Source organism: Leptodactylus fuscus, chromosome 10, assembly GCF_031893055.1.
Source record: "Leptodactylus fuscus isolate aLepFus1 chromosome 10, aLepFus1.hap2, whole genome shotgun sequence".
Taxonomy (NCBI): Eukaryota; Metazoa; Chordata; class Amphibia; order Anura; family Leptodactylidae; genus Leptodactylus; species Leptodactylus fuscus.
This window is the reverse complement of record NC_134274.1, coordinates 23697626-23944258: the sequence shown is the minus strand read 5'-3', so window position 1 is coordinate 23944258 and position 246633 is coordinate 23697626. Positions and strand designations below refer to the sequence as shown.

Sequence of the window (246633 nt, the reverse complement as noted above, 5' to 3'; positions counted from 1 at the left end):
CCTGCTTTGTCTTCTCGCTATAATGTGGGGGCTGAGAATTGGCCGTCCTGGCCATGTTTTATAATACGGTCATTAATCTAGTTTCTGCTTCATGTTGCAGCATAATTTATATGGTGTGGCGCTAATAATGTAAATGGGATGGACATGATATGTAGATTAGTAGTCTATTATTTTGTTCCATCACATTGATGTAGCAGAGCTGGGATTGTGCTATGGCTCATTTAAGTGTATTGTAAGTTTTACACAGCGACTAAAGGTAATGCTAGTGAGTGAAATAGATTTTCTGGCTATAAGTTAAAGGGGTTGTACATGAATCTCAGTACATGGGCAGGAGGCCGGGGAAAATAGACACCTATACACGTTTAGCATTGGCCCAGGCTGTACCACATAATGGTCCCGCAGAAGACACGGGTACTATGGTCTATTTCCTAAGAGTTCTTGGAAGGTGGACCCTAAATTCACTGTTTTGGGTGGGCCCAAGGAACCTCAGTCCAACAATCCATTCGTTGCCTGTATATCATGTCCACCCCAATTTAAAGGCAAGAGTTTATTAATGGTATTACCGCCTAATGATCAGCAGGGGTCGCCCTAATAGCATAGTAAGGGTAAAAAAGATACAAATTCATCAAATTCAGCCTGATATCCCATATTGTTGATCCAAAGCTACCCCCATGTTACCAGTGCTGAATGCCAATATCTGCTTAAAGGGATTATACCATTAAAATGCTTTTTTTTTCCCCTCGACAATACATAGGAATAGCCTTAAGAAAGGCTATTCTTCTCCTACCTTTAGATGTCTTCTCCGTGACGCTGTTCGGTTGAAATCCCGGTTTATTTCGGTATGCAAATGAGTTCTCACGCAGCACTGGGGGCGGTCCTCAGCGCTCAAACAGCACGGGGGGCGTCCCCACTGCTGCGAGAGAACTCTCCAGCGACACCTCCATTTTCTTCAGGAATGGCCTCTCTGTGTCTTCTTCCAGAGCTGGGTTCAAACTTCTAGGCCTCGGGCAGAGCAGGCTGTGCATGCCCACGGCCACAAGAAAATGGCCGCTTACACTTACTGTGTAAGCGGCCACTTTTCTTACATTATTACCAATGTAGGCTCACTGGGGGAGCGCTATTACTAATGGGGGCATGATGATGGAGAATTGCACAGTTACTAATGGGTGCACACTAGGGAGGTGTTATTATTATTATTATTGAGAGACTATTACTAAAAAAAAAAACGGAAACTGCGAGAATTTTATTATAATGGGGCACAATTGCTAAAAGGGTCACTATGGAGAGCACTATTACTAACAGGGAAATGTGGGGAGCATTATTTATATTGAAGAACTATGTGGACACCATTACTAATAGGGCACACTGAGGAACATTAATACAATTGGGGCACATATAGGGCCCTGCTGGAGTGCATTACTACTAATGGATATTTTGTGCACACCTCTATACTGCAGTATGTATGCCTTCTGCAATAGACAGGATCTCTGTACAGCTGCCAGTACCCAATATCTTACCTTGGGGGATCACAATAATACATAGCCTAGTATACAGACTCGCATGTTGTGCTCATGTTAACAGTAGAGGAAAATATTACAGTAATAACTCGCCACTAATAATCTGTCAGAGAAATATTTGCACATCCAGATTGATGTATTTACTTATGTGATAACTGTGTTTCTTGTAAGGCTTTGGTTTCCATCTGCATATTTTCTTGGATGAAATTGCACTTTTCTAAGATATTCACAGCAAGAAACAACAGCATTAGTCATATATATGTGACACATTTAATGGCTAAATAATATTCAGCTTTTATTAAAGAAAGGAGAGGGAGGAGGGGGCTGCAAATGAGGGGTGGGGGTAATGAAAATATACACAGTATGTCTATATCTACAGATAGATAGATAGATAGATAGATAGATAGATAGATAGATAGATAGATAGGAGATAGATAGATAGATAGATAGATAGATAGATAGATACTATAAAGAGATATACAGAGCACACATGCCTAAAACTACAAGGTACAGAGTTGATTCACATCATTATGACCACCAGCTAATATCCAGATTAAACCGCCATGTGCAGCATTGACAGCAGCGAGACGGACTGGGAGTAAGTTAGGAAGGTGCTGGTATAAACTGGCCTTAGGCGGAGCCTCATGGAATAAACTGGGGGCGCCATTTTTTAAAAAATTGGCAGATGCTTATTCCATAAGGCTTTGGGTCTACTTAGTGACATCACAGACGTCACGTGGCCCTGGCTTGCGTCCTTATGTGTCACTACACAAGCCCCAACTCAAGTGACGTCTCTTCCATCAGTGAAGATGGCCGACATCATCTGGGAGTGCGCCTGAGCCAGGTAGAGGTAAGTAACACTGTTTTTTATGTTTGCTTCTTCCCCTGGGTCTGAAAAGACCCCAGAGTATGATAACTGATCATGGGTGGTCCACAATGGGACTTAATACTGTGTGCAGGGGCCACTATGGGACATAATACTGTGTGCAGGGGCGACTATGGGGGATAATACTGTGTGCAGGGGCCACTATGGGACATAATACTGTGTGTAGGGGCCACTATGGGACATAATACTGTGTGCAGGGGCCACTATGGGACATAATACTGTGTGCAGGGGCCACTATGGGACATAATACTGTGTGCAGGGGCCACTATGGGACATAATACTGTGTGCAGGGGCCACTATGGGACATAATACTGTGTGTAGGGGCCACTATGGGACATAATACTGTGTGCAGGGGCCACTATGGGACATAATAGTGTGTGTAGGGGCCACTATGGGGCATAATACTGTGTGCAGGGGCCACTATGGGACATAATACTGTGTGTAGGGGCCACTATGGGACATAATACTGTGTGTAGGGGCCACTATGGGGTATAATACTGTGTACAGGGGCGACTATGGGGGATAATACTGTGTGCAGGGGCCACTATGGAGGATAATACTGTGTGCAGGGGCCACTATGGGACATAATACTGTGTGCAGGGGCCACTGTGGGGTATAATACTGTGTGCAGGGGCCACTATGGGACATAATACTGTGTGCAGGGGCCACTATGGGACATAATACTGTGTGCAGGGGCCACTATGGGTATAATACTGTGTGCAGGGGCCACAATGGGGATAATACTGTGTGTAGGGGCCACTATGGGGATAATACTGTGTGCAGGGGCCACTATGGGGATAATACTGTGTGCAGGGGCCGCTATGGGGGATAATACTGTGTGCAGGGGCCACTATGGGGCATAATACTGTGTGCAGGGGCCGCTATGGGGACATAATACTGTGTGCAGGGGCCACTATGGGGGATAATACTGTGTGCAGGGGCAACTATGGGACATAATACTGTGTGCAGGGGCCACTATGGGGGATAATACTGTGTGTAGTGGCCACTATGGGACATAATACTGTGTGCAGGGCAACCCAGGACCTTTTATTTGCCCATTACATATTGTATAATGCTTGTTACATGACAGTTCCGCAGTTTTTTTCTAGATTTTTTTCCTTCTGAACGCATGAACTTTATTCAAAACCTTAATTTACAGGTTTTTTGTCCTGCAGCAAATAATCTCCATATTTTGTAATGTTGTGGGAATTCTGTTTCTTATATTGATGGATTATCCTTAGGGCAGTATTAGGAGTTTATGCAGCTGTAAGCATTGCCGTTCTGCCAAATGGAGTCTGCTGGGGGAAAATTATGTGCGCAACAACGTTCAGTCAGCAAAGAAGAAGGAGAGGATTGCTTTATATAGCATGAAATGTCCTGCAAGGCAAAATGTATTTCTTAGATTTCTGCAGAGGAAAGAATAAAATAACAATAACTGGGATATAACTTACTGACTCTTCCTGGAATGAACAGGACATTATAGTTAAAGGGGTTTTCCAGATACACTGAAAAGCCGGGGGATTCCATGAAGGTTCTCCCTGAGCTAAAAGTGAATCCCATCCACCCATTGCAGAAAAATATGCACAGTGGAAATGCTGTGATTTCCCAAACCATTGCATTTTTTTTTTTTGCAAATCACAGCATGTCAATTATACCTATGGAAATGCTGATGGTTTCCCTATATATCACCTGGACACTGCTGGAACAGCTGATCTGTGTGGGGTCCAGGTGTCGGATCCCATACTGATGACCTATCCTGCAGATCCATGTGGCACCACAAAATTCACATCCTTCCCCCCTCTGTCAATCCACTGATCGGCTGACCCCTTCTGTGGAGGTTGTGAGCAGGAACTGGGATTGGTAAGTGAGGCCACGGGCCTGTGACCCCACAAACACTATCGGTATTCTCGCGGGGGCTCTTTTTAGACTGCCCCAAGTATAATGATCGGAGGCCTAGGAGAGGCGAGGGAATATAAAAACACTGTTACTTACCTCTCCTACATTTCGTAAGGCTTCAGGCCTACTTGGTGACATGCCACATGTCACGTGGGCCAGGGCTTGTGTCCTTATGCGTCGCAGTGCAAGCCGTGTTCCATCATTAAAGATGGCCAACATCAGCAGGGAGTGCGTCGGAGCCAGGGAGTGGTAAGTATCAGTGTTTTTTATGTTTGTATCCTCCCCTGGGTCTCTGATTATTATACTCTGGGGTCTGAAAAGACCCCAGAGTATAATAATTGTTCATAATTGTTCATGGATGGGCCACAATGGGGCACAATACTGTGTGCAGGGGCCACTGTTAGGCATAATACTGTGTGCAGGGGCAACTATGCGGTATAATAGTGTGTGCAGGAATGTGTGTTTGGGGGCTGGGGGTTTGGTCAGTTGCGGTCTTTGGGTGGGGGCATGTCAAGAAGTTTGCCACAGACCCCCGCCATTCCTAGTTACACCATTAGGTTCATAGAAGAGTTGCCTTTAGAGTTGCCACCCCACCATGATGTCTATATACCCTTATAGGTTAGAGACCCCCAGGGAAGACAAAAATGAATAGGCATCAGCTGCAAAAACAGTGCTATATCTGTAATAATGAGGTCGGGCAGAGGATGTGCTGTGAGCCCTGGCAGCCATCACACAACACTTGTCTCTGTCATATTAACTTATAAAAATAAACTTTGGCAAGGAAATGAAAGCAAACGGTTAGGCGGTGGATGGGACGGCTGCTGTAGATAGGAGCCCTGTGACACTAACTCTCAGTTTCCTCTATAACAATACCGTCTGTAATCTCTGCTATGTATGCAGTTTCATCTAGGCCAATATTAGCATGGAGAAGTGAGAACGGTAATTTCTGTATTATTACATTAGCCTATTGCAGAAGTTACGCAGTCTTGATCTATGTTCTCGGTTTCCTTGCAGCGGCGGGGGCAGACTGAGCTGCGGTTTCCTGATTCATCCATCCATCATAGACGTGTAAAATATGACAGGTATGGCGGCAGATCTTATCACATATACAGACACCATTCATAAGCAGCTACTCTTCTCGCTATGTATATCAGGACTGGCCTAAATAGGACACACTGGTGTCCAGGGCCCATGTTATGCTATAGGTGTAGCCCTAAAACTTCCATTTTTCACTGCCATCTGGCCGTTTTCATGAATATCCCATACTTAATTGCATGGAAGGATCATGAAAACAGCCAAAAATAGGACATGACCTATATTTTAATCGCATGTTCACTGACAGTGAAATGAATGCGACTGTATAATGGCCCATATTTACTACCGTGTGAATATAGGCTAAGAGTTAACACCATTATTGCTGCTCTGGAGCCTTGTCCGGTTTTACAGATAACAGCAACAGAAAAGCAATGTTTCCTAAACACAGTGTTTGAAGGAAAATTCATGTTTTTTAAGTATTTATGCCAGTTACTAAATCAACCCTATAGTGTTATAATAGGACATATCTCTAAAAGAAGCTTTAAATGCATGCAATATAAACAGGCATATGACTAACAGAATAAATATGTTACATATGAATATTAAGACACAACATTCCTAGTCCATGATTAGAATGCTAGAACTGTAGTGAATACTGACACTATGTTCAGACCAGAAAAAAAAAAAAAAAAACCAGCAAGGAATGTAAGACTAGATTCACACTAGGTTTATTATGGGCAATGTTGCTGTAGATATTTATGGTTACAGCATCTGTTGTATGGTTTGTTCACAGGGCAAAGGCCAAACCTGCTGATTTCAGCGACCGGCCTACTGTCTTAGGTGTGTGTGGGGGGCTCCGAGCTACCCCCTTATCCCAATAATATTTTCAATGCCAGATCCTTTTGTTCTCACTCACTTACTCTGAGCTTGCATGTGTATCAGCATGTTTGGAAAAAAAGCTGTAATTTGCTATTGAAGGTATATATCGCCAACCTATTCCACAGCGCTGTACAGACATTGTCAGTCGTTCTCCCACATAGGGCTCACAATCTAAATTCCCTATCACTATGTCTTTGGAGTAATAAAAACCTCTGTATCATGGATGTTTTTAGTATTAGGCAGGACTCTGCTTTGCTGTGCAGTCTTTCAATGCCCTATTTGTTTAGGGTTCCCTTTATAGCGCTGGGAATACAGCGGTCAGCACAGCCACTGCCCTATAGACTTGCTAGCTTTCTAGTCCCCATGTGATACATTACTGACATTAATAGAAACTTCTGACTCTGTTGATGCTCTGTTTGGTTTCGGCCCGGGTTTTGCTGGAATCTCTGACAATTACAGGTTGTTATATTTACTGTAAACGTTACCTTTCATATGTAACAATACTCTATAGCGTGTCCTCGCATTCTCCCATTGGATTATATCCAGGGCATAGGTTTAGTGTTCACTCTGTCATATCTAAATGTGCAATGATATAATCCCATGTGGTTAATTCTATCTATCTATCTATCTATCTATCTATCTATCTATCTATCTATCTATCTATCTATCTATCATCTATCTCCTATCTATCTATCTATCTATCTATCTTGCTATCCTATTTAACACTGAAAATACATTACATGCAAAAATAGTGTTTCCCTTTTGGCAGATATATGCAAATGCTATACAGTCACAGGTACATTTCTTATGTTAGGTTTATACTAGTGTTGATGTTTCTGTTATTTAGGTCCACTTGGCCCAAAAGTGAGGGAAGGTGAGCATAAATGTTACAGATTTTTTTCACCTCCCATGGGCCTCCGCCTATTATACACTGTCTACCAATAAGTATTTGGACCCCTGTGGTAGAATAGAAAAACAACATTTATTGCTATACAATAGTTGGTAGACCCCAGCAGACGCTTCCTTACTTATGGTATTGAGCGGCACAATACTCCGGGATGCCTGGTGACTCTCCTGGTGTATGTGAGCCATCGGTTGGGTGCGGTTTCACTGGCCAGCACTCGTTGGTCTCTAGCTACCATTTTCGGCGTCTGCCGACTCAGGGCACATTCCAACAATCACCATTCACCTTCCACTTCGTAATCACATAGGCCACTGTCGATTTTGGGTAATTCAGTTCACTTACTCACTGACAGCACAGACCTGATAATAGCAAGGGAAATATTACTTACCTGCTGAATCCTCTAAGTGGCGCCACTTGCCAGTGTTGTCTTACCTGACTACAGCTACCTCCACTGTAAGCCAGTCACCAGCCTCAGCAGAAACCCATGTTGACAACGGCTTTGCTGCAGGCATAAACAGGGGTGGGTAACTATAATGGGGTCTGCTGGGTGTTCACGGTTTTAAACTGAAAGAGGTGGAGAGAAAAGTCCTGACGATTTTTGGGGGTTTCTGCGACAGCATCTTCAACAGCACAGATGGGAATCTAGTCTTAGGAAACCTTTAAACTGGGCCCACTAATGTGTTTAAATGGCCTTGCACGTAGCAACCCTATGCTGATTGAATACATTGTTTTTTGTGATAGTTACAAAGTAGCAAGTTGTGGCAATGCGTTGCTTTTTTTCAGGACACGACACTCTATTACTGTAAAGCCCTATCTATAAACCATGCTTTTATACATCTACTAATAGGAATATCTACCCAGGCAGTCATATACCAGCAACTCACTGCATGCAAACTGCAGACATGGCCAACAGGTTCAATTGTTGTTCAGACCAGACACAAGAATAGGGAGGAAATGTGATCCCCTGGAGATGTCTGCTAGTGCCAGATGGGTGGTACGAGCCTCTCATATACAGCTGGTCTCTGGGATTCTCTTTCACAACAAGCTATACACAGAATTTTGTGCAAAATAAAGAATAACCATTCAGCCTCCAACAAATACCTATTAGTATTAGACGTCAGAGTGACGAAACTGGCTCAGAATAAGCCAGGGGGGAAGCAGAGATGCATCTCTGAATGCACAGCACATCCATCCATGAAGTGAATGGGTACAAGAGCGGAATACCACAGCAGGTCCTCCAGGAAGAGAAAAATGAGAAGATATTACAGAGAACAAATTATTACCCCAATGACTTATTACAGATTCTGCTCAAAAAATCACATAGAAGAAAAAAGGTATTATTCTTATGACTGTGGACGTACAGTCCATGGGTTCAGTCCTATGGTATATATAATATATACATTTACAATAGGGTTCAGAAATAATCAGTGACACAACTAGGAAGGCGAATATTTGACATGGGGCCCCCAGACCCTGCATTGACCCTCCCCATTCCCCTGCACAAGCGTATTCCTGCCCACAGTATTAAGCCCCATAGTGGCCCCCACACACTGTATTATCCCCCATAGTGGCCCCCACACACCATATTATTCCCCTTAGTGGCCCCTGCACTCAGTATTATTCCCCATAGTGGCCCCTGCACACAGTATTATGTCCCACAATGGTCCCTTCACACCGTATTATTCCCCATAGTGGCCCCTGCACACCGTATTATTCCCCATAGTGGGCCCCTGCACACAGTATTATGCCCCATAGTGGCCCCTGCAGACAGTATTATTCCCCATAGTGGCCCCTGCACTCAGTATTATTCCCCATAGTGGCCCCTGCAACCAGTATTATTCCCCATAGTGGACCATGCACACAGTATTATCCCCCATAGCGGCCCCTGCACACAGTATTATTCCCCATAATGGCCCCTGCACACAGTATTATTCCCCATAGTGGCCCCTGCACACAGTATTATGCCCCATAGTGGTCCCTGCACACAGTATTATTACCCATAGTGGTCCCTGCACTCAGTATTATTCCCCGTAGTGGACCACCCATGAACAATTATTATGCTCTGGGGTCTTTTCTGAGTATAATGATTGGAGACCCAGGGAAGGATATAAACATAAAAAACAATGTTACTTATCTCTACCTGGCTCTGGCGCACTTCCTGCAGATCTCTTCAGTGCTTAACCAGACACCACCTGACTCAGATCGGCATCGCGACGCATAATGAGGCTGGCCTGGGCCACTTGACGTCACCAAACAGGCCCGAAGCCTTCCAGAACGCAGGAGAGGTAAGTAACAGTGTTTTTTATGTTCCCTCACCTCCCCTGGCCCAAAGATCATTATATCCCGAGTTCTTTAAAGACCCTGGAGTATAATGATAGCAGTAGTTGTGGGGTTCATGGGCCTGCGGCCTCACCTACCAATCCCCAATCCTGCTCACAGCCACCTTCGCTTCCGCAGGAGCAAGGAGCAGGTAACAGCCTATTAACTTATTATATACTGTGAAAACCCATGGTGGTTTAATAAACACATCACCCCCTAGTGGCAGATTTTAATACACCTCTGGTGTTCTGGTGTGCAGCTGATGCTCTAGTAATGTGTGAATGGCAATTCCATACATTGATCTCACTAAATCCTGAGGAAGGCTTCAGTCCGCAACCTGAAACTTGTAGTATATTTTTTAATAAAACAATATTTCAGACGAATTTCTTTGCTGCCCTTAAAGGGGTTATTCAGTTTTTACTATTGACGGCCTATCCCATCACCCAGGACCCCCACCATTCAGCTGTACCAAGATAGTGCAGCAGGTGTATGTACCCAATGAGGTCTATGGGGCAGCACTACCATACCTACACCCGCCGCTACAGTTTTTACGCTGAAGTGAGCAGCATAGCTTGGGGTATGTATACACTACCGAGTTGACAGCGCACTGAGTTTTCTAGCAGTATATAATACCGCCCGTACCAGGGGACATGAAAGGTCCTCTTTAAGGATCTGTTCAGGCAAACAAGTATTGTACCATTGCACAGTCCTATTCTGATGAACTGGCCACAGAACAACTAAAATTGGTCGTCGTGAAAAAAAACTTGAGAGCGTGTTTGAATCTGATCCATCTTACATTCAATGTACGGCCTGAGATTTCCTTGGACTCCATGCTGAAGCTTCATAGCCCTACATTTCTATCATGGTTTCAGGACACACCACAGGGGATAACAAGGACAGTTCCCTGGATAAAATAATCTGCTCTGCTTTCTATAGCCTGCATTTCTGGATAACATCCATGTACATTAGGAATGCTGGAGAGCTGTATATTCTGTCCAGGGCTAAGAAAACACAAGCCAAGAGGGAAATGAAATGGTCGTCTTATCTTCTTCTCTCCGAAGGTTCAAACTTCTCTAGGTTCATTATAATTTGCTGAGCTGGCCCAATCACGGGGATCAGCGCTGTGGCCCAAGGGATCAGGGACAAATTGCTTTATTTTGGCAAGTGAGTAGACATGAGCCAATGACGTGAAGGAGAAAGTACACAGCTTTTATATAGGAAATGATGATCTGTCACTGGCTTGTTTAGGAAGATAATGAGACGCACATAAAAAAACACAATAAACTGAGACTGCCTGCAGTGTAAAGCAGAAAATGACTGTGACGATGGAGTATTTTACTGCAGCAGACTGATGGGCAAATGAATGGAACTTTACAAAGCCACCATGGCAAGCTTGTTTACGTCACAGGGGAATACAAAGGAATAATGGAACCCTATTGGAAAACTTGGAATGGGCCTAATGCCCCCCCCCCCCCAAAAAAAAAAAAAAAAATCTCAAATTTATCTATATTATATTTCCCAATCCCTCTAAAGCCACTCCTGGATGTAAAAATGCTGCATAATATGCAACAAAAAATGTAGCTTTTCCATAACATGAGACCTTACCTTAAAGGAATCCATCAGGGTTTATTTGGGACATTGGATCAGGGGTTTAGTGTCCCAAATCACCCTGAAATAAAGCCAGCCGCAGTCGCAATAAACATAAAAAAGCTTTATACTCACCCTGCCAGGGTGCACATCCTTGGCATCATTGAGGAACTGTGCACGTGCCAGGAGCACCAGAGATGGGTCTGATAAGACTCAGCGAACTCCTCTCTAGGTAAGTACAAAGGTTTATTTTTTTTAAATGTGGGCACAGATGGATTTAGAACAGGGCTATCTGGGACACTAAACCCAGGGTCTATAAGGACCTGTAGTTGGTTTAGTGTCCTTCATAGCCCTTTACGGTATTGGGCACAGTTTGCCAGAGTGGGTAGAAGTGGCACAAAGACTAAGAGATACAGTACTGAACAGGGTCTGTCTCTTTGATAGATGCACCATTTAACTGGTTGAATTTTGTACCCGTTGACTTGGAAGAGGTGGCCAAAAGCGACTAGAACAATGGATGGACTTTTTTGTATCACTGTGGTTGTCAAGTCCCATCCCCTACACAAAAGTGACTGGAAACACAGACTGTCCTGCCCAGGCTTACCAGACTTGTCTAGGCTAGCAAATGTTAGGATCCATAATTGTATCCAAATCGTCACGATCTACCTTTAGGGTTAATTTATTCTGTATATTCGTGTCTGAACATTGTTTGTTTTTGCTTAGCGATAAGTGAACCTTGAAGTAGTTTCCATAGTTGCAGCTATTAACCTGCAAGTGTAGTCTAAAATAGACTCTGCACATGCTCAGATAGTATAAAGGTCCCCTTACACGGGGCAATGACTGGGGCCATTATTGAGAACAAGAGTTCCTAGGTATGGCCATTGTCAATAACTTATCAGTGTAAATGTACATATAGACTAATGGTCCAAGTGCTCAATCCTCAGATGATCAGATTGTTCATGTAAGCATCAAATGATGAATATTGGCAGAATAACACCCTGTAAACTGCTGGCAAACGCAAACTGTATGGGGATGAACATAATGGGGATGAAGTAATATACTGTATGGGGATGAACACAATGGGGATGAAGTAATGGGATGTATGGGGATGAACATAATGGGGATGAAGTAATGGGATGTATGGGGATGAACATAATGGGGATGAAGTAATGGGATGTATGGGGATGAACATAATGGGGATGAAGTAATGGGATGTATGGGGATGAACATAATGGGGATGAAGTAATGGGATGTATGGGGATGAACATAATGGGGATGAAGTAATGGGATGTATGGGGATGAACATAATGGGGATGAAGTAATGGGATGTATGGGGATGAACATAATGGGGATGAAGTAATGGGATGTATGGGGAAACCCACACAAGCATGAGGAGGACATACAAACTCATTGGAGATTTCACCCTTGGCTGGGTTTGAACCAGGCACTCCAGAGCTGTAAGACTATAGCAAGCCACCGTGGTGTCCACACAGGCAACGTTGTCCGCTATGTTAGTGATTTGTGTGTCCTTTTTCGCTTGTCTGATGGATCAGCACTACGGACACACAGACACAGATGTGAAGACAGCGTAAAACTTGTGGCACTCCTGCCAAAATGGCCTATGTGATAACGTATAGCGTTTTGTTTTTTTTTATCACAGAGTTCTTGCTGCATTTTCCTCTGCATTTTTTCTTCCCCTATTAAATCAATTGGCAAAATGCTTGAGATTCCATAGCTAAAATTAATATCCTGCAATTTTCAAAAAACACAGCATTTTTCCCCGCAATATGCGGATGAGATGAAATTTGGTTATTTTTACAGGGATAGAGGAAAGCCTACCAGCAGACGTAGTGGTCAAAAGGAGTAAAATGCCACCAGCCCGACCCAGTTCTGTGGACTCCTTATAGACATCTAACTATGGAGAATCCACTGAAACTGGAAAGCGCTGCTTGCAAAAGTCTCTGGCTATTATACAAGTAGAACAGGCTCAGGTTAGGTGAATTCTTTCTCACAAGTCCTTGTGGCTAGTTGGGCTATTTTGGGTACTGTGTACTAATAAACAGACCATAGTCAGCATCAGCTATAAAAGCTGCCATGTCTAAGGGCATCTCTGGCAATGATACAAGACTGCTGACATGTCAGACAAGCAAATTACCCACATTTTATTGTGTCAGACTCTTTCATGTGGCTCCATGTTCTTTCACATGGTATTATCACTAAACATTACTATCAGTGTTCACAGTATATGCCATACTGCGGGTGGGGATCTTATGGCTTGGTGCCGGGTGTGCACTTTATACAGTCAACAAAGTCATTTTAAGACAGACCCACATGTCACTTCCAGTGTTAAACATGATGTATCACAAGGGCACATTTGCAGGAAATGTAATATGGCTCCACTTTACATGCAGCAGTATCATGGCTGCTACATAGGAGCATGAGGCATACAGATATCTTCTAGAGGAGAATATGGAACCATAGATGTAACAATATTGTGGAACAATACTGACTACAGTAGACGGGGGATTTATAAAGACTGACTATTGTTACACCAGTCTAAATTCATTCCCCGCCAGGCGCGAAACTCAGTACAATTACTAAGAGGTTCCTCTTAGTAATTCTAGCACATGTAGGTGGCTACACATCAATGCCAGTCAGGGAATGATGTAGATTTTCTGGTTCTCTGGCGTGAGGCCTAGTTCACATCTGCATTTGGTATTCTGTTCGGAGAGTCTGCGTGGGGACCCCAAATGGAATACCGAACACATTAAAAGGCAGTGAGCAATGAAGCCACACGGACCCCATAGACTATAATGGGGTCCGCACAAATCATTCAGAGAGAAAAGTAGTGCTTGAAGTACTTTTCTCTCCATATGTATCATGCGGACACCGTGCGGGAAACACACAGACCCATTTGTAGCCTATGGGGTCCATGCGCTTTCACTGCTCATTGCTTTTTAATGCATTTGTATTCCATGCGGGGGCCATCCATGCCTTGACCCACCTAGATTCCTGGCCCTCTCCATCCACTGTCAGTGACAAGTGGGCGCAGAACCTGAGATGCTGACAGTTTGCCAACAGTTGAGGCAGACGCCTTAGTAAACATTCTGGTGCAGTGGAATTCCTTGACGGATGTGACCCTTCCACTGATGGGCTCTAGCCTAAAGATGGGACCTGGGACTTCACAGGCCTTCACCGAGGACTTCCGCTGAAAGAAACCAACGGAGCTGCAGTACCAGACCGTGCTGGGAGGCCATGCAGCATCGTGGATAGGTGATATTAGGTATCCGAAAAATGGAAGTCCAATCCGCTAAAAGGTGGTTACCCACATAAACCTGCAGACCCCATCAACTATAATGGGGTGTGCCGGTTTCTACTCAAATGCGGAGAGAAAAGTCCTGCTTGCAAGAAGAATGGGGGAAGGAATCCGAGAATAGAAGCCCAGTGCAGGTGTGAACCTAACCTTACTATGTTTTTGTTGTTGTTGGTTTTTTTTTCAGCTCCCCCGGCCTAATTAAGGGAGGGTTCACACGATGTAACGTGCTGCGTGATGCGCCGCAAAATCACGGCCGCAAAATAGCGCGGCGCATACGATCCCTGCTCCCATTGAAATCAATGGGAGCGTGTACGGCCCGCAAAAGCTCCCACGGCGTAGATTTTGCGGCGCATCACGCGGCACGTTACACCGTGTGAACCCTCCCTAAAACATAAAATTTTAGCCTGGACAATCCCTTTTAGTGCTCCCTGCTGCTCTAGTTAAGGTTGAGTTCATGCAGCGTTTTTTGGACTGGAGTTTGATGTGGAATCTGCCTCAAAAATGCCTCCCATTGACTTCAGTCGGATCCATTCACTTCTTTTTTCCGCTAGTGGTTTTTTGGCACTCACGGAAAAAAGAAGCGAGCTGCCCTATCTTGAGGCAGATTCCGCAGCTTAATCCGCCGCAGTGTCCGGGGTACGAGACTCCCTCCCGACTAGGCCCGTTCATTTGGGCTGCACCGCCATCCAGTTGTGGTTAGCCACAGGAGGTGTTTTTCGGAGGCAGACTCTGAGGCGGCTTCCCGCAGCAAAATCCGGTCCAAAAAACTCAATGTGAACTCAGCCTTAAGCCTATGACACAACGGTGTATTATATACTTTTCTATGACAGTCCGATAATCTGGAATATTCGATAATCTGACACTGATCTGGTCCCATTGATATTAGAATTATTATGAATTATTATTATTATTATGAATTTTGCTGTTTTCCTTGACGTGCTGATGTTTCCCTGCTTGCAATGCCCTGTTATATCACTATGTATATGGGGTATTATATAACGTGCACTGTGCACTGTATTCCGTGTTTTACTTGAGTTTGGAGAGTTTCTTACACGCAGCCTGCACTGCTGAGGAGGGGGCGGCTCTGGGGTTCGCGGCATTGACGTGTCACTGTGACGTCCCTGTAGAAAGTATTTGCTCTCTGCGCTTTGATCGGAGTTGGAACTTTGCCTCCGGTCCCTGAGCACAGACTTTCACGCATGCGCACCTTTCTTCTGGTTTCTGTTCGCTGTTTCTCGACAGGAAAGGAAGGTGAGTGACGGGACCGGGACTGTCAGTGAGCGGGGACCGGGCTGGGGGTGCCGGGAGGTGCCGGGGGTGCATAGGCTCTGAGCTGTAGCAGTTACCGGCTGGGGGAGACGAGTCCTGTACTTGGAGAGTCGGGATATGATACATCTGGACTGCAGACAGCACATACCAAACTGCAGCCTCTGCTTATACAATGGATGGAAGCCAGGGGCTGCAAGTACAGGCAGAGCCGATCACCGAGACGTGTAGTAGATGTGTACCGAGCACATTAGGTGTCCGCACCAGCAAACACACGGATACAGCTGTCCATCCACGTACAAAATACATATATACAGTATACAGGGGGGTACGCAGACCTGGGCATTAGTACAGTATATAGATTACAGTATACAGGGGGGTACTCAGACCTGGGCATTAGTACAGTATATAGATTACAGTATACAGGGGGGTACTCAGACCTGGGCATTAGTACAGTATATAGATTACAGTATACAGGGGTCTACTCAGACCTGGGCATTAGTACAGTATATAGATGTAGTCAGAGCTGGGCACAAGTATATAGATGTAGTCAGGGCTGTGTATCAGTATATAGATGTAGTCAGAGCTGGGCAACAGTATATAGATATGTAGGCTCAGAGGTGGGCACTAGTATATAGATGGGTGGGCTCAGATCTGGACACCAGTACATAGATATATGGGCTCAGATCTGGGCACCAGTACATAGATATATGAGCTCAGAGCTGGGCACCAGTACATAGATATATGGGCTCAGATCTGGGCACCAGTACATAGATATATGGGCTCAGGGCTGGGCACCAGTACAAAGATATATGGGCTCAGGGCTGGGCACCAGTACATAGATATATGGGCTCAGATCTGGGCACCAGTACATAGATATATGGGCTCAGGGCTGGGCACCAGTACAAAGATATATGGGCTCAGGGCTGGGCACCAGTACATAGATATATGGGCTTAGAGCTGGGCACCAGTACATAGATATATGGGCTCAGAGCTGGGCACCAGTACAAAGATATCTGGGCTCAGATCTGGGCACCAGTACATAGATATATGGGCTCAGGGCTGGGCACCAGTACATAGATATATGGGCTCAGATCTGGGCACCAGTACATTGATATATGGGCTCAGATAGGGGCACCAGTACATTGATATATGGGCTCAGGGCTGGGCACCAGTACATAGATATATGGGCTCAGATCTGGGCACCAGTACATTGATATATGGGCTCAGATAGGGGCACCAGTACATTGATATATGGGCTCAGGGCTGGGCACCAGTACATTGATATATGGGCTCAGGGCTGGGCACCAGTACATAGATATATGGGCTCAGATCTGGGCACCAGTACATAGATATATGAGCTCAGATCTGGGCACCAGTACATAGATATATGAGCTCAGAGCAGGGCACCAGTACATAGATATATGGGCTCAGAGCTGGGCACCAGTATATAGATATATGGGCTCAGAGTTTGGCACCAGTACATAGATATATGGGCTCAGAGTTTGTCACCAGTACATAGATATATGGGCTCAGAGCTGGGCACCAGTACATAGATATATGGGCTCAGATCTGGGTACCAGGACATGGATGGGTTCAGAGCTGGGCACCAGTATATAAATATATGGGCTCAGAGTTTGGCACCAGTACATAGATATATGGGCTCAGAGCTGAGCACCAGTATGTAGATATATATGGGCTCAGAGCTGAGCACCAGTATGTAGATATATATGGGCTCAGAGCTGGGCACCAGTATGTAGATATATATGGGCTCAGAGCTGGGCACCAGTATGTAGATATATATGGACTCAGAGCTGGGCACCAGTACATAGATATATATGGACTCAGAGCTGGGCACCAGTACATAGATATATATGGGCTCAGAGCTGGGCACCAGTACATAGATATATATGGGCTTAGAGCTGGGCACCAGTACATAGATATATGGGCTCAGAGCTGGGCACCAGTACATAGATATATGGGCTCAGAGCTGGGTACCAGGACATAACTATATGGATTCAGAGCTGGGCACCACTATATACCACTACCTTTCAAACGTTTTAGAACACCTCCAGTTTTCTATTTCTCTTTTACATTAATACATTTCTAGTAAACTAATAACGTAAAAAGATTCAAAAGTGAATTAAAAATATTAAAACCTGAAGACCTTAAAGGGGTTTACTCATTTTCTAATATTGATGGCCTATCCTATCTGAAGGTGGATAACCCCTTTAAGGACAGCATAGAAAGCAGATTTCAGATTTCTCAGTTTTGGATATTACATTCAATCCCTCTAATTCTATATAACTAGTGATGGAACAGACTCTTATTACACCCACTGGGGCAGGATTTGGACAGCTTCAGGACAGAGCACATTGCTCTCATAATGGCAAAAACAAGACAATTGTAACCCTTAGAAGTGTAGATTGTCAAGGCGCCAGTCAATACAGTTTCCTATACCATTAAAAGGCAATTGGAAACGGGAGGAAACTCTGACAGGAAGGTCTGAAGGCCAAAGACCTCTACAACATCAGGTGACAGGTTTACGAGAGTCTACAGTTTGCATGATGGGTTCTTCATAGCTCATCATCTTCAAAAATGCAGCAAAAAATAAAGAAGTTTCTATTTCAGCGGTGAAGAGAAGACTTCTATCTGCAGGTTTGACAGGTTGAGATAAATAAAATGACTTGCCTGGGCCAAGGAGAACCTCCAGAGGATTATGGAAGAAGAAGAAGGTCTTATTGACTGATAAATCAAAATGTGACATTTTTGCTACAACACACAACGTTTGTGTACGTCTTCTAGTGGGTGAAAGGATGGCTCCTCGGTGTGTGGCACCAAGTCTCAAACATGGAGGACGAGCGTGATGGTCTGGGGCTCTTTTGCTTGGTTTAGATTTTACATAGGGTGACAAAAAGGCCTATCACAGCATATTGATCCACTATGCAATACTCTTCATTGGTCAGGGGGCTCTTCTGACAGCAAGACATTGATCCAAAACTAACTTCTAGTTTATGTTAAAACTACGGAAGAAGCAATTGTAGAAAGAATGCCTGGACTGTGTAAGGATGTCATCTCGGCTACTGGGAAGGGTCAAACTTGGAAACAAAGTGAATCCATTATTCTTATTCATAGTAACTTGTTTATTTCTTCTCTGTCTTCATTTCAAAGTACATTTGAGATATTAAATTGTAAATATCAATAAAAATTGAGGTGTTCTAAAACTTTTGACTTGTAGTGTAGATGCAAGCAGACTGGAGAGTCCTCAGTATATACATGGATGTACGCAGAGCTGCGTGCCGCCAGTATATACATGGATGTACGCAGAGCTGCGTGCCGCCAGTATATACATGGATGTACGCAGAGCTGCGTGCCGCCAGTATATACATGGATGTACGCAGAGCTGCGTGCCGCCAGTATATACATGGATGTACGCAGAGCTGCGTGCCGCCAGTATATACATGGATGTACACAGAGCTGCGTGCCGCCAGTATATACATAGATGTATGCAGAGCTGCGTGCCAACCAGTATATACATGGATGTACACAGAGCTGCGTGCCGCCAGTATATACATGGATGTAAGCAAAGCTGGGTGCCAACCAGTATATAAATGGATATAAGCAAAGCTGGGTACCAACCAGTATATACATGGATGTAAGCAGAGCTGGATGACAACAGGTATATACATGGATGTACACAGAGCTGCGTGCCGCCAGTATATACATAGATGTATGCAGAGCTGCGTGCCAACCAGTATATACATGGATGTACACAGAGCTGCGTGCCGCCAGTATATACATGGATGTACACAGAGCTGCGTGCCGCCAGTATATACATGGATGTACACAGAGCTGCGTGCCGCCAGTATATACATGAATGTACACAGAGCTGCGTGCCGCCAGTATATACATGGATGTACACAGAGCTGCGTGCCGCCAGTATATACATAGATGTATGCAGAGCTGCGTGCCGCCAGTATATACATGGATGTACACAGAGCTGCGTGCCGCCAGTATATACATGGATGTACACAGAGCTGCGTGCCGCCAGTATATACATGGATGTACACAGAGCTGCGTGCCGCCAGTATATACATGGATGTAAGCAAAGCTGGGTACCAACCAGTATATACATGGATGTAAGCAGAGCTGCGTGGCACCAGTATATACATGGATATAAGCAGAGCTGGGTGACACCAGTTTCTACATAGATGTTTGTAGAGCTTGATGCTGGATGTATATACATATATGTACGCAGAGCTGGGCACTGCCAGGGTATACACGGATGTATACAGAGTTGGGATCTGCCAGTATATACATGGATGTGTGCAAAGCTGGGCGCTGCCATTATATAGATGGATGTATGCAGAGCTGGGTACTTCCAGTATATACATGGATGTGTGCAGAGCTGGGCGCTGCCAGTATATACATGGATGTGTGCAGAGCTGGGTCCTGCCAGTATATACATGGATATATGCAGAGCTGCATGCTGCCAGTATATAGATGGATGTATGCAGAGCTGCATGCTGCCAGTATATAGATGGATGTATGCAGAGCTGCATGCTGCCAGTATATACATGGATGTGTGCAGAGCTGGGTCCTGCCAGTATATACATGGATATATGCAGAGTTGTACATCGCCAGTATATACCTGGATATACAGAAATGGGCGCCAGTTTGCAGTACACCCCAGTATACAGGGAGATGTACACATAGCTGCTCACAGATTTGCACAATTTGATCACAAGTCTTCAGTAAGCATTAAGCAGAGCTTAGTGATATACATCAGGCGGTACTCTGTGTGGTACCATTTTGCACATGGGCACACCGCTGGGCACCAGTCTACAGAGCTATTCAGTGCTGGCCCTATTTTCAATGATATTTAAAAATTTTACATCAATAAGAAACCTACAGATGTGAATCTTTTGGCCACTTTCACATGATGTTGCTTTGGTCTGTAGTTTGTATTTATATTATATTGTATTTATTATCAAAACCAGGAGTGAAACCTAAAAACAGGAAATATATAATCGAAACATTTCTATCGAGTTATTTTTAAACCTCTCCTGCACTTTGGCTGCTTATGTATGGATGTAAAAATATCAACTAAATCTGCACTGTGTGAAAGGGGCCTGTGTAAAGTAAGAGCACCACATGCCGTGTCCTATGGTATTGCATTGTACATCTACTGAGCCAAAATAAAAAAGCTCCTGGGAATAGATTTAGTTTGGCACCTGGGCATAGACTTGCAAACACAGTCAACAATGAGTACACAGCGTTGGTTATGCCAGAGTAAGGATAGTATTAGCACAGAAATGTGTACTGGAGTATAGGCTAAGGGTGCATTCACACTGAGTAAACGCTAGCTTATTTTGTAGAGTAAAATTACACTTGTAAATTTTACTATCCCATTGACTTCAATGACATTTTACAGGCGTATTTTTACAGGCGTATTTTTTACAGGCGTATTTTTTACTGGCGTATTTTTACACTTGTAAAAAAATATCATTGAAGTCAATGGGATAGCAAAATTTACAAGTGTAATTTTACTCTACAAAATAAGCTAGCGTTTACTCAGTGTGAATGCACCCTAAGGCTTGGTTCACACTAGTGCTTGTATTCCGTCCAGGGTAATACACCGCTGCAGATTTATTACGCTTAGCACCCTAGTTTTCTGTCTCACAATATATAAAAATTTGCAATTTTTTTTTCACTAAAAAATTGCAACTTTTTTTTAATTTTGAGCTTTCTTTACCACGGTCTTATAAAAGAGAACATAGCGAGGACATGCATGAGGTCGGAGCATTGGCCCCACAATGTTTTATTTCATTTTGCACCAGAAATCTGGCGTAAATAATGCTGGAGATTTACACTGGCTACAAGCTGGCGTAGATTTTCCTCCAGTGGAGGGTGCAGTAGTGTCACCTTATCACATATGAGCTAGAACATATATGTATATGTAAAATATATACCGAATATTTATTAAAATCTATAAAAATCCTCCATTATAGGCGCTACATGTTTGGACCAGGAATATACATGTGTGTACTTGCACACCAGCTTGGAAATGTCTACGGATGTGTACAAAAAACATGTTAAAACCGAGTGGTGAGCAAACACCCCATGTGTTTACCTCCTCCAAGGCTTCTGCATTCAGGTTTTTCATGTTAAGGGGATTGCCCATTAAATAAACACTTTAGAAACCCAGTCAACAATCGTAACCCATGTGTATGACGGATGACATCATTTTGGATGCTAAGCTGGAAAATGATCATTTTAACTCAAATCTGTTCCTGTTTTCTCGAAAGTTGACTGACAACCTACCATTATTGCTCCTGCTGATTGTACAACCCAGCTTTCTCAGACTCCTGAATGGCAAAATAACTGGTCCAAGAGAAAAATGATCGCTTGATATTGTAGATCTGGGGCTAAGATCACAAGTTGATGTTGGTTGTGTGAAATGAGATTGGTATGGTTGCAGAGATACAGCTGCAGATATTCAGTTCTCCTGGTATTTTACACAACTGCCTTGACTATCATTAAGTGAACGTGGCAGCATGACCTGTGACCTGAAAGGGAAACTGTCGGTAGATTTTGGGAAGCTAAACCATCAGCATGTCGTTATGCACTGGGGGTTTACTTTCCCCGGCCTATGCCAAGTTTGTCCACCCTGGTGATGTTTAATTTAAACCTTTTATACTATGGGCATGTTCACTTTACTGCGCCTGTACTGTACTTAGAGTGCAAAAGCAGTGAGCCAGGGTGTACAAAAATGGCAAAATATATATATGTGCCTGGAACACCCTGTCGGAGGTATTAAAGGGATTATCTTTAGGATAGGTCGTCAATATTAGATCTGCAGGGATCCTGGGTGCCACTAATTCAGGTCAGCATGGCTCTCGGTAATGTTTACATGCCGGGAGTCGCGCTGTTTGCTCGCCATACAAAACGTAACAGCGGCTTTAGGCACTACAGTACTGTCACATATAGTCTAACGGGGCAGTACCTAAAGTCGCCACTACACTTCGTGTGGCGCAACAGGATGGCTCTCAGCATGTAAACATTACCAGGAGCCACGCTGTCCCGAAATGTTGACCTGTGTGGGTACCGAACAGGTATAGGTCGCCAATATTAGAAAGTGGATCAGCGGGTTCCATAGGAGGGTATGGAATGCTAAGCTATCAGTATATAAAGACTGCTGGTGGTTTACTGTCCCCAAACCTGCTGACTGTTTCCTATTAATGTTGCATGGTCTAAAGTCATTGTGTAGTCCTTGCTTCCCATGCACAAGAAAATCACAGCGACTGATCTGAGACAGTGATATAGGAGAGGGCACACTTGCCATTCAGGTCCAGTAGAAAGCTGAGTCAACCCCCCGTTAGAGGTCTGTTGGCAGCCACACGTTGCATTTATCGGTTATAAATAAGTAAAAGCTAAGTATAACTCTGTAAGTATAACGTCTCCTCCGTATTAGAGGTGATTTCGTGTTCTAGATGGTGCCCTTTATTGAAGGAGACAGTAATGGCCATCTGAGTCCCTGTAACCCGCAGTGCCTGTGATAGTGTTACACAGATGTTGACGTGTTGGAAGCCTCATTGTGCTGATGTCCATGTCCTGACATTATTGGCTTTCAGCTTGTTCCTTACAGCTAATTGTACTTGGTTCTGCTTTTCTCATTTTACAGCCATTATGACTGCTGACTCCCCTGTTGTGTTTAAGTAAGGACCGCAGAGCTGTAGCCCCCCGCCGAGAATAACAAGCGTCACGCAGATGACAGCGGTGCTAGTCATTCCTAGTCCGGCACAATTTTGGGTTGTCTGCTTTCCCAGACCTCACATATGACAGAAGGTGGGGAGGTCTAATGTTCCTGCTGTGGCCAGCTGATAACTGCGAGCAATTACATTCATACATCAGTGTAATGAAATGGTGATCGCTATCTCCGTTTGCATTCAGTTCATTCCCATATCGGGAGCTTCTGCTGCTTAGTAGTTATTTTTTGTCAGACCTGTTTGGATAAAATATGTATATATCATGGAAGTGCATTATTAGACATATTGTCGTGGTTTTCTTCCCTTTTCCTGCTGGACCAGATCGGCTGACTCTTCTCTTCATATTTTGCCACCCAAGCATCATAGCGTCCTTACTTTTACACTACCCCCTTTGATATCCACAAGACCCTCTTCCCCCTCAATGGGCCCCACTTGCCCACCAGGGCCTAACACCACCCCTGCCCTCCGTTATCATTATCACTATTATGTATTCTGCTAAGCGGCAGATGAAGTTTTGGAACGGCAATGAGTAGCCTTACTTATACGGCTTATTTGGCATGGGGGAACAAGTATATGCCCGCTCTATGATGCCCATATGCCCAACTAGGTCACATAGAGTTTTTGAGAAAAGCTCATTGGCATAACTAGAATGTATAGTCCTCATCTCAAAGTCAGCGGGTTCCCTCTGGGTTACTCATGGTGAGCCAATAAGGTGAAGAGAACCTTCCCAGTGAGAAGGTGCAATAATCGGACGCTTAGCAGGCCCCCTCAGTGTCTGGGCCCCATAGGGGAGATTATGACCACAAGACCCAGACCCCGGGGCATAGTGTTGTGATCTACAAGGTCTTGGAAAGTGTATGGCAATTGTAAGATAATGGAACCCCTTCAGCAATAGGTTTAGGATGTCTCGCACTATAATAGGATCCATGTAAAAGAAACGTCTTAGCTGCACCCAGCAGAGGAATCTTGTTTTTGTGCACAGTAGTATCTGACTGTCCGTATTCTAGGAACCATTGACTTTCTTCTTGTAACACCCGGAGGTGCGGCTAGTATCTGTAAGGTAATATTGACTTGGGAAATGAATCTGACCTCATGACACTAAATATTAGCTGTGCCTCACCAGCACCTGGACAAGTCCACTCACGTACTATATGTTTTATAGTGTACAGATAAGATTTGCAGGTGTAGTTATGGCACCCAACTTGGGAAGCTTTGTACGCTCGCTCTATAGGAACAGACCAATCCAACCTCCGAACATAGGAGACCCCAAGTAAGGAGAACTTGTGATGAAAACCAAAGGGTTCGTGACCTATGTGGTAATCTGAGTCCTACAAACCACCACATCTTCCCCTTGAACTCTATAAAGCCAGCTACAAACAGGGGATGTGCGATCCCTGTCCTACAGATAGTTGAATGGGTAGACGTCCACTGTTCCCTATGGCTAGGCCATTACTGCTTAAAATGGGAATAACCCGTGAACAGTTGGAGTAACGTTGTTGTAAGGCTTCAGCCATAATGTAGTATATTACATAAGAGAAATCACATTTCATATCATGTTACTTAGTGATAAGATAGAGATAGACTTATATAGAGAGTCACATCTAATATTTCAGGCCTGGTCAAATTTTTTAAAAGAAAACTGGAGAGGAGGTCCCGGCTCTCTTTTACGAGGGTCATAGAAAGTAGAAAGAAACCTCTTTGGTTGGTGTATGCAGTCCGCCATTTTTGTTTGTGTAATTTTTGGAGAAGAATTATCCAAAGGGCTATCCAAGAATCGATAACCTTTCTTAGGATAGGCCACCAATATTAGATCGGTATGGGGCCAACTTATACCCCCACTGATGGCGTAACGGCCACTGTACGGGATCAGCCTATAGGCTCCATATAGACATATGGCCATGACTCGCTGTGTTGCATTCAACTCCATCACCAATGTAACTGTATAGAATTGCATTGGAACCCAATGGATGCTGTGGCTGTGACTTGTAGTTGCAATAAAATCCAGCAGTGCTTATATTTTTGTGACTATAAGTCACAGCTAGAGAACCTCCTGGGTTATAATGCGACTCCATTCTCTTACATTGCTCAGGGAGTCACAGCGATCTTTGGTCTTGTGGCTGGAGATGTGGCCAAAGTCAGCCTGGGTTCACATCTGAGCCGGAGACTGCAGAAGGAATCGCCGAAAATTGGTAGAGAGAAATGTCTTGGATGAGGGACTTTTTTCATTTTTAAAACAGTGGATACCCAGTGGACCCCATTATAGTCAATGATGTCCATGGGTAACCGCTGTTTTAGTGGTCCAGCTCTCCATTGTTCTGGTTCCCCAGCAGACTCAAATGAGAGGGAGTGTAGCGCGAGTGGGGACCAGGCATCACCATGTAGCCCAGATTTTTTTATCTCCATTGAGCAGACTCGTTTTGACACAGAAAACGTTTCGTCCATGATGTCATAATCCACATGGACAGAAAAGCTAAGTACTTCCAAATGAACGTCAGATTCAAATGTATATACTCTGTCGTCTCCCAGAGGCCTGGAATAGGGGAGTGAAAATAACAGTGGCCATATTCTCCTCTCCTGGACTTCCAACAGTCTCCTGGCGTTGTTTTCTGCCCGCTGGATGACATCTGCGCCCCCCGGGGTCACCGCCAAAGCCTGTGATTGGACCTCAGTGGTCAGATGGGGTGCGATGACTTCATGATGCTATGTCAAAGCCTGGCATATTACCATACAAAGTAGCACCATGTTCGCATTGTTTTTTCCAGCCTTTTTAACTTGATCCCTGTCTGTGTAGACACAAGTAATAAAAATGAATATTATATATCAGTCATTGATCACCATGGAAAGTCCCAGAGTCTCCCAAATCCCACTCGGTGTATCCAGAAATCTGAGTGCAATAGATAGCAGTTGGCAGACGATTATTTTTATTATTTTTTTTCTCCTCTGTAGCAATGCCAGGGTATAGGCGTATAACAAATCTAGCAGCAGGGCAGCCATTGAGCTTCCTTTTGACTTTTACTTTGACCTGTGATCCTGAATGATGTAATTCAGCTATTCATGAATTCTTTATTTTTTTGCACATAAATGCAGATTTTTGCATTAACCTTTAACCATATCTTCCCTGGGTAAATATGCAAACCTCCCCCAAAGTCATTACACTTGTAAGAGGTGCAGGAAGAGATTTGTTATCATAAGGGATATGCCTTTAGCGGTCATGTTTCTTATGCCTGGGCTAATATTTGACCACACTGCAGGGCGAGAATATGTCATGGAGCGGATAGAAGGGATTTAAGAATGGTGTTAGTATGCCTTAGCATACTTCTTGTGTAGATCGGGACCATATTACCGTATTATGGAGTGTCTGCCTAGTCTCACACGTCCATATGTTGGGTCTGTAGCAGACTGTGTGTATTATTAGTGTTGGCTTACTATATGCACTATATAGTATACACCATGCGGTCTAGTTTCACACAATAATGACACATCCGTATTTTTGTCTGGGTTCACACGGCAGCTGGATTTCCGTATTGTGCTTTACCTGTACTTGTCATAGATCACCTGTGCAAAGTATTGATAGCAAACACTACCACCCCTCTCCTGGTCCATATAAATGTGCCTACTACATTTTGTGCTGGATTTGTGTCCCCCTCTTGGCATCTTGAGGCATTACTAATATGGAATATATTTATTTCTTATTTCTATTAGGTTCATATGCAATCCAAAAACAAAAGTGTATGTAATTGAGGTATATGGCGGCATAGTAGGGCCATAGTGGGACCATGTATGACGCAGGGCAGGTTTACTTATAGAGGCGGATTCTTCAAAGCCTGTGTATTATGTGTATTATACCTTTGCCTTGATCCCTGTGATGGCGGAGGATTTGCCTAGTCATGAATGTGGCTCATCCTTAATCTTTCTGTGGCTTATGCTGGATGATACATTTGGTTTATCATCTGATACTTTTCCAACACCCTAGTGGTTTTTACTGTCAGCATAAACAAGTCCGCATTGCATCAATATGTCATTTGCAATCACAGATCCACAAAAATACTTATATGATCCCCTTACACTTGTGTGTATGAATCTGTGCTGCACATGTGGACAGGAATAGGACCCGCACCATATTTTGCGGAAGGTTTTTACGGCCCGGACACTAATAAGTAAAAACTATGGACATGTGTATGGGACCATAGAGGTTAAAGAGGACTCTTCACGAATGCATCGATGTGCGGTATGATATACGGATAGAAAGTCAACTGTGTGCTGAATTCAGTACACTGTTTCTTTTCCTGGGATGAGACCCCAGTGCTGGAGATATTGGTGCCACTAATTTCCACACCGGTATCTCCTCCCTGTCACAAGGGTGGGCCTTACAACTCAGTGTCATCAATGGCTGGTATGGATCGCCCCCCTGACAGTCCAAGTCTATGGAAGAATACTGCCGGGGGTTGCTATCCTCACAGCCCAACACCAGGGCTCATACTGAGAAATCTGACAGCGCTGAATTCAGCGCATTGTTGTCTTTCTAGCGCTATATGATGCTGCACATCGGTGAAGACGTGGAGGGTCCTCTATAATGGGTCCGCAAATATGTCCAGTGTACTGAAAACGGCTACGGTCGTATGCATGGGGCTTCTTTTTACCACTTATAGATTGGCCTAGTTTGCACAAAACAATTTTGTCAAAATTTTAGTGCATGCTGCAGCAGCCGCCTTTCTGTCATTCCCTTTTTTTGTGCAAGGTACAGTAGAAATTTCATTATTATTTTTGTGCATTTGCTAAAACCTAATTCGCCAGAAATTTTTCCCATCTTATGGTAAGAGCTAAGCACTAGCACGTTAGAAAATCTGCCTTCTATATGAGGCTGTATACGTCACAGATCCTTCTGTCGCCTTGTCAATCTGTTAACAGGCCATTTGATAAAGCATATGTAGGGGGCATAGGTTACCGGCTGTACTAAACTGTCCCCGGCTGCATCATGACACAGATTAGTCAGCAGGAACATGCATTATAGCAGGGTAACGTGGGACTGCTTAAGGCAATGCTCGTATGTATGTATGTATGTATGAATGTATAGGTTCAGCAGAGGTTATCCTTCACTTTAAAACTTGTTTTTCCAGTGCACCAGCTGTCAAAAAACTTCAGTCAGCTGTAAACCCAGGGAAAATGTGGCGGCTCTTTGGTTAATGCTGTGTCGGGTATACGGTTGCAAAGCTTTGTTTGTTCTGCCCCCACATATAAGTCCATAGCCAGGGCATTATCTCTCCCTGACAGGAAAGGGGCGGGGGTATTAAATGCCACTTTAGATCAATAGACATCCTTCATTTATCACTTTCCAGGACTTTGTTCCTTCTATCTCAGTGATGTCAGAAGAATTACTAAGCAGGTTATCCTGGAGATTAGTGTAGTACCGTATGTAAGTGGTACGGGAATGAGCTGCTCTTATCTCCTATAGGTGAGAAATTATACCTATATATCCCTTTACACGGCTGTTCTTAAGATTAAGTTCCTAGTGCCTGAGGGTACGTGCCACGGCCAACTGTTCCCCTACACAGGATAAAGTTCCACATATACCATCCTTACTTTATAGGAGCAATGAGGATCTGTGGGTGTCGCTGTATTACATGTGGGAACTACTGAGGGGCCATTGTATTACATGTGGGGGCTACTGAGGGGCCATTGTATTATATGTGGGAACTACTGAGGGGCCATTGTATTACATGTGGGGGCTACTGAGGGGCCATTGTATTACATGTGGGAACTACTGAGGGGCCATTGTATTACATGTGGGGGCTACTGAGGGGCCATTGTATTACATGTGGGAACTACTGAGGGGCCATTGTATTACATGTGGGGACTACTGAGGGAGCCATTATATTACATGTGGGCACCCATTGTATTACATGTGGGAACTACAGTGGGGCCATTGTATTACATGTGGGTGTTACTGAGGGGCCATTGTATTACATGTGGGAACTACTGAGGGGCCATTGTATTACATGTGGGGGCTACTGAGGGGCCATTGTATTACATGTGGGAACTACTGAGGGGCCATTGTATTACATGTGGGTGTTACTGAGGGGCCATTGTATTACATGTGGGAACTACTGAGGGGCCATTGTATTACATGTGGGGACTACTGAGGGAGCCATTATATTACATGTGGGCACCCATTGTATTACATGTGGGGACTACTGAGGGAGCCATTGTATTACATGTGGGTGTTACTGAGGGGCCATTGTATTACATGTGGGTGTTACTGAGGGGCCATTGTATTACATGTGGGGACTACTGAGGAGGCCATTATATTACATGTGGGCACCCATTGTATTACATGTGGGGACTACTGAGGAGGCCATTATATTACATGTGGGCACCCATTGTATTACATGTGGGAACTACTGAGGGGCCATTGTATTACATGTGGGTGTTACTGAGGGGCCATTGTATTACATGTGGGTGTTACTGAGGGGCCATTGTATTACATGTGGGTGTTACTGAGGGCCCATTGTATTACATGTGGGGACTACTGTGGGAGCCATTGTATTACATATTGGGGCTACTGAGGGGGCCATTATATTACATGTGGGCACCCATTGAATTACATGTGGGTGTTACTGAGGGGCCATTGTATTACATATGGGCACTACTGAGGGAGCCATTGTATAACATGTGGGTGTTACTGAGGGGACATTGTATTACATATTGGGGCTACTTAGGGGCCATTGTATTACACGTGGGGACTACTGAGGGGGCCATTATATTACACTAGCTGGTACCCGCGACTTCGTCTGCGGGGATTGTAGAAGTGGGTATATACAGGCGCGGGTAAGGTTTTCGTACTGTGTATAAGGTATGGGATATGAAATGTAATTTTGTATCTTGTTTTTGCTGTAATTCAGAGAATACGTGAGACTTTTGTGTTGAAGTTAATTTGTATTTGAGCTGCTATACGGTGTTGTGAGAAACTTTACATAATGACTTTGGGACAGAGGTATTTTTCCCGCCGATGGCATTTTTTGATTTTCGTTTTTGACTCTCCTCCTTCTAAACCCCATAACTTTTTTATTTCTCCGCTCCCAGAGCCATATGAGGTCTTAATTGTTCTGGGACAAATTTTTCTTCATGATGCCACCATTATTTATTCTATATAATGTACTGGGAAACAGGGGAAAAATGCAGAATGGGATGGATTTGAAGAAAAAAATGCATTTCTGCGACTTTCTTACAGGCTTTGGTTTTACGGCGTTCACTGTGCAACCAAAATGACATGTCCCCTGTATTCTGTGTTTCGTTATGATTCCGGGGATACTAAATTTATATGGTTTTATTTACATTTTGACCCCTTAAAAAAATCCCAAACTATGTTAAAAAAATTTTTTTTTTGAAAAGTCGCCATATTCCGACAGCCGTAACTTTTTTATACGTCCGTGTACGGGGATGTGTATGGCGTCTTTTTTTGCGGGACTGGGTGTACTTTGTAGTTCTACCATTTTCGGGAAATGTTATTGCTTTGATCACTTTTTATTCAAATTTTTATCAGAATCAAAACAGTGAAAAAACGGCGGTTTTGCACTTTTGACCATTTTTCCCGCTACGGCGTTTACCGAACAGGAAAAATATTTGTATAGCTTTGTAGAGCCGGCGATTTTGGACGCGGGGATACCTAACATGTAGGTGTTTTACAGTTTTTAACTACTTTTATATGTGTTCTAGGGAAAGGGGGGTGATTTGAATTTTTAATCCTTTTTATTTGTTTTTATATTTTTTTTTACTTTTTTTTACACTTTTTTATTGCATTTATTAGACCTCCTAGTGGTATTGACATGGGTGGGCGGTGTCGCGGATTGTCAGAGCGGTGGGGGTCGGCAAACATGGCTGCTCCGGAGCGTTATAAAGCGCCTCCTGGAGTATCGTTAAGGTGAGGGGCAAAGTGGTAAAGTATATGTATATGAGATTGTGTGGGGTTAGGGGCGAGGCTGTAGAGGGCAATAGGAATTTTGGGGCTTGCTATGGTCCAAAGTGTGTGAGATTGCAGAAATGGTGGTGTGAGTTTGGGTTTTGTGGGGTTCCTGGCACAAACGTATGTGCGCTATTGTGACGAAAAGTAGCCTATTGCGCAATCGGGTGTATTAACTATATTTGTGGAAACTTTCAGCCAAATCGGTGGAGAGGTTTTTCCGTGATTGAGGAACAAACATCCGAACATCCAAACTCACAAACCCACAAACTTTCACATTTATAATATTAATAGGATGTGGGCACCCATTGTATTACATGTGGGTGTTACTGAGGAGCCATTGTATTATATGTGGGCACCCATTGTATTACTTGTGGGTGCTACTGAGAGTGCCATTGTATTACATGTGGGGGCTACAGAGGTGGCCATTGTATTACATGTGGGGGCTACTGAGGAGCCATTGTATTACATGTGGGGGCTACTGAAGGCCGGGGGACCCCATTTACTACAATGGGGTCTGTTGGGTGTCCTTTATTTTTCACAGATGTTGCTGGATGAATAAATCAGCCTTTCAGGTTTTGTCCAGCATTTCTGATGGACTCTGCAGCGGAGGTTTCGAGCATAGACTTTGGCTACATGACTGCAATCCATTTTTTGTTGTAATTGGTAGCACACTGACTTATTTACTATGGGCCCGTACACATGACCCTGTCTTTCACGTGAGCCTGGACGTAAAACGTGGTCTGTTTTGCAGTCTGGCCTAGTGCATTGAAGCGTATAGGTCTTTGGAGACTGTAGACCGCACAGGGATATTATCCGTTCCTTTCTTCCCAGACCTTTACAGGTCATACCCTGTTCCTATCGGATCCAACCTATAGGAAACCCTTGCATGGTTTTACATGTCCTGCACAAGTGCCATTTGCATTTCTTACGTGTCTAAAATGAGATGTTTCTAATAATATTCTATTAGGGAAATGCCATTTATGTGCAGCCTTTGCAGAGAATCTATCACTTATATCAGCATGAAGTAGTGACTGGCCTGCTGAGCTAAAGAATATAATCACGACGTGTAAAGATTTTATAGCTTCAGTAAAATTACATTTTAATAGTTGGCGTATTTGTGAGCCTAGAGTCTGCTGTATTCATGAGCCACGGCCCCCTCAAATAACTAGTCACTTATTGCCAGCTTCCCATGTTCTTAACTCACCTTTCCTTACATATGTAAAGAACTTCAAATTTGACGTAAGTCTGCAATATCTTCTTTTACAGGGGTTTTCAGTGGCTTGTATACCTATCTACCTTGTCTGACACCTTGGACCCCCACAGATCAGCTGGTTGAATGCTGCATTCTCTTGCCACTGCTTAAAGTGGTTGTGCCATTAAAGGGATACTCTATTTATTGGCCTTCCTTATGATGGACCATAAACACCTGATCATTGGGTAACCGAGCAGCACAGCCCTATTGCATATATTGCCATTTTACCTTGACATCTTGCTTGTCCGCCATCATTTTGTTTTTTTAGGGTTTTTTTTCTTTGCAACAGTTCCCTCCTGTGGTGGTGCAGGGGTCACGGTCACATTGAATAATGCAGACTAGCGGGCCACGGCTCAGTATTAGCGACACCGGTGACCTTCCTATCCTCCTGTAATAGATACCTGATAATTAGACTTGGCAACCGCAAATGTCAAATCATTTCTACTAATGAAATTTCAAGCAAGGACAGAAACGGCCAAGGAAGAGCAACCACAACGTGGATCCCTGTCAGTAAATGTCTAATGTAATTCCTCCTGTCAGTCAAGGAACATGCTCACTTTTGTGTCGGGAATGTAGATGATCTGTTATCATGGGACAGTGTGATCGTCACTTGTCATAGGGATAGGACAGGCCACGTTGTGGGAACCTCCCAGTCACGGCTATGTCATTCAGTTACTATTGTTGTCTTGGTGAAAGAATAGTCTTACCTGTTTTAAAGGTAAAGTGATTCATAGAACGTGGGCCAAGTCCTAGAACATATGGTTCAATCTGCAGTGTGTGAGCCAAGCCTTATATGTTTCTTATTCTTACATCCATTTCCAGTATAAATGCCCACCAAAAGAAAAAAAAAAAATCAAAAACTGCACTGACATAGTCGGAACGCAGCTCTGTACCTTATACATTAATTTAGGCCTCATGCACACAGTATCCATACTTGTTAGGCCTAACAGTGTCCACACTTGTAACCCCCCAGTCTATATGTCCCACAGGGGTAGTGGGTTGCTGCATTCTAGACCTATTGACAACCCAACATGCATTAGATGAAAAGCCTATGGATTTCAGGAAGTGTATCTAATATCTAAAATGTCCCTGCGCTGCCGGTGACTTAAGGACACCCGTAGCGATGGGCATTTCGGGTTATTTGCGTCCAGCAGATAGCCGCAGCAATAATCAGATCTGCAGTTTGTGGGATGCAGAGTAACACAAAAGCTCTTAAACCTTACACAAAGCTCCTGCCACAACATCAAGTCATTTTCAGAGGCTTAAGCTTATAACATTGGAGCCGCTCCAGTATCTATCTGTGATTTTACATTGTGGAGAAAAGACGACATTCCAAGGCTCAGGACTTAATCTACAAGGGATTGTGCATTTTAGTTCATTACATGTTCTAGTGCTGCTGTAGAAAGCGTAGTTTTGTTATCCTGCGTTGTCAGTGTAGCTGTTACTGTTATCTCCTTCTGAGAAAGATAGTATGGCTGCCGTTGGAGCGCCTGCACAAGATGTAATGTAGCTTTCCTAGAATCTTCAGTGTCTAATATAATGGAGGAGGGAGATATCAATGCACCTAGTTCTTGCATTGCATCTCCGTTGTTCTAGTCCGTTGAAGGATCAGAACAAAGGAGAGGCGGAAGTTAAAAAGTGGTAACACACAGAGACCGGCAGATCCCATTGACTATTATGGGGTCCATCTGGTGTCCATCGTTTTAAAACTGAAACCAGTGCAGAAAATAGTTTCCATGCAGGACTTTTTTATTTTTTCTCCACCAATTTTCAGGAACACCCCCCCCTTCCCAACCGACCCACCCTGTTCTTCCAACTTTTTTTTTTTTTTTAATAGGTCACTAGTCTCTACAATTTGACAGTGGTCGCCTTTGTTAGGGCAAAAGGTAACCTCTCAAAATTTGTGCAAGTTTTATGTCAGAAAACTGGCATACTTTATCAAAATTGGCCCTGTCTCTCTGCAGGACCAGACATGTTACACAGATTGCACATTTATTACTTGCACCATGTAATACCCAATTCTGCCTCCGGAAGTGCTGCATCATAATTGAACGCTTGTTACCAAGTTCCCATACATATTGCATCTGATTGCAGAGGATCCCAGGTTTAGGGCACCCTGTGATAATCTTAAAGAGGTTGCAAAGCAAATTGTTTATATTTTATATAGGCCGGGGGGAGGTGAAAAGAAAGAAAATCATTCTCCTCTGTCCCTGTGCTCCATGTTCTCCCAGCGCGGTCCGGTCCTGCTGCTCCAACGTCTTCTCAAAGTGAAACTTCTCGCCGTTGCCGATGTCTCGGATTCCTTTTCTGAAGCCTCTTATTGGCCTCAGTGGTTATGTGAGGCCTCAGGAAGAGGAACAAGTAGTGACATCTCCTGCCCTTTGCTGAGGCCACTGATTGGTCTCAACGGTTGCGTTCGGTTGGGACTTATAAATCAACACTGAACTGAGAAGACTGGATCGGGCTGAGACGCATCGGAGCATCGCAGAAAGGTGAGACTCCAAACAGCTGCTTGGCAGGGGTGCTAAGGATCAGTTCCCACCAATCTGATGTAGATGGCCTATCCTAACAATGGGCTATCCAGACGGTGATCCTGGAAAACCCCTTTAAGGCAAAATTAACAAAGCTATAGTGGCGTTAAAACTTACGCAATGCCTTTCTATGGCAAATCATTGTTGATGGTAATAAATGTGCTATGGAGGATAATATCATCTGAATTGTTTTCTATCCATGGAATGGTTAACCTTAAAAGAATTTTCAAGTAGGGAAAGAATTCCACAAATCATCCTCGCAGGTAAAGAGATTAAGGAGTTCAGTAAAAGATTATTGATTTACCTGACGCCTTTTATTGTATTACGGCTGGGCATAATTAATTTGGCCGCAAATAAATTTCCATTATGAATGTCCGCCCCAGTGCTAGGCGGCTCCTAACTATATGTCATAGTACCAGCCATTTATACACATTGAGGTGCGTTGCTTATGTAGGGGATTGAAACGTGTGGGTACGATCTCTGTGATAGGTGTGATCCATAACCTTTGCCATGGCTTAGAAAGTGATCGACTACCACAACGCACCCCATTGCTGGATGTCCATTTTAACAAAGGAGCGGAAACCCCGTAGGGTGGCACATAGACCCCCTATATGATAATAGGGGGGTGGACTGTGTGTCGCAGTACGGATTCCTATACAGGCAAACCCCTTTAAGAAAGTAAGCCAAAGAGAGACGAGGAGGTTGTTTACTAGGAATTTTATTTTGTATTCCGGATTTGCACGCTCTTCATATTTGCCTCGAGAATCTTGGGTTATTTTCTGCCTCACGGCTTTTGAGCGAGCCTTTGATATTACTTGTATATCAGGCCTGTTCCCGCAGCTTCAGCTACAAGCTTGTAATCTTTTTTTTCTGGTTTTGTTACTTATTGATTTTATGTTTTTATGTATAATATGTTATAGATACTGCTCGGTTAAATCTAGAAATCGTGCAGATGTACAAATCCCCCGGCTTTAGCGAAATGTCAGCCGCCCGCAGACCAGGATCTGTATTGTATCGGGTTCAGTCAATGACTGTTCCTTCCTTGTTGTCTTTGTTGGTTGCAAGAATATTCTCTGTATGGCATCTCTGTAGAGTGATGATTGGCGTGACCTTTGTATACGGTGTGTATATAATATGCATGTTTCGGGCATGGCATATAAAACCAGGGCCTGATGACAGACAGACTACTCTCTGCAGACTTGTCCAGCTGGAGCCTAATCCCCAAAATGATTTATATAGGATGTGTTTGTCTTTAGTGCAACTTGACCCTATGTGAAAGTTTGGTCAACTACTATGGTCTGTCTGCCAATACTTGGCCGCCCCCTGTGGATGGTGTAGGAAATGCATGCTTTTGACTTTATAATCATTTCCAACTTTCTGGTTATTACTTTATATGCAGGATAGGAAACCATCAGGATGGAGGAGGTAATCCTCCAGCATCACTCCTCTGATGGTGTTTGATCCTGCACTTAAAGGGGTTACCCAGGGATTAGAATTTACCTAACTTGTTCCAGCCATTTCCTGTAGCTGGACCTGGGACTTCGGGGCTAGTTACCACTTCAGGTCATGTGCTCGGAACCAGCCCCCATTCCCTGGGTGGCTCTGTCTCTTTTCTCCTCTGCTGTGGCATACTTCAGCTAGCCACCATAGCACGGGTAACTACTTGTGCGAGGAGAGAGGAGGCAGAGCAACTATGGGGATGGGGGCTTGCACTCCTCATAAAATAATCCTGTATTATGTTGTCCCTCTGTTGTTCCTCCTGGAAATGTATGACTATGTAAACCATCGAGTGCTACCATTCCCCATTAAAGGGGTGTGTCTGAGACTATCTGATCAGTATTGACAAGGGGAAGTGAAACACCAAGTTTCCATTTTATCCATTCATTTGCAAGAAGAAAGGCATCCAAAATGACAAGTATCTACTAAAATAGACATGGCAGAAGTGTTGACAGGTCCCCTTTAAAGTGTCCCTGTCTTGACTTTGCAGTCAAGAGGCAGATGGGACAGCAAACAATGGGTGGCTCCGTTTTTTTTCCTATGTCCACGTCCAAGCTATTAGTACCACTTCTATTTTTAATGGAATATTGATAGGGTTACCAATGCTTCTATTTTAGCCGCTCCGCGGGTCTCCCTGCCAGCTTCTAATTTAAACGCCTCATTTGCACCGTGGGTGCCAGCGGGGGAATGACAGGTGCCCTTTATATTCATAAATAGCCAGGAATAAAGAGCCGCGACTCTCCCAACAACAACATTGCCAGTAGGATAATCGACATGATGAGACGCAGCCATTCAGTGAGTGTAAATGATTTGTGCGCTCGCCATTCGGCAGGGTGGACGCGCTCTACTTCTGCTGCACGCTCCGATTTATTAAGGTTCATTGCAGAAATAGATTGTCAATGAAGGAAGAAGTAGCTTCATATTACAGCACTTGAGTCGATTCTCATTGACTGCTTGCCCGGCCTGATAGGAAATGTCTCTGTTATTTATGAATGTGCCATTTCCATCCCTTCACTTCAGGCTTGCACGTCAGAATGGTAACTTATAGCACAATTATTATTATTGCTATTTATTTTATAGTAATTAAAATGTGCCATGTCCATCCCTTCATTTCAGGCTTGCATGTCAGAATAGTAACTCATATGTATTATTTAATATTATTGTTATTATTATTATTTATTGTTGTTATTATTATTATTATTATTATAAAAATGTAACACATTTTTATAGTGATTATTACATATTTTTTATTTGTATTATTATAAAAATTTACCATTTCCATCACTTCATTTCAGGCTTGCTTGTCAAAATAGTAACTTCTTCTTCTTCTTCTTCTTATTATTATTATTATTATTATTACTACAATTATATTTAATGTTATTCCATTTTTTTAAAGCAAGCACATACAAAAGAGACCTATATTTTTTTCTTAGAATCATAAAAATGTGCCATTTACATTCCTTCATTTTATGCTTGCATGTCAAAATGGTATGTCATGTTAATGATAAAATACTGTATAATAAATTATAAATTCATAATTTAAGTTATACATATATAATACACTCATATAATTATAAAATAAGTTATAATTAATAATGTATTTTCTATTATTATTAAAGTTTCCCTTTTCTATCCATTCAGCTTAGGGCTCGTTCACATCTGCGCCCGGTCTCCGTTCATGCAGGTTTCCGTTTCCTGCACAAAACTGAGCAGGAGACGGAAACCTGCAGGACTCTTTCATACACATTCATTTGAATGGGTTTGAAAGATGTCCAGCCGTGAGCGCCGGTGAGCGTTTTATGTTCTCCGCCGCAAAACCGATTTTTTTTAAATCGGACACAGAGTCGGACATGCAGTACTCTGTGTCCGGTTTAAAAAATCCGGTTTCGCGGCGGAGAACATAAAACGCTCACCGGCGCACACAGCCGGACCCGGTCTGACAGCATGCAGAAGACGGAAAGCTCAGAACAGACTCCGGGCGCTAGTGAACCTAGCGTAAGGCTTACATTCAAAATAGTAACTTTGTATTAATTATCAATATTATATCATGACAGTAATAATTTTAGATTATTTTATAATAGAGTTTCAAGTGTTAATTTCAGCACATTATCGTGCACAAAACTTTAGTTTTCGGTCTGATAAAACATCATCTTTTGTATTCTCTACTGTATATGGTTTATGAATATTATTATGTCCCTTTTGATAAAATTAGCACAATGCAAATATCCTGATGTAGATCTTAATACATATTTGCTCACATAATTTTTACATTAATTTCTTAGAGAAATAATATTATTTTTTACCTGTTAATAAATAGAGGAGAGTCTCTTTTCTACGTACAAATGTTAAGATGTATTGGTGGTATTTTGACAATCAGTTTTAGTAAATGTGTACACTTCACATTAAATAATTCTGTAATCTTTTCTTAGAACTTTGTATTGTATCGTTCCTCTGCTGTTCCTCCTGGAAAATGTGACACCTGGTTACCTGTTGCTTTATCAAGGGGGTATATGTCTATACAGTTTGTCTAAATAATCCTATTGACAAAGCGAAGATTAACCCTCTCAGTTATCAGTGTATTCATGTATTTGCAAGAGGAATGGCATCCAGAATTGTTATTTCATGAATGAAAAATACGAGTACTTTTTTCTTCCTAGAAATGTATAATTGAATTGACATCTGGGTATTACTATTTGCTTTGTTACTTGGATTTATCTGTACAATATAGCGGTTGCTTGACGCCTATAGTGACCGCCAAACGTCAGGACACGTCTGTCTGTGTCCTGATGGTTTAGAAAGATAAAGCTGTCGAACGACGGTCACATCTTTCTGATGCAAAGAACGTAGTGCGACCATTAGACAATAACTCTGTTCTCTTCTTCCTGCGCTGATGACAGACATATCATCCACTAGCCGCTGCTCACATGTGTTGTCCATGTCAGAGTGAAGAGGAAACTGATATAAATGGTTTACTGTGTGGCTGGCATTGTTATAGGGGAACACTGTGGGGCTGGCATTGTTATGGGGCATACTGTGGTTGGCCTTGCCATGGGGAGCACTGTTGGGCTGGAATTGTTATAGGGGAGCACTGTGGGGCTGGCATTGTTATGGGGCATACTATGTGGTTGTCATTATTATGGGGCACACTGTGGAGGGTCCTGCAGTGGAGAGCACTGTTGGGCTGGCATTGTTATGGGGGAAGACCGTGTGGCTGTCATTGTTATGGCACAATACTGTTATTGGCCCTGCCATGGGGAGCACTGTTTGGCTGGCATTGTTATGGGGTTATGGGGGGCACTGTGTGGCTGGCATTGTTATAGGGGAACACTGTGGGGCTGTCATTGTTATGGGGCATACTGTGGTTGGCCTTGCCATGGGGAGCACTGTTGGGCTGGCATTGTTATAGGGGAGCACTGTGGGGCTGGCATTGTTATGGGGCATACTATGTGGTTGTCATTATTATGAGGCACACTGTGGAGGGTCCTGCAGTGGAGAGCACTGTTGGGCTGGCATTGTTATGGGGGGAAGACCGTGTGGCTGTCATTGTTATGGCACAATACTGTTATTGGCCCTGCCATGGGGAGCACTGTTTGGCTGGCATTGTTATGGGGTTATGGGGGGCACTGTGTGGATGGCATTGTTATAAGGGAACACTGTGGAGCTGGCATTGTTATGGGGAATACTATGTGGTTGGCATTATTATGGGGCACACTGTGGTGGGTCCTGCAGTGGAGAGCAATGTGGGGCTGGCATTGTTATGGGAGAAGACCGTGTGGCTGTCATTGTTATGGCACAATACTGTTATTGGCCCTGCCATGGGGAGCACTGTTTGGCTGGCATTGTTATGGGGGAAACAGTGCCTTCATTGGGGAACACTTTGTCATGGACAGAAACTGGCTTCTTTTTTAGTTCTTTTTTCTGATCTTTCGTAGGATCAGTACAATGGACTGAAAAGCCCAAATAATGATGGTTACAGAATGAGCAGATTCTGGCTGCATCCTTCATCATTACTGTAATGTAAAAAAACAAGATAGAAACTTTCTTCTGTCTTATTTGTTGTTTTAGAGTCACTTTTAGACAGAAGATAAAATCTGAAAGCTTTCTTCCAAACAAGATGGAAGAACGCGTCCATTCTGGGATTTTTTACATTACGCTGAATTATGACGGATACAGACAAAATGTGCGCTATCTGCATTCTTCATTCTGTCAGCTTCTTACTCAATTGTTCTGATCCTGTGAGGAATTAGAAGAACGGACTAAAAAGAAGCCAGTGGTCCCATATGACGAAGTCAACTTCACACAGTATCCCCATAAAAGTGCCACCACCTAGTGTTACCCCATCAACAACCATACGGTTTCCTCTATATCAGCAACCAAGAGGAAGCCAGTGTGACTATAGTCTAAAGTGGTGGAAATAATGCAATAATTTCCACATTTGCATATTGACTTATTTCAGGATCAGATGCAACTTTCCAACTTTGCATAATCTCAGATCTCTCGTATATCCTGAATTCCAATGAAGGAAGGAAATAACCTTATTGAGAAATCTGTCCTCCCCATTGCAGACCGATCTCTACTGTTGGGGAATGTCCTAGTGGAGTTTGTCCATTGTTGCCATCAACTCTACTGAATAGTGTATGACCTCTGGAGGCAATTCAGTCCACTATTCACTTCTTATTGAGTCAGCCGTAATGTGGCTAAAGGGCCGGGAGGATAAACTATGGACGCCATTACCAAAGGTTTTGCTTGGGAATGGTGTTCTTAGAATCCAATCCGTTCCATTGGTTAGGTCAGCTTCTGGGACTTAGAATGATCAGACATAAAGGGTTTTCCCACAACTTGCTTCTAGAAAAGTGATTGACAGGGGTCTGGTCGGGGGCTTTGGCCACTTCTTCTTCAATAGAGTAGACCCGAGCACCCTTAATACAAATTTATCGATTTATAAATTATTACAATCCAATATTTTGTGGTTGCCAGTATATTGATTGATGGTTTGGCTGAGTGTAGCAGCAATATGTGCCAAGTAGAATGGCTGCCAATGAGTGTGTTGGCCTAGGATATGTTTATAGAGGTGTTTACAGTAGTGTAGTACACGTTGACTATAGGATCACTTAGATAGGTCAGTATTTGGTTGACATATCTTGGACGAGTCTCGTAGCCCTCCTACATACCAATATCCTAATGTTATTACCGAAACACAATTTTTTGATTTAGTCCAAAAATCAGATCCATCTTCTTTTTTTTTTTTTTTTTTTGTATCAGAAGTCAGACTACACACCCAAGATACTAGTGTTTGTTGTCTAGGGTCCAAAATTCCCCCCCCCCAAAAAAAACAAAAAAAAAAAAACAGATTGAATTTAGTTGGTTTGTAAGGTTATGGCTTTGTCGCTGTCTTATTTTTTATTTATTTTTTTACATTTTCTTGTGTATTTTGTTGTACAGTATCGAGGATCCGGTTTAAAAATGACGACATCGTGGAGCGATCGCTTGCAGAATGCGGCAGATCTTCCTGCCAATATGGACGGCCATGCCTTGAAGAAGTATCGGAGGGAAGCTTATCACAGGTGAGCCAGCGGAGGCCTCATGACATCCTGTTGTATTCTGCCGCTCATGTATTTTGGCATACCGTTCAGGGGAGGGGCGGCATTTCATGAGGCTGACACTAGGTCGTATTTCATAGAACACGTATTATTGTCCTGGTATTGTAGCAGATGCTAATTTAGGAAGTATTGCAATTATCAAAGGAGAGCTTAAGGAGGTTCTATCGACACCTCCATCAACTGGAGGACTTTTCGAGCTTTAATAGATGCCACTCCATGTATTCTGGCACCCACCCGTTCCAAACAACAAGCGCTGTTATTTTCAGGTCCCGATATCCTAACTAGACTCTCTAATGTCACATGGGTGGTGTCAGAAAGGAGCAGGCAAGGAGGCGTGAATCTAATCTCTTATTCTCTCTGACTCGGATTGGAACCCTGAGTAATGCCCTCTTGCCAATTTATTTCTGACTCCACCCACTTGACATTAGAGAGTCTAGTAGCATATCGGGCACTGAAAGTAACAGCACTTATTGCTCAGGAACAGTGGGGGATAGAGAAAGAAAATTCCAATGGTGCCAGAATTGGAAAGTGCCAGAAGTGGAAATGCAAAGAACCCCACTCAAGATGGTGGAGGCGGTCTTCTTTAAACACGAAGACTACGGTCTATAGATTTTATATAGAATTAGTTGCTTTGCATTACAACATAGTCTGTGTAATATGGATATATCCTTGAGGGCTGCTTCTTACTGAACCCCCTGCAGATGCTCTCCACTGTAGGGAATGATCTTTGTAAGGGAACGAGGATACCCCCTACCCACTGGACCCTCCATCGATCACAAGAACTGTCTTGTTTTGCACCCCAGTTGCAGTGGAGCAGCAGGTCAGAAATGCGTGCCGCTTCCTTCATTTTAATACTAATCACTGGAGCTTGGTCCTTATAGGAATAGGGTGCTTCATGGTTAAAACCTTTATGAGGAGGCTCCTGAAGTTTTTGGCTGTGCCTTTTCCTGCAGTTTCCTCTCCTCTACGCTTCTCGGCCTACTTTTGCTTGAGCGATTCTGACATAGCGCTGATGGGTAAATGCACTTTGAAAATAGATCGAGCCCTTGTAGATAGATCTGTGAAATTTCATCCAGTCGCTGATGTGTTTTTGCACATTTGGTGCCTGCGTAGACCAGTTTCCATGTGCACAGAATATATTCATATCTAGATTTACCCAAGTTGAAACAGCATAGGCCTCATTCCACAGCTTTAGATATATAATATGCAGCAACATACAGAAGCTGTATACAGAAGCCTATATTCTGCCTATGTAGATGCATGCACAAGCTCCTGGGGACAGAACTAGCTTCAGGATAGAAGATTGTTGCCTATGGTCTAAAACCAGGCTGTATAGGGGCTGACATGCAGGGAATTTGCTTCTATGATGCTAGGACTTTCTCGTTATTGTTCGAATGGCGAGGCGGACCGCTAAACACAAAGCCCGGCAGACCCCATTGACTATAATGGGGTCCTTCGGGTATCCATTGTCTTGAAACTGAAAGTGGCAGAGGCAAGAGTCCTCCATACAGGCCCATTTTCGGCAACGGGGTTCCTGACTTGTATCACGGTTGAACAGGGCAACTCTAATAACAACCAACTATTCATTACTATTTCTATGATTTCTGCGACATGTGACCTCCGCTTTATATAGCATTCAGCATCAGGTAGATTCTTTTGTCCTTATATCACCTGTGTTTTGTGTCGGGAGTGACATAAACAACTACACAAACACGTTACAGATATGTGAGTAATTGTGACGTATTAATATGTAGAGACTGAAGTGATCCGCCCTCATTTTGGGCACGTTGAGCTGTCTGGCCTATAAAATGTATTGTTTGTCAGTCACGGTATAAAAGCCATCGCTGTATGGAAGAAGTCGAGGAAGGGATTTGTACTTTTTGATTGATGTCATCGCATCTACACCTTCAAGTGCCATCGCTGTAGCTTAGGAGACAGGACTTCAGTAGATTCTTTCCATCAAATTGGGTAGAGTCCAGTATGGAGTTGTCCTGGCCGCCGTCCTTGTATGTGGACTGTAAGGATCTTGATTCGGCTCACAGGTATCGTGTCCTATTATTTCACTCTATCTCTTCTATCTTCTTGACAGATGAGATTCTAATAATTCCGTTACTACATAAACCAAATGTTTGACTCAAGATCCTACCACGTCACAAAAGAGGAACATGCGCAGAGAGATTACTCCAGTGCTCTTCTTACTTCACTTTCCTTAGTTATTGTTACCATTTTATTTCCTTTTTGGTGTTTTATCTGATTCTGTGCCTATCATATACCACTACAGTATTCGTCTTATGTCGTAAAAGTTATGGTTCTTGAAGGTTTCAGCTGAGGGTTATAGAAAACATGCAAGGGACTATTGTTGCTTTTTCAGAGTCATACTAGGTCTTCATACACTCAACCATGTTCAGTTTATGGTCAGTAAAAACGTAGCAGATGGGTTCATATCTGTGACCCATACACTTGAATGAAAGGGCTTTCTCTGTGGCCTGGGCGCACATCTATAGAAGCTAGGGGTATGTGTTTGGGCCGTAGGATAATATATTGCAACTATGGTCATGGGGGCTTAAGTGGTCCCGGCAACTTTTCAATGTACTAATATGAACACTAGGCTCACAACCTGTAGAGGAATAACTTTTCGCTTGAGGCCATCCATATTGGATCATTGTTTCCAGCTCAGAGCTTGTACCAGCGCAGTGTCCTCTAGTAGCGGTGATACAGATTTATCTTATTCATTGGGATTTCTATAGGCAGCTGGAGACCAACAAGTATCTTGATTTACGGTCTGTCTTCATACACGGAGAGCTCTAGCACCGCCTTACCCTTTCACAGTAACCAGTCGGATGACATGGTTGAAGTTGCGGTGATATTTTTAGCTTGGTCATAAACCTGAAACGAATGAATTGTTTCGGTCTAGACGGTTCTAGGATGTCTATAACGGGAACAATGGAATGCTATGGTTTTAGTGAGGAGTCAGGTTTCTCTTCTCCTTTAGATGGGAAAAGTAGTTAAAGGGATTGCCTGAGATATTACAAAAAGGCTACGACCAGGAATCGATGAAAGACTCCATACTCGCCTTTCAGGTGCTCCGCCATCATAATACCTTCCGTCAGGTCCCTGCTGTATCAAAGGGATGACGTCAAGTTTGTGTTCAGGGTGACCAGTATGGTGTGGGTGTGATTGACTGCAGCATCTAAGAGGTTAAACACTGATGAGCAGCACTATGGGAGGATGGAACAGATTGAAGGGGTTGTGGTATTAGAAACACAGGATAGGGGCTGTCACTGGGGAAATCTGACTGCTGGGTCCTACAGGGATCAGAAGAAAGGGTGACTAAATGTCCCCCTTGTATTCTCTGTATGAATGCATCACCAGTGTGCTGGCATAACTGGCGTTCCTTTTACCTCTATAGAGCTGCTGGTACTACTATCTCTGCAAGCCCCATAGAAGTGAATGGAGCACCGATCACACTGGCACTCCATTCATTGCTATGGGCTGCTGGTACTGCACTCTATCAGCCCCATAGAAGTGAATGGAGTGGTGGTCATTCATTTTTTTGGTCCCCTGTTCTCCTGATCACTGGGGGAATCCCGTTAGACCTTCATCTATGTGACACACTCTATACCCCCATCCCATACGGCCAATGATGTACATGAAAATCATTGACCGTTACAGGATTAAAGTAACTCGGACAAGTGTTTCAGGCTGAAGCCCCAGAAGCAGCGCTGCCCTCGTCTTTGAACCCTGTCAGGTATTGCAGCTTATTCCCATTTATGTGACTAGAGATGACCTGCAATATCAGACACGGCCACTGTTCGAGTGGTGCTATTTCTAGAAAACCCCTTTAATTGATCGACTGCTATGACTTTATAGCTCCTGTTTAGAGCACCATGTGGTGAAGTGATGGACAGGGTACACGCACCTGACTACACAAAAAATGAGGGCAGGTAAAACTGTAAATTATATCAATGAACAAGGCGTTTCCAGCCGGTAGTAGATAATACTCCAGTGCACGGCTCGTGCTTATAATTGCCATATGCTGGAATCTACGCGTCACGTGACTGATGATGTCAGCAATCTTTTCCTTTGACATATGCAAATCCTTGCTATAGGTCATGGAGTTCTTCTAGGCAGTGACATTGCTGTAACGTGACTAATGGTAAGGAATGTAGTGCTGCCCTATAGGAGAAGCCTAAGCGGATTGTTATATGACTACGGGTCACAAGTCAACAACTAAATAATATTTGCCCATCCAGGAGATTTAGCGTCATCTGAGTTTATATCGAGTACAGAAGTAAAATCCGGTATTTGGGAACATGAACAAATCGCGTCATAAGATGATATTTATGGGATTACTTTTGGAAAAACCCAGTTTGTTCTAAGGGTCAGTCCCACAAGGTTTTAGGCACTTGGGAGAGTTAGAGCTCTTAAAGGGGTCCTGTCCTGTCTGATGTATTGCCCTAAATATGTTTTATACTGACGAGTAGGATTTGGCCCCAAGTATTATGCTCCAGGGTACACGTGTCGGGTGTCATCTTTCCTCCCTTCATCAACCTGACCTAACTAGTTTCTGGTTTAGTGTGCTCTACCTTGGTGACTGACTCCCTTTAAGTCCCTGCTTAGGAGTCCAGTGGGCGGTCCTACTCAGTGATTGACAGCTTTTGCGTAGAAATAGGCGCCAGTCCGCGAGTAGCTCCGCCCCCTGGACTCCTGAGCAGAGTCTTTAATAACTATACATGAATCTGCTCCGCTCCTCCTGCTCTATAAGCTGCTGTCTGCACATAGTACTGCATGTTCAGTGTGACTGGTTCCCTATAAAAGTAAAGGCTCCGTTTTTTAGTGGTTTATCTAGTGGGTTGCTTTTAGTACAGCTTCAGCACGCTCTTTAACCCTTATAATTCTTCTAAAAGTGCCATGTCACCCTTACCCTCCCCCCAACGGCAAATGTTTGCAGTGTTCGGCTTGGATTAAAATGAAGGGCACGGACGGACGTTGTTGCATCACCCAGCACCTATTTACACTGTGTGCCAAGCCTGATATCTATTACTTCGAATGGCTGCACTCATGGAAAGAAGCTCAATTCCCCAGGGGCATCAAAGCCGCGCCGAGCAACTCGTGGATCCTCGTATAACTCGATGTACTACGTTTTGCGTTCTAGAGATGAAAGGAAACAGTACAGATGTTTCTTTTGTTGTCTCTGTCTCATTGAAAGGTTTTTTTTTCATTAGATGACAAGTTTTCTTAAAGGGATGATTCCTATCCCCTGTCCACAAAATGTTATATTTTTATTATGTCACATGTTAGGTTAGTAGGTTGTGCTCCAGAGCTGCACTTCCTCTTATAACTAGGGCTGGAAATTGGGATTGGGAAAAGATGGAGCTGTTACACATTCCCTTGTGTTTTCTAGGATTTGGTGAAGGCTCTGCTACACTAATTAAAGGGGTAATCCAGGGACTGAATGTAACCAATATCTGGGCCAGGTTCTGTTAATTCAGAATTTCTTGCTGGTTCCCACATCAGATCATATGTCCAGGTCCATTTAAAGTGACGTGTACTATGCACAACCTAATGGGGTCTGACGTTGTGACTACATTGAGTGAGCCTGCTAGACCCCATAGTACACATCATGCCAAGCAACAGGACAGAGGAAGATGGACATGTGTCCCATTGTCGGAACCAGCCTTGTAGCCCAACCTGGAGATAATGCTGGTCACATTCAGTCTCTAGATAACTGCTGTAGGCGCCAGTCACTCAATGCTTTCGGGGGCTGTTCTACCTTAAAATCGGCTCCATATACCAACTCAGATATGCCTCCCATTGTTTTCAATGTAAGGTAGCGTATAGAGAAAATAGGCGTCTTATCGCAGACCCCGCATCTGATACAGCCACAAAATCCGAGGCACGAAGCAGAAGCTGAGTATTCCCATTGTGTCTAAGACAAATCGATGAGCAAAGCCGCGGAAGAGGGCCAGAATATGGAGAGGAACTTAAGGCGCAAAACCGCTTCAAATTCCTCCCCCGTCATGTGAACCTTACCTGTACACCTTCCACAACTAGCTCCCCCTCTTCACGTTTACATTCTCAATTCGGAGAGGAGAGTAACCTATTGTCAGACAAATTCAACACGCATGATCCCACTCCTTGCTGACCTCTTTTGTGGCCCGCACTTAAGATAGTTGGTTGGCTTTAATGGATTCGAAGGGTTGAGCTGACTTTCTTATCGTTATACCTTCAAGAATGCCCAGATGCAGCTTGGTAAATATCTAAACCATGCAGAATATGGTGAAAATACGATTTTGCATCTACATAGGACACTTTTCACCATATAGTGGCAGACATATCTATATTCACAGATAAAAGTCCTTGTGATCTGCCTATGAGAACTCAGCTCTGCTACATCTGCGTATATAAAGGGTTGTGTAAGTGGAAGGTATTGCAGATTGGGTTGTGTTCACGTGGGATGTATGATGGGGGTTATTCCCAGCACTGATAAGATTTTAGCTAATAATAATGAACCCTTGTAACCCATTTCTACCCACGTGTGGATGTGAAGTACAGATATATTCCAAGGACTGTAGCTTGCAGCACATTTTGTTACTTTCCTTTCATCAGCACAAATAGCTTGTAGCAAATTCTAAGGAATGTTTCTTGTGATCTTCCATGCCGTGAGGATGCCATTGCAGGATTTAGTTTGCATTTGTGTCATGTTCTTTCTTGGAAGAAGACGTACTGGCAGTCATGTCCATTACCTACATTGTATGGGCTAAAGTACTAGGACATACCACATTGTGATCTATGATGAAGAATCCCTGTCTCCTTGGGGCTTTACGGTCGCTGCTATATACAGTATGTATATGGATCACAATGATGTTAGGAGTCCTGGACTCCTAACTGAGTTTAGGCTGGAAAGTCTGGCTGGCGCATAAACCCCATTTTCCAGCCCAGTCTCCCCCATGTGCATGGGGCCTAAAGAGTTCACTGAATTCTAGCATGGTATTGTAGTAGGATGCCGACATTGCAACACATAGTACATAGCACTCACCAACCCTCTGCTGACTTAGGAACTGCACAGTCTCAACCTCCTCAGCCCCAAAACCTGTGCCCTGTCTGGGGCCGCATGCCATGGGTTTCCATATCCAAGCACCAGCATTCAAGCCATATCCTGGTAGAGTTTGGGCAGCAAAAGAGATATCATGTTAGAAATTTTCAGATGTTGATGGGCCGGAAATTTTAACTGTCCCTTACCAAACCCAGACCTTGACCCCAACAAACATCTTTGGGATAAACTAGAGCGAAGATTGCGAGCCAGATAATCTCATCCAAAATCGACATGTAATGTGGAGGTGTCCCAATACTTTTCCCCCCATATAGTGTATATATTGCTGACAAGTCCACATGGATGCAGATTTTTCCAAAATTTTTGCAAAATTTCATCTACTGTACATGGAAATGATCTGTGGCAAAGTGACCGACATTGTGAATTATAAATTTGCATCACTTCAGTCTTTGTTGTGGGAGTTTACACTTCGTAAACCTACAGATACGCTATGAAATCCCCTCAGAGCTGTTTTTATTGCTGTGGGTTTCACTGTGGAAATTTGCAATATATCAGTCCAGTGTGAACATGCCTTAAAACATGTCTAACCCTTCAAACAATTTTTGATTTTCTGGCAGTATTTGTGACCTTAAAAGGGTTTTTCGGCCCCAAATCAAATTTTCTTTCTGATGACTTATCCACAGGATAAATAGGTCCCTTGTAGAAATGGGCGAACCTCCCAAGATTTGTTCATTTTGAGTTTGGGTAGCTCGGGCCCCTGGATTGTTTCAGGTTGAACAAGATTGAGATTAAACCAGAAGTGAAGTTATTATACCCTGGGGTCTCTTCAGAGGCACAGTCGAGGTGTAAAAATTTAAAAAATATTCATACTGTCCTTCCCTCACCTCTTTTGGGCCTATTTGCGTGTCTGGTGCTCTCTTTTGGTCTCAATGGAGATGTTATGTGCCCGGGGTCACCACTGAGGCCTGTGATTGTGCCTTAATGGTGACAGGGCACGCCAAGTGTCACGCCATGTCATCGGTGAGGCCCAATCACAAGCTTCGGTGGTGACCCCATGCTCATGACATTACCAGTAGACCACCAGATTACATGAGGAGGCCTAAAAGAGATCAGTATTTGGGTCCGAAAGTGGCGCTGATTCTGGCATGATAACTTGCGTAAGAATCAGCACTGAAATAAAGACTCCGGTTCCGTTTTCTGCACGGAACCCATTGAAGTCAATGGGAGTCTTTTCTTCAACGCTGATTCTTACACAAGTTATTGTGCCAGAATCGGCGCCACTTTCCTCCCTGTGAATGGACCCTAAATGATTTTTATTTTTCTTTCACTCCCCCGGCCTCCACCTATTATACTTTACAGGTACACGTACATACAGGTTTACTATCTGTATTGTTCTGTACAAGATTCCTATAACAAGGTTCTATCCCCGTCATGGGGGCATCTTTTGGTAAACGTGTCTTGTGATAGAAATAATATCTGGACAGCCAGTTGCCTTCACAGGTTTTCTTTAAGGTCATATCACTGTCCCCAATCTGTGCCCATGTGTAATTTTCTTTTCTTGTCCTCCAGGGTCTTTGTGAACAGGAGTCTAGCCATGGAAAAGATCAAGTGCTTTGGATTTGATATGGATTATACACTTGCTGGTGAGCATGGAAAGAATTCTACGGTCATACAAAGCTGCTATTTATAACGTTCCCAGGGTACTGTCACCGATTCTTAGAACTGGTTTTCTAGTTAATTGTTTAGGTTCGCTAAGCCCTGGGAAATCTTCTTTGAGAGAACTGCAGAGGCTAAAGAAGTTTGTCTTACTATATTGGAGGGTCCAGGTTTAAGCACCTCTAAATGTCACCAGAACGCAACGTATCTGTTCAGCCCCACAAACGGGTTAGGGTCACTTGAATCAAACCTTTTTTATCCTTGTGAATCGTGGGCCTCCAGTGCTGAGATATTACGTTTTTTATCCATCTGTAAATTAGATCTTTGGAGCAATGAGGGTGTTACCGTTGCTCCAAACGGCCAAGTTGCATGTTGACAAAAGCAGTGATTTCTCGGCAATGGAGTCAGCGATTCATAAGGGGAAGACGCCATTTGATTCAGGAGATCCTAACCCTTCTGTCTGTCAGTTGATATACTGGATTCAGGTGACAGACTCTTTTTAAACGGGTACAAGTTATCCTCTAGCCAAAGGATAGGGAATTATCTGGCTGCTGGGGGAGACCACTGGGCTCCCATGTGCTTCATATGCATAAAGTAACTTGTTGCCAATCTATTTCATTCTATGGGAATGCCCAAGATGGCGCATTTGTCAAAGATTTATCAAATGCAGCTTTTTGTTAAGAAAGTAGCAAAAAAATATTGCGATCTCACTCTATTAGGGTAGTAGTGGTATAGAAAGTGGAGCAACAGATGAAGACAGACATGTTAGGCCTGGTTCACATCTGCGTACAGTATTCCATTCAGGGAGTTCGCTTGGGGATCCCCCCTAACGGAATACTGAACGCATTGACAAGTGGTGAACTTATGAAAGCACACGGAACCCATAGACTATAACGGGGTCCGTGTGTTTTCCGTACGGTGTCCGCACGAGTCTTGTGTAGAGGAAAATGGTTGACAAAGTACTTTTCTCTCTGCGTGTTCCGTGCGGACACCGCGCGGAAAACACACAGATCCTATCATACTCTATGGGGTCCGTGTGCTTTCATAAGCTCACCGCATGTGTCAGTGTGTTCGGTATTCCACTCGGGGTGTCCCCATGCGGACTCCCCGAATGGAATACTGTACGTAGATGTGAACCAGGCCTGAGACATAGACATGTACCCGATCAATCAAATATTATGGAATATTTGCATTGTAGTAATTTGCACCAATCTTTTTAGAATTCAGCAAAACTGACTTCAGGATAAATCTCCCACCTACATATAGGAAAATACTACTGTTACACAATAGCGCTTAAGTAGGTGAGCTCATCCTTGCCATATAACTATACAGCTTCTCTACATTCTCCATAGTGTCACTGAGGACATTTCTCTTTTCAGCGAGTGACAAGCTTCGGGCTCTTAGGATAACTCTATTTCGATCCCCGTGGATGAAGTTACTTGGATCCACTTAATCTTGCCCCGGTTCATGCCTCTCCAGCATTCAGTACATTAGAGAGATAGTACAGTGGTTGCATTTCTAGCAGGGGTATTGAATGGCAGCTTATGGAAACATTAGAGTGTCAGGCCTGAAAACGAGCTGTCAATCTCATGTGTTTACTTGTAAACAGGGTCGGCCGCCCTCATGACCATCAACATCTCCAGCCGCCCCATGACCTCTGTTTCTGTATATAGCGCCTTCTATTTTAGGCCATTACAAAGAATTTTTGATAAGCTTTTATTTACCTAGCTGTTGTCCTTAGTGTTAGGTTAGGTGTGGGCCACAGAAACTGTTATCGTTCTTGTTTTTGCAGTCCATTTTAAAGGCATATTCCCGTTTTTTTACCCCGTGAATTTTTATTTTTTCAGCACAAGTGTGGCCCAATGGAGATGCACATTAGTATATGTTCTCCCACATTGCTACATATGTATGGCGGTACTTGTAGAGAAAAGATTCGGGCACAAGGATGGATCCAATGGGCAGCCACCCTATGGCTTCTACCTACTTGGTCCATATTGACTTGCCCTCTGTGTAGATGGGGTCGGGCATCAGGGATCTCCTAACTAACTTGTTGACTATGTAATACATGGCCGGGCTGGATCTGTCGCAGCGAAAGTTGAGACTTCTTATAGACGTCTACTCCAAGGAGTGTAAGGCAATACATATACAAATAACAAGTACATTGTGCAAAAAAAATAAATCTGGAAGTGGGTCATTTACAGTCTCTAAATTCATGAGATTTTAATCCAGGGCGTATTTAGTTCTGCAGCTCCTTCCTCTGCTTCAGGCTGAACTAAGTATATTAGCTACGTCTTGGATTACCTTTCTCTTCCATCCGGTGTCCATTTGGAAAGAAACAGCTGCAGTGCAAGTGATAAAAGTGCCTTTGTGGTTTTATCGATTTAGATTTTTTCTCCCCTCCATTCATTGAAGGAGAACAAACTAGAGTGACATTGCGTAGAATAAGATGGAAGAATGCCATGAAGAGGTTAAATCTGTTGCGGCACCAGTGGTTTAATGGAAGCCTGTCACATTGAATATGATGTCTGATCTGTGGTCAGCATGTTATAGAGCAGGAGGTGAAGGGCAGATTGATATACTGTATAGGTTTGTGGGAGAAGATTCAGTGTAAATCATGTGATTATGGCAAATCTCTGCTTAGGAGTCCAGTGGGCAGTTCCATTCGGTGATGGTCATTGGTTATTGGGGCGGGGTTAAGCATGGGGGTGTAGATTTAGAATCATGTACATATGAAAACACAAGAGACAGTGCAAACTGAGGGACACTGCAGGTTATGAAGATGGCTACTGATGACAGACACTGTTATGAGGATGGATACTGAAGACGGATATCACTCCTAATGCTGCTATTAACTTCACTACAGCCTCAGTACAGCTACATTACACGTCACAGGGACCAGTGACATGTAATGTAGTTGCCCAAAGTTTGGTAGGCGAGTGCGGGGTGGAGCCAAGACCCGCTGCATGTCCTGCATAAATACTAGAATCCCGGACATACAGCGGGTCTCGGCTCAACCCTGCACTTTGCTCACCTTATCCCGATGAGCAACAACCAAGCATCAGTGTTGTGGAGTCGACTGGCGGGTCCTGGCTCAACCCCGGACACTTGCCGACTCCACAGCAGCTGCTGACTCCTCGCCGCCGGTACGCGGACCGGTGCAACATGCCCCACGGCCTGCTACTGGTCCGCGGACCGGCGGTTGGGGACCCCTGCTCTACACCACCCAGTTAAAGTCAATGGGGTCTGTCTGTTACCAATGGGATTTGCGGGACTCCAATCTATCATGTCCACTCCATACGGAATCCCTGACGTCCTTGTGAACAAAGCCTAAGATTGTTTCAAGTCTGTCCCAGTCAAGTAACAGGAAAAATAAGAGAATGCCACAAGGGTTTCTTTGGTTTTGTCAGCATTGCCTTGTCCTAAACTGGTTTGTGGCCCTTACTGTCCCCATTATTGTGACTGTACCTACTTTCTATACCGAACTGTTCCTGTTTTCCAATTTCGAGAACATCCTGTGCTGTGCAGCAGCTGAAGAATTTGACTCTATGAAAGCCGGGCCAACTAAAAATAATACACCTCTGTGTTTAGTGGACCACCGCCAGATTTTATACGGCGCTTAACTAGGTTGAGTCTGAGCGGAGTACGCAACGTGTTTCACAACTGCAGACAGCACATAAATCCATGCAACACCCTGCGTGACTCGGTGTCTTGCAAGTGACAGTGCAAGATTCATTGCCATTATCCAGTAATGAATCAAGTACTTATAACACAGGATACCCACTCCAAGATGTCCGACTGCTTACCCAGGAGTGACTTATTAAACAGGGTGCCAAGATGGAGTACTTAAACTTTTTGACTAGTGTCCAATGTATTGTCTCACCCAGAGTACTACACGCCGAAGCCAAAACTACACACTGGAAACGTTATGTAGCAGGAAGCCATAAACTCTCGCCTTACATTCATTTACTGTGCAAACAACTTCTGTTACTCAGGAAATTATATATTGTGTTCTTATCCTGTGTCGCAAGACGTTATCTGTGCTGAATAAGTAAACTTGACAGGTCTGACTGCGGTAAACTCCATGGAGATCAGGATGCTGAGATCTGTAGTGCTGTTAGCAGGAGCCGCACATCAGAATGCTGCTTTAGCTGTGACCATATATGTTTCAGAGTCCACCCCAATCCCATAGACCCACTATTTAGTCAGAAAGGGACATTCACTGATGACAACCTGATTCTTTACATGATACAGTGAAGGACAGGTAAATCAACTTCACAAAGAGCACCGTAGATCTCAGCTTCTTGGATCCCTCTGGATATAGCTTGGAGTAATGGGATAAAATAAAGTGCAATCAGTCATGACAAGTGGGCCACACAAAAAGTTTTAACCTGACAGGGCCATGTTCCTTCTATTGGCCCTTTATGGTTTAATGTCCCCACTAGTGGCCTTGTACTGTTTAACATCCTCTACCAGTGCCCCCAAACAGTTGAATGTCCCCTACCAGTGGTTCGACACACATTGATATCCCATAGTAGTAGTTCCATAGCAGTGCCCCTTACAGTTTAATGTCCCCAGCAGTGCCCCGTACAGTTTAATGTCCCCTAGCAGTTGCCCCATACAGTTTAATGTCCCCTTGCAGTGACCCATACAGTTTAATGTCACCCATTAGTGCCCCCGTACAGTTTAATGTCCCCCACCAATGCCCCGTACAGTTTAATGTCCCCCACCAGTGCCCCCATACAGTTTAATGTCCCCTAGGATTGGCTCCTCACAGGTTAATGTCCCCTAGCAGTGCCCCGTATGGTTTAATGTCCCCCACCAATGCCCCGTACAGTTTAATGGCCCCTTACTTTAGGTACTATATATACTTTCCTACAGTATACATCATATTCTAGACTGGTCTCTGTATCTAAGATGGCAGCCAGATGAGGCAGTAGAAGATATTAGGCAGTAGAGCTAATACTTGTATTTCTTTTGTTCCTCAGTATACAAGTCTCCAGAATACGAGTCTCTTGGCTTTGACCTTACTGTTGAAAGACTGGTATCTATTGGCTACCCACAGGAACTTCTCAACTTTGTTTATGACCCAACATTTCCTACCAGGTAAGATCCTATGAATCTGTTTCTTACTTGCCACCTGGCTCCTCTAAGGCGAGTATCTTCAGTTCTTTAATGGACAGCTCAGAAGACGTCTGAATGTTGTCCGTTTTTTTTTTTTCACTGCTCCATTGATATCAACGGGCGTCTTGGATCTGTGAAAATGGATCTAAATAGGACATGCTGTGTAATTCTCAGAAGATACACTTCTATGCAGAAGACACTCAGCGTGCTAAACGCCCATGTGCATGAAGGCCACTATACGAGAGAAATGTGCACTTATATAAAAAAGTCCCAATCCCATAAACATGTCTACTGTTTCTTGTGTGTCTATTCTTGTAGCTGAGCTTTATCTCTCGTGAATATGTTTGCAAGTTAATTATATGGAAAATATCATCTTTATCCCCAGGGGTTTGGTGTTTGATACTACATATGGAAATCTTCTGAAAGTGGACGCCTATGGCAATATTCTTGTTTGTGCTCATGGCTTTAACTTCATGAGAGGGTAAGTACAAATGTCTTTCATCACATCCTATTTCTTCATTGACCCGAATGTAATAGGGGTCTGTGGTCTGTTCCTAAAGCAGGACACGGCAGCATAAGACAACCAGGGGTTCTTGTGTAGGCCTTACCTGGTATGATGTGAATGCTTGCTAGGTGATTGGAAACGGTTAAAGGAGGAGAGGGCTTTAGCAGTGCTGAATCTCCAAGAACAAGCTGATGGGTATCGACTGCTTTACATTGCATCACTGAGCTGACTAAGGGGATATTTGGAAACAGAAGTGGATTTCCAGGGTCTTTGTAATGAGCAGTCAGCTTCCCTAATTTAACCCATTTAAAGGGTTTTCAGATTGATGTAAAAGTTCGGTTGATTCCAGCACAGTTGGATTTTTTTTTCTCTAGGCTCCACCATTCCTGAGCAATCGGTGCAGTTAGTTTTGGTGGCTGATTTGATAACTAGACTCTCTAAAGTTAAGTGGGTGCAGTCTGGCAAGGAGGAGTGACTTAGAGCTACAATTAAAGGCAAACCCCTTACCTTCTCCTGTCTGACACAATGGACATGACATTAGAGAGATTAGCTAGCATGTCAAAACTAACTGCACTGATTGGTCAGGAATGGTAGGGGCTGCAGCAAAAAAATCCAACCGTGCTGGAATAAGTGGGGTAAAGGATGCAAAGAACTGAAGGTGGGGATAGGTCCTCTTTAATAGTACTAAGAATATCTGCATAGTTTCAATAGACGTCATCTGACTGTTTTTTTGCACATGACTTGGCTGACCATGTGCCATCTTTCCAGAACCCTGTTCCCTGCACATACCTTTTTATAATATAGGTACCCTTTTGTCCTAATGCCATTAAACCTGTACTATACATCACTTTGTGTGCTGTTGGTGTACAGTACAGGTAATTTCCACTCTATCTGCATTATTCCTGATGTAGATACATACCTTTATTTAACCCCGTAGCTAACATTTAGCATTACTTTTATTCTTTATATAAATTAAGATCAAATAATAAGATTAGATTTCTATCTAAAGGTCACCTCCAGCATCTTACCCACTTGTTATTCCAAGCAGAGAGTCCATGAGGCCTATACCCCCACCGGCAAGGCGCCCGCTCTCTGCCGTATCTGACCTCATCATTGTAGGATCAGCCTTTCTGCACGATTTCTGGTTATATGGCTGTCGTGCCACTTCCTAGAATATTATCATTAAGACTGTGTGTGATTTCTATAATGCTGATACCTTAGCATTGCTGCCTGTGCTTGCAACTATATAGGAGTATAATAACTGTTAGTGATAATAATTCAATCATTTTATTCTGGCATATGTTGGTATACCATGTTTCATCTGTTGGGAATAGCCTAGTGTGCTGTGTTATTCCATACCAAGGCATTCAGATTAAAAAATATATATATACTGTATATATATTATACCGCAAGCTGTACTCTACTATAAATATGGGAGCCTATGGCCAACAGGTGGCGTGTTTGCCTCTGCAGTGGCATCCATTGGAGGTGTATATCAGAAAATCAAAAAGCAGCCTAACATTGCTGCCAATGGAAAGGTCGGGTCCAAGGAGGAGGAATCCGTAATGTCAAAACTAACTACAATGAACCAAACAGATGTTCGCTTTGAAGTGACATTCGCGCTTTGCAAAGTCCTTTGTTTGCAGATCCTGCGCCCTTCTCTACCTGCGGTGCCTATTGTTTGCTTTGTGCATATGATTAGAGATCGGGCCGCGTCACAGCGAGACATATGCTCTTACGTTATACTCTTATTACTGTAATGTTTTAGCCGATGGGTCGTACCTCAGCCTAGGCCGCCCTTTCATCATATCCTTTATCACTCAGCATATAAACCGTCTGAGCAAAGACCATGCAGCTGTCTACAGTGCAAACACAAGGCTTTGTTACCTTGTGAAATCTATGGTTGTTATTTTGCAATCATCATTCATTACCAGGCGGCATTTTGTTAGCAGGAGCGATGCCAGACTTTTTTTTTTTGGCTCAGGACCCGGTCTTGAAAATCAATAATTATATCCCTGATTTTAGTTATTCGACAAGTCAAGTGAGTTTCATCATCCAGCGAGTCTGGGAATCCGAGAGATGTCAGACGTGTAATTGTAGATATGGAGCTGAAGAGGTTCTTCACCTACGTGTATTTTTAGGAATATCTGATAAGTGACGCAGGTCGAGAGGGGAATGGCAGCGGCCATGGTCGGGTTTGACAAGGTTGTGATCAACATTTTGTCTAAAAGCCTTCTGTATCCAAATGCAGATGTCAAGATCTCTGTAAATGTAGATGGCAGCATAATGTGGTGAAGCTATTAATATGTCATCATCAGGAAATTATCTTAAAACTTTAAAAAAAAATTATTTTGTTGGTATTGTATTTTTATTCTCCATTTAACTACTATCTACTATTTTCACCTTCAATTTGCACACTGTCTATGACCCCTCACAATAACTTGACACATAAGGCCATCAATATTAGATCTGCGCGGGTCCCTGCAGCAAAGCTCCATAGGCCTCAGTAGGGCCATGCTGCCTCCGTACCGGTGATCTACTGGTGTCATGGCTGTCCATCACCTGCATAATGATGGCCTATCCTGAGAAAAAGAAAAAAAAATGGGGGCGCAGGGACTGAAATGTGCCAAGTTGAGGTGCATTTTGGGCAATGTCTACATGCAGCAGCCTTAGTAAATTTGCTTAGCAGATGTATCATCTCCATTGGGATTTCCATTGTCCTTTTCTGTTACAGAAACAGAAATCCCAGTGGGTTCCCTTTTTGGAGTCTCTCAAATATATATATTTTCTTTTCTCCACAGGCCTGAAACAAGGGAGCAGTACCCAAATAAATTTATTCAGAGAGATGACACAGATCGGTTCTACATCCTCAACACTCTGTTTAATCTACCAGGTAATAAAGCACTGGCCCGTCTTCTGGTTTGTATGGCTGTCACCTATAGGAAGCTGATACGCCTCACTGTGATGCAAAGCTTACCCTTGGCTGCTCAGTATTACCAATGTGTTAGGGGTCTCTTCCATTTTCTATAAGTGTCAAAGGAGATCTTCACGAATGCTGTCCTTTGGTGTATGTCTAGCAGGTTGTACAAGCTAATGAAAAATAGCTAAAGGGATTGTCCCATGAAGTGAAGTTTGTAGGATCTTCTTCCTAGTCCACATTGAACCTGAGTGCAGTTGGGACTGGTGGTGAATGGAGCTCCCATTCACTTTTAATAGAAGACCCAGAGATAGCTGAAATACAGCACACGGCTGTCTCTGGCGCTCCCGTTAAAGAGAATGGGAGTGCCGACTGTAACCAACCGCTCACACATTCAGCCTGGCTGTACTCAGGTTGAATGTGGAGTGGGAGACAGGTCTTAGACTTCACTTCTTGGGACAATCCAAAGAGGACCTTTCATGGTTGAGGGTACAGGCAGTTCTATATACTGCTGGAAAGCCGACTGTGCGCTGAATTCAGCGCACTGTTGGCTTTCCCGATCTGTGCCCCAGGTGAAGAGCTATCGGTCCCGGTACCGTAGCTCTTCACAGTCAGAAGGGCGTTCCTGACACTCTGTCAGGACCGTCCTTCTGTACAAGCAACACCAATAGCGCTGTGCTCTGAGACCGGGGAGGAACGCCCCCTCCCCTCCTGATAATACTCATCTATGGACGAGCACTGTGAGCAGAGGGAGGAGGCGTTTCTCCCCGCTCACACAGTACAGCGCTATTGGCACTGCTTGTACAGAAGGATGGTCCTGACAGAGTGTCAGAAACGCCCTTCTGACTGCAAAGAGCTGCGGTACCGGGACCGAAAGCTCTTTACCCGGGGCACAGATCGGAAAAGCTGACAGTGCACTGAATTCAGCACACTGTCAGCTTTCCAGCAGTATATAGAACTACCTGTGCCCCAAACCATGAAAGTTCCTCTTTAAGATTATATTCACATATGCGTCAGGGTCTCTAAAATCACCGGATGAAAGTTCCTCAAGCCCAAGCTTTTTTTGTCCGTTAAAAATAAAAAAAGACACCTGATGGAACTGATTATGGTGCCTGATATGCTAATTAGGTTGTCTACTGTTAAGTGGTGGTGTCAAAGAGGAATAAGCAAAGGGGCAGAATTCAAGGCTGTAATACTGTGTGCTTCTGCTTGAGAATAGTGTTAAATTGCTCTGACTTGTGCCCTGTGCGTGCTCTTGTTTGAAACCGCCCACTTGACAGTAGACAGTATCTAACTGATATTGTAGGTTGCTCAGGAATGGTGGGGGCTATGGAAAAGACTACAGCTATGCCAGAATCGGTATATTGTCTTATATTAAAGGATGCAGCGAGGTGGAGGGGGGTGAATGGTTCTCTTTAAAACTAAAGGGTCTCTTAAAAAAAGAGAAAATAGTAAGCAATGCAGTTGAGCATCAGAAATCCTATGAAGTGCGTTATCGCCATAGAACTGTGAAGAGTTGTTCTGTTTAATAACCAGGGTCCTCGTGATGGATAGAGAAAGAAAGAGATAGTGATATCCTGTTTATCCAAATACATGAAACAACATGTTTGTTCAGAACAGTAAAATCTATGTCAGCGTCTGTGAAAACAAGGAGTTATGTAACGTGTCTGACCCAGATATGTTAAATGTTCTAGGGGGAGCAACAGCCAAAAATAATACTCCTCTAGAATAACACTGCATGCACATGATATGGAAGCAAGGGTCTGCACCACAAATGTGTGCTCATAATCCTATCTGTGAAGTAGCTATTGACTGGACCAAATGCAAAGAGACTTTCACTGCAGGAAATAGTCATGTAATCCATTGTCCAAAGGGGAGATTTACAATCACATTGTGCTGAGGAATTGATGCTTAATTTGCCACTTTAAAGCAGATGTCCAGGCTTAATATTACATATTATACTGTACCCGCCTCTGACAATAACAATGATACTTATGCCCATATTGTTTTATCTCATTGCTCAATGAACTTGTATTTTTTCCTTCTAGAAACCTATCTGTTGGCTTGCCTGGTTGACTTCTTCACTAACTGTGACCGGTACACTAGGTAAGGCTCCTTTATACGTCACCTATGTCATTAGCCATTGTCTAATTGCCCGTCCCAGTTTCATGTTGCCTTCTTTCTTTTATATTGCAGTTGCGAGAAGGGGTTTAAAGATGGAGACCTCTTTATGTCCTTCCGCAGCATGTTCCAAGATGTCAGGGATGCCGTGGACTGGGTTCACTACAAGGTAGATTCTGATCGGTGACCCCAGCTGCAGTCTATTGCCATGTCTGCAGTAGTATAAGTCATAATGGCCAAAAATCTTGAAACGTCTGGAAGGATACTACAAAAATGGGTGACCGCCTGACCTCTCAGAGGAGTGGGGAAATTTTTCAGGCTCAATGCAATGCTCCCGCATCTGCCCAGCTCTTGGTCATATGATATGTAACTTGGCCACTTTAGGTTACAAAAAAAGGGGCATGTCAGACAAAAAGGGGTGCAACCCATGGAGGTAGGGAGTTATTGGGTTTTGGTAAGTGGCTATCCAAACATTTTCAAGGCCTGCTTCATGCATCGGGCCTCCCAGATTAAACTCAGCAAAGGTTTGCAAGTATGGCATAAATAATTGTATTTTTTTAGAACTTTGCAATGTGTAGTTCCTCTATTATTCCTCCTGGAAATGAATACATTGACAACAGGGCAATACCATTCTGTTTTGTCAGTGGAGCATGACCCTACACAGTTTGGCAATGAGTGTTCATGGGGCGACATGCACTCTACAACACTTTTAGGGGTTCCATCGAGGTCTTTGTCACTTTTGATGACAATAATAGCACAGCGTGCAGCATATTTTTCTTGCTTTCTAAGCAACCCCCACATATTATAAGTCAGTGGGGTATGTTGTACATCCCTCGGACCTGAGGCATCACCATGACTAGTGTTCCTAGCAGATCTGACCAGAACGTAACCCTGTATTCGCTGTCTGCTCTGATATTGCGAAACGCATGAATTCCCTACAGTGGACTTGCAATAAATGTCCGACACTTAATTTATGCTCTTTCCCAGGGATCACTTAAGGAGAAGACTGTGGAGAATTTGCCAAGATATGTTGTGAAAGATGTAAGTACGTTTTTTTCACTGACCTTAAAATAGGAATTCTTGGTGGAAGGAGATAGATGGCGAGATGTGACAATTCCAGAGCAGGTCACGTAAACTTCCAGATTTACCGTTTTCCTTGTGTTTTTTTGTTGTTGAATTTAGCTTTGGAAAATCTAGGTAAATATTTTATTAGTTTTTAGTTTTTCTTGTTTATATTTTTGATCTTTTTATTTCTTTCTTCCGTATTTTAAGCTATTTTCTTCTACTTCCAGCCGAAACTGCCTCTCCTGCTGAGCCGCATGAATGAAGTTGGAAAGGTTTTTCTGGTCACAAACAGCGACTATAAATATACCCACGTAAGTGCTAATTAAACATTCCCATCACTTTACGTTGCCAGGGTACCGGGTGCCGTCTTCTCTATCGGAGTCTAGTGTGGTAACGTGACGGAACTGTTTTAAAGGGAAAGGATAAAGGGATAGATACACAATAACATTATTTACTAGGCAAGGATAGGAGCTGGAAATGGCCTATGGCCTTCAAGGGGTTTGTAAGGAATGAAACAATATGGCGCCTCTGAAAAGGGGTTTCCCAGGACTTTATAATTGAAGACCTTGCCTTAGGGGACCCTTAAGGATATTCCTATTTGAACCAGCAGTACACCACTTCCAGTTCTTAAGCCAATGTGACATCACGTTCAGTCAGTTACGTGGCCTGATCACAGCTCAGTCCCATTCAAGTGAAAGTGTTGAGCTGCAATACCAAGTACTGCCACTAAACACATGTAAGGCGCTGTGCTTGGTATGTACTGAAGACGCACCAATGCTAATCAGTCGGATATATTAATAATTCCTGAAAAACCCCTTTAAGTGGTCACCAATATAAGAAACATTGTAATATAGTTAAACAGAGAAAAAGTAGGGAGCGCCTGCAGAGAAGAAAATCGCTAAAATGCATATTACATGATGTCACATAATAGGCAGAATGATTTTTGCAAAGTTTGCTGAAAGGTTAGCTACACTTTAACGTTAAAGGGGTTGTCCAGTGGATCTACAGGATTGGGGTATGTTGCACTGCTGGGACCCCATGGTTTTGAGTAGTGTGGCTGGGCAGACTGTGCACGCTGCGCCATTCATTTGAATGGGGGGCCGCCAGATGTAACGTGAGCGCTTGCTTAGCTGTCTCTAGCGATCCCAGCATTCCTTCATGATAGAAATTTGATATTGAGGTGAGTCCAGAATGATGAAAGATGAAGTATAATTTCTCGGATGACAAACCGGTATATGAGCATGCCCTAGAATAGTTCATAAATATACACCCGCTAAGTAGGCAAATACCAAACACGCAGATCAGAAGAGAATTATGAAAAACTTTATTCAAATATATACAAAATAAAATACAATTAGCAAATAATTACAAATACCATAAAACACAAAAGACAAATAGACAATGTATAGTACTGTATACAGGTATACCAACCTATGAGGCGATTCACACCTTATAAAAATTTAGAGGGATTTTTACATACCGAGGGCACTGCAGTAGTTGCTGTTTCTTCTTTTTTTTTTAAATGTAGATTGTGAGCCCCATAGACTATAATGGGATTCGATATTCGATCGAGTAGTCGAATATTGCGGCTCTACTGGAAACGAATCTCGAATCTCGAATATTTCACTGTTCGCTCATCTCTAATAATGGGTTTTCCTGTTGACGTGAAAACATGTGGACATAAGAGAGCTTGTGGGCGAGTGTAACAGTCACACCTGTTCTGCCTCTCACCGTCACAGAAATTAGATTTTTAGTAGACGCTGACAAAACTGGCAGGGTGTGCTGCCAAAATTTTCATGGTCATGGCCAGCTTAAACTGGAACAAGAAGGAATTTGCTGTGATAATTTAATGTCAGGATGGTAAGAATAGCTAGAGAAAGCCTTATATAGTAGTAATATATCTTCCATGTCGCTCAGTTGGGGAATATTTCAGAAACCAATGTCCATATCAATCTTGTGGTTAAACATATTGAATAAAATTCTACCTTTTTGGTATATTTTTATTTATTTTAATTTTTATATTTTTTTTTTAGAAAATTATGACTTACTTGTTTGATTTCCAACATGGACCAAAGGTATGTTTTCATTGTGTGGAGTCATGTTTTATTATTTTCTATACCTAGTTTTTAAAGAAGCACTTCAATGTAAGTTATTTTTTGTCTTCAGCCCTGACAGGTTTATTGTGAAGTTATGTGCTCCCGTCTGGAGCATTGGTCTCTTCTCTACTTCACCAATGGAATTTTTTTCTATAGCCCCCACTGTACCCAAGGAATGGCCTGTCTGATGGGCTATTTAGGATCTGTACTGTTAGGTGGACGGTGTCAGGCAGGGGGTGTGACTCAGAGCTCCAATCAGAGGCAGCTCAGAATCGCACCCTTGGCCTGCTCCTGCCTGACACCGCCCTCCTGACAGTACAGAGACTACATGGCATATCAGGGCCCAAAACTAACAGCATTGATTGCTCAGGAAGGGTGGAGGCTAGAGGAGAAATTATAAGTGTGCCGAATACAGTGGAGGGAGGTGGTGAAAGGTCCTAATGTTTTTTATTTTCCAAGGTCATTTCAACAAGATTTTTTTATTTTCTTATACTGAAAGTAAGTAATAGTACTTTATCTCTCCGCAGCCCGGGAGCCCACATCGCCTTTGGCAGTCCTATTTTGATCTAATTTTAGTGGATGCAAGAAAGCCTCTATTTTTTGGGGAAGGAACTGTACTGAGACAAGTAGATACTGTAAGTGCTTTTCTTACTGTATTCCTCTTTGTGTTTCTTATTATATATGTGAAATATGCTTATCTTCATAAATGAGCCCTCGTATTTGGGCAGCTGTCACCCAAAGGAGAAGTAAAAAAACACAGCTATTTTGTAACATGTAGTTAGAAGAAGGGGCTGCCTGCTAAAACAGTGGATATAATAAGTATGTTCTAGTATTCACTACATCATGGACAAAGGCAGGAAAGTTGCATGTGGCTTGATGGAATATGGTTTTTTGGGGTTTTTTTTTTTTTTTTTTTTAATGTAGATTGTGAGCCCCACATAAAGCTCACAATGTCTTTTTTTGGAATATGGGATGGAAATCCATGCAAACACGCGGAGAACATACAAACTCCTTGCAGATGGTTTTTTGCCCTTGGCGGGATTTGAACACCAGGACGCCAGCGCTGCAAGGCTTCAGTGCTAACCACTGAGCCACCGTGTGGCCCCATTATGGGATATGTTAGCGCTCCGCCATCCATACGATACAACACTACTAGTGGTCCATGTCCATAAAATCCTACAACAGTGCCCTCTGTTAATGGAGGTGGTTTGTCATGATGATATTTGTTTTCTATCCACAGAACACTGGCAAGCTGAAAATCGGCACCTACACAGGACCATTACAGCATGGCATTGTCTATTCTGGAGGTAGGAACCACCTGTAGATAAAGCTCACATGCTACTGAGTCATGAAAGGCAGCCATATTGTGGGACCAACCAGTCTTGGACTAATGGCATCAGAAGTTAAAAAGATACAGTCAATTGGGCGTTCCATCATTGGCCAGTGTTGGCACTGATCATTGGCAGACCGCCCGTCAGGCTTGGTTGGATTTACTATGCTGTTTCTCTCTTTAGGTTCTTCTGATATTGTGTGTGACCTGTTGGGAGCAAAAGGGAAGGATATACTGTATATTGGCGATCACATCTTTGGAGACATTCTGAAGTCCAAGAAGCGTCAGGGGTGGAGAACATTCCTAGTCATTCCCGAGCTGGCACAGGAGCTTCACGTCTGGACCGACAAAAGCTGTAAGGGACCGCAAACCATAACAATGTTAGGGCGATAACGGAGTTCTAGCGCCTCAGCTGGCTATATACTACTATAGGCCGTAGACTGCAAATCTATCAATTAATATGAACTGATCTTATCAGCTAATGCATTGATAATGTAATGTAGTAGAATATAGGGCGTGGAGTATACTAGATAATGGGGGGTTACTTTTATTTAATCCTAGAAAAGTCAGAATTGTAGTATTTTATAACATATACACAATTTTATATGTTTATTTCTGCATTGATTTGAGAATTTGTGGGGAGGGGGCGTAGATGTGACAGCATGCAGAATACTTTATTACATGCTTAGTCATAGGATAATATGTTACTGGGAGACCCTTGGTTGATAGAAATTGATACAGGCTTTTATGGGAAGCGAACAGGTTATAACATAATCTCTGTATGGGGCAGTGTATGTCTCCTATGTTGGAGGGAAGCAATCCCATGTCTTCTTGGTGCTTACATATGGTTTCTCCAGGAGACAATACGTTCTGCTTTAGAAGCATTGCTTCTTCAGTAATGGAACACGCCACCATTGGGTTTTCTCATGAATTCCTTAAGAATCTTCCATATTATTTTGCTCCCTCCTCCATTGCCCAAAAGTGGAGCTTTACCCTTAGAGCCAAGTTAAAGGGGTTTTTAGTAACTTATCAACAAAAAGTAATTCCAGTGTCCTGCGACTTCACAACTACTTTCATTTTGCACCTGATCTGTCGACTCTATACAGGACCCAGCCTCTCCTTTTCTGGTACTGCTATAGGCCATAAATTCGGCGCACATTCCCTGGTAGCGTTCTACTCCCCAATTTATGTGTTGCCACAGCTGGCAGATGCATAGTGGTATTGGCAGTGCATAGTGGCAAGACCGAGCAGGATGCTGATTTTTTTTTCCCGCATTCTGCTTCTATCTCTGCCTCCATTTGAAAACAATGGAATGCAGATTCGGGGGTGGAATCTGCCCCAAAATACGAGGCGGATTCCTATGTGGAACATACCCTAGTGACGTTAGTCAATGAGAACGGACACAGATGGAAGGGGGTCTGTCACACTACTACTGTTAATATCTATTGTGGTCATCCTATGACCGTAATGGATTGTAATAACGGTAGTGCGAACATACCCTAATGGATGCGCCAAAGCTTTGGTTCCTTTGCACTAAGTGACAACCATTTCCAGTAAACCATGCCTTGATACTTAACAAATCGATGTGGTGCATGCCGGTTTTTTGGCACAAGTGAAGCCAGAATTCCTGAATTCCCTCAAGCGGAAACAACATGGCGTTCTACTACATAAAGATGACGCCTACCTTCCCATAAAGCTTGTATCATACTATAAGCCTATATCAGTTTACCGTCTTTGTATACGTATTGTGTCCAGAGGGGGCAGGCCAGCCAGTGACAGTGAATATATATATATCTGCATATTGGTTACAGTCAGAAGATGAGCCCTGCCAGAGAAGTGCAGGGTGAGGGTTAAAATCTTTATATTGTGCAGGACATGTTTTCATGTCACCCAGAGGAACTTTAACCCTACATAGGATTGCAGCATCACATGTGCATGAGGTGCCTCATCAAGAGTCCACCACCTTTTTTGCTGAATGCCAAAAGTAAGATTTAATTTTTTCCCCCCTTAATCCTACTCGAGTGCTGCTTCAAATAAAATGTATCTTTTACCAGTATATACATATATAAATACGCACATGTACGGTGTCTTTCTTCTCGCTTTTTTTTGGTTCTCGAATCTACCTTCTACGCTCTTGTTTCTCACCCCGCTTTGTTTCCTCCCTATCTTGGCTGTTCCCCCCCCGACGTCTCCTTGGTCCCCACGTCATGAGTGTCTCCTGACACCGCTTCATGTGCTCACGACTTGTCATTTTTTTTACGAGCGGCATGTCCAGTCAAGCTTGCACAATGGCAGAGCCATTACTCCTTGGCTACCAGAGGGACCTGCCACCTGAGTAGTAGCCCCTGTGGTAGCTGGCCGTCATGAATCGGGCAGTTTGTCTCCTTCCATAGTGTCTCACGTTTGGGTGTCTCTACCTCTCTGTGCCCTAGAAAGCTTTTGCTTTTGTTGTTTTTATTTGGACTTTCCGCTGCCTCTTTTTTGTGTTTGCCTATAATAGACACCATATTTTAATTTAGTCTCCATTGACTTCCTATGTCACGTACTTCATGCCATCCTCTTATTTTATTTGATTTAGCACTCTTTGAAGAGCTCCAGAGCTTGGACATCTTTCTAGCAGAACTGTATAAGTAAGTACAATGGGATGGAGATGGACGCATCATGGGTTATTGCCAAAGAGTGAAGATGTTGTAGTGTTAGGGTATCAGTAAAGACCTTCATGGGGTGTTGTGGTGGGTGGGATCTGGTACCCGTTCACTAAATGTCACAAGATATGGAGACAACCTAAGGGTATGTTCACACAGCAGAACCCTTTTCCACCTTGTGAAGGTTACGTGCAGCTAGCTGCGACAGGATGGCGATGCAGCATTGGCGCTCCGTCATGGCATCCCGCTCCTGTTTAGGCCTAAATAAATGGGCCTAAACAGGAGCGTGTGTCAAGTCGCAGCTGGCGCAGCAAGATAGGTCATGTCGTTTGTTTTTTTCCGCTACTAGCTAGCGGGGAAAAAAAAGCAAGCGGCTCCCATTGAAATCAATGTGGCCAGTCATAATAAGGGACCAGAAAGTTCTTCTGAATCCTCCCTGTGATAGAAGCACCAGTGTATTTGGGTGACTGGCACTTCATTCACTCTTATGGGGCTACAAACTCCTGCTGTCCTATAGAAGTGTATGGAGCACCGGTAGCACAAGTGCACTGACACTTCATTCACAGGGAGGATTCTCTATTCTAATCTAATCTCCATGCTACACAAAGTCATCTTTGCCCATGTTATTAGGCTGATCTGTGCATGAATTCCTTGTCCCGGACCACACAGAGCAGATGCTATACTCCTGTATCAGGCTACAGTCACACCTACATCCAGTGACCCTTCAGGGATTCTCTCCTCCATGCAAGCAGGACTTTTCTCTCCAGTTTTTTTCAGTCGGAAACCCATTATAGTCTATGGGATCCATGCGTAACTGCATTTGGATTGGGTTTGCGTTTTTCAGCTCCCTAGTTGGACCCGAAGAGCGGAAACCCCAATGCAAGTGTGAACCTAGTGTTAGGGGTTCTTGTAGGTTTCTGCTGTGTACTGCCTTTTATTAAACATTTCATATACTTTGGTCCTTTACTAAACCTTCCCCATTGACTTGCAGGCATTTGGACAGTAGCAGCAATGAGAGGCCGGACATCAGCTCCATCCAGAGGAGAATTAAGGTATTGCATGTTCAAGTGTGTGAATGATGGTTGATTTGCAGTGACTGTGATATCCGGTCCCTGCACCTGCTGATATATAATGGCTGACCAAGCAGCTAGTGTCATCCTGCTTTATTCACAGTGTGGGAAATGTATCAAGGCCAATACGTTGTGGGCCGGTCTCAATATTGTGAACAATGGAGGCAGATGCACCAGAATTATTAAGAGACTCCCGGCTGTTAATTCTGGTGCACCGTCAGAAGCCCCATGTACCAGAAACAAAATGAGAGGTCCCCTTTAATCCTTGCTAATTGATATACTAGTCTCAGTAAGGGTCTGCTTACACGGTGTCCCCCGGCCACATGCCAGGTTTTACCTATATTTGCTATTGCTGTAGACAGAAAGTATAGGTGAAGCCTGGCAATGAACACCTATGGGATACGGCTGGGTGCTTAAATGTAAGGGCACCCTGACTGCATATGTCTTGTATAGTTAAAGTGCAGATCACTTCAGACATACTTGGTCTGTCCATGGATTACACAGTCTCCCATTCATTTGGGTGGGCACCTTGTAATTTAGCATTTTGTTACTGGTTGCAGCTAAAACTGACTGTTTTCTGAGGTTTAAGGAGACCCAAGCCTGGGCCATTCAGCTGGTTGTCAGTGACCTCTCGAATGAGATTACAAATATACTATTAGCAGACCCGTATACCAGGGGGGTCGTCTATAAAAGGCTTCTGTCCAGTAAAATAGTTATTATAAAAGGATCAGAATGAAAACCGTAAGACGTCACCGATGACCCCACTGGTTTCCTTCTGCCTCTTCACACACACAAATGGCCCATCTCAGTTTGGAATTGACTGAGCGCCTGTGTATTGAGAGGGCCAGGTAAAAGAGAGACCACAGGCCCCGGGAAGTGCGAGTATCATATGGGTCCATGATAATACACTGCCATAGAAATTAATGGGTCACTGTGCTGGGCATTATAATCACAGCTAGCACACAGTTGTGTACATAAAGCACAAAATAGCTGCTCATACTGATAACTACTCTACAAGGTATGATTGGTGAGGGTCTAGCACCCAGACCCCATACTGATCAGCTGATCTGGTGTTCAGGTAATGGGGTAACTGGGCACCACCAATATACATATTTATGCCCGATCCTTGGATTGGTCATTGGTATGAAAAACCCCTTTAAGTGTATAGACACGGAGTCTTGTTCTTTTATGTAGTCGATCTTCTGAGTCACACAGTGGCCCACACTTATTAGGGTATTCTGGGTATTTTCAGAAACTGTGATTTTGTGACTAGGAACTGAGTGTGGTCTCCAAAAGAAAGAAAAAATGAACATCCCTATGACTGTAATGTAACATGTATATTGATAATGTTGTAGATACCCAACCCCAGAACAGCTCCAGCCCGGATAGTTGGCTCTGTGCCAGTACGGACACTTAGTCCTTATCCACAAGATAGGGGATAGGTGTCAGATGGTCGACCGGGCCTGAATAAATACATTGACAACATGCCATTCCCATCCCTCTCTGACAGTGTGCGGTGGTAACACCAAGTTAGTAGTGTAGTTATATATTTTAAGGAGGAATTACAGAGGAACGGCCCAGTGCAGAGCCATAAGACAAGGACGCTCCGGCATTGTTATTCAAGGGGAAATACAAGTATTTGATAAAACAAAGTCAGACAGGTTGTGCGCATTCGGAAGTCTTCCTTAGCTAGTCTGGATTTCAGGCTGGAATCGCACATGCAGTTTTAGTTTTGCCGCTGCATTTCCGTAACGTGTGGCCTTAGCCTTAGGGCGCTTCCTTACCTTGTAGATTTTCTGAGTGCTAAATTTCACATTGATCTGGAGATATTTGCAACTTTATGTTTTCTTGTTTCTTCATGTTTAATGTGTGTCTCCTCCATTTCTGAGTTGAATGTGGCTTCCGAAAATTTCTCAAAATTGACTATGGCTTTCAAGGTAAAAAACGAGATTGAGGACCTCTGCTGTAGTGTCAGTGACGAGAGTGAAGCAGGGTTGACATGGCGCTGTTTTCCACAAAATTTCATGTTTTCCATGCGATTTTGTGAAGAAAAGCACCGTGTAAACCCAGCCTTATACTAGGACCAGACTGCCATCCAAGAAACAAGTGATTAATCTCCACGTGTTGTTACATTGTGTTTTCTGCAGAAAGTCACGCATGACATGGACATGTGCTATGGGATGATGGGAAGTCTCTTCCGCAGTGGTTCACGTCAGACTCTGTTTGCAAGTCAGGTGATGCGCTACGCCGACCTCTACGCGGCCTCCTTCATCAATCTCCTGTATTACCCATTCAGCTACCTCTTCAGAGCTGCACATGTCCTGGTGAGTCCCAGTATCCGCTACCCACCACTTGTTATGTTGTATATTGCTAATCTGTTTCCTATATCAAAAGAAGACTTTTTTGAAGGACCATTTTAAAATACATAGAAGTCTATGGGTACCTGGGTTTGTATCTGCCAAACCGACAAAGATCGGGCACGTCAAAAACACGGACATGTGAAAAGACCCATTCACTCCATTTAAAAACGAAAGATTTGCTAACACTGACATGTCAGAGGAAGTGATTGTCTCTATATCTGTCATCAACCCTTATTAAACGGGATCGGACAGGGCATAGATTTGGCTTAGGACGGGCTCACAACTGCGCCCCGGGTCTTCGCTTTCAGGTTTCCGTCTTCTGCCTGAGAAACTGGACAGGAGAAGGAAACCGGCAGTCATTTATCAAACCCATGAATGGGTTTGCCAAGTGTCCACCCGTGAGCGATTTATGCTGTCCGCAGTGAAACTGGTTTTTTTTTCAGTTTTTTTTAACCGGACACAAAATCCTCCATGTCCGACTTTGTGTCCGGTTATAAAAAAACGGTTTCACCGCGGAGACCACAAAATGTTCATGGGCGGACACGGTCTACCAGGTTTCCATCTCCTGTTGGCAGAAGACGGAAACCTGAAAGCGGATACCAGGACGCAGATGTGAACCTGCCCTTAAAGGGGTATTTTGGGACTAAAATATTGATAAACTGTCATTTAGAAAGATCATCCACATTAGATCTATGGGGACCCCCACAATAACTGATTTAAGCAGCAGGACTATTTCTTCTTCACATGCCATCTTAAGTCAGTCCTGTAACCCATTTGCAACTCCGTCACCTTCAGGTCAATGGGGCCATCGTGCAATACCAAGTACAGCCACTATACAATTTATGGCACTGTGCATTGTAAGTAGTGAAGAGGATGCAGAGCTCATCCAAACTCTGCGGTCTCTTCAAACAGCTGATCAGTGTGGGTACTGGGTGTTGGACCTCTACTGATCGTGAAGCTGGGTCTTCAGTATCTTGTCCTATATTCACTTGACACAGCCGCATTACTTTCAATGTCCGTGAATGTCCGATATTTTGACAGTCTGTCTTTTTGCCTCTAGATGCCCCATGAATCCACAGTAGAACACATCCATGTAGATATTAATGAATCAGAGTCTCCGATGGCCACACGGAACCGCTCCTCATTGGACTTCAAAGATTCCGATTTGAAGCGGCACCAGCTGACCCGATCCATCAGCGAGATTAAACCACCCAACCTGTTTCCCCAAACACCACAAGAAATCACACACTGCCACGATGAAGATGACGACGAAGAGGAAGAAGAAGAAGAGGAGGAGGAAGAATAAGTATCTCTAGGAGGATACTGAAGAGCTCACTGTAATATTGTACAAGGAAACTTTGTTCTTTTGGAACAAATTTCCATGAACACACAAGATTTTATTTTATTTTTTTTGCCTTTTTTGTTAATCCCGTCCAACAGTTATGAATGCGAGTCGCGTGGTGACTCCAGGTCGTACATTTCTGTCGGAGAGTACTGATACCGATCAGACGTGGCGCAGTATTTACCAGTTAGTTCTCATATTGTAGTGTTATTACATCCAATGCCATCCTGCAAAATGTCGTCCATCAACACCAAGGCACAAACCTCCCGTGAGCACACGTCCTGTATGCACAATGGTGGCCTCTGTCGTGTCGGCAGAATCCAAAGGAAGACATTTGTACCCTGTTGTAGACGCTATAATGTGATTGCCTCTATGTGGATGTTGGTTACGCTATCCCGCCAACGTCTCATAGTAACCGACCCATGCAATGACCAAATTATGTTGGACAACCCGTACCTGCTGTGCGGATTGAGCATTCGTACTTCCTTCTAGCTATTGGAGAATTGTCAGCCATTTTCTGAGCACGTAGCCTAAACCTTTATCAGTACTATGGATATTCTGGCTCATTTATTTACAGGAAAGACACGAAAACGTGCAAAAAAACGGAATTAAAGGGTTTCCCTACTAATAATACTTAGCCTCTGTATTAAGATAGGTGGTAAGTGCCTGACCACTGGGACCCCCAACAATCCTGACAACAGGGCCGCAGAGCCTTGGTATCCCTATGTGACCACAGCTCCATTCACTTCTATGGGACTCATGGAGGTAGCCAAGCACAATACTCTTGTCAGTCCTATAGAAGTGAATGGAGCCATATTCACACCTACAGACCACTGCTACACTTACATATGGAACGCCAAATTTTGTGATTCCTACTCAACATTTTCTCAGCCCAGTATGATCCCATCCCGCTATCATGTTGAAAATTACAACTAGGCCCTATTAAAGTGAATGAGGCGGTGTTAAGAAATAAGTGACACACTTCTTGCACCATGCTATAAATCCTCTGCAATGTGAACAGGTGGCAATAAATGTGCCCTATTATACATTTGTATGGGCTACTTCTTGACGTGTGCCGGTTACACCCAGAAAATGGCAGCCTCTGCTCAGTGTACACAGCTCCGCCGCAGTCGCTAGAGCTGGCACTTCTATATTCTAGGGCAATGTGCATTTTCATCCTTTTAAGCTGTGAGTTTTGCTTTGCTGTGTAAAAACAACTATTTTGTTAACCTTCTCTGCTGGAATTCCTGTCGGGTTTTATGTTGATGCTTCTGATGTCCTGGATTGCTTTCCAGCCACTTCTTACTGGAGCAGCTCTATACAAGGCAGCATACAGGATATTCACCAGGTCCCATACTGGCCAGTACCTACTAAGGTTTTGCTCCCCATAGGCCGTCTAGGTATTTGCAAAGACCCCTGACCAATGAAGAATCCATCTGCTTGACATTGACTTTAAGATACTATCATTAACCACCATTGTGTCTTCTTTAATACAAATACTGTTGCTTGACATTTCTGTGTCGCTATCTTTTCATAGAAACTCCAAATCATCTGTCTAAATGAAAAGCTAAAATTTAACATTGTGACTACCAACAGCCACCACTAGAGGGAGCCAAGAAGCTTATTGCATACTGTTACATATATTATCTGTATGCAGTAACTTCCCTCTAGTAGAGGCCGCTGGCACCCAGAATAATTGAGTTCTTTTTAAAAGGGGTTGTCCAGGGAGTTTTGTTTTACATGCATGAGCTAGAGCAGGGGGTTCCTGCCTGGGCCATGATTGGAACCAGCAAACGGGTCGCTCTGTCTCCCTCCTCTTCCTTTTACAGGTAACCTGTGCCATGAAGGCTAGGACACATTAGTAAAGCCAGCCCCATAGCACAGGGAACTACCTACTAAAATGGAAACGGGGGAAAGGACTGAGTGACCTGGGGCCAAGTCCTGGCCCAGATCATGTGACCCATGTGAGTCCAGCATCAAATAAAAAATCTGGGGGTATGCAAGTAAAATAAAATTCCCTGGACAACCCTTTAACGTGATTATAAGGAGGATTTGGAGCTTTTTAGGAAGAAAATTTAGTATCTACTAAATTTATTATGTATCTAGTATGTATAATAAAATAAAAAATGTATCTACACAAAATTATGGACCTAAAATCACGGGGTTCTCTACTTTTAAACACAAAAACCCCACTGCAATAACTTCAGACACATAGGTTAGTTTAAGTACTACTCAATACCTTTGCAGGATCTCTGTTGCAGGATGTTTGAGTACATTAGTTGTACAACAAGGTACAAAAAAATCAAAACATTGCAGGGGTTATCCAGCTCTCAGATACATTCACAGCAGCACTATATCCTCATTATTCCTCTGTGAGCCCTTTATTTGGCTTTATTTTACTTGCTGCTCCTTGTATCATTGGTTTTTTACATGCAGTGAGCAAATCACTCCCACTCACTCATTTGCTGCCTGAACTGCTAACAGGGAGGGGTAGCTTTGCAAACGAAAATAAATCATATAAACGGTGCTGAATATAAACAGGATAAATAGGAATTGTTTTGGCATTGATGCATCCTGTTATTTGCTCCATATTTTGTAAAAACTGGATAACCCCTTTAATTCTCCTTTTCATTGGCCGTTCTGGGGACAAGTACAGGTGAATGCCTGGTTTATGGGAGACTATCCCAATATGTCATGATCCCTATAATAACTATTGCATTCTCCACATTTGTGACCTTAGCGCCAGTTACATGGTATTATTATCGTCGCAGACTCCTGCATTTTGGTGAGCGTTCACACTACTCTGTATTATCCTGCCGCGAGGATGCTCCGCCACCGCCCGCTGTCCTTGTATTCATGTAGATATAACAACCTCTTTATTTCTAATCTTCTGTTTTCGTGTGTTTAATGATAGCGACTATACGCTCTGCCCCCCGGGGATTTTACCACATGCTTATCCGCTTTGCTGCATTATTTTGTTTACTGAAAGTGACCAATCTTGTGTATTATTTCAGCATTATTGTATAGTGCAATGCTCTGCAGCCCGTGACCTTCGGCCGCTGTGAGACTACAACTCACAGCACGCCTTGCCACAATGGCTGGAGAGTCACCGGCGGCAGCTATAGAGACAGTAGGGTAAGTCTTGGTACGTATTCACATAGTACCTATACTAAGAATTTCCATTAAGTAGGTAATAGAATCTGTTCAGCTATTATGGTACTGTAAATATTTAGCCTCACCTGCTAACAATGGTTAGGCATGCTGGGAGTTGTAGTCCAACAATAGCTAGAGACTTCTCTGATGCCTCCCTATGCCGTACACCAGGGATTAGCAACCCCAACACGCGCACGTGCTCAGAATCCCAAAGAAGTGACTGGAGCATGCTGGGAGTTGTAGTTTGTAAAGAGCCGGAGTGCCGAAAGTTGCTGATCCTTGCCGTACACCATATAATGATGATGTATACCTTCACGCTGTGCTACCTTGGGGCTGTAGAGGGAATGCCTACCCCGAAATGTCATATTTTACTTTATATCTCTTAATATATCTTTATAGTGCTCATTGCCGTGTTTTTCTGATACAGATCAATAGATCTATGAGATTGCATCATACCTGCAGCCACCACTATGTGAAGCTGGCTCCCCCTAGTGGTGGCTACAGATAGTAACAATGCTAGATTTTAACTCTGTCTATGTAGAAGATTTGGGGATCGGAAAAACAGAGCTCCGTCCACTCTAAAGATCAATAAGCTGAGGTCTATGGACCTAAAAGTGAGATGATGGCAATAATTGCTTTTAAGGGATTGCTATACAACCTTTGCCACCATGACACTAGTTTCATTAAGGTGAATGGGAGAAACAGAGAATCCGTTCCCATAGTTCTCATGGAGCATGATCCTGGCATGTATGGGAATGGGGACCGGACCTCGCTGACACTGTCGCCTCTGTGTGTAGGAGATGCCCACATGACCACGTTCTCTATTCTGTTACACTGTGTCCTATAGTATTACAGAATGATACAAAGCACAGGTTTGTGAACCCTGCACAATGGAGCAGCTTTTCTATGGACCCTAACATTTGGGATGAAGGAGCTGGAGACTGCCTTCCATTGTTAGTGCACGTTCTCACTACGCTGTAACCGCAGGCATGCTTCTGGTATACAATACAGCTTTTTTTTCTAATAGTGATTGTTTTGTTTTTTTTTCCCTTTTCTGTTTGATATTTTAATCTGGAATTGGTTTATTTTCTTTACTGGTTTGTAAATCGCACTATACTGTAACCAATAAATTTTAAGAAATTCATCTTTTCATGGCTTTGTGGTCTGGTGGTGTTCTCGCTGGTATAATAATGCACCGTATAGCCTAAATGTTACTTGAAATTCCGTATATACTCGAATATACTCTCGGCTTATACTCGAGTCAAGGTGGGCGGCCGCTGCAATTTCAAACTGCAGAAGTACTTACGGTACTTCTGCTAGCAAGCCCGGAACGCAGCAGGCCTCCGCTCCCTTGCTCTCCAGACCCCCACCTCTCCATCACAGTCTGGGTGGCTTGGCCATGTAAGCTCAGGCCCGCACCCAACTTGTGTCTGCGTTCCTGGCTTCCTAGCAGAAGTACCGTAAGTACTTCTGCAGTTTGAAATGAAATAGCATTGCCAAGCTCCTGCTGCCACTGGTTTCCTGCAGCAGCAGGAGCGTGGCGATGCTGCGGGCCCCAACACCCGCCCCGGTCCCCAGCATCCGCTGTTCTATTAGAGCGGATGCTGGGTCTGTAAGTATAATGGCGCCGCTCTGCTGCACAGCGGTCGCCATAGCAACCGGGTGCCGGTGCTAATACCTGCGATCTCTGATCATCAAAGTCATTCATGTCCTCTACATCTCTGCCCCCAGTTTCATGTCCCCTCCATCTCTGCCCCCAGATTCATTTCCCCTCCATCTCTGCCCCAGATTCATGTCCCCCCATCTCTGCCCCCAGATTCATGTCTCCACATCTCTGCCCCCAGTGTCATGTCCTCTCCATCTCTGCCCCCAGATTCATGTCCTCTCCATCTCTGCCCCCAGATTCATGTCCTCTCCATCTCTGCCCCCAGATTCATGTCTCCACATCTCTGCCCCCAGTGTCATGTCCTCTCCATCTCTGCCCCCAGATTCATGTCTCCACATCTCTGCCCCCAGATTCATGTCCCCCATCTCTGCCCCCAGATTCATGTCCTCTCCATCTCTACCCCCAGATTCATGTCTCCACATCTCTGCCCCCAGATTCATATCCCACCATCTCTGCCCCCAGATTCATGTCCCCCCATCTCTGCCCCCAGATTCATGTCCTCTCCATCTCTGCCCCCATATTCATGTCCTTTCATCTCTGCCCCCAGATTCATGTCTCCACATCTCTGCCCCAAGATTCATGTCCTTTCATCTCTGCCCCCAGATTCATGTCATCTCCATCTCTGCCCCCAGATTCATGTCTCCACATCTCTGCCCCCAGATTCATGTCTCCACATCTCTGCCCCCAGATTCATGTCTCCACATCTCTGCCCCCAGATTCATGTCCTCTCCATCTCTGCCCTCAGATTCATGTCCTCTCCATCTCTTCCCCCAGATTCATGTCTCCACATCTCTGCCCCCATATTCATGTCCTTTCATCTCTGCCCCCAGATTCATGTCTCCACATCTCTTCCCCCAGATTCATGTCCTTTCATCTCTGCCCCCAGATTCATGTCTCCACATCTCTGCCCCCAGATTCATGTCTCCACATCTCTGCCCCCAGATTCATATCCCACCATCTCTGCCCCCAGATTCATGTCCTTTCATCTCTGCCCCCAGATTCATGTCCTCTCCATCTCTGCCCCCAGATTCATGTCCCCCCATCTCTGCCCCCAGATTCATGTCCCCCCATCTCTGCCCCCAGATTCATGTCCTCTCCATCTCTGCCCCCAGATTCATGTCCTCTCCATCTCTGCCCCCAGATTCATGTCCTCTCCATCTCTGCCCCCAGTGTCATGTCCTCTCCATCTCTGCCCCCAGATTCATGTCCCCCCATCTCTGCCCCCAGATTCATGTCCCCCATCTCTGCCCCCAGATTCATGTCCTCTCCATCTCTGCCCCCAGATTCATGTCCTCTCCATCTCTGCCCCCAGATTCATGTCCTCTCCATCTCTGCCCCCAGATTCATGTCTCCACATCTCTGCCCCCAGTGTCATGTCCTCTCCATCTCTGCCCCCAGATTCATGTCCTCTCCATCTCTGCCCCCAGATTCATGTCTCCACATCTCTGCCCCCAGATTCATGTCCCCCCATCTCTGCCCCCAGATTCATGTCCTCTCCATCTCTACCCCCAGATTCATGTCTCCACATCTCTGCCCCCAGATTCATATCCCACCATCTCTGCCCCCAGATTCATGTCCCCCCATCTCTGCCCCCAGATTCATGTCCTCTCCATCTCTGCCCCCATATTCATGTCCTTTCATCTCTGCCCCCAGATTCATGTCTCCACATCTCTGCCCCCAGATTCATGTCCTCTCCATCTCTGCCCCCAGATTCATGTCTCCACATCTCTGCCCCCAGATTCATGTCTCCACATCTCTGCCCCCAGATTCATGTCTCCACATCTCTGCCCCCAGATTCATGTCCTCTCCATCTCTGCCCTCAGATTCATGTCCTCTCCATCTCTTCCCCCAGATTCATGTCTCCACATCTCTGCCCCCATATTCATGTCCTTTCATCTCTGCCCCCAGATTCATGTCTCCACATCTCTGCCCCCAGATTCATGTCTCCACATCTCTGCCCCCAGATTCATATCCCACCATCTCTGCCCCCAGATTCATGTCCTTTCATCTCTGCCCCCAGATTCATGTCCTCTCCATCTCTGCCCCCAGATTCATGTCCCCCCATCTCTGCCCCCAGATTCATTTCTCCACATCTCTGCCCCCAGATTCATGTCCTCTCCATCTCTGCCCCCAGATTCATGTCCTCTCCATCTCTGCCCCCAGATTCATGTCCTCTCCATCTCTGCCCCCAGATTCATGTCCTCTCCATCTCTGCCCCCAGATTCATGTCCTCTCCATCTCTGCCCCCAGATTCATGTCCTCTCCATCTCTGCCCCCAGATTCATGTCCTCTCCATCTCTGCCCCCAGATTCATGTCCTCTCCATCTCTGCCCCCAGATTCATGTCTCCACATCTCTGCCCCCAGATTCATGTCTCCACATCTCTGCCCCCAGATTCATGTCTCCACATCTCTGCCCCCAGATTCATGTCTCCACATCTCTGCCCCCAGATTCATGTCCTCTCCATCTCTGCCCTCAGATTCATGTCCTCTCCATCTCTTCCCCCAGATTCATGTCTCCACATCTCTGCCCCCAGATTCATGTCCTTTCATCTCTGCCCCCAGATTCATGTCTCCACATCTCTGCCCCCAGATTCATGTCTCCACATCTCTGCCCCCAGATTCATGTCCTTTCATCTCTGCCCCCAGATTCATGTCCTCTCCATCTCTGCCCCCAGATTCATGTCCCCCCATCTCTGCCCCCAGATTCATTTCTCCACATCTCTGCCCCCAGATTCATGTCCTCTCCATCTCTGCCCCCAGATTCATGTCCTCTCCATCTCTGCCCCCAGATTCATGTCCTCTCCATCTCTGCCCCCAGATTCATGTCCTCTCCATCTCTGCCCCCAGATTCATGTCCTCTCCATCTCTGCCCCCAGATTCATGTCCTCTCCATCTCTGCCCCCAGATTCATGTCCTCTCCATCTCTGCCCCCAGATTCATGTCCTCTCCATCTCTGCCCCCAGATTCATGTCCTCTCCATCTCTGCCCCCAGATTCATGTCCTCTCCATCTCTGCCCCCAGATTCATGTCTCCACATCTCTGCCCCCAGATTCATGTCTCCACATCTCTGCCCCAGATTCATGTCTCCACATCTCTGCCCCCAGATTCATGTCCTCTCCATCTCTGCCCTCAGATTCATGTCCTCTCCATCTCTTCCCCTACATTCATGTCTCCACATCTCTGCCCCCATATTCATGTCCTTTCATCTCTGCCCCCAGATTCATGTCCTCTCCATCTCTGCCCCCAGATTCATGTCCTCTCCATCTCTGCCCCCAGATTCATGTCCTCTCCATCTCTGCCCCCAGATTCATGTCCTCTCCATCTCTGCCCCCAGATTCATGTCCTCTCCATCTCTGCCCCCAGATTCATGTCTCCACATCTCTGCCCCCAGATTCATGTCTCCACATCTCTGCCCCCAGATTCATGTCTCCACATCTCTGCCCCCAGATTCATGTCTCCACATCTCTGCCCCCAGATTCATGTCCCCACATCTCTGCCCCCAGTGTCATGCCGTAATCTCCTTCATCTGACCCCAGTTTCACATTCCACCTCAGTGTACACATTACACTTACCTTCTCCTCGTTCCCCCGCCGCTCTCTGCGCGCGCCTCTCTCTCACTCGCACACAGTTGTAGACGCGATGTGACGTCATCACATCGCGTCTACACAGCCAGCAGGCGGCGTGAAGCGGCGAAGCAAGGAGCTGAACCATAATACCCTGTGCAGGGTCCACTGTGGCCCATAATGCCGTGCTCAGCGGCCGCTGTGGGCCATAATACTGTGTGCAGGGGCCATTGTGGGTCATACCACCTTGGGCTCCGATGTCTCACACCGCAGTCTGGTTCTTGGCGGAAGGGAAGTGTGAACGATTAGTCAGAGACGTCAGCTGTAAGTCACAAAATGTTACTGCATTGTATTCAAACAAACCCCCGTCCCCCTCATAAAACCATATTCCTTTTGTACTAGGGCCGGCTCCAGGCAGTCTGTTGAGAGGGTTAATATGAGCACGTGACAATACACAGAAGAAAAATACATGACTGAAAAAAAACGTAACTGGGCTCTGATTATCACAGGTGGACTATAATAGAAAGGCCTCAGGGAGCACAGAGGCTAGGTTCCCCCCTGACTGGACTGTTCCTTGGAGACGCGCCCAAGTTTGTAAGGGAACACCAACTGTAGGGTCTCAAACCCGATCTCTGGAAGCCAAAGACAATACACAAGCTCATCCGAGCTAAGGATTTGTTGGAGTCTGATCCAGGATTCACAGTGAACTCTATTAAGAACGGCCGGCAACAGGACTATTCTATCATGGGTAGCCTGAATGGCAAAGAGGAAGACAAGGACTGAAACCCCTTTCCCTCCTCTCTCCTCTTGTGTGTTGTCCTTCAATAAAGCTTCGGGCCTGTGACTGTCGCTCCCTATAGGACTTCTCCTGACCAAAAACTTATTGATTCTTCCATTTTTCACAGTGAAGAAACGGACATGGTCATGTGAATAAGGCCCTAATGAATGGTGGGCTGCGAAAACGGCTCAGTAATCCCCCTGGTAAAGAGGCTGCTAATACCTGTGGTATAAGGCGAGGGCCACAGGGCCACTTTGCCCACTTTTCATAAAACCAAAGATTGCCATGGTGCCTTGTGATTCCTTCACTATTGTAAGGGGAACCACATTGTAACCCCAGGGACGCTGCGACCGTAACTCACTAAAATAAGGAATATTGATGGATATTTTAGTAGTTCTATCACCCTTTGGGTAACAGTGTGACTCGATTCACTTACGTTAGTGAAGAAGTTGCAGAGCAATATGTCACTTTATTGTCACACAACAGGAGTTGGGCTAAAGTTGCCGTGTATCCTTCACCTAATGTGCCGCACTACTCCTCCCCCAATCTCTAGGATGGAACTGAGATCAGCACACACTTCTGGAACATGAATGTAACAGACAGACTGTCACCCCCATCACATTTACATACTTTCCCATGGTGCATTGCCTTTAACTCTCCTTTGGTTAAATACATTTCCCACTGGAGGCGCCCATGTATGAGGTCTGGTCCAGAGGTCAGGGGGGTTGGGAGCCAATTCCCTATGGTGATAGAGCTTCAGTCCATTCAGTTAGTCACTTGTGAAAATGCTTGAACTTGGACAGAAGCAAAGTTAAGGAACTTAAGCGCAAGAAGGCTGATGGAGTCATTGGGCCTTGCTCCATGGTGCACTATAAGTGGTGAGATGACCTGGGAGGACTTATGTGAGGCTCCTCCTCAGTAGTAAAATTATAATAGAAGCCCTTTAGATTTACATAAATTTCCATAATGCACTGCTTGCGTTAAGTTCACTCTCCTTAAGTTCAATGAATGTTGCTCTGAGGTTGTCCCTGTGAGGTTGCGGTCCCTGTTTTACTTGTAGAGCGCGTCTGCACTCTTGAGATCAGAACGGACCGCTCCATGTCTGCCTGCTAGTAGAGGCCTTGGGCTGCTGCTAAGTGTGGTGACTGAGTCTGGGAAGTGCCACCTGCAGATCTTTAGAGTCTTGGCTGATTCTCAGAATTTTGTTGTAAAGTACACAGACCATAAACCATGCAGAAAAAGGTATGTGTTAGCCAAATGTATCTGGAAGGTTTTTTTTGCCAGGTAGGCTCTTATAAGTCGGAAGGCAACCTCCAGAAGCATGGTCTTCAGTGTTGCACAGGCTGCCCCATGCTGGCCATCATATGGTAACGGTAGCACACATCACTGAGATCACTTAAAGGGACACCTTTGTCAGAGCTTAGTCTGAGCATTGATAGATCTTTAAAGGGTTGTTTAGCTTTACAGAAACATGGTTGCATACTTCAAAAAACAGTGCCACTCCTGTCCATGGCTTGTGCCTGATATTGCAGCTCCATTCCATCTATTACAAGAGTTGTGAAAATGTTTGAGATTTGCCTGAACATGGACAGGAGCAAAGTTAAGGAACTTAAGCACAAGAAGGCTGATGGAGTCATTGGGCCTTGCTCCATGGTGCACTATAAGTGGTGAGACGACCTGGGAGGACTTATGTGAGGCCCCTCCTCAGTAGTAAAATTATAATAGAAGCCCTTTAGATTTACATAAATTCCCATAATGCACTGCTTGAGTTAAGTTCACTCTCCTTAAGTTCAATGAATGTTGCTCTGAGGTTGTCCCTGTGAGGTCGCGGTCCCCCCTTTACATTCAGAGTGCGTTGTGCACTCTTGGGGCCAGCACGGACCGCTCCATGTCTGCCTGCTAGTAGTGGCCTTGGGCTGCTGCTAAGTGTGGTGACTGAGTGTGGGCAGTGGCACCTGCCGGTCTACACCGTCTCGGCTGTTCCTCAGAATATTATAGTAAAGAACAAAGACCATGAAAACAAACTACGTGTTAGTCAAATGTATCTCAGACTTTTTTTTTTTTTTGCTCAAAATTTCAGCTGCTGAAATCATGACCGGTGACCCTGCCGGGAGAGGACCGAATCAGGAGGCTCCGCCCATCAACTGTACAGACCAGATTTTTAGCCGTTTTCTTGGATTTTGCTTCATTTGATTTATTATTTTCAATGTTCATTAAGCTTAGGGAGAGTTCCAGCAAAGGATTCTGGGTAATTATGCAAATTCTAACCTTCCTATTGGTCAATTTTTCAAAATGGCTGCCAGGTAGGCGGTCCATGTTAGAAGCTAAGCTGCAGAGGCATGATGCCCTATGATTCTAGCTGGCCCTCACTCAGCTGGTAATGGTAGCAGAGATCACCGACTGCCGGGATCAATGCTGGCTGGCCATCACTTAGAAGTTAAGCTCCAGAGGCATGATCCCCTGTGATACTGGCTGGCTTGGTTGACCATCTTCCGGTTCTTGGCTGGTGATGGTGGCACAGATCACTGATCGCCGGGAGCACTTAAAGGGACACTTTTGTCAGATTAGTCTGAGCATCTATAGATCTTTAAGGGAATTGTTTAGGGTTAGAGAAACATGGTTGCATACTTCAAAAAACACTCCTGTCCATTGGGCTGTGCCTGGTATTGCAGCTCGGTTTCATTTATTACAACAGTTATGAAAATGTTTAAGATTTGCCTGAACATGGACAGAAGCGACGTTAAGGAACTTAAGCAAAAGAAGGCTGATGGAGTCATTGGGCCTTGCTCCATGGTGCACTATAAGTAGTGAGATGACCTAGGAGGAGGGCTTATGTGAGGCTCCTCCTCAGGAATAACATTATAATAAAAACACCTTCAGATTTACATAAATTCCCATAATGCACTGCTTGAGTTAAGTTCACTCTCCTTAAGTTCAATGAATGTTGCTCTGAGGTTGTCCCTGTGAGGTTGCTGCCCCTATTTTACTTGTAGAGTGTGTTCTGCACTCCTGAGATCAGTGTGAACTGCTCCATGTCTGCCTACTGGTAGAGGCCTTGGGCTACTGCTAAGTGTGGTGACTCAGTCTGGGCAGTGACAGCTGCCAGTCTTTATAGTCTTGGCTGTTTCTCAGAATTTTGTTATAATTTATAAAGCCCATAAACTGTGAAAAAAGGTCCATATTGTCCAAATGTATCAGAGACTTTTTTTTTTTTTTTTTTTTTTGATTGCTCAAAATTTCAGCTGCTGGAATCCTGGCCCAGCGACCCCGCAGCCAGGCCGGGAGAGGGCCAAACCAGGAGGCTCCGTCCACCAACTGCACAGACCAGTTTTTTAGCCATTTTCTAAGTTTTTCCTTCATTTAATATATTATTTTCAACGTTCATTTAGCTTAGGGAGAGTTCCTGCAAAGGATTCTGGGTAATTATGCAAATTATCGCATTCCTATTGGTCAATTTTTCAAAATGGCTGCCAGGTGGGCGGTCCTTGTCAGAAAGTAAGGTCCAGAGGCATGATTCCCTGTGATTCTGGCAGGCCATCACCCAGTTCTCAGCTAGTAATGGTAGCACAGATCACTGATCGCCGGGATCACCTAAAGGGACACCTGTGGCAGAGCTTAGTCTGAGCATCCAGCGATCTTTAATGGGGTTGTTTAGGTTTAGAGAAACATGGCTGCAAACATACAGCACCACTCCTGTCTATGGGTTGTGTCTGATAATTGCAGTTCAATTCCATTTATTACAATAGAGCTGCAATAGCAGACATGACAGCAAGGTCTCTGTTTCTGGAAGAAAGCAGCCATGTTTTTACAATCCCACAAAATTTTTATTTTTCCAGGTTGTTTAAACCTAGACTCAGAGACACCGACCTTGTGATCATCCAGAAGCGGCGACACCTAAATAAGTAAATAAGGAGTCATACTTTTATTGTGGAGACAATTTGATCAGATCTTGTTGTAATACTCTGTATTTCACTTGCAGTACCGCTCTCCACCATTAACAACAGCGCATTCTTAACATGAACACAATACAATAGCGCCCCCTGTTCTAATCTAGCCATAATGTAAAGGAAAATTATTGTAGAGATTTACTCCTATTATAGTTATTGTCATTCAACTTTCCAAGAATCCTGAATGGCATGGGCAAATCCTAAACAGCTCATCACAGGTGTTGTCACCCAACTTTTCAAGACTCTTGGATGATAAATCTGTCCTGTTATATGCTAAAAAAAACTAGGCACAACTTTCATTCAGGATCCTAGAAAAGCTGGTTGACAACCAATATGGTGTCCATCACAGCTCACCCAGCTTTCCTAGTACCCTGAACAGCATATATAGCTTGTTTTACATCAATACATCCCCTCACCCTGGATAAGTATTACACCACTAACAGAAGAGCCAGCATTGAACCCTATCATAACACAAAGTGAAATTTCATCATAAGAGCAGATTCCTAAGGGCTAGTTCACACAGGGGCAAGGAGGCGGATTTTGACAGCGGATTTCGCCTCAAAATCCGCCTCCATACAATGGTGGTCTATGGAGACCAATAGTGTTCTTTTTTCCGCTATCAGCATGTTGCCAAAAGCGGAAAAAAGAAACGAGCTGCCCTTTCTTCAGGTGGAAGCAACCTCCGGTCTCGGCCCATTCATTCGAGCTGATTACGGAGGGGGAAGCCGCAACCGTGACGGTCGTGGTAGGTGGGTTTTGACCCGAGAGTGACGCGGCTCCCCGCATCACTAACGGTGCCAAAACCCGCCCCACCTGCCCCCGTGTGAACGAGCCCTAAGGCCTCATTCACATTAGTGATCTCTGTCTATGGACACAGTGAATTCTATATATTAATATCTAAAAGCCCCGGCCTCAGTGTTTGTAAACCAAAACCAGAAGGGGAAACTGTACAGAAGAAGAGAAAAAATAGCGTAAAAATTAGCAGCCGAAACCCCTGCAATACATATACATTATAATAGTGTGATCCCTGGATTGTTTGTAAGACAAGTTTCTATGACCTTCTGATAATCTGGAACATGTGATAATACCGCAGCATCTATTAGGTCTTCTTCATACCCGATCTGCAACCATCGGCACTCCAGCTGCTGTGAAACTACAACTCCCATCATGCTCCATTCAATTCCATGCGAGCCCCACGAACAGCAGAGCAAGTATGCATGCTGGGAGTTGTAGTTCTACAACAGCCGGAGTGCCAAAGGTTGCTGAGTCCTGTGTTAGAGAATAATCCACAATTTTGTCCATCACTTTTACAACCACAAACAGTATAAAATCCTCTCTTCCCCTTACAAAACACAGAAAATCAAGTGCCATTGTACAATAAAATATTTGCAAAAAAAAAAAGTAAATAAATATACCACATAACCAATAAATAAAATATACAATAAATACAAAATAAGACTTAGTATGCAACAATACATAGACAACATAGAACAATAGATAATTTCTAAAACATGGTGGTATAACAAGCATAGACCGGACCCCAGAGCAAACTTTTGGCTTAAGCCCCCTTACCCCCACACATTATACAATTCCACAATGTCCCATAATGTGATCAAACATAAATAGCAATGTTACGCCCCCTTCAATGACATCACAGACATCGGTGACATTATACCAACACCGACGTGATATGGGATGCACAGGGCCCCCTGGAGGGCAGAAGGGGAAACAGAGGCAGCCAAGTAAATAGGTCCTGTTACTTGCTGGAGTAACATAAACACCTAATGTGTATGTTTTTAACTTTATTTAAAGGGGTTGTCCACTATCAGACCAATACTGAGAGACAAATGTTACTTTTGTATAATTAAAAGTTGGACAATTTTCCAATATACTTTCTGTATCAATTCTTCAGTTTTCTAGATCTCTTCTTGCCGTCATTCATTCTGTTACTTCTAGTGGATAAAACGCTGACCATGGTCATGTGATTTACGGTCCATGGTCATGTGATGAGCACACAGCTCCTGGTAATCAGCTGTGCACCTGTGTGCTCATCACATGACCATGGACCGTAAATCACATGACCATGGTCAGACTTGTGTCCACTAGAAGTAACAGAATGAATGACAGCAAGCAGAGATCTAGAAAACTGAAGAATTGATACAGAAAGTATATTGGAAAATTGTATATCTTGATATTGTATAAAAAAATAACATTTGTCTCTCAATATTGATCTGAAAGTGGACAACCCCTTTAAAGGGGTATTCCCATAACTCTTGTTCTGCAGCCTGCAGGGCTCTGTGCTCTCTTCACTTCCTGGATTTCTCAGCACATTGGTGGGCGGGTTTCACTTGCTCTGCTATGTTTACAGTCAGTAATGAGGGATTGGTTGTAAATGCATTACCACAGTATAAAGCTGATGTAGAAACTGATGTAGCAGAGCTGGATTTGAATCAGCTTGCATTACATACAGAGGTAACGGACTCCTTATCTCAGCCAAATTCAATTAAACCGGCTGATAAGTGGAAAAACTGAAGATAGACAGCACAGTAATCCCGGAGCTCTCACCTCCCCCCTCCGCTATCTGAGGAGCTCCGTTGCTTGTCAGCCCCATCCTCCCTACCCCCTGAGAGCAGGCAGCTATGTCACTTGGGAACTGAGCAGATAAACACAGTGGCAATAGAAACACAGTGTCAACAATGAGGTGAATAAATTAAGATAGCGGTCAAACAAAACAGATTTGATAAAGAAATGTATTTAGGAAAAGTCTTAAATCCACATAAACTAGCAGTATAGATAGGATGCTTTTCATGGGACAACCCCTTTAAGGACTTTTATGTGTTCTAGGGAATGGAGGATTTGACTTACTAGTGCATTTCCTATTACAGGCTGTAGACAGTAGCCTGTAATACAATGACTTGCCTGGGAGCCTTCAAATGTTTCCAGTTGTCATTGTAATGAATCACAGGTCCTGGATTTCACTCCCAGGGCCTGCAATCCCCCTAAAAATGGCAGTGCCCATGTGCTGCTGTGTAAGTTTTTAGGGATTAATGGTCTTGATCAGTGAAGGCACTGCCACCAGGGGTCTGCTGTATAAAAGAGGAGCTGAGTGTCCACCATTTTTAAATATCTGACTTCTGGATGTTGGGAAAGGGTTAGTAGCGATTATCATACTGCAGAACTGTATGCCAAAAAAGCACCATGTACATGTATTGGCGGTGCTCATGCTCTGGATTTCACACTTTATTGCATAAGACAAACTTGAGTCAGGAACCTGAGGCTTAGGCCTTGGTTTTGTTCCACAGGACCAGATTTTGGAGAAGATATTGAACTGAAAAACTTGGGGCCACACCTGTTGGAGCGCCATCTTCTTTTGTAGTTGCTGCAAAATGTTATCTATAGGACATATCAGGCTTTCTGTTATAGGGCAAAAATCCCCAAAGCTGTGGCCCCGCCCTACTGGACAGCTAATTTGCATATGGAATACAAACTTACCAGCAGCAAAATTGGACTATGACACAAGAAAGATATGCTCAATGGGGGCTATTTATCATCTAATCTTTTTTTTTTTTTTTTTTTACACTGGGCACGGGGGGGGGGGGGGGGGAGTGACACCTTCCCCCTCTATCTATGGCAGAGACATCAGAATGCATTCACGTCTAAAGGGGAGTTTCCAATCCATTCTGATTTATAGAGTAAGTCCCCATAGACATGGAAACATCACGGGATGTACTTGGATGTCGCTGCGTCATCTGACTGCTTTACACTCACTTGATAGTTGACTAGTATTGGTTGTCAAAGTAATGAGAGCAATTACTGTCAGGGGGTGAAGGGGTATGGGGGAAATGGGTTAATGGGGGGGAAAATATGCTTTCACATCACTTGATAGGTGGTTGAAAATCTTTCCATTTCCAACGTGTGAGACCACAACAACTACTTACCTACCCTGTGACCACTGATCCTCTGTCCACATGCTCTGGTCCTGTTTTCATAATGTAGTGATGTGACATTACAGTGGTCCTTACCGTGGCCATCAATCATAGTGGTCACAACATTACTGCAGCAGTCACTTGTACTGTCCTAGTGAGTATATTGCTAACTTTCGTATCTATGTATAACCACCACCATTATGGGTTTTTCTGAGATAACTGTTGAAGAATTAATTTCCCTGATGGCACGCAGCTAAATCCTAAATCAGTCCTAAATTAAACAAGGTCACAAGGAGCTGGCACTGGGGTCGGAACAAGTCACTTCGTGAAGTCAACCATAATCCTGAGAACAGCAGCTTCTCTATGTACAGAATTTCCTGGCATGAGCAGCATATATTGTGCGCTTGATATAAAGGCTAAAGTTCCCTACAAAGATATGTCTTGAAAGCCGTGACCTACAGGGATTGAGCGATTCTTCCCAGATCAAACAGGCCAACCAGAATTAGAAATTATAGATTTAGAAATGATACATTAACCAGAAGATTAAGATTTCCTCTAACCATCTTAGTGGTGACAGTCTCTTATCTGGAACAGTTGCCAACAAGTACGACCACCATTGTAGGAACTTTCTATGGTCTAGGACTCGTCACAGACACAGACATGATTTCCTTATTGTGGGCGAGTTATTTTTATGTAGCAAGGGACAGCGCATGCGCAGGACGATGACCTGGACACAATAAAGAGGTTCTTCTGTTACATCTTCATCGTTCATTACATAATTTATAAGTGGGAGATCAAACATATATAATAATTCAGGCCATCACTTCCTCTAATCTTCCAAAGTTTATTAATCCCTTTGATACTATGAATTAATTTTTCGTCCATCTCTTCTTTCAACTATGATCACAGATCATCTCCCCATCCACTGTTCTGACATCAGACTTTCCTGTTACTCAGGGCAGATTTTAGCTTATCAGCTGCCTGAGGCAAAAATTAAAATGACGCCCCAACCCCTTCTCTTCCCCAGTTGGAATATTCCCTCCACTAGAAAAAAAATAATTATCTGTTCAGTCTTCCGCCTCTTCAGGGACTCTGTCATCTGCCACCGGAGGTGAGATGGCTCTTTATACACTATAAAAATTTCATATGTATACTATAGAACGTGAAAGTTTTGGCTCTCTCAGAATTCCGTACATCTACCCATAGTTCTTCCTCTACCATACCATGCTTGACTCATGTTCTGATTTATTTTACAGTAAGTTGCTGGTCTGTTTTCAAAAACTCATGGGAAGATTAAACATTTTTCATTATCAAGTGGGTTGTTGAGACTTCTTATGAACTATAGACCTTCAATAAATGTTTACAGTACCAAAAATTCAAGATGGAGACTGTAAAGTCAGCAGTGAATTGAAAATAAGTACATGGTGTCAGAGATGAAGAACATCCTGTTTTCCAAGTCATTAGAATTCTCAGAGATTTTTGAGAATGACAGTCATTTTTATTTTTTCAACCAACATTATGGAAGACTTCCTAATTGTCATTGATTCCCCAAATTCTTTAAAGCGGGGGATGGAGAAGTCCATTTTGCAGGATCTTGAGTGGAAAGTGAACCTGGATAAAACGGGTATTTTCCCTTTACGCAAATTTCCTCTCACGGAGGACAAGGTCAGGAAGAAACTTACTCTCGCGGAGGACAAGGTCGGGAAGAAACTTACTCTCGCGGAGGACAAGGTCGGGAAGAAACTTACTCTCGCGGAGGACAAGGTCGGGAAGAAACTTACTCTCGCGGAGGACAAGGTCGGGAAGAAACTTACTCTCGCGGAGGACAAGGTCGGGAAGAAACTTACTCTCGCGGAGGACAAGGTCGGGAAGAAACTTACTCTCGCGGAGGACAAGGTCGGGAAGAAACTTACTCTCGCGGAGGACAAGGTCGGGAAGAAACTTACTCTCGCGGAGGACAAGGTCGGGAAGAAACTTACTCTCGCGGAGGACAAGGTCTGGAAGAAATTTACTCTTGCGGAGGACAAGGTCGGGAAGAAATTTACTCTCGCGGAGGACAAGGTCGGGAAGAAATTTACTCTCGCGGAGGACAAGGTCGGTTAGAAACTTACTCTCCCAGAGGACAAGGTCGGAGGAAGCTTACTCTCGCGGAGGACAAGGTCGGGAAGAAATTTATTCTTGCAGAGGACAAAGTCGGGAAGATCTCAGATTCCACAACTGTAGCTTTCTGAATTCCTTTCAATTCATCAAGTAGGTCATGTCGGTGTTAGGCTAGCTAACACCCTGATCATCTAGGGCAGTAAACATACTGTTTATATAAGGAGGCCCTGAGCAATTGCTTAGCTGGATACCCCCTAAATAACACTATACAGTACATATAATGGATTTTATGCACTATAATCTTGCACTAAAAATAAAGAGAAAAGAAAAAAGAGGCAATACAAAAATAAAAAACAAAAACACAAAAAAGGATATCAATCATTGTTTATCTAAAAAGAATAAAAGAATACCAAAACCAAAAAAAAAAATACATTAAAAATTAAAATCACAACATATACAAATGATACAAAATAAATAGGATAGATTGCAAATCTACAACACAATTTGATAAATTATAATCTTAATTTTGGATGGCGATCAGCCCATGAAAATTTGTACACTTCATTTGTAAAAAAAAAATTTTGTGCTTAAATTAAAATGTATATACAACACAGTTTTTGGATACCACAGTGAGAATATATGCAACTGTTTGATAGGAAATATTATACATTATACTACATGATACTGTAACACATAATACGTTAATAATACAGAATGTCGGTAAATCACAGCTTCGGATTAGAGTACATTCCTGATAGTTGGGGGGAACTTGGGAGGAACTTTAAACTTGATTTGAGCTGAATTTTTTTTTTTGTAATTTTTTTTTTCTAAACACATTTGCTTAACCCATAAAAAATAAAATATTTTATATAGTGGAAAAAAAAATAACGTGGATTTTTTATCGTTTCCTAGGATACATCCATAAAACTCAAATTTTGCAACACATCAATGAAAAAAAAAAAATATATCACTCTGTTTTATAAAGTACTCTATCTGATTATATCTTTATATTGCATAATATTGTTTAAAATATATAGTAGATGGTAAAAAAAAAATAAAAATTTATAACTCCCTCATCTACCTCAGTGGTGTTTATTGACACAAAAAATTGCATATTAAATTGCTATCAAGCTAGAGGAGCTCTTAAAGGCACGTACATTCACGGTAGTTTTAATTAAGAAGGAAAAACTACAAAAACTGTATTCCCTGGGGAGAACAAAATAATTAACAAGCGAGTAGCATAAACTATGAGAAATTGCTTGGATCTTAGAGAAATTCCCCAGTAAGTAAATTTTTATTTTTTTAAAAAACCAAAAACTAAAAAAGCCAAAACCTAACTCTAACCATACACTTTGTGGCAGTCATTTTGTGAAAGTGAAGCCCATTCAGGCCAAGAATTGTTGAAGAACAAATGACATCACAGAGAATAAACTCTGACAAAATGGCTGCCTCACTTTAACTATAATTTTTTAAATTATGATACTTTTTTGTTTTTATCTAGAGACAATCGGTTTCTGTTTTTGATGAATTTTTAAGGCTTCGTGCACACAGAGGAATCTGAACCAGAACTACTGGTTTGTACATTGGCCTGAACTCCAAGACTCCCGACATCACAGTATCTAGAAGTTCCTGCGCTCTCCATATTATATACAGTACAGAATAGTGGGGTGCGGCAGGGAGTTCGGAAACAGAAATCCAAAAGATGTACAAACCAGGTTCAGTCCCGATTCCTGTGTGTGCATTAGGCCATATGGATACATAAAACCTACCAAAGAGTATACCCAATGAAGATATCAAGATAAAAGTAACATCCCTCATGTAGAATGTAGTGTTAATAGCGCCAAATAAGTCAAACAACATACTGAAATGGTTGTCATGCCATCTTAAAAAGAAATTTAACAAAATAAGATTTTATTCCATATCTGTGAGTCTCGGGGTTACTTACAACTGCCTAGAACTGGTAAATGGGTGCTAGAAGAAACAAACAAACAAAAAAAACAAAAAACATACCCCAAAAAAAAAAACCTCAAAAAAAAAAACCTCCACCAAATAAAAAAAAAAAAAAAAAAACCTTAAAAAAAAAAAAAATAAAATAAAATAAATAATACTATACAAAAATAGGCTTTACTTGAGGATGGGATATATTGCCAAATTCTTAACATCTTGTGTGGAGAGTTCTAGGCATCCTGTCTACATATTTTTAAGAATTTACTACCCCTCTCAGTGCCCGCACTGTCCAGTTATTTTTATGAGAAAATACGCCCCCTGCTGAGTATTGTTGGATGTTACAGGATTCTGAACTGGGTGGAAAAGTCCAGTACTCCAAGGCTCTGAACAAGAGGCAGGACTAGAGACAGGTGGACATGGACAATCCATCTCCACCTCAGTTGGGGTTCAGACCATTTTGGTCAACAAATTGAAAATTTGGGAATTTTAGGCTTCTAATATTCTAGTCTTTTGCAGATTTATTGCTCTGTTTTAATTCACTTTAAATTAACTAATGTTACATGATTGTTCAAAATGGCCGCCAACTATTTCACATGCAATGCAACAGTCTTTAACAGCAATACCTGATCACAAGAAGGTTAAAGAAGAAGTAGACGTGAGAAAGTCAACTTTTATAATAAGGAATATAATACAAAGGTAACTTTATTAAAATGACACTCCTTCATTATGACGTATAATATTACAATATTTCAATCGGAAGCAAAATAAAACAAGAAAATAGAAACCTTTGCATAATAAAATTAGCTTCTGCTACATATAATATATACTGTTTGTCCAACAAACAAGGATTCTGATTGTTAGATTGCAGTAGTGAACATCTGGACAGACGAGATCAGACAAGGGTATGGGGGTTGGAACGCCTAATGCCCCATTCAGACTGTTCACTCAAGTTACGAGAAACCTTCAAAGACACTTCCAAGCATTACACTAAGGCTCCGATCCTTCTTGTCCACCCCCACTTTGTTTCAGATACTATTTACAGGAATGCCGCTTCTATACAAGTAAGAAAATACTTTGGCAATGCCCAAGTTGTCACTAACTAGATATGGTTGAGTCTCTCCCGAAAAAGAGACCGAGGAACAGGCTTAAATGGTCTTCACAGTGGTCACTAAGACATATTGTCTAGAAATGTTTTGTGCAAATAACATGAAGAAAAAAAAATAAAACCCACCACTATGGTTCTATAGGGCCATTGGTAGACCAGTCACCCCTCAATGGCAGCAGGACCGTACCATATTACACAACGTCTTATCCCAAGGTTTACCCATCACGAAATTCTGGATATTGAACCAATGAAGAGTACCGAGTCTAAGAAGACCATAGCACGGTCTACGATAACTTACGTAGTAAAATAATATCAGCAATAATATACAAGAAAAGCAGCCACCAATGGACAGAAAGTTTTAAAGAAGACCATCTACGACAAGTATTATTGCAGAATCTTCCATCTTGGCTTCCCCTCAAGCTTTGGCCTCCTTTCAGATTGGTTCCTTTTAGAGCAGGGATGGGGTAGTTATAAAGCAAAGGCTGTCAGGACATAAGGGGCGTTGTAGTTTTTATATCAGTTGGCGACGAAAGGTTGACGAGTATGGTTTTAGAGGTTCTATAGTAGGAAGCCATTTTGTCATGGGTGCTTCTATGGTAGGGGGAGGAGACTAGCTTTAATTGACTGAACGCTGAACCATCCCCCATAAATCTGAGCAGTATATGTGTCCTCACATTATCCTAAATATACCTGTCATTCGGTAAGGATGCCGTCCTTCAGCAGAGGTCTAGGTGGTAAGATGACTCCATTAATTTTTGTAATAATGGTACATATGGGTGGTATTGTATATACACTAGTGAAGCTCTATAGGGGAGTCGCATTAAAAATTCGGAGAGGTCAGTGTTTAAAAAGCCGCCTAATTCATTCAGTCCCGGTACCAATAGTGCTTATAGTTTCTCTACTGTATGCACATAAAGCTATCCTCAAAGGTAGACCTCAGGGGTTTCCCGCTACTAACACTTATCCCCTATTCATGGGGTCCCACTGCTAGGAGCTCTAAAGATCACCAGAATGTGGCTCCCCAAAATCTGTATGAATGGTGGCGGACATAGTGAACATCTCTCCATTGACATCTACGTAAATGACTGAGATTGCCATTCCGATGTCCCATAGAAGTCAATGGAGCGGTGGTCATGCCTGAACACCAACATTTGAAGAACCCCATTCCCATTATCACTTTCCTACACACCTTTATGACTGGTTGATAGGTAGGCCTTCACCCCTTCACACCCATTAAAGTAACACTCTAGGAAAAATGGTTACATTGGGGCAGATCTATGGAAATATCTGGGTGCCCATGCTTTACACCACATTTATTAACAGTTTTAGTCACTTTTTTGCACATTGATTTTCAATTGCTTATTGAAAAAAAAAAAAAAAAAAAAAAACTCCCCGAAAGATGTGGTTTGCTGAAAAGGGAGCGGGTTATAAGATGCGACACAATGTGCCAAAATTGGACTGGAAAATATGAAGCCTTGGTTCAACAACTCAAAGGTTAGCACCAGAGAAGATACAGGAACAACCACAAAGATTGAAATGTATATTATAGAACACTTTGCTTTATCGGAATCTCCATCTTACACATGTAACAAAAAGATGGGACACAAAGAGCAAGGAAATCTGTTGGAATCCAAGGGATTTGTAGCTGCCTTGATAGTTTGTAAAGAGGAACAGACTCCACCTTTGGTTAACACTGGCTCTTTACTCCTTGAATGTAAAATCTGGAATCTTTGTAATATATATCCATTGCCCTTATGGGTCTACGCACTTATTTTTTAGTTCGTTTTGGAAACAGTCAGCAAGTAGCCTTTAGAGATCTGTAATGCTCCCGACTACGACTACAATAAGGTAGCCTAGCCACTAACACGTGAATATCCAGTGAAATTTTTTAGTACTCTCAAGTTTACCCTAGCCAACTACACAGTCAATGATTGCCAAAAGCAGAGAAAATCAAAATTTACGAACAAAATCACCAGTGGAATTTTGGTAAATTATAGCTGAAAACTTTTTTTTTTCCCACGAGAAATTCTAAAAAGATCTGCCGTAACACAAAACACTACAACACACAGATTGGTTCACGAGTATAGTAAGAAGATCAGAGAATACAACCAGACAAACCTAAATGGTACGTCAAACAAAGACATGGATCCCGACCTAGGAAAGCAGCAAAAGATTTCCAAAATTTGGCAATATTTTCTTAGAAAAACACTTTTTTTGTAAATGAATTGTGCAGGTGACTATAAGAATTGTTTAAAGGTATCTTATTAAACAAATAGGTTTCCTAAGGTTGATCCACTCCCATTTATCTTCACCCATGCTGTTCTTGTACATAGAGTCAGTCTCTGTATACAGAAGTCTATGGAGAAAGATGAAGGAATAGGCTGTTACCTCTTTTATTCCTCCATTCTGGGCAGTGCTAGAGTCTTACTGTGAAACATAGCAGTGTCATAAAAGCTCATTCATAGAATAGCAGAGCTTAGAAGCAGCCTTTTCTAGCAGCCATATCCTCCACCTCCCCTCTCCATAGACATCTATGTAAAACGTAATTTTAGGAAACATATTTCTTGAATAAGATAAATTACAAAGTTTCTTATATTCATATTTGAACAGAGATTTTATAACTGGAGGTGGGTTTAAGCCCGTGAGCAACATAAGATCACAATGTCATGCTGCTGCCACTCACCTAATGATAGTGAATGTGATTTCGTGACCAAACCAAATCCCCTATATCTCCGTATAACCACATTTACTATCATTAGGACCAATCGTAGAAATATACAACTGTGATCCTACAGATACTTATTCTAACAATGATATTTTTGTTTGCTAAGTATAGAGGGAGAACTGGTCATAATCGATAACGAAAAGGGGTAAAATGGCCGACTAACAAGTTCTGCATACACAATAATAATACTGATGTTTCATTTCACAGTTAAACCACAGCAATGTTATCCTTGCTAAAGTACGTAATATTACACGAGCTTCAAAAAGATTCTGACCCCTTTAAATGATCATTTAAGTTTGGTCTTAAAGGGACTGTCCAGCAGAAAAAAGACATGTTGGGGCGCCTAGACTAAAACAGCAGAGGGGTGGCATAGGACGGGTAACGTGACAATGAATTTTTTGTAAGTAGATTCATTAAGAGATCGCCTTTAAAAACAAGAAATCTCGAAATCACTTTTTGGTTGGAAGGGGTCCGGCTGATGGGACTCTCACCAGTTTTCAGATGATTCCGTTTTTGAGACCACAACTAGAAGTGGACTGAAAAAAAATCTAAGTATCATCTGTCCTTTATTTGTTGCCTATCAATAAATGAGCGGATCCCAGATGTCAGACCCCCAACGATCTACTATAGCTATATACCATACCATTTATGATGGAAAGACCCCTCCGCCCCCACTCATTTGTCTATTCCACACGCAAAGTCACACTTCAAAATAGGTAAAATTGTCCCAAAATCTCCATCGTATTATCATTATAACTATAGTATTAGCCGTCAACGTAAAGAGGGGCCACCTAAGATACAAGAGATGGCTGGCACCATCAAGAACTTCATATAACTGACTAAGAAATGCATAACACATACCGTACATGTTATGATGGACAGAAGGAACTATAGGAACGCCGTAAGGCCCGGCTACCAAATATTTAGTTACAACAACCCCAGAAAATGTTGAATGTTATACTTATCTTGTACTGATCCAGAGTTACATCACAGACCCTTCTACACTACTACAACCCTTGGAGCCCATCACATGATCGGTAGGTCAGGAGACGTAACCTTTACATTATACTCTACCGTCATTTCAGGTCATAGAAGTTCACCATTTAATATTCTATGCAACGTATTGGGAAACTAAGAAAAAAATAAAAATTTAGAATAGGGTGGAATTAGAAAAAAAAAAATTTGACATTGTCTTATGGGTTTTATTTTTACAAATTTTACTGTGCTATAAAAATAACACATTCCCAATATTTTATGGGTCAGCGCGATCCCAGCAATGGCAAATTTATATCCTAATACCGTATTTTGTGGACTATAAGACGCATTACCCATAAGCGCCTTATAGTCCTGTCTAGGTTCATATATAAGGCGCACCGGACTATAAGGCGCAGCGCTGTCCAGTGAGCCTTATATGTGATTGAAAGCGGCGGCAGGCAGACTTTGCCAGCGGCCGCTTAACCCCCCGTGTGCCAATCGCTTCTATTCATTTCTTACAATTGAAGTTAGAGATGAGCGAATACTATTCGAATAGCACACTCCCATTGCAATGTATGGAAGCGGCACGCAGACTTTGCCGGCGGCCGCCACTTAACTCCTCACGTGCCGCCGCTTCCATCCATATATAAGGCGCACCGGACTATAAGGCGCACTTCTGAGGAAATCGTAGGATCGTTGTGCGCCTTATAGTCCAGAAAATACGGTACAATAAAGAAATAGAAACTTTGAAACAAAATTTTTTTTTTCTCTCCATTACCCGTAACTTTTTGTAACTTTCCTTATACAGAACGGTTAGGTTTTTTAAAAAATTTTTTAATAGAGTTGTAGTAGGTGTAGATGTTGTTTTTATTGATACCATTTTGGGGAACGTATAAAATTTAGAATAAGATTTTTTTTTTGGTAGGTGAAAAGGGATTAAAAAAAAAAAAAAAAAAAAAAAAAAAGGTAATGAGTATATTATTTGATTTCCACAATAGCAGATCAAATTTTCATTTTTTTATTTATTTATTTTTTTCACATTTTTACTTATGTTCATTTGGATTTTAGTAAAAGGGGGATGATTTAAATTTTTATATGTTTAAAAAAAAAAAGTTTTGGAGCTTCCCCACGACTCTCAGATAATAGTTTTTTTTTTGTAAGTTGGGGGCATTTTGTGACATCTCATGTTTTTACATTTATTTTTATTTATTTATATTCACGTATAGTTTAGTAATACGGGGATGGTATAATTTTAAATATATATATATTTTTTTAAAATAAAGTTTTAGATAATTTTTAAGCCTCCCTACGGGGCTTGAACTTGCAAGCATTAAAGGCCTGGGTATAACTATATTTTTAGCCTTATACAGATTGTATATCCTTCTTCATATATTCCTCATATTTGGAGGGGGAAAAAAAAAGCACCATAAGCCCCAAAACAAAAAAACTCTGGCCCAGATTCTCTACTGTGAATATGATTGGACTCTTATATGACCCACCTACTTTGACAAAAATAGAAAAAGTAGCAACAAAAATTGTAAAAAAAAAAAAAGTAAATTTGTAAATTGAGTAAAACACAGGATCAGTACAAGATATCTTATATATATTTATACTGTGGGTTAACCAAGAAACGTCGACCATACATAAAAAACGATCAGTGAAAATACTGACCGATCCGATCAGCGATGGTCTAGTGGAAACATGACTTAGATGGTAAGGGTCAGTGCAGACGGAGTTTTTTGGTGCTGATTTTGACGCTGAATCCGCCTCCAAAAAAGCCTCCCAATACGGTTCTATTGAGAGGCTTTTTTTTGGAGGCTGATTTTGAGGCGGATTCAGCCTCAAAATCAGCGCCAAAAAAACTCCATGTGCACTGACCCTAAGGTGGTCCGCTCAATGACAAGTACAAGAGGGTATAGAAAAATAACTCTCTAGGCACACAGCTTGGCTTTACCTCTTACATAGCAGCATTGCTTCTCTGATAGAACACAAGTCAATGGCATCTAGGAAGAAAATACACAGCAGATCTACAACGATTAGCATCTTTTTGTACATAGTAAGCATTTTAGTGTCATTTTTTTTTATGAGGCAAAAATGAGTAGATACCATATCACAGTCATAAAAATCTATGGGACTTGCTTATATCCATAATCTAAAAATCTTGCATTGGTTTTGCTTTTTAATTTGGTAAATTCTAAAAATATAATTTTATAATTCTAATTTTTTTAAGTTTTTTTTTTTATAATTTCTTTTTTTTAAAAAAAAAATGTGGATTCATGCAGGGCATCAAGCACGGGAGGGGGGGTGTTGTTGCATAAATTTTTTTTTCTATATATATTAACAGCCAATACCATAACATTAAGGTGCAGCATAAAAAAGTGCTGCCGAGGATAGGGGCAGCCATATTGCAGATAGGATGGAGTTCATCGGTTTACAGCGGGTATATATATCGGCGGGGCACCGGTGCTTTGTGAACTATTAGGTAAAGCTGAATAGGCAATTTCATGGGTGGGATCAGGGGTGTTAAAACCCAATTGTGGCCAAGTGTTATGTCACAGGTATGGAAGGCTATAGGATGGCGATTCTGTCCACAAATGGCTGCCCCCATGGTATGCAGGAGATGCGTCCAATGGAAATATTTTTGGTACACGTTGCAAAAATATACAGCAATACTTTAAGACTGCAATATGACTGAACCCGATATGCTTCTGCAATTACGTATGACCCCAGGGAGTGCAGGAATACCTCAAAAAGTGGAGACACAGGAAGCCAATATTTTGACAATTCCAATACTTCAAACGTTACAATGGTTTGGAAAGATACAATGGTCTAAACAATAGTATACAATGGTAAGAGCCGTTCTTAAAGGGGTTGTCCACCCAAAAAATAGGGCAAAGGCAAAGTGTTACTGCCATTGTCGTAAGCCATCAACATGGCATCACTGCAGGCAGGATTACAAGATTGCAACAGATTCAACATTTTTTATGTTTTTTTTTTACAATGGTCTGCCTTTGCCATATTTTTTTTAACCCCTGATAACACTTTTAACCATTCAGATGCCACCGATGTATATTCACCATGAGTGGGTGCCAGAGGCAACAGTACCCATTCTGTCTGTACCATGTTAAAGGGTCAAGAAGATTTAACATTCACATACGAGGACTAAGGCGGTAAACATTTCAGGTAACCTATTAACCCCAACGTGTTGAATAGTGCAATACAATAATTCTTGGGTGCACGTACACAATGACGTGAGAAAAACATTCCATGATTTGGAGTCTATAGTCTAGCATTACATACTGTAGACACCACATTATAAAAGGGACTTAAAGGGTTATTTCCTTCTCCGCATATCACTACCAAGGTGGGATTAGCTGCTCCCTGTCCTGACTCCAATCATGGGACTAATGGGACTACAAGGCTAGGGAAACAGTGTGGCTCAGCTCTGCTGCTCTGTTTCTGTAACTCCAATTTCCCTCTATGTATCTTATGGGAACAGCGTAGGGCAGCACTGCCGGGATTGGGACGGGGAGCAATTATTCCCATCTCGGGAGTGATTTATGAAGATGATAATCCTTTAGATATTAGAGTATAACTTAAAGGGTTATTACAAGAATAAGAGCTGCTGTCAAGTCAATCAGTTGGTATCTAATACCAATGCCAAGAGAGCCTTATGACCAAGTGTCCATCCAAATTGGGGGCAGAGATTATCACAGAATGTAGTCGGATAACATCAGAGTACATTCATGTCTATGGGGCTTCCATATCCATTCCGTTCCATGTTATTAGAACAGAATGGATCTGGAAGCCCCATAGACAAGAGTGCACTTGGATGACTCTCAGTTGTCATTCCAAGTGTCATCCGACTGCATCTCGTGATAAACTTAGCCCCTGACTTGGCTGCGCACTTGGTTGTGCACATGGACCCTTAGTGTTTTCTGTTTTTCTGAAGGGTCCACCTCTTCAATAAGATCATTGGTAGCCAGCATAAGTTGGCCATGAGTGGTGTTCCTCCATCATATATGTGCACACTCATCTAGGCCAAATTTGCTAAAAACATCCGTATAAAAAAGTGGTTACCTAAGAAAACCCATGGAACCCATAGACTATGGGGTCCGTGTGGTTGCCACATAAAAAAGCAGAAAGAAAAGTGCTACTTGCAGGACATTTCTCTCCGCGTATTTCATGTGGATAGGGAAACGGAATGGCCCGAGCGCAAATGTGAACCGGGCCTTATGGGTATGGCTACCTTAAAGTGAAATGAAAAGGTTTAACAGACATGGGCACCGACTGACGTGACAGAAGAGAATATCCCTTGAAATAACCCTTGAAATATAATGGAGACAACTGTCTTCAATTCCTTTTACATAAACAACGTTACTGCGAATTTTCTTTTATGGACTAAACCATTATTGATGAGAAAGCGGATCACTGCCTATGCCGCAATGTTGTCACGGATTCCTAAGTAGTCAGCGTTTCCGTATACTTAGGAATTACTGGCTATTAGAGATGAGCGAACACTGTTCGGAACAGCACGCTCCCATAGAAATGAATGGGCGTAGCCGGCACGCGGGGGGGTTAAGCGACCGGCCGCCGGCACAGTGTACGTGCCAGCTGCTTCCATTCATTTCTATGGGAGCGTGCAGTTCGGAACGGCTGATCCGAACAGTGTTCGCTCATCTCTACTGGCTATATATAGTACCTTATTGGAAGAATTTAGCAGAAATATTAGCCTTATAGGATTTTTTTTTTGAGTATTGTTTGGCGAGTTTACCACGGCACCTTATTGGTTGCAAATCTGGTCACCTTGTGGCATATAGGACAAGATGGCTCTGTTGGAAAAAGTTTACAATTTACTTTTCTACGGATAACCCAACACTTTAGGTTAAAATTCTCGTTTTACGTCAGCACCATTTTCAGGGCCATATTGGATGGACTATATTAGGACACATATTCCACTATACATCCGGGACCTCGGTTTCTTAGACGTGGCAAATGCTGCCTAATTAAATAGAAAAAAAATCATTATATTATCTAAAAATATATTACTTTTAAGTACTTTAATGTATATATTTGTTCAGCTAGCTCATCTTGTAAAATTTGCGTCACTTTCACAATCGTCCCATCATAACGTCAGAGTCGGCAACTGCTTCCAAACCCATCAGCAGACCACTCAGGACTCCTATGACCAGTGTTCGAGGGCCATAGATTTAGAATGGTACTACATAGACAAGACAAAAACTGCAATAAAACTGGAGTTAATTTTAAGAAATGGGCTGAGACGAAAAATAGATTTCTTTCCAAATTTTTGAGTTTGAGGATGATCATTTTTGGTCTCATGTATCAGTCCCTATCTTATTATGTGTTCTCTCCTAAAAAGCGTGTCTCCCATGCTTTAATGGTGAGCTCTTCAGGTCCTGCCACAGCTGGGCTCAGAATCTTTGGTCTCAGGATGCTGGGTGATACGTGGCAGGTGCACGTAACTCAATGAGTTTTCGGTCGCAGAGACAGGAATCCAGGAATGAAGCTGGAGTATGGAGTGAAGATAGTCCTGAACGTTAGCAAGCTGCATGACATTGGCTCAGATGGGCCCTTCATTGTGCATACTGTGATTGGACTTGTTGTGTGATACACAGTTCTGTTCGTTTAGCAGATTCGCTGTTTCGTCGGCTAAGCCGTCATGTAGCTCTGTTAGAGTCATTTCAATTTTAGTGTTTTCACTGTCTGAGGATTGTGGGGTTTTGTCCATTCGGGAAGCCATTAGGGCATTTTGGTACTGCTGTCTTGTAATCTGTTGCGGAGGTCAAAAAAACAAAACGAAAGACAAGAAATAAGGATCAGGAAAAGGAACGACTAAGATAAGATTCAATCAGATTAAAACAATTTGAAAAAATAAAATAAAATGTACAAACAAATTTTGTTAAGCTAGATTTTCAGCCAGATAATTTCTAATCAAAGCTCAACCACGTTCTTGTCTCGTGGACATAACGCCATTCCCTGCAGACACTTGTTTCTCTGCCCATATCCTGGAAGTCACCCCTTGGGCATTCCCGCAGCCGTTTGACCCCCGCCCTTTCCCCACAGCCGCTCGTCCCCCATGCCTATTCCCCGAAGCCACTTGTCCCTCTATCCATACCCTATAGCCTCTAGTCCCCCTCCCCATTCCCGCACATACTCATTTTTCTGTCTACTCTCTGCAGCCACCCATCGCTCTGCCTATTTCCTGCAACCAGTTGTGCCCCTGGCCATGCCCTGCAGCCACTCATCCCTCATGTCCATTCCCTGCAGCCGCTTGTCCGCCTGCCCATTCCCCGCTGATGCTCATTCCTCTACCCATACCTTCTAGCCTCTAGTCCCCCTGCCCATTCCCCGCAGCAGCTTGTCCCCCATGCCCATTCTGTGAAGCCGCTCGTCCCCATGCCCATTCCCTGCAGCTGCTTGTCCCCCTACCCATTACCTGCAGCCATTCATCCCCATTCTCCGCAGGCGCTCATTCCTCTATCCATACTCAGTTTCTCGCCCAGTAGTCCCTCTACCCATTCACCCATCTAGTAGTCCCTCTACCCATTCACCCATCTAGTAGTCCCTCATCCCATTCTTTGACCAGTAGTCTGTCAACCATTTCCCCATCTTGCAGATCCTCTACCCATTATACTACTAGACCTTGTAAACACTATTTTCCCTTATTCAAAGCTCACTCACCAGCTTTACCCAACGTCCTTCTATCCAACTATACCTATATTTGATCAATCCTTCCACCATACTACACCGCTATGTATTCTCCTACTATTTTCCCTTTTCAATTCCCCTATCTTATGGTCTATATCACCGCACTCCTGTGTTGGCAATGATTTCCGCATTTCGTTTCCCTATCATCCATTTCCCTGGCCATTCTTTATATATATTTTCATGCTTCAGACCCATTTGCTTGGTTTTCCTATCTGGAATCCTAGTATCACTGACTTGTGTGTTAGCATGCAGCGACCATACATAAGAAAAGTATATCGGAATATTCTGATGATATAAATAATATTACCTTGACAAACTGCATGTCTGTTATGGCTCGCACAGAATAATCGGGAATATATACTTGCAAAAACGAAGAATTGAGCTGGTTGTTACTGCTCCCCAGCGTCGGTGTGACGGCGTCAATTCGATCACTTCTATTTAGAGAGTCCGAATGATTCAGGCCACACGGACGAGGCGGTGACTTGTTCTCCGCTAGCAGAGAGTAAAGAGAAGGAGATTTTACATATTAATTGCTTCAAAGACATTACTAAATATTTGGCAATGTAAAAAAATCTTCAGGAATTAGGAAACTTTTTTGGACACTTTTATGGATCTGAAAACTTCACTTAAAGAAAGAAATGCTTGTGTCACGCTTATTCCGTCTTCCACTGATCTCAATGGGTTTTTCAAGGTGGAATCCATCTGAAGATAAGAGAGAACTTTTTTTTTTTTGGGAAGTGTTTTCCAGGGGGATTCAACTTAAAATCAGCCTGCAAAAAACTCTTTGTGAACATACTCTTAGATGTACTGTGCTTACGTATTAAAAGGATCCCTCGACAAGATCATCTCAAACAGGGGCAGATTTGGCATTTTTGGGCCCCAAGCAAAATTAGTTCTAGGGGGCCCCCTAATCAAAATTTGCCCTCTCTATAAATGCCACAGTCCCTGCTTACTGTCAACAAATCTGGACAAGATATTACATCATGATACGCTATCTTATGCGGTAAAAAGAAAGGTTCCCTATGCTGAATACCTCCATATTTGACACAGGACTACTCCACAATGTACAACACCCCCCCTCCAGAGTATAATGCACCCCAATGGCTCCGTGCGGTTTAATACCCTCCACACAATAATAGATTATAATGACGCTTTAGTGTACTGTGACCCCATAAAGCATAACTTCCATTTACTTGGCCCAAAATAAAGCTCCTTGTATGTTCCTACTGTGTGACAATCGGCTGATGCCTATAGGATTACACCATTACGTAACCACAGATAGGTGATATTATAATGGCTGATGTTCGGTCCTTTGCTGGGACACCATCTAGGATTCCAGTGAATGCCGCACATTATGTCTGACACTGAACAATGTGACGTATTAGAGCCCCTTCACACGGAGTATACACTCGCTGATTCTGAACGTGTAACAGGTTCCGTATCAGCGGCGCTAAAACAGATCCCATTGCTTTCTATGGGAGCCGGCATACGTGCGCTCCCAATAGAAATGAATGCGCTGCTTTTTTCTCTATTGCTTTCAATGTGATATGCGCGTATCAGAACGTGTTACACGTTCAGAATCAGTGAGTGTATACTCAGTGTGAAGGGGCCCTTAGGCTACAGCATGTAACATGTTTCAGCACCGTATACAGTGCATATTAGATGGATTTAGAGTAGACATTGTAGATGCTATGGGGAAGGTAGCACGGTAGAAGCAGTGGTTCAGACCAAAACAGTCACGACAGGAACACAAAAGATGCAGCAAACAGAAAAAAAAAACAGGAAAATGAATAAACCTTCACTTCAGGCACAAATGAGCAAAAACAAAATACAGGCAATAACTTCAGGCAAAAATAAAACAAATTCCTGCTCGTCCGAACGACTAGACAGAAGTAATAACCTAACTATACATGTGGCTTACTACCAGACACACAAAAAACACAAGCACAATTTGGTCTCACTGGCCTCAGGGTTACAGGACAGACCCAGCTGCCTCCTCACTCCCTGGATCTGCCCTGAAGTGCAGGCTCCCAGTAACAAGCCTCAGGACCCACACCTGGGGCTGAGACCTATTCCAGACCCGCACTGGACCACACATAGGTCAGGAACCTGGGGCTGATATAGTGGGACTCCAGCACTTTTCCTCTCACCTTCTTATAATGTATATGCTAGTGCACTGGAACGGTCTGCACTTCATGAGTAATATATATATAAATACCGTACTGATAGTTTGAGATATAAAGTTGAAAAGTGAGTGTCTGCTTTCAAATAAATAAATTCTGGATATTTTTTTTTTTTAAATTTGCACCAAATGACATGGAGCAACATGTCTGTTATGTTCGACTCTAGAATGTGCTGAGCTAACATATGTTCACATGTTTACAGGGCTTCATATGGGTCGCGTAAGCAAAACCAGGGGAGGAACACTGTGAGCTAAACTAGGACCAGATGAGTGACAATGAATACTGTAACAATCCAAAAAGAAAAAGAATAGCTGACCCTTAGGGAACTAAAGTACAATTGCACGGCATGTCATAGTCATAGTCATGCAAGCTGTGCAAATAGTTCTCATTCCAGCCAAGACTCCATTAGGTTCACAGCAGGCAGAGAATATTAGAAAGATAGTAGGAAGGGTATAGAAGAGGTTAGGACAAGGCTGGAGGATACGACATAGAGACAAAGTAGCAGGTAATTGCTAACAAAAAAGTCACTTTGTGGCTCCTAAGTCACAGAAAACTGGCCAGAGTGGTGGCCTCGGGACGCCTACATATCATATGTTTATTGCTACCTAAAATCTGTACATTGCTCCTAATGTTAGTAAGGGAGATGGGCTCAGCTGTTGTATAATACAGGCTGGGGGCGAACAATTCAAACTGATATATCTTGGGTATTCTATAACATAGAACACCGATCCTGGAGCCCTATGAAAGATAAGATTCTCTGTATTCATATGACACCAAGATAGCATAAGTGTAGTATTTTCAGACAGACAGTTTGGTTTGACATATTATATGCAGCTCCCAATCCTAAGATGTAATCACTAGAAGAAAATAAAGTGATCTTGGTGTCATATGAAAGCTGAGAATCTTATCTTTCATATGACACCAGAATCACTGTTCTATATTATAAAATTCCTAAAATATACTTGTTTGAAGTGATGCCCCCAGCCTCACCTTCCCTTTATTACACAAGATCCTACCCACCTACACTCTGCGAAACATTGTATAGATCTAAGTTAGGAATAGAGAGAATGGAATAAAAGTGAATTTCAGCGCAGGATTTCATAGAAAGAAATGTGTGGATAAAGTAATGACAATATTTCTTTATGTCACAAATGTTGCCAGAAAAGCAAAAGATGTTCAAAAGTTTCATTACATTTTAGAGAAGGGGGTTGTCTTTGTGAGACAACCCCTATGATAAACTCCTTCTACCCGGGCCATGTAAATATATACATACAGATCAGTATACGCTTTGAAGGTCAGCAATCTTGAAAGGCATTTTGCTAGTTCTATTATTTTGAAGAAATATTTGATCGAGTCTATGTGAACGAAAAGAAACCTACTGCAGATTATTTCTCCATTTTTAATTAAAGAGAGATTATTGCAAGGTTAGGGAAAAAAAATCTGGCAAATTGTCAAAATCCCTGGAGGCCAATAACTCTGAGTACCTGGAATGTGACGACCAGATGAAAGATACCAGTAATGTCACCTGTGTCATACTGCCTAACGTGTGGGATTCCTAGGGGCAGGGTCCCACAAAGGCCAATGTAGCACAATGCGACCAAAAGACCCTAGTCAGCAGGGTCTACAAATTTAGTGATTGTTGACTGTTCATGGCAATGTGGTTTTAGGTAAGCGGCGCAGTCATTAAAGGGGGTGTCCGGGTTTACGTTATTTATAGTCTGTCCTGAGGATAGGCCATAAGTGGTTGGTGGGGGGTTGCGAGACTGCCCCTGGACTGATGAGCTGTACATTGCTGCAGAATCCCCCGTTTTCTATATAGCAGACAGGTGCCGTTACTGCAGTTCCCATAGATTTCAACTAGCGTTGAGTTGCAGTGGTGGCGCCCCGCCGCTATATAGGGGATGGAGCTATTTGCTTCCAGTCCTGTATTTTGTATTTGACAGATGCCCGAAACAGCTCATCTATCTGGGAGACAGCACTTGGCCCCCACCGATCAGGTATTTAAGGCCCATCCTGAGGATAAGCTATAAGTAGCTCATGTCCAGGCAACCCCTCTAAAGGATAACCTTTCACCAGCTCCACCTTTGAAATCTGTTAATAGGCGCTCCTTCTGTACAGCAGGAATTCTTCCTCTACCCCCCACCGTTCCTGATCAAGCAATGCAATTATTTTTGGTGCCTGATATACTTGTTAGGCTCTGTACTGTCAGGAGGGCGGTGTCAGGCAGGAGCAGGCAAGAGGGCGGGACTCAGGGCTCCAATCACAGGAGGACAGAGCTCAGAATCACACCCCTGCCAACTTGCCATTGTAGAGACTAAGTAGCATATCTGGCACCAAAACTAAGAGCACGTATTGCTCAGGAAAGCCGGGGACTAGGAAAAATTCCCCAGAATCAGAGGTGCCTATTAATCGATGCAGAGATCTGGACTTGGAGGAGTAGGCGAAAGGCCCTATTTAACAATCAGTTAATTTGCAAACTGAGCCTATCCAGGTTGTTCTGACACATCAGGGAGACATCATTGGTAAATACATTTGAAATATTTTACATTTTCCAAATATATTTCAGTTATTATTGCCTTTCTTTTTTAAAGGGATTCTACCATTAAAACATTTTTTTTGTGGATAAGTGGTTGGAATAGTCTTTAGAAAGGCTATTCGTCTCTTACCTTTAGACGTGATCTCCGCTGCGCCGTTCCTTAGAAATAGCGTTTTTTACCGGTATGCAAATGAGTTCTCTCGCAGCAATGGGGGCAGGCCCCAGCGCTCAAACAGCGATGCCAGAGAAGTGTCTCTAAGCGCCGCCTCCTTCTTCGTCTGCAGCGTCATCTTCAATGTCTTCTTCCGGCGCAGGCTCATAACTTCTAGGCCTCGGGCAGAGCAGACTGCGCAGGCGCACAGGTCACGGGAAAATAGCCGCTTGCACAGTATTGTTAGCGGCAATTTTCCCGTGGTCTGTGCGCCTGCTCTGCTAGCAGTTATGAGCCTGCCCCGGAAGAAGACATTGAAGATGACGCGGCGGACGAAGAAGGAGGTGGCGCTTGGAGACGCTTCTCTGGCAGCGGTGGGGACGCCCCTATTGCTGCGGGAGAACTAATTTGCATACCGGCAAAAAACGGTATTTCTAAGGAACGGCACAGTGGAGACCATGTCTAAAGGTAAGAGACGAATAGCCTTTCTTCTGACTCTAGTCTTCACTTAAGCTGTTTATATAGAATCCATCTCAATCTATAGCTTACACAGTAGTCTATGGAGAGGGGAGGGGGAGGAGCTGACTGCAAATTGATTTGCCACATTCTGTGCAGTGGTGGAGTCTTTAGAGAAGATTCTACAACTGCACAGAATGAGGCAAATCAATTTACAGCCTTCTCCTTCCCCTCTCCATAGACTACTGTGTAAGCTACAGATGAGATGGATTTTATATAAACAGCTTAAGTGAAAAGAAGATGCTAAGCCTAATAAATGGATAAGGAAACATATTTCTTTAAAAGTTTCTTACATTCACCCAGACTATTCAGTTATGAAAAGTCATTTTATACTTGGAGGAACACATTACATTGGTCTTGACGGTAAGTCATTATTTGTATCCTTGGTACCAAAAATTCAGAACAATGACTAATGCTGTGATGGCCATTCTTCATATACAGTGATCCTGGAGAGCTGCTGTATTCCCCATAACATACCGGTGTACCGACACAAGACTATCCTGGTCCTGATTGAGGACTTTTGGGTCACAACACTGGAGAATCCCCTTATCAGTTACAAGACAATCTCATAATCTAGAACAGTTCAGAAGGTTTATACACAGTTACTTTGAGAAGAGAAGAAGATTTGATGGTGAATCCAAAGAAAATGTGCAACATGAGTCTGTCAAAGAGTGAACAGACAAACTGGTGCAAGAAAAAAGTGAAGAGATCCATGCATGATTTACCTGGAGAACCAGCTAAGGATTCTGCTCTGCTGACAACAAAGGTACGAGACAGGGACAGGGGAACTGTAATCAAGGAAAGAAGAGATAAGGAACCATACCAAGAGCACAGGAAGGAAACCGTCTACACCAGCGCCCCCTTCTGTCAGCATATGGAAGGCAACGAGGAAGGACTGCCAGTGGCCAAAACATTTCAGGAATACAACTCCATTTTATAGCTGACATCACAACGTATAGTAAATGACAGTGCGACTGGTGTAGAAGGTTTTGCAAAGGAAGAAGGAAAATTATATAATAATAATCATTTCCAATAGATCCCGACAATACATATATGGTGTAGTATTATTATTATACATTGGTTTTGTTTGCACACATTGTAATCAACACATTGCGCAAAAATTTTGTTCTTCAAATCATACAATGAATATAGAAAAATTTACAAAAATGAGAGGTGTGAGAGAGACGAATGGTTGAAGGAGTCGTCAGGAATTATAGTTTTGTTTTTATCAGGAAGCCAAAGAAGGGGAAAATAAAAAAACAAAACAAAAAAAAAAAACAAATACTCACTTGTCCTGGGTGCTCTGTTGTCCCAGGCTGCTATCCGGTAGCCTGTCCGATGGAAGTCCTTGCCGCATGTGACCGGTGAGGCCTATCAGCGGCCTAAGGAACCAAGACATCACAGGTGACGAATGCGATTTATGCCACGTGCGGCAGGGACTTCCGCCAGAACAAGATACCAGGCCCCATTGGACCGAACAGAGACCTGGCACACGGGTGACAGGCAAGTATGTTGTTTTTATTTGTTTTATTCACGTTCCCTGGCCTCCTGCAAAAATCTGTAATTCCTGAACAACCCCTTTAAATACTACTGTCTATAAATGGGCATTTACGCAACTTTCTGGGAGAATTTACATTTATGTCTAACAGGAGTAAACACCAAACATATGTTTACTCAAAATTCACCACAAGATGGCACTACATCACTATTTGCACAATTCTGTCTCTTGGCATAGAAAGGAGCCCTGTAACCGATGCATTGTTCTGGGGAAATGATGTGTGAATGATCTGCCTGAAATGATGTGTAACTTGCTTTTATACCTTAAGAATTTTATGACTTCAAGAAGTATGCCTGCAGCTCTTTCCACTGCTTTAGTCAAGAATAGAGTCTTCTGAGAAGTTCAGCTCATTTAGGAGGATTGCTGTCATACATGCCTTGATTTAAAGGAAACTTGTTGGGGAAAAAACTACATTAAAGGGTCCATGATCTTGATAACCTATCTTTAGAATAGGTCATTAATATCAGACTGGAGCGGGGGTCTCCCAACTAAGCCATTTGAAGGAACTGTGGCGTTTCAAAAACTGCTGCATCCTCTTCACTTATCAAGTATAGCACCACACTTTACATAGTGGTTGGGCTTGGTATTGCAGCTTAGCTGCATTCATTTGAATGGGACTGAGCTGCAGCCTAGCCATGTGACCAAGAAATTGTGATTGCCAAAGCTACATGGCCTCTCGAAACAAATGATCAGTGGGGGTGCTAGTAGTCATACCCCCACTGATATGATATTGATGTCCTTTCTAAACCCAAAAAACTCCTTTAAGGTTTTAATATACAAGTTAGGCTACCTTCACACGGTCGTGCCTAGTACCCGGCTGTGAAAAAGTAAGTGATGTGTATATATCAATAGGTAAGTGTCTGAAGTAAAGTATATACACTGATGGCAAAAGCAATGCCAGTTGTGGCAATAGAATACCTGGTGATGCGGTGAGTGCCATCACTCCATAGTATGAAAAGGCACCGGCTTCAAATTTCATCCCTTCCTTCCCGGCTTCCACTTCCACTTTCCCCTGCAGATACAATATGGACAATTAGAAAAGCAGAAATACAAAAGACATTTTGTATCCTTCATGTACACAACAAACCCTGAAAATTCTTGCAAGTAGTTCAGAACAGTCTCCATCATGTTCCACGTTCATGTTCCACCTCCACTTCCCCGTTTTTATCTAGCGGGCGCAATAAACTATCATAGAGTCTATCAGTGACAGGACGCCGCAAACAGCAGCTCAGATCTCAGATTACTGGACCCATATAGGACTTAAAGAAAACCTGCCACCATGTAAAATGCAGAAAGGAATAGACTATAGATGTCAGTCTGTTCTTTCCAACTCCGACTACATCCAAAACTGTCCCTGACAAAACAATAAAGCACAAAAAAGCCCCCGAGGCGCAGCGTTCCTAAACAAGGATCATTGCAACACGTCTGACCTGTAAAACCAGCACAAAGTAATCCACCGGCTTATTACGCTGGTAGAGGTAGTATTCAGGAGACTTCTTGTTCCTATCATCGAACTTTAGCTCCTGGATGACATTAGGATGTTTAAGGAGCCGCAGGAGAATCTTCTCTGACATCTGAGATGGGCTAAAGGCATCCACTTCTGCGGGAAGGACAATACAAGATTAGTTACTGTATACTCGAGAACATATCCATCAGAGGACCTGTATATCGAGGTTAAAGGACCCGTCACCTGTCCTGACACGCCTGTTTTAGTACATACTTGTAGACACCAGGAAACAACAATTCTGGAGCATCTTCTGTACTGTTCCTCAGTTATTCCCCCTGGAAATTTCTTATTAGACTAGCTACTGGGTGTTACCGTTCTCCTTGTTGGTAGTGTCCCTACACAGTATAATGGGGTCAGCACTGACTAGACAGTATCAGACAATGTAGAGACCCCCAACACACACAAATAGAAACACAGTTGTCAATTTATTTACATATTTCCAAACAGAACAACAGAGGAACAGAATACGATAGAAAGGTGCTTCCAAATAGTTATTTCAGGGGAAAGACAAGTATGATGGGTGTTCTTAAAAACCCCCCATTTAAGTCGCATATTCTGCCTTTTTCCACCTTAAAGAGGACCTTTCATCAGATTGGGCACAGGCAGTTCTATATACTGCTGGAAAGCTGACAGTGCGCTGAGTTCAGTGCACTATTGGCTTTCACGATCTGTGCCCCGGGTAAAGCGCTATCGATCCCGGTACCGTAGCGCTTTACAGTCAGAAGGGCGTTCCTGACAGTCTGTCAGGTACGTCCTTCTCCACAGCAGCGCCGATCGCACTGTACAGTGTAAGCGGGGAGGAACGCCCCCTCCCTCTGCTCACAGTGCTCGTTCATAGACGAGTATTATAAGGAGGGGAGGGGGCGTTCCTCCCCGCTCACACGATAGGCGCCGCTGTGGAGAAGGATGTTCTTGATAGAGTGTCAGGAACACCCTTCTGACTGTAAAGAGCTACGGTACTGGGACCAATAGGTCTTCACCCGGGGCACAGATCGGGAAAGCCGACAGAGTGCTGAATTCAGCGCACTGTCGGCTTTCTAGCAATATATGGAACTGCCTGTGCCCAGTCTGATGAAAAGTCCTCTAAGAGGACCTTTCATTTCACCTGACATTGGTGGTCTTATATACTGCTGAATTCAGTGCAGGCATTCCCTGGTTGCAGAGATATCACTGCTATTAATTTCAGTACCTATATCACTGCACTGTCAGAGTTTATAGATGAGAGTCATGGAAGGTCAGTGTGATTGCTAGGGCTCAGATACATGGATAGTTAATAAGTTCTTATGACGCTTTAACCCCTTTATAACTCTGAATATTGGTGCTGTAAGTCTATGTACATACATAAGTACATGGTGTGACAGAGACGGACTTACCTATAAGGTAATATTTATAGATCCCTATCACTGGTCTGTATATACGGCCATGTATTAAAGAAGACCCCCGCCCCCTCCTTTTGCAGGTAAGGCACTTTGTTTTTTTCATTAAGCATCCACTCCGTAACCCTTTCTTTATTATGGAAACCGTTGACCCGGTGCCCTGCCACTACTGCACAGAGGAAGTGAGAACACGTGTCGGCACAGAGGAGACATTGGGAATGACTCCAAGCCTCACTAGCCTTTCTATCCTTTCTACGTGGAGTCAGAAACCGGCGCGCAGATTGTTAGTGATCGCACGCTGTGATAAGCCGAACTTGCCTGTTGCTAAGAAACGGTGCATAGCCAGGAGAAGTTGCGGTGATATTTTAACCTTCATCTCGTTGTCGGTTTGCTTAAAAGCGGAGAAATCTTGTTTTCTCTCCCGATGTGTGATTTTCTTTTTTGTTCTGTTATCGGCTAATATCGTGCAAGGAAACAAAAAATGCAAAATCTGTTAAATCGGTCAAGAAATCCTACAAGGTATCCTACATTCAGAGTAATCGTACACGGAAAATCTGCAACGTTCCATAGTCTGTATTGTCTAACCAAGCAATAAATGTATCTAATATCAGACAGATATTCAGGATGATAAGACACGGTGTATAGGTACGGTGAAAAAATTAAGATAGGAGGGTTTCAGGCTTTTCATCCCAACAACCAATTCATCCCAATCAGATTGGTGGGGGTCAGACACCCCGGACCCTCGGCGATCAGGTGATCTGCAATAACCTGGCACGGTCACTGCACAGGGCACAGCGCCCTCTGCTTCCAGCTTCATCCACTGTGTGGTTTGGGCCCTGGCAGTAGACAAACTACATTTCCCATGATTCCTCTCCTTGCTCCCACTCTTTGTACCCCTCCCTTTTCCACTCTCCCATGTGTGTAAATTCTTGTCCAGTCTTGTGTCCCATTTCTACAGTCCATGCAGCATCGCTCTCCTTTGCAAATCTGACCAGGCAATAAATCACTCCCATGTGACTTTAAGGAGGTCACGTGCTGGTGTGACATTTAATTTGCTGGCTGAACTGCCTACAGGGAGGGGCAGTGAGCTTGCAAACAAAATGTCACAGCTATGGTCAATGACCTGAAAATAAATCAGATACATGGTGCCAAATTTAAAAAGGATCCATATAAGGAAGTGATTTGTATTGAAGCATCCTGTTACTTGGCCCATCATTTTTTTTAAAAATGGATACTTCCTTTAACCCATGCATAACCTTGACTATCAGGAAGGCAAACCTGATGTAGGCCTACACCCCATCCATAAACACAGACCCTCACAGACCTCTCCAAAACCCTGATAGACTCCAATGTCCAAAAATCAAGAAAATCAGGCAAACATAAACCTCTCCATTACCCTAGACCACTATGGAAGCATGAAGTGACCCGGGAAATTCCGATATTAAAAAATGTGTTTAACCATGGGTGCGTCTCATAGTCCAGAATGTCTTCTAGTTTTAAGAAATGTCAACAAATTAAATACAAGATCCCGACTCACTGTATAAATCTGTTTCATCTAGAATTTCAGATTTGATGATTTCTTCTATAACATCTTCCAAGGTTACAATCCCAAGAACTTCATAGAATGGGTCCCCTTCTCCTTCATTGTTCACCCGCTGTACTATTGCCAAGTGGGATTTGCCTAGATAAACAGAAATACATATTAAAATCTCAATGATTCTCTATTGCTTAAAAAAAAAAAAGAACCCAAATAAAAACGACGACACTGTTTATAATCTAAATGAGACGAGGTATTGAAAAAAAAAATGCCAAAAAACCTAAACTTCAATATAATATATCAAGGAAATGCGGATATGTTGTGTTCTCCAATTTTTCAGGCAGTTACTTTCTATATTATGAAGAGAGGAAAGGGATTAGAAAAGAAGCTCTGATGTCCCTTTGTATTTTTTAACACAGCTAAGTTGTAGATAAGAGGCTGATAATACAAAGAACGAGTCAATATATTAATTAACCAGAATTCTACTCAGTCCCTCCCTGCTACATAGAGTTGTACGTGTGAGGCTGAATATGGAGAGTATATCATGTAAAGAAACAGACTGAAGATAAGGAGCAGGAGAAAGAACAGCTTAAAGGGGCTGTCCACTTTCAGACCAATGTGATTGTATAATAAAAAGCTGTACAATTTTCCAATATACCTCCTGAATCAATTCCTCACAGCAAGCAGAGATCTAGAAAACCATGAGGAATTGATAAGATTATTGAAATTATACTGGAAAATTGTAAGCGTAAAAAGTCCTGCATGGAAGACATTTTCCTCTGCCGGTTTCAGCCTAAAATTGATGGGTCAATGGGTCTTGTTGGTCTCCATGTGGACCACAGTTTTAGCAGTCCGCCTCTGTTATTTTGGTTGTGTGAAGCTAGCGTTAGTCACTGGATCCAAGTTCTGTCTGATATCTTTTCGATCCTGCTTCCCTCCATAATGCCATTGGTGCAACCTGATGATGCAGTGCTCAACTCCATAGACGAAACGTACAAAAACGTTTGGTTTGAACCAGCGAGTATGTGCTACCGAACTTTTTACGTTTCAATGGTTGATAAAGCCATCCATGGCCACTTTAACAAGTGACAAGTAAATACTGCACACGAAAGCTAGTCTAAAGTCTTTCCCTAGCACCATGCCAAGAAAGTAAAGACTAGCGTTTCGACAGAGAAGGCCTGCCATGTATGGCACTCCACCAAAATAGCTGGAATTTTCCGACATGTCCGGAAAACTGAAATAAATTTGATCACAATGCCGACAAAAATATACTGTATGTGGCTAAAATAGCTCTGGTAGAAAACCGGCCCGGGACCAAAGATATCGCTTTCCAGCTGATGTAAACAATGAGAGTCACCCAATAAACGCAATTTTCCCATGGTCTGTCGTAAGTGGTTAAAAATTCTTGGTGAATGCTGCTTGCTGAAAGTTGAAATTCTTTAGCTATTCTCAGCTTGTGATCATTTAAAAGGAATTTTCCAAAGCAGGGTCTAATATTAGACTTAAAATGAAGTTTCCATTTCGCTCCAGTTATATTCTCACCAAAGTAAGTGCTATATAATCTGATTGTCTTGGAGCCACTAATTTAAATGCAGATAGGCATACTTTACATACCAGCCGAACGCCAAAAGACCAGACATGAGAGGGGCTGCTGGTCACTCATCGATGCAGCTCAAATCTATTGGAAACTACTTCCATTGAATTGGAAAAAAAAATACAAAATTTAAGAAACTTATTTTGAAAATTCTGCTTAAAAAATTGTTCAGTTCCTTAAATGACAACGTGTCTTCATAATGACATTGTGGTGCCAGGGTATGCCACCTCTGCCCGAGGGCGTGCTGCTGACACTGCAGGATCCTATGACTAGTAAGTGATCGCCATCTTCTCCGTAAGGGGTCATCATGCACGTCCTGGATCTTTATGCACTGACCACCCAGTTTGGTCAAGACAACTATTCCATGGTGGGTGTCTGAGCAATAAGGCGACCAGTTCATAGTGTCCTGCTAAGGAAATTGCCAAAGTTTGTGCATGTCCCCGATGTCTGTCCTCTGCTTGTGTTAAATTACTCAACCAGTTCCGCCAGATAAGGGCATGTTCACACACAGGAATATGGTGCGGATTCTGTTCTGCCTTTCAAACTGTATTCAATAGGAGGCAGAGACTGAAGCGGTATGTTGGGGCAATAAGCGTCCTGATGAAACTTGCCAAAAATGCCGCAGCTGATTTGGCCCAGTCATGAGACGCTCCGCTGATCAGCCCCATTCTTCGAAGCCTAATCAAAGAGTAAAAACCACAAGGGCTGGAGAGTGGAGAGGAATCTGAGACAGAAGACTGCCTCAAATCCCTCTTTAGTTTCAACCATGTGAATGGCTGTTAACATACTGGCTCTGTGCCGCCTGCCCTAACCTCTGCCTGGATTTCAAGAATTCTACCTGCCCTGACCTCAGCCTGTCCACTGACTACTGGAAAGTGGAGAGGAATCTGAGACAGAAGACTTCCTGAAATCCCTCTTTACGTTCTACCATGTGAATAGCTAACATACTGGCTCTGTGCCGCCTGCCCTAACCTCTGCCTGGATTTAAAGAACTCTTCCTGCCCTGACCTCAGCCTGTACACTGACTACTGGAAAGTGGAGAGGAATCTGAGACAGAAGACTTCCTCAAATCCCTCTTTACTTTCTATCAAGTGAATAGTTAACATATTGGCTCTGTGCCGCCTGCCCTAACCTCTGCCTGGATTTGAAGAACTCTTCCTGCCCTGACCTCAGCCTGTCCACTGACTACTGGAAAGTGGAGAGGAATCTGGGACAGAAGACTTCCTCAAATCCCTCTTTACTTTCTACCATGTGAATAGTTAACATATTGGCTCTGTGCTGCCTACCCTAACCTCTGCCTGGATTTGAAGAACTCTGCCTGGCCTGACCTCAGCCTGTCCACTGACTATTTCTCTCCCTGTCCCCTTGTTGTCTTATGTCAGTATCTCTCGAGCTGCTTAAGTCTGCTATCATCATGCTTTTTATGCTAGTTTTCGGGAGCACCAATCATTAATTTCAGCGCAGGCGCAAGGCCGAGCAGTAGGTGCGCTTGATTAATGTGGAAGTGTATCCTCAGCCAGTGAAGTGGATATAAAGAATAGCATTAAAAAATATGTACTGGCACCTTTATAATCTGTATATTCTCTACGGTGAGCCTATGATGGTTGTAGTATATGAATCCGAAGTCGATGAACATCACACAAAGTAAAATTAAGTACTATAAATCATGGGCGATTTTGGCAGCTCAGTTGCTCGAGAAAAAAAATGAAATGATCCCAAAAGGGGGATAAGAATATATTCCATGTACTCCACCCCCACCACCACATCCGTTGTCAAATAATGCCACAATGCAAATTGTGAGAGAACTGAAAAGTCAACCTTCCCAAGGCAAGTATAACAAGCTGAGGAATGTCAGGGTGTGAATCACTGTATCATTTTATAGTATTACAAGATATCTGCTCAGACCCAAGTCATAATAAAATTCTTACAAGGCGTTCAAATTGAAAATCTGCCATGTTACAAAATCAAACGATGTGCCAAAGTGTTCAGTTACGGGCAGAACCCCGAGCATGAAAAACATTTCAAGACTATTCAAGCAATGACATTCCCTTTATGCTAGATCAGGAATCTCATGTAGATAAGGAAAATTAGATAAGTATCCAATAAATATTTTAACTTATTATTATTTTTTTAAGATCTTATGTCCTTATATAAGGCACATCACTATTTACAGAAGATCCAAGAAAGGACCAAATGTGTAGTGTCAGGGATGGAACTACTATATGTATGGCCTCATAGACAACTCCATCCAAACTCTCCCCCTCTGTGGTTGTGCAGTTAAAATAAACAGAGGATCTAGGACACACCCCCTCCCCCAATCTGGTGATCTGTGAATGGACCACCTGTGTGAGAGAGTGGTAAGGGACTGCCGGAATTGTAATATCGAGGTGTCCCATAGAAATGAAAGGAGCGCTGGTCACACAACTGCACTGGTGCTCCATTCACAAGGAGGCTTTAGGTGGGATTTTGGACCCTCGTCCTCCCTGAACAATCAGACCCTTATCCCCAAATTTATTAAGGCAGCCTGACTGGCACACTCACATTCCCACGAGGTGGACGAGTTGCGAATTGGGGCTTGAGGTGCACAATTGGTAAAAGATATGGAGTAAAGGAAACAATGAATTTGCCCCATCGACTTTAACAAGCTGTAATATGTTCTAACCTGCTATTACTTTGACAAGTTGTACTTTTTGGATCAATAGCTTGAAAAGTGTCACATGTAGACTAGTTTTTAGGTTAGTCTTTATGAAGCCTTCCAACCTGACCAGTTTATCATTTTGCAAAAAAAATTAAATAAAAAATAAGCAACTACATTTGTGAGGTCACCCGCAATCTTTCAGAAAAAGGGTCACTAACTTAATCATCAATAACTTTTCAACAAACTTCTTTCTAAATTGACATTCACTCTAAAATCTCTGCGGAATCCATCTTACTCGTCCAAGATAGACTGCAGCTTGCTTAAAAGCCGTTTTCCAAAGACTTTTAAATTGAAGTCCTTCTCTTAGGATAGGTGATCAGTTGAAAAACCAAGGTGGTCCGACTCTCAGGGTCCCGGCAGATCAGCTGTTTGCTAGTTCAAAAGTTTACAAGCCATGGTAGTGAATAGCATGCTTGCACTGTGGTGGCGAATGCACTGCTGGGGAACTGGCTCTACAGTTTCCAGAAAACTCCTGAACATCTGACCGCGTGGTGACCTGCACCATTTCAAGTGACATTTGCACATAAGACATGATGAAACACCAACATGTCACAATATGAATTATAATAATACGTAAACCTACCTGCGCTGCTCTACTTGCACTACACGGGCAATCGAAACTAAGTTAACCCTTCCCATGCAGCTAGCCAACAGTATAAGGTGTGCATTTGCCCAATCTTACATGTGGTACTGCAACTCAATCCCATTACCTTCAACAGAGCTGAGATGCAATAGCAGACACAACCGAAGGACAAATGCCCAGAAGAAAGCAGCCATGTTTTAATAGTTCTCAACAACCTCATTAGAAGATAAAGATGATAAGATAATCCAGTGGCGTAACTAGGAATGGCCCGGACCCTGTGGCAGCTGCCTCCGCTGCCTCTATGGTAGTTACGCCCCTGAGATAATCCTTTACTAGTCCCACCATGCGGACATTCAGTGTGTTACAACAGCATGGATAATACAGTAATATATTACAAGAAAGAACACATACAAGCTCAGAATAGCAGATAAAGAAGATACTAGGAGTCATAGCAACTAAGAAGAAAAAGAAAGACTCAGGATCATTTAGTTCTCTGTGCGGAGTGATCTTCGCTTAGCCTGATGTAGATTATACAGCCTGACCTTGGTTGGGAGGAAGGACCTCAGATAGCTCCTTCTCACACTTGGGGTGAAGCAGTCGGTCACTGACAGTACTGACCACTGCTGTCATGGTCTCATACATGGGATGGGAGTTGTTCTCCAGCATGGACCTCACCACGGATTCGCTATCAATGTATCTATGAAACTTGTGTATCTACTGAAACAGTCATAATTCATAAGAGTGCACTTGATTCGGGAGACGCAGACATTCAGTCTGAAATGACCGTAAAACTTTAGTATAGACAGCTATGTATATTCCAGATACCAGAGCTACGTACAGTCTACGAGCATCTCGTAAATAGCATAGTAAAATCATTAGGCGCTAAGCTTTCCAAGAGAGATTCAGGTGAATTAATATACACAGCTTAGAGGAGATGAAAGCGAAGACTTGTGATGGAAACATTTAAGTACATTAAGGGTTTCAAGGCTTTCTGAGGAAGTATTTTGCTAAATAAAGGACATTAAAGTGGACATGGTGAAGAGCCTTAAAAAACCAAACCATCCGGCGTAGTAGGTCCTTCTGTGATGTGATCAGAACACATTAGTAGCATTGGCTGCCTTCTATGTACTGACTAAGTAACATCTTACGTCAGTATCTGACATAACTTCATCTACCATCTCAGGGGTTGTCCTGGTCAGCCACCATTGGGTCATTACATTCTCCTCGGATGCTCATCCAACTCCTCTCTCTAAATATACTTTGCGTGAATCCTGTAAATTCTACTATAGATGGCATTTATTTATACATGGTATTATAAACCAGACCGAAACAAGACCTTCCATTTAAAGATTCAGGTTGGTCAAATTTTGACTTCCATTTTTTTAAAACTTAAAGGGAGTCTGTCACTAGGCCTCGGCATATCAACCCAGCCCCCCTTCCCTAGATTGATTCAGGTGACCCTAACCTAACATTGCCTTCCCTTTGTGAATTGGCGCCTCCAATAGACCCTCCAGTTCATTCTATACAGCACCGGTGACAACCCATTTGTAGCAAAGCCTTCTCTTCCACCAAAAAAACGAAACAACTGCAAATTCCTGGGTGATGTAAGGAGTCAAAAGTAACAATTTAATAAAACAACATTTTCACTGAAACACATGGAAAAGATTTCAGAATTAAATTGACATAAATGCTTAACTATGAAGAGGATTCCAAAGTAATGACTCGATGAGAGAGAAAGAGAGAGAAAGAGTCCTTTACAGGCAAAAACCAAAATAACTGATTGTCTAATTTCCATTTCCTTTTAGTGGTTTATTAACATGATAAAAAAACAAAGTGTGTTGCAGGTCTATAAATAAAAGTCCCATGACTACATGTTACCAAAATCTGTTCCCGATGACTCCGGCCAAACCAATTTTCTAACAGCTCAAGTCATTCTGAGATATACAAATCAGAAATACTCCAACTTTAGATACATTAAGCTAATGTAAAACCACCACTGTTTGCATTGTATGGTTCTTCAAGATGATGTGTACATGGTTTACATGTATTAAGATTAGTCACTTACTGTAATCTAATTTTACAGGCAGTCATATGACCACATTGTTGGGGTTTATCTCCTGCTCAAGTGATATCCTTCTACAAGGATGGTTCTACTCATCCTTATTAGAGATGAGCGAACACTAAAATGTTCGAGGTTCGAAATACGATTAGAGTAGCCCCTCAATGTTCGACTACTCGAATCGAATATCGAACCATTTTATAGTCTATGGGGGGAAAATGCTCGTTTCAGGGGTAGGCAACATTCGATCAAATTATACTTACCAAGTCCACGAGTGAGGGTCGGGCTGGATCCTCCGAGAAGTCTTCTCCGTGAAGCATCCCTGCGGCATCTTCCGGCTCTGAATTCACTCTGCCAGGCATTGGGCCTGGGCAGAGCCGACTGCGCATGCCCGCACTACAAGCGGACATGTGCAGTCGGCTCTGCCCAGGCCCAATGCCTGTCAGAGTGAATTCAGAGCCGGAAGATGCCGCGGGGAAGCTGCACGGAGAAGACTTCTAAAGGTAGGAGAAGAACCAGCGTTGTTTGGCCGACTGTATAGCATTCGGCCAATCAATGCTGGTTCTGCATCGAACTTCTCCATTCGAATAGCGAATGGTACTCGATCGAATACGAGTATTTCGAATACTGTAGTATTCCGAATACCGTAGTATTCGATAGAATACCTACTCGATCGAATACTACTTGCTCATCTCTAATCCTTATATTAAGATAGGTCAGACAACATGAGCTTTGACTCTCCACTGCTCATTGGACCTCCTCTCTCCCTTCCTTTTTCTGGAAGGATTGTGTTTCACGTGCTGAGCAGCAGATAATGTAGAGTCAGTGAACTAAAGAATGAGCAGTGAGTAATTATAATATATCATATCTTACAAACTGTAGTAGAGGCAGGCAGCTGTAAAAAGGTAATTTTAATTTGAGTCTACCAATATAACCCAGCATATCAACCCAGCCCTGCAGATAGGTAGGGGGCAATTGAATCACACGCTATTTTCCTCTTATGAATCAGTGTCATTTTTGCCAATATGCAGATGAGCTCTTTGGAGTAACGAGGGCGTTGGTGCTCACCTCTTTGGAGCAAAGACAACACCTTCATTGCTCAAAGAGCTTTTTCACATATTGACAACTAAAGAAATATCTCTGCAATGGGGTCGCTGATTCACAAGATATGCTAGGGCCTGGTGCCAGGCTCCCTTTAAGTCATTTGTAAAATATAGCCAAAAGAAAGTGTACACAAGGTCTAATACTTGAAAACTACATTTACAATGGGTGCACCCTCTTCGGACATCTACTTTAACAAAGGCTCCAGGACATACCCCCTTTATCTAGTAGGTCAATGAAAAACAAAGAGTACAAGATCTACCCAAACCAGACATCCAAGCATCAGATATTTTTGTCTCATGATTAAGTCATTTTTGGATTTACAAGGTCACTCTTCTCCACATTTTAATGATGATATTAAGCCGGCTTCTCAGGAACTGAACTTTGTTTTACCTGATACTCCAAGACCCAATGGCCAAACACGCAACATTGATAGGGCAGTTTAAGGTTTAGATCACCTCTGCTGGAAAAGGTAAGCTTGGCTCAAATTCCAGTGTCGGATCTCGCACTAGTAATTTTATCTACTTCATCCCTCTGTTCCAAAGGGTTATATCACTGACATGAAGAATTGGCAAGTAACTGCTTCATTTTAAGAGAATAAAAAGGAAGAATTCTGTTAAAAACATCATTAAACAAGGAGTGGATTGAGAAGAAGGGAGAAGTATAAGAACTTTCTATATATTTTCTATTCCATTTGCGGCCATTCTTGGCTTTGGTTCAAAATTCCGCAGCAAAATCTACAAAAAACCCCCCCAAAACACACAAAATGAAAATCAATGTGACAAAGATCACACACACAACCATTGCTGAGTTGCAAAGACATGGAATTCACTTTACAATATGGGTTTTGGCCAAAGCATTAGATGACATTAACATCTAATCCACAAGGCGGCTACTGTAGACCGCTGCGGGTTTGGTGGTGACAAGTTTATGGCAACTACGCCACATGTCCCCAGCCTAAGACAGTTTTGATAAGTGAGTCTTAATAGGGAAGATTTACTAAGCTAAACGTTCCACAATTCTGGTTTACTGTGGTGCAAACTGTGCTCAAGAACTGGCAAACTTGACGTGCGCCACATTTTACACCCTACTAGTGGCCATGTATGAAGGAGTCTGAGATTGGGTCAGTGCCTTTGGCCTATCAACTACTTCACAGTACTGTATACACCACTAAAAATATTTGGTGCAACGTCTGCCTGTTGGGTGGAAGCCAACGTGAAAACACTAAATGATAAATTTGCCCGAATGTCTGAGAAAAAGATGATGTTCTCCTAAAGTGGCGTGAAGATGATCCACCCAACTAGGTGTAATGGAAGCCACGGTCAGTGATATGACCCAAGAATGTGAACTACATCATGAGAAACGTGAACCACCGGACAATGAGAAAAGACCCATTTTCCATTAGTTTAGGATTATTTTAAGACAGCATTTTTGGTATGTCTGTTCCCATAATTAGCACTGAACGTTCCCTGGGCATGTCTTCATGTTTCGGGTGGTCTGTCAAGAATGGGATGTTTGCATAAGGAATAAGCAGTGGAAACTGTCATAACCCAAGACATGAAGGACATAGAAGAGATAAAACAAATGGAAAACCGCTCTCTCCCATGAGACAGGTACCAGGGAAAATTGTTATACACTGTTCACAGACAGTCACTTCATCCTAAATAAAGTTCCGCTCCAGCCTGCACTCTCAGAAGGTCAACGTGCCCATTCTTTCCATTCATACTTGTTACTACTACACCACTTTTCTATATATTCATGAATGTACATTCTGTATTCTCTGAGCTGAATATGCCTTAAAAGGATTTCTGAAGACGATCTCTCCGAAATAAGAATAGACAGACACTTACCGCTACTAAAATAACTATAATGCCAAATATAACGTAACTAATCAAAAAGTCAAATGAAAAAAACCTCTATAAATGTTTTCTGTATTAAAGAAAGTGCTGAAGCTACCGGATGAAAAACAAAGTGAATACAAGTTTATCCAGAGTCATGTCTTGACGAAAGTTTAGATAATGTCTTCTAAGATGGACAATGAAGGCAAAAATTCCACCTCTTATTCATTACAATGGTCGCTAGCAGATTCCACCCAAAGCTCCCATTAAAGGGAATGGCAGTAGGGAAGATTTCTGCTCTTGGTATAAAGATTTCCGTGGCGGATTCTGCATATTGGGTCTTGCCACAAATTCTACCGTGTAAAACTAGTCTTCAAGGGGTTTTCAGGAAAGACAGATTTCTGCCAGGATGCCGGAGAAGGTGAAAAAAAACCAAACTCCATACTCCCCCATCGCTCTGTTGTCCTCGCCACTATTCAGTCCTTGGGGTACTTGTTCCAGTGGAAGTCCTCACTGCACATGACTGGACAACCAAAGGCCTAAGCAAAGGAACCGGGACACTACTCACACACATCACCTGTGACATCCAGTGTCCTTTCTTTATGACCACTGATAGACCTCAGCGGTCATGTGCAGCGAGGAACAAAACCCCAGGTGCTGCTGAATCGGACACTGGTGGGGAACACCTGAGCACCAGGGACACATGAAAAAGTAGATTTTTTTCCTTTAAACCTAACCCGGCCTCCTTTTTTCTGGCAGAAACATGTACCGCTAATTCTTGGAAAGCTCCTTTAAGGTTGCTTAATTTAGAAAGCTATACTATAGTCAGAAGAATTAAAGGGGTTCTCCAGCTGGATTTTCTTTTTTTAACCAACAGAATGGAAAGAATTAAAGGAGTTCTCCAAATGCTTATTTGACGCCAAAACATCCCATGTCCCCCACCATACTATGTTCACTGGACTGTGGTGATGATGTGTCTACACGACATAAGACCAATGTAGTAAGAATGGCCTAGACAAACCCTTTAAAAGTGAATATATATATATATATATATATATATATATATATATATATATATATACATACACACATTTTATAACCTAGCCCACTATAATCTGATAGGATCTCAGAAAAATATTCATACTAAAGATTAAAAGGGTTTTCCAAGTTCCGATATTAATAACCTTTCTTTAAATGGGTCATCAATATCAAATTGGTGGGGAAACGACACCTGGCACCCTCATAACACAGTGTACAGAGCTGGCAGCAGATGGCTCCATACACTGTGCAGTGGCCAGGCCATGCTGATGATCCCTGTACAGTGTTTGGAGCCGTCTGCTTCTGGCTCCATACACTGTGCAGTGGCCAGGCCATGCTGATGATCCCTGTACAGTGTTTGGAGCCGTCTGCTTCTGGCTCCATACACTGTGCAGTGGCCAGGCCATGCTGATGATCCCTGTACAGTGGTTGGAGCCATCTGCTTCTGGCTCCATACACTGTGCAGTGACCAGGCCATGCTGATGATCCCTGTACAGTGTTTGGAGCCGTCTGCTTCTGGCTCCATACACTGTGCAGTGGCCAGGCCATGCTGATGATCCCTGTACTGTGTTTGGAGCCGTCTGCTTCTGGCTCCATACACTGTGCAGATGTTAGATGACTAATAAGTATGGTGATTGTTGGACCCCTTGGCCTATTCGTAGGATAGAGGTTCAATAACATCTGGGCAGCTCTACCGACATGTTCTCCATGATGTACATGTGTAATATCATTCCTCTGTTATTACTCCTAGAAATATGAATATATTGGGAACCCTTTGTGCACGTCTGCACAGTCTGATGTCCAGTCACTGCTGGCCATGTTATACTGGGTAGTAATACAAAGGAGTGAGAATAAACTACACCATAACCAAACTCAGTCAATGGAGTCCAGGTTACGGAGTGTGGGAGGACAGAGGAGCGTGGGAGGACAGAGTGTGGTCAGACCACACCTGGAATACTGTGTACAGTTCTGGGCGCCTCAATTCAAAAAAGACATCGATATATTGGAGCAAGTCCAGAGAAGAGCAACCAAAATGGTGGAAGGTCTGCAAACCATGTCCTATGAGGAGAGGCTAAAAGAACTGGGATTGTTTAGTTTGCAGAAGAGAAGGCTGAGGGGAGATCTAATAGCAGTCTACAAATATCTGAAAGGTAGTCACAGTGCAGAGGGATCTCCCCTATTCTCATTAGCACAAGGAAGTACAAGAAGCAATGGGATGAAACTAAAGGGAAAGAGATACAGATTAGACATTAGGAAAAACTTTCTGACAGTGAGGGTAGTGAGAGAGTGGAATAGGCTGCCACGGGAGGTGGTGGGCGCTCCATCAATGGAAATCTTCAAGCGGAATCTGGATAAACATATAGCTGGGATGATTTAGGAAAACCTGCACTCGCAGGGGGTTGGACCCGATGGCCCTTGAGGTCCCTTCCAACTCTACCATAAGATAAGATAAGATAAGATAAGAAGGAAACTGGAATACCCGGGGGAAACCCATCGCAATCACGAGGAGAACATACAAACCTCTTGTCCTTGGTTGGATTCAAACCCAGGACTCCAGCGCTACAAGAGCGATTCATTAAGGATCCTTAAATGTCCTTTTATCTCTAAGACTGTGTGAACGGAAACTCATTATTTCGAGTTCCATCCATGTTACAAAGTGCTGCCGGATGAGATTCCTCTATTTTGGGAAGAAAACGTAATGTTTTTGTAAACTCAAAGCATCGTGAAGAATCCAGGTGGGTAACTTGATGAGGTTTCCCGGGTTCTTCAAGAGTCTCCAGATCATCCCCCATACTTTATTTATGGGCAGCCTTAGACTACAAATCTCCTCTGCTTAGTCTGCTTTCTTTGTAGGAGTTGGATATGTTATCTGAACGCTATAAATAACATTTCAATAACATTTCTCCGCACGGTGGGATTGATGTTTTTTTGCATTGTCAGTTTAAGGAATAAATTCACGTAATGTTGGAAGAATTTCATAATTACAGGATGCTTTTTTTAAGTAAACTTAATCCTCTCGGCAGCCTTGATTTAGCTAATGAGATTTACCAGTTATACTAAAGGAATGCCAACTCCTTAGCGGCCACTGAGAGTAAACACGTCTCCTTAGAATTATCTCTAATGCCAAATGAGAATACAGTAAAGAGAAGTGCCGAAAAACTCACCATCACTGCCATCAAGCAGAATGTGACGATGATCGTCAGTAAAGCGGCTGCCGATACGACAATTATTTTTAAAAGGGTTTTCTTGGACTTATGAATCAAGGCCCTATCCTTAAGAAAGGTCTTACACTGAAGATTGGTGGGGGTCTGACCTCCGGGAACGCCACGGATCAGCTGTTTGAAGAGGCAGTAGCGCCACATTGGCTTCACAGACCACATGATGTCACACTCATCGGTCACGTGGCCTATTGGCGTTCAGTCTCATCCAAGTTAATACACCAAACCACAATAACAAGCACAAATATTGAGCACTGTGTTTGGTAAGCAGGAAAGATGCTGCAGTTCTCTCCCCCAAATGCTTATCAGCAGGAGTCCTGGATACATGACCCCTGCCGATCAAGGATAGGTAATCAATTAAACCTGGAAAGCCACTTTCATGTGATAATTTGAGTTGATGTTAATGTATCTCAATACGACTGCCACTACAGCAAAGACAGATGTGTATCTTCCAGTGACCATACATTAGTTACACAGACAGCAGCTCATTCCTGACCTGGTGCCAGGATTTCAGATTGTGAATAGACTCCGCCAGCCCTGACCTCAGCCCGTACCACAGCTAAGCTTCTGCCTGTTCCCTCAGTGCCATGTCTCCCAACCTACCAGGGTCTGCTGTCACCTACAGAAGGACTAGAGGTAGCAACCTGGTATAGAGGTGAAATCAGGAGATGACGTACGCCTTTAGGTTCAGCCTTAAGTCAAGCTGTATAGGTGAAACATGGATCTACACCCACTGCATATTACAGTCAATAAGTAATAGAAGCAGTCTGAGGCTAAATGATGGTAAGTTCCACATGAAGGAGGGGGAGGGGGTAGTAAGTGACCAATGACAAAAAAAGTTGCTCTGACTGATGAGGGACGTTATTGGAGAGATACCTCTTAACCGGAATACTTAAAAGGGTTTCTCAGGCTAAATAATTGGTGACCTACCAGATCACAATGTGACACATGTGAAGAGTAGGAAGCGAGCCATGTGAATCTTAGGTGTCGGACCCCTAAGAATCTATCTAGAGATAGGTAGTCAACTAAAAAGTCCTAGAAACCTCTTCAAATACAAAAAAACCTAAAGCCATACCCTTTTAAAAACCTGCTGACCCCTCATGTGCATGCAGTTCAGGAGAGGAGAACAAGCTGCTAATGGACAGATTATATCCCAGAAGAAAAGGATAGGACATGTAAAAGTTCAACACGCCCCATCAGTCTTTCTCCAAGATTATCTTCTGGGCAAGAGTTGGAAAGCACCAATGCAGACAGTCTCACCAAAATCGGCAAGTGTATCCAACTTTGCTCTTATGGGTATGGCCAACTTTAGTTTGTAATAGCTATAGATGTGGGAATTTTGGAGTCATGTCTTCATTTTTGGCTGAGGGAACTCTTGGACGATTCATTACTTTTGAAGTTATGTTTTTTAGATTCATACGACTTCTAGAAATGACCGGAACCTACAGAGATGAGAAGTCTAATAGACCCGTGTCGTAGATCATCCAATAAAGAACAGGACGGTGATAAGTGACATTAACCAGAGCCATGAATGAGTGCCATAACTTCCTTCGACTCGAAGAACACACCTTTAACTTCTCGGTGTGTTCAGCCTCCGTAGCGCACTTACTGCAGCATTATGTGTTCCTTCCAGCTCTCCGGATTAAAACTAATCCCTTCACTATTAGAAAATGACATTAACCCTTGCCTGACTAGTACTTGATGCCAGAAAAAAGTCATGCCAAACTTCTGTAACTAAGAGTTTTCTTTTCAACGTCCCCTTCCATTATTATGAACCATGGTTATGTGGCGTGTATACATCCTTAACGGTCAACACTTTGGCGTGAAAATTTCGATGGCAGGAAAAAAAAGCAAAGTTCTTAAGTTGTAGAAAGATTTACATTGATGTTATTACAGTCACACACAATGGAACGTGCACTGTCCAAACCGCAATCTGACGTAGGCTAGACCACGATGCGCAATGCCCAGGTTTTTACATTGAACACCCTGAGATGGTATAGATATTTCTGCAGAGCGTGTCCCAAAAAGAGACCTGGTAGTTCTGAAGAACTATGGCACGGTCAGGAACGACATTGGGGTTCATCACTGGTAAGTAGACAAGATATAATGAGGCGAGGAATTAATAGAAAGCAAAATCAGGCCCGGTTCACATCTGCGTTCAGTATTCTGCTCGGAGAGTCCGCTTGGGAACCTCCCGTTATAGTGAACGCATTAAAAAGCAGTGAGCAATGAAACCACACAGACCCCATAGACTATAATGGGGTCTGTGTTTTCCACGCGGTGTCTGCATGTGTCACACGGAGATAAAAGTACTTCAAGCAGCACTTTTCTCTCCGCATTACTCGTGTGGAAAACACACGGCCCCCATTATAGTCTATGGAGTCCGTGGGGTTTCATTGCTCACCACTTTTTAATGCGTTAGGTATTCCATTTGGGAGGACCCCAAACAGACTCCCCGAATGGAATACCAAATGCAGATGTGAACTGGTCCCTTAGGAGACAGCCAAGACTTCAAGTACCTGCCATAGTATACAAAGCTTAACTCGGACTCTTTCAAGCAATAAAGATCCTCCAATTCATAAAAATTCTAGTAAATGAATTACTATGAAAAGTAAATATGTAACAAACTATCTAAATATACAATATGAAAAACTGTAGAATTAGAACAACAAATAAATCAATTTTGTGCGAATTGGTGACATTGGTAGCCCCAACAAACTGCACAGGCAGACACTCAGTGTACTACGGTGTACTACGGTATTGCACCTCCATAGAGTGTAACCCCACTGCAAGAGCACCTCTAAGGATTTGTGCTATACAGATTTGTAATCAGACCGTCTGGGTGGAAAGTGAGACATTTTTACAACAATAAGATACAGGACAATGTCTTACTGCACTTGTACTATTGAGTTATTACAAGCTGGAGCTATACTTCACATTGCAGTTGAGTGGAATTGCTATAAAATACTTATCAATGGCAAATCTAGGTACAGACATTTTCTGTTAAATACTTTAATGTTCTTTCATATGACTTTTGTATAATGAAAGGTTAGGCCACTCTCTAAGGGTCTGTTCACATCTGCATGGCAGTGCCAGGTTAATCCCATTTTAAGGTCTCTATATACTGCCAATGGACTTAAAGAGGACTTTTCTCCAACTCCAACAATTCCAGCTCTTTACATTATTTAATAGCTGCTGCTCCTCTGATTCTGGCACAGTTGGAATTTTTTCTTTAGCCCCCACCGTTCCTGAGCTATCAGTGCTGTTAGTTTTGGTGCCTGATATACTATATACAGTATACATATATACTAGGGGGTGGTGTCAGGCAGGTGCAGACAAGGGGTGTGATTCTGAGCTCTGACACTGGCTGCCTCTGATTGGAGCTTTGAGTCACACCCACGACCTGACACCGCCCACCTGACAATACACAGCTTAAATAGAATATCAGGCATCAAAACTAACTGCACTTATTGCTTGGGAATGGGCTAGAGAGAAAATTCCAACTGAGCTGGAGTCAGTGGAGCAGCAGCTATTAACGGTGGCTAAGAACTAGAATTGGTAGTAGTGGTGAAAGGTCCTCTTAAAGGGGCAGCCCAGTCAGAGCAAGTTACCCTCTATCTAAAGCACCACTCTTTTGGAGCGGCAGGACAGACAGTGTGCACCACTCCATTCATTCTAATGGGAAAGCTGGGAATAGCTGAAACACAGCACTCAAGTATCTCCAAAGGTCTCCACTGAAATGAATGGAATAGCGAGTATTGTACATCGTTTTGCAAAGCACCCCAGTTCATGTGATCAGTGGGGTTCCCATCCTTCAGGGCCACCACTGATCAGCAAGTTACCTCCTCGCCTTTGGATTGGGGGGTAACTTGCATACCCCTTTAAACATTATTGGTTAGGGACGGAGTCTACAAAACTGAACAGAACTAGTAACGCTCATGGTTGGCTCCAGTCACGTATAGACAGTCCAGAAAATGTGGAGCCAACTGTGTATTAAGATGATCTGTCATCACTCCTGATATGCAAATTTTTCTCCTTGAAATTACCGGTAATTAGAGATGAGCGAACACTGTTCGGATCAACCGATCCGAACAGCACGCACCCATAGAAATGAATGGAAGCACCTGTGACGCCGGCTGGCCACCGGCAAAGTCAGTGTCACAGGTGCTTCCATTCATTTCTATGGGTGCGTGCTGTTCGGATCGGCTGATCCGAACAGTGTTCGCTCATCTCTACCGGTAATTATCGGAGATTACGCAGAGAATGACTTCTATTGCTACCATGTGACAGAGAGGTGAAGCAACAGCCCGACAGAGGTGAGGGGTTAAGTACGACTCTCGGACAGTTTGGCAAAGTCAAATCTGTGTATCAGAGTGAAATCTATGCTTAATATAAGCGTCTGTTTTCATTTTGTCATTGAACTAATTTTACATTCTTGATGTTCTTGCTGACCTATATTGTGCGTAAATCTCCCAAAATTAAAACTGATGGCATTAATATTGAACAACTGCCTTGATTGTTTGCAGCGATTAAGGAGGCTTTAGGTTGCCTGAGGGATTGCTACTAAAACTGTCCTGCTCGCTAGAAATTAATCCCCATTCCCAGAACCCCACTGAAATGTGATCCATGGCTGCATCCAAAATAAAGAGGATAGACGTGAGAATCCCGAGTGCTCATGCACCTCTAGGAACAGTCATTCACATATGGAACCGTATACATTGGCTACAACAGCCTATCCCGTACAACATAAAGTGCTGGATTGTGCAAATCACTCTTTGGAGCAACTAGGGCATAGCCATTGCTCCAAAGAGTGAAGTGACAATGTCCTCATCATTTGCCTATTGACAAAGAATGCAATCTCTCAACAATGGAGGCACAGATTTACAAGGATAAGACGCTGCCAGATTCAGGTGTTCCTAACCCATCTCTCTGCGGGGCTGCATTGAAGAGATTGCACATAAGCGCTCGGCCTCTTTGGAGGCCATTGAAAGTCCTAACACAAGATGTATAAATTGGACGGCAAGTAACAGGAGGAGCGTCCATGAGTGATTCTATCACATCACAGGGACTTAAAAGCAATGAGCAAAAGATACAAAACACCACATGTTCCCCGTTTAGTATTACACCAGGAAACAAAATGTGTGTCAGAGTCACCAGCTGCCAATACCGCATACACCAATGCTAATCTCACATAGATCCGCTGTGTAGTAGACAAACTAGCAAGGAAGATCTAGTGCCTGTTCAGAAAAGCAGTCACGCAACTGCTCCATTATCTTCCTTCACAGCGAAAACATCAATAGCAGTTTAAGATGCAGGAAGATGGCGGGATTTGGCACCCCCTCCTTTAGATGATATTTCATCGATTACCAATAGCTCAGAATAGCATGGCCAGCAATACCGGAGACGTTCTTCAAAGCCCCATGGAAAGCGGTTTGTAATACGGACATCTGCAGAACGCCAGACTGCAATATTCATGTCACCAACGTCCGACGTAATGAACCTCATTTCACTGGCTGGCATACAAGAAATATGGATTTCTATATCTGTGGACATTCCCCGACAGGCACAACGTGCCAGAATGACTAAAGTTCTGGCCTCTTAGAAATTCTTGTCAAGAACTGGCAGACAGTTGTGATATAACTCAGGCCAGCTGTAAATCAGGTGGACTGGAGCGCCCCCACTCACTCCCTAAATAAAAGAGAACGGTGGGAGATGCACCATGGTCCATTTTTGGCCACTTGGTGTATCCCGGACAGTAAACGTCCAACTGGCCATATGCTCATTCAGTCGACAGGTATCTTGCCCAACTCCCCTTCAACATACCGGCTCCTCTTACAAAAAATATAAGGATTTACTATTGAAAATACCCCAGACTTTTGGCGTAATCTGCATAAATACCTAGTGTATAGTCTTTGTACCACATTTAGTAACCACTTTAAACAGTAGCCACGCCTAGATTGATAAAGGGGCTTAGTTACGGGAAAGAGGACGTGGCTTAAATATGCAAAACCAAGTGCCAAAAATGTGCAAAAATTTCAGCTTCTGGCCCTCCGGCACTACCATTGGTTTTGCATGGAATGGTTTAGCATACGCTTGGCCTGCGGTTTCATAAGCATTTGAGAATCAGATCAGTGAGGGTCCAGAAGTTGCACCCACGCCAGGCCTGAAGTCATGGGGATGACTTCATCAATTGGCACTACCCCTTTACCCGGTTAAGGCCCAACTGTGAAATAGGGTTGTTTCTACAATCTTCAGGGCTGTGGAGTCAGCAGGCTGGGCCACTGAATATTTTTCGACAGCCCACACTAAGGCAAATTAAACTTTTGATCCTTTTCCTGATTCCCTTTGATGGTTGTCAGCCTGTGCATCATAAATCTATTAGCCCTGTCCTCCGGTGCACTGCAGTGAGGCAAGGGAAGAAAATGAATTACACACTGCCATTCACTGTCAGAAAGGAGAAAATGGACCTTCTATTGGCAATATGGCAGCGTATAGTCAAAGTAGGGCACAACTAATTTGTGGAGGGCACTGACAGCAGATGAGAATGATGGAGAGCTTGTGCTCACATGTACGTTGTGAAGTCTTTACACCAATCTGGGCTCTGATTAAGAAGTGAAGGGAAATGTAAAAAGCGTAAAAATGTACCGATGGGTCCAAGCTTTTGAGTTACACCCTTACCTTCACAGGGTTCAATGGAGCAGTTTCATGCCTGTAAATTTGCAAATGTTTGTTGAGCGGAGGAGTTAAAGTATTAGCCCAGCTGCTGAAAACAAGCATCCTAGAAGGAAATGTAATTACTACTCTATAATTGTGTTTTGGAAGATTTTGCAACAAGAGATTTTCCAGAATTACGGGAACATTCTGAAGTTCGGAGCTGCACACTTCATTAGAAGATTTTCAAATTAACTAAACTGCTGGCAAAGTAGAAAAATCAATGTTCACCTAGGGGTGTAGAACCAAAAACACATTCTGGTAGGTTACCTTCTGAGCAGGCTTTCGAATGAAACGCTGGTTGAAACCAGAGTGTCCCATTTGTAATTATTCATTAGGGAATCTTTCAGGCTCCAATGATTTCAATGATTTTCTAGCCTTGGTAGTTTCACAGGAACAGGTAAAGCATATCTGAGCTACCGGCTAACAAAATAAACAAAAACACGTCCATCTGGTTCTACTTACCCTCTAGGAACGTTGACCCAGAGGAAGTCAAAAAGTTTCATTAAGTAGTGGCAATTGTTCCCGTCTTATAGGAAACAGGTTCTTTCCTACTCCAAAAATGCAATTCAGAATAATTCCCTGGATCGTCCCCAGTAATCTTCATTACTTTAACAGGGTCAGTTGCAGTTCCCCGCACAACCAGGTGGCAGCGAGAGCTGCATGTGCTAAACCATTCATTGTCAGAATTAAGGGGGGTCCCAGATAGCGATCTGCCATCACTAAGGGGTTGTCCAAGAATTGGAGTAACCCATGTGGAGACTGGGGTAGGTGTAAAATAAAAAGCATACCTATCCAGGCACTTCATTGACTGTTGAGGATCATCTGACCCATGAGACCAATCAGTGACCTCAGGGGTCACCAGAGAGGGACTGCTGAGATCACTGAATACAAATTAGTGACTGCTGAGACCACTTGGGACACAATTAAATTTTCACATGCCCAGTCCTCTACAAAGGTCGCTCCAATTGCTGGACAACCCATTTAATATTCATCGGGCTATCCACCTTCCAAAATGTATCTGAAAATACATCCACAGTCGTGCCAAATCCTCACTGTTCCCTTGGGCACCCTTTGCTTGGCTTCATTTTACTTGCTGCGCTTTGTATTGCTTTTATTTACATGCAGTGAATCTGTGGACAAACTACATTTCCCATGATTCATCTGGCTGCCCTCACTCTCTGTGTACCCTTCCCTTCTCCGCTCTCCCATACAATGAAATCATAGTTAATAAATCGCTCCCACACTGGAGGACACATGCTGCTGTGATGTTTCGTTTGCTGGCTGCACTGCTCACATGGAAGGGTAGTGAGCTTGCAAACGAAACGTCACAGCTGAGGTCAATGACCTGAATATAAATCAGATAAACTGTGCTGAATTGAAACAGGATAGGCTTGGAAGTGTTTTGTATTGATGCATCCTGCTATTTGGCCCAAGTGGTCAAAATGGGTTAAAAGGTGTTGTCTAGGCACCCAAAATTTGTTGTAAAAAGATTGGAACGCCATCACTCCTCTATTATTTTCTAGTATGATTGCCGGACAATGACCAGACAATGGCCGATTATGACCAGTCGGCTCGGGAACATCAATTAATATTGTACCACTGCACTCGGACCGCTGTACTCTCTTCCGTCACAGTGTATTACGGTACATATTGCCCTTATGACCAGGTCAGAATGATGAATTCCCGTTACGATGATCAGATATGTTATTTTTAGCCATTAATCCGTTTTCTTTTATAGAAGCGGAGAAATAACATGATATCATTGGTATTGTTGGGGTAGCCTCGGCATGAAATGTTTCTATAGCTCCACTCCCGAACCGAGCTCTCAAAGGCTTTACTGTTTGTTATCAGCTTCATATTCCTGATACAAGCCCAGACTGCTGGCTAAATAATGGTGTTATGTCTTGGCCTTTATCAAGAATAAAAAAAATTCAGACTCTCACACTGATCTTCACAACCGTCTGCCAGAAGTTGGGCCGCCACATCAATGCCAAATCATCACATGACAAAACATTTCATTTCCGAGACCTAGTTGTTTCACAGACTCGTATCTGGCTTTATTTGTCAGTTTCCAATAAACTAATGGTAAAGAGATGCCACGTTATAGGGTTTTCTGGGTTACTGGACTTATAGTACTAAAATAAATGGTAAATAAAGTGGTGTTTTGGTCCAATGATTGAGAAAGGTCCTAAAATTATTGGACAGAAACATCACTTTTGGAATAAACCAACTGTTGCAGAAAAGCTGAGGTTTTTGCTAAAGAATTTGCAGTGCTTTTATTTGAGCCAAAACCAGGAGTGGATGTAGAGGAACGGAAACATATACAAGGCAGTTAACATGGTAGAATCTGCAGCTGATTTTTGGACAGATTTGGCCTTAATCAGCTCCAAACTCTGCTCAAAAGTTGGAGGCAGAGATGGACGTGTCTTATCATCACCCTGAAGCATCTTACTACGGTTTTCATCAGCTCACATCAGCCCGAATTTATACAAGGCTACTCAAAGCGCAAACCTGCGGCAGAAAGTCAAAGCTTGACTTCAGCTTTAGCTTTCCACCGAGATCTCCATTGGACGGATTTTTGAATAGGAGGCAGAAGGCAGCTTGTGAAATTACCTTAAGTACTTCCTTTACATTTCTTATTCTTTTTGAAGCCCCTCCTGGCCTTGGCTCAAAAAGCAAAATCTACAACAAAAAGATGCAGCTTTTACGCTATGTGTTGGACCTTCTGCCCCTTCATACTTGCATTGTGCCGTAAAATACTCCGGGCTGTACAGTTAGAGCTGTGATGTGAGAGCCTTGGCCAATTTTGGGAGGACTCAGAAAATGTTTTTACAGATTTCAAAATAAAATGATTATTTTAACCTATAAGATTATACACACATAATTATTAATATTGTATAATTGGATATACTGTATAGCTTATTCTATATTTACTTTCATAGGACTTCAAATCAATCACTGGCTTTTTAATAACCTAGCAGAACTTTACAACTCCGTTCATATGATGGAACCTCAAAAGCAGTGCCAAATTCTGCCCTGAATCTGCCTCAATGGGAGGCAGAGAACAAAGAAAGGTGCTGACAAGAATAAGCGTCCTACTCTATCTTGCTGTCAATTCTGAAGCCGATTCAGCTGCAGAACCTGCAGCACAAGACAGCCTGGCAGGTTGCTTTATAAGCAGACACAGTCTCAGTCTTTCGGGTCCCCATGCAGACTCAAACGACAGAGACCCTATTGCTAGTATGAACCTACCGTAACTCAGGGTATGTCCATACAGAGTTTTATCCTGGCGGATTTTGACATGGAATCAGAAGCCACCTGCAAAAATGGCTCCCATTGACTTCAGTGGGAGCTACTCGCTTCTATTTTCCGCTAGCAAGAAGCGACGTGACCTATCTTGCTGTAGATTCCAGAGCTGAGTCAGCTGCAGCATCCACGGCTTGAGTCACGCTCCTGTTTAGGCCCATTCATTCAGGCCTAATCAGGAGCGGGGATGCTCATGGGGAAGTTCACGCGGCAGAAAATGAGGTTTGGTGTGGATTTATTTAACTGAAGCTGCTATGAAAACTAATAATAGTAATAATACAAAATTGTTATTAGTAGTAATATAACTGTAATAAACTACTAACAATAAAACTAATACTAGGTGCTGCCCCATTGAAATCTATAGGACTTCATCATCCTAAAGACAGGCCATCAATTTTAGAATCTGGATAACATTCAGCAGTAAGGAGGAATACACTGATTGTGGTGTTACCAAATCTGTTCTGACTGTACCTGCCGACCATAGGATCAGTATTCAAGGACTCTATTCTATACAGAAATAAGATCCCATGTCTGGCAGTTATTTCAGCACTATCTACATACTCCCAGAGACCTCCGCTAATATGACGGGTTAACTCTCAGACATCTTATCTTACCCACATTGTATCCTGCACCCTTCACAGAATTAGGTATTTTTCTGACCATGGGGGTAAAAGATATCCACAAAGATGTGGTAAGAAGAAAAACATTTACTGAAATATTTTCTACACCCATCTAACTGCCAAAATAAAAACACCCAACCCACAGAATGAGATTAAAAACATGTTTTTGACACTTTGAGCGAAATAACAATGAGGCAGTGTCCGCAGCGGCCAGAGCTGTCCGATCTGCAGACGTGCACATTCTTACCACTCTTGTTTACAAGTGTGAATCATAATTAATACCTCAATGAAAACAATCGCTTAGGTCTGAAAGCCCTAAAGCTACAGCGAGCTAATGACTAACATGGCCAGCCTGAGAAAGTGCCGGAATGTCACCGGTCAGAAGAAAAATAGTGGAGAGGGAGCACTCATCTGCTGCCAGGAACCCGGGAGCAACGCAGCAGAAGGAGCAGTAACAAAAACTTCAGCACGGGTGTTTTATGTAAAGGATAACCCTAAGACCCCATGCACATGACTGCAGCTGGTTACTGTATATCCTCCATAATTACAGATCATATATGGATCCATTCATTTCTATGGCTGGCGTTTGGGTTGTAGAAATGAAGAGCAGTCCCTATTCATTTTGACGTGTGGGTAACTTAAAGGGGCCCTATCAGCAAAATCATACTGATAGAGCCCCACATATGTGTGCATAGCCTTTAAAAAGGCTATTCAGGCACCGTAAAAGTTATATTAAACTACCCCCCCCCCCTTTAAAATAATAACCTAAAAAAGAATGTTCTCTACTTACGGATCGTGCACGCATATGTGGGGCTCTATCAGCATGATTTTGCTGATAGAGCCCCTTTAAAAACATGGACGGCACGCAGATGCCAGTTTATGTGCCATCGGTTCTGGTCATGTGCACGAAGTCGAAGGACCATGGCCAGACAATGAAGAGGAGATGAACTTCTGCTTCAGATTTCTCTTCATTTTCCAGCCCTTTCCGTCACAGTTTCATAGATCAATTAGGACATTTGGGGCAACACGGTGGCTCAGTGGTTAGCACTGCAGCGCTGGAGTCCTGGGTTCGAATCCTTCCAGGAACAACATCTGCAAGGAGTTTGTATGTTCTCCCCGTGTTTGCGTGAGTTTCCTCCCATACTCCAAACACATTCTGATAGGGGAAAAATGTACATTGTGATCCCTATATGGAGCTCACAATCTACATTATAAAAAAAAAAAAAAAACAGAGTGGTGTTTGATGCTTCTGCTGTGTGATCAGGCTCTTACGTTGTTTAGCATATGGAATAGCTAGCTGACATCCCCCACACAATGGAGTTGACAAACAGTAAAAAAAAAGCTAATGCGGTGAAAGGGTTAAGGGTCACTTTAACAGGACAAATCCCTGCTAGAAAAGGACAAAGAACGGCTTCCGGCAGGGTTGTGGAGTCAGTAAGACAAACTTCCAATATCAGGGTTTTTTTCCACAGTCTGACTCAAACATCCTCATAAAAAATATTTAGCAATAATAATAAAAAATAAAATTTATTTTTTATTATTATTTATTTTTAAGTAAGGGTGAAGTGTGGTGGTCTAGGTCAGGAGAAAGGGTTAATCTATGGTGGTATAAGGGAGGGAATTCCTGTAACGTATAGATCTGTGCACCATTCAATGCAACCCTGTGACTAAGGCCCCATGTGCGAGTCATGTCTTTAAAAGCTTGAACACTGGGCCATTATTTTCCATGGCCTCATATACACAACATGATCATGTCATTATCACGGGCCTGTGGATGGGGCTTGTGAGCCTGGAGGAGAAACTCAAGACGTCCATTTTACGGCCCAGACTGAATTAAATGAATAGGTGCATGGAGGGCACACGTGGCACAGGGATACCATTGTGTGCATGTAGGCTACATAGTATGTGGGGCCCTCAGCTAGCAGGAGGGCAAGACCTGGAGCTAGAGCTCCAATAATAATCCAGCCCTGCAGGAATATCACAAGTCTTTGCAAAAACAGAATCAAGTCCAGTCATGGGAAAACAGGAATCTCATCCCCAATGAAAATACAATTCTAGGACCAGATTCACACCAGTTTTGGACTCTGATACAGCAACACGCCCGCATGATTGCACAACCTGGTCCAGTGTTGTAACTAAGAATGGTAGGGGCCTATGGCGAACTTTTGACATGCCCCCCCCCTTCCCCGAAGATCTCGACCAAGCCCCTCCTACGCATTCCTGCGCGCTGTATTATGCCCCATAGTGGCCCCTGCACACAGTATTATTGTCCCATAGTGGCCCCTGCACACAGTATTATGCCCCATAGTGGCCCCTGCGCGCTGTATTATGCCCCATATTGGCCCCTGCACACAGTATTATCCCCCATAGTGGCCCCTGCACACAGTATTATGCCCCATAGTGGCCCCTGCACACAGTATTATCCCCCATAGTGGCCCCTGCACACAGTATTATGCCCCATAGTGGCCCCTGCACACAGTATTATCCCCCATAGTGGCCCCTGCACACAGTATTATCCCCCATAGTGGCCCCTGCACACAGTATTATTGTCCCATAGTGGCCCCTGCACACAGTATTATGCCCCATAGTGGCCCCTGCACACAGTATTATGCCCCATAGTGGCCCCTGCACACAGTATTATGCCCCATAGTGGCCCCTGCATTCACTACTATACCCCCCCGCTTTAGAGGACGGCTCAGTGGTTAGCACTACTGCTTTAGAGGATGGCTCAGTGGTTAGTACTACTGCTTTAGAGGATGGCCCAGTGGTTAGTACTACTGCTTTAGAGGACGGCTCAGTGGATAGTACTACTGCTTTAGAGGACTGCTCAGTGATTAGCACTACTGCTTTAGAGGATGGCTCAGTGGTTAGCACTACTGCTTTAGAGGATGGCTCAGTGGTTAGTACTACTGCTTTAGAGGATGGCTCAGTGGTTAGCAGTAATGTCTTAAAGCATGGCTAAGTGGTTAGCACCACTGCCCTAAAGGATGGCTCAGTGGTTAGTACTAATGCCTTAAATGATGGCTCATTGGTTTGCACTACTGCCTTAAAGGATGGCTCATTGGTTAGTACTACGGCCTTAAATGATGGCTCAGTGGTTAGCATTAGAGATGAGCGAATATACTCGTTTGAATACCTCCGCCGCATAGCTCCCGGTGTATAAACACTTCAGGGGCATCGAATTTTTACTGCCCCTCCCACCTTCCCTGGCACTGGAGCTATGCGTCAGAAGTATCAATCAAGTATATTCGCTCATCTCTAGTTACCACTACAAAGACATACTGATAAGGGACTTAGACTGAGCCCTACTCGGGATGGTGAGTGATATGTTGGTGCTATATAAGCAAGTTATACTGAATATTTCCCCACGAATCTATTCAGCAGTTTGCTCAGCTCCTCCAGTTCTATAACACGTTACCTACAGACTTTTCTCTCTGCGGATTTTGATCATAATGGGGCCTGTCCGGTTCTTAGTCTATAGGGTCTGCAGGTAACCGCTTGTTATGCAGATCCCAAAAATGGAAACCTGGACACTAGTGTGAACCTACCATTAGTTGTCTGAAAGGTTAGTGACCATTGAAAGCCAGACAACTACATTTTCTCCATCTTTTATGGTTTGGTCAATCACTTTTTATAGAATGTAAATCTCAGCGGAGAACCTCCTTAAAGGTTCTACCATATGAATTTAATATAATAAAATATTATTATTACATAAATATAATTGGCGACTGCTTGAGAATTAAATTAATTAGCATGGCATTTCCTTGGCATATCCATCGAGCATTACTAGGAATACACAGGAGATAAGCCCACGCCCTGCCAACATTACTATGACACCATCTGTTTGCCACAGGCAAGAATCTCTATTCTGTCCATGCATCCATGTCCAGTCATATGAGGCGGCCATATTTGTGTACACAGCAGGAGACAAGAGTCTGTTTATTTGGATAGAAATCCAAAAAAGAAACCACCAAGAGGAATGTGCTCAACTAAGGTGAAGTGAACCATTGTCTTACCAAGGACACAAAAGATGAGGTTCTTTTGTCTGGTAAATGAAATCTAAATCAGTAGGCCGCCGAAAATAAGGATTAGGCTGAAAAGCCTAGCCAACCAGCACTCTGCCCTACACTGATGAAAAGCATGCCGCCTCTACATCAGTGTCTGGTTCACAACACCCATGAAAGGAGTATTCTAGGATTTATTGGCAATCTATTCCTGAAGACTGGTGGCGGTCCAAGACTGGGGCCCCCACTGGTTAGCTGCCATAACATTCGGATGAGAGTTGGGTAATACCTTTATATAGGTGCTGAGCTGTACTATAGTATCAGCCCATTAACCAGAATGGGAATGAACAGGCCACGTGACCGGTGAATGGCGGGTGTATAGGAAACTCCACTCAGGGAAATGAAAACCCCATGGCCAATCAAATTCTGTGGCACTGAGTACGTGACGTCTTTTACGTCACTGCTATAGCCAGTTGTCACCTTTCGACAAGCCCCATCATTGCTAGAGCTGGGGAATAAGGCCCCTCCAAGGGACCTGAGAAGCGTCGGTATGGGGGGTAGCAAGGTGTGTGTTGCCATTTTGACATTCTATAGTAATTCCGGCTGGAAGACAACCATAAGACCAGGAATCCAAAAACATATGAGCAGTAATATGAGGTGTCGCAATCTTCCAGTCTGTAACTTCTCTATCAGACAGTTTTATGACCTTGTTGCCGTAAACAGTAAAACACATTATGCTAAAGGATATTCAGGCCAATGCTTAAGAGTCTCCAAAGCCCCGCATCTGCAGAATTGGATCATCTAGGGCGAGAGGGTCGGCAACCCTAAAGATGTTGTAGAACTACACAGAAGTGAATGGAGCAGGCTGGGATCAGCTGAAGGTTGCTGATTAGGGTTGAGCGATCGTGTTCGGAAAAGATCGAGAAAATTTACGATCGCCATCGGAATTCCGACCACGATCTTTTTATGTGGGATCGAGATCGGTGATCTTTTCCCACAATGCATTGCTTAGCCTTCACACTGAGTATACGCAGTATACTCAGTGTGAAGGCTCCGCTGCAGTTCCAGAGAAATGAATGGAAGCAGCCGGCACACAGCCTTAACCCCCTGCGTGCCGGCTGCCTCCATTCATTGGAATGGGAGGCTAAACTAAACATTTCTAGCAGCTACTTACCTCTAGAGATGGTTGCTCCGGTGCCCTCCTTCTTTTTGCCTCGCTGCCCCGCCTCCCAGGTTAGTGTTTAAAGCGCTAGGTAGGCGGGGCTTGTGGCTTAGGAGAGTGTGGGCGGGTACAGGGCGGGGAGACGTGACGTCTCCCCTCCCAGTACCCGCCCACACTTTCCTAACCTGGCAGGGAGGGGGCAGGGAGCAGCGTGGAGCGGCAGCGAAGCAAAGAAGAAGGAAGGCACCGGACCAGCCATCTCTGGAGGTAAGTGGACACCAGGGGGCACTAAGTAGCCATAGGATTATAAAAAAATCCTCTGGCTACTTTAGTGATTCACTACACAGCGTGGATTCTAACAATTGTTAGATTCCATGCTGTATAGTGAATAGGATTGCTTTTAAAATCCGATCTCCGATTAATTAAAAAATCCCATTGACTTGCATTGGGATCGAGATCGGGTTCGAATGAAAAATGATCGGAAATCAGATTTTAAAATAGATCCTGAAAAGTCAAGATCGGCTCAACCCTATTGCTGATCCCTGATCTAGGACCTACATAGAGCAATTGCTAGTTGAGCACTTCCATATTATACAAGTAGTTAATGGATGGGGGTATAGACAAGTATAGGGACAACACTTAAAAGCATATAGCAGCATACCCAGAATAATATACTTTATCGCGAGCACTTGAAACACAGAAGGTCCACAACAATGCCTATAAGCATCCTAAACACCATGGGTGGGGAATAAAATATTAACACCTTCATCCATGATTAATACGACTCCATCGTGTCACCGTTTCCTTTCCACAATTACACAGATATGTTCATTTAGTTACAAGGCAGCGGTGTCAGTCACGCGATACGGAGAAGAGGTTTTCAGCAACTAGAATAAAATGCGCACATCATACTATGGTTGGCCCAATAAAACAGGACCTTTCATCTCCTCCAACAAGTCCAGTTCTTCGTATCTGTTAATAATCGCTGCCCCACTGATTCTGGCACAGTTGGAAATTTTCTCTAGCTCCCACCATTTATGTCAACAATTTTATTTCTAGAGGACCTTTCACCATTGCCATCATTTAATGGGTACTTCACTGATTCTGGCACAGTTTTTTTTTTTTTTTTTTCTAGCCCCCACCATTCCTGAGGAATCAGTGCAGTTAGTTTTGGTGGCTGATTTTCTATTTAGACTCTGTACCGTCAGGAAGGCGGTGTCAAACAGGAGCAGACAAGAGGTGTGACTATGAGCTTCGACCCTATAATCAGAAGTGGTCAAATTCACACACCCCCGCTCTGCCTGACACCACCCATCTGGCAATACAGACACCAAAACTAACAAAACTTATTGCTTGTGAATGATGGAGGCTAAAGAAAAAAAAAAATCTTCATCTGTTCCGGAATCGATGGAGCAGAACCTATTAAATGATGCAAAGAGCGGGGCTTGTCTTCTTATAGAGGACATTTTACCACCTTTGCCATAGTTGTAGTATCTCCCATCAGACTCACTTGGACATGAGGATGATGAGTACCAAAACTTTATAAAACGAGCGGTAGTGCTGACTGGTTTATTTTCTCTGGACTGGATAGCAAATAATAAGTTTTAAAAATGGTCTCTAACTTTTCAGACAACTTAGTCTGATTTAATCAATCATGTGATTCTGGACCAAAATATATTGCATTTTAATGTAATAGTTTGCCATTAATTAATAACCTTGCTTTCTGCTTGAAAAACCTTTCTAAAGCTCCTTCCAGCCAATTTGCACTTCACTCCCTGTTACTAGGGAAATCCCGTCCATAGATACAAGACGGCTTTACAGTAAATGGAGGGGAAGGGATTGATACACCTGACACATCTGCAAACTGCTTTCTCTGTGCAATGGACTTAAAGGGATTGGACACTTTCAGGCCAATTTTGAAAGACAAATTTTATTGTCTGTATAATAATAAGTTTTCTGATCTAATCCTCACAGTTTTCTAGATCTCTGCTTCTTGTCATTCATTCTGCTTACTCCCAGTGGATAAAAATCAATCCATGGTCTTGTGATGGATACACATGAGCACAGCACTATAATCAGACATCTGCTTGTGAATGAGCCGTGCAAATCAAGCAAAGATCTAGAAAGCTATGAGGAATTGATAAAGAAAGTATATTGGAAAATTGTACAACTTATCATGCAGATAACAACAGTGGTCTCTGAATATTGGTCTGAAATTGGACAACCCCTTTAAGATTCTGAAAATGTCACAGCTTATAAGTCTTCTGTGTAACTCTACAGTTACTCCTGGCACAAACCTGAAGCAATTATAATGGATAGAGGAGGGGGCAGACTACAAAACCTTGCAATACACATTGTTTTAGTGAATATCTCTGTATGAAACAGACGGGCAAAGTTTGACATCATCCATGTGAATTTGACAAGGAATGTGTTGTACACTGCGCAACAGGTACCTTCCTGATACTGTGTGAATACACTCTTAGAAAATACACAATTTTCATGATGATATGATATGCTACATACAAGAAATAATGACTTGCTTTCCAGCTGATTGACGGCTATCTTGTATGTATGTACAGTCATAGCTCCGTCTCCAGGACTTCTCAGCATAGAAAGAGCGGAAATCTCAATGGATAAATGACAGGTAATACTGAAGCTTTATCCAAACAGTTTGTACAGCTCCTTCCGCCCGCAGACAGAACAGCTTTTTCCATGTGCTAGGTTGCCTGTAATAAATTCCATAGCAGACAACATACTGCAGCCTCCTGTACTCGTGCACAACACCAATAAAATGGCAAGTTCAGCAACTTGTCAAGACGCTGTCCCGTACTGGCTAGGCGCACGTAGGCCATGTTGTAAATTTTATGTTAGTTCAATAAAAATACATGGAAGCTACAAAGAGAATATGTTACTTTTTTTTTTTTATTGGAACTACAAAGTATAATAGCTGGATATCCAATTAAAAAAGTAGCAAAAATAAAATATCATGGGCACATCCAAGAGAAAATTCTGCATATCTATGCTTACATTGGAGACAAAGACAAGAGAAAGTTTGTAGGTTTGAATGTTTGGATGGTCCTCAATCACACCAAAACGCCAACAGGTTTGGCTGATTTTTCATACACAACTAGATGGCCCCCTGAAAGGAAACCTAGGCTACTTGACATGCCGCACAAAGCCTCGAATTACCGACCGCGACCGACGAACGTATGCTCCGACTATGCTTGAGGACCCGAGCTGACGTCATCTCAGGTCCTTCAGCCGTCCTCTGATAGGTTAGGTGCATTGTGTGGGCGGGCCTATAGAGAGTGTGCACTCCGGAAAAAAATGGCGCGGTCTCGCAGCTCTGGAGAGCCACGTACATCCCGCCAGGCTTTGCGGTATCGGTCGAAACGTTACGATAAGTGTAGAAAAAACACAGAAGTCAAGATAAACCGATGCAATTAGGAGGATTTATCCATCACAGACCTTGATAGATGGATGCAGAATTTTCAATATCATCCATTTTCCAATAATAAGACCAAGGTCCAGGATGGACTGAAACATTGACCATTAGGGTACGATTCACATACTGCTGGAGAAATAAAACCTAAGTGCACTGAATTATTTTGTGTGTTGTGGTTTTCCTACATTTAGACTTCAGGTGCTTCTCTTACCACAGTGGACCTTCAGTTCTATCAATGTGCCGACTACAGCGATTTATGGATAGACATTATAAGATATATGTAAGGAGCTGGTCTTTGTGAAACGACCCCTTTAAATCACTACAAAAAAAAACAAAATACCCCTCTATCTAAGGAGTGAGGGGCAGACAGTTTCTCGCACCGATCAGCTATTTGGGGGTGTGTCCAGTTCCTTTATTATACAGTGTACAGAGACGGACCCTATATAGTGGCCCAGAGCCTTTACTGCAGCTCTGCTTCCATTGACATCAATAGGAGCTGTGCTACATTACCCGTGCCCAGCCACAATACATTATATATTAGGACATAAGACACCATCTGCTACAGCTGATCTCTGTAGGTGCCAGTTTCCCAGCCATCAGATAGTTATGGCCTTAAAATAGACCAACTTTTTCCCAAACTGGTTTCGAGAACCCCGGCGCCGGTGGAGAACGCACCTAGGCCAGCTCGTAAATGGTAAGAAATCTGGCAGGGCCATTCTTTTTGTAAAGTGGTGGGGTGGTGTAAAAACACAACTTTTGTTGCAAGTTGCAAATTGGAGCTTTCCAAGGCAACTTCTAGAAAATTATATTATGGATGCTAAGGACTTGAGCAGAAGGGTAACTGGCCCATGGTAACTGGAGTAACTCAGCGCCAAAGTTTTCTTAAATAGGCCAAAACTTCATCCCTTGGTGCTCGTTGTGTTCTTAACTCTCCAGATTTCCAATATCCTCTGGCAATAAGGGATGTAGGTGAAGCATTGGGACGGACACTATGTCACAAGCCTCAAGCAAGGCAGTTTATTAACACTCTTGTACTACAGGTTCTTACAAACACTTTGTTCTTAACCCTATGGTAATTGGGACAAGCTGTCCTGGACTTCCCAAAACTGGTATAATCAGGCTAGTAAGACGACAAACAAAAGAAAATATTGAGCCCGGGGCTGTACATCTAGTATGCTACCTTTGCATAGCCATATTATACTCATATATTGGGGGTGTCCGTCCCCAGTTGACTTCAATGTGGAGGGAACGGGGGGCTTCTGTTCTGCACCAATGTCACAAAGCAGGATAGGATCTTCCCTCCATAGCCATCAGATCGTAACCGAGCATCGGACCCACCATAAGAATGGCCTAACGCAAAAACTGGACTATAAAGCAATAATCATATAAAATACATCTAGAAAATGAGAAGAGATTGGCAGGGAATGAATTCTGCCTGAGTAAACCGAGTGACAGAAGGTTTGTTTTTGGATGGTCTCTTAATAAAAGGGTTCCCATAGGTCACGCCCATTACGGATGGCGACGGCTTGTAAAATGTCACACATTAAATATTGATTGTGTTAATCTGAGAGCTGTCATTTTTACCGTATAAACTTATTAAAGATGTATAAAAGGGGAAGAGAATCCATAAAGTTCACGCTTTGTAATGAAAGCCACGTGCCGCTCCTTCCGAGACGTTATAAACAACACAATACGGTGAATTTGTTCGCAGTTATTATTAACTTATTATTATTCCACCATTTACTTTACACTCTTTTATAGTTTTTATTACGTCGGCAGTGAACCAAAGGGATAAGTCAGCAAAAAAGGGAAGGTACAATTACAGCAATGTTATAAATAGACAAGACTAGGTAATAGTTCTCCTCAAGCATAGGTGTACACCGGCACGTGTCACAAGGATCTGTCCGTCAAGATTTGGGAATATTCACCTGTCACATAATGAACCTCGGCACACTTGGCCATTTGCCTTACTATTGGCATCCATTAACGTATAGGATCTCAAACCAGCGTATGGCATTGACAGACGGGTGTCCTGAGTTCACCTGAAAGGAAAGAATCCCATCTCTCAGACCCTTACATAACAGGTAGACAGGATTAACCGGTTTGCTTGGCTATTTTTGTAAGGCAACATGTACCCGTAGCCTGTCCGTGATTGAACGGCACACATGGAAGTTATCTGTAGGCCACCCGGGCCTCTATGGCCCCAGTCACCTCTATTAGTAGGTCCAGACATGTGTATAGGGCCATAGGGGTAAATGGGTCAAGTATGGTAACTATGAAACCCAGCTTGTGTGCATAGAGTGCGAGACGACCAAAGAACATGATGGAGAAGGCCACACTCTATAATGAAGTGTATGGAGGATGCAACCGCAGGAGACCAGAGTTACCCGGCCCCCATTCTTCCATTATATGGTAGTCCCAGAATTGGGGCCAGCAGTTAATAGGCATTTAAGGCATGTCCTGTGCATTTAACATAAAGTTTGTATTATTCATTAGGAGAATGCTACCCCATATATATAGCTTGTCATTCATCGTCCTAAGGGAAGGCGGAGTGAGTGCTGTCCTCCTGAATACACTGGACTCAAACTGTGGCTCCTAGGTACACCACAGTACGGCACTTTTTTTTGTGGCGGCGTCTTATCTACTAGGAGTATGGACCTTACCTAGGGCTGCATATTAAACTTATAGATAACAAACTTTTTACCCATCTTGCTCTGTTTATCAGATACTGTTAAAATGTCACCCAATTGTTTATAGCTGGTTGCCAAGGATTCAGACCACCTCTCTGGTTGGATTGATGGCTCAGTCCCTAATCCTGGCCATCTACATTCTCTTCACTTCCTCTCTCTGCATATTGCTTTCCGTTGCGGAGCCCTTATAAGTTTTAGTACAGTATCTCAATCAGCGGTTCTGTTATTTCTGTATGTTGGGACCTGTTCATGACAATGTGCACTCTATGTGTCAGTAAAAATGGAACGGATGACAGCCGGATTGGCATCCTACATTGACATCACTGACTCATACATTGCAAATAGTGGCTCAAAGCAGTCTGTGCTTTAGAGGTCGGTCACCATTGTAGGCCTCATTGCGAGGCAGCAGCAGTATGATCCTGTATCACTATCCACTGTTATAATGCCTAAGAGTTCTCCTTATATCCTTGTAAATGCCTAGTCTTGGGGATAAAGTAATATTATATGCCAATGCCATCCAACCTGTGGCTCGCCTGGTGCTGCAAAACTGCAAATCCTAGCATGCCTCGACAGTCTGCAACTATTTAGGCGCGCTGAGAGTTGTAACTGTTGCGTCCACCACAAAGGCCCCAATGTGGACCACTGCCATATACCGCTCCCTGAAATCCAAATCCTGTACCTCCAATCTAAAATCATCCCAAGAAATGTAAACTCTGCCAACTGGAGCTTCTTGCAGATGAAAATTCACAAATACCGGATACGGTCACAAAATAATTCACACTAAAACGTGGCGCTACGCAGCCATAACTAAAATATACTGAGGCTCTCAAGTCATCTTTAGAAGAGCAAAGGTTTAATAAAGAGACTATCAAATGTTTCAGAACTTGGAAATTACTTAAAGTGTCTTTTCCTGTGGTCAAAACCGCCATCATCAAAGCAAGTAAGTGCAGCCCCGAACCACAAACTTCAAGGAAGCGCTTAAGTGGAAAAACAAATTGATCCGTACGTGATCTCCATTTGTCTTCTTCTCGTACACAGATGGCATATAGAGTACTTAAAGGGGATGTCTCTCCAATATAAACGCTTTTTAAATTAAAGCTGGCACGGTCATCCGCTGTCCATTGCGGGTTCAGCTCCAGAAATATATACTCTTATACTCTATACACTCTTCGCCAAGCAGCAATCTATCACATACATGTCATAGCAGGCACGTGGGACATGTTTATTTGGCACCCCAACATGCAGAAGGCAATGTCTCATAGATGTCTGCTGGAGTTCCAGCGGGATATATTAGCATGTAGTGGGAACTCGCTGCAGCAGATATTTGCACCTTGTATTTTTTGCAGAACAGCAGCTCACAGTGATGTCACCGCCATCGTTCTCTGCTTCCTTTTATTACACCTGGTTTATGGCAGGGAACTTCTGGCAGAGCTGTCACTAGTAAGTGCTGTCAGGTCTGGTTAGGGAGTTCAGGACTCCTTTGTGAACAATGTTCAGGAACCACTTGTTTTAAAAACAATTTCTGTTGCCAAAAAAAAGAAACTGTTTAACCCCAATCTAGCTCATAGAGAAGGGGACCAAAATGGCAGACCACGCTCTTAGACAAACCTATGCCCTGATACAATAGTTTTAATGCTTGCCGGCCGGCTGCCTAAGGCGGCCGGTTGTTGACTGAGCGTGGTGACGCTCTAGCTCCGCCTCCCCCTCCCGTCGCGGCGTCTGACGCTGCTGTGGTGGGCGGGGGGTTTGGGCGGAGCCTCAATGAGGTATTTAACCTTCGGCGCTGGGCGGGGACTTCCTTTCGGATCCCCGCCAGCGCCGACGGAGTTTCACCCTCCCTCCCTCCCCCTTTTTCTTTCTGGCTGAATTGTTCAGGGTTTATGTTATTTATTGTTCACGTTTACTATTGGTTATTTATTGGTTATTCCATGCTGTTTTGTTAGTGTTTGTTTTCTTGTGATCTTGTTATTTATACTTTTTCTTTTGTTCTCTCAGGTGTCACAGCTGGCAGGTTGGCAGGACCTTGTACCCTTCCCCGTACAAATCCAGGAGAAGAGGAGAGGCGCGTCACCCGCGGAACATCTTTCACATGCCCACCCAGGAGGTGGCGGGGCATTCTGGTGACGCGTCTTTACGTAGTCGACAAGGGGAGCAGGGTTCTGCTAATTTGTTATGTTTAATAAAGCTGTGGCCGACCCCCACAATTTAACCCATACCAGTTGTCTTGGTGCCTTATTCTTATCAGGTTACACAGGTGACGGGAGGGTAACTTTTCATAGGTTATACAGGCATTACGCTCAGTCAAACTTCACCTGCACTTTTCCCCATTGTCATGTTTAGATAGGAACATACAAGACAATCTAACAAACCTGCTGTCAGCAACCAAAACAATCCTTATACCAGTGATGGCGAACCTTTTAGACACCAAGTGCCCAAACTGCAATCCAATACCCGCTAATTTATCACAAAATGCCAAGACGGTAATTTAATCTTAATACTATACGGATCCACAATTTTGGACAATTATGGACAGTCTGTAATAATATCACCTGTCTGCTATAAAACGGATACTGTGTGATAAAAATAGTGAAGGGTCCCCATACAGTACAATCTGCTCCACAGTGGCCCATACACAGTACAATCTGCCCCATAGTGGCCCATACACAGTACAATCTGCCCCATAGTGGCCTATACACAGTACAATTTGCTCCACAGTGGGCCCCACACAGTGCAATCTGCTGCAAAGTGGTCCCCACACAGTGCAATCTGCTCCACAGATGGGTGCCAACAGAGAGTGCCACCTCTGACACGGGTGCCATAGGTTCGCCATCACGGCCTTATACCAAAAAGAGAGTCTATTACAGTGCCTACAAACCTCAGATGCACCCACCAATATCAAACATGTACACAGTTGCCAGGGGAAAGAATGAGCATGTTGGATTTCAAGTCGTCCGAGATACGGTAAGTCTCCATCAGAGATGTCTGGAAGCAGCTTAATCCCTTCAGTCCATTAAAAAGATGTGCATGACCAACCAAGCCGAGCATGCACAGGTATGGCTGTGTGCATATCGCGCCGCTAGCTGAATACTAGCACATTTTTTTATAGAATTAAAAACATATAAATATATATAATTTACAAAAAAAATATAAAAACAAACAAAAAAAACCAATACACTGATGTATTTACGCACCCTATGCAACTGAACTATATTAAAAGGTATACGAAAGGGACGGCTCCCAAGATACCTCAAACATTGCAAACAGTAGTCAAGGCTAGGTAGCCCAAAATCCTGCTGAAATCAGCCGGTGCACAGATCGTAGAAAGGAGTTTGACAGTATGTAAACCAGTATCTGCAGCAATTGCCAAAGAGGGAAACCTAATACACACACATAAAGCTCAGAGCCGCTGTAAGATTAAGCCCCCAGATGTGACCCATATAAGTCCACACAGTTCTATACACCCCTCACTAAAGCAGAATGGATGGAGACAAGGAGCAGCGCAGAGGAACGCTGACCTCAAGCCTTCACCACAATACAGTAAGATGGAGGGTAGTGGGACAGAAAGGACTTTGGTCTGACAAATGCCCGAGCACGCTGCCTTACAGATTACAACAGCTGAGTTCTCTATGGAAAGTCTCTGCTCCAAGGAAATGTGCTCTGCTCAGCATTGACCAGCATTGGGATCTCCAGGGCACCAGCACCCCCCACCGTAGGAGCTGCTGCTCGAAAATAGATGGGACAGAGAAGGTCTTTGTTTCTGAAATGTTTCCTTATGTCTTTCTAAAAGCTTAGATTTAAGTATCCCTGTACAAGTACAATCGAATTAGTGTAATTGACTGAGCCAATATTTATCCCACTGCTGCTCAGACAGGAATATCATTAAGACCTGGCACCCGGCTCAAGCGTTCCCATTACAATGTATGCAACATAGACTGGTATGCTAATATCACAGAACTAAGTGGTGTAAGCCGTGAAGCGTTCGCACCGCCACTTGTACATTCCATCTTGCATTAGTATGCTGCACGCCATAGTATTATTGTAAATGTAATTAGGTCATTAAAATTTGATCGCCCTTCTGTTTTTCCCGTATATAAGGGTCTCTGGCCAGCAATCATCTAAAATCTATTTAGTACCGCATATAGATTCAGTTCTGGAGAACATGCATGTGAAATAATCATTGTGGTTACGTAAAATATGCCGATCCATATCCTGATGAATCTCCCCATACATGCAGTGGTCCACTGGACGATATGACCAAAAATGTGATGATATCAATCGAACAAGAATAGGTGGCTGTTGCCGTTATGTTACAGGCCGTCCGAGACTAGGATATTGATTGTGGTGGCTTCTTCACTACTTACCAAGCATAGCGCCACACACTGTATAGTGGCTGTATTTGGTACTGGGACTGAGCTGCAGTAAAGCCATAGATGTGATATAGACAATGCTATCCCTGGCTATGCAGAGTCGTCGTGGAACTGTATTGTATTTCTGATCTGTGCAAATAAAGATGGAAGATATGAGGATCCTGCTCCAAAGGAGATACCAGTTTGTTTAGTTACAAGTTTCTAGTATCATACTGAAGTTGACAGATGTCTTCAGAATTTTTAGAGCTCTTGAGACAATGCTGCAGGCAGCAGGTAACCACAAGGTAAGACGGCCCAAAACATTGAAAATTCTAGCCACGCACTTTAGTGCAGGGGTCACCAACCCTGGCCAGTCCAGTTGCTGCGAGTCTACAACTCCCACCATGCTTCATTCACTTTCATGGGAGTTTCAAGAAAAAGAGAGTAAGTATGCATGCTGGGAGTTGTAGTTTTATAACAGCTGGAGTGCCGAAGGTTGCCAAGCCCGCTTTAGAGCCATGGTAAGGGATGGGAGTTAGAGAAAAGGAAATACCATAACTACCTTAGGTTGAGGCCCCATGTTGCATATTTTATTGCGGTTTTTGTAACCAAAGCCAGGAGTGGATTCAGCAAAAGGCAGATGTATAAGAGCTTCGTACATATTTCCCATTACCTTTGTAGCCATTCTTGGCTTTGGCTCAAAAAACCGCAACAAAAAAAAATCTGCGTTTCTGCAATGTGGAGCCTTAGGGTAAGTTCATACAAGGTTTTTAGGTCCTGATTTTGATGCGGAATCCGAATACTATCGGGGGAAAAGGGGGCGTTCCTATCAGCCCAGCTAGACCGTCAGGAACGCCCTTCTGACAGTGGGCTGAGATCTATGCCGAAACTAACGGCACACCTATCTCCAGCCCGGGGGCACATAACGGGAATATAACGGAATTGAGTGCACTGTCAGCATATAAAACCGCATGTGCAGAAGGACATGAAAGCTCTTCTTTCACGAGAACCCTTTATGTCCACTGCCATTGGCAGTAATACAGTATATAGCACATTGTCCACTTTTATTAATTACTTATATAGGCGAGGTTCACACCTGCGTTCAGGCTTCCGTCCTTCAGGTTCACACTTGGGGACCTAAAAAACAGAAACCCCATCTGCTTAAAAAGTGATTTCCCACGGGAACCCGTAAACCCCATAGACTATAATGGGGTCCACTGGGTTTCCGCTGCTTTCAGGATTTTTGTCTGCACCAATTTTAAGCAGAATGGGGGATGGTGTGTAACCCTAGTGTTAGAGAATAGGAGGTCATACAAACTTCTCATTTATGTGCATTTAATGTTCTGCACAAATTTTACACACAGGTCATGTGACCCCTGGTATATCACATGTGAATAGTATATACATATATACAGTAATATCTCACCTCAGGTCTGCCAGGTCTACGCTATACGCCCGCTCTTCTGCGCCCATTTTTTTTTTTTTTTTTTTAAAGTTAACTTTATTACTAAATTAACCACATCACAGAGAGACAGGTTTGTGTGTGTGTGTGTGTGTGTGTGTGTGTGTGTGGTTTATTTTACAATTAACTTTATTAAACAATACCTAGAGACAGACAACAACGTTATAGTTCAACCCACAGTTGATGTTTGTCAGTGAACACTGCGGCTTATTGAACACCAAGAGTCACATGAGGACGGTGCATGTGTAACATATATATGTTTGTGTGTATATACACGTGTGTGTAAGCAAATCAAGATGGCGGCGGTTTCACAGTAGGCTCTGCCCGAACCTGAAGTGGCATAACTCGAAAATGGCGGCAAGGACGTAGAAAATAACGATAGGAGATGAATTGCCTTTATAAAGACTATTCCGACAGGGTGTTGGCTGAAAACCAATATATGCAATACATGTATATTGTATAGAAAACTGCATCATTTCCTATTAAAAAAATAAAAAGGTTGCAAGTTGGACAATCCCTTTAAGCAATACTACCGCTACTGAAGTAAAGGCATGTCCTCTTACTTAATGCCTCTGCTATTCCCATCTGCTACAGACTCCTTGTAGTTTCACAACTGCTGGAGTGCCGAAGGTTGTTGACCTCTGTCTTAAAGCATGTTGAAATAGTCTTGTGGACATACCAAGAACAGGTTCAAGAAACATTCCGGTTACACAGAATCCTGGTTGAGAAGACGTTAGGTGGTGGTGTAGCTGTTATAGGCACAATGTTCTGCGCCCAGTTACAGAACTATAGTACAAGGCACTTCCAAGAAACAACATTACGTTCTGTCCTTTAACAGAGGTGCACTCACACCGAACATGGCATCAAGGGAATATAAAACATCCTTAGAAAATACGGAATTCCAGAGGTGGCATTGAAGGGGTGTTCCAATTTTTATTTTTACTGCATAGCAGGTAAGGCCTCGTTCACATCTGTGTCAGTAATCCATTTGGGGGACACCTCCCCCCCGAACGGACTACTGAATGCATTGGCAAGTGGATTGCAGTGAAAGCACATGGACCCCATAGACTATAATGGGGTCCGTGTGCTCTCTGCACGGTGTCTGAACAAAACATACAGACAGAAAAGTGATCTATTTTCACGTCTGCATGCGGAGAGTACATGGACCCCATTATAGTCTATGGGGTCCGTGTGCTTTCACTGCAAACCGCTTGCCAACGCGTTTGGTATTCGGTTCGGGAGAGGATGGTCCCCATGCGGATTACCAAACGCAGATGTGAACGAGGGGTTACTGTGCTTTGTTAAGTCAAGAGTGGCTTGAAAAGGACTGGGAAATATATAGGAAGTTCTTATAAGTCTCCCTTCTGCTCAATCCACACCTGGTTTTGGCTCAAAAAACTGCAAGAAAAAAAAAGCTGCGTTTCCGCACCGTGGGGTCTCAGCCTCTCCACAGTAGGCAAAAATTAGGCTAAAGAGGAAAAGGCATAGGAGGAATTATTACTCAACTCAAAATAAATATGCCAAAAACATGACATCCTATGTAACGCCATTGCAATACATTGAAGGTCCTCCTTGTGACATGACTTTTCCCATCTCTGTTTTTCCCGATATCGCTCGTAAACGGTATCTGAAGACATTCTTTACCAACACTTGACTAAATCTCGCATCAGACGGTAAAATATTTGCCCCACATTTGCAACTGTGCTGTGCTACAACCCAACAGGCATGTAAGCCTCTTAATTACATAACCAGCAAAACCATGCAGGCTTTGTTTGTGCTTTTCTTACGAAAATCCTCCCTTTTGTGCCAGCTCTACTTCAGAGAAACACACACAGTCTTACGCTGAGTCCAGGGATATTCAGAACATTCCTTATCAGGAACTGATATAAACTGGTACAAAGGGAAGCATGCAGAGGTCTACACAACCTTCAGTGATCAAAGATGAGCAGAGAGAGTAAACTTTGATCAAGAGAGTCAGGAAAAAAAAAGTTTTCTTACACAGAACGGCATATACAGCCTATGAGATTAAAAAAACACCGCAACAACCGCTGAACGGAAAAAGTTTATCAATGCTATCAACTATCTAGGCGATCATTGCTTACCCCCCTCTGCACAAATACCATGTCACTTAGAATTATCGTAAAACTGTCCCCCCCCCACACTGGGCTGGCTCTAACCCTTGGGCAACCGGGCCCCTTTGTGGCACAACTCATGTGGCCCAAGTGTGTTACTGTAAAAGCAACAGCACCGAAACCCCTGCTGGAACAGACAGGTCTTCCATAACTTTCAATCTTTGCATTGCAATGGTTAAATGTATGGGCGAGATCGGCAACTAAAATTTTGTTTGGGGGGGGTTTACACCCTCTGCGGTTTAGTTGCAGCACATGGTGACTGGTGCGGTATAATGGCCCCTTTTTGCAACCAAATACAGCATAATGGCCCATTCTGCCCATAGGCAATAATACGGCTCCATTTTTAATGGCCCCATATGCCCTGGAAGTGAGCTGTACTCATAGACATCAATCCCCCTTACTACTGCACACCTCTTTTCTGAGCACTGACACCTCCACACATAACCCTATGAGCACAAAGCAAGGAAAGGATGGACAGTCTGGGGAGGTACGAGCGGTAAGTGCTGGTGAAGTCTAAAGGGACTGCTTACACGCAGGCCCATTACAAAGCAATGAACGCTTCCAGCACTTATTTTGACCCCCTGTGGTTAGTGGGGGGCCTGACATCCAGACCCCACACATCAACTAATCTGGTGGTATCCCAGCGCTGGAAACCCTCACTAGGTAGTTGTTTCCCGGTCTATTCCCTCCGATAAGTCCCTACACTTTCTGCTATGCAGCTCTCCTCCTCAGTGCCATAGAAATTCTCTTTAGCGGCTGCTTCTTTCTTGTAAATCTGATAAGAGCTTCTCTTTATCTAAGATTACCTACAGGCCATGTACTCATTTTATTACGCTGTATATGGATCTGTGAATGTCATGGTCGTTTTACTTTGTACCTGCCTTAACAAAAATCAGGGACATATTAGGAAAAGATTATACAGTAACACTCCAATGTTACTATGGACTCTGAGGCTTTACAGACCATGAGATGACTGACGGAGACCAAGGTCTAGGAGGACCAAACTCTCCGTGCCCTGAAAATTAAAGGGGTTCTTAGTGAATGGAGTGCCAGCCATGCAAACGCACTAGCACGCCATTCACAATGGACTTTCGACTACCCCCAATATCGGTCCAGACTCCACAGGCTGGCCTAATACCTTACCACTAACAATAGGTCGGGTACACAGAACAAAGCCAGAGTCTTCACGTAGGGAACACGTCCTGGCCAATGAACCTTAATATAAGGTGATGGCCAAAGACGATCCAGATTTCATCTAGAAGAATGCATCATTGCCTATGAGAAGGACACTTCTAACTTTCCACCACTAGACATGAAGTTCCAGGTCTCGTTGCATCGGAATTTATTAAGGAATAATGCTAAAAAGAGGAGCTTGTGCACCAAATGTCTAAGTCATATTCCAATGGCGGAGAAGAGTCGCTTCGAAGCTCATGAGAACAGACAGTAGACAGGTTTATAGATGGATAGTGTTTTGCACCCAGTTGCCTGAAGGCCTGTAAAATACTCCGACCTTTCCCCCTACACTGAAGATAAAGGAGTATATTTGCACAGACCAGTTAAACACTTTCGCTGCCATCGGCACAACTTATTCTGAGGGTGGTACCACGCGATGGCCCTGAAGCCATAGTCCACGTCACGGCCTCCCATGCCTTCACCTTTTGTTGGTTACCCTGTGGCCATTAACTTATTTAAAGCGAAGGAAACCAAGTTTAACATATTTCAGCACTATTTTATTGTCACCATCTATGTTTTTAAACTGTATCCTGCAATTTTCACTCTAACCACCAATCTCAATAGACAGACATTTGCCAAATCTGCAGGACTTTTCTTTGTCGCAATGATCTCATTTACATCAAAGGCAGGAGAACAGAAGTTAAGGCTTTTATAGATAACAACAATGACCCATTATGGCATCTACTACTCACAATAGGGGAAATCACATCTTATCTGCTCCCCACCCTGGCGCCTAGAAAACACTCTCTTAAACCTCAATAAGTCTATTGCTGGCTATGGCAATGACTGTGCTGTATAGAATATCTCTAAATACTGTTAGCTCAGTCAACGATGCACCCACAGGGTGTAGCAACGGGCTCACAGGTCCTGGTGCAATGGTACAACTAACCAGGTTATTAAAAGGAGAACGTCAGCATGTTGGAGCGCAGTCGCAACTGCAACCACTAAAGCTACCCCCCTGTTGATATTATAGAGATGCCACCCTTAGGATGGGTCAGAACTTGCTGATCGGTGGAGGTCCAAAACATCACCCAATTTGATACGTCTCAAGTCAATCATCTGGAAGAAGTCTATTTTTTCTGCCGCAACTAAAGTTATTATATAATCCAAAATTATAAATAAATAAGACTAAATAAATAATATTCTCTTATTTCTCAGAACATTTGACTTTTCTGCCCTCCAGGACCTTGGTCTCCTGTATCACCAACACAGGAAAAGCACAGACCAGCCTTTGCTACATCTAGTCACAGTCAATTGTATCAGAGGAAGAATTCTACTATAGATACTGATAAACCGGCCTTAATATAGAACAATTCATTGATTTTCTTGAGTACAATCGCATGTTTACATAGCACAGACTGGGTCTTTTGGTCGTGACAAAGTAGTATACATGTTTGTTACATATCTCAGTGTAACAATGTTATAGATTAACAAGAAATACGTAGTAGCTGCACAGTAGCCGAAAGACATTACCGTATCGCGGCAAGGAAATGTATGGCAGAGAAACGGGGACTTCCCAACAGGGGTTAAAAAAAAAGCTTATAATGAATGACCCGGTGCACTTAACCCCAATATGTAAGTCATGGAGCCTGCTCAAGAATCCCGAAATTGTGAGACATCATAGGATGGAGCTCCCTGTTGGTTGGCGTGTGGTCTAGTTAATTGGGGATAGACAATTAGACACTTTATAAGTTATGTCACAGATGAGAAGTTGTATTTGGACGGTGCCACCTATTAATGTCTTGCATCCCCTTAAAGAGAGGGAGGGTTCCCCATCAATGAAACTTATCCCCAACCCGCAGGATAGTGCCTAAATGTCTGCTTAAGAGTGGTAAAACCAATGGGACTTCCAGTAGTCAAAAGACCCTGAATGCTTTAGATGAATGGATCCATGGTGCACGTGCCTCCCCTAGCCCCCCTAATCCGGAGAATGAGACCATTTCTCACCCATATATGAACGCCAGTCCAAGCTGTATACACTAAATTCATCCTCTATATAACTATCACACTTCACTATCTCTGGCAGTCCCATAGGACATGGAGTGACACATGAGAAGGGGTTCTCTGGATTGGTGGGGGTCCTGATCGCAGAGACCCATCGTGTGGATAGGTCACGACTCGCTTTGGTGGCATCCCTTTAATTCTTATTCCAAGTGCTTTACTTTTAGCATTCAGATTATTCCAATGCTGTAAGAATAGTGTAAGGGAAATAAAGACAATGACCACACGAGTACTTAGTAGAAGTCGTCTTATAAACTGCTGATGTTGGAATGAATTCATTAATATTCCGACTTGTAAAGATTTATTACGTCCTTGTCTCTTTACCTGTCAAGCACCAAATGGAAGATTAAATTGGCAAGAAAAGTATGTAGACTGCTTAATGTTTGCATCATAATGCATAATGCCACAGCCATCCTGTTTCTGCAGATCCAATGTATATTGATAGGAATATATTATCCTAATATATATATATATATATATATATATATATATATATATATATATATATAATCATCACCCAGCTTTTCTAAAGCCCTGAAGGGCACCAGCACCATTAATATAAAACACCAACTTTCCCAAAAAGAGATTAAATTTTTTTTTTTTTCTAACTTGAAGACTCCAACTTTTCTGTAATGGAGAATTCTTCAACTGAATTGGAAATGGTCTGTGATTTTTAACTGCAAACCTTTTGTAAACTCAAGGGGATTAAATTTACTAAAAACGTCTGAAATTTCATATCCCCTACAATTGCTCGCCTATTATAACCAGCGTTTCATCTCTGCAGACAGGGCCGTGTGAGAAAGTCTTGTCCGTGGTTCACAGACCATAGAAATGCGAGCGCCATGTTCGCCGCTCTCACTACTATCGGCTGACTATTGTGGATTTCGTTGCCAATGTCCGGCACTTTCCATGTCAGCAAGCCTAGTCGCAGCTACAAAGGCTAGATCGTAGTCGGAGGAACGTATTCTATATCACTATATGTTCACATCTTAAGAATTGCACCAAGACTCATACGAACTTTCTTAGATCACTGAAGTCTCCCAAAGTCTGAAGTATTTAGTTAAAATTGGCTTTTAAGGGGCAAAAAATGCCTTTTTTCTGTTGTATGAATGAATTCCAGTAATTGTTCCCTGTTATCAGCCATTCCATGACAACTGGTGCTGAAAACTATCTGCCCGATGGTCATTACTATATCTCATAGGTTTCTAATAGGGTTTGGATACATTATAGGGGCGGTCTACTGGCAGCAAGTTGGGGAGTAAGAGGCACTCTTATGAGAACAGGGGTTCTTTGCACCCCAGCGTGGAATAGGGATCCCCGACCAGTCGCTCCATTTCAAACTGGGGTACAGCTCGCGCGATTGGTGAAAACCCCACCGTTCAGCAAGATAAACCCTATCCTGTATATAGGAGAGCTTTCTGTAAATGGACAACCCCTTAAAGCTTGCCATAGACATAACTGACTATAAGGGTTAATAGTTAAAGGGGTTCTCCTAGTACAGACACTTATCAAAGAATAGGGGATACGTGTCTGACTGTTGGGGGTCTGACTGCTGGCTCACATCAATCTCGAGACTAGAGTCCTGTTCATGAACGGAGGGATAGACATGCATGTCCATTGTGTTCCATTCATCTCTAAGAACCAAGGAACAGTGCTAGTCTTATCTTCAGTCTCAGAGATGAATGAAGTAGAACAGATAAGCATCAGTTCATTCATGCATAGAGGAACAGGATACTCATTCTCAAGTGGGGGGGGTCTCCATAGTCAAACCCCCACCTGATCATACGCTTGGTGCCTATTCCTTGGAAAGGAGTTATCCATAACAAAAATGTATCACCTATCCATAGGATAGGAACTCAATGTATGATTGCTAGGACCCCCACTATAACTAAAATTGGGGTTCAACCCCCCTGTCCTGGAGACATCTGAATAAAGCAATGGTGATGTGAATGATAAACTGTAGGCTTTAACTTTAGCGTCCCTTTAAGAACACCTGCACCATACCAACAGAGCAGGGTGAGCGAGGTCAAAAAGCATAAATCATTCTAGTAGTGGCTTAAAACTTGTAAGAAAACCTTCCAACACACTAGAAGGTGTAATTAATAAAACTCGATCGAAAACTCAAATAAACCAAGGTAACCCTTTAATGCTGCCATTATAATTCCTGGGAATATGAGTGAAGGAAGCGAGCAGCAATATACAAGTGAAAACTCAATGAGCTGACCACTCAACAGTGGATTCAGAAGTGGGGTGGTCTTCTGAAATAGTATATGCTAGAATGGGAAGCCTGGCCTTAAAGAAGATGGCATATGGACGTGAAACATGGCAGTATGGAGAAGGAGGTGGTCTCCTCAAAGAAGATGGCATGAGAACACAATCTATAGTGGAAAGGGAATCCTGGTCTGGATAAATGAGTGGTCTTCCCAAGGATGATGGCATGTGAACATAATAGGGGATGGAACGATATAGAGCTGGTCTGGATAAGGGGGTGGTCTTCTCAAAGAAGATGGCATGAGTACATAATCTATGAGGAAATGGGAATCCTGGTCTCAAAGAAGATGCCACATGTACATAATATATGGTAGAGTGGGAAACCTGGTCTGGATAATGGTGGTCTTCCCCAAAAAATAGGACATGAGTAAATAATACATGGTGGAACTGGAAACCTGGTCTGGATAAAGGGGTGGTCTTCTCCAAGAACTGGTCTTCTGGAGAGGTTACGCTGTATCAGAGGCTACCTATAGATCACAAAAGACTTATGTGAAGCAAGAATCCAGTTAGGCTGGGGAAGGATCTTTATCATAAGAGGTGCTGGACAGCGCTGAACAGTTCCTGCTGAGAAGTCAATGAGAACTTACTCATTTTCTACTCAAGGGGGTTGAGCGCTTACTAACCCAACACGGGGCTTGGCAGATCGATCTAGCTTTATTTAATAGGCACCTAGCTCTAAATTGACTTTCCTTGATCTGATTATCGAGTTATTTACAGGGGAACCATGAGCGGTATGTATAACCTGTCCAACAGCAAGTTCTCCTGGAGGCTTTGACCTAAAAGTCAACATCAATCAAAAAGTTGCACCTTGGACAATTTCAGTATTTCAATGAATCACAATCAGATTTGCTTAAGAGCTATTAATAACATTACGTGTGGTCACCATTGGTCATGCAACTTGCAAGCAGGACCCTCATACCAATGCATGTGGATACTGCCTGGTAAGACGCCTTACCTCGTACCTTACTGAGGTTAGTTCTATGAACTATCTGCAGAATAAGTTTGCTTAACATAACCTAAATAGATCAATGTATACGAGCGCCTAGATGTTCGGAGAAGTACTAAGTAATTCAGGATGCAAAAGATGAGACAGGTGTTATCTATCATCTACTTATCTCTCCCACCATACTAGGAGCTGCCAATGGCAATGTGCCCACCTTTTTTGAATTCTTCCAGCATGGCATCTAGCTTGGTGTCATTGAAGACAAAGTGTAGAGGGTGATTATAGAACTTGGTGATAGTCTTTAAAGGCGTGCAGTCATCGGGGTCCACAAAGGCCAAGTCTTTGACAAAGAGGAGGTCCACAATGTTGGACCTTTCCCCTTCGTAGACCGGGATGCGGGTATATCCGCTTTCCATGATCTCGGACATGGTGTTGAAGTCCAGGATGGCATCTCCAGCCATCATAAAGCAATCTCTTAATGGGGTCATAACATCTTCTACCGTTTTGGTCCTGAGCTCCAAAGCCCCCTGGATAATATTAAGCTCCTCTTTGACCAGATCATTATAAGGGTCAGTCACCCTCAACATCTCCAACAACTTCTCCCTGTTATAGACCGTCCCTATCTCCTGTCCTAGGACACAGTCCAATAACTTGCTGACCGGGTAAGACGCCGGGAAGGTCATCATCATGAAGAACTTGGTCAAGAAGATGGTGTTGGCTCCCACTGCCAAGCCATGCCTAGAACAGATGGCCTGGGGCACTATCTCACCAAAGATAACTATGCCAATGGTGGAGACCACTACGGCCACCAGCCCCGAACCGGCAATATCGTCCAACAGGATGGTCAGGGTGGTGTTGACCAACACATTGCCCAACAACAGGGAGCACAGCAGGTAGTTGCCCTGCCGGCGCACTGGCTCGATCCTCTTGGCGTAGTTCTTCTCTTTGTCGGTGCCACAGTTCTGGACTATCCGTAGCTCCATGGGGTCCAGGGCCATGAGCCCCAAGTTGAGGCCGCTGAACATGCCGGACAGGCAGAGCAGGAGGGCAATGAAGATGACCTGAAGCCAGAAGGGTAAGAGAAACTTCTTCTCCTCCACCACAATGACCCTGGTGTCGTCTCCTACATGGTAGACCCAGGTGGTCTCAGTCCAGGGCTGGTGGGCTCCGGGGCTGGGCGGGGGGCTGGACACGGACGTGCACAGGTAATAGCCTTTGCTCTTCTCGGTCTTCCTCAGGGGCTTGATCTCGATCTCCACGATGCCGGAGCTGCTGCGGCTCAGCTCTATGCGCTGCTGGATCAGGATGTCAGACGTGCGGATCCCGCAGGGGTAGAAGCCCTCCTGGCCGCTGCCGGGCTCCGGCCCTCCTCCGGTCAGCCAGGGCGGCGGGTGCTCGGTGAAGGCGATCTTGGACCAGGTCTCGTTGTTGATGTTTTGCCCGTACACCCGCAGCTTCACCCGGGTCCTCTCGCTCACCCGCAGCGCCCCGCCGTCCATGAAGGAGACATCATCGGTGTCCTCCAGCCGCAGCCCGATAATAACAGTCTCAGCGTCCTCCTCTTCTGCGGCCAGGCAACTGCTCAGCGCCAGCAACATCATCATCACCAGACATAGGACCCGGCCGTGACTGCGCGCCGCCATGTTGACAGTGGGCAGTGTGATGGAGCCGCCCGCCATCTTTGGTCCGGGAGGGAGGGAGGAGGAGGGGGGGAGAGAGAGCGGGGAAGAGGGGCTTACATCCAGGCTACTATCGCCTTCATTCCCGGACCGGCGGCAAACCCCCTGCCTAGTCCGACACCCGTCCGGGTTCTGACAGGAGGCAGCAAGCGCGTCCCGAGGTGAACTAGTGTATTGTGAACGACATACTGGCCGACCAATCAGGCGGCGAGGTTACCAATGAGAGGCGGGTATTATTGACAGGTAAGGGGGCGGGGAGATTTTACAGGATCTCATTGGATGGTGTGGGCGTGGTTATGGGGTGGGGGGCGTGTCCCGCGTGCTGTGAACGGCTCTGTAGTCTGCAGATCGCTCGTATGTGTATAACTCCGCGGTACCGCACTAGTCTCATGCGTTTCTGACTATGTGCTTGGATGCAAGAAAAACTGTCTCAAAGCTGCAGGTAGTTTATGCTGATGCTTCTTAAAGGGACCCAAATGGATTTTTCACCAATAACAGGACAGGTCATCTGTATGTGATCTGTGGGGTCAGGCTCCTAGATCCCACTCCTAGATCCCAAAATATGTAGGGTCAGTATCCTAGATCCCAAAATCTGTGAGGTCAGGCTCCTAGATCCCAAAATCTGTGAGGTCAGGCTCCTAGATCCCAAAATCTGTAGGGTCAGTATCCTAGATCCCAAAATCTGTAAGGTCAGTATCCTAGATCCCAAAATCTGTGAGGTCAGGCTACTAGATCCCAAAATCTGTGAGGTCAGGCTCCTAGATCCCAAAATCTGTAGGGTCAGTATCCTAGATCCCAAAATCAGTGAGGTCAGGCTCCTAGATCCCAAAATCTGTAGGGTAAGGATCCTAGATCCCAAAATCTGTGGGGTCAGGCTCCTAGATCCCAAAATATGTGGGGTCAGGCTCCTAGATCCCAAAATCCGTGGGGTCAGGTTCGTAGATCCCAAAATCTGTGAGGTCAGGCTCCTGGATCCCAAAATCTGTGAGGTCAGGCTCCTAGATCCCAAAATCTGTGAGGTCAGGCTCCTAGATCTCAAAATCTGTGGGGTCAGGCTCCTAGATCCCAAAATCTGTGAGGTCAGGCTCCTAGATCTCAAAATCTGTGGGGTCAGGCTCCTAGATCCCAAAATCTGTGGGGTCAGGCTCCTAGATCTCAAAATCTGTGGGGTCAGGCTCCTAGATCCCAAAATCTGTGGGGTCAGGCTCCTAGATCCCAAGCAGATCAGCTGTTTTTTTGCATCCTCCAGGTCACAGAAGTTGGTGCAGTAGACACAGGTAATCTATTCAAGTAATAGGAATAGCGTTGCGATTTCCCAGAGCCATTTCTATACAGTGCACGAGGACCTAAGGCAGACAGAATAGCTGATCTGTGAGGGGCCCAGGTGTAAGAACCCCAAAAATCAGATAACTGGTCATCTATCCCATAGATAGGACATCAGTAGGAAATATCCATTTTCACTGTGAAACACTGAACCAAAAACTTTGCTTCTGTGTGCAGATTTGCACTGTGTGAATGCGCCCTTAGATGGGGTGTGAGCGGGGCCAACAAACCCACTACAGTCATCATTAGTTATACCATAGAAGTGGCAAAATCTGTGCCAGATGATGGTGCATAATGGTATGTGGTGAACGAACGTGGACTGACCGATGAGGAGCAGCTGACTCCCCAGATTCTTGACCCAAGGGGGATAGTGGGCCCCTAGACCCATCATACTCACCTGTCCCCAGTTCTGACGGGTCCGCCGCTCCTCGGCCTTTGCTGGGGGAAGTCCTGCACCGTCCTTGACCGCTGAGGCCAATAAACAGTCACAGGAAAAGAACTGGAAACATCCTAAGTATATTGTCCTTTCTAGAGAGAGAACCCTGGTCCTGGCATTCATGTCTATGTTACTGTGACATGTTCCACCATCCTAAACATTGCACAGATTGCATGACCCCCTTCATGGCAGCAGTGCCCCCTGACGGCTGTCACTTCTTTCACCAGGATTATGCACCGTGTCATATTGCAAATATTGTCAGTACGGTGAGCTGCAGATGGGCATTCATGGGCTGGAAAATATGATGTGTATATTGCCACGTTTTCCAGTCTGCACTCTGTCTGAAGACTCAGGTTCTCGGTATCCTAGTCATCTCTGGTGTAATTCACTGCTCCGCCGCCGGACTACTGATCAGTCATATGGACAGGGTGCGACAATAGTCCTAGGACTACATGGTGATTTTGGCTGTGACCAAAAGATTGGCGGATTGCCTTGACAGTCCTTCAGTCATGTAAGTGGATGCAGTCGCCTTGTGACCCCGATGGTTCCTTGACTGCAACTTGCAAAAACGTCGAGCAATGTTCGATTTGGAGACAGGTAAGGACTCTCGGGGGTAACATGCGGCTCTATTCAGTAACATGAATGAAGGAGGTGACCCAGTGATGTTTGGTCCAAATCGCCATGTACCCCTAGTCTAAGGCTGATCTCCCCAAGTGTAGCTGGCCCAATGGCTTGAGGAACATGACAAAGAGCTCAAGGGGTTCACTTGGACTTCAAATTTCCCAGCTCTCAATTTGATCATGTCAGAAAAACAAGTTCAATCCATGGACGGACCGCACCTTACAACGTACAGGACAGGATCGGTGGCTTACATCTGCCGGCCAATTGTGTTATTTTTGCAAAACATTTGTGAATAAGAAAAGGCTTCCAGACGAAGAACTTTCTCTGTAGCGGTTTTACAGAATTCTGCCACCAGAGGGCACTAATAACCTTCCTGCATGGCAGAGGACCCTGTACACACTGTTTGCTCAGCCTCTTCTTGCTAATGCACTATATGGCCATATAACTGCGTAAGGTATTATAGTGCTTATGGGAGTTCTCCGGACAGTAAAATTAAAAATAGAAAATGTTCATTAAAAAAAAATGTTCACATTTCTTACAGAATAAGGTCTTATTCACATGTCAGTGTTTTGCATAAGTGTAAGCCAAACCAGGAACAGGGTGGAGATGCAGAACAGGTGCAAATCTTTGCATTATACCTTATCTCTGTGTAGTCTCCTCTTCTGGTTTTAGATGGCCATACATATTAGATCTTCATTGTCTGATTGTCGGGTGTGTTAACATCGCGGCCTCCAATGGTGGATTTCTTATCCGTTCCCTGCCTCTCTATTGAGTGCTGTCCCCTGCTTCTCATTGTGTATGATGTACAGGCTTATGTGATATGAAGAAGATAAGGGAGGGTCATTTCAAACAGATATATCTCGGGCATTATAAAATGTAGGACTTTTCTGGTGTTGAATGAAAGACGAGATTCCTATCTTTCATATGACACCAAGATCGCCATTCTACTTATAGTATTTCTAGAGATATAACCTGTTGAACATACAGTCCGGATTGGGAGCAGCTGCATATAAATAAGTGAAATAATACAGGTAGAACTGAGATCTTGGTCTGAAGAGACCCCAGAGTATAATAATTGTTTATGGGTGTCCACTATGGGGCATAATACTGTGTGCAGGGGCCAGTAAGGGACAAAATACTGTGTGCAGGGGCCACTAAGGGACATAATACTGTGTGCAGGGGCCCCTATGGGACATAATACTGTGTGCAGGGGCCACTATGGGGAATAATACTGTGTGCAGGGGCCACTATGGGGGATAATACTGTATGCAGGGGCCACTAAGGGACATAATACTGTGTGCAGGGGCCACTAAGGGACATAATACTGTGTGCAGGGGCCACTATGGGGAATAATACTGTGTGCAGGGGCCACTATGGGGGATAATACTGTATGCAGGGGCCACTAAGGGACATAATACTGTGTGCAGGGGCCACTAAGGGACATAATACTGTGTGCAGGGGCCACTAAGGGACATAATACTGTGTGCAGGGGCCCCTATGGGACATAATACTGTGTGCAGGGGCCACTAAGGGGGATAATACTGTGTGCAGGGGCCGCTATGGGACATAATAGAGTGCGGAGGAGGGGGCTGGTCGAGGTCTTCGACGTCGTTGTCGGTTGGGGGGGGGGGCATGTCAGAAGTTCGCCACGGGGCCCCGCCATTCCTAGTTACACCACTGCCTAAAGGCATCATGTCAGAGTGTCAATGCAAAAAGAACAATGTCTGCAGTTCTTCATTGTTTCTCCAGGGGCGGGGATGCAATGATCATATATAGAACCAAATGTGGCTTTCTGAGGACTATAAATTCTGAAATTGTGCTTTCTTATGATAGATCCACTCCTGTAACACACAGTCATCTGAATAAGCCGGACCTGTGATGTGATGGAATATCCTGCCCTATCCTCTGTACTGAAGATTAGTCCAATGTAGATGCTTTGTAGCAGACCTATAGTTGAGGAATAGCCTATACATTACATGTATGCAGATATGAAAGCTACATATTAAACATAGTCTAAGTTTTGGTCACACGAGCACCAAGACGTCAGACTCCACATGTCTAATGACCTTTGCTTGCATGCAAGAATTTTATAGCTGTCCTGTAGCAGTCAGGGTAACCTCGCTCCTATAAGGTCTGGACTAGCGCTGCAGGAAAAATTGCAATGCGTTGCCATCATGATTTTTTGCGCAGTGCTCTTTTTCAGTTGCCCACTGCGTGGGGTCTTAGCCTGAAAAAGTGTTGTCCATGACAGGTTACATTCACATCTGCGATGGAGTGGACGAGCCCTTCAATGACAGAATTCAGACTGTAGTAAACTTTGCAACTTGGAAGTGAACTACTATATGGGAAACGGTCAAAAACCGGGCACTGAATGGTATGACCCAATCCTGTTAAATATTAAATAGATAATATGATCACAGGAATAAAAGACTAAAGTATCAAAGCCAATATGTCTCTTTATCTACAATCAATCTGGACTGGACCTGAGATGAATAACCGGGAACGTTCAGGTTTTAGGCGGCAGGATCCGTTTATCAGTTATGTACGCCATAAACTTAATTATCTCCTGCACCGCAAGATCTCTTTCACGTTGGATCCGCAAAACCTTTGCCTTTACTTTGCAGAAAACCTGGGTCAACAATGTCAGAAGACTCATGTAACCTGCACAGGCTTTGCTGTAATAGTTACAGAGGATATCATTATCAATGGTTTTGCTTTATAGCGCCCCCTTCTGGTTCTTCGCTGGTTTGTCAGATCAGGGTAAGTCCTGCACCTGTTTATGAGCAGCTATTGAACTTTACTACGGCATGTGTGTGTTATCAATGCTGGCCGACATAAACGTTGTAGGGTCCTCTTGTTCTCTAAGGCTAAGGCCCCACGTTATGGAGACGCAGATCTTTTTTGTTGCAGATTTTGCTGCGTATTTTTTGAGCTAAAGTCAAGAATGGCTATAAAAGGAATGCACTACGAATTGTCCCGTGGGGTCATAGCCTTATGGTGATTTTTTTACATCGATGGCACATGTTGTTGTGTCGCATGGGGCAGAGCTAGTCTTAGCCTAAGTCCCCACGTTGCAAAAAAGCAAAAAAACACTACCAGTAAAGTGACTGAGTTTCTGTACATAAAGGTCATAGAACTAGTTACTAAAATGAACGTATCCGGCTAGCCATGAGTGTAACTCTTTGCACATCGCTATTTTAGGCTTGTAGATTATTAAAGCACCTTTGTAAAGTTGGGTCAGAGGCGAGTAAATGGTTAGTGACATATTTAGCATGTCTTATTATATACTACCGGTTGCAAGGCAGTTGTAAAAGGATATTGTAACAGATCTCCCATGAAACTCAACCCCATCCTAAGTCTAGTGTGAGTATACCCTGCATACTAGGGCCTGTGGGCATGCACAACAAGAGACTGACTTGGTCATGGACTCATGGCTGTATAATAAGGCACCAAAATCTTGGGTTCATTCTTATAATATTCAATCCAGAATTCTAGGTTCTAAGAGGGTAACTGTACTGAAGCAGCGTTATAGACTTTGGGGCACAATTTGCACCCAAAATTGCCTTCCTGGTGTATCATGCAATATAGGAAAGTCTTATGTATCAAGTCGTATGTCTACAGGTCATATCAAACCACAACAAGAGTTGCTATTGTTCTATGAAACGTCTGCCTGGTTTGGTGATACCAGTTGCGTCATCTTGGAAATTGGGATACTGAGACTGAACACTGGCGATTGCTCAACAGACTGGTAAACCAAGGTCTTGTTGAATGTACCGCATGGATATGCCATCACAGTCAGTGGGACAGGCTCATGGAGAATACATTTTAGTGCCCCAATACCTGATACCCCAGTAGTTACAATGAACTTGATTTGGATAAATAGAGAACCCTATGATGATCCAACTTGGTTTTGGTAAAATCATGAGGCTGTTTCATATCATTAAACAAGTCACAAAGGTTGGTTAGGAAAGAGTCCAACCATTGTGACTCCCATCATAAGAAATAATGTAGGGTCCTATATCCCAATTCCTGGTAAGGACAAGTGTCATAGATGTAAATATTGGGAACCACAAGCTGTAGTCTATGGAGAGTGATGGTACATTGGTATTAGTTTCAGGCCAAGAACAGGGATTCAAAGAAGACCTCCACCAGCTCCAATTCTTTTCATCTTTTAATAGATGCCGATTCCAGAGTAGTGAATTCTTTTAACCCCCACCGTTCCTTAGTGCGGTTTTTTGTGGTGCCTGATATGGTAACCAGACTGTTTAATGTCAAGTGGGTGGTGTCATGCAGGAACGGGCAAGTGGGTGTGACTCAAATCTCCAACCAGAGGCTGATAGTGTAAGATCTCAGAGTCACGCCCCCTTGTCTGATTCTGCCTGATGTAACCACCTTGACATTAGAGACTGTGGTTAGGGTATTGGGCACTAAAACGAACAGCACTGATTGCTCAGGAACGGTGGGGGCTAGAGATAAAAATCCAACTGTGCTACAATCGGTAGGAAAAAAAGTGTTCGATTGCTGACCACTTGGACGACTTACGAAACTGTGATCATAAAGAGTCCCACTGGCCTGGTATATGCTTCTCCATTCATAGGGGTCACTTGGGTATCCTTGCAGGTCCCCATGATCTTGATTTCCAATTCTGGGGGATAAAGAGTTCGGCCCCCTATCTAATATACTTTACAGGCCTAATATTGGTTAGGGACATTGGACAACTTTTAACACAGTCATAGAAGAGGATTAGTCAAGGATTTGGTTATTTCTTTAATTTGCCCAGAAATGATCTTACAGTCAGGTTCAATGGAGATCATTCCACTTGCGTCACCAGTGAAGGCGCCGGCAGACAAACAGGCATAAAATGAAATGGGAAAAGTGACAGGTTTCGGAAGATGACATTTAACCACTTTATACTGTGGTCACACAAAGAAAGAGCTTTGGACTTCACAGCGGGCCAGGAAGGAGGAAGTAAACTCATTAAAACTGAAGATACAGCGAGGCAACCATTAGTCGCCTCGGCTGGCCCCGCTGTGCTTAGATTAGCAGGTGCAATATGACATTTCGCCTTCCTATTCAGCAGATGTATTAATATAATATTAATGGAATATTCTAAGCTCATGGCCTGGCGGGGTGTCATTGTGTGTCGGGGTATAAATATCATGCTAAGTCGGCCTGATGAGAAAATGAATGACTCTGGTCTGCTTTATGTGAAAGGAAAAAATGATAAGAATGAAATCCATCGAGATCATTGTCTTCTGTAATTTTCCTAAGCATGGCAGGACGGCACTAACTACTAAGTGTATTTGTAAAAATATCAAATTTATCTTAGGTTTTATATTAATTTATTATTTTTTGTATAAAGCAGCTTATAATGCTACAATTTCCCCAGGGCAAGAGGTTTTGGTGCAGTTACCGATATCTCCACTGTCAGAAGGGCGTTCTTGACAGTCTAGCCGGGCTGTGAGGAGCGCCCCTCCTGACAGTACTCGTCCATAGCGCTGTACTGTCAGAGGGGACGTTCCTTATCGCCCAGCCATGACGCTGAGCAGTGAGGAACGCCCTCCCCTCATGACTGTATAGTCCATAGACATAGAATTCAGCCAACTGTAAGCTATCTAGCGGTATATAAAACCGTATGTGCTCGAGGACGTGAAAGGTCCTCACTAATCTCCTGCTAGAAGTGATACGGAGACAATACATGAAATGCACAAGTCTTAGGTTTCAGTTTTTCAAGGGTTGTCAATATAATTTTTTTTTTCACATTTTGATTCTTTTTCTTTTCTATAGACGATCCCTTCAGTGATGATTTGTGTCCCAGCTTTGTTACATGTTCTTCATACTCCAGGATTTTTATTACAGACTTCCTTATGGTTTAGGAGAGTTACAAGGATTCACTGCAGTCTGCAAACTGGAAAGGATCCCTGATAACATCCTGTAAGGAAAACCAAAGAACATTAAGTCATATTCTAAAAAAATCCTACTGAAGGGAATACATGCGGGCATCGCCTCCACACATGGGGACCATAGGACCACCTAAGAACTCTAAGGCTATATGGGTTTATAGGAAAGTTATCCCTGCAGTTCAATAGGGTAACTTAGATGGGAGAGGACACCATACTATGTGCAAAAGCAGTGGCCGCAGGAATGTCAGGTGTCAGACCCCGCCATCATAAAGAGGCTGTACAGAATATTCTCATTTATGGTCTATGCTTACGATAGTCCCCTCCAATCATATATTTATGGCCTATCAGCTGTATATCAGGTATGTCCGTATGCGTACTATACAGTGCACGGAGCAGGAAGCCATCGGCTCTGTGTCCTATATAGTGGCCGGGTGAAGATCTGCTCCTATTGAAGCCAAGGTTAGACCAAATTCTTGAACAACCCCTTTAAACTGATGATCCAACCCAAGGATAGGCCATCAATATCAAGTCTTGGACAACCACTTTAAAAGGTCATTTTCTTACTTTTGGCACGTTTCTTATTTTTACAATTTTTTTTGCAAAATCTTGCACGTCCTTTAATATGAATCATTCCATTTATATGTCAATTGATTTTTATTTTCCAGTTTTGTCACACAATAATACGCTGAGCACCTGAAGCCCACAGCTCTGAGCAATGTCGCCTGTGACCTTATAAATGACAAGTACTTATTAACTCGCTCCCAACTAAAGCTCGGCGCCCGCCATAGTCAGGAGGTGCCATTGTCAGGATTGTAGCCTCCTAATGGTTTACAATCACGTTCTTCTGTTTACAGGCGCAAAAAAACACTCAATAGATTTTCTTATCAATTACCTGAAATGTTTAACCTGGTTTGGTCTCTGGTTTAAGCTAGTACCTTCACTAGTAAATAGCCGGAGGTTGTAGGTAAACCAGTGAACTTTTCACATAGCCCTGGGAGTCATGACGGGGATTGTTAATAGGAATAGCATATCTGACATGTTCTAAGGCTGGATTCGCACCCCTATAATAATACGGACAGTATTCTAGCCACGGATCCCATCCAAGGTGCAGATCTAATGACCCAAACTACTGGGATGGGATTTTTGGATTGGATTTTTCTGGCCCGTAATGCACATTTCATACTGAAGACTAGACATGAGCGAACAGTAAAATGTTCGATATTCGATATTCGTTTCGAGTAGCCGCTCAATATTCGACTACTCGAATCGAATATCGAATCCCATTATAGTCTATGGGGGGAAAATGCTCGTTTCAGGGGTAGGTAACATTCGATCAAATTACACTTACCAAGTCCACGAGTGAGGGTCGGGCTGGATCCTCCGAGAAGTCTTCTCCTTGCAGCGTCCCCGCGGCATCTTCCAGCTCTGAATTCACTCTGCCGGGCATCGGGCCTGGGCAGAGCCAACTGCGCATGTCCGCACTACAAGAAAATGGCCACTTACAGTCAAAGCGGCCATTTTCTTGTAGCGCGGGCATGCGCAGTCGGCTTTGCCCAGGCCCGATGCCTGGCAGAGTGAATTCAGAGCCGGAAGACGCCGCGGGGAAGCAGCACGGAGAAGACTTCTAAAGGTAGGAGAAGAACCAGCATTGATTGGCCGACTGTATAGCATTCGGCCACTCAATGCTGGTTCTGCATCGAACTTTTCCATTGGAATAGCGAGTGGTACTCGATCGAGTACGAGTATTTCGAATACCGTAGTATTCAATCGATTACCTACTCGATCGAATACTACTCGCTCATCTCTACTGAAGACCTAACCACGACACCCGGACCTTGCACAGATGAGCCGTGCCGGCAGTGGACTGGAAGCTTAAACCGCTCTGGTCCTATCCAAGTAGTAGGTGCGGAGTTGTAGCCTTGTCCACTATACAGCGATGGCCTCGGGAAATAGCAGCGCCGCTCCCGTGCCCTGCGCCTTTTGGAGCCTTTATTAAACAGGCTGTGCCATTATGGACACTTACCCACTATCCACTTCTTAAAGCAAACCGCCGGTGTCTGTATGCGACCTCTCCGCCGTGAAACCATTTTTTCCATGTCCGATGTAAAATGGATCGTTGGAATGGTCAAAAAAGAAAGACCAATGAAACTTATCCCTTAAAAACTGATGCAAAACAGATGACACTTGGCTATACAAAAACGGAAAAACAGTGCAGAATAAATGCAAAACGTCCATTACAAATGGGCACGCGCATTTAATGGCCGCAATATCGATCAAAAGTGTCATAATTATGTGCATAAAGCCTAAAGGTCGAGTCTGATCTGCTCATTTATAATGCATATATAATATAATAACACGTATTCCACTCCTCAGTTTTTCCTGTTCCAGCTGGTGTGTTACTAGGACTAGGGCTGAACTAATATAATACCGCCTAGTAATGCTCAGTGTCTGGATATGAGAGTGGTAAAAAAACAGAAGCAACTGGTTTTATCCGAGTCACATCGGTGTAGCCTGTGAGTTCCTTGTTAGTATTGACGGCTACTCTTTAACTTTCACTAAACACACCAGGGCAGTCTGAACCAGCGCAGAGAACATTGTATTCCACCGTAGACGTACACACCTATTGGGAAACTCTACTAGACAACTCCAGTTTGTACCTGGTGCTGGTCAACATCGCTTTACTAAGTAATGATTCATGAGGGCAATTCCAGCTCCGTGAAGAAATGGAGTTAACTAGATCTCTGCAATACAAGGGCAACTTTTACGGCACCGTCTAGTGTAGCTATGGTGGGTGCAGAGGATGCAGATGCCAGGGGTGCTCAACCTGTAGACCATGATGGATTAGGACCTGCTGTTTGCTGTCCAGCCTGTAATGCTAGCCCAGACAGTATTATGCCCCATAGTGGCGCCTGCACACAGTATTATGCCCCATAGTGGCCCCCGCACACAGTATTATGCCCCATAGTGGCCCCGCACACAGTATTATGCCCCATAGTGGCCCCTGCACACAGTATTATGCCCTTTAGTGGCCCCTGCACACACTATTATGCCCCATAGTGGTTCCTGCACACACTACTATACCTCCTAGTGGCCCCTGCACACAGTATTATGCCCCACAGTGACCCCTGCACACAGTATTATGCCCCACAGTGACCCCTGCACACAGTATTATGCCCCATAGTGGCCCCTGCACACACTATTATGCCCCATTCTGGACCAACCATGAACAATTATTATACTCTGGGGTCTTTTCAGACCCCAGAGTATAATGATCTGAGACTCGGAGATCCAGGGGAGGGTACAAACACTAAAAACTCTATTACCTACCTCTCCCTGGCTCCGGTGTCGTCCCCACTACTTTTGCCCTTCTTCAATGATGAACCACACATAATTATGTGTAGCCACGCATAATGACGTTGGCCAGGCCCTCATGATGTCTGTCAGTTTTTGTTGAGGTTCGCGGGCCTGCAGCCTCACTTACCGATCCCTGCACCTGCTTACAGCCTTTTCCGCTTCCCAGGCGGCCGTGAGCAAGAGCGGGGATCGGTAAGTAAATAAAATAGAGGCAGTTACTCTAGCAAGTAAAGAACTATTTAAAAAAAATACAATCAGGGGCCTGCCGGGCCCCCTAATGTCCCCGGCCCTGTGGTAGTCGCTACTGCTGCTACCCCGCTATTTACGAAACTGCTTATGGCTCCTTATCCATGTTGGGGGTTTGAAAGGCAGAGAATCAAAAACATAAACCGATAAAATGCCCGTGTTGGGAAGGGGTTCAATTATCATTTTATTCCAGAAATACTTGATAGGCAACTGGAAAAAATGTGCTCCCTGGCCACAGCAGCCTATCACTGGAGTCATATGATTCTGTGGATGTCGGCTCTTCATGTCATCCCAGACAGACTGGATGATGCGGAGATCAGGGCTCTGCGGGGGCCGGATCATCACTTCCAGGACTCCTCCTCCAAAGGGCAACGGTCACACCAAATATTGATGAGATTTAGATTTCTCTTTTCTTTGTTGATGAACAATTAACACCTCTATTTCTGAAAACGTTCTTAGTTTGCAGCATTTTTTACACACTTGTCTAAAACTTTTGCATAATACATTATATTACGATTTGCATGTAATGTGTAATATTATATAATCTTACTAGGCACAAAGCTAAACCAACCTTATTAGATCCTGATCCATTTTCCAGGGGGTTAAACAGGAAGTGTTTTGCAAATCTAGAGATTTTCAAGGTTTTGCACAGCTCCTCATCCACTTCTATGGCTTCTCCGACCTTAAAAAATACAAAATACCATATAAGCGGTTTATTCCTGAAACTTTGTTGTTCTGCAAAATGCTACAACCACCACATACTGCAAATTTACCATCCTGTGCAGTGTCTAAGCAGCAGTGCCAACCAAGTCACCCAACTTTCCCAAACTGCTGAATGGCAAATATGTGTAGTTATGCTCTGATACTTCCTTTCTTTCCTATATCCCTGCAATATTCTGGATGTTTACCTTTCAGGAGCTTTGCAAAGCTGAATAACAATCAATAGATATTGGCGTCTGATATTCAGAACACCTATTGCTCCTATACTATATGTATTAAATGGTATGGCATACAATGTCAGATTTGCTTTTCATGATCCTGGGAAAGCTGGATAGTATACCAGGGACTGCTGAATAACAATGATAACTGATGACGCGCCCCGATGTCTGGGGTGTGACGAAACGCGTCGTGAGGGTATCCTCAGCTTGGACGAAACATGCGTTGTGATGCGTCATCAGTCTCTCCAGGGTCTAGTCTTCATTTTGCTTAGGCTTGGTTCACATCTGCACACAACTTTCCGTTCAGAGGGGTTCATGTGGGGACCCCCCGAATGGTAACCTAATCCGCATACAAAAGCGGTTACCTTAGGAAATCCGTGGACCCCATAGACTATACCTTAAATGAGAAATTTGCATCAAACTGTATTTCATTCTCATAACCTGTGATACCCCCTTGGTAAATCGCCAGACACTTCTCCCCTTTGGCATCTTTGGGGAGTTTGAACAGTCGGTACGTCGCAGAGACGAGTTTGTAGTCGCCTGTAATAGAACGAAAATTGTTCAGTACATGGTATATCAAGCCTGAGATACAACGGGGGACTATTTACTATGGTGGCTATGCCTGGATGCTGAACTGACATAGACACGTTACGAGCACATTTCCATCTAAGGCCGCTTGGTTTCTGTTAGGGGATTCTGTCCCCAAATCCACTTCAAAAATGCAGAGAGAAAAGTCTTTTCTCCCTTCGTTTTTCGGGCAGTAACCCGGTGGACCCCATTATAGTCTATAGGGTCGTGGGTAACCGATTTTAAGTGGATAGGGTTTCCATTTTTTGGGTCCCAAAGTTGACCCAAAGAACCGAAACCTGAACGCTAGTGTAAACCTTGTAACACAGCCTAGATGAATGGATGGATTGAGATACAACAAGTTATTCTGCAAATGCACCTTTGATTTGGCGTCAAATGATTCTGGCACAAGGTAAGTAAACCAGGACAGTCGGTGGGATAATTTGATATTAGACAGTGTAAGGTTGCATTACATTTATCACTCAGCATCAGCCCTGGCGGTAAATCTGGCGCATATTGAGACGGCTTGTCTGGGTTTACAGTAGGATAACAACTAAAATTGCGACACCTCCTGGGCAATACGAGGTACTGCAGGTCATCAGCAGATTCAGTCCATATACTACCGGTATTGGTGGTTAAGGTCTATTTGCAACTAGAAGTCACAGTAGCAGCGTTCTCGCCTCCATTCGCTTATATTAGTGATAGAGTCAAAGGCCAGTGCTAGTGTGAGCCTAGCATAAGACTATTCCAAAACCATAGAACAAAGACACATCAGTAAATTTTCCCCATGGTTTACAAGAACTTACCAACAATGTTTTCTAGTTCCTTGCTTAGGGTCAGGTACCGCGAAGTGACAAGGCGAGGGGGACTGAACCCTATATCTTCTGCAAATTGGAAGAGATCCTTCCACAGCAAGGCCCCACCAATGCCTTCACCTGTGTCAATATGGATCATTGTATTAGAAGTATTTCATCTTATAGGAAAGAAGTGGAAGGGGCAATTTCTCAAGCATCATTCTGGCTACTCAAACACAAATGCTCTGTAAATTGTAATGTTCAGATCAGTGTTGTGTAGTCCGTTGTTCTGGTCTATCAGAAGACTAGAAGAATGGACAGGTGAATAACAACGGTGCCCGGTGGACCTCATTGACTATAATAGGGGACCTAATGGCAGGACGGAAGACTAGGAGTAGATGAGGATCTCTTCTTCCTTCTTATTTTACACCACCCCTGCCCCTATACGAGGGCCAAGACTTGCAGCAGTCATAGGGCCACTTGTGTTGTGTTGTCTTAGGATGATTTCTTGTCTTGGTACAGTTTTCACTTTATCTGTCTGATAGTAGAAGTTACTGTTTTTGCCCCATAAAAGATCTATAACCTACTAGATATACTAATATATACTACTAGCATTACCCGCGACTTCGTCCGCGGTCCCCTCACTTCCTGCGTGATCCACCTCCAGCTTGGCTCCGGCCCCACGCTCCTGTGCGCACCTGGACTTTTCTTCCCTGCACGCGCTCCCGCGTCCACCCCCCTTCTTGCACCATGGTTCAACCACCGCCGACACTCCTGCCCGCGCACCACCAGCCCTCCTCCGCCCAACAAAAGCCCCCTCTGGTTCAACATACACAAACCGCCACCGTGACGATGCGGCTGTGCCTGCGGACCCCACACCTTCCCGCAAACTCTTCTTCTGCGTTCCCCCTGACCCGGCCTGGCTTCCCAAATCCGCCTCGTGTTGCCCTCTCCTCCCATGGGCACCCACCAAACTTCTCCCCTGTGTCCCCCCCCCCTCCATGCTCTGTGGTCTCATGCACCTCCTCGTGCCTCCAAAACCCCTATCCCAGCACTTGCCTCCTGCCTGACCCTATGGCCCCCTAAACGCCGATCCTGCGCCCCTTGGCTAGCCATCCAGCCCTGTACCCTTCAGTACCCCGGTATATTCACGCAGTTGCCACTGCCGCTCCACTTGTCGGGTGCCGGAGAGCCAGGGCGTGTGTCTGCCTCAGTCCAGCGCTGTGAAGTAGGAGGTAGCGTGTCAGGGGTGCAGACTGTCCCCAGCCGCTGGACTTGTTGGGCTCTGCAAAGTTCATGCGGGCTGGCCGCGCTGTGCCGGACCTGCGAGCAGCCGCCATGTTCGCCAGTTCGCACAGTCTCCGGAGGCCACGCCCACTGAAGCCAGCGTACCTATCGTGCAGCGCACATCAGCCATCGGGACGCTCCCACACTGCTGTGCACCTATCGGAGCACAGCTGCAAGACCGTGGATGACATCATCCTAGTTCCTGCAACGGAGCCGGAGCAGACTTTCGCCGGTACCGGGGGTGATTTGGGGGGACTGAGTCAGATAAGACGTAGCCTATGTTTCCTTCCCGGGGAACATCTAGGTATGTGAAGAATCTCAGCCAAATACGTTCCACCGTTTGGCCGTGATTGAGGAACAAACATCCAAACACACAAATATTAGTAGGATTAGTGGGATAGTAGGATAGGATAGGATAGGATCAGTAGGATAGGATAACCGTTAATAAAATCCGCTTACCCCACACCATTTTATTTTTCTTCAGTTCCTCAGACAGCGTCTTGCTGATGTACATGTCACTGAAGAACATTTCACCTCCATCCTGGTATAGAGAAGATGCATCAATGTAATGAATAGACATCTAGTATTCCAAATAAGGAGTCAGAAATGGGTCATTTTACAAAATATTCTATTGTAAAGTTCTGCAAAGTGATCCCAGTGTTGTCTTGCAGGGTAAGATGTCGTCTATGTTTGGTGATGGTCGTCTCTATAGGGTGAGTGAGTCCTGTATACCTCCTAGTAGTTGGAGCATCTTTTGATGTAAGCACTACAGTCATGGATTAGTATTCCTGAGATATATTGCTGATGTTACACTTGTACTGAGGGGTTATTGGGGCAGAAATGATCCTGATACTGTAATAAACAGCAGAATATTTGGTTTGTGTACGGTTACTGGTCATATACTGACACCTAGTGGTCACATAGCTAACTGCTGGAACGCTGACAAAAATACGATACTAATTATACTAAATATATATAACTGCTAGGGGCAGCTCTATATACAGACGTACACTACATGTTCTTACTGACATGAAAATGAAGCCTTAGAGTGGCAAGAACAGACCTCTAACATCGGAGCAATGTAGTCATATCAGTTATATTGTGAAATGCTCCAAATCTCATGTCACGCCGGCTTGTACTAAGGTGTGGATACTTGCTATTTATTGCAGTGTTACCTTTAACACCCTGTAGACTTCTTTGAGCACTACTTGTTTAACAGGACAAAGGTTTATCACACAGTTAGATCTGCAGAAAACAAGGAATACAATATTAGCAAAGTGAATAAATCAATAATGTCATTCCATGTCACACAATGTTATAAACTGTGACCCCAATGGCTGTTTGTCCTGGCTTTGGCTGGAAGGTCCACTGCTCTCCCCAGCATTAGAGTACTGGGAATCTTCCAAATTGATGTCACGTAATATGGCTTACTATCCTCAACATATATTATGTGCCCCCCGTTTTTGCCCCCATATAGTATATGGCCCCATTTCTTGCCTCTGCACAGTATATAATTGGTTGTCAATAATTTCCTCACCTATCCACGCTCCTGTCCAGGCCAGCCTCCGCCGCCATTACCAGGGTACTCAGCACAGGGCTCTCTCTAATGTTAAACGCTGCGCCAGGTACCCCTCTCTTTCATGGACCATGTAAACATGGTCGGATGGGGAAACACATGACACATGACATTCTAATGTTCTGGCTGTGAGCTAACCTAGTCAGAGGGCAGCAACTACCTGTGTTCTTGTACCTTGAAGCAAGTGCAAATGTAAACTAAGATATGGCAGCCGAGCATGCAAAAGTAGGGATTCGTGCATTTCAACAATGCTGGGTAGATTTGTATAGGTTTATGCAATGGGTTATATGAGGGCAATCATCTGACCCCAGAAATCTGGTTTACCCCAGATCACTCTGAGTACTGTGCTCAGCTAAAAGTTGCACCCGTATTTTAAATCTGTGCACAATGCAAAAAAGGTTGCTGATCCCTTCACACACACACCTTAGAAGATGGGAGGGCTTGCATGATCTACAAATCACCTGTAATAGTCGGGGAGCCCTTTACAGATTTTACATTCAGTCCTTGAACTTCAAGTTACACCTCTGAATTTTAGTTCCCTAATATATTGTTACTACTAGAACCATTCCCTTCCCATGGATGTGATAAGATGATACAGACGCCATATAGAGCCGTCTATATATTGTGTGTATATATATATATATATATATATATATATATATATTGCAGAAGTCTTTATTACTTACACTACAACATCAAAAGTCTCATCCTCTAGATTTACGCCTTTCAGATCTTCAATGTAACCTTTAAGGAAACTCACGTTGGGTTCCTGGAATCCGAACTTCTGCGTATGATAATCGATATATTCCCTAGAAAACTGTAACTGGATATGAAAATAATAATGTCAATTAATGAAATAATAACTATCAAATAATTGATAAAATGTATGAGAAGATCTGCACAAATGATGAAATTCCTCACTTTTAGTTTGTTTAGCGGCATTCGCTGTTCTACAGACTTCAGAGCCAAAATCCATAACGTCAGTCTTCGTAAAGCTCTCTCACCTTGCGTAGATGTGTTAGATATCCCAAACTCTAAGGTTTTGTGTTTTTATCAATAATTTCCCATCCTAAGCAACCATTAGCCACCACCACCTCCACCATGGGGCACCTTGAAGAGTCAGTACCACCACATTAGAGTGCTAAAATCATGGTAAACGTCAGCAATAGCAAATCCCGCAGCGCACACTATTGCAGTATTGTAATATGGTTATTGTTTTATATACTCCTAAATATATTCAATATTCATCACTATGTGTATTGTGGCCATTGTGAATGCATAGTAGTACCTGCTCATCGGTCATTTCCACTCCAGTAATCTGTCCCTTTGGTCCGACCAGTTGGCTCAGGATATAACAGTCTCTTCCGCTGCCACTGCCCAGGTCTAGAATCCTGCAGTCCTCCAAACATTGTGGGACTGTGAGCCCACAGCCGTAATATCTATGAGACCATACAAAATAAGAGAAGGTAGTATAGATAGCAGGACTGCAGCCAGTGTGGTGTGATTCCATATAGTATGTTACATCTAGGACTAGTATGGAGGGTGAAGGTTTGGCATTGTGACAGTAGACTATAGGACGGCATTGATGGCCTCATTGGTGTGTGTTTGGTCCCTTGTTACCAAAGAGCGGCTCTTGATATAGTTTACCGTGAGCCATGCTGATCACTAGTGGTGAGTGTAGGTATTGCAGCACTGTCCCATTGGGATCTGGGGAACACCACTGCAATATCTATAGAAACCGGATAACCCCTTTAAGAAAAAAAAAGGTAATTTCGTACCGTGATGTAATATCTTCATGAACCTCGCTCAGTGCATCCTTTATGTGCTTTGGGATTGGTTTTGCAGGAGCGGCACAAGCTGAGGTTTTAAGATCTTTTGTGCTACTTAGTTGCTTCCCATAATAATGCTGAAAGAAATTGATCAAATAAAATATGATCTACATAGAGCATGATGTCAAAAGATCTGTTTTCTTTTTAAATTTTACAAACAATATACAATACTGGACTCGTGTATAAAACTGGCTCACAAGCTATGTCCTAAAATAAGAAAAGTAACCATATTTGCTGGATATTGGTGGCAGCTGTTCTTCTGGGTGTAGGGTGGAACTTCCAAGTGGTGCATGCGCAGTATACACTGACATATCCTGGACTACAGCAGTGTATTGCGCATGTGCAGGATTTCACAGAGACTTTAGTGACGTCACAGCAGTTGGAAAATCAGCAAGTCTATAGTGGGGTAGGCAACGTTCAGCACTCCAGATATTGTAAATCTACAGCTCCCAGCATGCATATTCGCTCTGATGAGATAGGTCACCAGTATGTGATGTGTGGGGTGGTCTCACAGACCCCGCGCAGATCAGCTATTCTGGAAGCTTTCAGGAACCAGAAGCTGTGGCAGGGTGCAGGGTGGAGTTGCAGTTCCCCAATACCACTGACATATAGTGGATGGGGTTGCAGCTCCTTTCCTATAACAGAGACTGCCAGAAAAGCTGATCCATATGGGGTCTGGATGTTAGATCCTCACAGATCAGATACTGATAACCTATACTGTGGTTCAAAAAAATGCATTTGTGGGTCAGACAACCCCTTTAAAGTTACTAAGGGATATTGATGGATTATACAAAGTATAGGTTATTAATATCACATTAATGAGGATTCGCATTTGGTCTCCATACATTCTACAGATGCAGTGGCCAAAACAGCTGAATGGTGGGGGTTGTAGCAGTCAGTAGTAGCCCCTATTGTCTTAACAGTGGTGTTTTGCTGCCATCTACTGGTGTGAAGAAATATAGCCTGGGACTGTACTACTGTGAGACAATAATCACCCTGTTCTGTTTGGTAAATGGTGCGGTCCAGAGGAAGTGACGTGAGCAGGAAGCACAGAGCAGCGTGGTGTGGATCCAGAGTGTGTGCTGTGAGGACCTGTGAGAGGCCATTGCTGCTGTAGGCCATAGTAGAAGGCCTGAAACACTGCAGAGACTGACTGGAGAAAGCGGCAGTGTTGTGGAGATTGTTCTGGAGACTAAAGCCGGACTGTGCCTTGGACTTTGTTCAGACCTTCACCCAAGACAGAAGCAAGACAGAGTCTGCTGAGTTCCTGGACAGGCCTGCATCGAGGGAGCACCACAGAGAGCTGAGAGACTGTATAAACCCGGTACCGTACAAGTATCTCAGGGACAGCTAGGGCCAGTTTATAGCGTGCGTTATCCTCATACTGTTATATGTAACTTAGTTTTATTTTGTTGATTCCTTCCCATTTTCCATAAGTAAATTGTGTTATATACCTGCCAGTGTGCGTCTGTCTCCTAGTCGCGGATCCTCGTTACCTGCTGGCCCGGACTTACATTTTGGCGTAGTCGGCAGGATCCGTAGCTCAGGAGACATGTCGGACAGGGAAGAGGGAACCTCTGCCGGGTCAAGCTCAGGCGCCCCAGCTGATAGTCCCAATGTAGCTGTTTTACCAGGAAGGAGAATGGTGCCGCCGGGCTCAGTGATGAGCCAAGTGACAAAATTTGATGGATGTAATATGACGGTAGCTGAATGGGCAGATCAGATACGAGGCTTACAGCAGATATATGACATTGCACCAGATGTGATAGTACAGTTAGCCACACTGACGCTGACAGGGGACGCCAAGACGACTGTCAGGCTACAACCAGCTAATGAGAAAAAGACATTTGATGAAGTAGTGACTTTGTTAGAGACCATTTATGGAGAGACAGCATCATTAGGTTCCCTAAAGGTCAGGTTCTTTCAGCGAACCCAGTCAGAAACTGAAACTCTCCCTCAGTATGCCAATGCCCTACAAGAACTACTCAATGACGTTAGGGAAAAAGGGGGAACCAACGCTATAGCCGACTATGACCGTACTCTCCGAGACCAGTTTGTCATAGGAATACGTGACAAGATCATAGCAGAGGCAATGCAAGATGAGATAAGGAGACGGCCACAATCTACCTTCAGTGACATACGGGTGGAGGCAATTTACCGTGCGAATAGTAAAGTGACAGAGCCACAGGTGAGACAGAGTGTCACACTAAGTCAAGGGGCTGAAGCAGCAGCTATAGGAAAAGCCAGAGACCTGGAGTCCATTATTCAGAAACTACAGGTACAAGTAGAATACCTAACAAAGCGCTGCGAAGATTATGCGCAGCAGGCCAAGAGAGGCTATGAAGGAGGAAGAGTGAATAAAGTACCTGAGAGTGGAGTGTCAGGGGCCTACCGAGGGGGCCCAGAACAGGACCGAGAACGTTGGGTCTACCGAGGGGGCCCAGAGAGACGACCACCTCGGCGAGAGATCCAGTGCTGGGTGTGTGGAAGACTGGGACATGTCGCTGCAAAATGCCCAGACAAGTTCCCAAGACAGCCGCCTTTAAACTAGAAGGTTCCAGCGCAGCGGGGCATGCGTTGGAAGGGAATAAAAGAGTGAAGGAAGTTAAGAGCCCTGATGATACACTGATTGCAGCAAGCCCAGTATTGCAGGTCAAGATGAATGATGTTCTTGTTACTGGAATGATAGATACGGGATCACAGGTTACCACTATGGGAAGAGAATGTTATGAACGGTACTTCCAACAGTCTGCCCAGTATGACCCTGAGATGTTTGTGAGTGTGGTGGCAGCCAATAACCTACCTGTCCCGGTATGCGGAGTAGTCTGGATGGACGTGAACATATGCGGCCGAGACTTAGGCAGAAGAGGTATTATCGTAGTCCAGGAGGGCTATGATAAACAGATCCCCGTAATTTTAGGGATGAATATTCTGAAGGACATGGACCACCTGCTGTTTGCTAGAGATGGGCATAATTATTGGAGAGAAGCTACTGCTCACCAACCCACTCGGGCTGCCTTACAGCGATTAATAAGGATGTGTGGACTACAGAGAGCCACCGGTGGAGAACAGCCCGTGGGCTGTATTACTGTTCCTCATCACACCAAGATAACACTACCAGCTGAAAGAGAGACTATTATATCGCTCCCACTGGGCACCACCCGGAAATTAGAAGGCCTCTCTGTCATGATTGACCCATTATCTAACCAGAGCGGGTGCACTAATGTGCTTGTGGCTCGCTCCTTGTCTGTGGTAACCCAGGGGAGAGTGTTGGTGCGGTGTGTCAATACCTATAACCAGAGTTTAGATCTGACTCCAGGTAGCCTCCTTGCCAAGGTCTATGCTGTCCCAGCTGAAATACGAAAGGCGACACCTTTAGAACTGACCCCGTCCGGGAAGGGGGAATGGTCAGTGACCGTGTCCACAGAAGCAGAAGGGCTCATTGTCTCCCATGAAGAAGGGCGGTTGCTGCGGGAACGGATGAAGTTAAATGTTTCCCGATTCACCACTGATCAAGTCAGAAAGATAGACCAGTTGCTAGGAGAACACAAGACCTCATTTGCACGACATGAGAATGACTTTGGCTGTGCACAGGGAATCTATCACGAAATACCCACTGGAGATGCGGCTCCCATCCGAGAGAGATATCGGCAGATACCACCCCAACAGTACCAAGAAGTGAAAGATCTGCTGAATTCAATGCTGGAGAATGGAGTTGTTAGAGAGAGTCAAAGCCCTTGGGCTGCACCAGTGGTGTTAGTCAAAAAGAAGGACGGATCTTTAAGGTTCTGCGTGGATTATCGTAGACTGAACTCCTGCACTGTACGTGACTCTTACCCGCTCCCCCGTATTGAAGAATCGCTTACGGCCTTAGGCAAGGCCCGTTACTTCTCGTCCCTGGATTTAGCAAGTGGCTACTGGCAGGTCCCCATGAGTGAGAAAGACAAAGGGAAGACGGCTTTCATCCTCCCAATGGGTCTATATGAGTTCAACCGTATGCCTTTTGGTCTGACCAATGCCCCGGGTACATTCCAACGGCTCATGGAGAAATGTCTGGGCGATTTCAATTTCGAATTCACTCTGATTTACCTTGATGACATCATTGTCTATTCCGCTACATTCGAAGATCATCTTCAGAAGCTGGGGCAGGTTTTTAGGAGACTAAGAGAGCACGGTTTGAAGTTGAAGCCCAGTAAGTGTCGCCTGTTACAGGAAGAAATTGAATATTTGGGACATCGAATATCAGGACGTGGAGTGCAGCCATCCAGTGAGAAGATTGCGGCTGTGCGAGACTGGCCCACTCCTACCACCCTACGAGAGGTCCGTGCCTTCTTAGGGCTTGCTGGATATTACAGGCGGTTTGTGAAAGACTTTGCACACAAAGCTGAACCACTGAATGCGCTATTGAGGAATACCGCTAGGGGTCCGAAGGCTCAATGCGTGCCTTGGGGTATCGAACAAGAGAGAGCATTTCAAACTCTGAAAGATGCTTTGACCAACCCTCCAATTCTGGCATATGCTGATTACCATCTACCCTTTCAGCTTTATACAGACGCCAGCCAATATGGTCTTGGGGCAGTACTCTCCCAAATCCAGAATGGAGAAGAAAGAGTGATCGCATATGGCAGCCGGTCATTACGAGACTCTGAAAGAAACCCTGCTAATTACAGCTCCTTCCGCTTGGAGTTATTAGCCCTTGTGTGGGCAATGACTGAGAAGTTTGCGGGGTACCTCACCGGGGCAGAAGTACAAGTGTTGACAGACAACAATCCACTGGCACATTTGGATAATGCAAAGCTAGGTGCCCTGGAGCAACGGTGGATGGCCCGACTTTCTAAGTACCGCTACAGTGTGAAATATCGCTCCAAAAATGAGAATCAGAATGCCGATGCATTGTCCCGAGTCACCACCCAACCACCGGTCGGGGACATAGATCAAGAATTAGAATCAACAGAGGTACCTGATTTCACCCAGTTTTCCCAGAAGGTGGTGACTGCTCGACAGAGCGAAATACTGGGAACTCAAGTAGCTCCCTTCCTGGGCCCATCCCACCAAGAATGGATTGGGCTCCAGCAACGTGATCCAAGCCTGGCACTGCTATGCCGTTGTGTTAAAAAGGGGTGCAAGCCTACTACTGATGAAAGAGACCAGCTGTCACCCGAAGTATTAGCGGTACTGGGGCAGTGGAACCGATTGGAGATGAGGGACGGGATCCTACGACGGCGTGTATACTTGCCAACTGAAATTGACGCCTGTTATCAAATTGTAGTGACTACTGATCTGGCCCGTCCACTAGCCGCCGAGGTACATCGTAGGAATGGTCACTTTGGAGCTGAGAAGACCTTTAGGTGGCTCCAACGATTGATCTTCTGTCCGAGTCTCCGCTTCATTGTTGAAGAAGTATGTCGTGATTGCAGAGCATGCGAAATCAACAAAGTAGTTGAACAGAGGGCTCCAACACAGACCATAGTGACGAAAGAGCCACTTGAAGTATTGATGATTGACTATCTCGCCGTGGGATATTCTGCAAGTGGGCATCAGTATTGCTTAGTTATGGTAGATCACTTTACCAAATTTGCTGTAGCCGTTGCAACAAAGGACCAGACTGCTGAGTCGGCTGCTGAGGCCCTGTGTCACCACTTCATACGAGTGTACGGCTGCCCTCAACGCATTCACTCTGACCAAGGCGCCTGCTTTGAGGGGCGAGTCATGCAAGAAGTGCAACGTATTTATGGAATGAAAAAGTCACGCACCACCCCATACCATCCACAGGGGAACGGGGCATGTGAACGATTTAACCGCACATTACTTCAGATGATCCGTACCTTGGAAGCCGACAAGAAGCGACAATGGCCGCAGTACCTGCCTGAATTGCTATGGGCCTATAATAATCAAATCCACTCTGTCACAGGGTACGCCCCATATGTTCTCTTCTTTGGGCGACCCGGAAAAGGTGTGGGAGACCTCAACCTCGAAGACACCGATGAATTTCCTTATCGAGGCCTGCCCACTTGGATTCAGGCTCACCGTCAGAGATTAGAGACTGTCCACCGGATAGTACGTGAGAGACTACAAGAACAAGTTCACCCTAATCATCGGCCGGTGCAGGACACCCCTCTTAAAGTGGGCGACTTAGTCTTGGTACGAGTAAAGAAGCCACTAGGGAAATTGGACAGTAGGTGGGAACCTGACCCTTACTGCATTGTGGCCCACCCTCATGTTGATAGTCCCGTTTACCAAGTCCAAAATACCCTGACCAAGCAGACGCGGACGCTACACCGTGACATGTTACGCCCATGTCAGTCTCAGGGACCAGTTCAGAACGACAGAGAGGAAGTGACTATGACACACCCCTCCACAAGTGAGCCCTGGTTGTGGGATGACGATGATGATAACGGGGGTGTTGTGGAAGCTGTGACCACCCCGACAGTAACTGGGCCTGCAACAGTAGTGACACCCCCGACTGCCATATCTGACCGTCCTAATGAGAGACCGACCTCTACACTTGCTGATGATATGACAAGCTTGCGGCGGACTAGTCGCTCCACAGCGGGTGTACCGCCAGTGCGTTATGCCCAGAATGAGTTTGTTTGGCCAGCGGTCCATCGTTACATCACAACATTGCGATTACAGAAATGTGTTGATGGGGCTATTGTTGTCAGGGACTGCCAACATTCGACTGGGGGGGTATGTAGCAGTCAGTAGTAGCCCCTATTGTCTTAACAGTGGTGTTTTGCTGCCATCTACTGGTGTGAAGAAATATAGCCTGGGACTGTACTACTGTGAGACAATAATCACCCTGTTCTGTTTGGTAAATGGTGCGGTCCAGAGGAAGTGACGTGAGCAGGAAGCACAGAGCAGCGTGGTGTGGATCCAGAGTGTGTGCTGTGAGGACCTGTGAGAGGCCATTGCTGCTGTAGGCCATAGTAGAAGGCCTGAAACACTGCAGAGACTGACTGGAGAAAGCGGCAGTGTTGTGGAGATTGTTCTGGAGACTAAAGCCGGACTGTGCCTTGGACTTTGTTCAGACCTTCACCCAAGACAGAAGCAAGACAGAGTCTGCTGAGTTCCTGGACAGGCCTGCATCGAGGGAGCACCACAGAGAGCTGAGAGACTGTATAAACCCGGTACCGTACAAGTATCTCAGGGACAGCTAGGGCCAGTTTATAGCGTGCGTTATCCTCATACTGTTATATGTAACTTAGTTTTATTTTGTTGATTCCTTCCCATTTTCCATAAGTAAATTGTGTTATATACCTGCCAGTGTGCGTCTGTCTCCTAGTCGCGGATCCTCGTTACCTGCTGGCCCGGACTTACAGGGGTAGCGAGACCTTACTGATCTGATATGAATGGTCATGTAGCCCAATACTCAGTATTCTCCAAAAGACATTCCCACAACGTAGGATTTTAAGGGGTTCTCCAAAGTAAAAACAAAAAAAAAAGGTGTTTATCTGCTAAACTAGGGCAATATGATGACGTACAGACGTTTTATCTGTGTGTTTGCGCCCATTATTGTCCTCACTGCAATTCCAATCAAAACTTTCCAATGACAAGATGCAAAAACCTGGACACATTTCGGAACAGCTTTACCTTACCTTTACATCATCGTGGGTTTGGCAGGGTCCACAGTTTGTCTCAGTTTGACTACAAAAAAAAATAGTTTGCCACGTTACTTGCCACGTTTTATTACACTTCTGTTGTGTAACATCCTTGTATAATGTACATTTTCTTAAAAATTAACTGCTCTAGTGAAGATACACTGTTATCGAAGTCTGTTGCACTTATCCGACATAGGATCAGAAAGACAGACTTAAACGCAGATACAATGACTGATGTCTGACGGATGCTTTCTTCTGTCTTGCTCACTTTTAGGCTGCTGGTAAGCTATCCAAATATTGTTAGGCTATGTTCACATCTGCACACAGATCTCCATTGTTCAGGTCCATTGGGGAATCTAAATGACAGATAGCCGGACCACTAAAACAGTGATTACACTTGGACCCCATAGACTATAATGGAGTCCAACGCTTGTCCATCAGGTGTCCACAGAAAGAAAAATCCTCTATACAGAACTTTTCTCTTCGGCGTTCTCTGTAGCGGAGTCTCTGGCGCAGATGAGAGCTTAGCCTGTTTATGATACCAATAAAAAATACAACTTGTCTCACAATAGCAGAGTCCTCACATGAAAAGGTCACCAGAAAAATAAAAAAAAAGTTATGAATTTTGGAAATGGGACATGAAAAATATGAAAAAAGTTGCAGAGCCTTAAAGAAGTTGTACTGATACAGAGGACCTTTCACGTACTCAGAGATTGACGATATTACATACCGCTAGAGAGCCGATAGTACACTGAACTCAGCACACTGTCAGCTTTCCTGGCCCCAATGCTGGAGAGATCACTGCCATTAATTTTGGCACCGATATCTCCCCACTGTCAGCCTAGCCCTTCCCTTCCCCGACTCTTCCATAGATTTGTACTGTCATGGGGACATTCCTTATCAGTCAGCAATGACATTATTAAAAAATGCCGAACTTAACGGCACCGATATCTCCAGCAGCAGGGACCATATTGGGAAAGCCAACAGTGCGCTGAATTCAGAGTACTTTCTGTATAATACCACACATTGATGAGGACATGAAAGGTTCTCAGAATAGGAATAAGTGTCAGAATCCTGTGGATCAATCCAGAGGATGGGGGGGACTAACAGCCCCCATAAAGTTTCTTTGTAAATGGAGTGACAGTGTGCTTGCGCGACCGGAGCTCTATTCACTGCTATGGCGCTGCCGGGATTGCAATCTGCAGCCCCATAATGATAGATGGAACACTGATGCTTTGGGGACTTTGGGGACCAAAAGCAATGAGTAATGATGAAATCCGTACTCAATGCTGACTCCCAAAAAACACATTATGCATGGGGTAGGAGGCATTATACTGTATAGGGGCATAATAGGGACAGTCTATAGTATCGGGACATAATCAGGGACCCATTACCCTGTGTAAGGTACAAGGGCATCATTATACTGTATAGGGATATGTCACTTATTCCTGCAGGTCTCTGCAATGGTATTTAACCTTTGCAATGCAAAGGTTGAAAGTTACGTAAAACCTATAGAAATTCCAGCCGGAGTGCCGCTGCAGTAACCACACAATTTTGGAGTTTTGTTACTGCGGTGGTTTTAGAGGAACACACTATGTAGGTAAATTGTCGTCCACTTACCCGATATGTGACATTTCCCACCGTTCTAGGCTTGTATGGTTATAATATAGCTCCTCAGCCGCCTACAGATCCTGTATGTTACACAGTGACGACGACCTGCAATAAAGAAACGCATGGTATTTTTACTACGCCAGCAGCTTCTTATCACATTTACATGTATTTCTGGAGTTCACATGGGCTTATTGTTTAACTAAGATTAAATCAAACAAACCCAATACATATAACCTGTCGCGTACAAAGAAATCGCACAAGGATTCCTAGAAATTCTCAGAAGCCTTTATTAATGAAGAAAATAAGTACATTTTTGAGGAAAAAAAAATGATATTTGGTCTACCCAGTCCTTGAGGTTGGAGGAAAGATCAACTTGTATACCTGATCACACATATGTCAGAAACCTGGGTCTGAGACAGGGAGTAGATACTGGTTGTCCTGACTCTGCACCTAGATGTTATCTCAGCTGTCCAGTGTGGGGACAGTATATAAATATCAACAGGGTGGTTTCTTAAAGTGCCAATCCAATTTTATTTTTTGCTTTTATGTAAGGTGGTGTTTTGTCATTTTTGTAATATACTTAAATTAACCTATCTAACTTCCCTTGGCTGTAAAGTTTCTAATAGCAAGGAATCCCCTTGGGTGCAGCCCTGGGTACCTCTTAGGAGTCTGGCTGATCTGGACAGGTGCCGCTGCCCCTACCCTCAGAGTGAGCTGGCAGGGTTGTCTCTATATACCAAGCTATGTGGCCCGGGGAAGTTGCTGAAAAAAGCTTTTTCTGCAGCCCATGTGACTGTCCTTTCTCTCTTCTGTGCAGACCCTTCCCATCAGTGGCGTAACTAGGAATGGCGGGGCCCCGTGGCGAACTTTTGACATGGGCCCCCCCCCCCCAAACCGACGCTGAAGACCTCAACCGACCCCCTCCTCAGAACTCTATTATGTCCATTAGTGTCCCCTGCACACAGTATTAACCCCAATAGTGTCCCCTGCACACAGTATTAACCCCAATAGTGTCCCCTGCACACAGTATTAACCCCAATAGTGGCCCCTGCACACAGTATTAACCCCAATAGTGGCCCCTGCACACAGTATTAACCCCATTAGTGTCTCCTGCACACAGTATTAACCCCAATAGTGTCCCCTGCACACAGTATTAACCCCAATAGTGGCTCCTGCACACAGTATTAACCCCAATAGTGGCCCCTGCACACAGAATTAACCCCAATAGTGTCCCCTGCACACAGTATTAACCCCAATAGTGACCCCTGCACACATAGTATTAACCCCAATAGTGTCCCCTGCACACAGAATTAACCCCAATAGTGACCCCTGCACACAGTATTATGTCCCTTAGTGGTCCCTGCACACAGTATTAACCCCAATAGTGACCCCTGCACACAGTATTATGTCCCACTGTGGACATCCATAAACAATTATTATACTCGGGTATAATAATATATAATATAATAATATATAATAATCGGAGACCCGGGGGAATAAAATCATTTAAAAAAAAACAAACAGTTGCTTACCTGTGCCCGGCTCCTAGGCTGTCGGCTGCCGCTCTTGTCCTGCATTAATGACGTCGGACGTCACATGACCCGGGAAGCAGACCCGGGTCATGTGACGTCAGAGACGTCAGACACGAATGAGGGAGGCCGGAGGCAGGATCGTGGAGAGGTAAGTAACAGTGTTTGTTATGTTCCTTACGTCTCCCGGTCCGCTGATCATTATACTCGGGGGTCTGCAAAGACCCCCGAGTATAATGGTAGTGTTTGTGGGGCCCGCGGTGTCACTTGCCGATCCTGGCCCAGCCAGGATCAGCAAGTGAATGGGGCCCGTAACGGACTATTTAAAAGAAAACAAAAAAAAAACGCAGCGGTAGCGGCTGTCACCGGGCCCCTAATGGCCCGGGCCCTGTGGCAGCTGCTACTGCTGCTACCACGGTAGTTACACCCCTGCTTCCCATAATTCCATGCTCACCCAATCGGTCCATTTCTCTGATAATCCTCCCCCCTCGAGTAAGGGTCTTAGGTAAAGGTCCCTCAGAATAAAATGGCTAATGACTGCTGTAATGTGGCCTGGCTTGGTATTAACTACAGCATCTGCTTTATGCAAACTGCTCCTTTCAGGGGGTCACATATACAATTGGCAGTTTATTAATTTACTTCTCTCCATCCGGGTATGCATTTGACATGGGGCAGATGTCTGTTCAAGCAGTAGAAGTGTATGGAGAGGGGAGGGGGACACAACTCCCTTTCTGGGGGGCAGAGAGATAAGAGACCGCTCTTCAGGATACAATGACGGCTTTATTTTACAACAGAGCTGGACTATCAAGTGAATTATTATCCAGCTCTGTTGTAAGAGGGCCTGGATTCTTGAAGAGAACAATATTACGGGTTATGGACTCCAGATTTTAAGGACACGTTGATCCAGGGTTTTTATACTGACTGCCAGATTGGAGTTGGGAAGGAATTTTTTCCCCTGAAATGGGGCAATTGGCATGAGCCTTATGGGGTTTTTTGCCTTCCCCTGGATCAACACTGTAGGGGATTGTAGGGTTATAGAATCTACTTGATGGACTGATGTCTTCATCCAACCTCATCTACTATGTAACTATGTATGATGTAGACCATTTTAAGTCACCCTCACCCTGCTATAGATAGGCAATAACTAATTTCCATGGGAATACCCATTTAAGCCTTGACCCTTAGTTATGCCCTGACTGCTCAGATGCCCTCCAATTGGATATAGAACAGATCATACAGATTATCCACAGATTCTACAGATTAACACTTTTGTTCATTGCAGAATTTCTTCACAACTCTTTGTGTCGGGATGGTTCAGCAAACGCTGCAGTGAAATACAGTGAGGGCAACCATATTTCTTGTCTACTTTTAGCATTCATTTCTAGGTTTAGTGCTCTAGATTAGTGTTGAGAAGATATAAAGCTATGTTCACACCTGCATCAGAGGATCCAGTATGTCTTTCTTGTGCAGATTCTGTCAAAATTCGTGGAAAAGTCTCCTCTCTTCAGATCCCGGGGTATAATGAGCGGTGGAGGTTAGTAGGAGGAGAGGAAGTATTACTTACCTCTCCTGGGCTCTGGCACCGGTCCTTGTTGTTTTCGGGCCTGCTCTTCTTCTGTCCTCCTCCTCACTCACATATAGGAACAGGCGAGTATGTTTTTCTTTTCGATGTTACATTTGCCCTGGGTCCCTCTCGAGTTCATCCGATTCCTGAGCATTCGTGTGCTTATTGTACGCTCTGTGTACTACATACAACATGCCAGCCTATAACTCCATACACTTATTAACTGTATAGATTATCTAATAACCACCCAGTTTATTATTATATAGATGCTGACATGTTATCCAGGCACAGAGGATGGCCGACTTGAATCTTCCTTCCCTTGTCATCATTGCTACAGGCGACCCCAAACACCAATCCTTTTGCTATCTCTTGAGACCTGCTGCTTCTTAGGAGAGTTTCCTGGCTCACAGAAGATAAGGGCCGGCTGACCGGCTATAGAGAGGACTTACAGGACAGAAACAAGGCAAACAAAATCAGTGTTGACCTATTTAGTAATAGGTAGGTGATAGGTAATATTTGCACGTACAATATTTGTTCTACAAAGGGCCCCCTAGTCCGGTGCTTGTACTTTCCATAGCTTTTACATTAAGACTTTTGATCTTTCCTTGTCATGTGGTTTGACACCTGGTATTGCTTTTCTGGTGACACTTCTTGCTTTGTTCCTGACTTTGCGTCTATGACAGATATTCCTTGCAGCATGGCCACTGCCAATCCTTACTGAGGCCCCTAAAAGGGGTTGTCTAGGCTGGGAGTTAGTATAGTATATATCCAAGAGTTACTCCAGGAGGTATCGACTCTATTTACTTCTTGATCCTCTCTCCTACTTACAGTCGCTGGCACTTCACCTTGTCTGAATGCGGCTCTGATCAGGAGAGAGGATTGGTAAGTAAGGCTGCGGGCCCGCAAAACCCACAAATACTGCTATCATTATATTCAGGGGTCTATTCAGACCCCCAAGTAGAATAATCGGAGGGTAGGAGAGGTGATGGAACATATAAAATACTTACTTACCTCTCCTGTGCTCCAGAAGGCTTTGGCCCTATTTGGTGACGTCCCAGATGTCATGTGGGCCGAGCTTGCATAATTATGCGTTGTGACACAGGCATGACCCATGTGACATTTGGTCCATCATTGAAGATGGCCGACATCAGTGGGGAGTGTGCCGGAGAGGTAAATAACAGCGTTTTTTTTTATCTTCATATCTACTCCTGGGTCTCCGATCATTATACTCTGGGGTCTGGGGAGGGGGGGGGGGTTGGGTCGGTCAGGGAGGGAAGGGGGGTCCATGTCAAATGTTCACCTTGGAGCCTAGCCATTCCTAGTTCTGCCACTACCTACATTCACCATTACAGTTTGTAGGATGAATGTGAAGCATTTCCGTAGTACTTGTCATCAGCGGTGGTCCCGGGTGCGGATCCCCTGTAGATCTAATATTGATGACCTATCCTAAAAATAGGCCACAAATCAAATTTTTTTTACCCAAACATGAATTTATTCCAAAATATTGGATAGGCTTAAAGAGGAACAGTTATCATGTCTTTCTCAATAAATACTTTTACTTTTGTTAGATCGCTGATTTATGACATCCCTCTGTTATTCCTCCTGGAAATTTATAAATAAATTAGTGTCGCTATTCCTCTCAATAGAATGTATCTTTACATAATCTGGCAATAACCAATTATCAAAGGGAATGTTAAGACCCGGCTATTAATTTCTGCATGTATTTCCAGGAGGAATAATGGAAGAATAGCACCGAATTCTACGGAAAGTGCAGCAGAATTGTTATTTTAACCATTCGCTCCTAGCAACATCCTTTCGGTCCACAGCAGCTACTAGAACTGGGAGGTAAGGGCTGTTTGTTCTGCTCTTCTGCCAGATGAAATGGATCCTTGATGATTTCCTAACAGGTAAAAAAAAAAGATAAAAATATGATGAACAAGATTTTTTGTTTTAATACAGATATGACCAGCTTGGCTATGGTCATTACAAGGAATCTGAGATCATTGGGACCCATCAATAGCGGGTCAGGCAGCTGCTCTGCTTATCCCCTATGCTTTACAGTGTAGCTCTGACAATTCAATTAGTCCCTAAATTATAATGGCATGTAATATGTGAACAGTAACTAACCAACGTACCAAAGCCTCAAATCTGCCAGACAAAAACCAATTGAGTCATGCTATGCCACGTCATGCTTAAGTGAATTGGGCTGAGCTGCAGTACTAGACATAGCCTCTAGACAAGAATGGCGCTGTTTTGGGTACTGTAATGAAGGGCACGTGGACCACCAGCAGTGGCACCAGCAATCCCCTTGATTTCAGTAATGCTATCATTAAAGATGTTTTGTCCTTTCAGAAGTTCATTTTTCATGCTGCAGCCTAGCACAAGGTCAGAGTGCGATACCGCATATTTCCTAGGAACATTCCTTTCTCATGTCTTAGTACATACAGTCCCTTCTTCCTAGGGGCCTCGGTCATCCCAGAGAATCTCGCATCTGGTGAGTTTTCATTGATACCATCATTTATTGCAAGTTAAAATGTAACAAAAGCTGGATTTTTACAGAGACAATTCTATATTACACAATGTGACATAGATTCCTATAAAGTAAAAGTAATCAGGTGTAATGGTCCTTTAGACAGTCGTGTACTTGGGCAAGGTTCGGGGCATAACTCAACACAAAAACATAGTGCTACACCTAGGGCTGTACTAACCAAGCACCTGCATTGGGCCCTATGGTGTTAGGGGGCATTATATTATGGGGTTATTCTATAATGTAGGGACTTTAAGACTGTAGGTACATGGCATTATAATACTTAGAGCCACTTAGGGGACATTATATATGAGGGGGTCACCAAGAAATCATTATACTGTGTAAGGCCACCTATGAGATAATATACTGTGTGGGGCTACTAAGGTGACATTATACTGTGCACGGAACATTATACTATGTAGGGCCACTTAGGGACATTATATTGTGGGGTGTGAACTACATTGAAGGATCCTATACTATTATTATTGTTGGTAGGAAGAGCCAGGGTCATAAGGGACATGAGCAGGATTTGGGGCATGGCTTAACGCAAAAGCATTTGCTGTGGTGCACTTAGGGTATGTTCACACTGAGTTTTATGGAGCAGAATTTGACACGGAATCCGCCTCAAGATCCACTTTCAAGAACGGCTCCCATTGACTTCAATGGGAGCCACTCGCTTCTTTTTTCCGCTAGCTAGTAGCGAAAAAAAGAAGCGAGCTGCCCTATCTTGCTGCAGATGTCTCAGCCGCGGGGCGAGGCTCCCTCCCAATTAGGCCCATTCATTCGGGCCTAATCCGGAGCGGAATTCCGCAACAGGATGCCGGTGCACTGCACTGTCATCTTGTCACGGCTAGCCGCGCGGAATGTTCACACGGCGGAATGCAAATTCCACTGTGTGAACATACCCTTAGCATACCACCATATTTGTCTGTATCTGTGTCCTCTAAAAGCCGGGAAGTATGTCATAAGTGGTGCGGATGGGGCCCACTTTTGAAAAATTTACACTGACTTTACCAATATGTTAAAACAGCCCTGGTTATACCAGAGCTTCATACCCTTCGATTATAGGATTGATCGACAACTAATCAGAAAGTGATGGCAAATCCTGATATATACCATCACTTCACAACATGTATATAGGAAGCTAATACCTGGAAAATACTAAGGAATTAAAACAGTCTATTATAAAGTAGTATACTTTTTCATCTACATAGTTTTTAAGCTTTACGGACCTAAAGATGGAATACCCCTTTAAGTCCAGTTCTCCATTGAGTCACCATTACTCTTCTATACCTCACCTTTTCCTTGCTGCACTGTGCAGGAGGATTTCCGTTTCTCAAGGAGTGAAATAAAAATTCATCAGAAAATCTGGAAGTCTTCAGGATACTCCACAAGTCTTCATCCACTGATACAGCTTCTCCTTCCTATAATGGAAAAATATAACAGTATTTGTACACCCTCATGGATAACCTAAATGTCACTAACTGTTCAACAAACTTTGTATAAATCAAAAGTCTAACTGTATGTAAGAAGTTTTGTGATAAATATTATTATAGAAAATACACTTTTGGTCCCCCCCCCCACACACACACACACAAACTGATTTTCACTCAGATATCTCTGCTCTGCCTCTTGCTAGAGGAGTTGTATTACAGCTAACAATAGAAGTCTATGGAAAGGGGAGGGGGAAGGAGTGAGAGAGGAAAGACTATATCAGACACTATATATATACAAATATATTGTATCCTAGAAGCGTTACTGAAAGAATTTTTACTGCACCTTGGCAGCAAATGGAGGCCATGTGATTCCATACACATATTCTGTATTATTTTGGTAATATTACAATAATTTTATACCTTGAATGTAACGTTTGTATCAAACTCAATCTCATTTTCACAGCCGGTGATTCCTCCATTGTAAATAACCATACCCTTCTCCTTCAAGGAGTTCTGTGGGAGCTTGAAGAGGCGAAACGTGGCAGAGACAAACCTGAGGTCACCTAAAAACAAAATTTAAAAAAATGCTTTTTGTGTTAGACATCTGTATATTGAGTGGCTCATGTACCAGGACACTGGAAGATCTAGGAAACCCTATGTATTATGTAGGGGAGCTGGTCACACACCATGATAGACATGAAAGATCGGGCCACATAGCAAACTTTTTACTGGTCTCCATTATGGATACAACGTCACCTTTACTTGCCCCCACGTGGTATACTGCACTCTTTGCTTGACCTTACACAGAATAACGCCCCCACGTGGTATAACGCATCTTTTACTGGCCCCCGCACAGTATAACGTCCCTTTACCAACACCACATGGTATAAAGACCAGGTTACCTGTGCCCACACTGAATAATACTCCTTTTACTGGCCCTCACATGGTACAGCACCCTCTTTTTTCTGGCCCCCATACAGTATGAAGTCCCCCTTACTTACCACCCACATGGTACATTGCCTCCTTACTGGCCCCACAGTCAATGCCCCCTTTGCTGCCCCGCCCACACAGTAGAATATCCCTTTAAAGGCCCAGTAAATGATTCCAGTCGGTAATGGCCGCTATGTACTTACCTAACCCGGCTCCTGCCCACAGTCGCCTACACTTCCCCATTAGAAGCAGAGGTGGAGGCTGCCATGAGCAGGAGTGCGGATTGATAAGTAGATAGCGGCTTATTTCTTCAGAAGGTAATGGCCTATTTCAAGAAAAAAAATAGCTGTTGCAGAGTTCACTGCGGCAAATTTTAGAGTAACACATTGTGACGATGATGCTCAGAGTCCGGGTCCCTGCTCATTGTTCTAGGAAATATGACCGATATATGGATTAAATGTCATAGACCAAATACATCCATGTGAATCCGGCCTTATGGACTGATTCATAAATAACTAAGAACATATATGTATAGTAAAACATGGGCCAGCAGAATCCTCTCCTCTAGAACCCAGGTCTGACAATGCCAACAAATAAGCCAAGTAGCATTAAGCACCTTGTAGGGCCATTATTAACCCTTGTAGGGGAACTTATAGAAGCGTCGGGGTAAGACATTACACTACAGCACTGCCTGCACTCCAGGCCCGGCCACCAGGGTGCAAATTCATTATGTAATGTCTCAAGGTTACAGATGGTTTCTTGCATTGAAAACTCCATTTTTCCTTCCTCCTTACGTACATCAGTCAGATAACATATCAAGGTCTCTGGCTAAAGTGTGGGCTGCAAAGATACCAGATGGGAGGAAATTAAACAATCGAAAAAATCTCGCAGCATTTGAAGTCACATTTTACTGTAGTCATACAAGCTCACATAAATACAGTAAAACCTTAGGAAATGCATAAGGTGTTCACTAAGTATAGAACCACATGGCAGAATGAGGTTCCGTGGGGCGAGCAGTTAAAATTATTCTGGGGGCCCACCCTTCAACATCCTTTAAGAAACAGGCCATAGTACCCTTTTAATTTGGGTGTCTACTGATTGTCCAGGACTATAATATCGAACTCCACTTCCTCCTCTCAGGCATTGACATCATGTCCGTTGGTCACATGACTGTGTTGCAGCTCGGTTCCACTCAAATGAATGGGTCGGAGCTGCAATACCAAGCACAGCCACAATACGATAAATGGTGCTGTTCTTAGTAAGTGGTGAAGAGACAATATCAATCAATATGGCACTCCGTGCCTGCATCATCAAGTACAGATGTGAACCCAGCCTTATTAGCAGCACAAGGAATGCTGGAAACTTACCAAGAAGGTCCTCCAATTCTTTATTGTTCACTGTGATAAAGCTGGAGGTCACCAGACGTGGCGGACTAAACCCAATCTCTTCAGCAATCAGATAGAGGTCATTCCAGGAAAGGGCCCCGCTAATACATTCTCCTAATAGACAAGCACAGGATTAAATAGCGGGGATCATTGGTCTTCTATCATACACCCTGTGAAATTGGAGTATGGCAGGTTACCAAACAAAAACAGCAGCTCCAAGCCATAATGCACACCGCGTTCAAAGAATGTAGCCAGCAGATTGAAAATCAGATCTAGATTTGTCTCACGATATTTGTAAAGTCTGGTGTCCACTTTATGGTCTAGTGGTCCCCATTAGCCCTTGTATTTTCCCCTTGAGGGACGTATGCCAAACAGCACAGACTACTGCGGGCCTCACCATATACAGTATATATGGCATGTGACTACTAAGGCTGGTGATCGGCAAGTATGTGCCAAGATTTTTTTAGCTTCTTGGTGTTGCATTGTCTGGTTTAGAATTGTTCATTTATAAAATCTATTCCAAAACATGGAATAAAGCCAAGCAGCAGTATCCGACCCCGTGCATGGACAGAAGTGACGCTGTATTATTCTTTCTAATCTCCGACGATACCCTTTAATAAACTTTCCATAGCACGTTCTTCACCCGGACTTACCCCACAGCACTTTATTCTGCTTTAATTCCTCAGGCACTGGCTTGTTAGAATAGACATCACTAAAGTAAATCTCTCCTCCGTCCTGCGGGACAAAATGTTCTTTCTAAATGCTGTGACATTGAAAATTCCAGATACCCGACACATCGAGATCTCCAGCTTGTTTTATATGGGGAAATGTTTTATCGTGAGTTACAGGAATGATTGTCACATCCATGTAGTTAGCCTCATACCCTGACCTCTGTAAGGGGCTATGTACATATCGCAACGCCTGTAGGACTCCTTCAGTATGGAGCCATAGAGTATCCTTGTCCAGGCTCTGGTGGACTATGGACTAACTCCTATAGGCATCTACAGAATACTTTGTACCTACAGAGTCAGATGGAGCATGGTACTACTTCACAGAAATAACCCCCCTTTGTATACCTTTGTATGCATATGGAAGTACAATAGATGGCACATGTACCCATATGGCAGACCTTTTTACCGTTCCATGTGCATTAGCTTTAACAATAAGATGCAATATAGGACAACAATAGGGCATATTTATTATTGTGCATTAGTTTTAACATGCACACATGGAATAACCATTGAATATTATATTCTTGCATAACCAATCCACCAATTTCAATGGTTTCCATTGTGTCACTCTCCAGTTACAACTACCATCATGTTATGACAAATCTGCCTTGGGCAGGCAGCGCCGCACCTCCCATGAGGCAACCTGAAGCGACCGCTTCAGGCGGAGCTATGCTGTGCCCCCCTGGGGGGGCATTTTTGCTGACCTAAGCCAGTCCAGGACAAGCTGTCCTGGACTGGCTTAGAATCACTGTCTCGGCAGCCCGACACGGGAAGCGAGCGGTGGATTGGGGAGGCCCTGTGGACGCAGCGCTGCTCCACCGGCCTCCCCTGACGCTCAGGCAGAGAGCAGGTCCTCTCCTTGTCTGCTCTCTGCCTGCTAACGCCGCCCCGCCCCCTCCGGGGGGGGGGGGGGCTTTCTGTCGTCCGCCTCAGGCGGCATAAAAGCTAGGTTCACCCCTCTGGGCAGGCCATGCTTGGAGTTGTACTTTCTCAACACTAGAAGAGGCGCAAGTTGGAGAACATAGAGTTAGATCAATGGATAGTTAATAACAATGTTAGGCTACATGAACTTGTGCATGTGCTGGATCTACCGTAAACCGCCATAGGCGGCACATGGACGATATGTGTGCTGCCAGCAACTCCACATTAAGCTGGGGACTGAGACTCAGAATACTGCCATAAGTCATGCAAATGATCCAAGCTATGCAATATATAGACATTGTACAGTATTCCTAGATTACCTTCAGCACTCTGTAGGCTTCTCTTAGTACAGCCTTCTTATCAGGGGAAAGATTGATCACACAGTTAGATCTACAATAAAGAAAAACATGGTTTTAGTCCATGGTCTTGTGATGTATACACAGGTGCCGGGCTTGTTACAAAACACCGCCCTGGTAGTTGTATTGCAACTGTAACATGCTATGCACCTGGGTGTCCATTGCACGACATGTACAGTTAGGGTATTCTCTGTATAGTTAATAGCTCAGACAAGCAGGATTTCTGTTACTGTTTTGCCTTAGACGATAACCTTTAATAAACATTCTATAGCACATTCTTCACAGATCACAGAATGATGGACAATGAACAAACTACTTGTTGACACCAATATCCTACTATAAATACTACCGTATAAGCGTTCACCCCAGTATACTTACATGATAATGTCATAGCTTTGGTCCTCTATTCCCGCAGCTTTGAGATCTTCGATATACCCATTCACAAAATTAACATTCGGTTGCTGGTAACCAAATTTTCGCATGTGGTAGTCAACATACTTTCTGGAGACTTCTATCTAAACACAGTGAATGGTCAAAGGGTGAATGTTACAACACTATGAAAAAGGAAAGAAAGGTGAAATATAAGGAAAGGATGAGGTTTGACCAGTGAAGATGGAGGCAATAAAGAGAAGACGCCATCCTTACCTGCTCATTGGTCATGTCAATTCCAGTGACGTGTCCCTTGGGTCCAACCAACTTGCTGAGCATGTAACAGTCTCGGCCACTTCCACTGCCCAGGTCCAGAATTCTGCAGTTCTCCATACACTCTGGTACCACAAGACCACAGCCATAGTAGCTACACAAAAAAGTACAGGGGTCAACTATCAGGTAAAAAAAACATTAACCCAAAACTATACTAACAGAGGAAAGAAGAATTTTAATGTCCACCATATTAGGATTGTACAAGAACACATCAAATTGGGACCTTATGATGCATCACCTGTTATAGAAATAGACTAACCAGGATTAAAGCGCCTGGGCTCAATGGGCATCCCGTAACAGGGTCCCACCTCTCCTGTCCCATTAAAGCTAGACATGGTGACTTCCATTGTGCGTCCAAAGGTGGCTGTGTTGTCTTGAGTCACATCGTGACCTAGTTGATGTTGCAACTGCAGCATGGAGATTGAGCACTACTGGATTAGTTTCCGTCTAGACGTCGCATCACCCTCGGGATTGCAATGAGACTCCTATACTTACATTGGAGAAGTTGCCGGTTGAAAATTCTTTTCAAGTTTTTCAACAGGTTCTGTACAGATGAAAGTTTTCATGCCACCCTCCCTAGAGCGTTCCCTGTTCCCCTAATATAAGTTATGGCTCCATATATTATATGGGTTATCAAGCTTTATAAGATTGATGCCTATCCTTAGCATAGGCCAATGATATTACAAATTCTGCGATACGGTTAAAACCGCGGAGAACCAGCTGCATCACACCCCTGATGACACCGCAATCTTTAGTCGCGTGATGAACGTGACAGCCGCCAAAGTCACTGTGTAGCCCTAGCCTTGTAATCCTGTTGTCGTCTTATATAGTATAGGCATTATTGTGCTCTGTTTACGACCCAAGCAACAACCTTTGGCCCAAGATATCTAAAATATGTGCACCTCCCTTTTTCTTTCAGATCACCTACAGCTATGTAAAGATACATACATCCAAGTTTCTTTTGCACTCCTTACCGTGAGGAAACATCTTCATGAACGTCTGACAGTGCTTCCCGTATATATTTCGCCACTGGCTTGGTTGGAGTTACACATGCATTGGTTTTGAGATCCTTAGAGTTCTTTAAGTATTTTCCATAATATTCCTGTAGATGGTAAAAATATTGCTTATAAACACAGGGTACAATAGTAATACACCAAATACATAGTAAATAAACAAAAATCTAACACAAAACCCGTCACTAGAAAAAAAAAAAGTGTCACGACTCATCTTCAGGTGAATTCTGCCACGCATAGCTCATTGAAATGAATGGGAGGAGGCAAAAACCGCAACACATTTTTTCCAATGGGTTTTGCAAAGCAGAATCTGCCTGAAGATAGATCATGACATTGCTAGAGGAAAAATCAGCTAGAAAAAAAAAAATCTGCTTCTGACTCCCATTGAAGTGAGTTTGGAAATGATTTAGTGACGCAGATCTTAAGTCAGATTCTGCCTTATAAATGCGTCATCAACAAAACTCTGTGTGAACATTCCCTAAGGTTACAAAAATATGGTCTAAAGGAAGACTTAAATAAGAACCAGAGGTAGATAGTTTCCTCAATTCTGTCTTCTAAGATCAAGTGCTCTAGATGTGTCCATTCTTACAATTGGCACAAATTTTCTTGAGGACTCCAGTACCAATTTGATACAAAATTGTGACATGCTAGCAGAACCATTGCAGGCTGTCATACACAACACAAGAACTGCAGATCCACGTAGGGTAGCCACCTTGTGACAGAGTATCACAAAATCTGATTGTCTTGAAAAGATCTGTGCTTAGTTCTCCAAGATGGCGGGAACAACCTCCCTGCCAAGTTCCTTCAAAACATGTCTGCAAATTTACCAAGGAGAACTGATAGAAGGCATAGGGATGGGATTTAGATTTCTCTCTTCTTCATTATATTTGAAAGCATTCTTATGTTACAGCAATTTTTCTATGCCTGCCTAATACTTTTGCACAGTACTGCAGATACATATTAATGTGAGGTTGAATAAGTGAAGGGTTTTGTGTCTGTCATAGTGATTTGTGAGTCATACATATCTAGCACTATGTGAACACGTGATGATACAATGTTAGATCACAGTCACTAATACCTTGACATCTTCATGGGTCTGAAGACCTTGGGAGCAGCAGCTGGATGTGGAAGAACTAGACAAATCAACATTAAGAGAACATTAAGAATCTTCAAGGCTTAACCTCAGACCACAAGAGCTTCATATTTTACCTTTGTAACTAGTCCCAAAAAAAACCCCATCATGGCCTTGTTAGCCCAAGGCTGGTCGTGTGGTTGCTCCTAACTGCACAGCAGAACTAAACTCAGTAAAAACCAGGGCTCCGGAGACAAAGTTTGGGCCAATTTTGGGTGGAGTCGAAGTTGGGAAAAAACTTACTGACTCCAACTCCATAATTAATTATTTTCACTTATATTATACACTGTATATAAGGCATTGCATAACTTCTTACATATTTAACTCATACATACTGACTCAGACTCCAGTATATGGCTGACATCTGTGGTCCAAAGCAGTAAAGATCTGCTAAATTAGTAAAAAGCAGGCGACTTATGTAAATACTTATATACATAAATAACAAACAATACAATTGTAATACAATACAATATTAAGAATGGAGTAATATAATAAAAAATCATCAATTTATTATTATTTATTATTTACTATATTAATGCTATGTTCACACTAGACTCTGCTTAAATTGGAGGAAACCCGGGGCACCCCTTTATAGTCTATGGTGTCTGCAAGTTTCCAAAGGTAACTGCTTTTTTAAGTGGACAGGATTTCCATCATTAAGGTCCCAAGTCCATCAGGTCCCCAAGTGGACTAAAAGGGTGGAAATTGAGTGCCAGCGTGAACCTAGAATCCGAGCCCATAGCCTTGCTAATAAGGACTTTTAATGTCCCTATTAAAGTCCTACAGTTCCATAAGACACTATAGAGGTCCAAGTTGGGCTTAGCAGCACCAGTGGAGAGCATTGTGGCCATAATGTGCCAGTATTACAGGGTGTCCTTCTAAAAGCTGACCGGATAAGAGCTTCCCAGGATGGAGGTGCACAGGGGGCGCACATAGCGGGTCAGTTTCACAGTTAAAAGCCACCCTTTTGCTGGTGGTGATGATCAGCAGCATAGAGAATTTAATATGGCCTGTGTATGTCTGACTATACAGTATATTGGTCCTGATGTTTTGCAGAATGATCCCTTTGCTTTTGTAGGGACTGCGCAGATTCCTGACATTATACGGGTGACATAATACACACAATCTGTCATAGAGATTTTGATTAAAAAAAACAGATTGATGAGGAATAAATGTAAATAATTTCCAGCCATGTAGAATCCTCTCCTGACATTCACATGCATAGTCACAAACCCTCCAGCAGAGACATTACCTGCACTGGGACATGTCCTCGCTCTGTAGCAGCAGCTTCCTGCCTTCCCATAATGCACTGCAGCTTCATTCTTCTCTCCATCCGCCTCTATCCATACCATAAATAGCACATGAACTCTCTGCCCTCTGCCTTGCCTGTACTATGCTATAGTTCACATACAGCTAATCACGTGTGCTTTATGCTCTACCATTTCAACAGTCCTCTAAGTTACTTATTGACTGGCAGGCCGTGCTGAAGCTTGTAGTCCTCCGGTACTAGACAGCTGGTTTCCCTGATTCCTTCTGTATATTTCCTAGTCTATGTATACTATTCTATGAAATGCTATATTTGTACAATAATAAACAGAATACTTTAGGTATATTCACACTAGTGAGAATGTATCAGCACATCAGTGGCGTAACTAGGAATGGCGGGGTCTCCCCAGAGTATGTTATTTGCAGACCCCAGAGTATAATAATCATAGACCCAGGGGAGGATACAAACATAAGAAACAATGTTACTTACCTCTCCTGGGCACTTTGCGCAGATGTTGGCCATCTTCAATGATGGATGAGACATCACTTGAGCCGGGGCTTGCGTTGCGATGCATAAGGACACAAGCCCCAGCCCACGTGATGTCTGGGACTTCACACACGTAGGGCCGGAGCCTGCTAGAGCCCAGGAGAGGTAAGTAATAATGTATTTTATGTTCCCTCACCTCTCCTGGGCTATCATTATACTTGGGGGATCTAAAAAGACCCCCCCCCCCCCCTCCTTCCTGAGTATAATAGTGTTTGTAGAGTTCTCGAGCCTACAGCCTCACTTACCAATCTTGGCTCCTGCTCACCGCCAACTCCACAGAAGCGCCAGCAGCGGTGAGCGGTAAGTAAATAGGTACGGTCTATTAAAAAAAGCTGCTGCGAGGCCCCCTGATGTTCCAGGCCCTGTAGCAGCCGCTATAGCAGTTAATAAGGAGGCCCCGCCCCCAGTGCACCAACTGCCTCATTTGCATACAAATTCAGTTGTTATTTTTCCCAAATCTACAAAAGTGATATACATAGCCACTGTGATAAATCTGGTGCAATTTTGGTCTAAAAATTAGAATGAATAAATCTGCCCCTGGTGGGTAACACACAAGGACAAATAGAATTTTCTACATTTTATTATTTAATATTGTTAACCATATTCTTTTTACAAAATTCACAAGCCTTTAGAAATAAGACAACACAATATAAATATTTCATTTTGCTTCATTTAACAGAATACAGATTCACAGCGGAATTTTTTATTTATTTTTTTATATCTGGACATAAGCAACTTCTTTCTGTTATTTCAGTGCTAACTAGATGGTGTCGGATTGTGCGGAGGCATTGGCCACTGATAGGGAGGATTCGGAACATGCAGTTGTGTTTACTCATGTATTTCCAGGAGGAGTATTAGAGGAACGGTACAACATAGAAGTCTAACATAGTAAGCGCTAACAGGAGAACTTGTGGGTCCTGTTCTTTTGGCTCATCATAGGCTGAGGCTAAGTTCACATTAGCGCTGGCTTTGCATTGTTCTGATCCATCGATGGATTTTTGGGTGGACTCCACCGCAGATGTGAATGTGGCCTTTGCTGCTTTGACTCTATCATGCATTAAAAAAGGGTATTCTGCACCTAGACTTCTGTATCAATTATTCCAATGGGTAATGGATGCCACAAATTCTCAACAGGGCTCCACTTAATGGATGAAGGATGCCACAAATTCTTAAGAGGAATCCACTTTAAGGATGAGCAAGGAGCTTAGGCTACATATATGGGGGTCGCACAGTGTGAAAAGTACCTTATACCGAAAGTTCTGCTTTTTTTTAGATCGGCTGCTTCTTGAAACACAAGGACATTAGTATATGGAGGGTTAGAACGGACAGCCACTCTAGACATAATGTCAGAGCTGAATAGTATAGTAGGAGACAGTCAATAGTGTGAGCCAAGAGTCATGGCCATAGATGCCACCATGACTTTGGACTAACACGTACCTGGATTGGCTATACGGGGGGAGGCAGCAGACGGAGACACCACAGAGTATGATAACTCTTGTATTAGTAGTCGACAAACTAGATAAAGGGAATCTACAATCTCCCTTAGGCTAGGGTCACATCTTATTTGGAGTCTCTGTACAAGACATCACCCACTTAAAATCCACGGAGAGAAAATTCCTGCAAGGAGGAAACTAGCGGGAAACCAGTGGACCCCCATAATAGTCCCCATGCGGACCTGATCAACAGAAACCCAAACACTAGTGTGAAGCTAGGGTAAGTATATTCAACTGCTACCGTCACAGTGATCCTCAACATATCATTGTTATGTGTCACACTTTAATAGATTTGGAGTAAAACAACTTTGAAGTCTTATGCAAATGAGGCAGTTGGTGCACTGGGGGCGGGCCTTCAGCCCCAGGAGCGCTGCTCTTGAAGCATGGGTGATGTTCTAGCTGTGAGTGGGGCAACTCTCACTGCATGGTGATGGAAGATGGAAGGGGTCTGAACAGCAAGTGCTCCCAGGGTTGAAGGCCCGCCCCCAGTGCACTAAGTGTCTCATCTGCTTAAGAAGTCAAAGTTGTTTTTCTCCAAATTTATAAAAGTGTGATATCTAATATGTTATGTATCACTATAATGTGTTCCGTAACACAGAGCTGACAGCTGAATATACTTGGGGGAGATGATAGACTCCCCTTTAATGGGTATAACCATTAGAAAATGAACAGTATATTTACATAATGTACAAAACATCCAATAAACCTTACAGCATGAAGTAGTAAAGCCTATAAAAATCCTAATAAATAACATAACAGATAAGGGGCAGATATATCAGTGTGGCCACAGGATGAATCTCTGGTGCTCGAGAATCATTATTGGGAATCAGATCTAAAATATATGTATTATCTGGAAATATCTATATAAAGACTGGTATACACAGGATACGGCAATGGTGGCTAAGAGTGAAAGCCTTACTACACTATGGCAAACCATAGGCCAATACGTGTATGCAGCTGGCATGGCGTGCCGCTCACCACTGCCCCTGTACTTGCTGTGGTTTCAGGATGCAATTACAGGTACAGTAAAGGATTAGCGGGAAGTGGTGTGTGGTTATAATAACCCAGCTGTACATGTAATAGCACCTCATGAGTACAATATATTGACAAGGGGCAGCAATGGCGCTTTGGATGCTGCTGCACTATCTATAGGGTAACAGGTGCATTGGGCCCTATGGTATTCGGGGCCCACTCAGCTGGCCCAGGTGGTGCATTTTGGGTCTGTTCCAAGCAGCAGGTAGCGATTTCAGCGATGTCTGCAGCACGGAGGCCAAGCCAAAGACATCATCACATCCAGAGACTGCAGATCCGTGGGAATGGGGTTAGATAAGTATTCACTGACCTCAACACTATGCGGGTAGGCGGACTGTTAGCGGTATAGTTATCTATGATGCTAGGATTCTCTTCCTCCCTATAAACTACTATCACTACAGGATTAGATAACTATAACGCTAAGAGTCTGTCTCCCGACTAGGGCTCAGGCCATAAATCCGGCACACAAATGGACTGAGTTTCACGGCTTAGACTCTATTGTATAATAGCGGTTGTATGTATGCAGTTCACTATAGTGAAATAATAGTATGGCTCAGTTTCACACCATTACCACCCCATGGGGAATACACTCAAACATCAATTTTACCTCTGTCGCACATTGATAAATCTGCCTTACAATGTATAATCTATGAATCACAAAAGTATCTTCAAGTATAGACTTTCCTCTGGAACAGTTAAGAGGCGTTGAATAGCGGGCAAACAAAGGTTCAGTGCAGGTCAGATTGTACAATGCAGGATCTAGTCCGGGTCTTCTCACTTTAGTAAATGCTTCAGCTGGTCCTGAAGGTTTGAGGACTGCTCAACACTGCACGCAACACAGAAGACTAAACATGTCATTCCTGTACATCGGGCAATACAATTCCTAATACAATACATACAAAGAACTAATATGAGGCAAGTGACGGACAGAAGCATACCCACAATGATATAACAACGTCTCATAGGTGGATACAAGAAACTTTGTGATATATCTTTCTTCTCCACTTATTGGGTAGGTTTCCACCTCTCTCTTTTATCTCTAATAGTACCAGTATCTCTATCCGGCCTCACACACAGAAGTCTATGGAGAGGGGAAGGGGAGGCAAGGGCTAGGCAGAGGGATATTACTAAAATATATATTTATTTTGGTGACACTTTAGCAATTTGCGAATCAAATGGGTTCTTAGAATGAATTGTACTGGTGGACCCTAGACACCAGTCTGCCTCTGCCTCCATAGACTTCTATGTTAGCAGTAATTCAGCCTGATAAACGAATAACAATGCAATGTTCCTTAAGAAGATATAAGTTTTTATATTCACTTGTTTTTGATGCATTTTTGTCACATTTTTGTGCATTTTGTCAACAACAAAATAGTTGACTTTAGGTCTTTGTTTTACTTCTCTAAGATTCACTCCTGGACTTGGCTTAAAAAAAAAAACCTGCACCAAATCACTATGTCTAAACCTGGCCATAAAGTGGATTTCCAGGACTATGATATAGAGCTCTACTTCCTCTTGTCAGGCCAGTGACTTGATATCTGTTTGTCACATAACCATGCTGCAGCTCAGTCCCATTCCAATAAATGGGGCTGAGCTGCAATACCAAGCACAGCCACTATATAATATACAATGCTGTGTTTGGTAATAGTGAAGAGGCCACGGCCATCAATATTATTAGTCCTAGAAAATCCCTTTAAGGAGGCCATGTCAGCTTATTTCTACACGCTAGTCTGCACCAATGTCACTATTAACAGTATACACAGTACTTAGTGATATAAGGATAAAGTCACTCACTTCTTCTGGATGGCTTCTTGTCTGAAAGATAGATGATACAGATATACTTAGTACAGTCTCAGCTGATGATACAGAAGAATATCGCAGTAATAAACGCACTTACTGGTATTGTAGATGAGTTGTTATAATGGCCATTTTTCTCAGGCTCTGAAAAGATCACACGATGTGCATTAGAAATAATGATATATAGCAGAACATATAATGATATATAGAAGAACATACAATGATGTATAGCAGAACATACAATGATGTATAGCAGAACATATAATGATGTATAGCAGGACATATAATGATATAAAGCAGATCAGTCTAATCCTGATCAATATCCATGAACGAACAGATACAGGTCATATCTCAATGTTATATTTCACGAGACAACTGTATAGAATTAGAGACCACAGAATGTTAAAGTAACAGAAACAGCGCCACATCTGGCCATGGGCTGTGACTGATATTGCAGCTAAAATATATATCGTGCATAGTAAAGGAATCTTGTAAGATATAGGTTTAATAATTTACACGTGATAGTTTATGTGTAAGTATATTATAGTTTCCTTACATCTTCTGAATGTAATATAGCGTCTTCTTGCATTACCATGTTTCTTGCTGCATGACCAAGGAACTAAAATAAAAGACAGAAAAAAAGTGACGTCATATATTCAATCATAGTCCACAAAATGCAGTGCTGATGCCCCCATACCATTATAATGATGTAAGGAGCTATGTCTAGGATGCCCCTATTGTGTACATGTACTGAAAACAATGGGAGTTGAGCTGCAATAGCCTTGCACAGCCACCACATGGTGGATGGCGCTGTCTGGTTTTGGTTCCAACCACTGTGCAGTTCTGATGCTGGTGGCTACTGACAGATAACAGTGGGCAAATGCAGATCCATCCAGGATTTTTCCTTTTTTGAACGGGGTATAGAAATAATTTTTAAAGAGGTCTACATGACTGTCACTGACTGGCTGAAGCATGACTGGCACTGGCAGCAACTACCACCTGCGAGTCAGAGGGAAGCAAATCTTCTATGGAAGGGGGAGGCGACTGCCCTCATCAACCCCTAAATTTGCCCGTTGTTGGGAGTCCTGAGTGTCGGACCCCCTGATCTGATATTGATGACCTATCCTGTGGCCTATAGTTTATGATCACAATCATATGTATATGGTGGACATTCTACCACAAAGACCCGCAGGATTTTGGCTTGCGCCACCCCTGTAGTCTTGTAGTCATCATGACATCTCCCTTCTCACCTCGGAGCTGCGTGATCCTTTCAGCACTTGCTTGGTGAGCGCGATGACATCAGCACCACACGTGCTGACCTTCTCCGTAAGGAGACCTTTAACTGACTGTCCATATTTCGTCTGTCCATCTGCAGATGCGGCCATCTTAGCTACCACTTCTCTCTCCATCGTGAGTGCAGCTGTTGCGGCCAAAAAGATATAAGATATTACTTTATGAATAATAGTCCAAATGGGTCACTGCTAATATCAAGTAATGTCAGGTATATGGAATGTTTGCATAGCATAAGAATTGAAGACACATAGGATATGCCATCACTTTATGATCTGAGGAAGTTGGGGGAAGGGAGGCATTGATCTTGGGAGCGCTGGTGATCACCTGATGTGTTAGGACCCCCACCAATACTCAGAATGAAGGAGCAGGAGTACTAGGCTGTGGCCTCTACTCAGTAAGGTTGTATGTTCTCCCCATGTTTGCAGGGATTTGCACCCACACTCCAAATCGTGCACCTTATATAGGACAGTGCATGACAATATCTGTAAAGCGCTGCGGTATAGGATGGTGCGATATGAGTAAGGCTGGGGGGGTCACACCTGTGCTGGACCACCGTTCTGGGACTCCTTCCCCATCTGTTTTAGAAATGCAGTCCTTTGCCACATTTTTTGGGTGGAAACCCGGCGGACCCCACCTAGTATAAGCAAAAGAAATGAATATGTAATGCTTCAGATTCCGTATGAATCTGTATTTATAGAGGGGGTCTGTAGGAATCTGTATTTATTTATAAAGGGGATCTGTAGGAATCTTTGGGTTCTGTATAGAGATGAGCGAGTACTGTTCGGATCAGCCGATCCGAACAGCACGCTTGCATAGAAATGAATGGACGTAGCCGGCACGCGGGGGGTTAAGTGGCCGACCACCGTCAAAGCGGAAGTACCAGGTGCATCCATTCATTTCTATGGAGCGTGCTGTTTGGATCGGCTTATCCAAACAGTACTCGCTCATCTCTAGCTGTATTTATTTTAAGGTGTAACGAAGGGAGTCACATGTACCATTTGGTATCAAATACATAGATTTTGGGTGCATCCTAGAAGGATCATTGTGGTGTATGGTTTTGTACGTCACTTATCAGAATCTCCATAGCGTCTCTTACTAAATGCTAAAAGCAACATGATAAACATGCAGCGCATTACATAGATAAATGTATCACTATATGTATCCATATAGAGAGCTGACAGTAAACAAACACTTCCTATAGCCAGTGATATCACAATATTTGGATGTCTATACATAATAAGTTACTTTGTGTACAATGGATCAGAAACAATCGCCATACAATGAGCTGTGATACAGAGCAGAAGCAATCTACAATATACAGTATACTACATATATCATACACACCCTGACACTAGAACACACAGCACAATACATCACGTCACATCGAATATATAATATATTTACAATGCTGCTGGTTATCTGAAGAAATCCTGCAAACATCCACAGACACAGCAGCAGCAGCAGAGCCGTGTTTATTACCTGCCCTGTGACATGTCACTCTGCAGCAGCAGCTTCCTGTCCTCCCACAATGCACTGCAGCCTCATGCTCCCCCCCTCCCCTCCTCCATGTGTAACACACCAGCTCACTAACCTCAGCAGTGCCCAGTCTGCTGCTACGCTCATGGCTTATACTTTATACAGAGCAATTCACAGATCTTTAATCTATTACAATCAAAGGGTCGTCCAGATTACAGTTATTGTTTGGCAGGCAGTGCTGGGACTTGTACTTCCCCAGGACTAGAGAGCTGGTTTTTGGTATTGTATACATTACTCTGGACTCTTATAAATTTACTTTGCTTGGTCACAACAGTGGACATCAAGTTGCTTGCAGCAAAGTTTTGGTTAATCCTTAGGATAGGTCAAAAATATCTCATATGTAACATCAAGCAACCATGGGGTCGGATGTTGGATATCCACCAATCAGATATTCAGCTCCTGGAAAACGCCTTTAGGCTAAGGCCCCACTGGGTGGAAATGCAGCAAAAAAACGCAGTGTAAGCCTGCCTTAACACGGAGTAACGCCGGGCTTGTAAAAATCCTCATTCACAGATGTACACGCGAGTGCTGCGGAAGGCTCCCGAACACTTCCCATTCACTTCAATGGCTTTACGAGTGCTCCCATTGAAGTGAATGGGAAGTGTTCAGGAGCCTTCCGCAGCGCTCGCTTGTACGGCTGTGAATGAGGATTTTTACAAGCCCGGTGTTATTTCGTGTGAAGGCATCCTAAAAAAACGCAGAGAAAACGCTGCGTTTTCTATTGCGTAAAAAAAAACATGCACGTACAAGCGTTGTTCAGTTTTCTGTTGAGTTTTTCATTGCGTTTTTGCCCGAGTTTCTCATGTGCAATAAAGGTAACTGAAAGGCTATGTTGAAAATTCTAAGGAATTATGGTCCTCTGCTATTTAGGACGGGGCCCCATGGGCCGGATACGCCGAACACGCTGCGATTTCCGAAACCGTTGCAGTTTTGAAAATCACAGCATGTCAATTATATCTACAGAAACGCCAGCGGCTTTCCCGTAGATATAATTGTAACAGAAAGTCCATGAAAGAAAACTCTTCTGTTCACAGCGCTGTGGGAAGAACCGCAATGCATTCACGCATTGACCTTTGGCCTGCCCCTCACTACGATTCTGCCTGACTGTTCAGTGCCACACTTTAGTATTTCTCTGGCCCTCGCCACCCACCTCGGGACATTTCAAGAAGTATACCTGTAGGGGCTTAAAAGGTGAATGCCAGAAGGGTGTCCCTATGAAACAAATTAATGGGTCCACATTCTGCTGCCTGCAACAGTCAGGGTATATGCTGCCTGTAGAAGTTGATGAAGAGGGGAAGGGAAGGAGAAACCAAATGAAAGAAAGCAAACACACACAGAGGCAGAGGGCCTGCTGCAGCTAATAGTAAGTTTTCTATCTCACAGTGCACTGACACAATGTACTGCTCTAAAATGTCATCCATGCGGCTTCTGACTAAATGAGAATGTAAGGGAGCAGAAATTCCTGCTTTCTCCATGTATTGGCTATGGCGGACACCATGATCGGCGGTCTCTGCCCAATAGCTCAAGGACAACTGAGAATCAGAGAGCAAGTCTGCAGAGAGGAAAATGTCCAAAGAATGAATGAGATAGATTGTATAATGGTTGGAAATAATTTTATTTCTCGTGTACATTATGTTCTGAAATGAAAGGTAAATGATAAAGGGTTTGTCCAGGACCGGAAGGTAATTGTGTTATTCTGTTCCTATTCAAGTGAATGGGAGCAGGGCTGCAGTTCCAGGCTCTACAGGGTACGGACCAGAATCTATATACGAGTAGTGTACAGGGCTCAGCACACTGTAGTGGTGGCATCTGAAACTGCTGCTCCGCTTCCATTCACTGAAATAGGAGCAAATCTACTTCTGGCATTCTATGTAGTATATGGCTTCCGGAGGCCGAAACCGCTGATGATCAATGACCTTCAGGTCTTGGACAATCCCTTTCATTTTACAGTCACTCATTTTCCTAATTTGTGTCATCATTACTTCTTTTGGTTAAACACATTTCCAGCCAAAGAAGAAGGTAGATGTCCTCTTATCCCAAAATGTATACTTGTCACCTACCTAGAGCATAGGGGATGAAAATGTATTCATGAGAAGGGGGTCATGTGTCCCTATGGTTGAATAGAGCAGGAGACAAGCACATACAATGTTACACTATTGGACTGCTGGAGGTAGCTGAGTACTGCACTTGGCTTCTCAATGTGAATGCTGGATTACCACTTTATACAACCGGGAGGACAAGGCGCTCTTGTTTTTAGGATTGATGGGGTCTCTGCAGTTGGACCCCTTAGATCAGACACTTATCCTGTAGTAAAGTAATTACCTTAAACCTAGAGAAACCTCCTTTAGGCTAAGGCCCCACATTGAGCGCCAAAGCTAAAACGCATTGCAGGAAAAACCGTGGCAGAAACGTTTAGTTTCATCTGCAGACTTTCTGCTTCCAGTGGGGGCTAGAGACTAAATTCCAAATGGAATCGTACCTACTGAAGGATACAAAGAGTTGGAGTTGGTGGCGAAGGGTCCTCTATGGTCTTCCTTTACAAGAAATTCCAAAGCACACCTAAAAGGAGTATGTTAGGGTCCCAATGTACTCTGAATGACTGCAAGCTGTTCTCTGTTTGGATTTTTCATACCAATGTCACCAAAATTAAAAATTCTAAAAACTCTTCTGCTTTTCCAAACTATGAAATTTCATTATTAATCTACCAATGCGGAGAAAATTCTAAATAAATGTTCTTGTAATATAATAAGGACATAAGGAATGGCATCTAGTGTATTTCCAGCACTGAGAGAGTTAATGAAATCTTAGCCGTGATTGGTCGATGTGGAAATCCCAGCAATATTTATGGGCGCTGTAAGCTGAACTAGTCATTCCAAGGTGGAGGAAATCCCAGCATGATTGTGTGGCTTGGTGGTGCTTTACTTGTAGCCCTTGGGCTCTTTCTCATCTCTATCTGGAGACAGGGATTAAGATGCCATGGATCTGTAAAGTATCCCAAGAGCTTACCTTCATTGCCTGTCATTGGGAGTTTACTTCACCTTGGGAATCACTTCCCTCCGCACATCCTCTTCTGTAATCTGCAGAAAAAGTATGGCAGCCTGTTCTCCTTTAAGATGGGTTCCCACTATGTAGTTGTTGTCAATAACTATGAAGATGCCCGGGAGGTTTTACTGAAGAAGGGAAAGACATTTGCTGGAAGACCCCGCACGGTGAGTATCGCTTTAAGTCCTATTTCATTTATTACATAGCAAGAATATAAGTGATGACACCATATAGCAAAAAGCGTATAGCATGCGGCAAAAGTCACATACTGTATATAGAGTAGTAATAGTTGGTAAGTCTTGGTGAAGAATGAGCAGCAGAGTCTGGAGCCTCCATAAGTCGTCATACAGCGCACTTACAAGGACACCGCTTCAAGGCTGAAAGCAAGACTTAATGAAATTCTTCAGACTTTTCTAAACATTATTATCTCTTGGAGACATTGCTACTTTCCTGTCTTGTAGTTGCACAGCCTTTTTGGCTTTGAGGGCTACATTGTCAAGCTGCGCTACTATAACATTTTAGTAGGAAGTATTGAACAAACCAGAGCAGACACAGATAATAAAGGGCCCAATACAAGAATAGTATATGGGCCCCTTGTTATCCAATATTTCATCCTAGAGCAACCCCTGTAATTGTTAGCCAAGATATTCGTTATCTTAGTCTCTATATCTTAGTGTATCAGTTCAGCCATGCAGATAGAAAGGTTAGGGTCTCCAAAACCAAATGGTGCATCTCCTCGTGAATCGGTGCTTTGGTTGCCAAAACATCACCATTTTTGTCCATGTGTAAATGAGCTCTTTGGAGCAACAAAGGTGTTATCATTGCTCCAAAGAGGTAAAAACAACCCCTTCATTGCTCCAAAGAGCTCATTTTCATATTGACAAAAATGGCAACATCTCATTAACAGAGGCAGCGATTCACAAGGGGAAAACTCCATTTGATTTAGGTGACCTTAACCTATCTGCAAAGCTGGGTTCTGGTGATAGCGGTGACAGCGCCCTCCTCACCCACAGATCACTTGTGCAAACACACTGACGGCACCAATTCTAATGTATGTTTGCCAGTGAAAAGCTTATGTCAGATCAATGCATGATGTACTGCCTGTAGGATCAATATTCAGTTGACCTAGGGCGGGTTCACACCTGCGCCCGATCTTCGCTTTCGGGTTTTCGTCTTCTGCCAAGAGAAACTGGACAGGAAACGGAAACCCGGGGAACAGTTTTCGAACCCATTCATTTGAATGATTTGCAAAGTGACCACCCATGAGCGTCTTCTGCCTCTCCACAGCAAAACCATTTTTTTTTAACCGGAGACAAAGTCCTACATGTCCGACTTTGTTTCCGGTTAAAAAGAATACGGTTTCACCGCAGAGAGGCAGAAGACGCTCATGGGCGGTGCATGGGTTTGAAAACTGACCGTCGGGTTTCGGTCTCCTGTCCAGTCTCTCTCAGCAGAAGATTTTGGAGCTGAGAACATAAGAATGGTGAGCTTGAACCATGTGGGGACCATACACAGCATAGCTGTAATATTACATGGTCACATCATGTCTTCTGGAATATGTGCCAGTTTTTGCAGCTGTCACTCCCCACTGAGGTTAATAAAGGAGATTCCTAAGCATGGCATCCCCTGTATGATGTTCATGTGCCTTAAGTATGGTTTTAAGTAATAATTTTTTAAATATTGATAAAATATTTTGATATAATTTGATATCTCAGATCCCAGAATGTGTCTGAATGGGATGTGTTAGTTGTAGAAAATTGTTTTAATATGTTCTGCTATGTTAGGTTTTAAAATGGTTTACTGGGACGATACCATTGATGACCTAGACGTTACATGTAATATCTAGTACTGGTATTCCCTTAAGGCATAGGAATCATTACATACCACTTCCCAGGTATGACTTCTGCCCTTCATGTAATTACATCACCGACAATGTCACAGAACCTGGTGAATATACACCTGAGATCACAGGACAGGGATAAGATAGAGATGGATGTCATAGGACAGGGATAATACACACAGTGATGTCACAGTACAGAGATAATACACACAGTGATGTCACAGTACAGTGATAATACACACAGTGATGTCACAGTACAGGGATAATACACACAGTGATGTCACAGTACAGGGATAATACACACAGTGATGTCACAGTACAGGGATAATAAAGCCAGTGATGTCACAGTACAGAGATAATACACACAGTGATGTCACAGTACAGAGATAATACACACAGTGATGTCACAGTACAGGGATAATACACACAGTGATGTCACAGTACAGGGATAATACACACAGTGATGTCACAGTACAGGGATAATACACACAGTGATGTCACAGTACAGGGATAATACACACAGTGATGTCACAGTACAGGGATAATACACACAGTGATGTCACAGTACAGGGATAATAAAGCCAGTGATGTCACAGTACAGGGATAATACACTCAGTGATGTCACAGTACAGTGATAATACACACAGTGATGTTACAGTACAGAGATAATACACACAGTGATGTCACAGTACAGAGATAATACACACAGTGATGTCACAGTACAGAGATAATACACACAGTGATGTCACAGTACAGGATAATACACACAGTGATGTCACAGTACAGGGATAATACACACAGTGATGTCACAGGACAGGGATAATACACACAGTGATGTCACAGTACAGAGATAATACACACAGTGATGTCACAGTACAGAGATAATACACACAGTGATGTCACAGTACAGGGATAATACACACAGTGATGTCACAGTACAGGGATAATACACACAGTGATGTCACAGTACAGGGATAATACACACAGTGATGTCACAGTACAGGGATAATACACACAGTGATGTCACAGGACAGGGATAATACACACAGTGATGTCAGTGCAGGGATAATACACACAGTGATGTCACAGTACAGGGATAATACACACAGTGATGTCACAGTACAGGATAATACACACAGTGATGTCAGTGCAGGGATAATACACACAGTGATGTCACAGTACAGGGATAATACACACAGTGATGTCACAGTACAGGGATAATACACACAGTGATGTCACAGTACAGGGATAATACACACAGTGATGTCACAGTACAGGGATAATACACACAGTGATGTCACAGTACAGAGATAATACACACAGTGATGTCACAGTACAGAGATAATACACACAGTGATGTCACAGTACAGGGATAATACACACAGTGATGTCACAGTACAGGCATAATATATAGTGATGACATAATAGCACATGATTAAACAAAAAGATCACGGTGTACACTGTGACATAATAGTATATGAATAATGTAATTATAATGATGTCACCTGCAGGCGTTATAATGTCCCAGTAAAGTAATGGAGACACCTTCAGTTTTCCATATACACTTCTGTCATCCATCCATGTATCTCATATGGTCATGTCCTTTCATTTCAAGGTCACAACTGATATTTTGACAAGGGATGCCAAAGACATTGCTTTTGCTGACTACAGCTCCACATGGAAGTTTCACCGCAAACTGGTGCACTCCGCTCTCAGCATGTTTGGTGAAGGGACCGTCGCCATTGAGCAAATCAGTGAGTATAGAAATAACTATGCTTTTCTATAGAGTGTCTGACAACCCTGATAACTAACCAGTCTGCTTGTCAGCTTTATCTATTCATCAAATGTTAGACATGTGCCCTGGCGATAGCTTGATCTTAAAGTATCCAGCTTCTAGGACCCCCAGTGATCAAATGCAATCTGTAGGGGAAGCGGACAGTAAATGGTCAATGCCTTGCCTTCAAAAACCTGATCATGTAAGCAAACCCTGTCATCACTAAGGTTAAGGACTAGAGATGAGCGAGTACTGTTCGGATCAGCCGATCCGAACAGCACGCTCGCATAGAAATGAATGGACGTAGCCGGCACGTGGGGGGTTAAGCGGCCGGCCGCTGTCAAAGCGGAAGTACCAGGTGCATCCATTCATTTCTATGGAGCGTGCTGTTCGGATCGGCTGATCCGAACAGTACTCGCTCATCTCTATTAAGGACGCATGTAGAGAGCCACAGCAAAAAAGCGCAGCTGCAATGTTTTTCTCAGAGTTTTCTTCTGTAGACTTTCTGCCAATATTATACCTATCTAGAAAATACCTGTATTCTGTAGGTATAATTGACATGCTGTGATTGTCAAAAACGTGTGAGCCTCTCATAATTGGTTTTTAAGGCCGGAGCCCCACATTGCAAAAACCTTGTGTTTTACAGTAACTGCAATGTGGATAGAATTCTAGCAAATATACAGAGAGTTGGAGTTGGTGGAGGTTGGGAAGTCCTTGCATATATATGTCCAGACAATTCACTCTAACCCTGCGTGGGCATACCTGTATGTCCTTGCAGATTTAAAGGGATCCTATCAGTCAGACACAATTTTTTCCAACACTGTGCAAGCGGCCATTTTCTCGTGGCCTGTGGGCATGCACAGTCTGCTCTGCATGAGGCCTAGAAATCGGAAACCTGCGCTGGAAGAAGAGGCTGAAGATGTTGCTGCTGAAGAAGAGGAGGCGTCACTGGAGAGAGTTCTCTCACAGCATTGGGGCTGCAGCTGCTTAAAGGAATCCTATCAGTCAGACACAATTTTTTTTTAGGTACCACATCGGAATAGCCTTAAAGGGGCTCTATCAGCAAAATCATGCTGATAGAGCCCCACATATGCGTGAATAGACTTTATAAAGGCTATTCAGGCACCGTAAATGTTATATTAAACTACCCCCCAGTTTTAAAATAATACCCTAAAAAAGAATGTGATCTACTTACGCATCGTGCACGCTGGGTGGGCATTCAGGGTGCGCCGTCTTCTTCATCCACGCCTCCTCTTCCTCCAATGTCCTCGGGTCCCGTCCTCCTCCGGCGTTCGCGAACTGACATTGATAAAAAAAAAATGGCCTGGGCGCATGCGCAGTAGCCATAGTAGAAGCAGCATGCTACTGCGCATGTGCCCAGGCCATTTTTTCTTTAATCAATGTCAGTTCGCGAACGCCGGAGGAGGACGGGACCCGAGGACATTGGAGGAAGAGGAGGCGTGGATGAAGAAGACGGCGCACCCTGAATGCCCGCCCAGCGTGCACAATGCGTAAGTAGATCACATTCTTTTTTAGGGTATTATTTTAAAACTGGGGGGTAGTTTAATATAACATTTACGGTGCCTGAATAGCTTTTATAAAGTCTATTCACGCATATGTGGGGCTCTATCAGCATGATTTTGCTGATAGAGCCCCTTTAAGGCTATTCCGATGTGGTATCTAAAAAAAAAATTGTGTCTGACTGATAGGATTCCTTTAAGCAGCTGCACAAAATCGTACAGGTATAGAAGCAAGGAGTCGTCTATTCATTAGATTCCCTGCCTTTCTGATCGCTGTGTACACCACCGTGATGCCAGGCTAGGAACTGTATTAGCTGCTGGGTCTTTGAGGACCAATATCAGTTCTGCAGGGTATTTCATGTATGTATCAGCCCCAGTTACAGGGGAAAGCAGCAGAAAAAGAACATAATGTTAAAATGTCCCCCAAAGGTGAATTATGACCTTATGTCAATGGCCACGGTTGCAGGGTCTTCCTACAGGCTTTATACTCCAGTGATCCACTCTAATGTTTGGGATTTTTCGTACGGTTTTGAGGGCTATAATATTTTCTGCCTTTGGGTTATACAAGTCATTGCCTCTGTTTTTTCAGGGATAAATGTAGTAAACCTGACTAGCTCCCCCTTGTGGTAAAATTGTAGAATACTGGACATGCCAGCCATCACTGTCGTAATTTATGATGTAATCATTTTTTTAATACAATATACATTTTTTAATTTACCGCAGGATTGGTCATTTGATATAAAATCCATCCGTTCCCTTCTGTATGTAAAAATAATATGACGCTAGCTGTAAAGCAATAGCAGTCACCTGGTATACAGGCCAGCGAGGTGGGAATAGGAATATATCTGCAGGTCTGGTGACATCTAATGGTCAAATATTGTAGTACATGGCCAACTTGTATTATTTCTGTTCATAGAGGACGTTTACAATAAAGTTATGTATAAAAGCCTCTTATAAATAAAACCGTAATCTGTCCACAATAAGGAATCATGCCTGCGTGTCTGACGTGTCTCAGACCATAGAAAGTTTTAAGAATGCTAGTAGAAAAACTGAATTGCAGCTACTAGTGTCAGGCAGCTGCAGAGAAAGCCGATTTAATCACAGGAACTCGCCTTCATTCCAGAATGACTGTACCTGACTCTTCTTTCTTTATTATAGTCTCCCGTGAAGCCGCCTCCATGTGCCAGACACTTACTACTTTCCAGACCATTCCATTCGACATGGCTCCGGAACTGACACGAGCCGTCACCAATGTGGTTTGCTCATTGTGTTTCAACACAAGATATAGTAGAGGTGATGAAGAGTTTGAGACCATGCTAAGATATAGCAAAGGCATCGTGGATACTGTGGCTAAGGACAGCCTGGTGGACATCTTTCCTTGGCTCCAGGTAAGGGCATAATGAAAGTTAGACTTAAAGGGGTTGTCCAGTGGCTGCACAAAATGGTATTGTTTGTATAATGAAAGTTTGGCTGGTCATGTGATGGACACAGGCGTGCACAAATGTATGCTTTATACATATCTGACATTTCCAGTCTAGACAATGCTCTGTGAGCTAAATACATCCGCAGAAGCTGCAGAAATGTCTTTGGTGGTTGGCTACAATGTATCAGCCTGGAGACTACACTGTTTAGCTCACAGAGCATTGCCCAGACTGGATACCACTTCTCAGCTCAGAGAATCAGCTTTTTTCCCCACAATGTATGGATATATAAGACAAAATGAAATCTCATTCACTTTGCTGGTGCTATAAAACGCAAGAGGAGGATGATCATAGAATCACGGGGGGTCAGACACCTGGGACCCCAATGGATAAGCTGTTTGAAGCACAAGGGCTGCTTCTGCTTCACAAGCCGTGTGATGTCACGTTCAGTGGCAGGATCACAGCTCAGTCCCATTCAAGTGAATGGAGCTGAGCTGCGATACCAGGTACAGCCGCTGCAAAAAGGTAAATGCTATGCTTGGTCCTGAAGAAGCTGCAGCACCCACTTGAATGCTGCAGCCTCTTCAAACAGCTGGGAACCCCTGGTGACCTTTAATTGATGACCTAACCCCTTTAACGGAATGTGACAATTCAAGAATATATGTATAGATAGCCTATATGTTAGTATTCTGCTTACCAGAGCCTCGTGTGTGAATTCTACAGTACAAAGTGCATTTGTTAGGTTCATAAAATAATAGAAGCAATAATAATGGGGAATGAATGGTTTGCTGACTGTTGTTTGATGTTGTCAGATATTCCCAAACAAGGACCTGGATATACTGAGAAACTCAGTGACCACCCGAGACCAGCTACTCCAGAGGAAACTAAAGGAGCATGAGGTAGGAGTGTCAGGAGACCTGGAAGTACTGACCCCTTAGAATGGTTAGGTTGGGTGACAATGACCCCTTTGTTACCAGATTAGGCTTGTTACATGGCCGCACCATTTCCTTGTCTTTACATTGCTATTTCCACTAGTAATAATGATAAATCTGGACATGTGTTTGAGGCATCTGGTTTCTATATGTCTAATTTCGATATGTTGCAGGAGGCTTTCTGCAGCGAAACAGTCAATGACCTAATGGATGCCCTACTGAAAGCCAAACTCAGCATGGAAAACAACAACAGCAATATATCCCAGGATGTGGGACTGACAGAGGATCACATTCTGATGACCGTCGGGGATATATTTGGAGCAGGAGTAGAGACCACATCCACTGTGCTAAAATGGGCAATCGCATATTTACTACATTACCCAGAGGTAGGGGATATTTAGTGTTACAGGGCCATACAAATCTATGTACAGTATGGCATGGGAAATTGGGGAGTGGTCTCTATGATGTCTGTATGGGCATGGGTTGTCTTGATGGGATAATCCCTTTATTCACATTAATTTGGAGGCCTTTCCTTCATCTTGTATATTCATTCAATCAACTCCTATAATAAATGACAGGTACAGAGGAAGATCCAGGAGGAGCTGGATGTGAAGGTCGGATTTGGAAGACATCCACTACTGAGCGACAGAAAAATCTTACACTACTTGGAGGCCACCATAGCGGAGGTTTTGAGAATTCGCCCTGTCTCCCCTCTACTCATTCCTCATGTAGCAATGAAAGATACCAGGTAGGAACTGAGGAGAAGACCTTCCAATATACTGTACATCAACTTATATACTAAATGTTGTGACTTATCAGACTGCAGTTGACAGCTTTGCCAGATTGTGCCGCAACTGCAGAGACATGGTGCCGTTAGTTTTGGCACTGATATCCATCCACTGTCAGAAAGGCAGACCTTACATCTCAGGACCATCGCTGGGCTGTGAGGAATGCACCCCTTTAAAGTACAAGGCTATAGAAGAATAGTTTCAAAGGTGGCATTCCTCACATAGTAAAGTAATAACAGTACGGCGGCTTCTATACTTTCCAAATATGTCTTTCTTATTCTGCATTGCAGCGCCATTTTCATGAAAATCAGCATTTTCTTCTTACTCACATTAGCTAGAAAGTAGGTAATCTCTCAACTTCTGCCCAGCTTCAGAAATAAAGATCAGAGAGAACCCTACATGAGAATTCTGGGTATTGCCTGACTCAAAGAACATCAGGGAGAGAATGTCTTCAGAGCAGTCCATGGCGCATGGTGCAAATGGTGTATCCGCACCGGGCACTGAGTAGTGAGGACCCCCTCAGTCAACCCAGATCAAGTGCAATAGTCCCGCCTTTCAGGGCCTGTACTGCTGCAGGTAGTGATTTCGGCTGTATTTGATTACAATGGTGGATCTATCAACTCTGTAATCCATTATTCAGCCTTTGGCTGATGGTTTCTGGTGCAGGAAGGCGCGATAAGAGCCAAGTTGCAGACATAATGAAGGCAAGTCTTTGGGAACGCGGTTAGGTGAATATAAAGATTTGGGTTTTTTTTTGGCTGTATATACTGGACCCTGTTTTGGCCTATAGACTCATCGTAGCCTATGCTATATGACATATCCTTACTACTCATACATATCATTGCACTGTATGTCATGTAGATATTTCTATTTCTTTAATAGCATCGGAGAATACACCATTCCTAAAGAAGCCCGAGTGGTTATAAACCTGTGGTCCCTCCATCACGACGAGAAGGAATGGGTGCACCCTGAAGACTTTAACCCAGGTTTGTGCGGAATTTATCACAGAGATCTTTGTGAACCCCCAAAGATAATTGTTTTACAATGACAATTATTCAGATGAATGAACGGAAACATTTCCATCTTGTTTGATTTTCATATCAGATTTTATCTATCGGTAATGATTGTTTTGTTGCCATGGACACACGAGTAATTGTTACCGGTGCTGTTCATCAGTTATCTCGGCCTCATTATCCTCGGCTTTATGGCGGTCTTAATTGAATATACAGCATTATCAGTTCATCGGCGACTACGCTAAGTGCTTAGTTTTCAGCACTCTAAAACACTAAAGCATAAAGTGGTGAGCTACGACCATAAAACCGGAAGACATCCGGCCGCTGGGTGAAAGGTTGACCCCAAAGAAAGAGCTGACGGTGGTGTGTTCATGGAGGCTTTGTTGTAATGCAAGTTTAGAGACTCTTCTTAGACACAATGGATCATATGTAGTCAGTAGATATCTCTAATCCCTTCATGTTATAGCCCGATGAACTTAGTTTGTATATTGTTCTCCCTTGTCAACGCAACTAGAATTTCTGACCCATTTAATGGAAACCAATAAGAAATTCCCATATGATTTACTTTATATACAGTAAATGGAATTAAAGCGATTGCAGCAAGATGACAAGTTCATCACGAATTTACAACATAAGGGTCTGATCAGTGGGGTACTTTGTGCCGTCATCTGAATGGAGTAGTGGTCACACGGGTGTAATGCCACCCCATTCCAAAAAAAAGCCAAGTACTGTTTAGCACTCACCTATCTTTGGCAGTCCCATAGCAATGAATGGAATAAAAGTGTGACTGCGCAACTGTTGCTCCATTCAGACAGGGGTACAGGGCCCCTATTATTGTGGGTTTTGTCCGCTTTCATTTAATATATGTAGTCAATATCAGTCTTTGTGTGTCTGGCTACTTGGCCGCACAAGAAGAATATACAAAATGTCTAGACCAGAGATCCCCATTGTCTTGTAGTCAAGATTGCTTACTGTCCAAAAGCATATCATGAAAGAGTCAACTGAAGCATTGCTCAACCAGGGTTAGACTTAGATACACATAGGCAGACAAGGATTGGCAGAAGGAAACTTAGCAGGTGAGAACATTAATACAGGACGCCATCTACAGGGATAACCAGGCTGCTAGTTCTGCTGAATAAGGTCGCATGCATGCTAAAGTGTGGAATGCCAACATTACAATAATGCTTGAGCAGGAACCATTTTCATGTTTTTGAGCTGTTGAACCTAAGCACATCTTCCACAATGATCCCAATTCGTACAGTCTCACTACACTACATGGCATCTTCTTTGTTACAGATCGCTTCTTAGATGAAAATGGCCGCCGTGTGCACTCACCAAGTCAAAGTTACCTACCATTTGGTGCTGGAATTCGAGTATGCCTTGGAGAAGCTTTGGCCAAGATGGAAATCTTTCTTTTTCTTTCGTGGATCTTGCAGAGGTTCACTCTGGAGGTTCCTGAGGGATATCCTTTCCCAAGCCTGGAGGGGAAGTTTGGTGTGGTGCTTCAGGTGAAACCATTCAAGGTGACCGCAAAGCTGAGAGACGTCTGGAAGAACATTGACATGACTACATAAACATTGCAGGTTTAGACGCAGATGGATCTCACAGTACTTTTCAAAATTATTATTTTAGTCGGGTTATGTGCGGATTTACATTGCCACATAGTGTCACACTTTTGTGCTGTCCTATTCTTTGTAGATGGTGCCTAGTTTTTGTTACTGTAATAGTGGTCCATGCATTGATGGTAAGGGCACCAGGCACCTTGGTGTAATACAGACAGTGGGAGAGTTAGATCAGGATTACATTGCAGTAAATGTACTTTGTAAATTGTTCTGTAATATTTATATACACACTAGATACACATATGTACACTATACATATAACTGCTAATACAAGCATTCACCAATAATAAGCCTAACGGTGGCCATACTTAAAGATTATGTAGCTAGAACCTGACAATTTTGCAGAAGCGTCCAACTATTCAATGTGTGTTAGTATGGGAAAAAAGGATCAGGCATGTTGAATCTCAACATGCCCAATCCTTTTTTTTTTTTCTTTTTTTAAGTGAGATATATTCCTCTCTCCTCCTTGAACAAAAGACAAAAATGCTAGGCCTATGTGTAGAGACAGCGGCTGAACCCTGTCCAAACACACAGGTTGCAAGTCTCTAAGTCCTAAAATTCCTTCCCCCATCATAGATCCCATGTTCTTGGTTTATATAAGCTATAAAACAAATTAATTAACATATGAATATGCAAATGTCCTTTGCTTTTTGTATTTTGCTATAATTTTTAATAAATAGGTATAAAGAGATGTATAAGTATAGGTGCCTGCCATTTGTACCTTTGTGTGATATACTAGAACGCCTTACTACCTGTGACAGTTCTGAATTATCATCAGTTACCGCCCATGTATTGAATAACGTAAGTACGTCGGCTATTTTCTGCTTTATTGTATAAAAATGTCACATCAAACAATAAAAGTAAAGTCTGCTATTTCCACGGTGCTAACGTTCATCATATCACGCCTCCTCGCCATTTGAGATGACTGGAGAGCCTTGGATAAGTAATGGTACAAGTAATAGTCCTGACATGGTGGGACTATTAAGATAAGATAAGATAATCCTTTAATAGTCCCACAAAGGGGATATTTCTTTAAATGATTATTTTATCTTATCTAGTTGCCCAAAGGGTTATTATTCTCTCCAAGGGAGATTCAGGACAATGTTTTAACTGTATAAGGATAAGGACACATCTGCGCTAACCCGAACGCTAAAACAATGGTTATCGGCGGACACCACTAGACCCCATAGACTATAATGGGGTCCACTGGGTGTCCAACGTTTTTATACTGAAACCAGTCTTAGGGCTCATTCACACGGGGGGGGGGCAGTGGGGCGGATTTTGGCAGTGAGAGTGACGCGGAGAGCAGCGTCACTCTTGGGTCAAAACCCGCCTGCTACGATCGTCGCAGCCGCAGCTTCCCCCTCCGGAGTCGGCTCAAATGAATGGGCCAACACCGGAGGCTTCCGCCTGAAGAAAGGGCAGCTCGCTTCTTTTTTCCGCTATCGGCAACATGCCGATAGCGGAAAAAAGAACGCTAGTGGTCTCCATAGACCACCATTTATTATTATCGGTTCCCTTCTCCAATTTCTGTTCAGGCATGTATTATACTTACTATTCCCTAAGGGCTAGTTCACACAGAGTTTTTTGCCAGCGGATTTTGACGCGGAATCCGACTCAAAATCTGGCTTCAAAAACGCCTTCCATTCATTTATCAGTTTCTGCTACAGCCTTTTGTGGCTTTCAGGCAACAATGAACGGTTTGTCCAGCTGGGGAAAAAATTTGGCCAAAGGGCTCAGACTGAGTTTAGAAAAACAGTAGAAGCATTACTGGGCTAACTGCGTCCCCTATGGTCTCTACTTCCAAGTCCAGTCTTGAAACACACAAGAAATGCGCAGTCAGGGGCAACATGGTGGCTCAGTGGTTAGCACTGCAGCCTTGCAGCGCTGGAGTCCTTAGTTCGAATCCCGCCAGGAACAATATCTGCAAGGAGTTTGTATGTTCTCCCCGTGTTTGCGTGGATTTCCTCCCATTTTACAAAGACATACTGATAGGAAAAAAATGTACATTGTGATCCCTATATGGGGCTCACAATCTACATATATTAAAAAAAAAAAAAAGAAATGCCCAGTCAATCTCTGACTGCATCAGTGACCGGCGGGTATTTCCTTGAATCTCATGTGTGTCGAAACAGGGCCAAGAGTAGACATCAGTGGGGGCCTGGTGAGAATCAGAATGGGGGCAGTGGGAGATTAGGTGACAATTACTCTGTTTGTCACACCACTTTTACTGATTACTGGCCAGCAAAGATGTTTTTTCATTCTAGTCCCAAACCCGTGATGTTACAGGGTTAGCGCTGAAACGTGTTGGGGGGGCGGGTGCAGATTTAATTAGCTTTGGAATTGAGTTGTGGGTTCATGCTGGGGCTTTCTGCAGGCATCTCAGCATGAGTTGAATATCTATTGATAGTGAGAATGAGAATTACTAGTTATGGCAATTAGATTTATTAGATTAGATAACTAGTTAGGCCAATTTCAACTACATAGTTACATAGTAGATGAGGTTGGATGAAGACATCACTCCATCAAGTCCAACCTATAACCCTACAATCCCTACAGTGTTGATCCAAGAAAGGCAAAAAAAAAAACAACCATGAGGCTCATGCCAATTGCCCAATTTCAGGGGAAAAATTGCTTCCCGACTCCAATCGACAGTCAGTATAAAAACCCTGGATCAACATGTCCTTAAAAAATATAGAATCTAAATGATACACTGAACCAAAATTCTCCCCTTCTGCCACCCAGGGAGTAATGGGGTAAACCCCACTATCAATTCTTGTGTTTGCATTTATAAAATTTACCGCTAAGGCTCATGGGTCCAGTAACAATTTCTACCTCTTCACCCTTTATAGCTATACCCCTGCTATCAAAGGAGACTAACCTTCACCTCCTTATCCCACCAAACCCTTTAAGGGCTAAGGAACAGAAAAATATCAGAAAATCAATAGTTACTTTTCAAGTCTATCCTGGCCAACAAAGTAGAATATCTCTAATACATGGATACCAGCTACTATAATATTGGTCCCTATGGGCAAGGACAGGTAAATTCTTCATATATGCCTCTAGTTACTTTTTCAATAGGCAGATGAGTCATGGACAAGACTTTTTTACTGATTTATCACAAAAATTCCGGCTTCTCTTCATGATGTTCCATCAAAGTTTGTAGCAGGAAAGAGAATGTGTGGTTTTGGTTTGTTTTCCTGCACTCCAGATGCAGAGAAGGATGTTGCTGCCTGTACCAATATCTATACCGGTAATGAACACTTCTCAGTTGCCAATTCCAATTAATTGCCTTTGAGTCTCCAGCAGGGAGGAAATGAGGTTGTATAATTAGATATTCAATCACAGCCGTTTCATTTCATCTTTTTATCTCGGGGGAGACACATCTGCACAACAAATCTCAAAAATCAAAATGTTGATGACAAAACATCCAGATTTAGATGACACATGTACGGGCGCAGGCAGCAGAGCCTCCTTTCATAGGGTTCCTATCATAAAGGGAAATGAGGACACCGGCATGACAAGAGAGTTGTTTGAGCAAGAAGAAAATTCTACTTGTGTTGGACTAGTCACTGACTACACCACCTGCTAGATGTGGCCAAGGGGTCACTTCTCCTCTGCATTGTAGTGAGGCAATAAAGAGACGGCGTTGTTACTGATGATTGTAGGAATTGGAATTTAACAGAGGAACTCTTGACTCCTATAGAGGGGGACAAAATTAAAGTGAGTCAGTCACTGGTACCCAGCATATCGAGCCAGATAGGTTAGGGTCACCTGAATCAAAGTTTTCCACATGTGCCTTCGTTGCAATGTCAATATGCAAAGGAACGACAAGGACGTTACCAGTGCTCCAAAGAGCTCATTTACATATTTCCAAAAATGTGATACTATTTGAAACTCTATATGAGTCAGGTGACGTTAACCTATCTATCTGGAGGGCTGAGTTGATATACAGGGTTCTGGTGATAGACTCCCTTTAAACATTGCAGTCTTAACAGTGGGAAGGAGCAGGTACAGCCAAAACCGATGGTGGTGGGTATGTCTGTGATATGCCAAATATGAATTTCCATGGGTGTTGATGGCTCACTTCTGCTTCAGGGGTATCAGTGGCTTTAGTCCAGCAGATCCTCCCTAATTCCTGCCCAATAATGTTGGGCCTTCCTTGCAGCCCGGAATTAAACATTCCAGATAGATTTTGGGTTGTCCCTGGCACTAGTCTATACTGCCTCATTCTCCACTTTGTGACAGATACATAGGGCAAATACAACTATTAAAAATACACAGGGGACAGCCTAAGATGGAAAGGGCTGTCGCTTTTATTACCTCTGCCACTAGGTCCACATGAGAAGGCTGATGACACCCATATATTATGGCGCCATATATGTGTGACTACTCGCTGATCGGCGTGTTTAGGCGCCAGTGTCATGGCACCAGAGCACCACCATGTCGTACAATACTATTATATCTGCAGCAAGTAAAGGCATATCAATAAACACACATAACAAGGTAACAAGAAGCACAATTCCAGATGTATCCAGAGGAGGTCTCTCCATACCTACACAGTCGCCGCTGTCATCGTAAGTGTATTCATCTGTAATGTAAAAGATATAGCCAGTTACTCACTTTCCACATGTCTTATGCAACACTTGAATTTATGCATGTGAACCCTCTGTATATATCCATGCATGTATGTAGTGAGTATGCATCTATTTACACCCTTGTGAATGTACATGTTTGTAGCGAGCGTGCATCTGTGATCACACATATGTTACTACTAGTTGTATGGAGATCTCCCACTCCTCTAAATTTAGAAACTTTTCCTATACATAAAGAAATGAGGGCTTTGCTATAATTTTAAGCAGGCGTATAATATGCCATAACCAATTTGTCATGCTTGGTAACATTAACCTCCCTTTAAACCTATTATAAGAATATATCTTATACTTGTGTCTGCAGCAAGAAGAATGCACAAAGTTAAAGTCAGCCATCTGCCAATGCTGGGAGTAACAACTGGTGGTTTAATGTAAACCAGAGCCTAGTATTATGCACATTTATAATTAACCGCGAGCCGCTCCAATACATGCAGCAGATGCTGACTACTACAATTTCAAAATGTCAAGTATTTTCCCTTGGCTACGGGGTCTAGGATTTTGCTAGAAAGCAGGACGTCTCTTATACAAGACTCTGGTTTTTCTCTTTGCAATGAGCCGCCATTATGGTTACTGAACTTCAGTAACCTGCTTGAAAATTGATCTATAATTTCGCACAACTGTCCTCTTTTATGTGGTATATCCTCTACATTTGTCGAAAAAGCTGAATTGCAGAAAACAGATGATGTTTTTTGCAAGATATATTCCTAAAGTTCTATATTATCAGGTCTCATACATAGGGGAATTCATGGAGCTGGCATACTCTAGGTCAGGGGTCTCAAACTCAACTCAGCATGTGGGCCGCAGAGCAAGATCCCAGCCAGTCGGCGGGCCGCACCGTGGCAAATTTAGCTCCACCCACTTATGTTGACTCCGCCCATTCATTTTTCATGTGCCCCCACACTGTATAATCCTCCTACAGTCACCCGTAAACTATATGCCCCCCCTCCTTCTTTCCCCCAGTTACATATACACCCTTCATCTGCCCCAGATTCATGTCCCTCCATCTCTGCCCCCAGTTTCATGTCCCCCCATCTCTGCCCCCAGATTCATGTCCCCCCATCTCTGCCCCCAGATTCATGTCCCTCCATCTCTGCCCCAGTGTCATGCCGTTCTCCCCCCTCCCTTCGTCTGCCCCCAGTGTCATGAGCCCCTTCATTCCACCTCAATGTTTAAAGAGGACCTTCCACCATTTTGCCCACAGGCAGTTCTATATACTGCCGGAAAGCTGACAGTGCGCTGAGTTCAGCACACTGTCGGCTTTCCCGATCTGTGCCCAGTGTGAAGAGCTTACGGTCCGGTACCGTAGCTCTTCTATGGTCAGAAGGGAGTTTCTGCCACTCAGTCAGAGACGTCCTTCTTCACAGCACAGCCAATCGCGCTGTGCTGTGAGAGCCGGGAGGAACGCCCCCTCCCTCCCTGATAATGCTCGTCTATGAACGAGTACTGCGAGCAGAGGGAGGGGGCGTTCCTCCCGGCTCTCACAGCACAGCACGATTGGCTGTGCTGTGAAGAAGGACGTCTCTGACTGAGTGGCAGAAACTCCCTTCTGACCATAGAAGAGCTACGGTACCGGACCGTAAGCTCTTCACACTGGGCCCACATCGGGAAAGCCGACAGTGTGCTGAATTCAGCGGATTGTCAGCTTTCCGGCAGTATATAGAACTGCCTGTGGGCAAAATGGTGAAAGGTCCTCTTTAACACACAAAAAAAAACACTTATACTCACCATCCAACGCTCCCCCGCCGCGCTCTGCAGTTTCACTAATAGACCAGTAGGCGCGATGTGATGATGTGACGTCATCACATCGCGCCTATATGTCCACTAGCCGGAACGTAGCGGCTAGTCACGCTAGGGACGCCGGATCCGCGTTGAATACATTGCGAGATGATTATATCCACTAGCCGCTAGTGGATATAATCATCTCACAATGTATTCAACGCGGATCCGGCGTCCCTAGGCTTGTGCGGGCCGCACAAAATTGTTCGGGGGGCCGCATGCGGCCCGCGGGCTGCGAGTTTGAGACCCCTGCTCTAGGTGATACTATGTAGCACACAGGCACAAGGTTACAACAGGACATGGAGGAATGTTGAGATGATTTTCAGGCGGATTCTAAATTCAGCTCTGAAATTTGCCCCCCGTTCATTGAGGCAGAGCTCACATATTATGGGTGATGATATTATGTAGCATTGTTTTTAATGGAAGGCAAAGGTTGACATAGTGGACTGAAAAATAAGCGTCATAATCGATCTTGCTGTGGATTCTACATCTGATTCAGCCTCTCTGCTGGTTAGACCCATTCATCTGAGTCTAATCTGTGAGTGAATACCACAGAGAAAGGTGGGGAGGAATTTGAGGGGGATCCATGAAAATGGACGCCCATTGGTTGCAAAACATGGTCGTATGAATAGAAGTTGTCCAGGACAATGATACTGATTGCTGTGACCTCTTTACTAATTACGACTCCATACATGATGATAGATTAGGGACCAATGGATAGGAACCCCAAAGAAAAATATCCAATGGCGCTCACAAAGTCTTCGGACAACACTCGGATGGGTGAAAAGGATAATATTTATTAATCAATAAATACTATCCTTTTCACCCATCCGAGTGTTGTCCGAAGACTTTGTGAGCGCCATTGGATATTTTTCTTTGGGCTTCCTATCCATTGGTCCCTAATAGAGATGAGCGAACACTGTTTCGATCAGCCGATCCGAACAGCACGCTCCCATAGAAACGAATGGAAGCACCTGTGACGCTGACTTTGCCGGCGTCCGGCGTCACAGGTGCTTCCATTCATCTCTATGGGAGCGTCCTGTTCGGATCGGCTGATCCGAACAGTGTTCGCTCATCTCTAGTCCCTAATCCATCTTCAGTATCTGCTCAACCAGCTACCTCCGTAAGGAAAGCTGGGTATTCCGAAAAACGGTGAACTATTGTCCAGACGACAATTACTCCATTATTATACCTACTAAAATCAAGGGAAGCGTTTGTTGAGACCTCCAAACGCATCCCAGGAAACACAAGGACGTTCCATTAGGAAGCACAAACTATCCTTCTACTTTTTTCCTCGTATAGTACTATACGACTCCATACATGATACAGTGGTTGTGCTTGGTATTGGTATTTGAATGGGACTGAGGTGCAACATGGCCATGTGATCAACAGTTGTGAAGACGTCTGAGAAGAAGAAGTGGCGCTCAGGATCAGACCAACAATTTATTTCTACATTTCTAAGAAGAATAACGAAGGAACAGCAAGAGATAACGTTATAAGAACATATGTCTCAGGATTGTTATTCCAAGAAGAATAAAAGTAGCTACTGAAACAATTCAGGACAGGTGACAATGACAAGTCTTCTTTAAGGAGCACTGGGTGAACTGCCCCATTACCATACATTCTCTAACTAGTGCTTTAGAATTAACTAAGGCCAAGTTCACATCTGTACTGGAGTCTCTGCAAGGTCTGCCTGAAATTAGTGGACAAAAATGTACTGCCAGGGGTGTAACTTGAAGGGGTCCGGAGGATGCAGTAGCACCGGGCCCAGGAGCCTTAGGAGGGCCCTTAAGAACTGGCATCAGTATTAAGATTGTAGCTTCCATCTGGCCCATAAGCCAAGGAGACCCACAGATTCCCCTAACCACACTAAGGTGCATTAAACTCCTTATCACCCGTAACCATCACTATAAAGAATTTGCTGTAGGGATGAGGTAGCAGGTCCCAGACAAAAGATTGCACCGGGGCCCACAAAACTTTAGTTACACCACTGAGTACTGCATGGACTTTTTCCTCTATCAGTTGCAGTTTTAAAACGATGGCAATCTGATTATAATGGGGTCCATTGGACTCTGTGTCGCCGCTATTTTAGCGGTCCGCCTATCCAATGTCTGGTCCTAGTGTGAAGCTAACATTAACGGATCACCTACTGCTAGCGGTGTATCCACTAGTTATATAACTCCGACATCCTTGACAGCTCTTTGTGCAGGGTGTATCCAGTCACATCAGTCCATGTCCCCAGTGGCTCCTACAGTCTATATAAATTATTCCTATATTTTATAGGCTCTCAGATGCCATCTCTTCTGTAAACAAGCAAATGAAAAAACACATTTGCCCTGGAGAGATCACAGATTTCTAGTGTTCATTGCTCCTTCCCAGCACAAATGATGATCTCAATGGGGAAGATGAATTGTCGGAGAAGCTCCAATAGCTGGCTGTGAGGTCTGCTCTTATTATCGCTCACAGCTCTGCAGCTGCACAATGTGATGGAGGTCAGTACAGTATAACACTGGCAGGAATATGGTGAATGTATATGTATATACGGTATACACAATGTGATGGAGGTCAGTACAGTATAACACTGACAGGAATATGGTGAATATATGTATATACAGTATATACAATGTGATGGAGGTCAGTACAGTATAACACTGGCAGGAATATGGTGAATATATATGTATATACGGTATACACAATGTGATGGAGGTCAGTACAGTATAACACTGGCAGGAATATGGTGAATATATATGTATATACGGTATACACAATGTGATGGAGGTCAGTACAGTATAACACTGACAGGAATATGGTGAATATATGTATATACAGTATATACAATGTGATGGAGGTCAGTACAGTATAACACTGGCAGGAATATGGTGAATGTATATGTATATACGGTATACACAATGTGATGGAGGTCAGTACAGTATATAACACTGACAGGAATATGGTGAATATATGTATATACAGTATACACAATGTGATGGAGGTCAGTACAGTATAACACTGACAGGAATATGGTGAATATATGTATATACGGTATACACAATGTGATGGAGGTCAGTACAGTATAACACTGGCAGGAATATGGTGAATATATATGTATATACGGTATACACAATGTGATGGAGGTCAGTACAGTATAACACTGGCAGGAATATGGTGAATATATATGTATATACGGTATACACAATGTGATGGAGGTCAGCACAGTATAACACTGGCAGGAATATGGTGAATATATGTATATACAGTATACACAATGTGATGGAGGTCAGTACAGTATAACACTGGCAGGAATATGGTGAATATATATGTATATACGGTATACACAATGTGATGGAGGTCAGTACAGTATAACACTGGCAGGAATATGGTGAATGTATATGTATATACAGTATACACAATGTGATGGAGGTCAGTACAGTATAACACTGGCAGGAATATGGTGAATGTATATGTATATACGGTATACACAATGTGATGGAGGTCAGTACAGTATAACACTGACAGGAATATGGTGAATATATGTATATACAGTATACACAATGTGATGGAGGTCAGTACAGTATATAAGACTGACAGTAATATGGTGAATATATGTATATACAGTATACACAATGTGATAGAGGTCAGCACAGTATATAAGACTGACAGGAATATGGTGAATATATATGTATATATGGTATACACAATGTGATGGAGGTCAGCACAGTATATAAGACTGACAGGAATATGGTGAATATATGTATATACAGTATACACAATGTGATAGAGGTCAGTGCAGTATAACACTGACAGGAATATGGCGAATATATATGTATATACGGTATACACAATGTGATGGAGGTCAGCACAGTATGTAACAGACAGGAATATGGTGAATATATGTATATATAGTATATACAATGTGATGGAGGTCAGCATAGTATATAACACTGACAGGATTATGGTGAATATATGTATATACAATGTGATGGAGGTCAGCATAGTATACAACACTGACAGGAATATGGTGAATATATGTATATATGGTATATACAATGTGATGGAGGTCAGTATAGTATATAACACTGACAGGATTATGGTGAATATATGTATATATAGTATATACAATGTGATGGAGGTCAGCACAGTATATAACACTGACAGGATTATGGTGAATATATGTATATATGGTATATACAATGTGATGGATGTCAGTACAGTATAACACTGACAGGAATATGGTGAATATATGTATATATAGGCCACTGTGGAGATCGCTGCCCAATACGTGTCCAGCTGTCACCAAAAAAGAGGAAGATGAGACTCCACGGACTGTTATATTTACCCCAATACACCCACCCCACCTCCCCATATAGCGGTCACCAACTAAGAGGAAGACGAGACTCCACGGACTGTTATACCCCAAACCCCCCCCCCCCCTCCACACACACACACACACACACACACACACACACACACACACACACACACACACACACACACACACACACCACATTACTAGCTTTGGCAATGACAAATATCTATTTGGACGTGCCAATAAAGCTTGTTTGATTTGATTTGTATATACAATGTGAAGGAGGTCACTACAGTATAACACTGACAGGAATATGGTGAATATATGTATATATAGTATATACAATGTGATGGAGGTCAGTACAGTATATAACACTGACAGGAATATGGTGAATATATGTATATATAGTATATACAATGTGATGGAGGTCAGCACAGTATATAACACTGACAGGAATATGGTGAATATATGTATATATAGTATATACAATGTGATGGAGGTCAGCACAGTATATAACACTGACAGGATTATGGTGAATATACTGTATATATAGTATATACAATGTGATGGAGGTCAGCATAGTATATAACACTGACAGGAATATGGTGAATATATGTATATATAGTATATACAATGTGATGGAGGTCAGCACAGTATATAACACTGACAGGATTATGGTGAATATACTGTATATATAGTATATACAATGTGATGGAGGTCAGCATAGTATATAACACTGACAGGAATATGGTGAATATATGTATATATGGTATATACAATGTGATGGAGGTCAGTACAGTGTATAACACTGACAGAAATATGGTGAATATATGTATATATAGTATATACAATGTGATGGAGGTCAGTACAGTATATAACACTGACAGGATTATGGTGAATATATGTATATACAATGTGATGGAGGTCAGCATAGTATACAACACTGACAGGAATATGGTGAATATATGTATATATGGTATATACAATGTGATGGAGGTCAGTACAGTGTATAACACTGACAGAAATATGGTGAATATATGTATATATAGTATATACAATGTGATGGAGGTCAGTACAGTATAACACTGACAGGAATATGGTGAATATATGTATATATAGTATATACAATGTGATGGAGGTCAGCACAGTATATAACACTGACAGGATTATGGTGAATATACTGTATATATAGTATATACAATGTGATGGAGGTCAGCATAGTATATAACACTGACAGGAATATGGTGAATATATGTATATACAGTATACACAATGTGATGGAGGTCAGTACAGTATAACACTGACAGGAATATGGTGAATATATGTATATACGGTATACACAATGTGATGGAGGTCAGTACAGTATAACACTGACAGGAATATGGTGAATATATGTATATACGGTATACACAATGTGATGGAGGTCAGTACAGTATATAACAGACAGGAATATGGTGAATATATGTATATATAGTATATACAATGTAATGGAGGTCAGTACAGTATATAACACAGTGACAGGAATATGGTGACTTCACAGACTTCAATGGAAGCCCCATGCCACGGCCGACTGCCTCAGACTCCTCTGTGCGAGCGGCATCTCAGGGCTCCCACATTGGGCCTTATTAAAGGGGTTGTGCTGTTAAGGACATATGTTTTGTGGGGACTGTTGAAGGACTTCCTCAGAGGTACCTGGGCCTTTGTTGTGCTCATTGTTGCCCAAAGCAACAAATCACAGCCCAGCTTGTATTCTGCTCTTTAAAAAATGAAAGCTGCGCAGTGATTGGTTGCGATGGGCAACAGGGACCATTTTTCTTTTAGACAGTTCATAGACCTGTGCTAGGTCACACGGCAGGGTTATTATTCCTAGTGGCCGAGTGACAATTCAATTTGGGGCTGAAAACCCCCTTTAGGCCGGGGCCCCATGTGGTATAAACACCACAGCAAAAACCGCAGTGTCTTACAGTCCCGACAAAGCGAATCCCATCCATACACTGCAGAAAAATATGCAGAAATATGGTTTTGTCCTCGGTAAAACCCTTTTAATACAAAGCAATGAGC

General features: G+C 43.5%; 5 protein-coding genes across 9 annotated transcripts; 2 read left to right on the top strand and 3 right to left on the bottom strand.

Moving 5' to 3' along the window:
- The first annotated feature begins 15547 nt into the window (after positions 1–15547).
- Positions 15548–75453, top strand: NT5C2 (5'-nucleotidase, cytosolic II). Of its 2 annotated transcripts, none has more exons than XM_075257523.1 (18): positions 15548–15590; positions 42057–42178; positions 50838–50911; positions 55910–56027; positions 56431–56526; positions 59352–59443; positions 61516–61573; positions 61664–61757; positions 62576–62629; positions 62881–62964; positions 64687–64728; positions 65277–65384; positions 65990–66056; positions 66264–66434; positions 68658–68709; positions 69716–69776; positions 71942–72118; positions 73215–75453. In XM_075257523.1, the coding sequence occupies exons 2-18, from the start codon at positions 42078–42080 to the stop codon at positions 73458–73460; spliced, it is 1695 nt and encodes a 564-aa protein (XP_075113624.1). In that variant the 5' UTR covers positions 15548–15590; positions 42057–42077; the 3' UTR covers positions 73461–75453. The 2 variants fall into 2 exon arrangements, with proteins under 2 accessions (XP_075113624.1, XP_075113623.1); XM_075257522.1 differs by lacking the exon at positions 15548–15590 and adding an exon at positions 37357–37409.
- A 29036-nt stretch (positions 75454–104489) lies between these two features.
- On the bottom strand, positions 104490–168838 carry CNNM2 (cyclin and CBS domain divalent metal cation transport mediator 2). The gene is made up of 8 exons (XM_075257587.1): positions 167149–168838; positions 117476–117619; positions 116236–116394; positions 114486–114652; positions 113974–114067; positions 112223–112285; positions 106419–106603; positions 104490–105173 (listed from the first exon to the last, which is right to left on the bottom strand). Exons 1-8 carry the CDS (start codon positions 168611–168613, stop codon positions 104964–104966), a joined length of 2487 nt encoding a protein of 828 aa, XP_075113688.1. The 5' UTR covers positions 168614–168838; the 3' UTR covers positions 104490–104963.
- An 8036-nt stretch (positions 168839–176874) lies between these two features.
- On the bottom strand, positions 176875–196803 carry LOC142219146 (arsenite methyltransferase-like). Its single transcript, XM_075288113.1, has 11 exons — positions 196706–196803; positions 195083–195131; positions 187437–187564; positions 186947–187097; positions 186345–186481; positions 185258–185327; positions 184542–184623; positions 182808–182936; positions 181832–181974; positions 181068–181178; positions 176875–176925 (listed from the first exon to the last, which is right to left on the bottom strand). The coding sequence occupies exons 1-11, from the start codon at positions 196717–196719 to the stop codon at positions 176875–176877; spliced, it is 1065 nt and encodes a 354-aa protein (XP_075144214.1). The 5' UTR covers positions 196720–196803.
- A 4562-nt stretch (positions 196804–201365) lies between these two features.
- Positions 201366–219871, bottom strand: BORCS7 (BLOC-1 related complex subunit 7). Of its 4 annotated transcripts, XM_075257556.1 has the most exons (15): positions 219830–219871; positions 218308–218477; positions 217614–217676; positions 217158–217201; positions 217055–217075; positions 210869–210923; positions 209752–209879; positions 208721–208871; positions 208454–208590; positions 208040–208109; positions 206721–206802; positions 206050–206181; positions 204173–204315; positions 203615–203740; positions 201366–201689 (listed from the first exon to the last, which is right to left on the bottom strand). In XM_075257556.1, exons 2-15 carry the CDS (start codon positions 218464–218466, stop codon positions 201591–201593), a joined length of 1410 nt encoding a protein of 469 aa, XP_075113657.1. In that variant the 5' UTR covers positions 218467–218477; positions 219830–219871; the 3' UTR covers positions 201366–201590. The 4 variants fall into 4 exon arrangements, with proteins under 4 accessions (XP_075113657.1, XP_075113654.1, XP_075113655.1 ...); XM_075257553.1 differs by lacking the exons at positions 217055–217075; positions 217158–217201; positions 217614–217676; positions 218308–218477; positions 219830–219871 and adding an exon at positions 212175–212349; XM_075257554.1 differs by lacking the exons at positions 201366–201689; positions 203615–203740; positions 204173–204315; ... (5 more) ...; positions 209752–209879; positions 210869–210923 and adding an exon at positions 213363–216086.
- Positions 219872–222780: 2909 nt separating this feature from the next.
- CYP17A1 (cytochrome P450 family 17 subfamily A member 1) lies at positions 222781–233790 on the top strand. Its single transcript, XM_075288230.1, has 8 exons — positions 222781–223095; positions 226384–226522; positions 229221–229450; positions 230296–230382; positions 230589–230801; positions 230994–231163; positions 232086–232189; positions 233513–233790. The coding sequence occupies exons 1-8, from the start codon at positions 222781–222783 to the stop codon at positions 233788–233790; spliced, it is 1536 nt and encodes a 511-aa protein (XP_075144331.1).
- The last annotated feature ends 12843 nt before the right edge of the window (positions 233791–246633 follow it).

Bases quoted from the DNA above. Each gene is read 5' to 3' on its own strand.
- LOC142219146 (XM_075288113.1), bottom strand. The intron at 187,098-187,436 runs GTACGAAATTAC...ATGGTCTCATAG, and splicing joins CATGAAGATATTACATCACG to ATATTACGGCTGTGGGCTCA. The intron at 176,926-181,067 runs GTTGGTTTAGCT...TTTTCCTTACAG, and splicing joins ATGGATCAGGATCTAATAAG to GATGTTATCAGGGATCCTTT.
- CNNM2 (XM_075257587.1), bottom strand. From the start codon at position 168,613: ATGGCGGGCGGCTCCATCACACTGCCCACTGTCAACATGGCGGCGCGC. The intron at 117,620-167,148 runs GTGGGCACATTG...CTGTTTATCTAG, and splicing joins GCTGGAAGAATTCAAAAAAG to GCAAATCCCACTTGGCAATA. The intron at 112,286-113,973 runs GTATTCTATTGC...CCTTGATTACAG, and splicing joins GGCACTCACCGCATCACCAG to TTCCCCTGTCCCTGTCTCGT.
- NT5C2 (XM_075257522.1), top strand. From the start codon at position 37,389: ATGATGAGACGCAGCCATTCA. The intron at 42,179-50,837 runs GTGAGCCAGCGG...CTTGTCCTCCAG, and splicing joins CGGAGGGAAGCTTATCACAG to GGTCTTTGTGAACAGGAGTC. The intron at 56,527-59,351 runs GTAAGTACAAAT...TTTTCTCCACAG, and splicing joins GGCTTTAACTTCATGAGAGG to GCCTGAAACAAGGGAGCAGT.
- BORCS7 (XM_075257556.1), bottom strand. From the start codon at position 218,466: ATGGAGAGAGAAGTGGTAGCTAAGATGGCCGCATCTGCAGATGGACAG. The intron at 217,677-218,307 runs GTGAGAAGGGAG...CTTTTATTTTAG, and splicing joins AAGGATCACGCAGCTCCGAG to TTCCTTGGTCATGCAGCAAG. The intron at 206,803-208,039 runs GTAATCTAGGAA...TTTGTCCCGCAG, and splicing joins AAGCCTACAGAGTGCTGAAG to GACGGAGGAGAGATTTACTT.
- CYP17A1 (XM_075288230.1), top strand. From the start codon at position 222,781: ATGATTGTGTGGCTTGGTGGTGCTTTACTTGTAGCCCTTGGGCTCTTT. The intron at 229,451-230,295 runs GTAAGGGCATAA...TGATGTTGTCAG, and splicing joins ACATCTTTCCTTGGCTCCAG to ATATTCCCAAACAAGGACCT. The intron at 232,190-233,512 runs GTTTGTGCGGAA...TCTTTGTTACAG, and splicing joins CCCTGAAGACTTTAACCCAG to ATCGCTTCTTAGATGAAAAT.